The 284960-nt window shown below is 49.2% G+C and overlaps 4 protein-coding genes across 16 annotated transcripts in view; 2 read left to right on the forward strand and 2 right to left on the reverse strand.

Annotated features, from left to right (window-relative positions):
* The first annotated feature begins 1546 nt into the window (after positions 1–1546).
* On the forward strand, positions 1547–111085 carry MYH11 (myosin heavy chain 11). Its single transcript, XM_039233549.1, has 41 exons — positions 1547–1891; positions 10731–10887; positions 36501–36528; positions 53147–53249; positions 54830–54850; positions 56993–57085; positions 58468–58531; positions 61363–61461; positions 63734–63877; positions 70762–70857; positions 72995–73113; positions 74244–74396; positions 74801–74974; positions 76391–76564; positions 78174–78288; positions 79985–80178; positions 81101–81222; positions 81330–81399; positions 81560–81720; positions 83065–83173; positions 85520–85651; positions 85749–85955; positions 86909–87046; positions 87897–88020; positions 88475–88646; positions 90147–90359; positions 92023–92167; positions 94502–94708; positions 96030–96134; positions 96223–96375; positions 96561–96809; positions 98471–98683; positions 99022–99234; positions 99483–99644; positions 99917–100045; positions 100353–100441; positions 100873–100996; positions 101538–101746; positions 102623–102731; positions 103003–103175; positions 110383–111085. Exons 1-41 carry the CDS (start codon positions 1547–1549, stop codon positions 110513–110515), a joined length of 5940 nt encoding a protein of 1979 aa, XP_039089480.1. The 3' UTR covers positions 110516–111085.
* Positions 111086–112604: 1519 nt separating this feature from the next.
* NDE1 (nudE neurodevelopment protein 1) lies at positions 112605–140000 on the reverse strand. 5 transcript variants are annotated; one of them, XM_039233552.1, is made up of 9 exons: positions 139942–140000; positions 132369–132494; positions 131024–131177; positions 124763–124911; positions 118976–119112; positions 117610–117786; positions 116093–116184; positions 114635–114786; positions 112605–113853 (listed from the first exon to the last, which is right to left on the reverse strand). In XM_039233552.1, the coding sequence occupies exons 2-9, from the start codon at positions 132449–132451 to the stop codon at positions 113760–113762; spliced, it is 1038 nt and encodes a 345-aa protein (XP_039089483.1). In that variant the 5' UTR covers positions 132452–132494; positions 139942–140000; the 3' UTR covers positions 112605–113759. The 5 variants fall into 5 exon arrangements, with proteins under 5 accessions (XP_039089483.1, XP_039089481.1, XP_039089482.1 ...); XM_039233550.1 differs by having other exon boundaries at positions 117607–117786; XM_039233551.1 differs by lacking the exon at positions 139942–140000 and adding an exon at positions 134476–134494 and having other exon boundaries at positions 117607–117786.
* A 5154-nt stretch (positions 140001–145154) lies between these two features.
* Positions 145155–184520, forward strand: MARF1 (meiosis regulator and mRNA stability factor 1). Of its 9 annotated transcripts, XM_039233568.1 has the most exons (28): positions 145155–145209; positions 148794–148995; positions 151247–151396; positions 151754–151936; positions 152696–152870; positions 153769–153995; positions 155084–155201; positions 155766–155938; positions 156979–157407; positions 157612–157769; positions 157857–158015; positions 159274–159466; positions 160127–160305; positions 162183–162263; positions 164912–165148; positions 165276–165395; positions 166140–166315; positions 168113–168333; positions 169066–169208; positions 169390–169523; positions 171020–171222; positions 172109–172336; positions 175424–175654; positions 177593–177805; positions 178990–179050; positions 179135–179260; positions 180822–180992; positions 181856–184520. In XM_039233568.1, exons 2-28 carry the CDS (start codon positions 148852–148854, stop codon positions 182098–182100), a joined length of 4878 nt encoding a protein of 1625 aa, XP_039089499.1. In that variant the 5' UTR covers positions 145155–145209; positions 148794–148851; the 3' UTR covers positions 182101–184520. The 9 variants fall into 9 exon arrangements, with proteins under 9 accessions (XP_039089499.1, XP_039089493.1, XP_039089494.1 ...); XM_039233562.1 differs by having other exon boundaries at positions 151247–151936; XM_039233563.1 differs by having other exon boundaries at positions 151247–151936; positions 159277–159466.
* Positions 184521–193022: 8502 nt separating this feature from the next.
* Positions 193023–284960, reverse strand: part of BMERB1 (bMERB domain containing 1) — a 129155-nt gene continuing 37217 nt past the window's right edge. Inside the window, exons 2-6 of the mRNA XM_039233547.1 lie at positions 251947–252070; positions 205536–205609; positions 199154–199268; positions 197596–197678; positions 193023–194621 (exon numbers count right to left, since the gene is read on the reverse strand). Coding sequence (XP_039089478.1) covers positions 194509–194621; positions 197596–197678; positions 199154–199268; positions 205536–205609; positions 251947–252070 — 509 coding nt within the window. The 3' untranslated portion in view covers positions 193023–194508. The remainder of the gene's footprint in view (positions 194622–197595; positions 197679–199153; positions 199269–205535; positions 205610–251946; positions 252071–284960) is intronic.

Below are 284960 nucleotides of genomic sequence, written 5' to 3' on the forward strand. Positions count from 1 at the left end.
GTTCAGGGTCCGACTTCAGCTGAGGTCATGATCTCACAGTTCGTGGGTTTGAGCCCCGTGTCGGGCTCTATGTTGACAGCCAGCTCAGAGCCTGGAGCCTGTTTCAGATTCTGTGTCTCCCTCTCTCTCTCACCCTCCCCTGCTCATGCTGTCTCTCTCTCTCTGAGAAAAAAATAAAATATTAAAAAAAAATTTTTAAAAAGAAGCAGGCATTTTAGTGCAAGTCAATCTATTAAAATAAAAGTGAAAGTTCCCTCATAAGTATACTCATTAAGTGCATATTTCTCCAATTTTTTGCCTATATTATTCTAAATATTTATTTATTTATTTATTTATTTTGAGAGCATGAGAGTATGAAAGGGGAAGGGCAGTGAGAGACAGAGACAGAGGATCTGAAGCGGGCTCTGTGCTGGCAGCAGAGAGGGCCCCATGTGAGGCTTGAGCCCATGAACTGTAAGATCATAACCTGAGCTGAAGTTGAACACTTAACCAACTGAGCCACCCCGAGACCAAGACCTGAGCTGAGATCAAGTGGTGGAGGCTTAACTGACAGGTGCCCCGTATTCTAAATATTTTAAAATAAAAATGGGGTACCTACTGTTTACATTCTCCCCTTTATTTCACTTTTAAAAAGCTTTGCTGAGATCCAATTCACTGGTTTAAATGATACAATTCAAAGGCTTTTAGCATATTCACAAAATTGTACATCTACAGCTATGGTAAATTCTAGAACATTTCCATTACCCCCCCCCAAATAGGCCCTGGGCCCCTTTGCTACCCCTCTTCCAGCCCCTGACCACTACTAACCTACCTTAATCTCTGTGGATCTGCCTTTTCTGGACGCTTCTGATAAATGGGATCATACGGTTTGTGGCCCCTTGTGACTGGATTCTTCCACTTGGCATAGTTTTTTTGAGATTCTTCTGTGTTGTAGCGTGTATTAGGGATTTATTCCTTTTTTGGGCTGAATAATACTCCACTGCATGGACAGACCGCATTTTATTTATCCATTCCATCTGTTCACAGACTCTTGGTTCCTTCCATATTTTAGCCGTCGTGAGGAATGCTCTGATCATTGGGCACGAGTTCTTGTGTGGATGTGTCTTCGTTCCTCTTGGGTTTATAGTTGGGAATGGAATTGTTGGATCGTATGATAACTCTGTTCATTTGAAGAATGCTTCTCTCTTATTTTTACAGTAAACAATAAGACGTGGACATCTAAGTCCTAGGACTATGTCCACGCATGTAGATCTAATTCATGCTTTGTTGTGTGAAATACAAAATAGTTTGTTGTATGGAAATACCATGGCTTATGGATCCAGGGCCATGATGACGGACAATAGGCAATGATGCAGATCCTTTCCTGAGTTGTTTCCATTCCTTGACCACATAAACACACTGCAGGGAAGATCCTTACACTTTGTGGCATGTTTCTGCAGGCTGCCTTCCTAGACACTCGAGGCGAGGGACCCATCTGTCCTTAGGGCTCAGTTCTGGCCCAGTACTGATGCTGTCGCCTTATCCCACAGGGGACCAACCAGGCACCATGGCGCAGAAGGGCCAGCTCAGCGACGATGAGAAGTTCCTCTTTGTGGACAAAAACTTCGTCAATAGCCCAGTGGCCCAGGCTGACTGGGCCGCCAAGAAGTTGGTTTGGGTCCCTTCGGAGAAGCAAGGCTTCGAGGCAGCCAGCATCAAGGAGGAGAAAGGGGATGAGGTGATCGTGGAGCTGGTGGAGAATGGCAAGAAGGTCACGGTTGGCAAAGATGACATCCAGAAGATGAACCCGCCCAAGTTCTCCAAGGTGGAGGACATGGCGGAGCTGACGTGCCTCAATGAAGCCTCTGTGCTGCACAACCTGAGGGAGAGGTACTTCTCAGGACTCATTTACGTGAGTATCTTGGGACAGCCAGCCCCTTCTTCCCAGCCTCCTGTACCCCTGAGAAAGGAGGCGCTTCAGAGACGTGTTTGGGATACGGGTTTGAGAGAGGCCACATGGTGAGGTAGAATCATTCAGACTTGCGTCCAAGCCTCAGTCCTGCCCCACTTAGTTCTGTGACATCAAAAAATTCTTTCACTCACAGAAGCCTCAGTTTACCTGTATGTGAAATGGGGATAAACCCCCTGTGCATATAAAGGAAATGCATAGATGCTGTGTGACCCCATCAGCGACGTGGCAAATGGTCAACAGAACTTCCTCCATCTTGGAAATAAGGAGGTGCTGGAAAGCTCTTGGGAAGACTGGGCCACCGGAGCAGCCCGGCAGGAGGAGACCTGAGGTCTGGCTAGGTTTTGTGGAGGCCTTCCCTGTCATAAATGGGGAAACCTAGATTGGACCCGGGACTCCTCTGGGTCGGCTGTGCAGATAGAGCAGACAAGAGCTGCCCTGTCCCCTGTGGTCACCACCAGCCACATGGGGCTAACTAAATTTAGACGCAAATTACTTAAAAAAATCAAATTCATCTCTTGGGTTGCGCTGGCCAACATCAAGTGCTTGACTGCCACCTGAGGCTAGTGGCTGCCGTGTCGCACAGCACAGGTGCAGAACACTTCGGTCGCCGCAGGAAGGCCTGGTAGGCAGCCTGGGATAGATGCAGGGGATGATGTGACCCCATGGCGTTCAGGTTCCTTGTGGGTTTGGACCGCCTCCTGGAGCAGAAGGGACCTGGGTGGCCCCCTGGTCTTCATCTGCTGGGCAGAGGGTCCTCTGGTTCAGACGTGGTCTATCGGCCTCTCAGAAAGGGCACACGAATCCCTTGGGTGAGTCACCTCATTTCTCTGAAATGGTGTTACCTTCTCAATGAAACCAACGCAAGAAGAGCAGCGTCCTCACAGTGGGTGGCGCTGAAAAGAAAGCCCTTGGGGACCTTGCCTCTGGGGATTCAGCACGCAGAATGCTAGGTGTTACTCCTGGTTATGCTGCTGTTAGAGCTTCGCGAATTGGCGCTAACAGTCGCCTCATCGTTTCGCCCTCTGACCCTGCCCCTCACGGGATGCCACGGGAAAATTACCAAAAAACAAAACCAAAACCAAAACACAAAAAACCTTGTCATCTATAAAAATGCTCTGCAGGCTATTTTCCTTTAATTAGGAAATTAAGTCCCGTTTATTACAGGAGATCTGGAAAATTCTGAAGAGCACAGCAAATACAATACCAGTCCTGGCCCAGAGGTCGCTGACTGACAGGATGTTGGCGTGTTCTCGATCTTTCTTTGTGAGAACGGTACACGTTTACTTAGCGACAAGCCTGTGCGCATAGGTCATGGCTCGTTCTTTATTCTGCATAGGAGTCAAGGCCGAGCGTTCCCACATTTCCATTATAACCCCCCGAAACCCCCTCTTAGGGGCTCTGTAATCTCTCATGTGGATGTGCCGTAACTGATTATCCATTCTTCATAGGAGAGTTCAGAGGGGCCAACAGTGCCTTTTTTTTTTTTTTTTAAGAGCCAGGAGGGAACAGAGAAGCACCTTGTAATTATTAAATACCTCCTGTAACCCATGTTGTGTACCTTGACGCATCCTACCTCATTTAACCAACAGAACATCCACCGAAAAGCATGCTTGTCCCATTTTACAGATGAGCAAGCTGAGGCTCAGAGGGCTAAAGCCCCTCCTTAACTTTCCTAGCTGAGCAGGGAAAGTCCCTCTCGTCCGAGCCATTCCTTATATGGAAATACCATCAACCTGGAGCTGTCAGAACAGGATGGATGTTTCTAAGGAGGCCAGCCTGCCTGTGTTCTCCGCCTTGGGGAGGTCAAGGACGGGCCTGTGTATAAACCTCCCCTGTCCTCTGACACAGCGCTTGAGCCCAAAATAGAAATCAGGAAGAAAAAAAAAAAATCAAGGCCCTCTGAAGGTCCCAAAACCCAGAATATCTAATCTGACAAACAGATTTAAAAAAATGAATCAAAGCTTCAAATTCCTGCTCTGCTTCTCTGGCCCGATTTGAGGAAAAGCCTTCCAGCCTGGTGACCACGTGCCTACTCTATCTCGTTCCTTTCTGGTCAATTTAATCACTTAAATAGAACCCGTTGTCCGTGATGGAGATGAAGAAGGAAGCAGGGGAGGGGAGGCACAGCCAGTTGGTCTCCACGCACCTGCCAGTGGGAGGCAGGTGATGCTAAAGCAGCTGGGGTGCCCAACTTTGCCCTTGGTAATGAAGAGAACTTCCTCCTCCGTTCTGCAAAGTACACCCTTAGCCTCTTGGTCCTGGAAGAGTCCGTAGAGGCCACTGGGTCCTGTTTGCTTAGCCTTGAGATGCAGGCTCTTGCCACCCCTGATGCTGGCACATGAGGGCCACACGTGTGACCCCGAGTCCTCACCTGCCCTTCTGGATGCCGGGTTCCCTCTTCCCGGAGCTTAGTCACTCAGCGGTTGGCTCTGTCCTATTTGGAGGATGAGACGCGGGTTTCAGGCAGAGGAAGATCAGTAAAGCGTGTGCTTGGCCTGTGCTGGGTACCATCCCAAGTCCTGCCCAGCGTGTTCTGTCCTTGACGCCACTGGTGAGAGCAAAGCTGGCCTCCCCCCCTGCACCTGACCCTGTCTGGGGCAGAGAGCTGACGTGACTCGCCTGGGGAGGGACCCAGGTCAGACTCTGCTGGCCCGTCCACCTGTGGAATGTGTGGTCCTGCTTGCATCTCTGTGGGATGCTGAGGGGGACAGCCCAGCCCTTGCCCCGAGGCTGCTTTGCAATTCAGAGGGGGCAGATGAGACCCGCTGGGGCTAGATGCAAATAAAGGACCTAGATTCTAACACAAGGAATGGATAGAGTGTGGTGTATCCATCCAACAGAGTATCTACTTCAGCCTTAAGAGAGGGAATCCTATCCTATGTGACAATGGGGATGCACCTGAGGGACATTATACAGAGTGAAGTAAGCCAGTCATGGAAGGACAAATAGTCAGGATCTCACTGACATGAGGCATCGAAGATAGTCATGCTCAAAATCAGAGTGTGGAAGGGTGGCTGTGAGGCAGGGAGGGGGAGGGGATGGGGGTGGCGGAGGTGCGGGGTGCAGATAAAGAAACTGGTGAGGGTGGGCACCTGGGTAGCTCAGTCGGTTAAGCGTCTGACTCTTGATCTCAGCTCAGGTCTGGTCCCCGGGTCCTGGGATCAACCCCCCACATTGGGCTCTGGACTGACGGTGTGGAGCCTGCTTGGGATTCACTCTCCCTCTCTCTCTGCCCTTTGCCTGTGCTCTCTCCCTCTCTCTAAAAATAAATAAACTTTTGAAAAATTAAAAAGAAACTGGGTTTTAGAAAAGTTAAATAACTTGGTGAGAAACAGCTGGGTCTTGAACCCGGGGAGGCGGGCCCTGGGACCAGTGCTTTTAACTGCCACTCATTGAATCCTTCTAGCGATGCTATGAGACAGAGGCTGTTACCCCATTTCAGAGACCAGGACACTGAGGCTCAGATGCGCTCAGTCCTATTGCTGGAAGTGGGCAGAGCTGGGACCCAGGCAAGGTCTGTCTGCCTCGAGGGCCAGAGTGACCACCCCTGGGTGGTAAGCGCTGTAGAATAACAGGAGGCTGGAGCAGGAGGTGATGGGCTGGGGCTGGGGCTGGGGCGGGGGCGGGGGGGGGGGTGATGCCATGGGCACCATGAGCTTGGAGCTGGACAAGCTTTAAATGCACAGAAGGAATAAATCGAACTTTTCAGCTAGGATTTCTTGAGCACCTCCTAGATTGTAAGCCTTTGGCCCAAAGTGAGTAATTTTTTAATTGGACGCTTGGCTCCGTGACCCGAAGGAGTCACCCACCCAGGGATGCTGAGAGCAGGGGATGAACCCAGGCCTCCCAAGGGCCAGAGAGTCCTGGAGGGTGGGAAGAAAATACATGACTGCACCGGGTCTTACGAGGTAGAGAGAAAACACAATTGGAGGCCACCCTCTACTGAGCCCTGTGAACTCACTGTGTAGATCTTTCAAATTGTCATGGCTTCAGAGCCTTCCAGTAACATAAGGCTCATATTTAAAAATGAGAAGCACACGTCACATCTTGTGGCTTTTTCTTGTATTGGTTCGTAACTATCTAGTCGAGTTTAAAACGCTGGTTTGAATAGGCAATACGTACAAATATTAAATAGTACATCGGGGTCTTCAGAAGTTTCCCTTTCATCCCAATTTGTTCTGATTCCCTTCTGTAGAGGAACTGCTATGATGTTTCTTATCTAGGCTTCCAGAAATATTTGATACATATGCAGACAGATGTAAGTATATTTGTTTAGGTATACATATATGTATATGTATACATATACTCTTTTTTAATGCTTATTTATTTAGAGAGAGAGAGCATGAGGGGGGGAGAGGCAGAGAGAGGGCGAGAGAGAATCCCAAGCAGCTCTGCACTGTCAATGCAGAGCCCGACGTGGGGCTCGATCTCACCAACCCTGAGATCATGACCTGAGCTGAGATCAAGAGTCGGATGTTTAACCAACAGAGCCACCCAGGTGCCCCTAAATATACTCTTTTAATGGCAGCATGCCCTAATTAATAAGCTGGCCCCCTGCTGGTGGATATTTATTTAGGTTGTTTCTAGTCTCCCTGTTAAAATCAAGGCTGCAGGAAATTGCATTCTGGGTGAACTGTGTCTGTCTTTGGGATAGACGTTGCTCTGACACTGTGTGTGACACTGGCAGAGAAGGTTCTCCATCATCTTACAGATGGGGAAGCAGAGGCTCAGGGGTGCGGCCACTCACACAGTCACGCAGGGGATGACCGAGAGCTGCCACCCTGGCCCGTGTGACTTGAACCTGCGCTCTTTCCACCGTCCTCTGCTGGTTCTTGTTTCTGCCGCAGGCCGTGGGAGCCGTCTCCTGCCCAGGGCTCTGTGGCTGACCATATAAAGTGTCAGAGAAAAGCCGGAGTCACTTCCGAATAAGGTCACAAGAGGGAAACCCTGGGCCCGTGGCTGGGACCTGCTGGTGGCATGGGACCCTGAAGTGCTGGCTGGGACACAGGAGGCGGGGGTGTCCAGGTGCACTGGACCGGCAGGAGGGGGCGTGGGGCGGACGGGGAGCTGGAAACCCCACCGCCAGCAGGTGGGCTGGGTCTGGAGAAGGCAGCGGAGATGGAACGGGGTAGGTCAAACGTCCAGATTTGGGAGCCCAGCTGCCCTACGTGGGGCCTGCTGCTGCCTGCTCAGCCCTTCCTCCCGGGTCCCTGTGCCCTGGATTGGCTGCCTGACCAGAGACTCACATCTCCCCGGAAGCTTGGGTTAAGTGCTTGCTGGGTGCTTAGCTCTAAGAAGTGTCCTCGGCAAACAGGAGGAGGGGGACACTTCAGAAGCTGGTGATGGGTTTGGGAGACCCACGTAGTCTTTCTTTTGTTCACGGCATTCAGTGAGTATTTACTGGAGTCTGGCTTGTGCACGGCCCTACCCTGGGTGCCGGAGATACGGTGATGGGCAGCTTGCCGTCCGGAAGGGGACCTTTAGGAAGAGCCCTGAAAGGGGAGATGGAAACGGCTCTGGGAAGGTTGAGGGGGGAAAACATACTCCAGGTACAGACAGCAGTACGTGTGAAGCTTCCAGGTTTTGTCATTGTGAAATAAAGGGAGTGTGGTAAAGTCACTAACATGTATTGAGTGCCTGCTGTAAACCAGGCACTCTGTTACATGTTTCACGAGCACTCTTTCATAGCAAGCCTATGAGGGATCTACTGTTACCCACCTACATCTTGTGGTTGAGGTTAATAGGCTCAGAGAGGTTAAGAGACTTGCCCAGGGTCACACAGCCAGGAAGTAGCAAAATGAGGGTTCAAACCAAGTCCTCAGAAATCAATTCTGTGTCCTTAGCCATTGCTTTTCACTGCGGCCAAGTCAAGGGCTTGGGAGGGGGTGGTTTGGGCTGTAAATGAGCATGGTGGTTGGCCCTGGGCAAGCCCAGAACAATCTGGAGGTAGAGTTAGGACCTGAAGGAGAGGTAGGACTTGGCTGACCTTCATTCAAACACACTATTGATTGGGCACTTACTCTATGGGAGGCCTCACATTGGGGACCAGGACACAGATGAATAGGGCATGCAGAGCCCTGTTCTGGAACACTTTTGCCAACAGCTCGGCAAACATCTGTTGAGCACCTACTGCATACCGGCCCAGTGCAAACCCCCGCATCACAGAGATGAAGACATTAGGGCCCCTGCTCCAGGGGAGATTTGTAATTAGCTTACCCCTCAGGCATTGATTGAGCAGCATTTAGTGAGCACCTACTGTATGCAAGGCCCATGCCTGAAGTGGAGCGGAGGAGGAGGGTGGTCCCGCGCACAGGGCACTTGCCCTGCTGTTGGCAGTGTGGTGGGAGGACCTTGGATCGCCAGATCGGGGAGGGGGCGTTGAGCTCACGGTGGACTCCTCAGCCTCTGTGCGCCCTGGCCTCTGCCCACCTCGGTGGGAGCCTCACCCCTCACCCTTGCTTGTCTCCTCCTTGATGCTCCAGAAACACCACACGGCGTGCAGCCTGCCTGCACACGCTCACCCTGCTGCCTTCTTGCCCTTCGCTACCTGCCGAGCAGGGTAACCCCTCTTGTATGCTGAGACCTCCCTGGAGGGTTCCCTGACCGCCCCCAGGGTGGGCTAGGGCACCGCCTTCCTTGCTTCCCTACCCTCCTGGGCTCCACCCTTGTTCTTGTGGTGTTATTTTTAAATGTCCTTGTCCCTGCTCTGATATGTGGGTGCTTCTGGTCGATTTACCTCCAGCGTTGTGGAGACCTGTCTAGCACACACTGTACACAGCAGGTGCTCAATAAATGGCTGGCGGGTGTTTCGACAGGCCAATGTGGACCTCATGCCTGCCTTTTTAGGGGAATGGTGAGAACCTGAGAGCTTGTTCCCTCCTTCCCCCACCCATCCTGTGCCTTCTGGGGAATACTGTCCACCTCTCTGTGCGTGGCCATCGCACACCGTTGTCCCTTAGCAGGCTGGGCGCTGGGGAGGCCCTCCTCCAATCAGCTGCAGCCATGGCTGAAGTCCCTTTGAGGGCGGGACCTTGTGGTTTTGCTGTGGGTTTTTAACCCAGAGCCTTGCGCGGTGTCTAGGACGTACACACTGAATGAACGAGTGAGCGAATGAACAAGTGAACGGGCAGAAGTCGGGCAGCCTCACGGACCACGCTGGGGCCTGGGAGTTGGCTGAGCTGGGCTTAATGCTGTCAGGGTCTCACTTTGTGACTTTGGTCAAGTTGTTTAACCTCTCTGGTGTTTGCTTTGCCCTGGGGGTCCCCCAGAGATGGACCACCTTCTCCTCGAGTCCCTTCTCGGGGGAGTCGGGGGGGGGGGGCCGTGCTCCGGAGCCATGAAGGCCTCGGGCAGCGCTGATGCTGTCGTTCGGGGAATGCAGTTCCTGGGGGGCAGGTTGGAACCTGGGTCCTGAGCTGTGACCTCAGCCCAGGGGAAATCTGTCTGGTAAAGAACCGTCATCACGAGGGCCATGCCTCCCATGTGCACGATGGTGGGGTTCGCGGGGCACCTTTGTTCCCTTTCCCTGTTCTCATTCTTTTCAGATGCGCCTGTGCACTTGGCGGGGCAGATCAACCACCACGTTTTAATTGTAGCAAAATCCATACGACATAAAATTCACCGTCGTTTGCCAGTTTCAAGGGTACGATTCAGGGCCCTGTAGCCGATTCACTGTGCTGTACAGTTATCACCACTGTCGGGTTCTAGAGCATTTTTGTTACCCCACGCCCGTTAGCAGTCAGCCCCACCCCCACCCCCCCAGTCCTTGGAAACCAGGGACCTGTGTCTGTGCTATGGGTTTCCTGGTCCTGGACATTTCACAGAAATCGAATCCTACACTATGTGACCTTTTGTGTCTGGCTTCTTCCATATCCGGCATACCGTTTTCAGGGGGCGTCCGTGCCGTACCAATCTTTTATATTGATATATAAGTTTTAAGTTTATGTATTGGAGGCGGGGGGGAGGGAGGGAGAGAGAGAGGCTTCATGGAGACTGCCATGGGGCTCGAGCCCACAAACCTGTGAGATCATGACCTGAGCTGAAACGAAGAGTCAGAGGCCTACCCGACTGAGCCCCCCAGGCGCCCCGGTACCAACCCTTTTTAAGGACAGCTGTGTTTGTCCCCCCCCACCTTTTTTTTTTTTAAACAGATGAGGGAGTACTTTGTTAATGGTCAAGAGTATGAGCTCTGGGGTGGGACGGTCGTGCTCTCTAGTTCCAGATTTCTGGCCAGCTGTGTGTGTGTGACAGTCTCACCAAACCTGTTTCTACATCTCCCAAATGGGCTGCAGGGAAATCACCATGTGGCCGTCGCAGGGGAGATAGGAGGATTAAATAAAAAGATGCCCGTGCAGGGCTTAGAGCTCAGTGCCTGGTATACAGTAAGTGCTCAATAGATGGTGGCTGTGGTCCAAGCCCATAAGGCTCTGGGGGGGTCTGAACCTGGATATTGGAGAGCACTCAGCTGTCAAATAGAACGCAGGTGGTCCAAAAACCCAGTCTTGCCTCCTGATTCTCTTCCCCCAAACCTGTCCTCAAGTGTGAGGCCAAGGGGTTCCCGTTAGGAGTCTAAGCCTCAGTTTCCCCATCCCTGAAATGACAAGAGGAACGCATCTAACAGCTCCGCTGTGAGGACGCAGAGGGTCGATCACACAGAAGCGCTAGGCACACGTCTGCACAGGCGGTGATGGGGGGCTGACGGCCGGACCCCGCGGGCTGGGGGTCGGAGCTCTCCTCCCGGCCGTGTTCTGGAAGTAAACTTGGGCTCTCTGTCTGGCAGACGTACTCCGGCCTCTTCTGCGTGGTGGTCAACCCCTACAAGCAGCTGCCCATCTACTCGGAGAAGATCGTGGACATGTATAAAGGCAAGAAGAGGCACGAGATGCCGCCCCACATCTACGCCATCGCGGACACGGCCTACCGGAGCATGCTGCAAGGTGAGCCGGGCACGGGGGGCGCAGGGGCCCCCCTGCGAGCGGCCCAGGACCGACTCCCGCCGCACCCGCCTGCAAGCCTGGCCAGGAATGCAGGGCTTGGCAGGCGGTGCTGGGCCCCGGGAGCCTTGTGACTGAAAAAGGGAAAAAGGCAGCCGAGCCTCTGGGCGCTGGGCCGGGAGGGCGAGAGGGAGCGGGCAGCCTGGGCAAGTATGGGCATGGGCGCCCCGCGGCCACCCAGGTGCCTTTGCCTCAAAGGGAAGGGGACAGCTGCCGGCCCTGGGGCAGAGCCAGCCTGCTCTGCGTTTGCAGGTCTTCTCCTCTCTGGCCTCAGTTTCCCCATCTGTGAAAAGGGAATGATAGGGTCCATCTCGCCGCTTATGGAGTTTCTAATGCAGACTTTTCCAGACCAAGGACTATCACCTCTGTGTTTATCCATCGTTATTATTACTATTACTAATGAACTTTTAACTGGGGCCACATACACAGACAGTGGGCAAATGTAGTGTCCAGCCTAAAAGTGATTTTTGCATGTGTCTGCAGCCCTATAACCACCATTCGGATCAAGATGTGAAATCTACCTAGTCCCTGCTTCCTTATTCATACCCCCCTCCCAGAGGTAACTGTTGTTGTGACTTCTGTCCCTTCAGTTCTGGTTCTTCTTAAACTTCATAAACAGTATGTCCTTCTATTACTGCATATTTTTCTCATAAGCTCCCTTTCTCACAATCTAGTTCGGACTGGACCAAAACCAGCAGTATGTTATATTAGTTAAGAGCGTAGATTCTAGAATAGGGTTGCCTGTGTTTAAATCCCAGCTCTGCCACTCACTAGCTGTGTGACCTTGAGCAAGCCACTTAACCTCTCTGTGCCTCTGGTTCCTCACTGCAAAAGACGGTGACAGTAAGTGTGACCTATCTCACGGGGCTGATGTGAAGGTTAAGTGAACTGCTGCACATGTAGGACTTAGAACAGCGCCTGGCACTTGGCCAAAATTCACCAAGTGTAGGGGCGCCTGGGTGGCTCAGACGGTTAAACGTCTGACTCTTGCTTTCAGCTCCGGTCACGATCTCACGGTTTGTGAGTTTGAGCCTACATTGGGCTCCACGTGGACAGTGGGGAGCCTTCTCGGGAGTCTCCCTCTCTGCCTCTCTCTCTGCCCCTTGCCTGCTTGTGCATGCGCTCTTGCTCTCTCTCTCTCTCTCTCAAGATAAATACATAAATAAATAAATAACTCTATATAAACTATAATCATCATGCACAAACCGATGCTAGATGTGCCAGCTGTATGTTTTTTCTAATGCACACTGAAAAGAATATATAGCTATTAAAATTATTTATTATTATTATTTACAAATAGTTTGTTGTCAAGTTGGTTTCCGTATAACACCCAGTGCTCATCCCCACAAGTGCCCTCCTCCATGCCCATCACCCCCTCTCCCCCCAACACCCATCAGCCCTCAGTTTGTTCTCAGCATTCAAGAGTCTCTCATGGTTTGCCTCTCTCCCTCTCCCCCACCATTTCCCCCCTTCTTCTCCCCCACGGTCCTCCGTTAAGTTCCTCCTAATCCTCCTATACGTGCAAACATATGATATTTGTCCTTCTCTGCCTGACTTATTTCGCTCAGCATAACACCCTCAAGGTCCATCCATGTTGCTACACATGGCCAGATTTCATTGTTTATCATGGCCATGTAGTATCCCATGGTATAGATAAACCACATCTTCTTGATCCATTCGTCCACTGATGGACACTTAGGCTCTTTCCATGTTTTAGCTATTGTGGAGAGTACTATGAACATTGGGGTCCATGTGCTCCTATGCCTCAGCATTTCTGTATCCCTTGGGTAAATTCCTAGCAGTGCTATTGCTGGGTCCTAGGGGAGTTCTAGTGTTAGTTTCCTGAGGAACCTCCACACTGTTTTCCAGAGGGGCTGCACCAGTTTACATCCCCACCAACAGTGTAGGAGGGTGCCCGTTTCTCCACATCCTCGCCAGCATCTAGAGTTCTCTGATTTGCTCATTTTAGCCACTCTGACTGGCGTGAGGTGGTATCTCAGTGTGGTTTTGATTTGTATTTCCCTGATGAGGAGGGATGCTGAGCATCGTTTCATGTGTCTGTTGGCCATCTGGATGTCCTCTTTGGAGAAGTGTCTGTTCATATCTTCTGCCCATTTCTTCACTGGGTTGTTTGTTTTTTGGGTATGGAGTTTGGTGAGTTCCTTATAGATTTTGGATATTAACCCTTTATCTGAAATTTTTAATTATTTTTTTATTAGAGAGAGTATGAGTAGGGGAGAGGGTTAGAAGGAAAGAGAAAGAATCTCAAGCAGGCTCCATGCTTAGCACAGAGTCCGATGTGGGGCTCAATCCCACGAACCCGGGATCATGACCTGAGCTGAAATCAGGAGTCAGATGCTTAACTGACCCAGGCACCCCTATAACTGTTAAAATCATAACCTGAGTGGCATCTATAATCGCTTTGTGGAACATGGAGTTAGGTATCTGTTGTGCGCCCTGCACTGCCAGAGGCTGGGAAGATAGGCGTTTGCTATTGTAGGGCCCCTCTTTAGCCTCTATTTGAGTAGCACTTTGGATCAAAGCACACACCTCCCTTAACATGGACACACACATTCTCTCTTTTTAAATCTTCCACACCATCTGTGAGATAGGGTCAGCATCACTACCTACACTTTATAACAGAGGCAGCCGAGTTTCTGAAAGCGCTTGGTAACCCCGGCCGTGACCAGTAGGCCTTCCTCCAGGAATGCAAGGCTGGTTCACTATTCAAAACTCAGCGACTATAACAGTCTAAAGAAACAGCACACGGTCATATCCATTGGTACAGAACAAGGCCTTTGACAGAATTCAGTATCCATTCATGATGAAACAGCTCAGCAAACTAGGAAAAGGAGGGACTTTCATCAACCTGGTACGAGGCATCTACATCAGCCCTGTATCTAATCATGGTGGATTGTGACCGGTTGAATCCCTGCCCCTAAGATGAGTAAGGCGCTAAGAGTGTTCACTCCCACTAGCCGTTCAACGTCACCCTGGAGGTGCTGGCCAGTGTAATAAAGCAAGAAAACAAAACCAGGGCATCTGCAAGCTGTGAGCTCCCCCTGTCCGAGAGCCTTGGTCTTCGTTCAGCAGATCCCTTTGCCGCAGCTGGGTCGAGCCCTTGCTTCCCTCCTTGGGTGTTTTGGGCACATCGTAAAAAGGGCAGCACCCCTCCTAGGGCCATTGATCTTTGGGGAGGGGTGAGAGGATTTTCTGTCCTATAAATGGATCTGGTCTTGAGATACAAGAGTTCTCCCATCCTCACACTTGGGAGACGGCAACCGAAAAGGGCTTCGGTGGTCCTAAAGCTGGCTGTAATTGCTACATGACTGTGAGGTGCAGATGGTGCCTAGGGTGTGGACCTGCGGGCGGTACATCTATCCAGGCTTCAGAGAAGGTTGGTTTGGTCCACACAGAGTTGGAAGGATACCTGAAGTAGTTGTCACCTTCTTTTTAATGTTTACTTATTTTTGAGAGTGAGAGAGAGAGCACGCAATCAGGGAAGGGGCAGAGAGAGGGAGACACAGAATCTGAAGCAGGCTCCAGGCTCTGAGCTAGCTGTCAGCACAGAGCCCAGCACGGGGCTCGAACCTACGAACTGTGAGATCATGACCTGAGCTGAAGTCGGACACAACTGACTGAGCCACCCAAGCGCCCCAAAGTAGTTGCCAACTTTTAAAAATTGGGAAATTAATTATAAAAATCCAGATTTTTAGATTCTTGGGAAAATATCAGAATGTCTGCTAACACTGGGCCTGTGTTCCCACATGTCAACCATCCCTTTAGAGAGGACATGATTTTCCCAGGACGGGGGCACCTTCTCTGTTCACTGCCCAGCACTTGGGTCTGACTTTGCCACCTCTGGGATAGCTACCTCCAAGAGTGTTCAGAGTCAGGCATGGAGAACTCTGTTCTGGAAGCTCCCGAGGGCAGGGATCCAGGTGTGCCTTGGCGATAACCCCCACGCTAGAGGGTCTCAGGTAGAAGTGCCCCCAAGTTAGTGGCAGAGTTAGTCAACCCCCACAAGTGTGACCCAAGCTGGACCACTGTGGACCTGGGGCTGCCATTACCTTCAAAGACCAGCAGAGGGAGCCTTGCAAAGATGGCCGTGGAGTTGTAATCTCAGGTTGTGAAGCAATGGCTCCTGGAGTGAGGTAGTGTCTTTGTTTAGGGAAAAATCATCATCAACAACAACAACATAATTTCTTTGTGGTCTCCCTTGAAGGAAAAGTTAACAGTGGTGATTCACATACCTTTTTAAGGAAGGCAAACATCGCAAAGTAGAGGCACTCATGTCATTTGGGGTACTTTGGGTTGCAAAAAAACACCAAGTAGCAACCAGTTTAAGCAGCTTAAACAAAAGGAGTTTATTATCTCACATACCAAGAAGGGTGCAGGTTGATGATTTCAGGCGTAGTTAATTCAGCAGCCCCCAAAACAGACTTCCTTGGGATTTTCTTGGCTTCTTCCTCATGGTCACAAGATGGCAGCCCTAGCTCCAGATAACATGTCTTCAGGTGATGATAGCCCAAAGCAGGAAGGAAGTGGAAGGCTAGGTTCTTTTTCCATGTCTCTTTTTCTGTCCGGGAGAAAAATCTTTTCCAGGAATTCCTCAGCAGGCATCCCCTTACATCCATTAATTAAAACTTGGCCGCATGCCAGCCTCTAAACCAAGGGTTGGCAAGGAAGACTGGGACCTTCATAATCGGTTTGAACTATTCCTGGCTCTTTCCTGGAGCGAAGTGAGCTCCCGCAAGCACATTTTCTGAATACTGGAATGAAGTGAAATTCTGTTAGCAAAAGAGAGGGGAAATTAACAGGTAAGCACTGTCACAGTGCTTTTCAAATATATATGCTGTAACTTAAAAAAAAAAAACACCTTTAATATTTTCTGTTCATTCCAGAAAACTTAAAACATATATTTAAGCTAATGAGAAAACACCACTCACCCATAATTCTAAAACCCAGAGATCACCACCATTTACCTCTGGTATGCAGCCTTTCATGTGGTAGCTGAGCTAGAGGTCCTGAAATGAAGGGAGTGTTGAGTGTCCAAAAACAATGGATTCCAGGAAAAAAAAATTCACTTAAAAACAAGGACCAAAGTTTCACTGTAAGGGGGAAAAAGACATTTTGACTGGGCTGGGGCAACGGCATTGCAGATTTTAAGTTTATTTTATCTACATATAATAGGAATTTGGTTATCATTGGAACTCAATGCTTAAGCTTACATTGAGTATAAAATCAAGTGTTGATTTTTTTTAGATGTTTGTTTCTTTTTGAGAGAGAGAACGGGGAAGGGGTGGGGAGAGAGGGAGCCAGAGGATCTGAAGTGGGCTCTGTGCAGACAGCAGACAGCCTGACACGATCTGTGAGATCGTGGCCTGAGCTGAAGTTGGATGCTTCACAGACTGAACCACCCAGGGGCCTCGGGGTTGATTTTTTTTTTTTTGACGAAATCACAAGGGAGCGTATCCCAGCATTCCTCACATTGTGCTTGATTTCTGCAGCATGAGCTAAAGAGAGTAAGTTTTGCAGACTTATTAGAGGGGGTCACCCATTTTCCCAAGCGTTCTTTCATTTTGGGGGAGCTTCGTAACCCCCCTCCCCGCCCCACGTTGTTGTTCGTGATGACTCTGTGATGACGACGTAGTGGTGAGTTGACCTGACTTCCTTCGTGGCCTCTCTGAGCCCATTGACTGGGTGACACACTGCCCCTTCAGGGAAGTGGCCAGTTTTGCACAGCCATTGCGTTGTTGCACGTGTGTGTCGACGATGGTGGGTGCTGACACCCAGTCATCACCAGATAAAGCCGCTGAGTTGGATAAGAGGCAGTGATGCGGACAGTCTGGTTTCCTGAGTGGCACACTCATCAAAGAATATTTTTGTGTTGTCATCATCGGGCTTCTCACTGTTACTCTCCATGATGAGGGTCCCCCGTGTCAATACATTCCATTCCCTTTAGGCTCTACGCGTTGACACAAAATTACATAGTGAAAAAGAACAGGACTTAGAAGTGTTGGCACATTTTTCCCCCATGTGATGTGATACCCTTTTCCTTGGGGGAATCTTCTCCATGCCGAGTCTCTGTTTCCCTCAGGATGGTTATTTTCCTAATGATTCGTTTCCATTTCTGTCTGATGTATTAATAGCCTTCTTCAGAAGTCTGCTGATTCTTGGCTGTGGGTTCATCAGGGACGCTTCGGTGCATGGGCACCCCGGCATTGGAGGTGTCCTCCAGGCCTGCAGGGATGGCTTGCCGGTGATGAGCTTGCCTATTCACTGGGACACGTCTAGTAGATCTTCCCATACTTTCCTTGGGCTGATCAGAGTTTTCAGGGAAGATTTGTGTAATCTTCTGCCTGGAGGGTAAACATCTGTCCACTGTCATTTTGGTTGTTGGTGTGTGTGTGTGTGTGTGTGTGTGTCTGTGTGTGTTTGTGTGAGAGAGAGAGAGAGAGAGAGAGAAAGTGCACAAACACACAAATAAGAGGGGGAGGGGCAGCGAGAGGGGGAGAGAGAATCCCAGGCAGGCTCTATGCCAACAGCAGAGTTCAACATGGAGCTCAATCCCATGAGCCGTGAGATCATGACTTGAACCAAAATCAAGAGTCAGATGCTTCACCCACTGAGCCGCCCAGGTGCCCCTGTGTACTGTCATTTTGGAGGTCTAGTTAAGAGGCTAAGGGTTTCAGATTGTGGAGTGAAACTTGCACATGATCCTTTCCATATGGTCCCTGGTGCGCCCCACACCAGAGACTCTCTGTTGAATGCTCTCCAGAGAATAAAACCTGCCCCTTCCTGTGGGTGCAGGGAGTGTGGATACCTCTCTGGCTTGTCCAGCAGCTTCTCAAACAGACTTTGAGCCCATCGTCATGTTTTTAAGTCTTCCTGGTGCTGCTGGTTACTGAGGTTTGGCCAGTGGGGGGGGGGGGGGGGGGAGGTGTGCGCAGGGAATTCTGGGATGGAATCCCGTTGCTTTCGCTTTTCCCCATCATCAGCTCCCACGTCTTTCCTGGGGCTGCTGCTCAGCCTGTTTCCTGGGTTTCCAGATTTTGCTGTTTGTTCTCTGTCGCCCAGTCCATGTCGCCTGCGTCATGTGTGTTTGAAGAATCCCTGGACTGTCATTTCACTCAGGTTTGAGGAGGAAGAAGCACTAAACATGCGTGTTCAACCCACTGTCCTTCAATGGAAACTCTCTCAAACCTTCTTTTCCAAAAGGTGATAAGGAAAATAGTGGATTTTGGTTGTGTGCTTGCTCTATGCTCAGGGCTTTATAGGAATATTCTCCATTAATCCTCACCTAGAACCTACAAGGAGGACAGGGTCAGATGAAGACCTTCAAAATTAAGCCTTGGGGCGCCCGGGAGGCTCATCTGGCTGAGCGTCCGGCTTCAGCTCAGGTTGTGATCTCCCACTTTGGGAGTTCAAGCCCCCATCAGGCTCGCTGCTGTCAGCACAGAGTCTGCTTCAGATCTTCTGTCCCCATCTCTCTCTGCCTCTCCCTTACTTACACTCTCTCAAAATAAATAAACATTAAAAAAATAAGCCTTGGGGCGCCCGGGTGGCTCAGTCGGTTAAGCGTCCGACTCTCACTTAGGTCATGATCTCACTGTTCGTGGGTTCGAGCCCCGCGTCGGGCTCTGTGCTGACTGCCAGCTCAGAGCCTGGAGCCTGTTTCGGAGTCTGTCACTCCCTCTCTCTCTGACCCTCTCCTGCTCACACTGTCTCTATCTCTCTCAAAAAAATAAATAAAACATTAAAAAAAATTTTCACTTTTAGTGACCATATGCCACCATTCCATCTTCAACTCCCTGCTTCATTGATGTCCTTAACACCCATCTGGCAAAACTGTAAGGCTAGCAATCCATACATCGGTGGGGTTTTTTTGTTTTTAATGTTCACAGTTAGACAGATAACTGTTCTGGAAACANTTCGTGGGTTCGAGCCCCGCGTCGGGCTCCGTGCTGACTGCGAGCTCAGAGCCTGGAGCCTGTTTCAGTCTGTGACTCCCTCTCTCTCTGACCCTCCCCTGCTCACGCTGTCTCTCTCTCTCCTAGAAATAAATTAAAAAAAAAATAATAAGCCTTGAAACTATCATAGTGCCCACATATGTAATCTAGAATAGGAAGAGCACTAAGTTACGAAGCCAGGAAAGCCAACAAAGTTTTTACGTTTCCCCGTAACATTTTCCTCGCTGGTTTTCATGAATTTCGAAAATTTTCATTATTTTCCCTCCATTCCTTTCTGTGTGTGCATGTGCACATGGGCCTCTGTTTATGTGACTTGTCAGATAATCCAACAACGTAAGGAAACAGGTGCTATTATTAAAAAAGTTTTTGAACATTTATTTATTTGGGGGGAGAAGCGAATGGGGGAGGGGCAGAGAGAGGGAGACACAGAATCTGAAGGAGGCTCCAGGTTTCAAGCTGTCAGCACAGAGCCCGACGTGGGGCTCGAACCCATGAACTGTGACATCATGACCTGAGCCGAAACTGGACACCTAACTGACTGAGCCACCCAGGTGCCCCTTGCTGGTGCTATTATTAGCCTCATTTTATAGCTGGGGAAACTGAGGCTCGGAGAGAGCTTCCCAAAGGTCCCATACATGTCAGAGCTGGACTTGAACTTGAGTTTATCTGACTCCCAAGCCGAAGGCTCGCCTGGTCAGTGGGTGGGCCTAGCTGCTGCACTGAGCCACCTACTGTCCCACGGAAGGCTGTTTGCTCCCGGAAGGCGTGTCTTCCTACAGGTCAGGGTGTTGAAGACCTGGGGCAGTTTGTTGACTGGGGTAAATTAACATGATAAATGTGGGGAAAGCACCATCCCTGACAAAGCACTTTGGGTCTCCCCTTCCCCTGCGGTGGTTTGCAGGTGGGGGTCGGGGAGAAGGGTGTGGAAGGCACATACCTAGGATTCCGTCCTGACGTGCCGAGTGCGGCGCTCAGGATGTGCGACCCCGTGCCAGACAGCGTCTGGACGTGTTGTGTCCTCCTGGAATGAGCGCCAAGCGGCCACTCTCAAGCGATTAAAGAAAGAGCGGCCAGCTGGCCTCTGTCAGCTGGAACCCTCTCGAAGCCGGAGAGCCATCTGGGAGGTGGGATGACCTAACCTCCAGGCTCCCTTGCTTTGCAAGTTCCCACACTCAGTTGCACCCCTGTCTGTGGTTGGCGGGCCTGGGGTGGGGGCGGCGGCTCAGGCTCCCCACCTTCCAAAGGCAGCTCTACAAACCTGGCAGAGAGAGGAAGGGCACCCGCTTCCCCTCCACCCACACCCCTGCCCCGGCTCCCTGCTCTGTAAAGCCCGCACGGCTCGGCCCTCTCCAGCACCATGCGGGACAGCACCCTGCCGTAGAGCAGCCTCCCCATTACATAAAAAGGGGACTCGGCGCTCCGGGTGACTTGGCCCTAGAGTCCAGTGCCCAGCTGGAGATGTCACCCTCTGCCGCCCTCAAAATATTTATCTTCCGTCGGTGGCAGTGTGGTCTCATTGTGCTGTTACCCCCATTTAACAGACCAGGAAACCGAGGCCCCAGGAGGCTAAGGGACTGACTTAGGCCTCCTCATTAAAAAGGGCTGGACGTGGCCTAATACCCGGTCTTCCTGGGGTTGTCTAGACTGCCGTCTAGAACCTGTTGGCCAGCTCACTGCGTCAGATGACGTTGATGATGGCCCGGGTGATGATCACAGAGAGCGCTGAGCTCTCCAGCGGGCCGTGGGTCACTGGGAGCTCTGTGCACCAGCCTTACATCACTGTTCCCGTATCCGTGAAGGGTGTGGATTTTTATCCCGTGCTCCTCAGAAGAACAGCGACTTGAGAGGCGGAGCCAGGAGGTCATTGCAAGCCACTCTGCTGCAGGGACTGTGCTCCCGCAATGCGCCCCCGAGAGGGGCCCAGATGCATGGATTTCGGCCCTTTGGGGGGTTTGCAGTGGCTCTCGGCTCCGTGTGTGGCCTGGCAGGGGGAGGCGGGTGGGCCACCCGGCTGGTCCTCACTGACACGTGGTGACGAGTCAGTTGGTGCTGAGTCATCCTGAGTTCACGTTCTTTGCCAGGAAACGAGGGAGTGTAAAGGATCATCTGATTCTTTTACGAGCCTTTGATGGACCGCTGCGCAGTGTCTTACACGGAGGGGAGAGAGCTAGGGAGGGTGTATTTTTAACAAGCAGGAAGTACTGAGTTGAAGGAGCACACATGCTCAAGGGACTCGGGAAGCTGTGGCTGCAGTTTGCTGATGAGAAACGCACGCTCCAGCCTCCAGCCTCTGTGTCCTCCAGCCTCAGAGGGAATCGGGTTCCCTGTTCACCTTTTGATTCAACAGTGTTGAGACCCAGCTGTGTGTGGTGGTGGGGGCACAGTCTGCTCTGTGGGGACAGCGAGGAGAGGCGGAAGGCAGAGATTCATCATACCGCTGCACAAATATGTGTGCCACGGACGGGAGTTGCAGGGGGCGCCCAGCGGCTCAGTCAGTGAAGCCTCCAGCTCTTGATCTCAGCTCAGATCTTGATCTCGGCCCAGATTTGATCTCGCAATTTGTAGGATCGAGCCCTGCGTTGGGCTCTGTGCTGACAATATGGAGCCTGCTTGGGATTCTTTCTCTCCCTCGCGCTCTCTCTCTGCCCCTCCCCTTCCCTCTCTCAGAATAAATAAACTTTAAAAAATATATTTAAAAAAAAAAAAAAAAAGGAAGGGAGTCCCAGAGAGCTGCGAGGTGGACCCTGGGGCCTGTCAGAGGCTGGGAGGGTGGGGGAGGGGGCAGGGGCTTAACACCAGAGGTGGATATGGGACCCATAAGCTGGGGGGGCTGAAGGAAGGAGAATGGAGCAGAGAGAATGAGGGAGAATGGAGCAGGTAGGAGTTGAAACCCAAGAGAGAAACTATGGGTGTTCCCATGTCCCGCCCGTCAGCTGGCCATGTCTGCTATTAAATATGCCAGAGCTGGGCCGCCTGGGGGGCTCAGTCAGTTAAGCATCTGACTCTTGATTTCAGCTCAGGTCGTGATCTCGCAGTTCGTGGGTTCAAGCTCCACATCAGGCTCTGCGCTGGCAGTGAGGAGTCTGCTTGGGATTCTCTTCCTCTCTCCCCCTCTCTCTGCCCCTCCCCTGCTCACTCACTCTCAAAATAAATAAACTCAAAAAGAAAAAAATGTCAGAGCTCCGTGGAGGTCTGGAAAATTCCTGCTGGGGTCCAACACAGCCCTCAGAGTATCTCTCTTCCCACGCAGAACCTCTTGCTACCCACTCTGCTGGGGGAGAATGTGGAAGATCAAAGCCAGAGAAAGAGAAGGACCCTGACCTATAGGGTGGTAGGTTTGGGCATGGGCTCTTGAGCTGCGTTCGAATCCCTGTTCTGCCAGTGCACCCACTCCTTCGTGCCTCAGTTTCCTCTCTTGGCACACAAGGGTAACCACCATGACTGCCCCAGTTGCTGCAAGGGTTAATTTGAACAGTGGGTGGGGAACACGGTGCAACAGGTGTTTGCTGTCCTCTGTCAAGGACCCACGGTTAAGGCCCAGCCCTGATATTCACTGTGGGTCTGGAACATTCTGACAGCTGCCTTCACGTGTGCCATTAGGTAGGCTAGCACTCTTCACACAATGGAGGCTGTGTCCTCCATTCTTCACTGGCTGTTGGGGGGGGTGGGGGTGGCGGTGACCCTACAGGGACACGGGCTTGGCCGCTGCCCTCTCGCCTGGTCCCGCCGCAGCCAGGCATGGGAAGGACGAGAAGCAGCGAGCCTGGGTCTGCTCTCAGTCCCTGGCTTGGTTTTCTCCTTTTATGGTCAGCCTGCAGGCCTCTGGCTCCCTGGCCGTAAACCACGAGCTTGTGTCTGGGATCAGGGCCGAAATAGCTGGTCCGTGGGGGGCTGGGCATCCCCTGAGAGTCTTCAGGCCAGCTTCGGGGGAGGGACTTCATCTCCTCAGAAGCCTCCCTTGCAGACTTGCACACCCAAAGCCGGACCCCGAGGCCGGGGGGAAGGAGGGGAGGGAGGCATGCTTAGGGGTGGGTGTGAGGTGAGGCGCACTCCTGGTCCCTGAGCTGAGCGATCCTGGAATGCCAGCCCCAGACTGGCAGATCTCTGCCCCTGGACTGTGTCCCCTCCATCTTGGACGTACTGTGTCCCAGACCCCCTGCTTGAGATGCTCTGGTTTTGTGGTGTCTCCTTCTGGGGAAATATAGCACATCTTCCTCCGTGTAACTCAACATCACTTCAGCTGGGAAGATTTCCCATCTCCCAGGCAGCAGTGAAGCCAATTCTCTTATACAATACTCTATTTTAAAAAAATTTCTTTTAATGTTCATTTTTTGAGAGAGAGACAGTGGGAGTGAGTAGGAGAGGGGCAGAGAGAGGAGGAGATGCAGAATCCAAAGCAGGCTCCAGGCTCTGAGCTGTCAGTACAGAGCCCGACGTGGGGCTCAAACCCATGAACCATGAGATCATGGCCTGGCTGAAGTCAGACGCTTAACCAACTGAGCCACCCAGGTGCCCCTGCTCACTATTTTTAAAGCTTATTTTATTTATTATGAGAGACAGAGAGCAAGTGAGGGAGGGTCAGAGAGAGAGAGAGGGAGACTGAATCCCACACAGGCTCCACGCTGTCAGCACAGAGCCTCATGCAGGGCTCGAACTCACAAACTGTGAGATCATGCCCTGAGCGGATATCAAGAGTCAGACGCTTAACCGACTGGGCCACCCAGGCGCCCCCAGCATTTGCTGACTTCTTGAAGTCATTGTTTGCCCATCTGACTCCCACAGTGGATCATAAGCCTCTCAAAAGCAGACTAAGTAGGTCTTAGTGAACTTGGGGTTTCCAGTGGCTGGCATGTAGTGGGGGGTCAGGACTTGTTTGCCAAGTGATTGTGTGAACACAGACACAAGTGTTTACCATTGTTTCCATCTCAATTGCCTTGAGAGACCGAGAGAGAGAGATGAAAATCAATAAGTATTTCTTGAGTACCTCCTATGTGTCAAGCATCGTTCCTGGCACCTGCAATCAGGCCTGCCCTTGACCTCCAGCGGCTCACAGGCTGGTAACAGAAGTGCGAAAAGCAGTTTTGTAACCCCTGAAAAACGAATAGCTCTGTCTAAGGAGCCCGATCTCTTAATTCAGAGATGGTGTAAAATTAACATAGTGTTTTTAAAAAAGCTTTATTGTGGTATAATTTTTGTATTTTGAAAACGTTTATTTATATTGAGAGAGAGCACATGTGCACACACATGTGAACATGAACAGAGGAGGGGCAGAGAGAGAGAGAGAGAGAGAGAGAGAGAGAGAGAACCCCAAGCAGACTCCTTGCTCTCAGGGCGGAGCCTGACTCGGGGCTCCATCCCACAAACTGCAAGATCATGACCTGAGCTGAAATCAAGAGTTGGACACTTACCAACTGAGCCATCCTGGTACCCCTACTGTGGTATAACTTCTATACCACAATTAATCCATTTAAGGGATGCAGTTTCCTGGTCATTAGTGAATTTACAGGATTATATAGCCATCGGCACCATCTAATTTTTCTTATTTTTTTTTTACATTTATTTATTTTTGAGAGATGGAGACAAAGTATGACTAGAGGGGAGGGGCAAGAGAGAGGAGGAGACACAGAATCTGAAGCAGGATCCAGGCTCTGAGCTGTCAGGACAGAGCCCAACACAGGGCTTGAACCCATGAGCCGTGAGATCATGACCTGAACCTAAGTCAGACGCTTAACTGATGCACCACAGCACCATCTAATTTATATTTCTCTCCCCCCAAAAAGAAATTGTGTGCCTGTGAGTAGTCCCTTCCCACCACCACCCACCACCACCACCCTGCCTCCAGTTTCACGGGAAGGCTCATCTACTTTCTGTCCCTACATTTGCCTGTTCTGGAAATTTCCTATCAATGGAATGAATGAGATGATTTGTGGCCCTTGGTGACTGTGGCTTCTTGCCCTGAGCCCAGTGGCTTCAGCCTCCATCCACCTTGTGGCAGGTGTCAGGGCTTTATTTCTTCTCTATGGCTCAGCAATATTCCACTGTATGGATGCACCACATTTTGTTGACCCATTTGGCAGTTGACAGATGTCTTTATTGTTTCTACTTTTGGGCTATTGTAAATAATATAACGTAGCATAAGTTTTACTAAGATAGAAGAGAAAAACTCTGCCTGTTACATCACAAATGGCCCATTACTATTCCAAATAATCTGTACCCTTCCCCGCTGAAAAGTGTTCAGGTTGAAGCAATGATCACAGTGAAATTAAGTACAACAATGGAGGGAACCTTTAGAGTCTCAGAGCCAGGCTCACTAGACCATGTGATGCCTATAGAGAAATAGAAAAAGGCACCCCTTTCTCAAGGCACTTTCCCTCTATCTGCTGCAAGATTGTTTTAATAAATAGACAAATCTAAAATGACCAGTGTGAATGGGTCCCCTTAGGGTTATGCAGTGTACTACTTCTACCACTGCCCATGGCAGCCCCAGAGGGGGAATGCAGTAGAAAGGCCTCCAGCTTAAGTACAGGGAGGTGTAGAGGCAGAGAAAATCATACAGGAGGTGACTTTCAAGATGCCGTTTCAAGAATAGATTAGGGTATGGGGCGCCTGGGTGGCTTAGTCGGTTAAGCGTCTGACTTTTGCTTAGGTCATGATCTCGCGGTTCGTGGGTTTGAGCCCCGCGTCGGGCTCTGTGCTGACTGCCAGCTCAGAGCCTGGAGCCTGTTTCAGAGTCTGTGTCTCCCTCTCTCTCTGACACTCCCCTGTTCACACTGTCTATCTCTCTCTCTCTCCTAGAAATAAATAAAAATTAAAAAAAAAAAAGAATAGATTGGGGCACCTGGGTGGCTTAGTCGGTTAAGCGTCTGACTTTTGCTTAGGTCATGATCTCGCGGTTCGTGGGTTTGAGCCCCGCGTCGGGCTCTGTGCTGACTGCCAGCTCAGAGCCTGGAGCCTGTTTCAGAGTCTGTGTCTCCCTCTCTCTCTGACACTCCCCTGTTCACACTGTCTATCTCTCTCTCTCTCCTAGAAATAAATAAAAATTAAAAAAAAAAAAGAATAGATTGGGGTATGTATCCCCAAGAATTGAAAACGAGTACGCAACGAAAATTTGTACTTGGTTGTTGAGAGCAGCACTATTCTCAACAGCCAAAAGGTGGAAACAACCCAAATGCCCATCAGTGGGTGAACGGATACACAAAATATGGTCTGTTTGTACAATGGACTATTACTCGGCCATAAAAAGAAACAGAGTTCTGATACAGATCACAATAGCAGTGACCTCCACAAACATCATGCTAAGTGAAAGAGGCCAGACACAAAAGGCTACGTACTGTACAACTGTAATTATGTGACGGGTCTAGAATAGGTAAATCCGTAGAGACAGAAAGCAGATGGGTGGCTGCCAGCAAGTCGGGGAGGGGTGGAGTGAGGAGTGCCTGCTGAATGGGTAGGGGTTTTATTTGGGGCTGATAGGAATATTCTGGAACAAGACGTGCACAATGCTGCGAATGCGTTCGCGTCATGTGGTTAATTTTGTGTTGTGTGAATTTCACCTCAGTGGGAAAAGAAAGAAGAAAGAGAATGGATCAGGCAGGAAGAGGGTGGTGTGGGCGGAATAAGCAGGGAGGGCAGAGCTGCCCATCTTCGGAGGACTCTGCTCAGATACAGGCTCAGGCCCGGGAAGGAGGCAGGGCAAGCGAGGAAGTCGAGGGTCAGCTCGCGGTGCCCGCATAAGCCCTCTTTGTGCCCATAGCAGTCACTCTCTCTGCTTCCCACGCTTGGAGGCCGTGTGTTTCCGATGGGAATGTCTGGGGCCAGAGGTCCCCGGCAGCCTCCAAGCCTTCCCCTGGAGCCCGCTGCCTCTCTCCTGGGGACCTGGGGGGGAGAGGCCCCAAGATGGGCATCTGGCCCTATAAATCTCCCGGGGCTGCCGGGAAAGCCTGCCTTTTCCCCTGAAGCAGATGCCTCGAGATAGCCCATCTGTCTGTCAGTCCCAAAATCGTCCCTTAAAATAGTGGTGGTTGTGCGGGCCAGCCCCAAGGGGGAGGGGCGGGGCGGGGGGGGTCTCTCTCTGCCTGGTTCTGATCACAGGCTGCTTGGTTCCCCTATTCCAAGCCCATCGCCTCAGTCCATTTTTTTTTTTAATTTATTTCTGAGAGAGAGAGAGAGAGAGAGAGAGACAGCGTGAGCAGGGGAGGGTCAGAGACAGAGGGAGACACAGAATCTGAAACAGGCTCCAGGCTCTGAGCTGTCAGCACAGAGCCTGACATGGGGCTCGAGCCCACAAACCATGAGATCCTGACCTGAGCCGAAGTCGGACGCTTAACCGACTCAGCCACCCAGGCACCGCAGGAGTAGTAACTTTCAATCTTTTCATATGTAGAAGCTGAAACTGGAAATCTATAACCCAATTTTGAACTGAGAACTTAAAAAAAAAAAAAAACTGGAAAAAAAAAGGCCTACCCATGGAAGCCAAAAAGGTCTATAGAAGATTGATTTTTCAATTATTTAACAAGTGGCTAACTTGTATAATCATTTCAGAGTGGTAAAATCTGTTTATAAGTCTGACTTAGGCCTTTAATTTCATACAGTTAACCAAAGAGTGCTGACACGAATGCCAATTCTTAAAAGAATGAGACATATATTTCTAAGGCCTTAGTTGTATTATTCCAAAATGCCAAGGAATGTAACTCTTAAAGGTATATTATTTTCACTAAAAAATAGAATATGATTCTCCCTGCTTTTTAGAGATTTCCTCACTTCAAATGGGAAAGGGGGAATTTCTAATCTAGAATGTCATTGCTTTTATTTGTTGACTCCTATTGTCTCCCTCACTGTTTAATCCCCAGAAGTTTTGCCTTCCCATCAAGATCGAGAGCTTATGGACCAGGTACTTTATCAGGCTTCTACTTTAGCTTAGCACATTGTTCTGTACACAACACACGTTCGGAAAATACTTGTGTTACATTGGATGTAGACTTACGTGACTTTTTCTCACACTGGGTTGCCAGAGTTCTGCCATGAGCTTTGGGTCCCGTCTAGCTTGTTATTCTTATCTCTTGGCTTAAAATGTTGTGCCTTGCAAAAGGCTTCTGTGAGTAAACACTCGAGTAAAACGAATTACCCCCTTTCAAAAGGGCCTGAATATGGTTTTTCATAAGACCTATTACTGTGCCTTATACCTCATTATAATCTACTGGGGAGTTATTGTGCATTTTGTAATAGAGGCTAAATTCCTGTTTTTCATCACCTGATTAGTATTTCTGAACTGGCTGTGGTGCCAAAAGGAATATTTTCCCTCACTGTTTCTCCTTTTCAGTAGTAATATAAATATAATAAAAAGCAGTAGAATGCATCCCCTCTCCAGAAACAAACAAAAACCAATTATGGTCAATCCTGAGGGAAGTCTTTGGTGGAGAAAGCCAAGAAAAGCAGAGAGAAAGCTGAATACCTCTGCCTTTATCTGTTCTCTCTGCCTAGCTTTTTAGGATCATATTTTCACAGACCAATTTGGATTCTTTCATGCCCAGGTGGGGGAGAAGAATTTTTATCCTCAACACGTGATTGATGTGCTGAAATGTATGCAGACCCGGGGAGGGTCTGTTCCTTTTTGGGCTTATTTGTGATGTGTGTTTTCTGGCTATAGGACAAAACATTGGGTAGCCTTAGGAAACACACCAAAGAGGCATTAATGAAGGCTCACCTTGCTAGCTCACTGTCCACCTTCCTTGCCTGTGGTCCAACAGGAAGAATGCCTGGGAGGATGTGGAATGTGGCAGCCCTGTCCCTGCTCTGTGGTCACTGCCACCCCCCTGCGGGGCAGGTCCTGAGTCTGCTCATCCTTAAAGCAGTTCTTGCCCTTCCTACACTCAGCTGTGTATCACAAGGAAGCCAACATCTGCAGAGAATATTTCTCAGGCTCCTCTGACCACAGCTCTGCTTTCAGGACTGGTTTTCTTGCTTTGATCATCTTAGTAATACCACCATGCCACCTCTTTCTCTCTTCTGCGTAACCTAATCATTTATAAGTGAAATTCTTTTCCTTCCTTCTCTGGCCCCTGGCTGGAGAAAGATTGAAAGCAGGAGCGTTCTCGCCTCTCTCTCGGCACTGGGAGGGCAGGAAGCATCTCTAGCAGCAGCCCTTCTATTGCTAGGAACTGGGGCGCCCCCCAGGGTTCCAGCTTCTGCCAGGATGCCCAACACAGTCTGTCCCCCCACCAGAGGGTTTCCTGCTTTGCTAACATCTGGATTTGGTTCTCTGTCACCCGTTTGCCTTTGCAAGTCCTCCACCGTCCATAAAACCAGTTCCCGGCATTAAAGTCCCCCTGCAAGAAGTATTGAGTGGCTTCACTATCCTGCTTACCCTTTGACTGCTACCCATGTCCTTGGTATATTTGTCTTCGCCCTGGTGGGACAGCTCCTCAATGCCAAATGTTCTATCATCACAAACGTGCTTTTTAAAAAGTTAATTCAGGGGCGTCTGGGTGGCTCAATCGGTTAAGTGTCTGACTTCAGCTCAAGTCATGATCTCACAGTCCATGGGTTCAAGCCCTGCATCAGGCTGTGTGCTGACAGCTCAGAGCCTAGAGCCTGCTTCTGATTCTGTGTCTCCCTCTCTCCCTGCCCCTTCCCCGCTTGCTCTCTGTCTCTGAAAATAAAATAAAGACATTAAAAAAATTATTTTTACAAAGTAAATTCAGACCAAGCACGATGCATCAGTGCTAATGTGTCATCTCACTGGGTTGCAGTGAATACTTATTGCTAAAGATTCGTAAGGTCAAGTCAGATGCTTGAGAACTTAGAAGGGCTTAGATGCACTTTTCTCAGTGGACTTGAATTAAGCAGGACATTAACTCACCCATAGGGTGAACAAAAATGTCTCTCAAAGGGTGTTATGCTTAGCGAAATAAGTCAGGCAGAGAAGGACAAATATTATATGTTTGCACGTATAGGAGGATTAGGAGGAACTTAACTGAGGACCATGGGGGAGAAGAAGGGGGGAAATGGTGGGGGAAAGGGAGAGAGGCAAACCATGAGAGACTCTTGNAGAGGGAGACACAGAATCTGAAACAGGCTCCAGGCTCTGAGCTGTCAGCACAGAGCCCGACGCGGGGCTCGAACCCACGAACCGTGAGATCATGACCGGAGCCGAAGTCCGACGCTTAACAGACGGAGCCCCCAGGCGCCCCTCCTCAGTCCATTTTTAATGGGTTTCCTATTTTGCTCTGTTCCTGAGCACATTTCTCCTCCTGGGAGGAAGTTGAGGGCACAGACACCCATAGTCCCTAATTCCAGAATGAGGAGCCTGTGGTTGTGTCAGTGGGGTGCACATCCCTCACGTATAAGGGGGCGTGACTCTGACTTCGGCCTCTCCCCACAGTGCACTGCGGAGGTGATGTTTTTCTTCCCGTTCTCCTGGAAGGAAGTGCCGCCAAGTGTCAAGTGTGGGTATTTCAAAGAAAGAAAAAAGAAACAGTGCCGTGGTACGAAAGCAAAGTGTTCAGGGTCCCAGGGACCGTGGGTCTGAGTCCCAGCCTGCCACCTGCTAGCTGTGAAGCTGTGTTCATTCTCTTTTTCTTTCTTTTCTAAAAATTTATATTCAAGTTAGTTAACGTACAGTGTAGTCTTGGCTTCAGGAGTAGAGCCCGGTGATTCACCTCTTACACGTGACGCCCAGGGCTCCTCCCGACAAGGGCCCATCCCCCATTTAGCCCATCCCCCCTCACCCCTTCCAGCCACCCTCAGTGCGTTCTCTGTATTTAAGAGTCTCTTATGGTTTGCCTCCCTCTCTGTTTTTGTCTTATGTTTCCTTCCCTTCTCCTGTGTTCATCTGTTGTGTCTCTCAAATTCCTCATGAGTGAAAACATATGAATCTGTCTTTCTCTGCCTGACTTACGTCGCTTAGCATAATACCTTCCACTTCTATCCACGTTATTGAAAATGGTGAGATCTCATTCTTTCTCATTGCCAAGTCATATTCCATTGTATAGATAAACCACATCTTCTTGATCCATTCGTCGGTTAATGGACATTGGGCTCTTTTCATGATTTGGCTATTGTTGAAAGTGCTGCTATAAACATTGGGGTACATGTGTCCCTGTGCATCAGCACCCCTGTATCCCTTGGGTAAATTCCTAGCAGTGCTCTTGCTGGGTCATAGGGGCGTTCTAGTGTTAATATTTTGAGGAACCTCCACACTGTTTTCTAGAGGGGCTGCCCCAGTTTGCATTCCCACCAGCAGTGCAGGAGAGATCCACTTTCTCCACATCCTCATCAACATCTGTTGTTGCCTGAGTTGTTTATTTTAGCCACTTTGGCCAGTGCGAGGTGATGTCTCATTGTGGTTTTGATTTGTATTTCCCTGATGATGAGCGATGTTGAGCATCATTTCATGTGCCTATTGGCCGTCTGGATAAGACTGTGCTTGTTCTCTGGGGCGGCCGTACGAGCAGCGGCAGACGTCGTGGCCAGAAGCAATGGGATTGGTTCTCCCACGGCTCTACTGGCCTGAAGTCAAGCCACTGGCGGGGTGGGCTCCTTCTGGGGGCTCCAAGGGAGACCCTGGGCCATGCCCGTCTCCTGGCCCCGCGTGCTGGCCCGCACTCCTTGGCTTGTAGGCGCCAGTCTCTGCCTCCTTCTTTACGCAGCCTTCTCCCCGCGTCTCTGATCTCATTCTCCTTTCTCTTCGAAATAAGAACACCTGTTACTAGTTTAGGCTGCACCCCAGGTCCCGGGTCATCTCATCGGGAGGCCCTTTAATTCCACCTGTAAGACCCTGATTCTGCATAAGGTCGCCTTCTGAGTTCTGGAGCGGACATGTCCTTTGGGAGGCCGTAGTGACCTTGGGCAAGTCTCCTCACTTCTGCGTTCTGTTTTCCTCATCTGTACATTGGGGGTGGTACCAGTGCCCACCTCCGGGGCTGCTGTGGGAATTGGACGGGTCACTGTCCCGAAGAGCTCCACACAGGGCAGCAAGCACTCTGGGGGCGGGGGGGGGGGGGCGTCGAGGGCGGCGGCTGTTTCTCTTCTCTGTGTCCTAAGCTTTGAGGTTATCATGGTTTCCTCAAGAACAGTAAGGAGTATTTTTACATTGACTATATTTTGGTGGGAGGAGGGAATGGCTATGCCTGCTCACAGCACCAACGTGACCAGGTCAGAAGCAGGCAGAGTGAAAGTAAGTGTCCCTCCTGTTCTGATTCTCAGTCCCTCAGACCCTCTCCTCGGGGACAGCCACTGTTGGCCACGTCAAGAGTGTGGCTTCACCAGAATTTAAACACTAGAAGTTATTTAACTAGCTGGCCTTCAGTGGACAGGCCAGTTAAATGGCTTGCTTCTGGAGTTTGCTACTGCTGATATTGTTGCAGTGACCAACTTAGGTTGTCTGTCTTTAGACGCATGTGTGGGTGTTTCTGATGTGGATGTTTCTGGACGGGTGTAGAGCAGCCAGGAATCACAGCAGAAGCTGGGGGTGTAGGTAGGAGTCAACACAGCTGTACTGGAAGGGGGGCGGTGTGGCGATGGAGCTCCTGCGTGTTTCCGGGGCCCTTCTCCCTGCAAGGGCCTTCCCTGAGCCCTCAGCTCCGAGGTCAGACTTGCTTGGACGAAGCGCCTCCACACTCCTGAACGTGACCCTCGCAGGCAGCTGAGGCGCATGCTACCACCTCAAGGTGGAAAATGTGAGAGCAGGAAAGACAAATTAAATGGTGTTTTGGTACTTCTGCCTTTTGCTGTGAGGATTTGGCTCAACCAGATCACCCGGATGTCCATCTGTAATCGGAGAGAAGAAAAGGAAAATTGAGCGGAGGTGGCGTAGGATCCACAGAATTTGCTTGTTCATCTCATTCATTTTGCCCTGGGGGTGGGAGGATCTTTCTGTGATATAAATTGTTCCTCTAGATATGGTCATTGCTGTCCTCTCTGTTCCCCAGTGACACACAAGAATGGCATTCTTTAGTCCCATCCATCCATCCATCCATCCATCCATCCATCCATCCATCCATCCAACCATCTTTTCCATCTATCCATCCAACCATCCATCTTCCCATCCACCTATCCACCCATCAACCCATCCACCCATCCACCCACCTATCCATCCATCCATCCATCCATCCATCCATCCATCCATCCATCCATCCAGGGACTGGAGATACAATGTTAAACAAAACACATAAGCCCCACTTCCCCAATAAAACTTTCTTCCAGTATAGGGAGACAGACAGTGTGGGCCAGAAGAGATGGTTCTAGATGGGGTGTGCAGTGGTGGGAGGACAGGTGTATGGATTTGAGATCTGATTCGTGGGAAGTGTATCTTTCCATCATAGGGATCCTGCTCCTTCGTCCCACCTAGACCTTAGCACAGCTTTTTCCTGGCCTGGGAGTAGCTCTCACTCCTCCCCTGGGGGCCGTGCTGGTCTCCCCAAGCTATTTGTGCTCCAGCACCTTCCCTGATCCCCTGCCGCCTGAGCCCCTCAGGACCCCTCCATCTCCTGTACCTCAGGAAGCAAAAAGACCCACACTCAGGCCCATAGTCCTTCAAACCCCTGATGGGTCACCGAAGTGGCTGTGTGACTCTGGTCTACCTAACCTCTATTACCTCAACCCTGAAAGGGTCAGGATCAAAGGTCACATATAGGAAGTTACTGCCACTGTGTCTGGCCCAATAAATAGTAGGTGCTGGGTTCAGACCCTGCCTCATATGCTGCTGTGTGACTGTGGGCAAGTTTTAAAATTTCTGTGTGCCTCAGTTTCTTCATCTGTACAATAGGGATAAAAATAACCCATCTCTAGGATGTGTGAGGGCTGAATGTGTTAATACAGGTCAATGCTTCAAACAAGGCATGGCACAGAGGAAGTGCTACATATTACATGTTGCTGTGTGATATTTTTAGGGCTTGCTATCATGTCTGATACCCAGCAGATACCCTGAAAGCATTTGTTGAATGAATGAACAAACAAGTCCAATTTTTTGCACGTATATTGAGCTTCCCCATCAAAAAGCCCACTTGGTCTAGGTGTGGGGGTAGCTTTATTCAGAGCTCAACAAGCTACACGTTCTGTGTCAGGAGCTCAGGGCTTGAGAGCTGGGAGGTCTAGAAACTGAACAAAGAGAAGTCCAGAACTGGGTGTTACTCTCTGAGGATTTCATGGTCCTCTGTGGGGCATAGACACAGGCATTTGAAAACAGCCAACCTGGGATGGAGCGCCTGGGAAGCACAGGTACCACAGGACCAGGGCCGTGGAAGGTCGCATCCGTCTCGGGGATGGGCAGGACCAGTGACAGTTCCTGAATTTCTATCTGGGAGGAGCTTGGAGGCAGCGGCGAGATTATTGAGGAGGCTGGAGGCTTTTCTTGGGACCTACTGCCTTAGCCAGGTTAACTCTCTGTGCAAGCTCGACAGTGTTGAAGGAGATTTACAGCCAAGCCATCTCTGGCTCCCTTACCACGGGGAGGTCTTCTTGGAAGAGGTGTCATCTCAGACTGAGGGACAGGGAAGTGGTCAGGAAACAAAGAAAGGAAGGCCTCCTGTGCAGCAGGAGCAGCCCGAACAAGGGCAAGAATATGCTTACAGGGTCACTGGCACGTTGGAGTAAAGGACACTTGAGTGCCGAGGCTGGGAGGTGAGCAAGGCTGGTCACGGGAGGCCTTGGGCGTGTTGCTCTGGAGCACCACTCTTATCTAAGGGCACTGGCTTTTTTTTTTTTTTTTTTAATATTTGTTTTTGAGAGAGAGAGACAGAGCCTGAGCAGGGGAGGGGCAGAGAGAGAGGAAGACACAGAATCCCAAGCAGGCTCCAGGCTCTGAGCTGTCAGCACAGAGCCCAACGCGGGGCTCGAACCCACGAACTGCATGATCATGACCTGAGCCAAAGTCGGACACTTAACTGACTGAGCCGCCCAGGCGCCCCAGGGCACTGGCTTTTTAAACACGACTTTATTGAGATAATATTTGTGTGCCAAAAATTCACCCATTTTGAGGGTAAACTTTTGAAACATTTTTAGTAAATTGACAGTATTATGTAAACAACACGCTAATCTGGTTAAGAACCCAAATGACGATGTGCAGTCACCCCACCCCCACCCCCAGCTCCTGCCGATCTGCTTTGCGACTTTATGGATTTACCTACTCTGGACGTTTTGTGTAAACACAGTTCTACAATACGTGGACTTTTGTGTCTGACTCGGCACCATATTTTCAAGGGCCATCTGTGTCATAGCTTGTGTCACCTGTACATCAGTGTCTTTATGGCTCGATGATATTCCATTGTATGATTAGACCACCTGTTTATCCATCCACCACATGATGGGCATTGGGATCGCTTCCACTTTTTAGCCACTAGGTTCATGCTGCCATGAACGTTCACAGGTCTGTCTCTCAGGGACACAGACTTTGAGTTCTCTCGGGTGTATTCCAATGACTGGTGTGCCGATCACGTGGCAAATTCATGTTGGACTTTTTAAGAAACTTCCAGAGTGGGAGAGCGTTAAGTTGCAGAGTGATCAGCAGCTCAGTGCATCAGGAAGATCACTGTGAAAGTGGCTTGGGGGCGGGGGGGGGAGACGAGATCTAGGGAGATCTTTGGGAAGGTGCAGATGGAGAGGGCTGGATGCAGGGAACGGGTTTCAGAAATGCCTGCCACTTTGGGTTGCCCGTCAGCAGGTCTGATGGTCTGATTTCTCAGGGTTCATTTGCCAAGGATTGAAGGTGTTGTTAATTCTCCCTGTATCTGGGAGGAAATGGGTTCTGGAGCCTGGCTCTACCCTCTGAAGCCACTTTTAAGAGTAGAAGGTGATCAGTAATGTTTGCTTGATCATGTTTAATCTCACGATGCCCTGTGTCCCCTGCCTGGGTTGTCTTGTGACCAGCACTAGAGACTGACTCAGCACCTTTTCTAGGAAAGGAATGAATGCAAGATTATCAGGGGGCTCACAGGCGGGGTGGGAAGACTGGGGAGCCAGCCTCAGAAATGGCAGGAATGGGCTGCTTGGGATCTGGGGGCAGGAAGTAAGGTCCCTCGTGGCTCTGTCTACCTGCTGTGCTCCCCCATCCTCTTGGCTGGGGGACCGAGTAGGGCACCAAGATGGCACATACGATGACAGGGGTGGGGCCGGGGGAACGTCTCCTGGAGGAACACAGGATGCTCTTCCCAGAAAAGGAAATGCTAGGTTTTCCAACCCAAACTGTCCACACCCCTACATTCCAGATGCAGGAACTGAGGCATGGGGGGGTTGAGACCATTCGCCCAAGGCCACAGAGTTAGGAAGTGGCCAAGTGAGATCCCAGTCCATTGTGTCTGGCAGAATGAGCTCTCAGGATCCCCCAGAGCTGGAGGGGCTGGGATGCCCACTGCCTTCTGAACTAGTCAGGCTCCACCAGCTTTCTGGGGCCACCTCCAGGACTCGGGGGTAGGGAAGGGTGTCTAAAGGAGCCGTTCCGGTGCCCTGAGCAAAGAGTCCAGTTGGCCCCTTGCCACCTGCAGTGGGGCCAGCGAGCAGAAGTTTAGGATGGGGGGCCAGGAGGGGTCATATCAAGACCCTCAACTAGGAGCTGATTCTAATTCACGGCCTTTTTCCTTTCGTTCACAGATCGAGAGGACCAGTCCATTCTGTGCACGTAAGTGGAACTGCTTTTTCCTGTTTTTGTACGGTTGAGTCCAACCTACTGGAGAAAAAAGTCCACAAGGCCAGGGTTCTTTGATGTGCTCACAGTCCCAGGGCCTCGCCCGGCTCTGGCCCCGAGGAGAGGCGCGCTCAACACTGGTGAACGAATGTCCTCTGGGGCCGGCACGCCCACGCTGGCAGTGGTCCCTGGCGCCATCTTGTTCTCCACTCTGCCTTGCGGAAACTAGCATTTTCTGAGCACTTACTGCATGCCAGGTCCTGGACTAAAGATTTCACAGGCGGACTTGCATCTAATTGCATAACCGCCCTGTGAAGGTAGAGGGCATCTCTGTGTGTTGAGGAGATCGTGGCCTGCCCTCAGGTGTCATGCTCGGCAACCATGTTTGCGCCATATTTAGCAGTTGGTGTCACTGTATCTTTGAAGGCCAAGTATGTAGTCAGGAGACAGTAACTCAATTGAGAATCATTCGGAGAATTTTTGACAATCAGGAAAACGCCCTTGTCATGGGCAGAATAGTGGGTGCCCAGTGATCTCCGCGTCCTTGTTTCTGGAACCCATGGCTGTGACAGAGGCCACGTGGCCTGGGGGAGCGAAGGCTGCAGATGATATTAAGGTCTCGAATCAGCTGACCTAAAATAGGGAGATTTTCAAGATTATCCAGATGGTCCGATACAGTCACAAGGTTCTTGAAAGTGGAAAGAGGAGACAGGCCAGAGGGCCACAGATGCAATGTGAGAACTTGACCCAAGATTACTAGCTTTGAAGCAAGAGGATACCAGGGATGAGAACAGCTTCTAGAAGCTGGAAAAGATAAGGAACTGGACTCCCCCTTAGAGCTCCCAGGAGGAAATACAAGCTGAGGCACCTGCGTGGCTCAGTTGCTTAAGCATCCACCTTTGGCTCAGGTCACGATCTCATGGTTCACAGGTTCGAGCCCCACATCAGGCTGTGCTGTCAGCACAGAGCCCACTTCAGATCCTCGGTCCCCTTCTCTCTCTGCCCCTCCTCCCACTAGTGCTCATTCTCCCTCTTTCTCAAAAATACATACTGAAAAAAATACAACCTCAGTTGTCGCCCACCGAGATCCGTGTCAGACGTCTGGCTTCTGCAGTTGTGAGATCACAGATGCTGAGTTTGTAGTAATTTGTTACAGCAGCAATGAGGAGCTCATACCCTTCCCTTCCACCTTAGCCCCTATATACTCCCGCCATCATTCGTTACCTGGAAGACTGAGCGGGCCGGGCCTCCTGGTGACCCTGAGGCACATGGGAATGAGCCAAAATTAAACAGCATCCCTCTTCTCGAGAGGGAAACTGCAGTAGGACAGGACAGTGATCACACACTTGTCTTTTATACTCTGAATTTATTGCTTGACCCTGTGAAGAGGTGACCTTTCAGAAACTAGAAAAAAAAAACCACACACATCTTTTAAATCACCCAAGTAAATGTATAATAACAAACTGTGAAAGTTACAAAGAGAGAAATATATAAGGAAATAGGAGAATGTGTAAATGAGAGTAGTTCTAACTGGAAAAAACAGGAAAGGCCTCTCCACGTACTGCTATTTCAGCAGAAGTGGCAAAGAAGAAGCAGGGAGTGGGGGGTGGAGAGGTTGCAGCACATGCAAAGGCCCTGGGATCAGATGGAGCATGTTCTAATTAAGAAACTGAGAGAGAAGTTTGGCTGGAGTGTGTCTCCCAGAAGAAGCCCTCTGTGTAGGACGAACCATTCCCAGGGCTGGTGGCTTTTATATTTAGTGCATTGGTTTCCAGAAAAAGATTCGCAGCACGCCCATGCTGGCTCAACCACTTATAAAGGATGACCTCAGATCTTTGTGACAAGGAGTAAACCCTGGGCAAATTTGGGAGAAGATTTTCATGCGGGAAACAGCAAGGGCAAAGGTCCAGGGCTGTGGGTCCATTTGCCTTTTGGGGGACAGAGAAAGTCGAAAGGGCTGCTGGGAAGGGGATGGGTAGGAGGATGTGGTCAGAGAGCAGGGTCTTACAGGCTGGGGCGAGGCTGTGGACAAGAGGTAGATCAGACCTTCCCGACCATTCAAGGACGCCAGAGGTGCCGCGTGGGGACATACACGGGTGCTGTCAGGGTCTGGGTTACCTGGGACCCCCATCCCTGCACTGGGTCGCTCAGACTCAGAATGTCGGATCATTGTCTCCTCCAGGGGAGGTGACTCAGGCTGACAGCTGCCTTCTGCCACTCTCCCCCAGGGACAACAGTGACGTGTGTGAAACTACAGGGTTTCCAAGGGTTTTCCCCTGGGTTCCTCACCTATGGCCAGTGTTCCCTCCCATCCAGGCTTCCTGCTCTGACCCCATCTCCCTGTATCCCTCCTGCTCTGTTTTTAATTGGTTTTATTTATTAGAGAGAGAGAGAATGAAGGGGAAGAGGCAGAGAGAGAGGGAGACACAGAATCCGAGCAGGCTCCAGGCTCTGAGCTGTCAGCACAGAGCCCAATGCTGGACTTGAGCTCGTGAACCATGATATCATGACCTGAGCTGAAGTCAGGCACTGACTGAGCCACCCAGGCCTCCCTACTCTATTTTTTAAAAATGCTTGTTTATTTATTTTTGAGAGAGAGAGAGAGAGAGCAGGGGAGGGGCAGAGAGAGAGGGAGAAGAAGAGAATCCCAAGCAGGCTGTGCTGTCAATGCAGAGCCCAATGCGGGACTTGAACTTCCGAACCATGAGATCATGACTTGAGTCACAACCAAGAGTTGGATGCTTAAACCCCTGGGCCACCCAGGTGCCCCTCTTGTGCTCTGGTTTTGAAAAAGAAATACCTCTTGGTAAAAGCCTGCAGGGTTTTTAAAGTCCTGTTTGATAACAGTGCAAATATCAAAGGGACACCGACATCTCAGGAGGGCAGCACTTGCGGTTCGGAGGTGGGGCCCTGGCGGCACAGGGTGAGGGTTGATTTCCTGTCTTGCTGCACACCAGCAGTTTGTTCCTGGGCAAGCTGGGCAAGTCTGCAAGCCTCAGTCTCCTCATCTCTAGAATGGGGATATCAGTTGTGCCCGCCTCCTAGGGCTGTAGGGAGGATTGGAGGAGCAATGTAGTGGGAGGATTTAGCAGGGTCCCTGGCATGTAGCAGGTGCGACATCACTGTGGGCTGGTGTCGTGAGGCAGCGGGTGGTGTGTTGCTGGAGTTCTGCTGAGCCTTGCTTGCTAGAAGCCCCGTGGTGTTCAGGAGAGAAACCCAGGGTTAGGAATCAGAATCCTGGCTTCATTAGAAGCTCTGGTGCACAGACCCAGGGGTCCTTGAGTTAGACTTCTGTGGTTTTAGGCCAGGAGTCGACAAACTGGGACCCAAGGGCCAATCTGGCCCTCTGTTTGCTTTTATCAATAAAGTTTTATTGGAACACAGCCACACCCATTCGTTTCCATGTTGTTTGTGGCTGCTTTTATGCCACCATGGCTGAGTCTAGCAGTTGCAACAGTAATCACTGGTGCCCCTCAGGGGCTCAAATATTTCCGCGAGGCAAATCAGTAAATTCTCTACTTACATTTTCTCTTTTTTTTTTTTTCCCATTCTACCATAAAGACCAAATAAATAAAAGCTTTTAAATTTAAATTAAATTGGAATGTAAAATGCAAGCAAACACATATGGTAAAACCTTGGGCTGTGAGTAACTTGTTCTATGAGCAAACAAACATTTCTAATCAATTCCAACTTGATAAATAATCGACGTCTTGCAATATGAGCAGTACGCGACACCAGACGTCACATGATCACAACTGAGCCAATGGGTCTTGAAATTCGCTTTGATATACAAATGCTTTGGATTACAAGCATGTTCCCAACGCAATTATGCTCACAAACCAAGGTTTTACTGTATTTAATTTAATTTTTTTTTAACTCTAACAGTAATGCAGATAAATACCCAGAAGTGAACAGTAGGAAAACTTCACTCATAGTCCACTGCCAAGTTTGGCCCCAGTAAACCTTGGTGTATCTCCTTTTTGTTTTTTTTTCTAGACCATTTTAAACATCAACATGAACTCAATTGTATGCATAGTTTTTTTCTCTTGCTTTTTTCCGCTTGACATGCCACCAACATCAAATCACATTTCTGTGTTATTTACAAACATCCGTCTTGGATGACGCCTGACCATCCATGGAGTTGACCAGACCCTTGTGTGAAGCTCTTAGGTCATTTTAAGTTTTATCTTCAAACAAATAACAAGATGGCAACCAACTTTGTGGGCAGAACTCGCCCTGTGATTCCTCGGCATCTTTCTTTGAGGATTCAAGTAGGATCCTCAGAGCAGGATCACAAAGCAAAGGTTGTTTTGGTTTAAGGCTTCGCATTCCAGAGCTTGGTTTGAAAAAGAATTTTAGGGGCGCCTGGGTGGCTCAGTTGGTTAAATGTCCCACTTCAGCTCAGGTCACGATCTCATGGTTTATGAGTTCGAGCCCCACATAAGGCTCTGTGCCGACAGCTCAGAGCCTGGAGCCTACTTCCCATTCTTTGTCTCTCTCTCTCTCTCTCAAAAATAAATAAACATTAAAAAAATTTAAAAAACAACAAGAGTTCTAGGTCTCCCCGACCTCCTTTGCCTGGTACCACAGTTAGGATTTTGGATGTGTAGGTGCACATTATTGTGAAATTAATAGTATTCTTTATAATCACTTTCAAAAAACGGAATATTTTTGAAATGATTTTAGATTTACAAAAAGGTTGCAGACATAGTGTAGAGAGTTCCCATCGCCCACTCGGTAACTGCTTGCCAAGTTTCATTTTCCCGGATAGTAACATCTGATGCCACCACAGCACATTGGTCACACTAAGACACCAATGCTGGTCTGTTATTTTGTTTAATTTAAAAATGTTTAATGTTTATTTATTTTTGAGAGAGAGAGGAGGGAGAGAAAGTGGGGAAGGGACAGAGAGAGAGGGAGGTACAGAATCTGAAGCAGGGTCCAGGCTCTGAGCTGTCAGCCCTGAGCCCAATGTAGGGCTCGAACCCACAAACCGTGAGCTCATGACCTGAGCTGAAGTCGGACGCTTAACTGACCAAGCCACACATGCACCCCATTGGGTAGACCTTAGTTTTTACTGGTTTTTCCAGTATTGTCTTGTTCCATGATCCCACCCAGAATTACATCAGTCATCATGCCTGCCTGGGCTTCCCCGGGCTTTGACAGTTTCTCATACTTTCCTTGTTTTTTGTGACCCTGCTGATTTTGAGGATGGATCAGAGATTTCGTGGAGCATCCCTCCATCTGGATGTGTCTGATATAATTCTCGGTCAGTAGATGGAGGTTATGGTTTCTGGGCAGGGCAACACGGAGGTGAGCCGCCCCTTCATCCCGCCGTATCAGGGTATACATCACAGCCACGTGACATCCATGTGACACTAACCTGACCTCTCCCTGGTGATGTTAACCTTCATCACCCGGTGCAGGTTCATCTCCTGGGTGTCGTAGTGGTATCTCAGCCAATCGTTGCTTTCCTGGTCAGATTACTTTTGGACCATGTCCTGCCTAAAACCATCTCAGGCAGCGCCGGTGTGGGTCCTGACAGACTTCTGTCCCCAGTTGAGCTGTACATTAGCTCCTGAGTGACTGGTTCAGGACGTCAAGAAACTGATGTCCTGGCTTCACCCCGGAGCCTTTTTTTTTTTTTTTTGGCACAGTCAAGGTTTATTTATTTATTTTAAAGTTTATTTAATTTATTGGGGGAGGAGGGAGAGAGAGAGAGAGAAAGAGAGAGAGAAAGAGAGTGAGAGAGAGAGAGAGAGAATCCCAAGCAGGCTCTGCGCTGTCAGTTCGAACCCACGAACCATGAGATCGTGACTTGATTTGAAGTTGAATGCTTAACTGACTGAGCCACCAGGCGCCCCTTTGTTATTTTTTTAATTTAAATTTTAGCTATAACACCCAGTGCTCCTCCCCACAAATGCCCTCCTTAATACCCATCCCCCACCTAGCCCATCCCCCCACTCCGCTCCCCCTCCATCAACCTTGTGTGTGCTCTCTGCTTAAGGGTCTCTTTGTGGTTTGTTTCCCTTTCTTCTCCACCCCCCCTTTCCATATGTTCATCTGTTTGGTTTCTGAAATTCCACATAGGAGTAAAATCATACTATATTTGTCTTTCTCTGAGTGATTTATTTCATTCTTTTTTTTTTTCTTTTTAGTTTATTCATTTATTTTGAGAGAGAGAGAACAAGCCGAGGAGGGGTAGCGAAAGGAGAGACAGAATCCCAAACAGGCTCCACGCTGCCAGCGCAGAGCCCGATGTGCGGCTCGAACTCATGGACAGTGAGATCATGGCCTGAGCCAAGACCAAGAGTCAGACACTTAACTGACTGAGTCCCCAGGTGGCCTTCCGTCTTTTTGATGGCTGAGTAATATTCTGTCATGTGTATATCCCACATCCCCTGACTCGGTGCCTGGTGCAGGACTGGGGACTCTGGCATTTGTATCTAGTGTGGGGCGCTTGTGAAGCGGGTCGGCCAGCCAGGAAGCAGGGAGCGAAGGAGGCACTCGTCACACGCACCTTCGCAGGGGACGCCGAGGGTGTGGCTGAATCGGAACTGCGTGCGCCCATCTGCTTTGCGGGGAGAGAGGGTGCTGTGACCCTGGGAGCAGGGTCCCTGCCAGCAGAGGAAAGGAGCTAAAATGCCCCCCCAACTTGGGGCGCATTTGGGATCCCAGAAGAGGAGGGAGACATGAGCTGGGGTCCTGGAGATGCTGAGACACGCTTTGCAGTGAGAATGTCTGGCTCATCCCCCACGTCGCTGGCCCCTGGGCACAGGCTTTGTGACAGAAGGACTCCTGGGCTTACCTGCTGCCTGCAGCGCTCCAAGGGAGGCCCCGGATCTCACTCTTGGGGACCCTAGATGGGGAGCAAGCCCAGCCCAGGACGGAGGTCCTCGGACTGTTAGCCGACTCTCCTGGCAGACTCAGTAAAGCATTTGGGGGGGGTGGGTACTAGGGTCCTCTACGCTCCTAAGTGACACTGTCACAACACCTCGATGCCCTGCGCAAGTCAACATGAGGCCATTTTGGCCCCAGGTCAGGCTAGATTTTCATTTTAGGGGCAGCCAGTGAGCTAGATGGAGAAGAACGGAGTCCTGGGCTCAAGCTTTGCCGTATTCTCACGGTGTGACTACAGAAAGCCACCACCTACTCTGTCTGAGCCTCAGTTTCCTCCCCTGCAAAATGGACAGCTCTACCCACCTCACAGGGCAGTGGGGAGGAATCAGTGGGTTAACTCATGAAAGCACTTAGTGCAGTGCCTAAGGATGCCATTTTATGCTCAATGAGCAGAATTGTCAGTTGTAAGTTATTTTTGAAAGTGCCACTTTGGCTCAGCTCAAAAGCAAGGGGATAAAATGTCGGGAGTGACGATGAATAGTAGCGGTTCATATTCATGATAAGTGTGTCCATGATTATCTTATCGTAATGCATTTTTAGGCCTGGCCAGATCTATAGAGAGCTGCTTACAGGCATTCATTTTATCCCCAGATCAGGATTTAAATTTTTTTTTTTTAAATGTTTTTTATTTTATTTCTAGGAGAGAGAGAGACAGCGTGAGCAGGGGAGGGTCAGAGAGAGAGGGAGTCACAGACTGAAACAGGCTCCAGGCTCTGAGCTGGCAGTCAGCACAGAGCCCGACGCGGGGCTCGAACCCACGAACCGTGAGATCATGACCCGAGCGAAAGTCGGACGCTTAACCAACTACGCCACCCGGGCGCCCCAGGATTTAAATTTTTTTTAATGATTATTTGAGCAAGAGAGAGACAGAGTGCAAGTGGGGGATGGTTAGAGAGAAAGGGAGCCAGAATCCAAAGCAGGCTCCAGACTCCAGGCTCCGAGCTGTCAGCACAGAGCCCGACGTGGGGCTTGAATTGTGAGATCATGACCTGAGCTGAAGTTGGATGTCTAATGGACTGAGCCACCCAGTTGCCCCCCGCCCCGAAGACCAGGATTTACAGATGCAAATGCTTAGGAGAGCCTGGCAGGTAACAGGAAGGGAGTGGATTAGACCGGGAGCACCATAGGGAGTGGTGGCGACTGTGGCCAATTGGAAGGCTCGCAGCCACTCAAGGGGCGGCTGTGATTCTGCCCCAGACAACTTCTGCGGCGGGAGAAATGCTGACCTGGTGTTCCCGGAGCTAGTCGGGTCTTTGCCCCTCCCCCAAGGACCCACGTGCCTTCTGCACGCACAGGTCTGCCCTTGTTTTTCTTACTCAGCAGCGCGTCCTGAAGTGTGTTCTATCCGGCCGTCCATAACCCAGCCTCCCGCCTCCTGGTGACCACCCAGAAATGCCGTGTTTTATTTAACCACCTTCTGTGGATTGTCGCTTTGACTGTTTCCAGACTTGAAAACTAGATATAAGGGTCTATATAAAGATATAGGTGCAATCACTCCGCTTGCACTGTCGTGTAAGTACTGCGCGCTAACTGATTGCGCCACTGGAGCTCCGATATAGGTGCAATCAATCCTTATTACTGATTGATCCTATATTTACAAATTCACTGCTACTTTGTAGTCTCCACTCCATACTCATGGTGCTTGGCTGGGCATTCGAAGACACGTGCAGAGCTAGGAAAAGTTTGGGTGACCGGGGGCGCACGTGTTCCCAGCGGAGAGAGCTCTGCCTTGGCTCAGCTCTGGCTGTGAGCAGGTGTCCCTTACACGTGAGACTCATCATCATAGTTTTTGCATTTTTTGTGGCTTTTTTGTGGCATTTTTGTTAGTGATTTCACTATGTATATGACCCCCAAACCTCTAGTTAAAGTGCTGTCTTCCTTTTTTTTTATGTTTATTTATCTTTGAGAGAGAGAGAGAGAGGGAGGGAGGGAGACAGGATCCGAAGCAGGCTCTGCTCGGAAAGTGCATACCCAACTCGGTGCTCAAAATCACGGAGTTTGAGCTCATGACCTGAGCCTGAGTTGGTGGATTAACTGACTGAGCCCCCCAGGCGCCCTGAAGTGCAGTCTTCCCAAGCACAGGATGGTTGGATGTGGCTTATGGAGAAAATTCACGTGTTGGATAAGCTTCATTCAGACGTGAGCTACGGGGCTGTTGGCCATGAGTTCGATGTTAACGAATCAACAATATATACGGTAAAGGGTCTTGACACAGAAAGGCACATAAAATAAGGTTATAGAGGGAGCAGTTGGTGGGAGCCTTTTGGGCACCAGTGCACCAGGTGTGTGTGTGTGTGTGTGTGTGTGTGTGTGCGCGCGCGCGCGTGCACGCGCCACACGTCTCCGAGGGGTCTCGGGAAGAAGCAGCATTGCTTATCAGCATCTGTAGGAAAACGACATTTCTCATCAGCATCTGCCGAGGGAATGGATCCAGTGTTGTAGCCGAGAGGAGCAGGGAAGTGTATGGCTTACTTGCAGATGGCTTCCTGGCTGTGTGACCCTGCACGGGTCACTCAACCTCTCTGAGCTGAGTTTATGGAGGGGCCATGAGGATGAAGAGGTAGCCACCCTCCTCCTCCCCCCAACACCCACACCATCACCAGGTTCTGCTTCCCTTAAAGCAGCGCTGGCCATGGGCTACCTTGGGGGCTTAGTTGGTTAAGCGTCCAACTTTGGCTCAGGTCATGATCTCACAGTTTGTGAGTTTGAGCCCCGTGTCGGGCTCTGTGCTAACGGTTCAGAGCCTGGAGCCTGCTTCGGATTCTGTGTCTCCCTCTCTCTCTGTCCCTTTCTGGCTCGTGGTCTGTCTTTCTGTCTCTCAAAAACAAATAAACATTTTTAAAAAATTAAATAAACAGTGCTGCCCAATAGGACTTCCTGTGCTGATGGCCACTGAGCACTTGAAATGCGGCTAATGTGACCGGGGGCTGGATTTTTTTTAAAATTTACTTTAATTAATTTAAATAGCCTATAGCTAGTGTTCCCTGCATCAGACAGCATGGCTCTGAAGTATTTCGTATCTGTGTCCACTCCTCTGATTCTGCCTGTCCCTCGTTCAGGCCCCTGGCCTCTCTGGCCTGGACCATTGCAGTAGCCCCCTAGCTAAGCTCCCTGCGGCATGCCCCCCGGCTCCCCACCATCCATGTCTCATTCACTCCTCCCTCCCTCCCTTCCTTCCTCCCTTCCTTCCTCCCTTCCTTCCTTCCTTCCTTCCTCTCTCCCTTCCTTCCTCTCTCCCTTCCTTCCCTCCATAGCTACTCATGGTGAGAAGTCATGTGGCGTAGCAGAGTAGGATTTCAGAGTCAAACATCTTGGGTTTGAATTCAGCCCCATCACCAACCAGCTGTATGTGCTCAGAAACAAGTTCCTTAATGTCTCTGAGCCTCAGTCTCCCCATCTGTAAAATGGGGGCAATAGGTGCTCTACTGGGTAGTTGTTTGGGGGAATTCACTGAGTTAATTCATGTGAGAGGCTGAAAACAATCCCACTGCCTGCTGGTGAACCCCACTCCTCCCCCCACACAAAAATCAGCTGCCGTCACGATGGTTTCCTGCACCGGTCCTCAAGCCCCATTTTCCTCCTGAAATCGTTTCCTATATTCATTAGAATGAATGAATTCTTCACTGTGGTCGGGAAGACTGCCCATGATCCGGCCCCACCTCCCTTCCCCCATCACCTACTACCATCCGCCTCCCTCCTGACCCTCCGGCCACACCAGCTCTTTCCTGCTCCTGCTGCGTGTGCAGACCATTTCCCTGCGGTGGACGGACCTTTGCCCTTGCTGTTCCCTCTGCCGGCTGCCCCCGGCCCTGGGTCCTCCCAGCAGGGCTCCTCCGCAGCTTGTAGGGCTCCGCTCCCACTCCGGCTGCCCACCGATGGCCGCCCCCTTACCTCAGCCCCCCTCATGCCCCCCTGATACAGCAATAACAGGCCCTCAAACGACCCTCATTCCTTACTCATTTCCTTGGCTAGTGTCTGTCTCCCTCTCCTGGAATGGAGCTCACTGAGGGTGGGGACAGTTTCCTTGTCCCCTAGCCAGTGCCTAGCAAGTAGGCACGGGCTGCAACAGTAGCCAAATTATGGAGAAAGCCCAGATGTCCACCAACCGATGATGGATAAAGAAGGTGTGTGTGTGGTGTGTGCGCGCGTGCACACACCACACACACACACACACACTGGAATACTACTTGACAATGAAAAAGAAGGAAATCTTGCCATTTGCAACAACATGGATGGAACTAGAATGCACTAGAATTAGTGCCGAGCAAAATAAGTTTGAGAAAGACAGATACCATATAATTTCACTCATATGTGGAACCTGAGAAAGCTAAAAATGAACAGAGGGGAAGGAAAGGGAAAAAAACAGATTAAAAAAATAGGGAGGCAAACCATCAGAGACTCTTAAATACCACAAACTGAGGGTTGCTGGGGTAGGGAAATGGGGGATGGGCACTGAGGGGGGCCCTTGTCGGGAGGAGCCCTGGATGTCACGTGTAGGAGGTGAATCACCGAGTTCTACTCCTGAAGCCAAGATGATACTGTGTGTTAACTAACTTGAGAAAAAAAAAAAAAAGCAGGCATTGGCTGTTGTTACAAAGGAAGTCGCCAACCATTCAACTGTTATTTGCAAATGTAACCCATCACCCCAGAGCTGTCATCAGCCCAGCTCTCCTGATTAAATTCCATTTTGGCCATTGTTAAAATCAGCCAGAGCAGCTGGAGGGCCAACGTGTTGATAGCCGAGTATGAGCTTTTAAAAATTAGCAGGGGTCAAGGCAAGCCCAGTGGGGACGACCGATTTTGCTACAGATGAGTAGGCAGTCGAGGAACTGGAAAGTGAGCAAATACCTGAGTCCTGTCTGGTCCGGCAAGTCGTTCATACACTGTGAGTAAACGTGGGAACAGGTGAGGCATGGAGAGGCCCAAGTAGAGAGAGCTATGTGTTCAAAGGGTAACCCGTGTGAGACAAGGGGTTGGATTAAGAGAGAAGGGGAGTGGGGACGAGATCAGAGGGAGCTAAGGGGGTCTCCTAGGCCCTGGGGAGGATTTTGAACTTTAAAATGGACAGGAAAGGGGTGTCTGGGTGGCTCAGTCGGTTAAGCGTCCGACTTCGGCTCAGGTCATGATCTCATGGTTCATGGGTTCGAGCCCCGTGTCGGGCTCTGTGCTGAAAGCTAGCTTAGAGCCTGGAGCTTGCAAAAAAAAATTTTTTTTTAATTAAATAAAATGGACGGGAAAACACTGGGAGATGCAGCCAGGGGTCAGCCAACTGACCAGTGGGCCAAATGAGGCCCTTCTCTGTTTTCGTAAATAAAGTTTTATCGGCACATAGCCATGCTTGCTTGTTTTCCTGCTACAACGGCAGAGCTGGGTAGTTGGGACAGAGAATGCATGACCCACAAAGCCTGAAGTATTGACCGTCTGGCTCTTTACAGGAGTGGTTTGCTGACTGCTGGCTTATACAGTGGAAAAATGGGATATGATTTATATTTTAGTAATAGAATACATGTTGACGTTATTGATATAAACAGAATATAAATACTGTAGGAGCATTAACATGTAAGTATTAATATAAGCATTAGGGAAGAAATGATCGTAAGTCATAATAGCTCACATTTTTGTGTATCTGGCATTGTTCTGAACATTTTATATACACTCATTTAATCCTCATAATAATCAGGTAAGTGCTTTAATTATGCCTATTTTATAGATAAGGAAGCCAGGGCACAGGAGTAGTTAAATGACCTGCCCAAGGTCACACCGGTAAGTGGCAGAGCAGAGATTTGAACTCGGACAGTCTCACCTTGGAGCCCATTGTGCTATTCTGCTGATTGATGCTCTAGGGAAGGTAGGGTTGCTGCTGTCTAGAGGCAGTATTCAGCAGAGAGGCAATGCTTCTCTGGGCTTTGCAGGGTGTGTAGGAGTTGGACAGCTAGAGGACCTGACCAGCTACAGGTCACCTGAGGACTGGGGACTGGATAGCTCTGAAACCCAGAGCTCACTTGGCTTTGCTGCCAAGGGCAGACCACGGGCTGATGTGGGCTTGTAAATGGTGTTGAACCTTGGGATCTGGGGCCAGCCACATGGTATGTAAGATCATGCAGAAAGAAAATACAGAGCCCTTTATTCAAAGAGCAATAAGAATTTGAAGATGGCAACATACGCGGTCATGGCCCCTGGGGCAGGACTTTGCAGTGGGGCAGTGACATAGCCAGGAGGCTGTATATGGTCACGAGGAGGGACCCAGGCAGCAAGTGCCCTACGAAACCGGACAGAGGTTTAGGGCGCTCAGATCAGGAAGGCATCTTCACCCCCAGAGTTCAGAGGTCAAAAAAGCAAAGATATTAATGTTTTGACAGCAGCCCCGAGCACATCAATCTTCAGACACCCATGAGCCTGGAGCTCGGGCTGTTTTCTTTGGCACAACCTCCCAGGACAATTTATTTTTATCAATAAAACTTGGAAACTGTTGAGCCAAGCAGTCCACACGGAGAGAAGCCGATTCCCAGAGTATATGTCCCTCTTCCCCTCCCTTGCAAGGTGGGAGGCCAAGGCCACAGTCACGGTCATGCCAATATCTTTGTTGGAAAAGAGAAGAGGCAGGAGAGGCTAAAACAAAGGTGGAAAATGAGATTATAATAAAGGAGAAATTCTGGGATCTGGACACTGTGTGTACTGCATCCTGGCTCTTGCCTTAGATCTGAATTAGGCTCAGGACCCCCTGCAGAGGTGACTTCCCACACTCAGATTTTCTCTCCTCCTTGCTCTGGTCAGAAGCTGGCCCCTTCAGCCCCAGATGATGTCTGTCAAGCATTCTGATATGATCTTCATTGAAGTAATTCATACTAAGGTGTAAATGACTGAGTGGTTTTGTTCATTTGGTCCTGGTTACATTTTCAAGAGGCAGTTAAGGCAAGTGAAGACTCCCTTTGATGGAAAGGGACCTGGGCTTCGCTCTGTCTTTTCTGCATTCCATCCTCTTTTCTCACTTAGCAAAATAAAAAAGGCAGCAGGCAGAACAGCTGCTCTGGCATGAAGGAGACCCACACTGAGACCTGACTTCTTCGTCCTTACCTGCTCGTGTGATGGCAGGAGTGGTAATGATTGAGAACAATTCCTTCAACCTCTCTGAGCCTCAGTTTCCCCAGGACATCATCAGTGAGTCTTTCATTAGGTTGTTGGGAGGTTTATGAAAAGATTTGTGAGCCCAACGCCTAGCATAGTGTAGACCTTCAACAAACATCTGTTCCTTTTTCTGCTCCCTTCCTCTGGCCTAAAACTTGCTAGAACTTGCTAGAACTTGCTAAAGCAAGTTCCTGGAGGGCTGGGCCGGTGTTGTGGGATGACTCGGCAAAATGCAGTGGAAAGAGTCCTGACTGCATTGGAATCAGAGACCTGACTGTGTCCTTGCCTCGCTGTGTGACCTATGGCAGGTTGCTTACCCACTCTGGGCCAGAGTTCCTCTTCTGTAACAACGGGAAAGTGATATGTCCTAACTTCAGAATCAGGGGAGGGAAGGTAAAGGAGATAACGCATGTGATACAGTGAGTATGGGGCCTCTACTTCTCCTAAAAAGTCAACTCTCTCCTTAAAATTAAAAAAAGAGGGGCGCCTGGGTGGCTTAGTCGGTTAAGCGTCCGACTTTCGCTTAGGTCATGATCTCGCGGTTCGTGGGTTCGAGCCCCGCGTCGGGCTCTGTGCTGACTGCCAGCTCAGAGCCTGGGGCCTATTTCAGAGTCTGTGTCTCCCTCTCTCTCTGACCCTCCCCTGCTCACGCTGTCTCTCTCTCTCTCTCTCATAGAAATAAATAAAAATATTTTTTAAAAAATTAAAAAAAGAAAAAACTTTTTTTTTTTTTTTGCTTTGGACTCTGGTTCCCCCTCAAGAAGTGGGGATACTGAGTGGCATGAGGATGTGTCATCGTTCCTAGAGGTCACACACTTGATGTCCAGACATGGGGCCCCACAGCACTAGGTCCAGAAGTGCAGCACACGTGTTTCTTTCTTTTTTAGCTCTGAGCGAAGTTGTTCACGGGTCCTTGGCAGAGCAAATTAATTTCTTTCCTAATTAGGAGAAAAAGAGCAGGGACTGAGCTAGCGCTGTGGCACCGCTTCAGCCTGCAGAACCTTGAGCTGACCTCGCGGTACATGCTTTCTTTTCCAGACTTTAGAAAAAAAATTGTCTCTTGTGTTTCAGAATGTTCAGTGAGCTCAGAAAATGAGAGGCCAATAAAGGAAAGCGAAAAGCAGCAAACCAGAGGGGAGGACAAGAAGCGAAGAAAGTTGTGGTTGAGACCCTGTCCTTTCAATTAACTAGAAAGAAATGGGAGTCAGAATCAGTATCTGAAAAAAAAAAAAAAAACAGATGAAAACAGTGCCACCACGATGATCCTTGGTCACCAAGAGAGGCAGGTGGTTTGAAAAAAATCCTTTGTTTAAAAAAAAAATCTGCTCATATTCTAGGAGTCATCTTTTGAAAACACAGACAATGCTCTGCCCATCTAAATCTATCAGTCATTTACACTCTAGGGTGAATTACTCCCACCAGGTTTATTCTTTGATATTTGACTCAGATTATTAGCTAGCCACTTTACAATCAGAGTGGGCTTCGCCGGAGGATAACGGGGCTTATATCTGCCCAATGGTAAGATAACCTGTAAGGGAGGCTTCTAAAACTTGGACCTTAGGTTCTGGTACTGTGAGAAGTACCTATTTCCTTCCTGGAAGGCTGCCCTTTGCCTGATCTTTCAATTGGTAACAAACTAGTGATGTTTTAAAAGAACGGTTTGCAGAGAAACTATTATGTGTGGTCCTGTAATGGTGGATTCGTGTCATTATGCACATGTCCAAACTCAGAGAGAGCACAACTCTAAGAGTGAGCCCTGGTGTGAAATCTGGACTCTGGGTGATGCTGTGTCCGCGTATCTGTTGATTCTAGCAAATGCGCCGCACCAGTGGGGGTGTCGGTAGTGGGGGAGGCTGTACCCATCGGCGGGGGCGGGGGGGGGAGGCGGGGGATATGGGAACTCAGCATTCTTTTCTTGGTTTCAGCCCGGGTCGTGATCTCATGGTCTGTGGGCTCGAGTCCCTTGTTGGGCTCTGCACTGACCACGATGAGGCTGCTTGGAGTCTCTCTTTCCTTCTCTTTCTGCCCCTCCCTCCCCCTTCTTGCCATCTCTCTCTCTCTCTCAAAATAAATAAATAAACTCTTTTTTAAAAAGGAGAGGGGGCACCTGGGTGGCTCAGTTGGTTAAGCATCTGACTTCAGCTCAGGTCATGATCTCACGGTTGGTGGGTTCGAGCCCCGCGTCGGGCTCTGTGCTGACAGCTCAGAGCCTGGAGCCTGTCTTCAGATTCTCTGTCTCCCTCTCTCTCTGACCCTCCCCTGCTCGTGCTGTCTCTATCTCTCTTTCTCAAAAATAAATAAAACATTAAAAATTAAAAAAAAAATAGAGGAGTCCAAATAAACCTAAGTTTGGACCTTGGTAGGAAAACTGTTTTTCTCTTTCACTCTTTCCATCCGAATCCTCTCTCCTGCATCCTCTCGGGAGGAGATTGAGCGAGCGGCGGGTGATGGAGGGCGAGCCCGGCTCTGTACCGGTGGCACGCCCCGAGGCAAGCCTACCTGGCAGATGTCCTGGGGCGTGGAGAGGTACCCACAGCGTGCTCCGTGGGGGTGAGCTCCAGCGGCTCACTGTTCCCGTGTCTTTCAGAGGTGAGTCTGGAGCCGGGAAAACAGAAAACACCAAGAAGGTCATCCAGTACCTGGCCGTCGTGGCCTCCTCGCACAAGGGCAAGAAGGACACGAGCATCACGGTGAGTGCAGTGGCCGTGACCGTGGCCTAGCACATGGGCTCTGGGCTCTGGGCTCTGGGAGGCGGCCAGGCCCATATTTAACTGGCTGGTTGCCCAGCAACTCACAAGAGCTGTCTTTCTCCATGGGGGGGGGGGGCGGGGAAGAGAGGGGGAGCCCTCAGGGCCTGGTGCTTCCTCGCCTCCGCCCAGGTCATCGTCCTGAGGGTCCTGTTGCACGAGATGGGACGAGCCCTCTCCTGCCGCAGCGAGGACCCTGGCCTCACGTCAGGGCCCCCCCCCCCCGTGCTGCTGCTTTGTGGTTTTGGACCAGACCGTTGAAGGTTGTGGAGCTGCCTTTCGCCCTGTAGGACTGAGAGCAGCACCTGGCCTCTCCCCCTCCCCTCCCCCAACAAGAGGCTGTCCCAGCGGGTGACAACCCAGAATGTCCACAGGCATTTCCAGGTGTCCCCTGCGGCACCCAGGTGCCCTTGATTGAGGACCCTGCTGTAAACCCCATCGGGCTGAGACCCGCCTGTCACACCTCCACATGCCCCTTGGACCGGGACCCCAGGGGAGGGGAATCTCAGCGCCACGTAGCTCTGGGCCTCGGTCCACAGGGGAGCCGCGCATTGTGGGATGGGGTCCGGTGATGAGTCTGAGCGGTGCTTTCATTCTAATCCACCGGGCTTCTAGACGCACGGGGAGGAGAGGTCACAGTCCAGTCGTCGCGCAGATAAACCCGCACTGACGCAGTATGAGGGCTTGGAAGGAGGAGAGGAGCAGCTTTCTGGAATGCTCCATCCCTCTCTTCCTCCATCTGAGCCCTGCCTCATCTGTCTCAGAGGAGGGACACGCAGTGGGGCCTCTGTCTGAAGGTTTAGGCTGGGGCGAGGGCAGAGTAGAAGCTTCAGGACAGCTCTGGGGTGTCACTGGTTCCTGCCATCCCGGGGCTTGCTTTCCAGCTGTCACCGGTGACAGGAGCAGACACAGAGAGAGCTGATCTGGAGGCACTTGGAAAGCTGGGGGGGTGGCAGCTGTGGCTCGGGGAACCCTGTGGGAGACTCGGGGAACCCTGGAAGAGACTCGAGGAACCCTGCGGGGGGCTCAGGGAACTCTGCACGGGACTCAGGGTCCAGCATTTCCCAACTGTCTGTGGCACAGCGTGTAGGAACCCATCACCCCACGGCCAAGTTCACACGGCAATTAAGCATTACTTGCCGCCGTCTTTTCTCTCCCTATAATAGTAATCAAACACAGGAAGTAATAATAACAAGTGATCGTCATCAGGCACCTATGATGTGCCAGACACTTTGTTCTCTGCATGTGCGAACGCGTCTCAGACGCATCTCATTGAAAACATTTTAAAAAGCCCACCTCGCCCCCCCCCCGCCCCCCCAGTTACAGAGTCTTTTGAAATGTCTGAGCCTCTAAGAAATGTTAAAAAGGAAGAAGCAACATGAAGAAAAGCCGCTGCGTTTCCCTGGAGGAATCCAGGCTGTCTGGTGGGGGCGGGGGGACTGAAATCTTCATTCTCCAGACCCCGATGCGCGTGTCACTGAAATAACACTGACGTTTCTTTATACTGTATTGTTCAACCACAGCAAGGCCCATCTCTTGCCTACGTGAGTAACTACGAGTGTTTTCCTGGCGTGTGTGGGAGGCACAGAGTGTATTAGATCTGCATGGTCCTGTCGCACCCACGAGTCCCGTAGCTGATGGCGGGAGGGCGGGGCCCCGAGGTTCACAGCCCAGACGGACAAGTCCACCAGAGTGCTGTCCTGCGGTGGTCGGATGCCAGCGCGCGGTGTAGACGCACGTTTACCAGCCGCAGGGCCCCAGGGCGTCCCCCAGCCTGGAATAGACGTCCCCGGTTCAGGACGAAGTCTCCGTCCCCTTCCCGTCAACGCATCCGCCACCGGCACCCCCCGACCCCACTGCCCCAGAAACGTCTGTCCCATGTGGTTGAGCGTTTTTAGGACTGTCTGTCCCTGAGGCTTCCCTGGCTTGACTGACAGTCAGTTAATGGCCCTGCTGTGGCATGCCTTCCTCCCTCCTCCCTGCCCCGAGCCCTGCCCCCGCGCACTGGTGTGCCCTTGTGCATGTGTGTGCAGTGCGCGTCTGTCTTTGCATGCCGGTTGCTTGACCCCAGGCCCCTGAACCGGGCGACTTGGGGTTTGCAGTGCACCAGCTTTGGTGGCGCGGTAAGGCCCCAGCTATGCGACACACAGCAGGGTCCTGCTCAGACCCCTGCAGATATAAACTCCTCTCTAACACAGAGCTTGGGGGGCTGGCGTATGGGCCCCGTTCTGGAAGACACCCTCAGAAGTCTTAGGTCCTGGGAGGCAATGGCTTGGAAGAATGGAAAGGACAGTCAGGATTCTTATTTGGGATCTGCTCCTGTGTGACCTTGGCCAAGTCACTTAACTTCTCTGAGCCATGGTCACATCAGCCACCCAGTGAATGGTTCGGATCAGACCTCCGTGTTTAAAGCTCCGCTGACTAGGATCTTTTGGTCCCACCAGCTGGATTTCCCATTCTAGAGAGGGACTCTTTCTCGGTGGCTGTTGGGACCCCAAGTTCAGGGTGACGGAAGTAATCCCTTTAGTCTTCTTCCCACCAGCCAGGGAAAGCCCTGTGCTCTCCCGGGAAAGAGCTGGAGGTCCGCTGGTGTGGCTTCATCTCTGGGAGCTGCAGAGGAGGAGGGCATGTGAAGAAACAAACACAAATAAGGAGCAGTTTCCCGTTCTGTCCCCTTTAGGGACAGCCACCTGCGATGCCCTCCCCGTGTACAGAGGCGCAGGGAGAGAGCTGGGTGCTCCTTTCCGCTCTAGAACCATCCCAGGCTTCTCTTTAGCCCAGTCCTGCCAGCCTGAGAACAGGGGCTGGGAACACAGCAGAGGGAACAGGGAGGGGACTCTCCAAAACCAGCATTTCCGGGGGGGGGGGAGCTGGGGGGGAGGAGGAGCTTGGATGGGAGGCCGCTGGGCCAGTCTGCAACTGCCGTGTGTTGAGGCTAGGCAAAGGCGGCTCGTCGCTTTCCCGGCATGACTTACCTCGTTGGCCCTTCCCCGCCACGATTAATCACATGACCGCGTTTGTGCACAGGAGCCCCCTCAGAAAGGGCCGGTGGGCCGTGTACAGCCTCAGCTGCTTTAACCTGATGAATGGAGCTCAGGCAACCTGCTTTGAAGCTTTTTTTCCGCAAGTCAGTTAAAAGTATTCCCCGTAGGTTTCATATTCCTCATTTGTCTTTCATAAAAGACTTCAGAAAACTTGTCCTAAGGAAAGAAAAATTGCAAGTTAGAAAAAAAATCACACTAAAACCGTCAGGAGAGGGATTGTAGCGGTTTAGCTTGAAGATAGCTGCCAGTTAAACATGAGCAGCAGCAGGACTGCCGTGGACAGCAGGGGAGGTTGTGCACTGCACAACTCCAAGGAGCACAATTCATTACGATGTAAATGACATCTCCCACATCGTGCAGTGGTTCTGGGTGAAATGACATTGTACAGATGAGCAAGCCCTGCTCAAAAAGTGGCCTTCCTGGGGATCCAGTGATGTCCTAGCTATCAGCCCAGCCAGTCGCTTCTCTTCTGAAATCCTTGAGCAAATCTGGACGTGAGCATTGGAGTCTCAAACGGGGCAGGATGTAGGACAGGAGAGAACCTGGAGATGAAGGGTAGAGTTGGGGGACAGCATCCACGTGGGGCCGAGCCGTCAGTGCCTGGGTTACTTGCTGCATTAACTAGACGTGGGTAACTTGTAGGGTGAGCTGGAGAAGCAGCTTCTGCAAGCGAACCCGATTCTGGAGGCTTTTGGCAACGCGAAAACGGTCAAGAACGACAACTCTTCCCGGTTTGTAAGTAGCAGAGCTCCTCTGGTGTCCTCTGTGTGCGGGGGAGGGGGCCCGAGGCGGGAGGGAGGGGCACGTCACAACAGCATTTTCCTCCACATCTTCGGTCCTGTCTCGACCTTCCAGCGCATAGGGGCTCTTGCCACATGGCCCCTCATTCATTCGTTTATTCGTTCACTAGTCACTCAACAGAGTGTCACTGAGCAGCTCCTGCGTATACCAGGCACCTGTCAGGCATGCGACATTTAGTCAGTAAACATTTACTGAGCACCTAGGAGGTGCTAGACACTTGATCCAATCCTCGTTCATTTATTCGGCAAAACATGAACCGAGCACCTGCTGTGTGCTAGGCACATCCATCCTTCAGCAAATATTTATTAAGCGCCCACTGTATACAATCACTTGTACACTCTGACATGCACCGTTCTCTTCTGCTTTTTCCCCCTGTGGCTCAGTTAGTTTTTATTAAGCACCCACTGTATACTAAGATGCTGCGCTGGGCTCACAGCATTGTAGCCAACAGTGCGGAAGCTGTTCCAGCCTTCATGGAGTTTGTGGTCTAGTCGGGGAGCTGAGAGCCACCTTCCCACAGGCGCGTGCCCAGGCTCCAAGGGTCTCCCTTTCTCAGTTGAGTCTAAGGGGGCAGGAGAACCCCAGAAGTGGGTGGATGGTCAGTGACATGAAGACATGACCTACCTGTTCCAAAGAGGCGGATTAATTCCCAGCTGGGTGAACCTGACCTTGGTGGATTGTGGTGGAGCCTGGGGACGCTTCTGGGGAGGAGGCAGGGACGGAGCCCTCCAGCCACTGGGTGCGCCGGAACTTACCTTCTCCTTCCTTATGGCTCTACCTCTTGGGAGCACTATCCCATTGGACAGGTCATACTACCTCGCTCAGCCTCAATTTTCCCACCTTGAAAATGGGGATAACCAGGGGTGCCTGGGTGGCTCAACTGGTTAAGTGTCCGACTTCAGCCCAGGTCATAATCTCACAGTTTGCGAGTTTGAGCCCCGCATCAGGCTCTCTGCTGTCAGTGTGCAGCCTGCTTCAGATCCTCTGTCCCTCTCTCTCTCTGCCCCTCCCCCACTTGTGCACACACTCTCTCAAAAATCAAAATAAATTTTTTTAGTGAATACATAAGTGGGGATAACCATGGTTGGCTGAGGGCCATTGCAAGAGCCAGATGAAATTGATTTGCGAATGTGTTTTATAATGCGAGGCCTGGAATCATCCCCGCGTGCTGACCTGTGAGGTTCTGAGTGTTTGCAAGAAACCCCGTCCGTCCCCCCACCCGCTCATGCCCCCTGACACCCCTCCACGTGCCTGCAGTATGGGAGTGAGGGGCTGAGGCTGGGGAGCCCCCGTGAACTGTGTTTTCCTGTTGGCAGGGCAAATTCATCCGCATCAACTTCGACGTCACTGGTTACATCGTGGGAGCCAACATCGAGACGTGTATCCTTTGCTGAGCCCGGGCCACACGGGACCCGCCCCGCAGCCCGCCTCCTGCCCTAGAGCCTGAGAGACCCAAGAAAGGTGGAGGAGCGGCCCCTCTCTCCCCGGGCTCTTGGGTTCCTTCCAGAACAGATCTGCCCTGGGCTTGTTGTCTCTCGACAGCTGGCATTGTGGTGTGGTGGTCCCACAAGTGTGGACCCCGGTTGTGAAGCCCAAACAGCCTGCGTGCGCTTCTGGGCCGACCTCTCCTTAGCTGAGTTACCTTGGGCCAGTTACTCGACCTCTCTGTGCCTTGTCGGTGAGATGATAATAGTACCTGCCTCACAGGGGGATTGTGAGAGTGAATTAACTCACGTAAAGCTCTTAGAACCACACCAGGGACAGAATAAGGCTGGCTGAGTATTGGCTTTCGCGTGCTCCTCGCTTCATCCGTACTGAGCCATGGGCCAGCTTTGGGAGCTGCTCTCCGGCCCAGAGATAGGGAACTGGTGGAAGAAGACTCTGCCCTGAGGAACAGCAGGTGCTGCAAAGGACGCAGAGAGAATCTGGATGGTAGAGTGGAGCCTCTGGGAAATTTCTGGACTCGGGGACCAAATCTGTGGTTCAATGATGGATCATCTGAGAAGCATGGCGGGTGCCTGTCAGGCTCTAGGACGTTGTATTCTTACAGCTTCTTGTGGAGCATTTGCTTGGCGCTCCTGGGACCCTGGGGAATGTTCTAGTTGCATTTTGGTGCCCTGGATGAGGGGGGACTTTGGAGCGGGTCACGTCTCTGTCCGTTCTCAGCTCTGCCACATTTGCTGTGGGGCTTGGGGTAAGTCGCTTGACCTCTCTGAGCCTCGTTAAAAAATGTTTTTAATGTTTATTTACTTTTGAGAGAGAGAGACAGAGCATGAGTGGGGAAGGGGCAGAGAGAAGGAGACACAGAACTCAGCAGGCTCCAGGCTCCGAGCTGTCTGCACAGAGCCTGACACGGGGCTCGAACTCACCAACTGTGAGATCATGACCTGAGCTGAAGTCGGACGCTTAATAGGCTGAGCCACCCAGGCGGCCCTGTGAGCCTTTTTCCCCCAGTGAAATGGGGATGATAACAGCACCTCCCTATGGAGCTGCACTTAAATTGTCATTTAAGCAAAATGACCCACGTGGCCCTTCGCCAGGGGCTCAGCCAGAAGCCAGCGTCTGTGGCTGTCACGTCACTGCTGTCTTGTGTCATTTTCCATTTTAATCCTCTCAGACTTCTCCGGTAGAAAATCAGTACCCACCTGGCGTCGATGTCTGTTCGTGGAGGGACACAGCCACAGCCAGTGGGAGTCCCTTAGAGTCACACATAAGAACCAGGCTCGTGTGGCTGTACTGAAATTGGCCAAACCCCAACCGCCCCAGAACGGAGGGCCAAGCATCTCTGCTCTGTGCCCCAGGCCCCGGGTTAGACGGTGTCCTCTCCCTGCTCCGCTGCGTCAGGTCACAGAGAGCAGTTCTGCCTCGCAAGGCCTCTGCCAATACAGGCCCACAGATTCTAAAATCCAGAAACTTCTGGAAACCAAACCCCGGCTGGCGGTAAAACCCGCCAAGCACGCAGGAGGCCGTCTCTAGTCCCTTTATTCCCCTTAGGAGAACACTGACATCTCTTGCTGCAGGAGTAGCAGGGGCTGCCTCGTGGCCTTTGAGATTGTTCTAGGATGATCGTACGATGTCCACGGTGGTCTGTCCACAAATCTAGAAGATTCTGAGACTGTTCTGGCCTACAGGTTGGGAGAAGAGCTTGTAGAACTTATGGTGTTTTTAGAACCATTAGCCTTAAGCAAGGGTTGCTGTGCGGGGTGCACCGGCCCGGGCCCTCGGCTCGTTGGGTCTCCTTGAACTCTGGCCAGACTCTGGGAGGTGGGACTGCCGCCTCCTCCGAGGATCTGGGCTGCCCTGCGCTCCCACGGGGGTGCCGGCGACCAGGAGCTGGGCCCCAGGGGCCAGCGCAGTTCTGATTCTTCAGCCCTACAGGCCCGGCTTCCCGTCTGTTTGGTAGCAAGCAGGCCCCGGGGCCACCAACCAGCCCCGCCCCTCAGAGACCCGATGCCCTTCTGGGCTTAGATGTCCCCTCTCTTGGGGAAGAAGATTCTGTCTTCCGGCCCCTACAGATGCTGCTCAGCCATTCCTTTCCTAGGTTCGCGGCAGGTCCTGGCGGGGGGGCCCCATCCCTCTGGTCTCCGCTTCTGCCCTTTAGATCAGTGGCCGGGAAAGTGCGCGCCCCTGCATCACCTGGGAGCCTCTTGGACATGCAGACCCACCCCCACCTGGCGCTGCCCCAGACCTGCTGACCCAGAATTCCCGGGGTGGGCCTGCAACCAGGACTTTAATGAGCCCTCTAAGGATGTGCAGGTGGAAGGGGGCTTAGGAGGCCAGAGGGAGTTGCTGGCGGTTTTCTGTCATCCTGCACCATCACACTTCGGGATGAAGAAACCCACCCGGTGCAGCATCCCAGCCACCCGTGTGTCCCTCCCACCCCATGGTCTCTCTGCCCCACCACAGCGGAACGGGCTCTTCTGACATTAATTAGGGGTGTGTTCACACTCCCTTTCCCCCAGCCCCCTGGCCAGGGTGGTTTGGGCCACCACAGACATGTGCCACCTCCTAGCTGTGTGCGCTCGGAAAATGACTCCCTTCTCCCAGCCGCCATTTCCCTCTCTTGAAAATGCAAACAATATTTGCATGTACTTCCTAGGATCGTTTGTGAGGCTGAAAAGGTCTCCTTCCTGCAGGTGGGAAGGAAGGTTAGGTCCCCGAAAAAAGACCACCTGTGGTATCGCCGGAATTCTTAACTCCTCCCAAACCAGATCTGCTAGAGAAGTCACGGGCGATTCGCCAAGCCAGAGATGAGAGGACCTTCCACATCTTTTACTACCTGATTGCTGGAGCCAAGGACAAGATGAAAAGTAAGTGACCTGTGAAGATGTATCACTGGGGGGGGGGGGGGGGTTCCCGCCATTCCCACCATTCCCACAGGCAATATGTAAACTAATGGGCATAGCTGTGTTACAATAAAACTTTATTTACAAAGTAGGCAGTATGCTATAGGTTGCTCACCTCTGTTGTAGGAAGAGAAAGCATTTTTAGGGAGGTGTAACTAACATATAACATGTTACTTTCAGGCATACAATGTAATGATTCTGTATTTGTATATACCCCAAAACGGTCACTGTAGTTAACTGTCACTGGTAAGGGAGATATTTTCCACATAAACACAATATACTGTATATCAGATTCCAGTAGGAAATTGCATGTATGCCTGAACATACAGTAATTTGCTAACTCCCTTTCTTTAAGTAATTTACTGACTCTTAATATGCAAATCACATAGCTGGAAAAAAAGGAATATACCAGTGAATATAAGTACAGAGTACAGCTTAAATTCTAGTAATAATTTTAAGCCTAAAATCTTATGAGGACAATACAGATCTTGCTCCCCATCAGTTGTGTGGCCCAGGGGTAGTTATTTTGCTTAAGAAAATCACCGAGAAAGATGTGGATGCTGGTACCTTTGCTGCGATGAGGTGTATTTCAAGGTTCGGCCACTAGGTGGGGGAAGCCTCATTCATTGTTTAATCCTGATACGGGTAACAGGATCTGAGGTGCAACAGTTTTGGAAAAAAGTGGGGAGATGCCAAACAGATGTGCCTGGAAATTAGGTAAATTTTCAGTTATAGTGTGGGACGTTATGAGGTGGCTGCGGGGACAATGATCCGGTTTTGTGCTCTGTCTCTAGTCTTTAAGGGTAACTACTGAAATTCCTAGGGCCATTTTTATTCTTCGTGGTAGACCTGGAAAAAGGTTAGGCTTTTACAGAGGATCAGATATCTGTCTATTTACCCACAGTCTGCGTAATGAACTCTTGGCGAAGACCCAGATCCTTGTGACTTTAATCAGGCATCTTGGCTAATCCAAGGGCCAGAGTTAACTGGTGTCTTGGGTCAACTTAACATCAGGCACCTTCCAAGTGACCTGACCCATAAAAGACCTTTGTTTAAAAAGAAAAGTATCTCTTGACTTTTCTCCAAAAATATTTAACCAAATCCAGCCTCGTTAAAGATTGATCTGGAAGAGGACACCTGATATGTCAGAGGGTATCCTAAAAGCAAATAGTACAAGAAAAAGAGAAGCGATTGTACATTTGGGGAGAGAAAGGGGAAGAGAGGGCTGAATAGGAGTGGCAACAAAATGTAACCACAGAACACGCTTCACAGAGAACAGTGTTTTGTGGTAGAAAGAAGGAGTCAACAAATGTTTTTGCTAAAGGATCACATAGTAACTATTTTAGGTTTGGGGGGCCATGTGGTTTCTGTTGCAGCTACGGCCACTGTAGCATAAAAGCAGCCATAGAAAATTGACAAGGAAGTGAGAGTGCCTGGTGTTCCAATAAAACTTTATTTACCAAAAAAAACCCAGCAGACTAGATTGGACAAGCTCTGATAACGACTTATGTACGGACTTGACTAGAAATAGTTGGAGGTGAGGGGAGGTGGTATAAGAGCTACATCTTCATCCACCATCGTAGGGGGTCGGTAGATAATATCTCATCTTGGAAATATCCACAAGTAGCCTATTATACCTGATATGTAAACATACATTATAGCTTATATAAGCCTATATAACAGAGGACATGCTCTATAGTATATACAAGTGTATGTTATGTGTAATTAAATTAAGCCTATTATATAGAGCGATCGTGGTACGTGCCGGAAGAAATAGCTCAAAGAGATAAAAGCAGTACTATAGGGTAAGGTAGGGATTAGAAAAAGGGCAGACAGGGAATGGTGCTTTTATTATAAACCTTTTGGTAGTAATTGACTTTTAAAATTCATGGGCATTGCTGATTTGTTAAAGTTTCATAAGTAGATGAATAAGGATTGATCTAACTTTTCAGGCAGGGTACTTTTGGGCAGTTGAGATAAAGGTGTGCCTTCCTCCAGCTAGCTGCAAGCCTGGGTCAGGGGATATTGGCTTAGCAAGTGGAGCCAAGGGTGGGTTTTAGCTGCCAGGCACCCTGGGGCAGTGCACAACCTATACCACTGTATGAGGCCACGGATGGCTGGTGAGGCCGTCTGTGTGATGGAACCAGAAGGAAGGCTTTAAACTGTCCGAGTCGTGGGACAGGTCATGGTCAAAGTCCATCTTCCTGACCACCACCCCGTCTTCCTCTCCTTCCAGATGACTTGCTTTTGGAGGGCTTCAACAACTACACATTCCTCTCCAATGGCTTTGTGCCCATCCCAGCTGCCCAGGATGACGAGATGTTCCAGGAGACCGTGGAGGCCATGGCGATCATGGGTTTCAGTGATGATGAGCAGCTTTGTAAGTCTTCACACCTTGAGGCTGGGTGCCCATGAGGAGGCCCAGATTCACGTGCTCTGGACCACCAAAATTAGTTAGAGACCCTTCTCTGGTCAGAACAGATTTCTGCTTGCTGAATCCCCCCACACACGCCCTCAAAAAAAAAAAAAAGAAGAAGGAGGTAGAGGAGGAGAAGGAGGTGGAGGAGGAGGAGGAAAGTGAATATTACCTTAGGTGGCTTAGTGGTGTTTTAGAAAAGTGGCTTCATATGTTAGGGCTCTTTCAGTTACCAATGACCCAAATTGGCTTAAGCAAAAAGGAAAATGATCTGCCCGCAGAGCTGGAAAGTTCAGGGATATGAGTTTCAGGTACAAAGAGTTCTTTGGGTTCATAGAGTGTCTCTGGAACCTGGTATCTCAGCAATGTTGTCTTTAGGTAGGCTGCAGTTTCTTGGGAGCAGAATGGCTGCTGTAGCGCCAGCCCTCACATCCTTTGGGTTTATGTCCAGCAGGAGAGAACAGATTAGAATCCCTGAGTCCCTGAATGGAGTAGGTTGATATTTCTTCTGTGCATATTCCTGAGTTATTCACAATGATCAGGGTTATGGAAAGCTCTGAAAGGCTTATGTTCTGGTCTGTATTCAATTTTGGAGCTGGAAACAGAGAGATTGTTGGCCTCGTCAAGAACAAGTGGGCAGAGGATGGTGGGTGGGGCTGGGCATGTCCAAGGCAGCGGGTTTACCTGGGCTCTTTCTGGTAGTTCTGGTGATAGACCAGTATTGATCAATATCACCAACCAGTGACCAAGAAATACATTTGGTTCTGAGACCAAGAAAGCTCAAAGAGATAATCTTGGCTTCCACACTGGCCTTCAAGACATTCTTTTCCGTCTGGGTTAGACGCGCCCCAGTGGTCAAGGTTAATCTCTTTTGGGAACACCAGGACACGGTTGTGGAAAATTTTTCTTCCTTCCCACGCCCACACCCCTTTGGAGCCCCAGAATAGTGCTAAGGTTGCGGCAAAGCAGCACAGAGGGAGGGGTGGCTTCCCCGGAGATAACTGGGGGCCCAGAAAAAGAAGGTTCCGTGGGTCAGTTGACATATGGGTGGTGGTTATGGATTTTGGCCAGTGCCCCACATCAGAAGCCAATATTAACAGCATCCCTTCCTGAATGGCATGGGCTCTCCCAGAATGATTCATTTTATTTGTGACACGAGTCGTTTTTACTTCTAATCTTTGCTTTGAAAAAAAAAAAAAAAACACCAAAACTATACACATGAACAGCTAATGATTAAAAACTTGCTGTATGCCAGGCATTTGCCAAAGCCTCTTTTCCAAAAAGGGTCCAAAGGTGCCCAGTTTTAAATAATAATAAAAAAGAAAACAGAACAAACTAAAACATTGCTCAGTGAGGATTTACGCAGTTATTATTTGGCCTTAAGAAAGGAATCAATGGAGTCTTCTAAATTGTTTTAGAACAGTATCGACTCATATGGAAATGCGTCTAATTAAAGTGAAGACATCAGGTGACAGCGGTGTGCGAAGTGCTCTATAGGTATTATTTAATATCAAAAGAGCCCAACGATGTGGCCACTGTTACCCCCAGTTTGCACTTGGGGAAACTAAGGCACAGAAAAGTGAAGGAACTAGCCCCAGGCCACACAGCTGGAAGAGCTGAGACTCTCTCCAGGATCTCCAGGACTCCCAAGCCCCACTGTGTGGTTCTCTGTGCTCTGTTTCTGTCTGTGGGGATGTGGCTTTTGTCCTCTAAATCTTTCCAGAAATCCAGAAATCCCTGTCAGAACCAAGGTATGGGATCGGGGCTAGAAGGAGCCGGTGTATTCTGAAACGTGGACTCATGTCGTTACTAGTGACGTGGAATCGCTCTGGGATGTTTTCCTTTCTCTGCTCCCTCTCAGCTCTCCTGATCACTTTCAAGGAAGAGAGTAGCAGCTTGGCACCCAGTAGGTCCTCAGCCCCTCTCTGGTACTTGATAATCTCCCTTTGACTCCAGAAAGCAGACCCCAGGCCTGGCATCTTGCTAGAATTTGATAATATTATTCCTTTTCCCTGTATTTATTTTTATAGTTGCCATCTATTTATGGCAAGGGACGTTTATTTTTTTTTTTAATGTTTTTATTTATTTTCAAGAAAGAGTAGGAGTGGGGGAGGGGCAGAGATTGAGGGAGACGCAGAATCCGAAGCAGTCTCCAGGCTTCTAGCTGTCAGCACAGAGCCCGACGCGGGGCTGGAACCCATGAACCTCAAGATCATGACCTGAGCCGAAGTCGGACGCTTAACCGACTGAGCCACCTGGACACCCCAAGGGAAGCTGATTTTTCATTTGTGACATTGTTTCCTAGTAAACTGCAGGAAAGGGGAGTACGTGAATGGTTACAGAAATGTTAAGTGAATCACAGCGTGAATGGAATGCAGATAAAGGGAGCGTTAAGATAAGTGTGTGCAAGTGACCAGTGCCCATGGGACACAGACCTAGACCAGTATGTACAGCAGCCCCAGTTAAAACCCCAGAGGTACTCCCGACGTTCCGCAAAGAGGCTGGAGGAGAATGGGGCTGGGCTGGGGGCATGAGGTGCAAGCCCTGGAGCTTCGTGGGGCCCCAGTAACCACCCCCTCTGGCCCCTGGAGCTCTGAGGTGGGGAAGCACTTGCCCAGGCCACACGGAGAGCCTGCAGCAGCATAGCACTAGAATCATAATGACGTTCCAGCAACTGATGTTTCTTGGGCACTGACCACGTGTAGGTGCTATGCATTTACTCCACATGACAATCCTTGGAGGTGGGTGTTTTATGGGCCTTCAGATGGTGAAACGGGGGCCCAGAGAGGCTGCTGATACCTGACCTGAGGTCACACAGCTAGTAAGATTAGGGCCAGGATATGAAGGCAGTTAGCTCCAGCACCAAGACACTCAGACCTTCCCAGGGACTGTCTAGATCCATTTCCCAGGCGTCATTGTTTGTAAATCGCACCACTTTCAGGTTCCAGCCATATTATCGTTGGCTGACTGTTTTTATGCCCAGTGTAGATCTCTGTAGCCCTATACTGCTTGAACTTTGTCCTAAACAGCAATTTCTATAAAATCACTAATTGTGTGGCCTGGTTATAGTATCTCTAATAATTTAGGATAAACGCCTAATGATTCAAATTTTTAGAAAGTTTTGCTCGTCACCTAAAATGATCCGTTCTGCGTACCCCCGACAGTACTTAGGTCACATGTTAAAAAACCCTCTTTCTTATTCTTCAGTAATAAGGGTGGTGTATTAGTTTCCTGTGGCTCCTGGAGCCCATAACCACAGACTTGGTGGCTTCAAACAACAGAAACTGATTTTCTCACAGCTCTGGAGGCCAGAAGTCCAAAGTCAAGGTGTCTGCACAGCTCGCTCCTTCTGGAGGCTGTCAGAGGAAATCCACGCCCTGCCTGTCTCCCGCTTCCACCATCTGCCAGTCCCGGTCCTGGGCTTGTAGACACGGCACTCTAGTCTCTGCCTCCAGTGTCACATTGCCTTCCGCTGGGCGTGTCCTCTCCTCTTCTCTACCAGAGCACCTGTCATTGGGTTTGGAACCCACAACATTAATCCAAAATGATCTCATCTGAGATCCTTAACTTAGTTATCTCTGCAGAGATCTTTTCTCTGTATAAGTTCACATTCCCAGCTTCTGGCTGGACACCTCTTTTGGGGGCCACCATACAACCCAGTGTAGGTGGCTGTTTAGTTGAGTTGCTGGCTCAACTGTCAGACATAAACTTCATGAAGCAGGTGCTCCACTTTGCAGACAGGGAAACCGAGGCTCAGCACGGTGAGGCTGGGGTCTTCTAACTCCAGAGTCTGTGCTTTCACCCACTGCCCCAGACCGCCAGCCCTCACCCCCCTCACCGTTGGCGTATCCCCCTTCTGGTTTGCCACTTAGCTGCCCACTGGTACTCTGCCGGTTCGTTGGTCTCTTGTGGCCTGAGCATGATGGCCATTCTTCCATTTCTGTGCTCTCATGACCAGTACCAGAAAGAGCAGTGTGATGGGGCCTGAGCCCACAGGAGAGATCGACCTACACAGCCTTCAAAGTTGCTTTAAGTTGGCGCCCAACATTTAAACATGAGTAGATTTCACTTATATTAAGAATCTGGGTTTCCAGGGGCGCCTGGGTGGCTTAGTCGGTTAAGCGTCCGACTTTCGCTTAGGTCATGATCTCGCGGTTCGTGGGTTCGAGCCCTGCGTCGGGCTCTGTGCTGACTGCCAGCTCAGAGCCTGGAGCCTGTTTCAGAGTCTGTGTCTCCCTCNAGCCCTGCGTCGGGCTCTGTGCTGACTGCCAGCTCAGAGCCTGGAGCCTGTTTCAGAGTCTGTGTCTCCCTCTCTCTCTCTGACCCTCCCCTGCTCACGCTGTCTCTCTCTCTCCTAGAAGAAAAAAAAAAAAAAAAAGAATCTGGGTTTCCATCCGCTTTGGATACATCAGCCTGGGAGCAGCCCTGGGCTTGCCCCTCCCCCATGGTCATGATTGGAGTACAGCTGTACCCCTTCAGGGGGGGTTATGGCCCCCATGTGTCCCCACAGTCCCCATCAGTTTGCTTTATGCATTTAGACCAGTGGTTCCCAACCAGGGGAGGTTGGCCTCCTGGGGGACATATTTTGTTCTCAAAACTCAGGAGAGGGAACGCTGCTGACACCTAGTGGTTGGAGGCCAGGCGCGCTCCTGAGCATCCCACGGAGACGCACAGTGACTTGCCGGGCTCCAATTTCACTAGTGCCAAAGCTGAGAACCCTGAGTTAGATGGCTTCTCTGGGCTCTGGAGGCATTTCAGCAATCCTTAGTTTAAACTTGGAGTTTAAAACTATTAGTATAGCAGGACGCCTGGGTGGCTCAGTTGATTAAGCTTCCTACTCTTGATTTTGGCTCAGGTCATGGTCTTCTATTCTGGGATATCGAGCCCTGCGTGGGGCTCTCTGCTGACAGTGTGGAGTTTGCATGGGATTCTCTCTCCCCCGCTCTCGCTGCCCCTCCCCCCCTTCTCTCAAATACATAAACATTAAAAAAAACTATTAGTATAGCAGTTAACAGTTTACAGAGCCCCTTCAGTGTTGTTTTTTTTAATGTTTGCATTAATTAGTCATCTCTCTTTCAACCCTCCATCCATCCATCAGCCTGTCGATTAGCCCATTATTTGTCAATCCATTGATCAAATCCATGCATCTATTGATCCATTCACTGGTTTATTTATCCATGGCTTCATCCATCTCCCTCCCTTCCTCCCATCCATTCATGCATCCTTCCATACTGCATCCTCCATCCATCTTCCTTCTCTCACCATGTGTATCTGGACCCGTAAGGAGGCTTTGAGAACACAGAAGTGATAGGACAGCCCCCCGTTCTCCAGTAACTCGTGGTCTTGAGGGGATTTCAGACATAGGCACCATTTTAACAGTAACATGGGCTGAGTGTGGAGTCAGAAGGGCTCCAAGGGTCTGGGAACACGTTGTTTTGTCTGGCGACACCTGGGTAACAAGTAGGAAAATTTTCCCCCTTCTCAATCCTAGCATGAGCATTGTGTACACGTAGCCAGACTAGAGTAAGAAGCACGGGGACTGCTGTTTGTTTTGTTGCTTTTATTTTATTTATTTATTTATTATTGAGACAGAGAGAAACAGAGCATGAATGGGGGAGGGGCAGAGAGAGAGGGAGACACAGACTCTGAAACAGGCTCCAGGCTCTGAGCTGTCAGCACAGAGCCCGACGCGGGGCTCGAACCCACGAACTGCGAGATCATGACCTGAGCCGAAGTAGGACACCTAACCGACAAAGCCACCCAGACGCCCCTGTTTTGTTGCTTTTAAAGATCTTTTATTGACATGTAATTTACACTTAGAAAATCGTGTATATCGGGGCGCCTGAGTGGCTTAGTCGGTTAAGCGTCCGACTTTCGCTTAGGTCATGATCTCGCGGTTCGTGGGTTCGAGCCCTGCGTCGAGCTCTGTGCTGACTGCCAGCTCAGAGCCTGGAGCCTGTTTCAGAGTCTGTGTCTCCCTCTCTCTCTCTGACCCTCCCCTGGTCACTCTGTCTCTCTCTCCTAGAAATAAATAAAAATATTTTTTAAAAATCGTGTATATTATGAGTGCACAGTTTGATTAAATTTTATGGACTGAACACACCTATGCTCCTAGTAACCATTTTAACTAAGAGAACACCAACAGCACCCTGAAGCTTCCCCATAGCCTTTCTAGTAGCTTCCACTAGTTAAGGATAACCATTACCCTGACTTCTAACAACATGGCTTTTCCTGTTCTTGAACTTTGTGTGAGTGGACTCACATAGTTACATTCTTGTTTGCATTTGGTGTCTTTTGTTCAGCATTTGTGTTTGTGAGATACAACAGTTTTGTTGTTTGTGGTGGTAACTCATTCATTCTCCTTGCTGTATAGTGAGGGTTGACACATTTTCTGTAAAGGGTCACATAAGTAAATACTTGAGCATTTATGGGCTATTTGGTCTCTGTTGCAACTGCTCAACTCTGCCCTTGGCGCATCAGACAGCTATTGACAGTATGTAAATGAATGATTATGGCTGTGTTCCAATAAAACTTTATTGACAACAGCAGACAGTGGGCCAGAGTTGGTCCATCGGCTGTAGTGTGCCAGCCCCTGCTTCACAGTATTCCTTTCAGCACAAGGTTTTCAGCAAGCATCTGAACATATTCCGCTACCCCCAGCCACATTCTCTATCCTGTTAGCAGGGTATTAGATTAGTTTGCCTTTTTCCTAGACTTAGGAGCTTAGAACTGTGTCTTCTTGCGAGAAAGATGTAGGTTGGCTCCTCAATAACTTTTAGACTCTAAACCTCCAGAGCTCATTGGTATTGAGGTCTGTGCCTTATCTGCTCTTCTCTCCTCACCCCTAGCCATACTGAGGGTGGTGTCGTCCGTGCTGCAGCTTGGAAATATTGTCTTCAAGAAGGAAAGAAATACGGACCAAGCCTCCATGCCGGATAACACAGGTGCTTGCTGCCTTTTCTCAGTAACTGACAATGGCTGTGACGGGCAAGAGGGTCAGGTGAAGCCTTTGATTGTTTTTTTGGATGAGGGGATTATTGACAAGAGCTAAACTAAGTTGTTTTCCCTGACTTCTGTCTTTTTGGGACTTTTTACTGCTGAAGATCCTACAGCTGGAAGTTCCTGAATCAGAGTGTGGGGGAGGGAAGCTAGTAGTTTTAGATCACACAGGATCCTTAGGGACCATCGGATCTAAAATCCCGTTTTGTTAATTTGGTCAAACAAATATTTTTGAGCATGCACCACACTCCAGGTCCTGGGACTCATCGGCAAACTAGACAGGAACAGCCCCCTTCCCCACGGCATGTACGTTCTTGTGAGAAGACAGACCCCAAGTTTCTCTGCAATTAGAGTTAAATATAAGATGCCCAGTTAAACGCGAGTTTCAAATCCACAACCAACATTTTTTATTATAAAATCTATCATTCTATAATATATTGTATGTTCTATGCGATATTTGGGACCTAACTATAATTTTTAAATGCTGGTTGTTTCTCCGAAATAAAGGTTTAACTCAGCATCCTGTATTTTTTTTCTCAGTCCCCCACCTGCAAATACTTGCAGCGTTTTGTGCTAGGGAAAGTTGCTTGCTTATCCCCTGTTTGTTGGTGGCTGAGCCCAAAGGATAGCAAGTTCCTGGCTTGTCTACTTGTTGTGTGAACACGCCCCACACGGACTGTATACTGTGTTGCTTTTGCAAGCCCACCGGGGTTTCCTCTTCATCGACCTGCCAGTAGTTTGCAATGTGGGTGAATGGATGAATGAACAGATGATGGATGGATGGATGAATAGATGGATAAACGGATGGATGGATGGATGGATGGATGAAAATATGGATGCAATGTTGCAAGTTAAAGTTCTCCTCTCACCCAGGAGGCAACTTCAGGGAAAGACAAACCAAAACAAAAAAAAAACAAAAAAAACCACACCTCGCAAAGAGAGAGGGAAAAAAAGATCCTAAAACCACACTGTATATCATCCATCACACATAGGGAAGCCATCGGACAACGGTAGCCGTCACGTTAAGGGAACAGTAATGATTGTGGTTTTATTTTGAGGACAAGTTTTAAGATGCAGAAATACATTAATATTAAAAAAAAAGAAATACATTAATATAACAAGAATCCACTGTCCAGAATTGGCATTTGTGAATATGTTGTAATACTACCTTGTCATTAAAATGAAACAATGTAGCTGACCTTGACAGCCCATTCTCCTCCTTGTCTCCTGGCAACCACAACTGTTACTTTGTCCCCTTCCGATTGTATTTAATGCTTTCACACACACATATCTAAACCATATATAGTGTCGCTTCCTGAGTGTGACTTTAATGTACATAAGGGACTGCACCCAGGACACATCATTCTGCAACTTGTTTTTCTCTCTGCTCACCCTTGTCCCCATCAGGGTTTCTCAACAGTAGCGCCCCCTAGTGTGACAATCAAAAATATCTCCAGACATTGCCAAATGTCCCCTGGGGGCAAAATCATCCCCAGCTGAGAGTGTCCTTCCTTTTAACTGCTATTTGGTATTCATGGTACATTTGTTCACTCCCATATTAATGGGAATTTAAGTTGTTTCTGGTATTTTCCACCACACATAAGGATGCAACGTGTATCTTGCCATAGTGAGACACATTTCTTGATAGATGACCATATGCCAGTCACTTTACACGCCTTTCCCTCATTTAATATCGTCGACAACCCAACAGGGTACCAAATGGGTGTCTCTTTATGAGCTGAAAAAAGCAAGACTCTAGGAAGTTAAATAACTTTTCCAAAGTCACATGGCTAGGAAGTGGAGAGGAGGCAAGGACTTGAACCTAGAACTGTCTGACCCTAAGCCCCCACTTGGGGCATGCCCCCATCCCACCCCATCATTGCCTCTTAGCAAAACACTGGGGACGAGGTCACTGATGACAGCAGTTTTCAGGACTCTTTCAGGCTATGTTCACTACATCATGCTCCATTTCTCAAAAAATATCCGTTGCATACACAGATCACAAATATCCCAGGTGAGGTGCCTTCTTTCCTAAGCCTTCTCTTTGGTGATACACTTAATATGTTTTTTATCTCCATCCAGCTGCTCAGAAAGTTTGCCACCTCATGGGAATTAATGTGACAGATTTCACCAGATCTATCCTGACCCCACGTATCAAGGTTGGGCGGGATGTGGTACAGAAAGCGCAGACAAAGGAACAGGTAATGATGCACTTGCTGTTTGTTTTTTGCATGTGACATTTAGTCCTGACCTTGTCATTTATTTCTGGAGACTCTTCCATTCATCTGTTCATCTTCCATCTATCCATTCACCTATCCGTGCTTCCTTCCATCCATCCATCCATCTGTTCATTCATCCATTCACCCATCCATGCATCCAGCTGTTTATCTATACATCCATGCATGCATGCATCCATCCATCCATCTGTTTATCCATCCGTTTATCCATCCATCCATCCCTCCATCCATTCATTCATCCATTCACCCATCCATTTATCCATCCATGCATCCATATTTTCATCCATCCATCCATCCATCCATCCGTTTATCCATCTATTCATCCATCCTTCCATCATCTGTTCATTCATCCATTCACCCATCCATGCATCCATCTGTTCACCCATCCGTCCATCCATCCATCCATCCATCCATACATACATACATACATCCCTCCATCCATACATCCCTTATCCGTTCACTCATCCATTCACCCATCCATTTATCCATTCATTCACCCATCCATGCATCCATCTGTTCATCTATACATCCATCCATCCAACCATCCATCTGTTCATTCATCCATGCATCCGTCTATCCATCTAACCATCCATCTATCGATCTTTTTATCCATCTCTCCATCACTTTATATTTCATCCATCCGGTACTAGAATACTCAGAGTCCCATGTCAGCTTTTGAGGATCCAATACTGAACAAGAGCAGCAGAGCACCTCACTCATCATCTCATCCTGATCTCTTAGTCGGACATCCAAAGTCAGAGCTAAAAGATCTATTTTTGGAGATGACTGTGTATCCTTTCTCGAGGCAGAACTGACTACTCTAAATGGCCCCTGGGATGGAACAGGGTAGAGCCTGCTCTTCTGACAGGAAGTATTTAATTTTCCACACAGTCATTCCTTAGGTCTGACCGCTCTGTTCTTACTGCCACTTTTCTACTAGTTGTTGAGATGGCGTAATTTCTTTTTCTGTTGTTGCTTATTTTTAAAGAACTGATTATGGGTAGGAGAGGAATAAAAAATTGGAGCTGCCAGCCAGGCTCGTATGGCAGGACAGCCCACTGGACATAAACATGCTTCCTCGCTTCCCCCCACAGGCAGACTTTGCCGTAGAGGCTCTGGCCAAGGCCACCTACGAACGCCTCTTCCGCTGGATACTCAGCCGTGTGAACAAAGCCCTGGACAAGACCCACCGGCAGGGGGCTTCGTTCTTGGGGATCCTGGACATCGCTGGATTCGAGATCTTTGAGGTACAGCCTGTGGGGTCAGGACAGCCATGGTTCTGGCTCTTCCGGAGGAAGATTCCCCTTGGGGAAGTCATGATTTTGGAAAAGGGCTGGCAGATGCCCACCTAGGGTGGGAGGCTGACTAGGAGAGGTTAGATCCTTGAAGGGATGTACTGGTCTGTGGAGGTGAGAAGGCCAGAGCTACAGCGGGGTCCAGCAGGCAAGACTCGATCCCTTCCATCTCTCGCTCTCTCTTCCGTCCTTTGCCATGAACTCTAGGCAGCCCTGGCTGGGGCTAAGCCCTCGCCGGGCTCTGAAATGGCAGCCGGGCTCTTGTAGGAAGGGTGTAAGGTGCTGGGCAGAGCTCCCCTGGGCCCCATGTCCTCTGACCAAGATGCCCCCCCCACCGCCCTGTGTCACGTGTCCAGGTGAACTCCTTCGAGCAGCTGTGCATCAACTACACCAACGAGAAGCTGCAGCAGCTCTTCAACCACACGATGTTCATCCTGGAGCAGGAGGAATACCAGCGCGAGGGCATCGAGTGGAACTTCATTGACTTCGGGCTCGACCTGCAGCCCTGCATCGAGCTCATCGAGCGGCCGGTGAGGCCCCGCGTCACCCTCGCATGCATGTGTGGCCTCGTGCGGTGGCGTGTGGACCCCGCCCTTGCCCCGCGTGTGCGCGGCCCCCCCTCCCCCCACCAAGTCCCTGTGAGCTCCAGCACGCTTTCCCTTAGCCCACATTTTACCGTCCGAGGTATTTTCTGTTTTTATTTCCCTCTACTCCCCTCCCCTCCCTCCCTTCACCTCAACTCCCCCTTCCCTTCCTCCCCTCCCTCCTACCTCACTTTACCTCAACTCCCCTCCCTTCATTTAAATTCCCCTCCCCTCCACTCCCTTCCCTTCCCTCCCCCTTCACCTCTACTCCCCTTCCTTCTCAACTCCCATCCCTTTCCTTTCCTCTCCTCCCTCCCTTCACCTGCACTCCCCTCCCCTCCACTCCCTTCCCCTCCCTTCCCCTCCCTTCCCTCCCCTTCCTTCCCTTCCCCTTTCCTACCTTCCCCTTCCCTCCCCTCCCCTCTTTCCCCCCTCCTCCATTGCCCCTCCCCTCCCCTTTCCCCCTCCTTCCCCTTCTCCCCTGTCTCTCACTCATTCATTCCCAAAGGCAGGGGTCCTTTATTTTAACTTCTAGGAGTTATTATGCATCCCTAACTCCTAGAACCACACTCACAGTAGGTGCCCAGTGAGTCACTGTTGAATGACTGTTTACTGAGCACCTACTCTGTGCTGGACCCCCTCCTAGGGGCCGGGGATGTAACCATGAACGAGGTGGACACAGTCTGCCCTGCCCTTCCTGAAGGAGCAGACCGAGAAACCAAAGCCGCTAAAAGGTCTCCGATAAGGCCCATGCGGAGAATGATTTAAGGAGGCCTGCTTTGGACAGAGCAGTGAAGAAATAGTTCTCAGGGTCCCTGGCTAGCTCGGTTGGTGGAGCCTGTGACTCTTGATCTCTGGGGTCATGAGTTCAAGCCCCAAGTTGGGTGCAAAGCTAACATTAAAAAAAAAGAAAAGAAAAGAAATAGTTCTCTGATCCGAGTCTAAATGGTAAAGACCATTTCTAGCAAAGCAAATGGCGTGTGCACATTTAGCTGTGCTCCTGGCAGGTCTCGGCCACAGAGAAGAGCTTTCTTTATTCAAAGGAACCCTGAAGTGACTTTATATGCAAAGCATCGAAATCGAGCCTGAAACCTTTGTGCTGTTTTGTGTGCTGTCCACTAGGAGGCGGCATTGCACACGTTCTGTTGGGGCCTGCCCTTTGGTCCCCAGTGAGGTCCACTGACCACAGAGTAATTTGAGGATAGATTTATAGGCGTGGGAGGCATAGATTCATCTCTATATGTAGGCAGATACGGTCATAGAGCTGGGCGCTGCCTCTGGCGCGTTTCGGGGGTCGGCCCTTTCCTGCAAGCCCGAGGCTTGGACACCCTCGGCGTGACCCCACCTCCTTTCTGCTCACAGAACAACCCCCCGGGTGTTCTGGCCCTGCTGGATGAGGAGTGCTGGTTCCCCAAAGCCACAGACACGTCCTTCGTGGAGAAGCTGTGCACGGAGCAGGGCAACCACCCCAAGTTCCAGAAGCCCAAGCAGCTCAAGGACAAGACAGAGTTCTCCATCATCCACTATGCCGGGAAGGTACCAGCTCGCTCTGTCCCCGGGGGGCCAGGCAGGGCGTCCCAGTGGGAGCAGCCTGGGAATGGCAGAGCCCAAAGCTCAATCCAAGCGAGTCCTAGGTGTGACTTGTCTGAGCATCTGTAAGGGCTTTATGTTCAAAGGTACGCTTGTATCTATTCTAACCTCTATAACCTATTCCAACCAAGGTGGCCAGGTCATTCTTTCTTGTGTAGACTCTGAATCCTTCCTGCTCCAACTTAAACTCCACAGGAAGGGCCAGCTGGGTTGGGATGGCCAATCAACACACTTTTCACACACTTCCAACGGAAGGCTCCCGTATCACAGCCTTGAGTTTGCCATCGCCAGCCTGTGCCGTCCAGGGAAATATGTGATGATTGTCTCCCCCTCCCTTCTTCTTTTCTCCTTCTTTCTCTTCCCCTTCCATTTCCTCTTCCTCTTCCCCTCCCCTCTGCCTCTTTCTCCCCCTCTCCCCCCGCCCCTACTTCTCTCTTCCTCCTCCTCCCTCACAATGATGATCATCAGGTGATAGCTGTAAATATACAGGACTTTCCCCATGGCTCCTTGGGGTCCTAGATAGTGTGGAAAAGACCCAGCTTAGTGAGGCTTGCAGGATCTGAGTAGTTTATTCTCTCTCCAGTACCCCCTCCCTGTCCCCACATGCAAACAGCCAATGCCCTATACCAGGGATTGGCAAACCACGGCCCATGTGCCAGATCTGACCCACAGCCTGTGTTTGTAAATAAAGTTTTATTGGCACACAGCCACATTCGTGTATTTACAAAAAGTCTTTGGCTGCTTCTGACATTATGTGACAAAGACATTGTGGACAGCAAAGCTGAAAATATTTACCATTTGGGCCTTTGACCAACAAAGTTTGCCGACTCCTACCTTATACTCAAGAGTATACATTCCCTTAAGGACACAGAGTAACACTTTTCTTTTCACTACTTTCCAAGTGGTATTTTTTTAGTTCCCTCTCTTGATCAGGCTTGGCTGTCACCATAACAACCCACATCCCATGATAACCCGCCAGAGTCGTTTTACAAGCTCTTTCCATTTCATAGTCACAATAATAGAATTAAGGGTTTGGCCACTGTCCGTGTTCAAGTTAGGAATTTAAAATTTTTGATATTTCCTTTTTTTTCCTCTATCGCCATATGTCAGAATCTCCAAGTTACCAAAATTACATTTATCAAGATAGGAAATGAGGTCCTCAAACATAATTTAATTGTTGCCAAGGCTTCTCCACGTGAGAGAAGATCTTTGGGTGTGAGTAGGAGTGTCATCAGCACCTGTGGGAGCTCACAGACTTCCTACCAGGCTCTGCAGGAAGGAAGCTGCCAGAAGCTTACTAAGAGAAGGCAAGGATAGAGATGAGGCCTTCTCAGCAGTGGCTCTCATTGGCTGATGCTCCACAAGGCACAGAACCCTTTAAAATACTGATCCGTCAGTCTCTTCATTGGTGTTGGTGGAGTCCCATCATGGCGGCTGCTAATGCCACATCCTCTCTGACGTTGGAGGATCTGGGAGGGAAACAGGAAGCTGTGGGCCCTGCCCTTAGTTTGTAACTGAGGCAGAAGCACCTGACCCGTGGGGGTGATCCTTGCAGGTGGACTACAATGCCAGTGCCTGGCTGACCAAGAACATGGACCCGCTGAATGACAACGTGATCTCCCTCCTCAATGCCTCCTCGGACAAGTTTGTGGCTGACCTGTGGAAGGATGGTGAGGCCCTGCCTACCGGCGCTGGAGGCCTGGACACAAAGTCCTCCACCGCCTTGTGGCTGCCCCTGGTCCCCACACCTCCTCCCAGGGTGGGTGGGCCTCTGTGGGTGGGGAGAGGCCAATGTGAGCAGGTGTCTGCAATGACTTGTTGACGCAGTGAGCCACTTCCTGAGTGGTGACCCCTGACCCCTCGATCCCACACCTGGACCCCAGCGAGAAGGTCTTAAATCAAGGCACAGGCTGTAACGGAGGAAACAGTAGGGTAGTGCAGCGGGCGGGGGGGCTCCCATCTGGAGTCAGAAAGACACTAATCTTGTCTCTGCCCCGCACTCACTGTGTGATCTTGGCCAAGTCTCTCAACGTCATTAAGCTTTAGTGTCCTCTTGAGTGAAACCAGGAAGATAACAATAGTCCCCAACTCTCCTAGGATTATTGTGAGGGTAGAATTAGATCGGGGGCTTGAGCTTGAGCATGTATCAGGATCTCCAGGGCGACTTGTCACAACTCACACTGCTGGGCTGTACCCCGGGAGGTTCTGATTCACCAGGTCTAGGTGGGTCCTGAGGGTTTGCATTTCTAACAAGCATCTACATTCTACTGCTGATGCTCTGGGCACCACACTTTGGTTGACTCTGAGAACCAGCGAAGAGATAATCCATGCGAAGGGTTGAGCACCTGCCAGGCCCACAGGAAAGACTCAGTGCATGCCCTCTTGCAGCAGACAGGACTTTATTACATGGAGCCTACCTGAGTACAAGGAACAGAAATGGGGCACCTTAATGCCAGTGGAGTTGAACTGAACCACCATCAACCAATTGAATTTAACTGTCGTCTATAGATGGCTTCATCCAGCAATGGACGGATACACGTGCTTCTCAAGCTCACGTGGAATGTCCACCAAGATAGACCACATTCGGGGCCATAAAACACACCTTCATGAATCTAAAAGAATAGAAAGCATACAATGTCTGCCCTTGGACCATCATAGACCCAAAGTAGAAATCAGTAAGAGAAAGGTAGCTGGAAAATCCCCATACACGTGGCGATTAGACGAGATGCTTCTAAGTAACACATGACTCAAAGCAGAAATTTCTTGTGTGTTACTTAGTTTTCTTAAGAGAGATTTAAAAATATTTTGAACTAAATAGAAATGAAAACACAACTTACCAAAAGGCACAGGGTCTTTATTTTGTTCATGGCTATATCCATGAGGCCTGGCACATAGTAGGCTCTCAATAAATATTTGTTGGTAGATGATGGACTGAAGGCAGGCAGGGAGGGGTAAGTGCTCTCCATGCCTTATTCACTTATCCCCGCCCTGTAAAGTAGATGCTGTTACTACCCCCACTTTGTAGAAGGAGAAACTGAGGCACAAAATGGCACCAGGCCAAGGCAGTGGCCAGAGCAGGATTTATTCCCGGGTCTCTGTGACAAGACCAGAGAGAATTTGGGCTTTCAGGGGCTTTCAGGATTTCCCAAATAGACAATACATAGAAACCAATCCTCTGCACACCTCCCTTCACCTATTGCTTGAGGAGGGGTGTTGGTGGCAGAGGAAAGAATGAGTGGGGGGTTGCTCACAAAGAGGGAGCAGAGGACTTGGGGTCTCCACCCTCTGGTCTCTGGCTTGTTGTGGGGGGGGTTGAGGGCCCCTGGGTGGGCCAGAGGCTGACACCAACATTGATGTGCCCCACAGTGGACCGCATCGTGGGCCTGGACCAGATGGCCAAGATGACAGAGAGCTCCATGCCCAGCGCCTCTAAGACCAAGAAGGGCATGTTCCGCACGGTGGGGCAGCTGTACAAGGAGCAGCTGGGGAAGTTGATGACCACGTTGCGTAACACCACGCCCAACTTCGTGCGCTGCATCATCCCCAACCACGAGAAGAGGGTGAGGCCAGCTTCCCAGCTCCCTGGGGGGGCCAGAGTGTCTTCCCCGGGGCCATCGCCCGGCGGCTTTGGGAAAGAGAGAAGCAGACCAGGCGAGAGGGGCGGGCGGAAAGCCTCACTCCACACCCCAAGGGCTCCATCTGACAGGGTGGGAGGTTGTCTGAATTTGGTACCCGTTGCACATCGGGGAGGCAAAGGGGAGCAAGGGAACGGAAGGGCCTTTCAGCCCTGGAGCTGCTGACCAGGGCATCAAATCACTCACGCGTCCATTAGTCCAGTTGATATTGGCTGAGCTGCACCTGCGGGGGTACTGGGGCTACGGTGATGGATAAACGTAGTCCCTGCCTGTGGGTTCGCATTGTAATCTAGCGCAGGGGCACCCGTGTCCCCCAGGGGACCTTTGGCCACATTCGAAGACATCGCCGGTTGCCATAACTGGGAGGGAGCTGCTTTTCGCATGCAGCGCGTAGCAGCCGGGGAGGGGTGCTCTTAAACCCTCTGCTGCACCAGGCGGCCCTCACCGAGGGAAAGGCAGAGACCGATCCAGCCCAAGATGTCAGCAGTGCTGATGTTGTGGGAGACCCAGTGGGGGAGAGAGACCCATGAGCTGCTATCACAGTGTCACACGGTGAATTATGAGAGCACCACGTAGCTGAGGTTTCCACTCCAGCCTCACAGGCTCAGAGAAAGCTGCCTGGGGAAGGGGAAGGAGGAGGCATCGCCTTGCGGAGGGGAAGGCAGAGTGGGGAAGGCATCCGAGGCAGAGGGACCAGTAGAAACGAAGATGTGGGTTGAGAAACGAAGGGTCCAGGCCGGGAAACACTAGGTGGGTCATTGTTCCATGTTGACATGTGATGGTGTGAGGCAGGGATTGGGGAGAGACGGGGGTGAATCACTGGGCACGGGCCTCTCTGCCCTCACAGTCCGGCAAGCTGGACGCATTCCTGGTGTTGGAGCAGCTGCGCTGCAACGGGGTGTTGGAAGGCATCCGCATCTGCCGTCAGGGCTTCCCCAACAGGATCGTCTTCCAGGAGTTCCGCCAGCGGTGAGTCCGCCGGGCCGGGCACAGAGCGGGTAGGGGTGCAGGGGCAGGGTGAGCCAGGCCAGCCGGAGGGGAGGCTTGGGTCAGCGACTTCTGCCCTGTGTCCGCAGCTACGAGATCCTGGCTGCCAACGCCATTCCCAAAGGCTTCATGGACGGGAAGCAGGCCTGCATTCTCATGGTGAGCCCGCCCCAGCCCCGCCCGGAAATCCGAGGCCAGACCTCTGGCCCCTGGTGGCACCGCCAGGAGCTTGTGGGGGCGGGGCCCTCCTTAATGCGCCTAACGTTGGCCCCATGTCCCTGCTGCGAATGGGAACACCTGTTCCCCTCTCCTTCCCCAGATCAAAGCCCTGGAACTTGACCCCAACTTGTACAGAATCGGGCAGAGCAAAATCTTCTTCCGCACGGGGGTCCTGGCCCACCTGGAGGAGGAACGAGACTTGAAGATCACGGACGTCATCATGGCTTTCCAGGCCATGTGTCGCGGCTACCTGGCCAGAAAGTGAGGACCCCCGTGCTCTAGGGCCTCGCGGCAAACAGCCCAGAGACACACTCCCAGGGGAGTTCTCTGGGACAGAGTCGGAGAATACTCACTCCTGCCCCACAGGGTTGTCAGTGAGGAGTCCACCAAGTGTCGCATGAAGAGGGCTAGAACAGGGCTGGGTATCATGTGAGAAGTGTGAGAATGTGGTAAAGAATCCCAGGAAACACTTGGGCTGTATCCGTAGCCCCATGTCCAAAAGGGAATCCTGAGGCAGAGTCTTGGAAGATTGGAGGCCCCTTCTGATTTGTGAAGCCTGGGGTCTGCGTGAGGGTTGGGGTTCCTCGAGGAAGGTCACATCCCAGAGAAGACAGCAGGGCGGGCGGAGTGGCTCCCCATCCAGGGCGTGTGGACCATGAGGTATGGACCACGCTTGCATCTGCAGAGCCCCGTCGCGTTTGGCCGATTCATTGCCAAGTGGACCCAAGACAGTCAAGGCCAGATCTGGGGAGTTCATAGTCCAGGGACAGACCTACGTTGTTAAATTTGATAACTAAATTCTCCAATGCCGCCCCTCCCACCCTCACTCACCGGACCAGTTTTATTCTTCAAGTTCACCCATGTTCCAGGATGGCGGCCAAGCAGGGGAAAGAGGAGGGAGCTCCCGGTGCTGTGGTTTTGCAGAGCCAGCAGCCCTTAAATGGGAGCAGCACAGGCTCTGTGTCGGATGTGAGGTCCCTAAAATGCACCTGAAGGCAAGAGTAGGTTTGCCAGACACTCAGCTTTGGGGAAGAAGACACAGCACAGTCGGAGATGTGTAGGAATGGCGTTCCTCTGTGTAGTTGGGATCACTGTTCTGAGTGCAGTCCATCTGGTGAGCTGGGGGTTTCCTGGCCCACCGAGGAGAAGGGCTCTGGCCCCCAGAGTAGCTCAGTGGTCTGTGTCCAGACGACATGCATGTGCTGATGCTCAGAGCTTCCTGAAGAATTTGAGTTGGAGGGGGCGCCCGGGGGTCTCAGTCGGTTGAGCGTCCAACTTTGACTCAGGTCATGGTCTCACCGTTCAAGGGTCCGAGCGCCACGTTGGGCTCTCTGCTGTCCCTGCAGAGCCCACTTTGGATCCTCTGTCCCCCTCTCTCTCTGCCCCTTCCCGGCTCTCACTCTCTCTTGTCTCTCTTAAACATTAAAAAAAAAAAAAACCTGAGTTGGAGAGAATGGGGGTGTCCCCTCCTGAGTCACAAAGTCACATGCCCAACAGGTGCATCTTGCCTTCAGGGTGCTGTGGGACCGGGTCCCATGGACGCCATGGGGAGGTGGGTGCCGGCCCCCTTAGGACTCCTCACGGCGCTCCCTTCCCCGTCCCCAGGGCCTTCGCCAAGCGGCAGCAACAGCTGACGGCCATGAAGGTGATTCAGAGGAACTGCGCGGCCTACCTCAAACTGAGAAATTGGCAGTGGTGGAGGCTCTTCACCAAAGTGAGTGCCCTGGGACCCGCACCCCTGGGGACCCTCAGCCCGGGCTCTGCCCTCCAGCCACTCCCAAAGCTGGACTGTCACCAGTCAACAGCCCGCATGCGCCTGAGGGCTCAGAATCCAGTCTTGCCTGTTAGCGGTTCTCCGGGCCTGCCCAGGCCCCCCTCTTCAGCACATGGGTCGTACATGACCTTGAATGACCCTGACGGTGATCTCCAGAGCATTTCCATCACCATCGCCACAGGGACCCCTCCAGTTGCTCACTTACGACCACACCCACTTCCCCACTCATCTGTTCATTACCGTAATTATGCTGTTTCAAGAACGTTACATGACTGGAGTCCTACAGCCTCTCATCGTGGGGACTGGCTTTTTCACAAAGCACCCTTCCCCAGACACGCCCACGGGTTGCTGGGGTTTCCACTGCGGGCTTCTCCGGGGGCAAAACCTGCTCGTGAAGGGTCACTCTCCGTCACGAACCATTGCGCCAAGTCGTGTTCTGTTGTGACAGACAGAGTTCCTCTCACGTGCCCTCGAGTGTGAGAACTGGCCCACAGCTTTCTTGTCTTGCAAAGATCGATCGAGCTCCCTGTGTGTGCCAGGCACGTGCAAGGTGCCGGGGAGACAGCGGGGCACAGATGTGGGCCCTGGTCTCATGAATGTTCAAGTGGAGGGGGCGAGCAGACGGGGAGCAGCAGCACAGAAATAAGTACCTAATGGCCGACTGATCACAAGGGGGATGAGTCTGCCTAGGGAAGAGCAGGGAGGAGAAGCTGCTTCTTGGAAAGCTTCATATCCTCACTGCGTGGACTTCTGAAAAACGGCCCTAGGGAAGCCATCTGAAATAGAAGCAGGAATTCAGGGCATTCGCTGTGGCCTTACTAAATAGCAAAACATCAGGCCACCCAGGTGGCTCGGTCAGTTAAGCATCTGATTCTTGGATTCAGCACCAGCCGCACTCTCACAGTTTTGTGGGTTCAAGTCCCACGTCAGGCTCTGTGCTGAGAGTGCAGGGCCTGCTTGGGACTCGCTCTCTCTCTCTCCCCACCCCTCCCTGACTCATGGTGTCTCTGTCTCTCCCAAAATAAATAAATTTTAAAAAGAAACTTTAAAATAGCAAAATGCCAATGCCCAGCCCCAGCAGACTCATTAATTCGATGGGATATTTTTAAACTCTTAAAAATGGTGCCTATCTAAAAACCTTCAACAAAGTAGGGTTAGAGGGAACATACCTCAACATGAAAAGGCCTTATGTGAAAAACCCACCGTGACCATCAGGCTCCATGGGGAAAACCTGAGAGCTTTTCCCTTCAGGTCAGGAATAAGACAGGGGTGTCCTCAGTCACCACTCTTTTTTTTTTTTATGTTTATTTTTGAGAGAGAGAGACAGAGCTCAAGCAGGGGAGGGGCAGAGAGAGGGGGAGACGCAGAATCTCAGTCAGGCTTTGGGCTCTGAGCCGTCAGCACAGAGCCCAACGTGGGGCTCGAACTCATGAACTGTGAGATCATGACCTGAACCGAAGTCGGATGCTCAACCGACTGAGCCACCCAGGCACCCTGCCACTTTTTTAAAAAATGTTGATGTATTTTTGAGAGAGAAAGAGTGCACACCAGCAGGGGAGGTGTAGAAAGAGAGGGAGACCCAGAATCCCACGCAGGCTCCGCGCTGTCAGTGCAGACCCCTACATGGGGCTCGACCCCACAAACTGTGAGATCATGACCTGAGCCGAAATCAAGAGTCGGACATTAACCGACTAAGCCTCCCAGGCGCCTCTCACCACGTGTGTTGGACAAAAATGACAGCTATCAAAACACAAAGTTGTCAGGGTGATAGAGCAACATGGAATAACGACCATAATAGTACTAACCTTACAGTTTAAAGTAATGGAAGCAGCATACAAACTTGGGCAGCACGATCGCGGCTGCATTTTTTAAACACAGAGGAGAAAGGCTGCCGGGAAATGCCGACGACGCCCGTAACGACCTTGACGGGGAGGTAGAATGGGGGAGATTTTTTGTCCCCTTTTCTCCTTGGAAGGAAACATGCGGATTCGTCAGCAGTAATTCTCTCCCTGGGAAGGGGCTAAATGGGAGAAGGGGAACTTTGCCCTTGACACTTGGCGCCTTTTTCGGTTGCTCTCGTTTATGGTTTGTCAACCTCGGCACCGGCGGTATTTGGGGATGGACCGACCTCTCCCCCCTGGGTGCCGGTAGCTTCTCCCGGAATTGCCAGGTGTCCCCCCGGGCGGTGCCTGACGGGGTAGACCTGAGCTGGTGGAGAAGCCCTGATCTGAGTTCTCAGGGGAGCCTGTGCCCTGGACGCCACTAACGTCTGACGGGGCGTCGCAGGTGAAGCCCCTGCTGCAGGTGACGCGGCAGGAGGAAGAGATGCAGGCCAAGGAGGATGAGCTGCAGAAGACCAAGGAGCTGCAGAAGAAGGCAGAGAGCGAGCTCAGGGAGCTGGAGCAGAAGCACACCCAGGTAGTGGGCCGGGCGTGCGGCTGGGGCCGCGGCTGGCGGGTGTGCGGGACATGCCCCGGCGGGGCTCAGCGGCCGCCTGCCTCCCCCCTGCGTGCAGCTGGCCGAGGAGAAGAACGTGCTTCAGGAGCAGCTGCAGGCAGAGACGGAGCTGTACGCCGAGGCCGAGGAGATGCGGGTCCGCCTGGCCGCTAAGAAGCAGGAGCTGGAGGAGATACTGCACGAGATGGAGGCCCGCCTGGAGGAGGAGGAGGACCGGGGCCAGCAGCTGCAGGCCGAGAAGAAGAAGATGGCCCAGCAGATGCTGGTAAGGCCCTGTGGCGGCCGCGCGCGGCGGCTGCCGCACGGCTTGGCCTTCGCCGCCTGTGAGCCGCGCGCGGTCCTGTGTGTCCCCGTGGGACAGGTATGGGGACTGAGGGCTGGAGAGGAATGGCGGTTTGCCCCGGGCCACCCGGCCGGGGTGGGGACTTGAACACAGGTCTCCCGGAGAGCCAGCTCCGTTCTGCCCTGCGCTCCGCGCGTCAGAACCTTGTCATACGCCCGCCCGCGCGAGGGGCAGTTGCGTTTGTTAGCTGTTGCTGCGACAAAGCCCCCCACATCGTGGCAGCCATTGCGTTACGGGGTCAGGAGTCCGAGAGTGGCCCAGCCGGGGGTTCTGGCTTACAGAAGGAGGTGAGCCCCGCCCGGGCTGGAGGGCCCCCCGTCCCCGTGGCTCGCTCCCGCGGCTGTCGGCAAGAAGCTTTCCTTCCTCGCTGGGGGGCTTCTCCTTGAGGCCGCTGGAGGGTCCCCACTATGCAGTGGCCGGCTCCCCGCCTCCAAGGGGTGCATCCAGAGAGGGAAGAGGGGAGGCGGCGGCCGCGGTGCCTCTTAGAGCCTAATCTCCGTAGCTTACGTTCTGTGGCTTCTTCCGGATTTTATCCGTTAGAAGCACTTATCCAAGACCAGCCCCACTACCTAAGCGCAGCGCACACTGAGGGGAGAGCAGTCAGCCCGCACCTCCTGAAGGGAAGACTGCCAGAGACTTTGTGGACATAGTTCGAAACCTCCACAGTATCTACTCTTCCCATTCAATGGATGGGGAAAACCGAGGCCCCACGAAGCCAAGTGGTTTCCCAAAACTTTCATTTCCAGTAAAAGGAGACCACAGAGCACGGGGGCGAGGGGGCCCAGCCTCTCGTGTGGGTCAGTCCCCAGAGCGCCCAGAAAGGGATTCCGTGGCGAACGAGGCTGTGATTTTTTTTTTCCCCTTCCCCCACAAAGGACCTGGAAGAGCAGCTGGAGGAGGAGGAAGCAGCGAGGCAGAAGTTACAGCTCGAGAAGGTCACGGCCGAGGCCAAGATCAAGAAACTCGAGGACGATATTCTGGTCATGGATGATCAGAACAATAAGCTGTCCAAAGTGAGTAGCGGCCGGCGTCTGCAATGAACACGGCGGGCTCTGCGGTGGGGGCTCCAGACACGTGTCCCTCCTGGCCGAATACCAGGGGCTGGAGGCCGGGCCAGTGGGAGGTGGCCTCTGACTGCCGTCCAGATACAGGCGGGCCCTGGACAGGGTCCCCGGAGGTCCCACCAGCACCGGGACTGCCACGGGCAGCTCTCAGAAACTCAGTGCCAGCAGGGGCCCCCCTAGTTGTGCGAAGTCAGCCACGTGTGCCTGAGATGTGGGGGCCTCCCCCTCATTCTCGCGGACGGCTTCCAGGTAGTGACAGGCTCTCCCGGTTTGCCTGGGACTCAGGGCTTCCTGGGAGGTGGGACTTTTCAGCACCCAACTGGAGAAGTCCCCGTGTAAACTGGAATGCATAGGTCACCCCTACCCCCCAGCACTAGGGGATGGAAATAAGGTATTCAGGGAAGGCTTCCTGGGGGAAGTGGCATCGAAGTGGGAACCTGACAAATGAAGAGTGGGTGGAAGGGGGGGGGGAGTGGGGGGACAGCTCAACAGATGGTCCTATCTATGCAAAGGCCCTGTGGCAGAGAGCAGCTGACATGTGCTCATAAGGGAAGAGAGTGCGCCTGCCCAGAACATGAAGTAGGAGGGGAGAGGTCGCACGGGATGAGAAGTGACCGGGTTATAGGGAGTTACCGTTAAGGAACTTCTCCCTATCATTTTAAAACCTAAGCCGGCACTTGGTGTTCGTGTGGGGTTCCTGCCAACTGCTGATCTGGAAATTACTAAAAGCGAAAGGCAGATCCTGGAGAAGCGGAAGAAAAAAAAAGCTCCCGACATTTCTCTTTCTTTTCCCAAAAAGGAGCGAAAACTCCTCGAAGAGAGGATTAGTGACTTAACAACAAATCTCGCGGAAGAGGAGGAAAAGGCCAAGAACCTTACCAAGCTAAAAAACAAGCACGAATCTATGATTTCAGAACTGGAAGGTAAACCAGCGACCCCAGACAGGGGTTCAAATGGACGTGGGAAAGCTGGGAAAATCGGCGAGCAGAGCTGCGCGTGTCGCATTGTTAACGGGGAGGTACAACCCTCCCCAGGCTCCCAGGCCAATCCGCCAGTCATAAGAAGGGTGCTTTTCTTTTTTTATTTTATTTTATTTTTATTTATTTATTTTTTTAATTTTTTTTTAATTTTTTACAAATAGTTTATTGTCAACTTGGTTTCCAAGGAAGGGTGCTTTTCATCATCAGCACTGGCTTTCTTCCCGTGAGAGAGGGGCCTGGGCCTCGACAGTCGCCCGTAGGGCCGGGTGCGGGCGTGCACGGGTGTGTGTGTGTGCGCGTGCGTGCGTGTTCGCGAGCTGCCCGAGCAGAAAGGCTTGTCCTCCGGGCGCCTCTCCGGTAGCTTCCGCGTCCTGAGGGGCCCCTGGCTTTGTCACAGTGCGGCTAAGGAAGGAGGAGAAGAACCGGCAAGAGCTAGAGAAGCTGAAGAGGAAGCTGGAGGGTGAGGCCAGCGACTTCCACGAGCAGATCGTGGACCTTCAGGCACAGATCGCCGAGCTCAAAATGCAGCTGGCCAAGAAGGAGGAGGAGCTGCAGGCGGCCCTGAGCAGGTGGCCCACGGCGGGGGCGCATCCTGGTGTCTTGTGTGTTGCCTCCTCCTCCAGGCAGGCCTCCGTCCTCCTGGGCGCCTGCCGTGCTTGCGCTTTCAGAATGATGCTGCTGACTTTCTTCTCTTCCTGCCAAACCCACCCTCTCTCTGTGTGTCCCTCCTCCCGCCGTGTCTGCCTCTCGGACGTCCAGGACTTTCTCTCTGCAGGAGCCACGGGGTCCCATCCACTGGCGTGTCAGGCACCAGGTGCCTGAGGCCTGGATGAGCCCCCGCTTCTGAGGGTCCTTTCCGTGAATGCTCGTCTCCCCCCCCCCGCCCCTGCTTTTGCCCACCGCTCTCCTCCCGCCCCCAGGCTGCAGCACCCCAGAGCCTGCCAGTCCTTTGACACGTGTGACCACCCCGTTCCCTGTTGGTGCTTCTCCCGGCTCCTGGCCGGCTCCGTGCCCCCCCCCCCCCCCCCCCCGCCGGGCAGCTCATAGCAACAACTGAGGGTGACTTTCCTGACCGCCGTGTGCTGAGCTCTTCCCAGACGGGACTTCCTCACGCACCCGGCCCGCGGGCCGCTGTGACCTCCACTGAGCAGGAAGCTGGGCCTCGGGGAGGTGAAGGAGCGTGTGCTTGTCACACGGTCTGTCAGAGGCCGAGCTGGGATGGAAGCCCCAGAACTTTCCGACTGACGCCCCCGCCAGCTTGCTCTCTTCCAGCGTGGGCTGCGGGAGGCGCCAGGGCGATGAACTGCAAACTTGGCCTGGGGCATAAGCCCGTGCCGGCTTGTGCAGGAAAGGCCAGCTGCCTTAGCCTGGTGCTCGGAGCCCCCCTCGCCCCCGACCGCCCTGTACAGCCTGAGCCCAGCCGCCCACGTAGCTTTCTCTCTCAACTGCTCCCCATTCCCCGGCTCAGTACGATCTCGCCTCCCCCTGCCCTGCGGAATCTTGCCTCTGTGCCCTCTGTCATGCTGTTCCCTTTCCATCCGTCACGGCAGCACGAGAGCCGGCTCCACGATGTGTCAGGAGGTCGTCACGCGCTCCCGCCCAATTGGACAATGCTTCTCACGTCCCACCTTGACCCACGATTGCTGCCTCCCCCACACGGGGGGCCCTGGTTTTAACACCTCCCCAAGCAGCACCCGGCCACGTGCTTTCCGTGCAGCAGGCCCCCAGCCACTGTTAGAGCAGAGCAGAGGAGGAAAACAAGTAGTTGCCAGGGAGAAATAATTGTCCGGTGTTCACAAAGCATCTGTTAAGCGCCTGCTGTATACTAGGCACCTTGCTAGTCTGAGGCCGTGCTCTGCATGCATTCTCTCTCTCTCTCTCTCTCTCTCACACACACACACACACACACACGCAGCACGCACACGCACACACACACAGTGTGTGTTTTGACATCAGACAAGTCCTCATCTGCAAGCAGTCCGAGCTGGCAGGAGGGGGTCCTCTGTGGCTCAGGGACACGGCCCGTGTGGGATCTCAGGGGCTTGACCATGGCCATGTGTCGCCCGCAGGCTCGACGACGAGATTGCTCAGAAGAACAATGCTCTGAAGAAGATCCGCGAGCTGGAGAGTCACATCTCAGACCTGCAGGAGGACCTGGACTCGGAGCGGGCCGCCAGAAACAAGGCCGAGAAGCAGAAGCGGGACCTGGGGGAGGAGCTGGAGGCGCTCAAGACGGAGCTGGAGGACACGCTGGACAGCACGGCCACGCAGCAGGAGCTCAGGTGGGGCCCCCCCCAACTCCCAGCATGCATCAGGCGGCCGGTGGGAAAGGGCGAGCCCTGAATGACAGGGTTCCTCGGGCCCTTCGGTTACCACCTTGGACTTTTTATTTTTAATCAGTTTATGTATTTTGAGGGAGAGTGTGCAAGCAGGGGAGGGGCAGAGAGAAACAGGGAGAGGGAGAGAGAATCCCAAGCAGGCTCTGCACTCTGAGTTGTGGAGCCCGATGCGGGTCTCCTACTCACGAGCTGGGAGATCATGAGCTGAGCCAAAATCAAGAGTCGGAAGCTCCACCAACTGAGCCACCCAGCTGCCCCCGTGATACTTTTTATTTCTTAATATTTTTATTTATTTCTAGGAGAGAGAGAGAGAGAGAGAGAGAGACAGTATGAGCAGGGGAGGGTCAGAGAGAGAGGGAGACAGACTGCGAAACAGGCTCCAGGCTCTGAGCTGGCAGTCAGCACAGAGCCTGACGCGGGGCTCGAACCCACGAACCGCGAGATCGTGACCTAAGCAAAAGTCGGACGCTTAACTGACTAAGCCACCCAGGCGCCCCAGCTTTTTAAAATAACGTTTGTTGGATTGGTCTTTAAGATTTGCTGCAGGCTAACAGACACCAGCAATGAAAGAAACACCACAAAACAAACAAACCCACAACAAACACAGGTCACCTGCTAGATAATGAATGCTGAGTTCAGTGAACGTAGGTCACTTATTCATTCAACAAACATACAGATGCATTGAGTGCTTCCTGCATTAGGTGCCGTGGTAACTGTGAGGTGGATTTCCCGCACTTGCGGTTTTGTGCCACATCCCTCACCTGGGCCTAAAAGCCAGCAGTTCTCTGCCCCCTTCCCACCTGGCCAACGTTACAGAAAAGCCCTCGGTGCAGTTTTCAAACACACGGGCTCAAAGCCAGATCATTCAAGTTCAGATTCTGGTTCTGTCACACAGTGGACGTACCAACATGGGCTAAGGCTCTCTTACCTTAGATTTCTCATCTGTAAATTGGGAAAATTAATATATCTGCCTCTAAGGGTCACTCTGAAGATAACTGAGATGATGTCTGATGTCTATGAAGAACTTAGGTCAGGGGTGCCTGGGGGGCTCAGGTGGTTGAGCGTCCGACTTCAGCTCAGGTCACCATCTTGTGGTTCACGAGTTCGAGCCTTGTGTCGGGCTCTGTGCTGACAGCTCAGAGCCTGGAACCTGCTTCCAATTCTGTGTCTCCCTCTCTCTCTGCCCCTCCCCTGCTCACACTCTCCTTCTCTTTCTCAGAAATAAACAAACATTAAAAAAAAGAGAGAGAGCCTAGGTCAAGGCCTGGCATATAGTAAGTAAGCTCAATAAATAAGAGCCAATATTAATATTTGAGGAACATTTTGCAATTCACAGATGTTCTTTCAACATGATATTGAGTATTTTGTGTATTTATTTGCTGGCCTTGAGAGTTTCTGGGCGGGTAACATGCTCTTTACCTTGCAGCTGAGGAAATGCCAGGTCCAGAGAGGTTAGGTGACTCAGTCAAGGCCACACAGCCAGGAGGGCCGATGGTGGAGAATTCAGCTCTGGGTCCTGGGAGAGCTCTCGTTCCTTTGCTCAGCACTGTCGGAGGTGAGCCCCAGTCTCCACCTGACTGCCAGCCGCTGTGTTTTTCCCGCCCAGGGCCAAGAGGGAGCAAGAGGTGACGGTGCTGAAGAAGGCCCTGGACGAGGAGACGCGGTCGCACGAGGCGCAGGTGCAGGAGATGAGGCAGAAGCACACGCAGGCGGTGGAGGAGCTCACCGAGCAGCTGGAGCAGTTCAAGCGGGTGAGCTGTGGCGTGTGCGTGTGCGTGTGCCCGTGTGACAACTCACAGGAGCGCGTATGCCGCCCGCTTCACATAACCGCGCATCAGGGTCTGTGCTAAGACAAGTAGCAAGCCACACAAGAGCCTCATGACGGTGGTGGCAGCCGTGCCTGTAACCCTGAATCCTTGCATCACAGATGACGTAGGTACTGCTGCGCCCATTTTACACAAGGGGAAACTGAGGTCAAGACTGTCTGGAGGTGGGAACACCCAAGGCACTCCGTCAATTAAGCATCCGACTTCGGCTCAGGTCATGATCTCACAGCTGTGAGTTCAAGACCCGCGTTGGGCTCTGTGCTGACAGCTCAGAGCCTGGAACCTGCTTCTTCTCTTTCGCTCTCTGCCCCTCCCCCACGCATGCTCTGTCTCAAAAATAAACATTAAAAAAAAAGTGTCTAGAGGTGATGAGACTTGCCCACGGTCACACAGCTAGTGACAGAGCCATGATGTGAGCCCAGGCAGTGAGGCTGATACCACCTCTTACCCTCTCCAGGGCAGGGTCCACCATATCCCCCCCCTCCCCCACCTCCCCAAGCAACAGTTTAGAAAAACTTCTGGATCACTTAAGATGGAGAACATCCTTTTTATCTTTTAAAAAAATTTTTAATGTTTTTTTATTCATATCTGAGAGAGAGAGAGAGAGAGAGAGAGAGAGTGAGCAGGGGAGAGTCAGAGAGAGAGGGAGATACAGAATTGGAAGCAGACTCCAGGCTCTGAGCTGTCAGCACAGAGCCCGACACAGGGCTCAAACCCATGAACCGTGAGATCACGACCTGAGCCGAAGTCGGAAGCTTAACCGACTGAGCCACCCAGGTGCCCCTAGATCTTAATTCCTCTGCCGACTGGAGGAAAGCAGCCCGCTCTCCAGCAGTTTGAGAATGACTGGATTTAATCATTCTTTTTATCTCGTGCTTGGCTCTTTGGGGTGTGTGGGGTTCAAGGCAGTTAGATACCTCTAGTCTGAATGCATTACACCCAAAACTTCCTCTCTCTAGGGAGAATTTCCTTTTGTTTCCTTCCCCGGGGTGAGCTTTTTTAGCTTGTGACATCCGGATGGTGTCCCTGAAGATCTGAGTTACATCACCCTCAGCACTATGGCTTCCCCAATCCCTGCAAGTTCTAGATACCCCTACTCTCCCCCCCACCCCCCCCGGCAGCTAGACTAAATGGGCAAAGTATTACCTAAACATTGTTGGGAGCTTGTGTTTGTTTCTCTCACCAGCCAAGGGGACCAGTCTTCCCTGAGCTGGTTTACTGAGCACCTTTGCGCCTCTTCTATGAGAATCTCAGATTTTCTTGTACAAGAAAATAATGGCAACAGTCCCTTAGGTAGGACCGACTGTGTGCCTGATACTTGCGGGAAAGGACTGAGCCCCCTGCAGCTGCCAGAGGAATTAAAGGACTCTTGTTCACATCCTCAAGAGGGAGCTGGATACAGACCTTTAACATTGTGTCCACTCTCTGGACAGATAAGATTTTGCTAAGTGTCACCTCACACATACATTTCCTGTTCTGTTATTATGTAGCATAAACGTGGTGAGAGTGTGTACCCTTGTCTGGTTCCTGATTTTAGGGGAAAGCTCTCACTTCTTCCCACCGGGGATAATGTTTGTCTTTAGCTTGGGTTTTGTTTTGTTTTGTTTTGTTTTGTTTTTTAATGTTTGTTTGTTGAGGGGGGTGGGTAGAGAGAGAAGGAAGGGTTGGAGAGAGAGGCAGAGAGAGAACCCCAAGCAGGCTCTGGGCTGTCAGCGCGGAGCTAGGTGTGGGGCTCAGTCCCACGATCTGTGAGATGGTGACCTGAGCCGAAATCCGGAGTTGGACACTTAACGGACTGAGCCCCCCGGGTGCCCCTAGCTTGGTTTTTAAAAGTCAGAATGACTGAGGTATGTGCAGTAAGACTCGCCAATTGTAACCGGATAGTTCAAGTAATTATGACAAAAGTACAGATTTGTGTAACCACCACCTGTCATGACAGAGAACGCTAGAGTTTTTAAAAAAGAAGCTGGAATCCAGTTGTTTTTTTTCCTTTATTCCCTGTTGGCAACAAGAATAGGTCAAACGGGACGGGACGGCGGGTTGGATGTAGCTCGTGGAATGCTGGCTTGCAGCCTGTGGGCTTTGCAAAGTGTCCCACGGTGACTGTGCGGCCCCCCCACCCCCCACTGCCGCTGCATCTGTCCCCCGAGGGGACACGCACGTCCCGGGACCTACCTGACCATGGGGTGGGGGTGGGGAGGAGCACGATCAGCCAGTGAGGCCGTTAGGTCCTTAGCCGAAACCGCTTTCCCCGGCCAGGCCAAGGCCAACCTGGACAAGAGCAAGCAGACGCTGGAGAAGGAGAACGCGGACCTGGCCGGGGAGCTGCGGGTCCTGAGCCAGGCGAAGCAGGAGGTGGAGCACAAGAAGAAGAAGCTGGAGGTGCAGCTGCAGGAGCTGCAGTCCAAGTGCAGCGACGGGGAGCGGGCCCGGGCCGAGCTCAACGACAAGGTCCACAAGCTGCAGGTGAGCGGCCCTCCCCCGCTGGCCGGAGGCTCTCTGGCTGCAAAGCGAGCCGGCTCCCTTTTGTTCGGTCCCTCGAGGAGAAGAGAGGGTTTCCCTCTTCGAGTCACTCTTGAAAGGCCTTCATTTGCTCATTCAACAAGTAGAGGAGTATGTGCTGTAGACCAGGCACCCTGTTTAGCCCTGAGATACAACAGCAAGAGAGACACGGTCCCTGCCCCCGCAGAACTCCGGCCTAGTGGAGGGAAGGGCGTTTATTATTCCATGAATGAGTGTAGAACGACGCTGTAAGTAACGGGGGTGGGGGGTGGGGACTGGTCTGTGGGAGGAGGAGTCGGGAAAGGCTTCCCGAAGAAGAAGGTATCATCTGAGATACACAGAGGTCTGCCAGGCAGAGGGGACAGCATGTGCAAAGGCCCAGTGGTTAGTGGGAAATCAAAAGAGATCACGGAAGTGGAGCTAGAGCGCTGAGCTGGCAGGGGAAACGTGGTACAAGACGGGACTAGGGAGGGAGGTTGTGGCCAAAGGCCACAGGGCCTTTGAGGCCCTATCATATGTACGTGTGTCTTTATTCTGTGTGACAGGAAGCCATTGGTGGGTTTTAGGCTGAGCAGTGACAAGGTCTGTCTTTGGTCTTAGTTAGCTTTGAAGGTGATATTTGGCCTGACGCCCATTCATGGGATCCAGGCCGACTTTGGATAAACACTTAATGTGCACCCAGCCTGGGGCTGCGGGGCCGGGGAAGCATTAACTAGCACTTCTTCCCACATGCAGTTGAGAGCAGGGGTGCTGCTCTCACAGGCAGTGTCTTGGAGGAGTAGAGTCTAGATCATTCACATCCTCGTTGTAAGTGGGAGAGGACAGATGGTCAGCGGATGCCTCCGGAAAGACCTGCCCGGGGACACAGGGAGAATTCAGTAAAGGGCTTCTTACCTTGAGTGTCTGTGTCTCTGGTTTGGGGCATAAAGGTCAATGAAAGGGCAAAGAGTAGAGGTGAGGAAGAGGGTGGTGGGAACAGGGCTCTGGAAGTAGAGGTGCCACCTGGATCCTCTTCTCCAACATTAGCGAGCAGGCGACTTGCCTCGACTCTCCAACCTGCTGCTTCATTTTTGCCAACCTTGGCAGGGATCCAGGATCCATCTGGTGGGATCAGGGACCGGTCAACACAGTCTGGGGCTCTAAGCGGTTCCCAACTTGTAGGTGCTCCTCTTCCCTTGGGGGCCGTGGCGCTGCCACGACCAGGCCCCAAAGCTCATGCATCATGGGAGTCCTTCGTAAGGACGCTGTTCTCGAGGGCTCTAACGCAGTGTCTTGGCGCCCTCAGAATGAAGTGGAGAGTGTCACCGGGATGCTCAACGAGGCCGAGGGCAAGGCCATAAAACTGGCCAAGGATGTGGCATCCCTCGGGTCCCAGCTCCAGGACACCCAGGTGGGTATTCTGCCCCGTCACCCAGAGGGAGCTGGGCCGTGGCCTTCCTGGGGGTGGGGCCCCGGGACTTCCGTGTGGCCTTTCGCAGGAGCTGCTCCAAGAAGAAACCAGACAGAAGCTCAACGTGTCCACCAAGCTGCGTCAGCTGGAGGACGAGAGGGACAGCCTGCGAGACCAGCTGGACGAGGAGACGGAGGCCAAGCAGAGCCTGGAGCGCCACATCTCAACCCTGAACATCCAGGTGCTGGCTGCGAGTCCGGGCCTTCCCAGGCCCCAGCCCGGCCGGCCGGGGGAGCGCTGGCGCCATCTTGTTGGGCTCACGGGCTCCCCCTGCTCTTGAATCCCCTCCGGGAGGAGAGGGTGGGGTCCGGGAAGGGGCTCACGCAGTGGCCCCCCACTGACCGCACCCCGACGCTGCCCCTTCAGCTCTCCGACTCGAAGAAGAAGCTGCAGGACTTTGCCAGCACCGTGGAGGCCTTGGAAGAAGGCAAGAAGCGGTTCCAGAAGGAAATCGAAGGCCTCACCCAGCAGTACGAAGAGAAGGCGGCTGCTTATGACAAACTGGAAAAGACCAAGAACAGGCTTCAGCAGGAGCTGGATGACCTGGCAGTCGATTTGGACAACCAGCGGCAACTGGTGTCCAACCTGGAAAAGAAGCAGAAGAAGTTCGATCAGGTAGGGGCTGGGGGGCCGTCCGCTTGGTGCACGGACACAGTGGGGGCAGGAGGCTCTTTGAAGCAGCCAGTGAGGCCGCCACGTAGCTGCCTCCCACCCTCCCAAGGAAAGTTAGGAAACATCAGGGCTCCGAGCACGACTTCCAGACACCCCGCCCGCCAGGGCCACCTGCCACCCTGGGGGCCCTTATTTCCTTGGCCCGATAAGGAATGAGATTTATTCCACTTACTCCACAAGTATTAATCCAGTGCCTCCTAAACACTCCAACTAATTCAACGTGGCTACCCTTTAGATACCACTTTCCCCTAACATTTCCTGAAGGAGAATTTCACGCACAGCGAAGCTGAAAGTATTAAACGGTGACCGCCTGTACCCCGCCCACGTGGACCAGATCTCTCATGTTCATCCAAATTCGGATGAACCGTATGTGTCACTGGATGCATTTCCAAGCAAAGTACAGACTCCCCCCCGCCCCCCCAGCATCCTGTGTCTTATCTAGGGCTCTTCTTTAACGTATAATTTTGCTTCTTGTGAGATAAAAACGTATATACATGGAAAGGCACAAGTCTTAAGGATCCACTCATTGGAGTTCTGGTAAATGCATAGTACTCCCGTGTGGCCCAAACCCCCCCAAATGCCAGCTTTTAGTATGTTAGTCAGATTTAGCAAAGCTGGTTTGGTTTGCAAGTGACTTGGGATTCTCCTAAAAATCCATCCAGGGACTGTGCCAGAGATGTGGGGGCTCACTGCCCCTCCCAACTGGGCTCAGAGGACCGGGCTTCTGGGTGACACGCTGCCTCTTCCCTTTTCCATGTCAGGCAGTCAGCCTGTCTTCACTGCTTCCCTGCTGCTGTCCCATTACCGGCCTGAGGGCTTGAGGTGGCTTCTTTTATTTCCTGTCACATACCGTGTTGTTGACTGTGTTGTTTTTGGGAGCCTCTCTTACTTACCTGTCTTTGCTCACTTCTAGAAGCCTGGTTTTGGGGTGCCTGGGTGGCTCAGTCAGTTAAGTGTCCAACCTCGGCTCAGGTCATGAGCTCACAGTTCATGGGTTTGAGCCCCACGTCAGGCTTTGTGCTGACAGCTCAGAGCCTGGAGCCTGCTTCAGATTCTGTGTCTCCCTCTCTCTGACCCTCCCCTGCTCATGCTCTCTCTTTCAAAAATAAGTGAAAACATTAAAAGAAAAAATAGAAGCCTGGTTTTGGGATGTTTCCATGCACACACTGTGCTGCTCTCTGTGCGGATGAAATTAACATCAGCCCGGAGTGTTGGGTGAACCGCCTCTCCACGCAGAGGGCCGAGTGTGTGCCGCTCTGTCCACACTCACCCTTTCCCTACTCTGGCTCAGAGGGCCCTTTTGAGGGCTGGAGATGAGTGGCCATGATAAAAACAATGGTTGGCCTCTGGCAGGATTTCGATGTCACTGTGACCTCACTAGCGGTATGTGCGAACCAGCACGAGCAGCAATAGTGAGTTCAAAGCTCGCAGACTCCCCGGAGGCTGGCTCTGAGGAAGGTCCACCTCGAAGTCAGAAGGACACTCCTTATTCACGCCTTGCAGACACCTTAATGTCTGCACCTGCCCCTGAATAAATCTGCAATGACAGGAAGCGGATTCGGGGATGCCTCGGGCTCACCGCTGGGGCTTCTGTTGTGTCGTAGTTGTTGGCCGAGGAGAAGAGCATCTCTTCCAAATACGCGGACGAAAGGGACAGAGCCGAGGCAGAAGCCAGAGAAAAGGAAACCAAGGCCTTGTCCCTGGCACGAGCCCTAGAGGAGGCCCTGGAGGCCAAGGAGGAACTGGAGAGGACCAACAAAATGCTCAAAGCCGAGATGGAGGACCTGGTTAGCTCCAAGGATGACGTGGGCAAGAACGTAAGTGGCCCCTCGCCGGCTCCGCCTGTTCGTGCTTCACCGGCCCCCTTCCCCGCGACTTCTTAGTCCCTGGGGCGGGATGCGGGGACTCCGAGTCTCTTCCCCGGGACAGGAGCGTCAGGACTGAAGGCAGTCCCTCCGGCTGTCACACAGATGGGGACAGTTGGAAACGGAGCTGGGGGGCGGGGTCTGACTCCAGGGTTCCCAGAGGAAGGCTCTCATCTTGACTCTTGGCCACGCATCCCGCGGTGGCAAAAGCCATCTGTCCGACCTTGATGAGCTTCCTGTCACCGCGGGCTCGCCCGACCGTCTTCATGAAGCCAACCCTCCCATGAAAGGTCCATGAGCTGGAGAAGTCCAAGCGGGCCCTGGAGACGCAGATGGAGGAGATGAAGACGCAGCTGGAGGAGCTGGAAGACGAGCTACAGGCCACCGAGGACGCCAAGCTACGGCTCGAGGTCAACATGCAGGCCCTCAAGGGCCAGTTTGAGCGCGACCTCCAGGCCCGGGATGAGCAGAACGAAGAGAAGAGGCGGCAGCTCCAGAGGCAGGTATTCTGGGTGCGGGACAGCGGCAAAGGGAAGGAGGGGTGCGGCTTCGCTCCTTCCACGACCCCTTCCTGGCCCGGTGGAGACTTGGTTCTCTCACCCGCCCGCAGCCCGGGGAGGGGCAGACCACCTTGGGGTGGGGGCTGTGCGCACCCCCCGGCCCCGGGAGCTCGCCGAATGCCGGCTGCGGTGGGGGGAGGGCCTCCGAGGGACGGCCCGGCCCAGCACTGCCCCTTCTCCTCCTCGCTCAGCTGCACGAGTACGAGACAGAACTGGAAGACGAGAGAAAGCAGCGTGCGCTGGCTGCCGCGGCCAAGAAGAAGCTGGAAGGGGATCTAAAGGACCTGGAGCTGCAGGCCGACTCCGCCATCAAGGGCAGGGAAGAAGCCATCAAGCAGCTTCGAAAACTGCAGGTGGGTGAGGCCGGTCACGGGGGCTGTGTCCCGCCCTGGGTAAGGCACGACTGCCACGCATGTGGCCACGGCCCTCGGACCACATGGCCGTTGGTTAGGTCTGCTGAGCCCATCTAGACCGGTGCCCCCTAACCGCAGCCTGGCCCGGTGAGGCGGTGGTGGGCAAGGCCCAAGCCACAGGGACCTCTCTGTGCTTCATCATGGACTTCCGAGGGGCCGGCAGGGAAGGACGGTGAGTAAGCAAGCACCTCTTGGCTCGCTGCCTCATGCAGGCTCAGATGAAGGACTTCCAGAGAGAGCTGGAAGATGCCCGTGCCTCCAGAGACGAGATCTTTGCCACGGCCAAAGAGAATGAGAAGAAAGCCAAGAGTTTAGAAGCCGACCTCATGCAGCTCCAGGAGGTAGAACCTTCTCCCTGTGGGCCTCAGCACGGGGTATTGTGGGCAGAGGAGCCCTGGGCACCCACGATCTCTTTCACTCGCCCAGCACCCCACACAGGCGGGCCCCTAGAGTAACGACAGGGACAGAAGTGGGGTATTCTCCTGTCGTGGACATGCAGGGCCTCCCCCGAGCTCAGAGGGGGCCCGGCCGCTTTCCGGGGTGGCCGTACCAATGGCTGGGGGCCAGGAGCAGGTGGGTTCCCGCCTGGGGTTCAGCCCTTGCCTGGCAGGTAAGAGGTTTCCTCCCTCCCTCCCCCACGCTGTCCAGGATCTGGCCGCGGCTGAGAGGGCTCGCAAACAGGCCGACTTGGAGAAGGAGGAGCTGGCGGAAGAGCTGGCCAGCAGCGTCTCAGGAAGGTATGGGGCCGCGTAGGGAGGAGGGGGTCCCAGGCTCAGAGGAGGAGGGAGAGGCAGCTCCTGGGAGAGACTCCTGAAAATGACAGTGTCCAGCTGAGCTTGTCACAGGGGTCTTGACCCCACTTGAGCATGTAGCCAGTTTGATTCACTGTGAATGAACAGCAGGGCGGGGAGGGGACAGCGGGGGACACCCGAGAGGAGAGAACCTGTCTTTTACTCCAGGCCCGGCTTTGCCAATACCAACTGGATAGGAGTCCTGGCTCCCTGCTTCTCAGCTGTGTGACTTTAGACAAGTCTCTAAGCCTCTCTGGGCCTCAGTTTCCTTTTATAAATGAGGGCAAGTCGAAGGCATCACATGGCTCCTCCAACCAGAGGGACTTTGCTAAGCCAGAGGGAGGCGGGAGCCCCAGATGCGCCCGCGTTTCCCGTAGGAACACACTGCAGGATGAGAAGCGCCGCCTGGAGGCCCGGATTGCGCAGCTGGAGGAGGAGCTGGAGGAGGAGCAAGGCAACATGGAGGCCATGAGTGACCGCGTGCGGAAGGCCACACAGCAGGTGCGGGCTGGCGCCGAGCCGGGCCGCGCTGCACCCTGGTCCCCTGCAAGCCTGGGCTGGGGGGGAGGAGAGCGGGGAGACAGGAGCAAGGGTCGAGCGCATCTGCTCCCTGCGGCCCACCCTCCCTCCCCTCGTGGGCACGCAGCGCCTGCACCGTCTACTCGGGCGGCCAGGGTGTATCTGGCTCCCTCCCGCAGACAACGTGGGCAAGGAGGAAGGGCCCGGGGGTCTGCTTCTAGCCGTCTCCCCAGCCTCACGCCTCCATGATAAGCACCAGCTCCATGATAGCGCCGGGGACCCACCGTGTGACTTAGAGACAGGCAGCCTGGGTGGCCCCCACAGGCTGCCTCTTGAGCTGCACCTTAAGGAGGCCCAGGAAGGAGCTGGTGGCCAGAGGGGCGGGGGAGGGCTCCTGGGTGCTCCAGCCGAGGGACCCACGCAGAAGCCCACCAAGGCTGGAGGCCAGAGGGGAGGTCCGTCATCCCAGTGGAGCAGCCCTGGCCCGTGCCCTCTGCCTCATGCCCTTCACCGTCCTCCGCAGGCCGAGCAGCTCAGCAACGAACTGGCCACGGAGCGCAGCATGGCCCAGAAGAACGAGAGTGCGAGGCAGCAGTTGGAGCGGCAGAACAAGGAGCTCCGCAGCAAGCTGCAGGAGATGGAGGGGGCCGTCAGGTCCAAGTTCAAGTCCACCATTGCGGCGCTGGAGGCCAAGATCGCACAGCTGGAGGAGCAGGTGGAGCAGGAGGCCAGGTACGTGGGGCGCGGGCTCCAAAGAACGGCCTGCTGACCAGCGAGTCCCCGGCGGTCGGGGCTCAGGCTCTCGGGGGCCCCGTCTTGGCTGTGAACTAAGCTCAGCGGTCCCCGGGCCCAGCCATGCGGGGAGAACCGTGCGTGGGCACAGGAGCGAGGCCCGAGAAGGCCCTTCCCAGCAGCTCCGAGGGCAGGGATCCTCCGTGTCGTCCGCCGGCCTCCCGCGAGCACACTGGCTGCCCCCGGCCTGCGTCTGCGGGTGTCGTGTTCTCCGGTACCCAGGGAAGTCCAGTTCAGCATGCCCGTTCGGCATACGCCAACATGGTCAAGCCTTTCATCATGCAAGGGAAGTAAGGTCACGGCCCATTTGTGACCACAAGATTACGAGGATTCTGACCCAATCTTGTGGGTTTTTTTGGTAGTGGCTTTCTTGCTCACTCAGACCACAGAAAATTCAGCCTTTTAACGTGTACAAGGCAGTAGCCTCTAGTATAGTCGCGGAGAGCTGCGCCCTCTGCACCATCCACTGCGGGACATTTCAGCACCTCAGTGAGACACCTCATACCCCTTGGCCACACCCCGCTCTCCCCAGCCCGTGGCAGCCACGGATCTCCTTTCCAGCTCTCTCGTCTCCTCTGGACGTTTCACATAAGTGGGGTCCCACGTCTGCGCCCTTTGGTGACCAGCCTCCTTCCCCGAGTGTGTCTTTGAGGTTCGCCCCTGCGGTGGCGGGTGCTGGGGCTGATGGCCCAGCGCTGTGCGTCTGCTGTGGGGGGCGAGCCCTGATCTGGGGCTCTGCGGGGGAGACGCCGGTCAGGTCTACGTGCCGTCTGCAAGGGAGGCCATCCCCACTTCACCCCCGCCCCGTGTCCGCAGAGAGAAGCAGGCCGCCACCAAGTCGCTGAAGCAGAAGGACAAGAAGCTGAAGGAGGTCCTGCTGCAGGTGGAGGATGAGCGCAAGATGGCAGAGCAGTACAAGGAGCAGGTACCCGGGGCACGCCCTCCCACCCCACCCCTCCCGCTCACCCTGGGGCTCTCCCGGCCCGGCAGGGCCCCCACAGCACCCCTGCTCACCCCCCTAGGCCTCTCCCGGCCCAGCAGGGACCCCACAGAGCCCCCCTACCCCCTCTTGCACACCCCCTGGCCTCTCCCGGGCCAGTAGGGTCCTCAAGGCGCCCCCACTCGCCCCCTGGACTCTCCTGGCCCAGCAGGGACCTCAAAGCACCCCCGCTCACTCCCGGGCCTCTCCCTGACAGGCAGAGAAAGGAAATGCCAGGGTCAAGCAACTCAAGAGGCAGCTGGAGGAGGCGGAGGAGGAGTCCCAGCGCATCAACGCCAACCGCAGGAAGCTGCAGCGGGAGCTGGACGAAGCCACGGAGAGCAACGAGGCCATGGGCCGCGAGGTGAACGCGCTCAAGAGCAAGCTCAGGTACGGCTCGTGGGCCTTGGTACCCATGGCGAGTTTCCTTCCTGCTGCAGAGGTCTCCCCTTCCCTGGCACCCTGCTCCTGGCCAGGATGTTCCTGCTCACCGGCACTTACGCAGCACCACTGCGTGCCAGCAGGCCGCAGACCCACCAGGGGCCCTGCCTTGGGGCAGCGTGCCCTGTGTTTTGTTTTTTTTAAAAGAGAATCCCAAGCAGGCTCTGCGCTTTTAGCACCGGGCCCAATATAGGGTTCGATCTCATGGAACCATGAGATCACAGCCTGAGCCGAAATCAAGAGTCGGACGCTTAACCAACTGAGCCACGCAGGTGCCCCCTCATCCCCTCATGTGGCTTCCTTAATGATGCTTCCCTTCCCAGCCCATCCTCGGGCAAGGTACACCCCCGTCTCCTGCATCAATGGCACAAGTCCCTGGTCTCCAGGACCTCTTTTCTGGACTTTCTCTTCACCCCCTTGGTCGAATCAGGACTCTCTCACTACTGCTGTTTGGGGCTGGCTCATTCTCTCTCACAGGAGCAGGCCAGTGTATTGTAGGATGCTGAGTGGCACGCTCTGCATTGACAACCGGAAATGTCTCCAGACGTTGCCCAGTCGCCTGAGGTCGAGAACCTCCACCCTAACCCGGGCTGTTTTCTCTCCCTCAGCCCTGTGCCTCTGGGCCTGAAGTTGGTAGGCGACCCCCCGGTTCCGCAGGCCTCCTTCCCACATCCACTGACTCCCTGAAGGCCTGAGCCCCCGAGCCTCCTGTCAGGCTCGCCCACACCCCTCCGGGGGTAGGGGTGGTCCAGCCTCTCAGGTCCTTGACCTTGTCTCCTCTGTGATCCTGCCAGCCCACGGGCCTTCCTCCCAGCTCTAGCTTGCCCCTCAAGCATCGCTTCCTCAGTCCCCTGGGGGTCTTCACCCCACCACAGTGCTCAGCCCGTGTCACACACACACTGACTCCTGCCTGGCGCCAAGCCCACACTCGGCATCAGTCCACCCTGCACACGCCCTCAACACCCCAGTCCCCGTCCTGCTTTGACGTATTTGCTTGGTGACAACACAACCCCAATTAAACCAGACGTTCCACCTTCTGCTCCGAGAAAGGCAAGCAAGCACACTTCCTGCCCCACCTTCTCTCTCACCCCAGGGAGCAGACCTCACTCAGTGCTACCTGGACCTCAGACTCCCCTCACCCCTCCACGCTCCAGGACCTCTGCTTCTCACTCTCTCCCCAGACTCACCCTCCTCACCCATCCTTACAAGCTCTCATTTCCCCATCAACCCACCTCCCCGCAGCTGCGTTCATTTCTTCTTCTCTGTTCCCGTTTCTGGGCTGAACTATCGAGGGTCAACTCAGAGCAACACATCCGGTAGCTCTACCTCTCTTGTTCACTCAAGGATGTTGCTCCAGAAATTCTTACCCTTCTCCTTTTTACCATTTTAACCTCAATAAAGTCATTCCAGGAGCTGAGCCTGGCCTCTGAGCCCCACCCCCCGGCTCCCCTTTACGCAGAAGCCTAATGGCCAGTCCTCAGTCCTCACCCCACTGAGCTGCAGCTTCCTTGACCCACACCTGGTTTTCTTCCTCCCCCTTCTGGCTGCCTTGCCTCATCTCCTCTGCTGGGACCTTAACTCAAAGCCCACTGGCCGTTGGCCAGCCCCAGGGTGCCATCTTGGTTCTCTCTTCATTTCCATCTTTGCTCAATCCTAGGTGATCTCAACCAGCCCGGGGGCTTTTGACTTCCACCCACCGCATTGACTTCCCAGCCCAGACTTCTCCCTGGAACCCCAGACCTGCTAGCCCTTCCCACTCACTGCCTCACAGGCAGCTCACACCTTGACCTGAACCCCTTCACCCCCAAATCAGCTTCCCTCACCGTCTTCTCCAGCTCAGCAACTGGACTGACACAGCTGCCTTAACCCAGGCCACTAGCGTGCTCATGCCTGACTTCTCCCTCTCCCTTTTACCTTACGTGCAATCTCTGCCGGAGAATCTGTTCACCTTTCCCTTAAAAACCCTGTATATCCACAGCCCAGCGGTTTCTTGCCCTCCTGGTCCAAGCCACTCTCTCCTAGCATCCGGATAACTTGCACAGTCTCCTCCTGGGCCTCTGTTTATGCCGTGTCTTGATAGTCTGCTCTCAACGTGGTAGCCAGAGGGATCCTGTTTAAATGGATGGGAGTCACAACCCTCCTTTGCTCGGATCAATCCGGTGGCTTCCACCTAATTCAGACCGAAAGCAACACCGTCATGACGGTTGGTTCCACCAGGCCCTACGTGGTCTCCGTCCACTGCCTCCTAAATGAGCCCTCCAGGTCCACACATGCTGCCTTGGGGCCTTTGCCCTGGCGGTTCCCGCTGCCTGGAAGGCTCTTATCCCAGCTCTGCATAGCTGGGTCCCTGCCTCCCTTCCTTAAGGCATTTACTCATCCACGTCACCCTGTCTACAACTTGCACCCTCACTCCCCGCAGTTCTCCGTCTTCCCCACCTGCCCCCATGTAGCCTGCTGTTTATTCACCTATCTCACTGGCAGCCGTCACTGTGGTCCCATGAGCACAGAGGCTCTGCTTATTCGTCCCCAGTGTCTGGGATAGTGCTGGGCACAAACCTTCAGCCACAGTCAGAGATGATGCTCCCCTCACCTCATTCTCTTACCACCTCGCCCCTTTTGCCTTGGCCTCTTACTACCTGCACCGTTGTTGACTTCACATTGTCTTTGAAGTTAACTGGTAGAATCCTACACCCCTCTGTTTGCAAATAAAACTTACCACCCCTGCGTTGTTAAACCAGCATCGACAGGTCACAACGAAATTAAAGTACAGTGAGAACAAAACACTAATGAATGTATTCTACCTACTGTGGCTACTAACTGATGACCGGGACCACAAAGCCTGTTTCTCAGTTGACAAGGGACTGATAGAAGACGACGTCAGCACCAAATAGACCATTTCTGACATAATCAGATGTTTTTAAAGAGAGTGGGAAAGGGAATGCTTTTATAACTGTGCGATGGAGTTACCCAGTGGCATGGCCAGGAACCCTATGAAAGTACCTGCCATATCAACTCCAGACTCTGAGCACCCCTGCATGGCATGTGAGGAGGCTGGAAAACCCAAACCCCTTTCGGAAGGGGGAGAGTGGATGGCGTGGGGTACAGGAAGGAGACCCCAGATCACGCAAGGCTGGTGAGGGGCTGTGGGTCCTACCGATGGAACGGAAGCAAGATGTAACTTCTCAGGTCCAACAGTGGCTTGGGAGAAACCCCCAGGATGAGGGTCAGCAAGAGAGCTGTTCTCACAGGGAGACCCCCGCCCAGGAATTTGCTCTGCTGGTGCCTGAACCCTACCCTCCTCAGTGCTGGGGCGGGTGGTGGGGAAGCTCAAGCTCTAGCCGTCAGCACTCCCTTTGCTCAGGACCCAGGATTCCATTCTCACATGCCGAACGTCCCCTGTGGGTCCCGCCCAGCACAGCTGATCCTTCGCGGGGCATATGGGCTGGTATCAAACAGGCTACTTCTCACAGTCCCGGTGTGAGCATCCCCTAGGGCAGGACCCAGTTAGGCCATACCTTCCCGCTACCTCCAAGCCCTGCTCAGGTGCCAGACCTAAAGCCAAGCACTAGAGCTTTGAGTGAGGCTGGCAAACCTGGCCGGCTCTCGGTGACCGAGGAAATGCAGGGCAAGTCTCATGGTCGTACCGGCCAGGTAAATCTCAGCACGAGTGCCTTGGTTCAAGAGCTGTGCCCGGCCTCTGCCACAACACTGGATGTGAGCTTTTTAGCTGGAACAATGGCTCACGTGTGCCAGCCTCTCTCAGAGCTCTCGTGTCCAGCACTTCTCTGCAAGGTGGACTCACAAGTGCCTTAAATCATTTCACTGAAGGGAACGCCTTTCGTGATTAAAAGTGCACTAAGCGGATGCCCTCTCGTTTGCGGATAACCACCAGAGACTCTCTCTCTGTTTCAGAGCCCCCCTCCCCCAGGAAACTCCGCAATGACTCACCAGGTACCATGCCTCCAGCTTCGCAGCTCGTGTGTGTTGCACTCGGTTTCCACTTCCTTCCTGCCCTCCCTCCCACCCTCCTTGTGCCCTGCGACCCCCTTTTTGGGCCCTCACAAATTTCCATGGGATTCCTGCAAACTCGGAAGGCGTGGATATCTTAGTTCAAGACTCTCTTTATCAAAGCCAAGATCAGTACAAGAAGACTTCATCTCTTGACCCGTTTTCCTTCCCTCCTCCTGCTTGGGCATCTGACATGGCACGGGACGTGTCGCTGTGTGTTGACGAGCACTTAAGAGGCTGCGTGTGCCACCTGTATTGTTCTTACCTGCATCAGCGGGCCTCTCTCACACTGTCAGGACACCTGGCTGTGCTGTCGTCCTCCGTCTGGTTGACACCACACGGTGCGAGTATGACACTTACCGTCTGAGCCCATTCCTGGAGACTGGCTTCCGTCTGGCCGGTCTGGCCCACAAATCACAAGTCACGGAACACAGGTTCCTGGTGACCACAGCCCAGCCCCCAGCTGCCCCCACGGCCGGGCTTTCGCAAACCTGTCTGTGAAAGAAATGAGCTCTGGCTGCACACTCTGCAGTCGCTGGGGCCGTAAGGGCCCTAGGCAAGGCCTAGCATTCACCTGCGCCACTGGCACGCGAGGGCACACGCGCTGGCCACTGCGCAGACAAGCGTAGTCCGGACAGAGCCTTTTCCAGGGCTTTGGGCTTGTGTTCCCAGTGGGAAACGGACAAGACACCCCAGACTCCAGGGAGAACACAGGGCCCTTCACACGACAGAGTTAAGAGGCCTTGACGTGTCTGGGAGTCTAACAGCTTTTCCACACGTGACGTAGGCACCCAGGGCCTGGTTTCCCTCTCATCTGCCTCGAGAGGCCCAGCAAGGCCTGGCTTGTGTCCCTCTTCCGTTTTTGGAGAATCTCGGCTTCGCTGTTGCTGCTCAAATACTTAAAGCTGGGTGAGGGGTCAGCCGGCACTTTAGGAAAAGCTCTCAGCCTCTGAAACACAGCTCTCGAACAGCACCCCTGGCAGCTCAGGCTGGACTGGGGACGCACTCGCTGCGGGGAAAGAGAGTCCTCGCACATCAAGTGCTCACACTCAGGTGCTGATTCCCGGTGCTCCACCAGTGTCTCGGGGTGGGGGGTTGTGAGGGGGAGTTCTCAGAGGCTGTGAATAGAAGCCAAACTCTCCCAGCTCAGACCCTTGAAGAAAATCTTTAAAAGGGCTCCCTTATTTCCTGTGACAGGTGTAGCCGGTGCCAACCCTGGCCTTGGATGTGAAACCAGCTCCTTCAGGAAGGGCACCTGAGCCGGAAGGCAGGCTCACAGGGCCGGTGGCTGCGCAGGGGGCTTATGGTGACCCAGGGCATGACATCTCTCATAGATCAAGGGGACGCCTGGACACTTCCCCTCTGGTAGCTTGCAAATACAGACTGTCTCCAGGGGCCCAGAGTGCTGGGAGCTCGGGATGGTAGGGGAGACGGTTCCTCAGCCCCAGGCTGGCCCATCAAGCTTTGAACCAGGAGGGTCAGAAGCGGAAGGAGAGATGTGTGGGAGCAGCAGCTACTCTTTCTGTCTTGTGCTCAGAGACCCTCCTCTGGGACCCAGGTTCCTGGCAAGCACAGTGCTAAAGGCCTGGGCTTTTTAAAGGTCATTTCGAGAAAAGGTGATGCAAAGTCAGTCCTAAGGGTGCAGTGAGTTCCAAGCTTCCCTCCTACGTGAGCGAAGCTGGCCCAAGGCTTGAGCTGGGAGTGGCTGCAACTGTATTTATTCATCCTCAATCGCGGTCCCTCAGCAAATGCTCTTCCCCAAAAACCTGGGTGGGTTTTCCCAGCCTGGGGTCCTCCCACCCTCGGACCTCAGGAGGCACACGTTGGAAACCCTTTCTCAGCGCTCAGGATGCTCTGGGCCTTCCTTTAGCCCCGAGATTTACCTAGTCCAAAAGGCAACTCAAGAATCGCTAACAGGGACGGGCTCACCCTTGTGGCTTTTAGAGGTCCAGCTTCTGTGTGGTGAAGCAGGTCCTTTCTCATGACAAAAGTCTACATTCCTCTTCCTAAAATGAGTGGAGACAGGTGCTCCGATTTGGGTCCAACAGGCCCAGATGGCCAGAGCCAAACACGATGATTTCTTGTCACAGAAAACACAGCAAACATCTCTTCCGTGGGGAGGGGCCGAGTGCAGGGGGATCTGACCTCTCCTGCTACCTGCCTGTCCTCCCGAGCAAAGCCTCACTGCAGGTGACCCGGGCTGGCCCTGGCAGTAACTCAGGGCATCCGGCACTCCAGAGATGGGAGCCCTAAGGACACAGCAAAGGGGTGTCCTACCAGCTAGAGCTGAAATACACCCGAGATTAACACGTCTATCTTATTCTTGTAACAAATATTCATTAAGCACCTATTACGGGCCATGCGTGGTGCCTGCATGGGGACTAAAAATCAGACAAGATCTCTGCCCTGTGCGAACTCACACCAAGAATTCTGCTCTCACAGAAGCAGGGGGCCGTGCGTTGCGTTGCTTTAACCAGGGAGCACACTCTGGCATCCGCACAGTGGCCTCTACCTCAACGCTGCCTTTGATGCTCATTTCTACCTTCTTCCAGCTGAGAACCTAATACCCTCCCTTTTTTTTCCTTCTGAAGGCAAGGGGGGGACAGAATGAGAGCACCCTCCCCTTCACACCTGCCCCGTAGGCTTTGAATAAACCCACAGGAATGTGTCAGCCCCCACTTGATTCTTTTTTTCTCTCCCAAATAAAAGACCACAGAACAGAATCCTGAGGGTCATCAGATGACCAGCGCTTTTTTTTTTTTTTTTTTGAGAGAGAGAGAGAAAGAGAAAATCTTAACCAAGTTCCACGCTTAGTGTGGAGCCCGATGCAGGGCTCGATCCACAACCCTGGGATCATGACCTGAGCAGATAATCAAGAGTCAGATGATGCTCAACCCACTGAGCCACACAGGCGCCCCAACGTTTTTTCTTTAAGCAGACCGTCTTGCTATGAAAAATCTACTTGTCCCCCCATTCCAGCTGACTAAATGTTACCATACCTTGAGACGGGTCAGAGCTTGACTTTAACCTGAATATTTTCATCTCCTTTCAGTTTGTCTGTGTTTGTTTTCTGTCCCTTTAGAAACCTCTTCCGATCTCAAGGGAGATTTCTCTACTAAAGACACGTATGTTCTCCTCACACCCACAGGCGAGGAAACGAGACCTCCTTTGTTCCCTCTAGAAGGTCTGGAGGACGTCGAGTTATTGAAAACGCCGACGGTTCTGAGGAGGAAGCGGACGCTCGCGATGCAGACTTCAATGGAACGAAAGCCAGTGAATAAGCACCTTGCCAACAGCTGAACAGACCCAAACCCGGTGGACTCTGAGCACTGTCTAAATCCGTCCTCAAATTCCAAATGTCACAGACACCCCCTCACAACGAATATAAAAAAAACCACCACCCTGCGTCCAGGTACCGATGGGAGTTTTGAATGATGTACCAAATGAGAAAAACCCAAGAGGGGACACAGACACACCCGCTCCCCCTCTCAGTGACTTGTGCAGAAAAGTTGAGTTTTTAGGAAAATAGAACCACAGTGACTGATCACTGGCAACTTAGCGTACGTGAGACGGGCAGAAAGTCACCAAAACGGGTGCCGCTGCCTCCTGCTCCCAAGACCTTCCCCACCCGTCTGCCCTTCCAACGTCTCGAGGGGCCCCCGTTTGTGTCCCCGCCCCCCGTTAGCCCACGTCAGATGCACACAGTTCACGGAGGCCAAAAGCCTTCGGCAGCCACACGAGTTACAAGAGGAGACGCTGCTCCAGCGGGTTGGGAGCAAGAGGGTCACACTGTTTGAGACGCACCCCGATTGTACTTAAGGACACCCTCACTAATAAAAGGTTATAAATCACCCGAACGCGGTCAGCTCTTCTGTTGTTTGCTGCGGAGTGAAAGAGCGGGGTGCGTTCTCGCTTCCTCCTGACGACGACCCTACGAAGCCAGGTTAGAATCTGCAACGGGAGAATCTGAGGCCTGGGGAGGGGAAACAAGTTGTCTGACATCCCACAGCTACCCCTCCCCCGCCCTGCCAAAAAAGAAACCAGAGAGGTCACGTGAGTCTCTGTGAAGGGACTTCTCCAAGCAGAGGCAGGCAGCTCCCAGCCCTGGAAGTAGGAACTTGACCACGAAGAACATCCTTATCAACCAAAACTCATACATACATGCCGTGAAGGATATAGGATATCCTTGAATTTAAAAATTTTTAAGTTTATTTATTTTGAGAGAGCACGAGCGGGGGAGGGGCAGAGAGAGAGGGAGACACAGGATCAGAAGCAGGCTCCAGGCTTTGAGCTGTCAGCACAGAGCCCAATGCAGGGTTTGAGTTCACGAACTGCAAGATCACAACCTGAGCCACAGTTGAAAGCTCAACTGACTGAAACCCCCAGGCGCCCCAAGATATCCTAGAATTTTAAAGTTAAAACACAGGACTTCAGCAGAAATCAACAAAGTTCTCTTTCTTTGAGAGAGAGAGTGAGCGAGCAGGGGTGCTTGAGCAGAAGAGGGGCAGAGGTGGGGAGGGTGAGAGGGAAACCCAAGCAGGCTCCTCATTCAATGCAGAGCCTGATGTAGGGGTCAATCCCATAACTCTGGGATCACAACCTGAACTGAAATCAAGAGTCAGATAGATGCTCCACCCCCAGAGCTACTCAGGTGCCCCAGACTTTTTTTCAACAAACTTTTTCTGTAAAGGCCAAGATTTAATATTTTGGGTGACATGTGGTCTCTGTCACATGTTCATCTTTCCATTTTTTTATTTATTTATTTATTTATTTTTTTAATATTTTTATTTATTTCTAGGAGAGAGAGAGAGAGACAGCGTGAGCAGGGGAGGGTCAGAGAGAGAGGGAGACACAGACTCTGAAAAAGACTCCAGGCTCAGAGCTGGCAGTCAGCACAAAGCCCGAAGCGGGGCTCGAACCCACAAACCGCGAGATCATGACCTAAGCGAAAGTCGGACGCTTAACCGACTAAGCCACCCAGGCGCCCCCATTTTTTTTTTAACTTTAAAAACACAAAAACCTTTCTCACTACAGGGGCCATGCGAAACCAGGCCATGGGTCCTGTCCTGGTCCAAGTTCTATTCGACAGAAAGTGATTCTGCACACTGACTCCGTGAGGTCAGATACATTTGAGAAGAGACATGGAAACGGGAAAACTCAAGCCAATGGCCAAATGCGAACCTGCCCTCAACAATACACAAACATACCCCAAATATGCTTTTAAGAAGCTGACCTGAAGTGGAATTTTCTTTTAGTCGGGGCTTTTCATATTTGGTTACTTGGTTCAAAAACAAACATTTTGCCACCGTACGAGCAAACATCAAGGCACAAATCAGGCAGCATTTATCCACCACCACCACCACCACCGACTAGTGGAAAATGAGTTTCTCTTGACTTTATTGTTCTTTTAAAAAAATAGAAGTCCGTCTTTTCCCAATACAGGTTAGAATGTTCCCAGGGTAATGAACTGGGCACCAGAGACTAGTTCTCTGTTGAATTTCAAAAGCACTTGAAAAGTTCTATTTTCAACGCAATGATATTTCTGCTATTCTCTTGGAAAAATAACTTAGTAACAAAGGGTGGTTAAGCTGCGTGCGTGCTCCCGAATTCACGTGTCCTTTTTAACGTGTCTCTGAAAGTGTGACAGGCAGGGCTGAGCATGCACTCTGTCCGCGTGAAAATCCCGTGTTTGTTTCTTCTTTCACAAGGATGCTTCCACCAACGGTCCTATGGTTCGATCCTACTTCGAGGCCATCCTGGTTACTGTATCATGGCTCCGAACAAAGTTCGGTTCTTACAGGCTGTACTCACAAGGCCATGCCACCCCAACGGCCGTCAGGGGAGGTCACCCCCAGGGCTAGGGCACAGGTTCCGGGAAACCCGACTACCAGGGTTGATCGTAAGAGGACACAGGTGTTTCCAGTGACCCGGTCCACACAAGATCTCCCATGAAACACAGGCACAGCTCGCACGGCCTCAGTGAGAGGCAGAGCAAGTGCCAGACGTACACTACACCAGAGCGTGTTTTCTAAAAAAAAAAAAAAAAAAAAAAAGGCACATGCCTAGTCTACTCTTCTCTCTTAGACATGATGTCAGTACACAGACCCTCCCCGTGGCAAAGATCAAGGACACTTTGTTCAGGAGACAGCCTGAGCCTGAGGTGGGGCTCATATCCCTTCTTTAAGGCATCTCCAGCCATTAAAAACACATCCCCAACTCCATCAACACTTGGGTCAGCTCAAAATGATGGGGTGGCCACAGCACCCACACCTCAGAGCCCTGTCCAGAGGGTCCGGTTTGTCCCCGTCCATTTGAAACGCACTGGCCAGGAGGCTGGGGTGGATGAGACAACATTTCACGGGGACAGCTACCGGGGGCCACAGGCGACGGCCTCGGTGGCCAGTGTGACTGCTTGCTCATATTTCTCAAACTAACTTACAAAAAGCAAAAACCTAGTAGAAGAAGGGAAAGAAAAGTAACGACTCCCGCACAGACACACGAGGGGCTTCGGCTTCCGTGGGTTTCCTAAAGCAACATCTTGACTACACCCTGGGCTGACGGCAGCGACGGCGAGGAAGTATTTGAAGGCGGCTTCCCAAATTCCAGTCGTTTTCCCAACCTTCAGACAGAGCAAACCAGATTAGGTGGACATTACAGCTGTGACAGACTGGCGAGCACTGGGGCCCACAAAGCCCTAAGAGTGAATAGCAAGAGGCAGGAGCCGGGTCTCCCTGGGTGTCAATTTTCTCTCCTGCGAAATGAAGAAAAGGACACTGGCCATCTAGCTCGCACATTCCCAAGGCTACACGAAAAGCCCAGTCACAGAAGACCCACTAAAGAACATCCTCTTCGACAGGGTCAGAACTTACATGCATGCCCTGGAAAAATATTCTTTGTTCCCTGCCTGCCACACATCTACCAAAGTGACTCAGCTTGGGGTCCAGGAAGATGGCGGCCCAGCTTAGAAAATTAACGAATCTGGAAGCTGTCCTGATCTTCCTCAAGCAACAAAACTACCCAAAGCTGCCAGAGTTGTGTTTTCCCATCTAGTCTGGCTGGAATTTAATACGTTTCCTGAGGTTCTAAGGATTTTTTTTTAAAATGAAAAAAGTCCTCCTCCGGGGGGAACAGAGCAACGTTTGAAGCTCAAGTCCCAAACAAGCGTTTCATGCAGGACATTCTCACAGCATGACCAGGAGCTGGGGCTACAGATTTGAATACTAACAACGAGCCTCTTCCTGGACATTTCCACATTTCCCCTTAACCGCAAGTCACCACCTCACTTGGTCTCAAGGCGGTAGAGGATAAGGTTCACTGACATACCGCTGCAACTTTTATGAAATGGCTATTGGTCAGGGCTCAGAGGCTCCCGCCTTGCGCGCACAGCTGAAAGTACTGACCCTTTGTCACCTAGAGGCACGCCGGTGCTGCCTGGCTGTCTCTCGCCGCCGTCTCTGTATTTGCCCCCTCGCCCCGGGGCTGGGCCGCTTGTTCGGTTTGGGGACTGATCGTACACAAAGTTCCGGCAGGATGCAAGTTTGGACTCCAGTGCCTGCAGAGAAACACGCTTTCAGCTTAAAGATCAGAACTCGCCTCTCCCCAGAGCCCGGACACAGACAATGACTTCAAACGGTGGTTCTGGAAGGGGGCTGTAGGCTGCAATTCCAAAAGTGGGGCCCTGATGGAATCCAACACTCCTCCAACTTTTAGAGCCACGGGCCTAAGACATTTAGGAGCTTCCTGGAAAATCACTAACCCTGCCAATGATCCAGGTCCGCCTATGGGAAATAGGAAGTCAACTTTCGGGATGATCTACTCTTTTGCTTGCCCTTATTAAATGTGCACAGAGTGGCTCGTGTGGGAGGGCTGTGCTCTGCTGGAAAGAGCCCTCATATAAACCAAGAGGGCACAGAGACCACCCCAGGCTTATCTATGTGCTAATTGTGCAAAACATTAAGAGAGACACATGTTTACAGAACAGAAAACCAGACACCAGGCCTAAAAGCAAAAACCTGAGCAAAGGGCTGCAAGCTTCTAGGCAGGTGCAGCTCTGACCGCATACGTTCTAGTAGACAGGGCTGCTAGGAGCTCAGTCACGTGCTGCTCCAGGCATCGTGTGAAAACATACAAGCCACAACTACAGAGAATGCCTGTGTTAATGCTTTTTTTTAATGTTTTTTTAAATTTATATTTGAGAGAGAGAGAGAGAGACGGCATGAGCAGGGGAAGGTCAGAGAGAGAGAGGGAGACACAGAATCTGAAGCAGGCTCCAGGCTCTGAGCTGTCAGCACAGAGCCCNAGAATCTGAAGCAGGCTCCAGGCTCTGAGCTGTCAGCACAGAGCCCGACGCGGGGCTCGAACCCACGAACCATGAGATCATGACCTGAGCCGAAGTCAGACGCTTAACAGACTGAGCCACCCAGGCGCGTTAATTCTTGTGTTAATTCTTAAGCACAAAACAATCTTGCCCTGTAGCAAATATAAAACCTCAAGTTGAGGTCTCTGCTCTCGCCTTTTGAGATGTAGTCTTTAACTCCCTCATTTAAAAGGAAAGGGCAATTTTCAGATGTTTCTCAGCTTTCTCAAATTAAGAAAAAAACCACAGACAGCAAGCAGGTTTCCCGCACTCCAAGGAAAATTGGCAGGGAAAGACAGATCCGCGCAGGGATCAAAGGGCTGACGCGGTCTGGGCTCCGGGTATTTGTCAGCAAGGCCCAGAGGAGCTTGGAGGACGCTCAGGGACATGGCTGCAGGAAGTCTCTGTTACAGGGAAAAGGAGGCGGTAAGGCGACCACTCTCCGATACCCTGAAACACAGGCAGGGAGCCACACCAAATCCCGGGGAGGAGGCAGCCTTACCCCTACTTTGCGCAGCAGATCTCCCACGATGTTGAGGGCTGATATCCGGGCTGCGGGTGTGAGGGGGGTCCCGCTCGTGGAGTCATCCGGACCTGCGTGTGCAAAGCGAGCACGTGTAACAGCGATCCCCGGGATCCCCGGTCATACGCTGGTGCACTAACGTCCCTAAATGCGGAGCCCCGGTGGGGGAGGGAGGGGAGCTAACACTGCCCCCCTCATGCTGCCCCCGTTTCACTCAAGAATTAACTAACACACCAAGAGCCCGCGTGACCACCAACCTTTTGCAGCCTTACAATGACTGTATTCAGTGTTCATCTTTACCCGTTACTTTTAAAACAAAATCCAAATAAGTCTTCCTGAAATTCTATGAATTCCCTACAGGTAACGGACGTGAACAGCGTCCAAACAAACCATGCTGGTAGGGGTCCTACCTCCCCGGAGGCTCTGTCCTCCCAGCGGGAGCCGGGGACCAGCGGCACCAGCATCGCCAGGGTGCTGGTTAGGATACAGGATCTCAGGTCCTGTCCGGCCCCGCGGAGACTCGGGTGCATTTGAACGAGGTGCCCCGCTGAGTCACGTGCATACTGAAGCGTGGAAAACACTGCTCTAGACTGGGATTCTGGAAATGTCTCCAGTCTCTTCATTCTGGGACAAGCTTAGGGATACGGCAGGAATTGGCAGTTGAGCCCGGGAGCCAGCTGGCCTGAGTCTGAATCCCAACTCTGCTATTTGTCATCTGTATGACTTGAGGCAAGCTACTCTCCTGGGGGCCTCAGTCTCCTCATCCATCAAATGGGCACAGCACGTGCATCTTGGGCCTGTGGTAAGAATTCAGGGAGGTCGTATGCAAAGCCTTTTAAGCAGAGTGGCTACCAGCACACACGGAGCACTCAGTAACTGTCTACTGTTATTTGCCAATAAGAGGCCCAGTAACAGCCTCTGTGAATCAGAGCAGCTGGGGCAAAAACTCAAATTTCTCAATTTTTTTTTTTTTTTTTTTTTTTTTTTACCATGCAGCCCAGGTTACACTGGCTCCAGTTCTAGATGCACATATCGCTAGACCCACAGATGCTCCGTAAATCTTTTATCTGGTCATCGGAATGTTATTTTTAGGAGAGTTCATGCTCAAGCAGAGAATTTCTGGCTGATGAAGACCGGAAGACCGGAAACGTCTGCTCATGCAGGGCCCACATTGTGTGGGGTGGGAGCTGAGTGGCCACCGCCCCTGGGAAGAAGCTTCCATTTTCCTGCCTTCCGCAGACTCCATCGCTCCCTACTGCCTCACAATGGAGCTCCTCCCACTTGTGTCTGAGCTCCGCCCCCGCAAGCACCCCAGCTGGCTCCCCATAGCACAGCCGGTGCCAGCACCCCCTCCAGCACCCACCCCCGACCATAGCCCCTGGCACCTCCCCCACTGCCCCAGGTACCTCCCAACCCCCCCCACTAGCTCCCCCCCCACCTCCCCCTGGGAAAGCTTGGTGAAGAAAAGCACATCCTCCCCGGCCGTCCCTCACCACGTCTGAAGGTCCCCGGGGTGTTTAAGCCGGCGCTGGGTCCCCGATGAGCTACAGGGGTGGACGGCACGGAGCCAGTGGCCTGCACGGCCATGTCTGTCCTGTCGGCCTGCACGGCGCTGGGCATGGGCGTCCTGGGTTTCTCCTGCTTCTGCTGTACAGCCAATTCCTGCCGCAAATCTGAGCCGGGACAAGGATGCACCGTAAGCCCTTGCTTCGGGTGACGGGGGACAGGGAGGGAGGACAGTGACACTGGCCAGGGCAAAGAAGCACCAGCATGAAAATGCACAGGCAGAAACCCTCAGGGGAGTGACACCCACAGGACCTTGCTGAGCAGGCTTGTGAAACTACATGATTTTTAAAATAAAAACAAAGAGGCTTAGGGGCACCTGGCTGGCTCTGTCAGTAGAACGTGTGACTCTTGATCTCGGGGTTGAGAGTTCAAGCCCCACATTGGGCCAGGAGCCTACTTAAAAACAAAACTAAAAACAAAAAGGTTTAAAAATTTTGAAAAACTATGGCAGTGGCAGACACACTATGCTTTTCTCGTTTCAAAACATTTCTAGCACAACAGGGCGTAGAGAATACTGAGTGAAAATAACACTGTCCCAACCAATCCCTATGGGGGAGATCTTTTCAACCCTTCTTTCTCTGCATTTTCAGACATACAGTTTCTATATTATCGCTTAAGCATGTGATAGGAATAATTCTTATTAAGCATAAATAGCAACAAATTTACTGTCTATGACTTACCTTCCTTCAACGATGGCTCTTAATCTAACTATATTCACATCTATTCCTTTTGTGTTTTAACAACTGTTAAACATTCCACGAAATAAAATGAATCTCTGTCACTGATTTAACCGATTCTCAACTACCTTCCAAACGGAGAGTTTTTTCTTTGTCATCCCCCTTCTACCCGCTCTACGTTAGAAACTAAATTCGTGTTATTAACAATCAATTGGGATGTTCAGGAAGTTCTTCTGTACCCCGATCTACCCCCGGAACTGCAAGCTTCCACGGAGCAAATGCTGACGGGAATTCAGAGCTATGAGACACGTGCACGAGCTGCCATCGAGTCACAGAGACAACAGGCTCGCCAGCAAATCCGTCACCAAACCTTTTCTCCCCACAAAGCCGTATACTCCTACTGAACAAAAAGCCAGTGGTGGTGTAAATACATATTTACAGGGTTGGACAACTGGCGGTCCTCACGATGGGGTGGGGACCGAGGCTAAAGCCTGCCCGGTGCGATTCTACACCCTACGACCAGAGCAGGGATTTCCAGTAGAGGTGACACTGGGCAACACTCAGGTAGGGAGAGGGGACACCAGTGAGGGCACACAGAACAAAGCCAAGTCTTTCTGACCTCTGGCTTCATCTTTCAGTCGCTGAACAGATTCTAGAAGATTCTCCTTCTCATCAAGTTCACTCTCCAGGAAGGCATTTCTTTCGATGGCTTGATTCAAACGCTGCTCAAAGTCTTCCAGAGACATGATTGTGGCCCTGGTAGGAGAAAAGCAAAGTTGTCCCAGAGAGCAAACAGTGGCATCTGTTTGGTGCCTACAGAGGTCAGACACAGCGGGGATGAGTGCCCGCACGGCCTGGACACCACAGACCCGAGCAAGCATCTTAACCTTCTGGGACCCAGGCTCTTTCCCTGCAGAATGAGAATCATCCAAGCTCCTGAGGGACACAAAGGTGTCCTGAGGAGTAAATGAGAAATGACCAGGGGGCCTGGGGGGTCCTCAGCCAGTTAAGCGTCCCATTTCAGCTCACGTCACGATCTTGTGGTCTGTGAGTTTAAGCCCTGCACCGGGCTCTATGCTGACAGTTCGGAGCCTGGAGCCTGCTTTGGATTGTGTGTCTCCTTCTCTCTGCCCCTCTCCTGCTCACGCTCTCTCTCTTTCACTCAAAAATAAACATTTAAATAAAAAAGAGAGAGAGAGAACTGTCCATACAGCACTTAGCTGTACGAGCCAGAGCCTTATTGAGGACAACGTACAGGGTCCAATGCCAAGGGCAGCAAACTCCATCTTCTCTCGGAGACTCACAAACCAAATCAGTATTCAGAATATCCTACTAAAATAAAATTACACTGTTTTTGAGGGGTTTTTTTATTTGATTTTTTTTTTTTTTTTTTTTTTTTGAGAGAGTGAGTGCAAGCAGGGGAAAGGGGCAGAGGTAAAGAGAGAGAGAATCCCAAGCAGGGTCCATGCTCAGCACAGAACCTGACAGAGGGCTCAATCCCATGACTCCGGGATCATGGCCTGAGCCAAAATCAGGAGTCGTACGCTCAACTGACTGAGACACCCAGGTGCCCTCAAGGTTTTTTAAATATAAAACTTCAGAATTTGAGAACTTTATTCATTCTATGATAATGACTGGGGGCCTCATCTCTGCCTCATCTGATTTGAACACCCAAATACTCAGCATTTGTCCAAAATGTGAATTCAGTGCCTCTTTTAATCACACACACACACACACACACACACACACACACACACACACACACACAAAGAAATCTAAGAAAGAAACGGGAAAAACAAAATAAAACACAGGCTAATTGCTTTATAAACCCTGGACTGCAGAAAGCCTTTCCACGGTGACTGATAAATTGGAATACAGAGAGCTCAAATAACTTGACAGTCATGTATACAATAGACAGAGCTGGAAGACAAGTGACAAATTCTAAATATTTTCTTTTTTTAAATGTTTATTTTTGAGAGAGAGACAGAGAGAAACAGAGCATGAGTGGGGGCAGGGCAGATAGAGAGGGAGACAGAATCCAAAGCAGGCTTCAGGCTCTGAGCTGTCAGCAGAGAGCCCAACAAGGGGCTCAAACTCATGAACCATGAGATCATGACCTGAGCCGAAGTCAGATGCTTAACCGACTGAGGCACCCAGGCGCCCCTAAATATTTTCAATTCATATCACAAATATATTTAAAAAATCTCTTAGAAGTGGGAAACCACCAACATGCCAAGTTAAAAAAAAAAAAAAGGCCAAGTTCACAGAAAAAGAAATAAAAATAGTTCTTAAATATATGAAAAGGAACCTATGTCATGTATAATTCAGAAATGTAGCTACTGGTCATTGACTAGACTGGCAGAAATTGAAAGTTGGAAAACCACTCTGGGAAGCTGTCTGGAACAGAGGACTGACACACACAGTCACTGGGAATGTAAAGCGATACAACTACAGAGAGAACAAATGGGCAATAACTATCAGAATCACATTTGCATCTGTCCCTTGACCCTGCAGCGTCACTTCTGGGGATTTAATTCTCCAGATAAACATCTGTGCAAGCACTGTTTATCATTCATCACAGCAGTGCTGATCACCACACAAGAATGCAAATGTAGCAGCTAGCCATCCACAGGGAACTGGACAAACAAATTATTATGTATTATGCAATACCAACCATACAATAAGATATTATGCACTTGGGGGAGAAAAAGAACAAAGAATGCTCTGTGGCCTGATACAGAAAGATCTCCAGGATCTACTGTTACGTGAAAGATGGACAACAGGGTGTACAAGATACTATTGGGGAGGAGGGTAGGGATAATACCAATTTATAATTTGATTTGCCTGAATTTGCATAAAAAACTCTACCCTTGGTATATTAGTTTCAAGCCACATGAATGTACTATCTTCATGGAAGACTGCATTACGGGTCCCCATTCTCCCTCCCTTCCTGCAGCCACATCGTTGCCACAGCCTCACTGTGAGTGGAATGTACTTTTCCAGCTCTTGACTTGGGCCACGTGACTTGCTTTGATCAATGAAATATGAGTGAATTTTGCATCTTTGTGAGTTTTCGGCCTACAGCTCCAGTGATAGAAATCCACCACCACATGGGAGTCCCAAATTCTCTTCCCACGTCTCTGGCTAGCCCCGGGACCATGCATCTGCATAGCAGACTTGAAGCAGCCTGGCTCAGGCTGAAAGAATAAAACGAGGATGCCTGGGTGGCTCAGTCAGTTGAGCGTCTGACTTCGCCTCAAGTCATGATTTAATAGTTCATGGGTCCGAACCCCATATCAGGCTCTCTGCTGTCCGCACAGAGCCTGCTTCGGATCTTCTGTCCCCTTCGCTCTCTGCCCCTCCCCTGTTCTCATGGGCTGTCTCAAAACAAATAAATAAAAAGAATAATAAAAAGAATAAAACAGATTTCAGCTACTGGCCATAAAGGGAAAATAGTTTGGAACATTAGTTCAGCCTAGTTAACAGACCAAAAAAAAAAAAAAAAGACGAAAACTCTGGAAAAAATACAATCAGTGCAATCAGTGGAAATTAGCGCTGAGGTAACCTACATATTAGATTAGCAGAAAAAGACTTTAAAGTAGCTACTATGGGGCGCCTAGGTGGCTCAGTCAGTTAAGCAATCGACTTTGGCTCAGGTCATGATCTCACATTTCATGGGTTCGAGCCCCGTGTAGGGCTCTGTGCTGACAGACTGGAGCCTGGAGCCTGCTTCATATTCTGTGTCCCCCTCTCTCTGCCCCCCACCCAAAATAAATGAACATTAAAAAAAATAAAGTAGCTACTGTAGCTATGCTCAAGGATATAAAGAGAAGCCCCTGCGTTGGGCTCTGTGCTGACAACTAGCTCGGAGCAGCCTGAAGCCTGCTTCAGATTCTGTGTCTCCCTCTCTCTCTGACCCTCCCCTGCTCACGCTCTCTCTCAGAAATAAATTAAACATTAAAAAAGAAAGAAAGAAGGATATAAAGAGAAGCCACAGTAGAGAAATTTAAATTACTACTTTTTTTTTTTTTTAAAGGAAATTCTAGAACTGAAAATACAATATCTAAAAACTTTATTGGAATTGGCTTATCAAAGCAGACTGGAGAGAAAGATGCAGTGAACTTGAAACTAGATCAATAGAAACGATCCAATTTGAAACACCGAAAGAAAAAATATTAGAGGGAAGAAAAGATAAAAAGGACCAGAGCCTCAGAGACCTATGTGACCATTATCAAAAGGAGTAACGTGTGTAGCTGGGGTCCCAGAGGACAGAAGACAGAAAGAATGGGCCAGCGCAGGTCTTTGAGAAAATCATGACCAAAGTTGAATTTGTCAACGGAGAAATTTACAGACTAAAGGAGCCCAGGAAACCCTGTCGGGGTAAATACATACAGGGGTGCCTGGCTGGCTCAGTCAAAGAGCATCCAACTCCTGATCTCAGGGTCGTCAGTTGGGTATAGAGAATTACTTAAGGAAATTTAAAAAAAAATTCTGGTTAAATCCAACGCTTAAAAAAAAGATACATTGAGGTATCATAATCAAACTACTGCAAACAAAAATTTAAGAGAAAAATTTGAGAGCAGCCAGAAAAAAAACAGATTATATACTGACGAGTGACCACTCAAATGACCACTAACTTCTGACCTGAAGCAAGGGAAACAAAAGACAGTCAAAAAACCCACTGAAAACAAACAAACAAACAATAACTATCAACCCAGAATTCTACATCCAGTGGACATAACCTTCAAGAATGAAGGCAGGGGAGCCTGGGGGACTCAGTCCGTTAAGCATCCGACTTCGGCTCAGGTCATGATCTCATTGTTCATGAGTTCAAGCCCTGCTTGGGATTCTCTCTCTCTCCCTTTCTCTCTGCCCCTCCCCTGCTCTCTTTCTCTCTAAAATAAATAAACTTAAAAAAAGAAAAAGAGAATAAAGGCAAAAGAAAGACACTTTTGAGATAAACTAAAATAAGGAGACATTACCATCAGCAGACCTTCGCTGTACAAAATCCTAAGGGAGGTTCTTCAAGCCAAAGGGAGGGGATACCAGAGGGAAACCCAGATCCTCAGGAAGGAATGTACCCGAAACGGTAAGTATGTGGGTAAATATAAAAGGCTATCTTTTTACTCTCCTAATTTCTTTAAAACATACTTGGCTTTTTAGGGGCACCTGGGTGGCTCAGTCGGTAAGCATCTGACTTCAGCTCAGGTCATATCCTGTAATCCGTGAATTCGAGCCCTACATCGGGCTGTGTGCTGACAGCTCAGAGCCTGGAGCCTGCTTCAGATTCTGTCTCCCTCTCTCTGTGCCCCTCCCCTACTCACACTGTCTCTCTGTCTCTCTCTCAAAAGTAAACAAACAGTTAAAAAATTTTTTTAATAAAATAAAATATACTTGGCCTTTTAAAGCAAAAGTGACAGCAAAGTGTTGCAGAATCCACAGCATTCGTAGACATAGTAGTATTACAAGTAAAGCCTAAAGTTCAAGGATGATAAAAATCAAGTTGTAAGGTTGCAAGGCTGTTGCATTTTACGTGATCATGAAGTTAATGTTGCGATCCTACAGCAGCCACTACAAAGTGAGGCAGGGGTCTGGGAGGGCAGCACGAAGCCACCCCTGCTTAACAAGAGTGTGTGTCACGTGAATGCATACGCAATTTGCCCAAAGTGCTGTGAACTTCCGCTTAAAATCTGTGCACGCCACTGTATGCAATTTATATCTCATTTTTAAAGTGTTTCCATTTAAAAAAGGGGGGGGGGCTGGCACAGAGTAGTTACTCAATAAAAGTTATTATTGGTAGGTATTATTCTGCTCAACAGCAGAATGTCAGTTTACAAAATACTGTTCTTTGGGCGCGCCTGGGTGGCTTAGTCGGTTGCGTGTCTGACTTCAGCTCAGGTGATGATCTCACAGTTCCTGCGTTCAAGCCCCGAGTCGGGCACGGAGCCCACTTCAGATCTTCTGCTCCCCCTTTGTCTGCCCCTCCCCTACTCGCATTCCTCAAAAATACACAAACATTTACAAAGAAATACTGTTCTTTGAACACGCTTACCTTAGGGTGGTAATTGGCTCATGTTTGTCTTTCTGCCTGGAATGTTCTCACCTCATACTCTTCCCCCTGGACTTAGCCTAAGTGCCACCCCCATTGGGAAGCCTTGTCTGACATTTACCCAACGGCCAAACCTATGCATCGGGTCATGTGCCCCCCTTGCACCCTGGACTTGCAGCTCTTTCTGCTGTAATTAAGTTGCACTTATCTGTGTGCTGTCCATTTCCTAGAAGGTCACTGGCTTGGTTTGGCTCACGGCTGAATCCTCTATACTCAACACAGTACTTGGTACCCAGGTACTGGGAGCCAAGGGCGGAGAATAAGGCTCCAAAACCGGTCTTCTCCTTCCCGACGTACCGTTTTGCTCTTTCCAAGTCGTCGTTTGCTTGCTCCAGCTCCCTGATGTATTTCTGAAGCTGATCCTTAATCGCCTTGGTCTGGGCGAGGTCATCCTCTAAGGCTGAGATCTGCCGGTAGCCTTCCGAGTGCTGCGTTTCAAACTTGTCCTGAAGGTCAAAATCAACATGGAGTGTATGATTTAGGACGTCTGGGAAGCTGTGTTTATCTCCCTTCCCTGGCACTGCCTGAAAATACTGAGGGTCACTCCTGCCTCACGCACACTCCTGTTATAGTGGACACTGTCATTCTTGGCAGGGGAGCATCCGTTCCCCCCACCCCGACACCCCCCGTGGGCACAGCCTGTCAGTGCCCTGATTTCTGTAAGGGATTTAGCTCCCCCTTAGTATAGGATCTTTATCAGACCAGTCTTCTCATACTCTCTAAGGAGGCTCCAGACATCCTCGTGGCCACCCACCAGAGCCAAGGGTACAAGCCGAACCTCAGTAGAACCTTCTCTCCAGACATGGACTCTGAACCAAGGGAAGGCAAATGGAGAGAACGGGGGCCACCACTCAAAGCTCTTATGTACCAAGTGCTTCCTGCCTCCCAGCCCACTAGCACCTTGCACCTCACCCCCTCCCAAACCTGGTTCCTGCAGCCTCTGGGTAAGAAGCCCCAACAATCTTCAAAGCGATCATTTTGCTCAAGGCATCCACACAGCCACAGAAAACCACACGAACATCTCCAAGCATCATCCACAGGGCAATACAAATCCACTTCATGCGATGTCCCCATATTACATATCAGGACCCACAATGGCTTTGGTTGCTGGTGTCTTGTAATAAGAGCAGAAAACCATGTACTTCGTTTGACAACTGTTCTAACTTTGTGATCCAGGACACTCCCCCTGTAGCATAGGGGGTTAGAAGGGATTTGGGGGCCTTTGGGGGAAGAAGGGAAGAAAGAAGGAAGGTAGGGAGAGAGAGAGGGAGGGGAGGAGGGAAGGTAGGAAGGGAGGGAGGTGAGGAAAGCAAGGAAGGAAACAAAAAAAACCCACAACTTATTACTAACCACAAGTAGCTTAGTGTGATTTAACCAAGGCTTTCCAAGGAAGGGGATAGTTGAACAACTTAATGATCTATTGCTGTCCAGCAAATAACATTCTGCAGCAACTAACTACTGCAGCAACTAACATTCATCGTAGGCTCGCTCTGGGCCAGCTTCTGGGCTCAGGACTGTGCTTATGTTGCCGCAACAAATGCCATTTCAGAGATGTGAATGGAGGCTACTTCCTTAGCCCAAAGTCAACTGGTAGCAAATGCCTGAGCCTACAACCAATCTGGGCCACGGGGCCTTGTGCCTTTCCTTTTTTTTTTTTTCTTTTTAATGTTTATTTATTTTTGAGAGAGAGAAAGAGACAGAGACAGAGCATGAGCGGGGGAGGGACAGAGAGAGAGGGAGACACAGAATCTGAAGCAGGCTCCGGGCTCTGAGCTGTCAGCACAGAGCCTGACATGGGGTCGAACCTACAAACCGTAAGATCACGACCTGAACCAAAGTCGGACACTTAGCCAACTGAGCCATCCAGGCGGCCCAGGGCTTGTGTTTTAAAACAACTGTACTAGGGGCACTTGGGTAGGTCAGTCTGTTGAGCGTCCCACTTCAGCTCAGGCCATAATCTCGTGGTTCGTGGGCTCAAGCCCCGTGTCCAGCTCTGTGCTGACAGCTTGTAGCTTGGAGCCTGCTTTGGATTCTGTGTCTCCCTCTCTCTCTCTGCCTCTCCCCCACTCACACCCTCTCTCTCAAAATAGTAAATAAAAAAATTAAGAACAAAAAACAAACAAAAAAACCCTACGTTAAAGTGCCCTCAACCATTTCATTACAGGTCACATGGGTATTGCCCGCACATGCGCACACACACATTCTGCTCTGGCTCCTCTCTCAAATTATCTTCCTTCACCAAACACGTGTACTGCTTTCCCTTCATTTACACACAAAAGAAAACACTTCCCACAGGACAGGCCCAAAGTCACACCAGAAAGTTTGAAAAACAGTCAAGCTCTTCTTCACTCACTGGAGTCAACAAAGGCGTTGCTACCAACAGTCTGGGTGCCCTGGGAGAATGACATCATGGTGCCTTGGCCAGAGAGGCGTGGCGGGAGCCCTGTGGAAGACGAACTCCCACAGAACAAGCAGATTATTTACAGGGTGAGGGCAGGGAGGGCATTCCACATCCTCACACTGTTGGGTCCCCTCTGATACTCTGTTTCCTGGCTGGTCCCCTCTGGTACTGCCACAGCGGAGGAAGCACCCCCGGTCAGTTGAGGAGGGACAGACTAAGCCCCGATGCCTCACATCCTTTCTTTGGGTGCATCTCCAAATAAAACAGGAAGGCATGGGATCCTAGGTCATTAACCTCAATTCAAACACAGGTTCAAGAAGATGCGGTTAGCGGGCTTCTCCACCAGCATTCAGATTCAAATGGTGTCCTTTGAACTTGGCGGACACGAAAAGCTGTTGCCAAACACTGCGCTTTCGTTTGGCGCTAATTATTATAAGCTGTCGGCTGATGGAGGCTTCAACAGACACTGTTTGATCCCTTCTAGGCCTTTTCATTCAACTTGTGATGAATAAGCCAGCTGTCAAGGAGTCTGACAGCTGAATACATTCCCCTTAGGTGACTGACAAATATTTGCTAGTGGCAGTTATTTATTTTTAATTAATTTTTTTTTTAAGTGATCTCTACACCCAGTGTGGGGTTACAACTCCAAGATCAAGAGTCACACGCTCAGGGCGCCTGGGTGGCTCAGTCGGTTAAGTATCCGACTCTTGATTTTGGCTCTGGTGGTAACCACACGGTTTTTGAGTTTAAGCCCCACATCAGGCTTTGTGCTGACAGTGTGGAGCCTGCTTAGGACTCTCAAAAAAAAAACAAAAAAAAAAACTTAAAAAAAAAACAATTTAAGAGTTGCACGCTCTACCGACTGAGCCCGCCAGACGCCCCTAGGGAGGCATGCTTTATTCCAAGGTATCTCTATTTCTTCTCCTGCTCTATGCTCCGCGCCTCCTATGCCTGTCATGTCTCTGTCATAACAAGGTCTTCTCCACGTTCAAGGGCTCAGTCTTGAAGGTCTTGAAGCAATTACTTCATAATTGCTCGATGTTAGTCTGCCACCGTGGAGAGCCTTGTTCCCTCTCCCAACTATCATTTACGCCGTTGGCTGATCTTCCTTCCACAGACCTTCCCATCCCTGGGGTCCCTTCATATTAATGAGCTATAATGCTCCTCAGTGTCCATGGAAAGGGTCAAATACTAATGCCTGCAGGGGTCAGGCTGTTATGAGTTGCGTGGGCCAAGTGTAGGGATAAAGCAAGGGACACTGGTCCCTCGGTGTCAGAGAGAGAGGTGGGGGACGGTAGTGGGGACTGGGATGGACTGGTGAGCATTTAACCACTACATGGCTTTTCGCTGATGTGGCCTGGTATGCCAGGTCTGCTGACTCTCAGAGGAAGTCAGAAATCCAGACTTTTGGGGGTGCCTGGGTGGCTTAGTCGGTTAAGCGTCTGACTTTCGCTTAGGTCATGATCTCGCGGTTCATGGGTTCGAGCCCCGCGTCGGGCTCTGTGCTGACTGCCAGCCCAGAGCCTGGAGCCTGTTTCAGTCTGTGAATCCCTCTCTCTCTGACCCTCCCCTGCTCACGCTGTCTCTCTCTCTCCTAAAAATAAATAAAACATTAAAAAAAAAAAAAAAATAAAAAAAAAAATAAAAAAAAAAAAAAAAGAAATCCAGACTTTTGTAGGAAGTCTGACAACTTTGAATACTGATGTCAAATATTTAAAGAACACTAAAGACATAAGTTTTACTATCATATAAACAAAACCTCAACTCTACATAACAGTAGCATGCTGAACTATTCGTGGGGAAGTAAACAGACGTCTGCAAGTCACTTTGAAATGTGTCAGAAAAGTAGACGGATGGATGGATAGGTAATAAAAATCACGTAGAGCAAAGGTTATTGGTAGAGCCCAGGTGGCAGATATACAGGTGCTCACTGGAATATTCTTTCAACCAGGCTGTGTGCTTGGAAACTTTCATAGTATGTTGAATAAAAAACCATAGAAGGCTACGCAAAACACACGCGTGTGCCAGACTGACGTGTGTAGCTGGCCAGCTGGGGTCTGCGGTCTGCAACGTAAAAGCGTGCACTCCGCTGCTCGGCTTCTGAGAACTTTAGGGTCCTTCCTCTGCCCCTCCCCACCCTTCAACTCCCAATCCATCTGGTGGCCCCACTTTTCCCCAGGCACTTAAAGCCAGGATTCCCAGGTCTGCCTGACATCCATTCTTGTCTGTGTCTGTGGAAGGTCCCAATTCACTCTCCATTAACCCCTCCACCCCAATCCGCTGGCCACACACACACACACACACACACCCTCTCTCACCTTCAAACCCAGCTCAGATCCCTCCCAGCTCCTCTGTGAAGCCGTCTCCATCACATACCGACCTTTCCCTCTGAAGGCTCCCTCAGTCAGTACTACGTAACCAAGCATCTTTACCCTAAGTGCTTTATGGGGTTAGGTTTGTCTTCCCCACAAAGCTTCCAGAAGGCTGGGAGCACATCTCCTTCCACTATCCACCACACCTCCCCTAGCAGCTCATCAAAATTTACATGGGGACCTTTATTTAAAAAAAAAAAAAAAAAAAAAAGGAAAAAGAAAAAAAGACACAGACATGCCTGTGTCCCCAGCCACAGATGGATGGAGACTGGATATTTAGGAAACTTGCCGGTGACCCTGCCTGGCAGCGAGGGCTGAGGGCCGCAGTCTCCAGGGCACGGCGTTAGCAATGATCCGCTAAGCCCTACAGAATGTCCAAAAGGTAGTCTTTGCCCTTTAAAGCAGTGGTTTTCCAGATACAAGGCAACGTCTGAAGATATTTTTAGTTGTCATAACCTGGGGGAGAAGGAGCCACTGGCATCCACTGGGTGGAGACCAGGGATGCTGTTAAACATCCTACAATGTGGGGCGCCGGGGTGGCTCCGTTGGTGAAGCGTCCGACTCCCGATTTTGGTGCAGGCCCTGATCTCACGGTCATGGGATGGAGCCCCATGTCAGGCTCTGTGCTGGCAGTGCAAGGCCTGCTTAGAATTCTCTCTCTTCCTCTCTCTCTCTGCCCTCTCCCTGTCCTCTCAAAATAAATAAATAAACTTAAGAGGAAAACAAAACAAAACAAAACCATGGAGTGCCTGGGTGGCCCAGTCAGTTAAGCATCTGACTTCAGCTCAGGTTATGATCTTGCAGTTCACGTGTTCGAGACTCACATCCGGCTCTGTGCTGACGCTCAGAGCCTAGAGGCTGCTTTGGATTCTGTGTCTCCCTTTCTGCCCCTCTCCTGCCCCTGCTCACACTCTGTCTCTCTCTCTCTCAAAAATAACTAAAACATTAAAAAAAAAATTTTTTTTAAAAAACAAACACAAACATCCTACAATGTAAAACTCAGCCCCCAAAACTGCAAATTACCTGTGTCCAGGCTGGGGAACCTGCTCTAAGCCGGCACTGTCCAACAGAACTTTCCGTAATATTGGAAACATTCTACATCGCTCTGTCCAGTAATGGTACCCACTAGACATGCAGCGGCTGTTGAACAGCTGAAACGTAGCTGGCGTAACTGAGAAATTAAATTTTTATTTATTTAAAAAACATTTTTTTTAATGTTGTATCCATTTCTGAGAGAGAGAGAGAGACAGCATGAGCAGGGGAGGGTCAGACAGGGAGGGAGACACAGAATCCGAAGCAGGATCCAGGCTCCAAGCTAGTGGTCAGCACAGAGCCTGACAGGGGGCTGGAATCCGCGAACTGTGAGATCACGACCTGAGCCGAAGTCGGATGCTTAACCGACGGAGCCACCCAGGCGCCCCAAGGACTTAAGATTTTTATTTAATTTACTTTGACTTAAACGTCAACAGCCGGCTGGGGGCTACCAAACCTCTGAACCTTATGGAACGTCATGACCAGCAAATATAGTGACACTCCACACTCTAAAAACGCCATCTTTCGCACACCTTGTGGGACTGTGGCAGACACCCAAGAACGGGCCGCGGGGACACATGTGTCACTTGCTTCCACAGAGCTCCTCCCACCGGGGGCAAACGAGGGTTCAACCGCCACGTGCTCCCAGCAGGCCCAGGGGCGGGAGCGAGCCCCTCGCGCTGCGAGGCTGCCTGGTCCAGCACCCGCGCCACCCCGCAAGCCTGTCCACACCTGCTGCCTATCGTCTCTCACCTTGATGGTTTCCAGCTCCAGGCGAAGGCGATTGTTTTCTGACAGGAGGTCCCTGTTCCTGGTTTCAATCTGTTGCAGCTGCGTCTCCAACTCGGCTTCGTACTCCCGGCTTCCCTCCTGGAATTCGCGGAGCTCCTCCTGCGTGTTCTCGGCCCTGCAGAATTCCCGGACGCGTCAGGGGGCATTTGCTGAGCACGTACGGCTGATCAGTGCTGGGCATCGATTACCTCTTTATTCCACTACCTTCTGAGGTGGAAACGATCACTGACCTCATTTTACAGGTAAAATGAGGCTGAGATCAGACGAGTGACTTGCCTCAAGGTCGCATGAGTCAGAAGCCGACCTCGGGACTGGACCCAGGTGTGCCCAGCTCCAAAGCCGATTCCCTCTTCACTCACTCATTCAACATATATTTTCTTTTATCTCAACATGTAGTAAATATTCGTGGGACTGCATATCCTCTGCAGCTTTACTTTTAAGTGGAAACTGGACATAAGTGCTTACTTATCCCACCTCAAACCCCCAATTCCAGCTCTCTGATCCTTAAAGGTCAAGCAACACTTTTTTTAAAATGCTAAGCCTGAATTATCTTTAAGCCAAATTAACAGTAAGGAAATTTGGGGCGCCTGGTGGCTCACTCAGTTAAATGTCCAAACTGGGCTCAGGTCATGATCTCACAGACCATGGGTATGAGCCCTGTGCCGGGCTCTGTGCTGACGGCTCAGTCTGGAGCCTGCTTTGGATTCTGTGTTTCTCTCTCTTTCAAATATAAATAAACATTTTAAAAAATGTTAAAAAGAATTAGGAAATTAGAGGGACTGGAGTAAGACCTCCATGTGAAGAGTGTAAGAGCCCCTGAGAAATAAACCAGATGCAATGCTGAACACACACTCTCCTCCCAAATATGGACACGGAACCACTTCTTTCAAATTTAAAATCTGCAACAATGCAATTTGTTAGACTTCTCCTAGACAGGGAGAAGTTCTTTCCTCACACACGGGGCTGACCAGCTAAGGCGTCCGGAACCGATGGAGCCCCGCGGGAATATCAGCTGGGAAGGATCAGAAGCAGTTTGCTTCGGACCGTAGGGTTTGGTGCTCACATCCCAGGCCTGCTCCTTACTGGCTGTGTGGCCTTGGTGGACAAGTTACTTGCCTTCCCTGAGGCTCAGTTTCCTCATCTGTAAAATGGGGGGAGAAGTGATTCCTCACGGGGTCGTCTGGAGATTCAATGGAGAGCAATGTGTCAAGTCTTTCATCGCCTTTGTCGCCTAAGAGGCCCCCAAATCGATGGCTGCTGCCACAGTGATGGGGAGAAAAAGCAACGTGGACTTAGGAAGACTGACCTCTGCTTGTAGGTCATGGCCAGATCTTTCCAGTAGTTTGTTTCTTCCTCCTCAGAGCTGAACGTCTTTCCCGAGTCCTCCATTGTGGAAACAGGGGATGGGGTCACTCTTCTCGGGCCATGGTGTCTGCAAGAGAAAAGCTTGAAAATTACTCCCATATCTAGTTCAACTTGCAGATCTTTATAATTCTTTTTAACGTGTATTCATTTTTGAGAGAAGAAGAGAGCAAGCGTAGGGGAGGCAGGGGGCACACAGAATCCGAAGCAGGCTCCAGGTTCTGAGCCATCAGCACAGAGCCTGACCCGGGGCTCGAACTCGCTAGCCATGAGATCATGGCCTGAGCTGAAGCCAGAGGCTTACCCAATATCTGATCTTTAATGGGGAGAAAAAAAAAAAACTCCCGAATTTTATGTTGGGTTAAATGATAAAACATTGCCAAAACTTGACACCAAAGCCAGACAAAATCCAGCCCACCCACAGAAAACATTCCACAAATAGATAAAACAAGATTTTATTTATTTCATTCAAGGAGGGACAAAGGATTAAAAAAAAAAACAAAAAAAAGGAGGTGAGGCCATCTCCCGGGGATCTAGTTTAGACACCCGGTACCACCACCATCCCCACCAGCAGAGATAAGGAAGAAGACAAGGAAAGCCTTTGAAGAGGAGGGTAAGGAGCCCAGTTTGGGATGTTTCTGGTTTCAGAAGCCTGTGACACATCTAGAAGCAACAGTCCATGTGAGACTCCGGGGTGAACTCTGGTCTGATACAAATGTCAGAGTTCTGAGCCTGCGGCCGCTTCTTTATCTTGTGCCGGAACTGCCAGAGGATCCAGGGAGGCCTGTTTACGGAGCTCGGAGGCATGCCAATGCTGGACTGGTAGGCGAAGAAAGAAACAGTAATCGAAGGAGACAGAGGAGAAACAAAGAGGCAAGGACCAGCGAGCCGTCCGGGGAGCAGATCGTCTCAAGGGGAAAGGAAGGAATGTTCCCCAGTATCCACGATGCAACAGAGAAGCTCAGATAAGGGCTGGAAAATATCCGGGAGACGTCGCAAAAGAAATGTCGGTCAGCGGTGACGTGGGCAAGAGTGGTTTCCACACAGCGGGGGAGGGAGGGGCAATAAGTTACTAGGGAGTGAAGAGGAGGAAGAGGAGGGGATTTTGGAGAAGTGGGTGTGAGAAGACAACGGCAGGGCCCGGGGCGGGCATGGGGCCTCGGCTCAGAGGACGTGGAGGTACCCAGGAGACTAGGGAACGGATCTTCCTCAACAGCTGTCAGTTCAGACCCCACAGATAGAGCCTCTCCGTGTAACAGCCTATTCTCTGATCTAAGGCTCTGAACTTGTCAAAAGCTCATCAGGAATCCAAATGAGAGGTCTCCAAGGTCCCTTTCTGTCCTCAAGGGAGCTCACAGCCTGCTGTGTGTCCTTAAGGGACCAAAGAGTGAATGCAACCCCTCTCTCTGCAAGACACAGCAAACTGTATTTTTGAGGACAAATAAGAATCATTCAGCTAAACATGTTAGTGTTGATATAAACAAAATCACCCACTTCTAGATTACTGATAAAACAAAAATCAAACAATTATACTTATATTCGAGCACAGCACTTACTGATAAGTAGGCTTTTTAGTACCAATATTCACATCTGCTCGCTAATTTCTGTCCCTTCCCTAATCCAGGGACGACTTGCCATGTTCCCCACCCCCTTTTGGGGAACAGAGTTTCTCTGAAAGCTTGATGGAAGCATAGACACTGGATAGAACAGAAAGCTGTTCATCCGTTGGGTTTTTTGGGTTTTTTTTTCAGTCCAGTATTTTTTCTTCCACCTTTCCGGACAAACACCCTTATCTTGGGGAAACCAACCCTACACCCATTCTAGAGTGATTCAGATGTACTAGACCAACATCAGTATCAGCATCTGGGTGGAACCATGTGATGGGATGAAAGCCTCCAGCATTGGCAGCTGGCTCCGAGGTGGGCCTAACCTAATCTATGTTGAGCCAAAGACGGGGGGGGGCGCTAACCCAGGCAGGGACAATCAGTGTCCAGGTCTAGGGCTTTTTGCAGAGCCATCAACAAAAACACTCTTTGGAAGTGTTAACTAACCTTACTGTGATAGTCAGCTCTAACAGGAGCGCCCAGGTGACTCAGTTGGTTAAGCATCCGACTCTTGGTTGTGGTTCAGGTCATGATCTCACGGTTGGTGGCTTTGAGCCCTGCATCGAGCTTCACACTAATAGTACAGCACCTGCCTGGGATTCTCTCTCTCTCCCTCTTTCTCTCTCTCTCTCCAAATAAATAAACTTAAAACAAAACCATCATGCTATGTTGCTATATGCCTTGAACTTATACAATGTTAGATGTCAATTATTATCTCTGTAAAGCTGGGAGAAAAAAAAGAAACTCTTTCCACTAGGGTGAGGTGGAAGGAAGGAAGCCTGGGGTTGTCCCTGCTCATTCCTCCATCGCAACCAAGTAGGCCAGAGAACGAAGCCAAAACAGAGGAAAGCAAAGCCAAGAGGTGGAGACACTGTGTCCTGATGATATCATTTGAACACCTGGATCCAGTCATGCCTGATTTAAGGTTAGGACAGATAACCAACTCCCTTTCTTAAATATATCAGTTAGGGTCGGACTGCTGCCACAAGAATCCTAATCAAAGTAAATAGTGAAACGGGCGCCTGGGTGGCTCAGTCAAGCGTCTTGACTTTGGCTCAGGTCATGATCTAGCGGTTCATGGGTTCGAGCCCTGCGTTGAGTCATGCTCTGTGCTGACAGCCAGCTGAGAGCCTGGAGACCGTTTCAGATTCTGTATCTCCCTCTCTCTCTGACCCTCCCATGCTCACGCTGTCTCTCTAGCTCAGAAATTAAAAAAAAAAAAAAGTAAGTAGTGAAAGATCTCATTTGCTGAAAGTAAAAATAGAGCACCCAGAGGGTAAATAACAGAAATTAACATGGCCATGGGTAAGGGTAAACTTAGGTCTGGTAGGTACTCCCTGCTGGAGCCTTAGGCTCTAATAAGCCCAGATCTCATCTAATACCAAGTCACCAAAGGAGTGCCCACAGTGTCAAGATCCCATGCGACTGAGTAGTGTATGGCCACGGATTATCTTAGTGATGACAGTCTCAAATAATGGCAAGGGAGTCTGTGTAATAGGGCAAGAAAGTGAGGAACAAGAAACAATGGATGTTTTCTTTCGCTCTTTTATAGACTTTTCCTGCTCTTTGGAAAAATATCATGTCCAATATTCAATGTACCTAGTCCTTGCCTACTTCTCTAAACATTCTCTACCCCGGACCTCCATCATTAGCTTATGTTCAAGTCACACTGCCTTCTTTCTGTTCCTTGAACGCACCAAGCTTGCTCCCACCTCAGGGCCTTTGCACTTGCTGTTCTCTGCCTGGAATGCTTCTCCTTCAGATCTATGCCCAGGTGTCCTTGTCATTCAGATCTCAGCTGAAATGACTTCCCCAAAGAGACCTTATTTTAATATCCCACCTACTACCCCCTCCAGCCTTTATCTATTGTATTAATCTCTGCTTTATTTAACCATTTTGAGTTTTGTTTTTGTTCATCTTCCCCCACTAGAATGTCAGTGGTTGAGCACAGGGGCCTTCTCTGTCTTGCTTTTTTATCCCAATGCCTAGAACAGTGCTTGGCATACACCAGGCACTCCATAAATGCTTGTGGAATGATACTGGCAGGAAGGGGATATCAGGTGAAGGAAAGGCAGGAGGCCAGAAAGCTCTGGCGATCAGTTTATAGCTGACATCTGTAAATCCCTGAGATGCTTGTCAGGATGGGGAAAGCCCCTCTCTCCCTCAGCACCTGCGTGGCACCTCAATCGTGGGAAGGGGCTGGAGGAGAAGATACCATGTCAGAAACTACCCTGTCCCCAGGTTAAGTGAGGACTATCTCATACAGTTCCTGGAGTTTAATAACCTTCATCCTGCACTCTTATGACAGAGGAGTTTTAGACAAAAAAGCTTCCCAAAACACTTACCTTGGCCAGTGAAAACTAAACCTGAATCAGGAAAGAAAGGACTTCGAGATGCTTTAAGAGGCACTTCCACTGTGAGAGAGGCTCTAATTACAACCGTGCTGATGGGAAAGCTCTGGTTTTGTTGTGTTTAATTTGTTTAATGTTTTATTTCTTTTTGAGAGAGACAGACAGACAGAACAGGAGCAGGGGAGGGCTGAGAGAGAGGGAGACACAGAATCTGAAACAGGCTCCAAGCTCCGAGCTATCAGCACAGAGCCCGACGTAGGGCTCAAACCTGTGAAATGCAAGATCATGACCTGAGCTGAAATCGGCCGCTCAACCAACTGAGCCACCCAGGCGCCCTTGGTTTTGGACTTCAGGGTGGGGGCAGCTAAGCAGAGACCTGAGCTTCTGTCAGAGCCTGCACAATCTATAACTAATTCAACTCAAGGACCAAAACCACAGGCCGGGCATTTTAACCAGAAACCCCCGCACTGAAATAAGAATGGTTAGGGAAGAGGAAAAGTATGTTCTAGACGAAGAACAGCTGAACTTCACTTTGCTAGGCAATAGCAATCTTAAAATGTATGCTTTTTGAAACGTCTCACAGCTCTAATGTGCGTTATTCTTTGCCACAGGAAGCAGGTAAGAGGACTTGGAAAGGTTTCCTTCTCCCAGCATGATTTCCTGAACTGACACCAGCTTCTATGAGCCATGTGCTGGGCGTCTAGTAAGTTATCTTCAACGTCATCCTCTTTAAGCCGTTTGACTGCAAGAATAAGTAAGACAGTCACTTGGGTTCTTAGAAGCAAGAGCTGGAGCAGGGACACGGCACACCTTGGCCATCTCCGTAGGTGCGAACGAATGGCAGAGGCACCCCAAACCCAAGTGCAAGTTCACTCGGGTTTGAATCCAGGTTCCAGATCTCCTTGGAGTTGCAAAGAGACTAATCAGAGGTCAGAGTCACCTGTTTCATCTGGCCCACACAGTCTTTTAAAAGGTACAACTCTGCAGCCACTACCCTAAAAAACGAAGAGGTGCTGCATGCCTTTCTTTTGCGGGCATTCTGCCTCCCAGCCTGTACTTCCAATACACCATCAGGCCACCGTGTCCCAGCAGCTCTGGGGACAAACCTAATGGGCACCTCAAAAATACATGCCACAGCATCCAAGGAGGAAAAAGCTGAGGGACAAGAAGCTCAGAAAGCATATATTCCCTACTTGGCATCACTTAGATCTACTCCTCCTACAAAAAGGTGTTTCCGCAAGCTTTAAAAAAAAAAAAAGGTTTTCCATGATGAGACTGAAAAGACTGCAAACACACTTGAGACACAGACACCTTTGGTTTCAAAGCCCTGGAAAACACAAAGCACTCTTCCTTGGCTCCCCTCTCAGTGAAGAAAGCCAGCACAGCTGGTCAGGGGCAAAACACATGTCTAAACTATCAAGAATTAGCTCACCGCCCTTCTCCACCCCGACCTCAATCCTTCCCAGTCCAAACACACGGAAGAGCCGAAGGGGAAGGGAGGGAGGCAGAGACGCTGCCAAGCATCAGCTCGGGCTCCTGCTGATTCTAGGGGGTGACGCGGGCTCCGCGTTTTCCAGAAGTGGCATCACTCGGGCAACACCAGTCAAGAGTCGGCAAGTCTGGCTTCTGTCTCTGCGCCTTCAAAGTCTGTAATGATATTCCGACGAAAAGACTTAGGCGTGCAAGGACATATACGCGAGGGTGCGCGCCATCACCCACTGACATGGAAAACTGGAGACGCTTAACCATCAACAGGGGTCTGGCTGGAAAATTACGCGGTTTTAAGAACCCTACAAACGAATATGGAAGAAAGTTCTTGCTATGTGAAGAAAGGGGTGCCAGTTCTGTTTGTAAATGTATCCCGCCCTCTCTGCATACATGAAGAGCAAAAGGTCGCAAGCGAGTACCAGATGGGGGCAAAGGAGGCACGGAGATCAGAGCTCATGCCTGACATGCTAAGAGTAAGCATATATTGCCTTTGAACAAAAAATAGAAGGGCTATTGTTCCAGGATAATTTTATTCTACTGACTCAAGATGCCTGCTGGGGCTTCTCTCTCCATCCCTTCTCAAACATTTCCAAACACCTACTAAGTGCAAGGCGCTGCTGGGACAGGCAGAGACAAAGCACCCACGTCAGTACCAGGTGCTAACACAGCACTAGCTGCCGCCACAAACCTTCCGTAGGCAGGCCCACTCACGTTAGGAAATTATCTGCTAAGGAAAGGAAGCGTAATCTCTCCAGGCTCCCACATTCTAACGCAAAAGAACACACTTTGGAAACAAAAATAACAGCCTAAGAGACTAAGCCAAGTTAAGAAAGTAATATCTGAAATGAGAGGATAAAATACGCCAGTCAGAGGCCTCTGAGACTTCAGGGATCTAATCCTTGCCTAAGACGCAAGATTTACGTTTCAATCCTGATTGAATACCAGGGTGGTGGTGGGGTCAGATAAGTGGCTCTGGGAGTCGCTGCGATCCAATTGCTCTTCAAAGGACCCTACCTGTGTCCTAAAATGCCATCCTGTCCAAGAATACAGAAGCAAAACTAGCATAGAAAATGACAAACCCCTGCCCGGGGCACGCTGTAAAAGGCCATTTCTTTAGAAAGGAAGTTAAAAGGGGCCTCGAGGCTAAAAGTAGAAAGAGGCACGACCTGGTACAAACGCTGGACAAAGAGATCAGAGAAGCTCAGACCCTCAGGAAGCAGAGAACCCGAGAGGACTGGAGAAGATAAGGCGGCTTCCCCAGGTGATGGCGGGATTTCCCATGACCTCGGAGAGGCAGGTAAGCCCCACGACTGCATTCAAACTGCAGAATAAGCGTTTTCATCCTTCATCCAATCCTTCCCCAAAGTGCTGTCAGGGGAAATCTGAACCTTCCCGCAGTAGAGATCTGAGAAACGCAGAGGGAAAGAGGCTGTTCCAAACACGCTCCCGAAGGCAGGGAGATGCCAAGGGGGGGGGCGGGGGGGAGGTTTTTGGAAAGAGGCCTGCAGTGAGGGTGGAAGTAGCACGGGGCAGTGGACGAGAAAGGGGGGTGGGGGGCGGAAGGGATGAGAAAGAGGGAGAGTTTGGGGCAGCAGGAAGAAAGGAGCTAGAGGGGGGCGGATGAGAAAAGACCGACAAAAGAGAAGAGAAACTAGGAGAGTCAAAGAGGGCGGCCTACGGTGGGGGTGGGAGGAAGGCTGGAAGGCAGAGGAGCCGGGCAACGGGGACCGGGGACGAGGAGGGCAGCAGGTCGGAGCCAGGCCAGCGCTAGAAGAGAAAGAAAGTTGGCAAAGGCGAGGGGCTGGGCGCCGAGGACACAAAGGTGGGAAGGCAAAAAGTTAGCCAGGGAGGCTCCCGAGAGCGGGACTTTTGAGCCCAGCGCCCGGGACCCGCGGAGTGAGGGCGGCCGGGAAGCGAAGCGCCTGCGAGGGGCGCAGCAGGTTCCCTGCAAGGCGGCTCCTGGGAGTCCCGAGAGCGCGGCGGGGCGCCAGGGCAGCCTGAAGAGTTTCCCCGGCGGTGGCGGCGGTCCCGGGGCGGGCGCCCCCACCCCAGGCCACCGCAGCCCCGAACTTACCCGGGCTTGTCCGCGAGGACGGGCGGCGGCGGCAGCAGCAGACTGCGCTGCCCGGGCCTCCGGCCACCGCCCCCACCCCCGCGCCCGCGGCGGGCGCCGTTCATTGGCTGCCGCGCCACGGGACCGCGTCCGCCTCGGCCAATCAGCGCCTAGCAGCGCGGTTTGGAAACTTTTTTCCCAGGCTCGGGCGCGGCGTGGCCACGCGGCTGCACTGGGCCGGCCCGGGCCTGGGAGGCTCCGGCTGCTGGGCAGGACCTGGCCTGCCTTGGGGTGTGCAGGCGGGTCCCTGGACATCCGGCGACGGGCTTGGGCTTGAGGGCCGCGCTCTTCAAGCAAACACGACTCCGTCCTCTAAACACTGATCGCATTTTCCCCAACTGGAGGGAAGAACAAAGATGCAGGTCCGCTTGGGTTAGGCAACGCTCCATGTCCTTTACACCCAAAATAAAAATGTCAACATCATTATCTTCTTCGAAGACAGCTGACTTTGTGTAGGTTTGGTTTCCAGCCTGGCTTTGAATTCTGGCTCTATTCCTACTAGCTAGCTGTTTGTTCTTGGGCAAGTGACTTAGACTCGCTTTGACTTAAGTTTCCTCATCTCAAAAATGGGGGTTCTTAATACAATTCTACCTTCAGGTTAGGCGGAGACAAAATGAGGTAGCTTGGAGCCTGTAAAACGCTTAGGACAATACCTAGTACAGAGTTAAATATCGTCTATGGAATTGTTAAGCGATCATGATTTGCTTATTATGTGTGTCAGGCACAATGCTAACTTCTTGACATGGGTTTTCTTATTTAATTCTCACAGCAATCCTAATTGTTCACCAACAAATATTTATTGAGCAATCAGGCTTAGGACACAGTAAATGTAAGACAAGATGCCAGTCTTCAAAAGGCTATGGTAATAAATTAGAAAGCAAGAGAGCAAACCAGGAAACGGTAAACTAATTTCAGATGCTAGTAAGTGCTAAGAATTAAAGCAAGGTCACTTGATAGAAAAGGGCTGAGAGAGGTCACTTCACATAGTTAGGGAAGGCTGCTTTATGGAGGTGACAATGGAGCTGAGACCCAGATGATGAGGACCACAGAAAAGCACTTTTATTGTCCTCGTTTTAAAGGTGAGAAAATAAACATGCAGGAAATTACATGCATTGCCCAACCTGTCCCAATTAGCAATAACAAATCAGGCCTCAAACCTGGGTCTGTTTGACTCCTACACCTACATTCTTCAGCACTACCCTAGAGACAAAGAGATTTTTAGCTATTTTGCGGCCTCCAGCCACACTCCTCTGGAATCCTTCCCACCTCCTTGCCTTGGGTAAAACTGACCTTTCTCTAATTCGACTTTGTTCTGACTTCTTGCTAGTTCCCATAGCTCAGACATCCAAAAGGGAACCTCACTACCTATGTCAACAGCGCTAAGGAAAGTACCGAAATGTCTTTCAGGACACTTCCATCCTGGTCACAAACACTAATAAGTCATTTGCAGCCTCTTGATACTTTTCCTCTGATGCTTTCTTTCACTCTCAGAATTTTATATGACTCTCCCCATTCCCTGAGGTTTCTGGTCAGGGAGCAATCATCTCAGTTTACAGATAAACTGAAGCACAAATCGATGAGTTTGACCTGCCTAAATGTCATTGATCAAGTCACTTAGTTTCCAATTTCCTTCACTTTCCATAAAGACTAAAGGAGTACAGTGAAATGATCATGAAATTCATCCTCAGGAATACTTTAGGGAAATGGACTGGTTATTGGGTAAAGCCTTTAAAATGAAAGGAAAATTTTTGCGCACTTTAAAACCTTTTCCTCCCTTTATTCAATTTGTTTTCCTTGTAGCTTTTACATATTAAGAATTACCACTAGAATAATTAGAATTAGCAGAGAGTTGTGCCAGGAGCCGCACCGGCCTCTCTGGATAGCAGTCACAGCAAGGAAATGGCAATGTTTGCACAGCTTCTGCCATGAGAAATGAAGACTAGTATCTCCTTCTGCTACTACTGGCTCATGCTGGAAATGAGCCTGCTGGTATTGACCAGGCCTCACAATATTCCATATCAGACCCATATTCTGAATACAGATACCTCATAAGGAAAAGCATACTCCTGCCTTTACAAAAGAGACTTTAGATGAAAGCTCTATGGGTGATTGTCAAAAGGCTCTTCCTATGGGCCTTGCAGATCCAAGACTTAAGGGGTTAAGAACACAAGAGTTACAATTGAGCCTGGCCCTGAGACAAAGAGCCTATTTCAGGGCAGAACATAAGTTACTCCATATATCTTTGCTAATTGGTGAAGCAAAGCAGTCCCTTCCTCAAGGCCTACATTCCACAAACACCCTCCCTTACACTGGCAACTGGGATGAGGATAGATAAGAGTAGCTAAAACATAAACCCAGGTGCAAAGACTGACAATTTAGGGCCCCCATGTTAGTTTCCACAAATAAACCAATTCAGAAACATTTATATTCTTGAGGGCCAGACAGAATAACTCCTAGCTTATCTATATACAATTTAACTTGTATGTTATCCTGTTTTTCACTATGAACATTCTGTTAATTGATATCACAAAAGGCCTCCCATTGTAAGAAATTCCTTTCTCTGCCTTCATGTTGTTGCTGAACCTTTAAATAAAGACACCAAAACCGACCGGACAGAGATGCCTGCCTGGTGATCAGAAAGAATCTCGGGGCTCTCTCATTCTCTTTCGCCGACACCGTCCATCCTTCAGGGACCTCTGGACCTGTCGGAGCTGGCGCGGCCTCTGACAGAGTTGTTTCTCTTGCTTGAGTCCTTCTATCATAATTTATTATTGCAAAACACTAAAGTGAACATAGGCAGAAGATGCTGGGGGAGAAACTCCCATAGTGGCCGCTAGGTTAATTTAGGAGGTGAACTAAATGTAAAATAGCCACTTAAATAGCTCCAAAATAAAACTTCATCGTGGTTCCATAAATGTGAAGATTATAATTTGGACAGGGAAAAACTGAAAGTTACTCTTAATCTCTGTTAAAAGAAACAGGAGTCAGATGAACAGGGACTCTATTTAAGAAAATATATCTTAAAAATGTGAAAGCACTCTTTCACAAGTATCAATTGCATTTCACTTCATAATTGCTTCCAAGAGCTGGTGTACTCTGCTTAGGCTGTTTTTCTACAGAAAACACTAAAACTGCATCTCATTAAAAATTATTTGTAATTCACGCTTTTCATGAACTCTCCATAACCGATTGATTCCGTTTTCCTTACCGCATTTAACTGGTTGAGATCAGGCACAGTTCTGGGCTTGAAAGAAGGCCAAGTCAAACAAAATGTGTCTGCTCTGTATTGTTTTGTGACTAAAAATCTTCTTTTTAAGGCAATTAAAATCCATACTTACTTTGTTTCCTTTTTATATTTTTAGTTACTTTGGATTGTGTTTAGAGATACTCAACTAGAATAAAAAGAAAAACTCCTCTAGAGAAGCATGTTTGTTTGATACTTTGATGGGGGGGAGGGTGGAACACACTAGACACAGGGCTGTTTTTCATCTGTTCTAATTCCCACTTGGAAAATAATACCCACACACACACAGTGAAGATTTGCTCAGCAGTAATAAATACCTAAGCAGGCGGATGATGTGTGTGCTTGTCATCTGCCTTCTGGAAAATCAAAGGCAAGCACAAAGGGTGCTTCAGCTACGTGTCTGATCTTGCCCTCCACAATGGGAGTAGACAGGGACGTCTCCAGGGATGTATCGGCTTCCCTTGAAATTTCCCCCACTCAACGCGAATTGCCTAATGAAATTGCTTCACCCGCATCCTGGAGGGTGGGGGTGGGGAGGGGAATCTCGTAGGGCAGCTTCTACGTATTCTTGGGGAAAATGAATGTTTCTCCGCAAACTTCAGAAGTAAACTTTCACGTCGAACTCAGCTAGCACATCTTAAATATGTCTAGATTTAGACAGGCGCTTTGTTTTTCTCATTGGCAACAGGAAGTACCGAGCAGTTGGCAGTTTCAGAAATGACCGTGGCGCTGAGCTTTAAAAAACAACTACTTCGGGTAAAAATACTGTGAAGCAACCCCCCACCCCCCACCGTGGCGCATCCATCCACCTAAAACTCAAGCTGTCACTGGCTTCACAAGGCTTTCCCCTAATTGTCCCTGGGAAAGTTTACATGCCTTGATGCGGCGCCTGGGTGGCTCAGTTAGCCGGGCGCCTGACTTTGGCTCAGGCCATGATCTCATGGTTTGTGGGTTCGAGCCCCGCATCGGGCTCTGTGCTGAAGGCTAGCTCAGAGCCTGGAGCCTGCTTCAGATTCTGTGTCTCCCTCTCTCTCTGACCCTCCCCTGCTCAGGCTGGCTGTTTCTCTCTCTTCTCTCTCTCTCGGAAATAAATAAAACATTAAAAAAAGTTTACATGCGTTGCAACGAGCTCTGGACCAGGGCTTTCAACAGACGTTTTCTAACTCAAATCACGAGGACCCCTTAATAGTAGGTGGCACTGTCCCGCCAACTCTGGGTCCACAACTTCATTTTTGCCAGCGGGGCCGCCACCTCGCAAGAAGCCCCGCCGGCAGTTCTTTTTCTCTCCACTCGCCACTAGGTCGCACTAGATTAAAGATGCTGCGGAAAATATGCGTCATTTAATTTTTAAAAAAAAGTAGACTGACTCGTCACGTGACGACAGTAGGGATCCAGGGAGGAAGAGCGCGCGCCAAAACGACTGGATTTGTTTTGTTTTGTTTTCTCGAAATCCCATGTAAAGCGTCTTCCCTCAAAAGACGGAAGGAGCTGAATTGCATCAAATCCCGGTCGGGAGGGATTTTTTCCCCCCAGTTCCACCTCACAAGCCCCCTCATTCTTCGCCTTCAGGATCCTTTCCACTCCACCACGACAAGCAAGGGAGAAGGCCTCCTTAAACTGAGCGTTTTCGCCAAAAAAGTCGAGGTCTCCCCCGGGGAAGATCCCTATTTAGAGGTTTATCGGGAGGGGACTGAGCCTGACGAGGCTGCAGGGCCGCGAGGCCCCGCCCCCCCCGGGGTTCCCAGCACGCCCCGCGCGGGGAGGACACGGCGGCGAGGGCGGGGTGGAGGAAGGGGCGGAGCGACGGGGGGAGAGAAGGGCGTCGGTTTTGCGACAGGGGCGGTGCGGTGCGGAAGCGGAAGTGGAGGGTGCGCTTGGCGGCGGCGGCGGGAGCTGCGGAGTCGGGAATCAAAACAAAGGGCCTGGGGGGGCGGGGGGAAGGCGGCGGGGCCGGAATGTGAGCGGAGGTGGAGCCGGCGGCTGAGGTGAGTTGGCTGGCAGCGCTGGGTACTAGTTCCTGACGGGCTCACTGCTGTGGGGCCACCGGCTGGAGGCGGGACAAGTACCCCCCCCTTCCCCTGCCCTTTGCTGGCGGGGGTGGGGGAGGTTGGCTACTCCGAGGGGAAGGACTGGGACCCACCGGTCAGGCCCCTCACCAAAGGTTCCGGTTTTCTCCCTTTAAGGTCCGTTCACGACTGTCATTGCTGAGCCGTCGCTGCCTTTTGGGGGTGTTTGGCTCCCTGCCCGCACCTGTCTCCCTGCTCCCGGTGGGGCTTCCAGGTGTGGAGAGCAGCCTTTCTCGTGCAATGTGCACAGTTGGAAGGTTAAGAGAGCAATGAAGGGGCGGGTGTTTTAACCCCCGCGCCGAGCGAGCGTTTTTGCATCTCCTCGGTCTTTCAGCACTCCCTAGGGTGTAGTCTCCGGCTTGACAGATCCGTGTTGAGTTGCCTTAGGGCTTGAGCCACTCCCACTACTAATTGTAAAGCAACACCGTGGTACACATTTTAGTTTCCCAAGCACCTTTCTGGCATTACCAAGAACTTTCCAGTTACATTGGTATCTTTTGGACTTCCCAGCGTCTCTGAGCGGTATCTGTGCTGTTCTACACACAGGGGGATCAAAACCTAAGTGGTCTTCCTGGACATTAATTGAGCTCTTCACTCGTTCGACAGTCTTTGATAGGTAACCGGGCACTGCTAGGTGCAGGAAATAACAGCACTGAATGAGAAAACATGATGCCTGCTGTCATGGGGTTTATATTCAAATAGGGGAGACATAAAACATCAAATAAACAATTTTAGATAGAAGATCTATGAAAACTAACGGGTTGGGGTAGTTTGGGGATTGAGGACTAGGTTGGGCATTAAGAGAAGGCCGCTTCTAAATTTCATACTGTGACTGTCTCATTAAATCCCAACAACAGCCCTTTGAGGATGCTACTGTTCCTCTCAGGCCCATTTTACAGATAAGATCTGAGGTTCACAGAGGTGGTGAGCTCTCCAGGGCGGCACAGATAAGGAAGCAGCAAACCTGGGACTTAATACACAGACTGACATTAGAATCTGTGCTCTCAAGCACTGTCTGAATTATTCAAAGACTCTTCACTCAAATCAAATAGAACTTGCTTTGGCTACCTGAGTTACTTAGTGGCATTCCCAGGAATGCTTGGGAAATTTTCTGGGTGCAGGCCAGTAACAAGCTAATACATTTGTACCCTCTGTTGTGTTGAGCAATACTGAAGGCACCTTGGTGTGGTGGAAAGAGGTGGACAAGCCTGGTTCTGCCCCTCCACTAATTGTGTGATCTTGACAAGTTACAAAACTTAATTAAACTTTGGTTTACCACTCTGAAATGTGGCTTATTTCTCTCATGCCTATCTCACAGATTTACGGTGGGGGGAAGAAAAGATTATATAATGGATCTTATTGTCTGGTTGTGTTCATCATTGTATCTCTTGGGCCAAGCACAAGCCCAAGTTATATAGTAGATACTAAATAAATATTTACTGAATGAGGGAATAATGTTACATAAAAGTACTTTGTATTGTACTCTGCCTGTTAGCTCACTTTCAGGATGGGCCTTGAAGAAGTGAGAGAGCACATTGAAGTTGTGTATTGTGAACATCACAGATTCCTATGATCTAGAGAGGAGATTGATAGGGAATATAAGACCTGTCTTTAGCAAGAAAAACAGCTGTTATAGCTATTATAATTTGTCATTGTGGGCATTAATTCTAACTCTGCTTCTAAATTTTTTTTAATGTTTTATTTCTGAGAGAGAGCACGTGTGAGCAGGGGAGGGTCAGAGAGAGAGGGAGATACAGCCTGCAGGCTCTGAGCTGGTTGTCAGCACAGAGCCCAACGTGGGGCTCGAACCCACGAACGGTGAGATCATGACCTGAGCTGAAGTTGGACACTTAACCAACTGAGCCACCCAGGCACCCTTTTAGTTCCAACTCTGCTTCTAAATTAACTCCTGTGTATAGTAGGTAAATAGTTACCTTATTAATTCCTTCATTTAACAAATAATTTTTTAGTATATACCATGTAGCAAGCCCTGTGCATAATACAAACTACACATTGGTGAAAACAAATAGATGGGGGATGGGGGGGGTCCTTTATCTAATTTTCCCCCTCAGGGGTGCCATGGAGGGGGAGAAGTGAGGCACACTCTGCAGAGGAAGAAACTGAAACTTAAGGGCCACATAAAGGCTAAATAGTAAATATTTTTGGCTCTCCCTGCCGGTCTCTGTTGCAGATACTCAACTCTGTAGTTGTACTGCAAAAACAGCCATAGTCAGTACTTAAACAAATTTTTTATTTATAGATACCAAAAGTTGAGTTTCATATAATGTGTCACACAATTATTTTTTAATTTTATTCCTTAAGAATTAAAAAATATAAAATACATTCTTAGGTTGAAGGCCATTTAAATACAAGCAGCACGCTGGTCTTGGCTGGCAGGCTATACTTTGCCTACCCTGCTTTATGTGATCAGTTCTGTATTTTAGAGTACTTGTTAGTCATCATTCCCCTCGCCATACTGTGTTGATGTTAAACTCTCGAGAAGAGCATCTTATCAGAGTGATAGCTAAATAAAATTGTTTTCAGGGGCATCTGGGTGGCTCATTCGATTACATTGTCTGCCTCTTGATTTCAGGTCAAGTCATGATCTCACGGTATGTGGGACAGAGCCCCACGCCGGGCTCTGTGCTGACAGTGCAGAGCCTGCTTGGGATTCTCTCTCTCCCTCTCTCTCTGCCCCATCCCCGCTCATGCTCTCTCTCTCTCAAATAAATAAAAACATTAAAAAGAAAAAATTGCTTTCTTTATGTTCAGGTGAAGTTTCTGATAAATGGATAACTTTAAAATGGCCACTGTAGGTAAGAGTAGGTGGTTGGTATGATGGCGAAGACTTGGAAGTGAGGTTCGGTTGTCCTTACCGTTGGCAGGCTGCCTCCGTGCCCAATGGCTGTTATCGATCTGATGGGCTTTTATTGTGTTGTTAAAGACTCGTAAGACTGTGGTTGCACTGGAGTAGATACAGCAAGTCTGTGACTTCAGATTTCTCGTTTGGGTTTTTGGTGGTTTATCGGATTGCACTTTCATAATAAGTAAACAAAAGAATTGGTTTGATTTGTTCTGTAGCAGAATCAAATTCAGAGTCCACAGAGGTCACTTAACTTGGACCTTCCATGGTCACATCAATGACACAGTGGGATAGGTGGCTGTTAAGTCAATTTCAGTATCTTACGTAATTGGTAATGAAGACGTGTTTGTTCTTTTACTAAAATTACACGCTCTCGTCTGTTAACTTTTTGACCCTCACAAGTACAGTCTTTAGGGGAGAGATGGTCGAGAAGAATTAGGAAAAACTGTAGAAAAGGCCTTCTCAGGACCAGAGGAGGTTGCTACTTGGCTAGAATTTTACTTTTCTTCTACGTTCTGTCTTCCTGGGAGCTATTGTACCGCAAATGTAGTTGCAACATAAGTACGGTTGAGGTTATACTTTTTAATAGTAAAATTTGTCCTTATGCAAATAACTGATGTTGAGCTCTCGTTCTTAACAGGGTGGAAGAATGAGAGAAAAGAACGATGGGAGAATGTTGAACCACTTTGTCTGGCTGTATGATGGAAGGGAACGGAACTGAGGACCCCTGCAGCAGAACACTTGGATGGCTTCAACAAGATAATGACGCTAAGCCATGGCTTTGGAAATTCTCTAATTGCTTTTCTCGTCCTGAGCAGACATTGCCACTTAGCCCCCAAACGGTAACTATGTGCAAGACTGAGGACAGAGCTAATTCCTTATGCAAGTAGATGAGCGGTCCCTCTGGTCTGGGGCGGTCTCTCTCCCTGGAGTCTGTGCTGAGTCTTACCTTGCATCCTGCTTTTTCCCCCTCGTAGCACATGATTGTAATTCCTCACTCAAGGACAGCATACTTTTTTAACTGTAACTGCTTTGAATATTTAATGTTAACATTTGGGAAAGATTTATTTCTTATGAAAGTCACAGATTCCAAAGAGAAAACCCAAATTGTAGAGTCAAATCAGAGGGAAGTATGATATAGATTTTATTTTATGGTAGCCTTCTGAAGTTTGAGTCCTAAAATCGAGGGGAGACCGCCAATAGGACCTTATTGGCGGTCTTTTTCTGTTCAAGATTTCTCTTGAATATTTAAACGTATCTGTAACTTCTTTTGTCTTTTCATAGTGCTTTTGACTTTTTCTGATTCCATGCATCATGTTCCCACTTTCCTATTTCGTTTCTTTTCTCTTTTTTTGGCTATTGCATTTAGGATTTGAAAGGGACTTTACTATGAATTTATATTAAGGGTATTAATAACTTTTTAAAAACTCAGATAAATTCCTTGTCTTCTCCTGGGTTTCCTTATATAGTTCTCTTTTTTGCATGGCGTCAGTAATTGCGGTCATTTACTTTAAGGACATCTGACAGGGTTGGCAGCTCACGCAGGGCTTCCTGGGACAGTGGGTCTGGCCCCCGTGGAGTCCGACAATACAGGATTGCACTTTCCGCTTCACAGATCCAGAAACCTGATTCTGCTCAGTGACACCCAGAACTGAGTCAAGACCCTAAAAGCCAGATCTATATAAATCTGAGTACCAGTAAATGAAATTCTAGTCTGAACTGTAATTACCAAGAGAGCGGGACACACTGCTTGTTGGCAGTCAGTCCGTTGTTATCACCCGCCACTACACACACATACACACACATACACACACGTGTTTTTAGGAAAAGTCCAACTGAAAAGCCCTGCTTTCTCCCAAATGAATGTACTCTCCTGGGTAAATGTCGGACCACAGCCATAGGGGTGAAATCATAGCGGTCAGATGGCCCTTTCTATGCTCTGAGGGAAGAGCATGTCTCTGTCATTATCAGGGCATCCTCTTTCTCTTAATAGTTCCTGCAGTGAGCCAGTAAGGGCTTATTGATTAGTTAGGTCCCCTTTCAGCAGCCAGGTTCTCTGCTGAGTGCTTTACGTGCACCGTCTCATTTTTTTTTTTTAATGTTTTTTATTCATTTCTGAGAGAGAGACAGACAGACAGTGTGAGCAGGGGAGAGTCAGAGAGAGAGGGAGACACAGAATCTGAAACGGGCTCCAGGCTCTGAGCTGTCAGCACAGAGCCCGACGTGGGGCTCAAACCCACGAACTGTGAGATCCTGACCTGAGCCGAAGTCGGACGCTTAACCAACTGAGCCACCCAGGTGCCCCTGTGTACCATCTCGTTTTATCCTCCTCGCCACTGTAGGAGCCACATTGCAGTGTTCCCAACTGGAAGGCGAGGAAACTAAAGTGTGGAGAGGTTATGAAAATTACCCCAGGTCCTAAGACTACTGAGTATCACATTCCAACCCAGGTCTCTGACACCACCAACAGCACAGCCTCCTGGGTCTATGTTGGAGGTATATGACAAACTATTTCTCTTGAATCTTGTCCCCAGATAGTTTTCTAGTTAATTCTTTTCATTGGCCACAAAGTCATTGTGGCATTGTTGGCATCGTGTTGGCGTCCTCTGGAGCGCCTTAGTAAACCCTTTATGGTCTGACTGCAAGAACTATGAAGCATTTTCCTCAAAGCACTTGGCTTGTGACTTGTGACTCGTCTTTTTCGAATGCCATTCGTGATGGTGTTTTTTTTCATCCCACCTGTTTTGTCTTTAGAAGGCCCTGTGAGGCAAGGGGAAGTTTCAAAGGGAAGTCCCTGAAGCACAGATGGCTAACCTGCCTTACTGGACATGTGAGCACAACCCTCCCCCAGGCTCTTAGAATCCAGGAAGGACACAGTCTTGATTTTAGTTGTCTCTTTCCGTGCTTCCCTGCAGACTGCTCTGAAGAATGCCCCTGCTTTCAGCCGCCATTCCATCCTCATTTTGCTTGGTTGGATCGAGTTGTGTAAACAGGACTGAACGCTCTTTCCATTTTTAGATTGCAGTAGGATGTGACGAACCAAAACTCGGTGGCCCCATAAAGTTAACTTGCGATCTGTTCTTTTCTTCCCAGAAAGATTACATGGAGAACAAGAAGGCTGCTGTGGAGTTAAAGGACGTGCCATCTCCCCTTCATGCTGGCTCTAAGCTTTTTCCAGCAGTCCCGCTGCCAGATCTTCATTCTCTCCAGCAACCTAAAATACAGCTTTCACCTGTCCCCAAAGTAAGCTGCTGCGCTCATTGCCCTAATGAACCCTCCACTTCGCCAATGCGTTTTGGTGGTGGTGGCGGTGGCGGCGGGAGCGGAGGTACCGGTAGCTTGATTCACCCAGGCGCACTGTTAGACTCCCAGAGCACCAGGACAATCACGTGTCAGGTCGGGTCAGGGTTTGCCCTCCAGTCTGCCTCCTCACTCCAGAATGCCTCGGCTAGGAGCAACTTGGCTGGCCTTGCAAGTGACTTTCCCGGCATGTGTGTAGAGAGTAACGTGTCCTGCAAACACCTGCCCTGTTGTGGAAAGCTTCATTTCCAACCCTGCCATGGTAACGTGCACAAGCTGCACCCGTTTCCGGCTCTCCAGGGCTGCGCCTCCGCTGGCTATTTCCCCTGTTCTGATTTCACAAGTGGGGCTCCGGGGCGCCTGGAAGAGCACATTTCACAGTCGGAGCTAACGCCTCACTTGTGCACCAATTCCTTGCACCTAAATGTGGTACCTCCGGTTTGTTTAAAGGGCTCACTGTACTGCGAAGACTGTCTGAACAAGGTGTGTATCTTTTTATTTGTTACGTTGGGTGCAGCTGACTTCTGAGGAGTGACTTTTTTAAAGTGGATGTGTCTCCACAAATCTTTGTTGTGCATGGGGATGAAGATTCTTCTGGGAGGTGGCTTTCTCCCCAGCAGCATAGCCTCTGTTGGTCCCGAAAGAGGCAAAGGGTAAAATGGGAAGGGCCATGCAGGAAAGTGCAGGGTCCTTATTCACGAAGTTTATGCTTCTAGAGGCCCTTGTTGTGGTAAATCTGTTTTCTACATGTAAACCTAGTTTGGCAAAGCTTCGGGTTCTGTTTTGTCTTTAAAGGCTGGAGCACAGTCATGAGTTCTCATAACTAACACTCACCTCATACGTGGACCCATTCACGTAACGTAGGTCACCCCATGTTGTTCTTTTGTAATAATTCGAGGGACTAAGAACTCGGCCTCAATCACACGGGTGTTCAATAAAGATTTTAGTTACCTTTATGGAAAGCGTGTCTGGGGGTCTCCCTTGCAGGAGACCTACACCCCAGAATGTGAAAATCGTCCCAGATCATTTAAACTCCCTTTGTGAAGTGAGTTTACGAATTAACAGCTGATCGTTCTGGGAATGCACTGAAATATTAAAAATACGTTCTGTCAGAGGTGACAGATTCTAACAGGTGGAAAAAAGAAACACTTAGAATGTGTTTTCAGTTGTTGTATATAACTCTAGGTTCTGAAATGATGTATCTGAAACCTCCTCCTTTCTTTAAAAAAATTTTTAAAACAGCCGGCAAGAAATAGTATAATTGATGCTGCTAAAGTCTGGCCAAATATACCACCTCCAAATACTCAAACTGCACCTGTTACTATTCCTCTGTGTAATGGCTGTGGAACCAAAGGAACAGGGAAGGACACCACGTTGTTATTGGCGACCAGTCTAGGCAAAGCTTCTTCGAAATTTGGTAAATGACAGTATGGTATAAAATGTGCATATTTAAGTAGTTTTCAATATCTGATACACTGCATTTAATCACCTTGAAAAGATTCCTTGTGGTCTAAAGCTACTGTGTATATGCGTCTCCATTTCTACCTCTTGGTAAAAAATCTTTTTAATCTTAGATACCGACAAGTCATTTGCCTTTTATGTTGAGCTGAGGCTGTTTGAGATTGGAAGCTGCAGAAAAATAGGGAGTATATTAGGAGAGATGAGTGCTGGAGGGGTTTTAGTGTCAACTTAGGTTCATAATCACACTTGTTTATGGTGCACTCCGTGGAAGTACTTAATATTCCGGAAAGATTTAGTAAAGGTTGATAAAAAGCAAGAATCGAAAAACCTAAAATCATCTCCCCAAAAAGTAGTTAATGTGGTATTTTATCTTGTGAAGACTTTTTTTTGTATTAAATCAGATGTTAATGCAGTGTTAAATTTTTTTTTTTTTTAATCAAGGACAGTAACAACTTCGCCCTTGGTCACCTCTTCATTGCTCTTCCACACTGAGCAGGTAGACAGGCATGGGCAGAGCATGACAGGTCCCAGAGCTGGAGTGTCCACTCACCGACGCGTTAGTGTTCAGGTCAGCGTGAGAATGGCCTCATGCTCTGCAGTGGATTTATTGTGGGCCTGAAGCAACTTGACCTTTAGGTTTGTTCTCTCCTGAAAAATAGGAATAATCACTTAGAAATGCTATTGCAACTTGGGGTTGTCCTTTTAGGTCAGCCCATGAGGTTGGTATCCTTAAGCTTAACATCAATCAATAATTTCATTTTTCTGCCACTAAAAATGATAGGTAGCTACCTATTATTTTAATTTGCCATTTTTTTTTTCACTACGTGTGATTGAAAGTGTTAACATTTCCTAAGGGTCACCAGAAGTTGCACTAGCCGGACAGGTGCTGGAAAACTTACCCCCCATTGGAGTTTTTTGGGATATTGAAAACTGTTCAGTTCCCTCCGGCCGCTCAGCTACTGCTGTTGTCCAGAGAATCCGTGAGAAGTTTTTTAAAGGCCACAGAGAAGCAGAATTCATCTGTGTGTGCGACATCAGTAAAGAAAACAAAGAAGTTATTCAAGAGCTGAATAATTGCCAGGTAAAAAATAGAATTTTAATCTATTATGGTACAAGAATATGCACGTGTGGGTTTTTTAAAAATTTTAATTCAAAATTTGTTTAATACACATTTCTGCTAATTTGGCAAATGAAGGAAATTAGCAAAAGATTATTTCGAAAGTACTAGAAATCATTTAATCATATTTGATCTTTCAAAAATGCTACATACATGTGCTATGCTAGTATAACGGTTACATGTATATCCTTTCTTTTGGTTTTCATGTCTGCTCTGTGAAAAGGGCTCATAAGATTGATTATTTGAAATGTACAAATTCACCTGAGGCACCAAGATGTTAAAGCAGCTTTCTAAATATCACATGGCCGGTAAACAGATGAGCTAGGATTTAAATTCAGATTGGCTGCAAAGTCTTTTCTCATAAGCTGGAACTAGAATCTAGTTCTTTTTGACTCCTAGACAGGTAATTCTGTTTTTACACCATATTGCTGCCCAAAATTATATACGTGTGCTCCTTGAAAAGCTAGTAAGTCCTATTATGTATTGCATGTGGTTGAAATGCCTCACAAAATTTTTCTTCATTGCCCAAGAGACTTCTGTGTAAGCCTGATGGCTTTAACGGAAATAAACCCATTTTAGCTCTTTGTGGGACAGATGCCTCTCCTCTCCCATCACTTGACCCCAGATCCTGATAGCTATAGACTATGTGTAACAGAGACAAATGACACCACATATAGCTCTAAATCTAAGGTTCATCATCTCTGTCCATCTTTGCTACTTTCCAGTTGTCGGCAAAAGCTGTTAGAGATGCATTACTTCCAATTTCACTTCCTTGTGCCTGTTTTCTGAAAGGGGGTTGGATGAAGTACAAAAGCAGAAGATGAGAGAGGCAAGCAGGGCTGACAGTGGATCCACTTCATTTGTACGGAGAAACAAATTTGAAATTCCTGAGATCTGTTTAGGATGTTTCTCCAATGCTAAGTGGCAACAATAACAACAGCTAGAGTTTCTTTCCTCAAGGACCGTCTGGGAAGAATGCGTCGTGGGCAGAATGCATCGTGATTTCCTAACCTCCGCTCTTACTCATTTGTCCTTCCTCTGAATTAACGCAGGTCACCGTTGCCCACATCAACGCTACCGCCAAGAACGCGGCTGACGACAAACTCCGCCAGAGTCTCCGAAGGTTTGCGAACACTCACGCTGCTCCGGCCACGGTTGTTCTGGTGTCAAGTAAGTACAGAGACCTCTGCTCAGTTCCCCCAAACTCACTGAGTGGGAGTTCTCACAGCAGCCAGGACCCGGTCGAGGGAAATACGGCCCCGGAGAGGCTGAAATGCACAGGCCGTATTTGCGTTCACCTCTGAGAACTGTTCAGAGGGAAAAATGGAGTCTGTGTGGCTTTTGTGCATTTTCTCTTTAGAACTTGAATACGGATTCTTGGGGGCCAGTTAAAGAAAATGTAATGTTTTGTTCCACTTTATTTTTTTTGTATCCTGGGCCCAGTATTGCTAGTTTTAAAAATCTAAAGAGTTTCCAAAGCTGTTGCTCCCAGAATATTAATATTTGCTCCCTTTCCTATTGGAAGTAGCACGTGTCTTGGCACTCTGTATAAGTAGGTGGTAACATTGCCCTGGGGTGTTCATTCTTCGTGTATGAAGTGTGTTCGTGTTCCAATGAAGGGGTGGGAGCAACTCTCAGTACAGCGCAGCCGTTCTCAGTGGGTGGCAGTGCAGTTGTGTGTCTCCACCAAGTCTCATGTTTGGGGACGGGGGTGGGCTCTGCCTTTTCTTTCAGCTGATGTCAATTTTGCATTGGAGCTTAGTGACCTGAGACACAGGCATGGTTTCCACATAATTTTGGTCCATAAAAACCAGGCCTCGGAAGCACTGCTGCATCATGCTAATGAGCTGATCAGATTCGAAGAGTTCATTTCCGACTTGCCCCCCAGGTTACCACTAAAAATGCCAGTAAGTGGGTTTGCATTCTTCTTTTGCTGCACTCGGTGTTAGATTACAGAGGCTGAAGACCCCCACCCCCCACCCAAACGGGGGTCATCAAGTGAAGCTGCTCTTCATAGGAGGCTGGCCAGATTTCTGAAATAAGCCTTAGAAATAGTCAGTCCTCCTACAAATAGAGAATTGGCGTGTATGAAGTTTGCTTTTAGTTTGTCTCGCAGTGTCATGGGGAACTGACTTGCAGGCTTACCTTACCAACTGCCGCTTGTCAGGGTTTCCAAAGCCAGCAGTGTTTGTGTCAAGTGGGTGAAAGTAATAGAAAAAGCTTTATCACTCCTCTTGCCTCCAGGCCTGGGTAAAGAATACGACGATGGTTTGCGCACACTCATGTGGCTGCCGTCATAAACCGAGTGATTGTACACGTTTTAGGCATTTAATCCTTAGGCTCCGGCAGCCCTCTGAGCAGGCTTTGCATAGTTCCATTGCCCACCATGCACGTGCGCTCTTCGGGGTGGTTATTGCTGCACCTGTAGCTTTCTGAGCCACACGCTGGGAGCATGTGAGCATGTTGCCAGCTGGGTGAGCCTCCTTAGAATCTTGACTTGGGACGAGCGTGTTTACTACAGTGTTGAGCTGTGTTTAAGCCATTTGGAGAATATACATGATGCCTAAAGAAGGTGGCATTTACTTTTCTAACCTCACAGGCCTTTAAGTCAAGAGTAGTATTTTAGGTAAGAGACTGCCCACTTTTGAGGTCCCTGTGCTTTCTGGTTAAAAAGAAAAAAAAGACTTGATTATTCAGAACATTAAGTCTTGCTATTCTCATTGACCAGAGTGATAATTTAAGGTACATTTCCCTCTTTCTGTGTTGTTTTTTTTTTTTTTTTCCAGGCTAAATAGGCTTACCGTCTCCCCTCTAAGTCATTACTACCTCCCCTCGAGGTTGTTAGCTTAGATTTGGAGATCTCTCCTTGTTCTTCTAATTTGTAATTATTTGTAATTGAATGTGTGCCCTTGAGTTAACCTGTTGTAACACTTTTCCTCTGTATCAGCAGTGCCACACTCTGCTCTATGTTTATAACCTACCAGCAAATAAAGATGGCAAGAGCATCAGCAACAGGCTCAGGCGCCTGTCTGATAATTGTGGTGGGAAAGTGCTGAGTATCACAGGCTGCAGTGCGATTCTCCGCTTCATAAACCAAGATAGTGCAGAACGGGCTCAGAAGCGAATGGAAAATGAAGATGTCTTTGGTAATAGGATCATTGTGTCATTTACTCCAAAAAATAGAGAACTCTGTGAAACAAAGAGTTCCAGTGCAATTGCTGATAAAGTGAAGTCTCCCAAAAAGCTTAAGAATCCAAAATTGTGCCTCATCAAAGACACGAGTGAACAATCTTCCAGTGCCAAAGCCACGCCTGGAAAAGGGTCGCAGGCAAATTCTGGATCTGCTACAAAAAACACAAATGTTAAAAGTTTACAGGTAACTTTGATACCTCTTGCTTTCTGAAGTTTATGGTAGGTTCGGTTTCCTCGTCTCCTCCATGTTTCATATGCCCGCTTGCTTTCGGCGTGTCCTTTTTTGTTTTCCATTTTTGCCGATTCTCAGTTAATGTGTTTTCTGTGCAGGGTTTAACTCCTCTTGGTCGCTTCAATTTTAAACTCCACTGCCCTTGTCTTTTTTAAGGAGCTCTGCCGCATGGAGTCAAAGACTGGCGCTAGAAGCGGTGACCCCCAGCAAGGTCACCTGAGGCTGGTGGTGCCTCCCCACAGAAGCTCAAGTGCTGCGGCGCCCACACCCAGAAACTCCGGCATGGCCGAACCCGCTTACAAAACCAACCCGAAGTAGGTTAAGTCACTCTTCTTCACGTGTGCTTGTCTAATGTGAAGGCAAGCAGATGACCTTCTCCCTTCACGTGTTCCCTGCTTTAGGAAAGAGAACCCCTGTGCCCGGAGTGTCACCAGCTCTCCCGTAGAGAAAAAAGAGAAAGAGGAGACTCCGTTCCAAGTGAGTTACCCATCTGCTTTCAGCAAGCTGATCGCATCAAGGCAAGTCAGTCCTCTGCTCACGGCACAGTCCTGGTCTTCTCGGTGAGTCTAGCTGCTTGATGGTGCAGTACCTACGTGCAGTAGCAGGGATGACGAAATGAAGTTTGTTCAAAACAATTCCAGCAACATAGAAGTGCATGCACATAGAAGTGAAAGATGAGTCCCCCACCCCTCCTCCTCCAGCCCCTTTTCCTCAGCTCATCGTAGCATACGATGGGGCCCGTGCTCCTCAACATCTCTCCTCCACATGAGAATCTCGGTAAGCAGAGGCCAGAGAAACTTAACTCAGAGTCCCCGGTCACGATGGGAGACACGTGTAGACATCCTTACTGTTTCCTCATCCCTTTGTGGCATTGGGGACACAGCCCGAACTAGACGTGCCGTGGTTTTTCTCATTCACAGGGTAATTGCAGGGAGCCGTTTGAGAAGCAGGGGGGTCTGTAAACCACTGTAATTACCCAACTAGCACTTACCTATCTAAGCTCTCCAGCCTCACACTGAGTGCTTCTGGAGGCTTGGAGGAGAGGAGCCATGAGGCCACGTTGCATCTTGTGAACTCCTTCAAGCATTATATTTGTTGTATGGAGTTGGTGAAGGCTCACTTTAGAAAGTGACTTTGGATCTGTAAATTTATACTTAAAAATTCACCTAAAAGACTGTAACATGTGAGTGACCTTAGCCTTTTCAGAGCCAGGGAGAGATTAAATGACTTCTATTGGTATCACAGGCTAATTCACCAAGAATAAATGCCCAGCCTGGCAAATGAACTCACCAGGTGTGCATATAATTTGTGCCTCTAGTTTTAAATAATCCAGTGAAAGAATAGTTGGTATTAAATCACGTACTGGTTGGGGCGCCTGGGTGGCTTAGCCGGTTAAGCGTCCGACTTTCGCCTGGGTCATGATCTCGCGGTTCGTGGGTTCGGGCCCTGCGTCGGGCTCTGTGCTGACTGCCAGCTCAGAGCCTGGAGCCTGTTTCGGTCTGTGACTCCCTCTCTCTCAGACCCTCCCCTGCTCACGCTGTCTCTCTCTCTCCTAGAAATAAATAAAACATTAAAAAAAAATTTATTAAAAAAAAAATCACGTACTGGTTGTTAATAAGAGGTTAATAGGTAGTTCTTTTGAAAGTACGTCTAAATCCGTGTACATTTAAGTTAAAAACACATTTGAAAACCAAATATTTAGTTTGGTTGCATTAAGGAAAGCTATTTTTATATATAGCTTCAAACAAAGCCTAAATGATTTAAAACAACGAAATAGAATAACAGTTTTTAAAAATACTCCACTATGTATGTTTTAAGCAGGAGTGTGTCTCCAAACCTTCTAAACAGAGCATCCCCAGTTGCTTTCAACATTGCAAATTCGAGCATTGGTGCCGACAGCCCAGACCCATTTGCAAATGGTGCTGACATCCAGATCAGCAACATCGACTATAGATTATCCAGGAAGGAGCTGCAGCAGCTCATGCAGGAGGCGTTCTCCAGGCACGGCAAGGTAACCTTATCACCCCTCTGCCTTTCTCTTCCCTCTGCCAGCCCTTCACGTCGGGGAAACGTAGTTCAACGCACATAAGCAGCTGGTATAGCAGTACCGCTGAGGGAGTTTGAACTTCTTCCTTTTTCCTGTGGTCTGCTCACCGTGACGCTGGCCTCTAGTTTTTAGGGGAGAGGCACTTGTGGTCATGGGCACAGGTGTAAGTGGCATTTGGGGAATCAAACGGGTGGATTTTACTTTTCAATGTGGCTGCTGAGTTACAGCAGGAGGATTCTAAAGTAACGGTGGCTGTCGTTGTGAACATCTTACTGTGTCTGATGCGGTTTCGAGGTGCTGCTTGTTAGAAGTGCACCTATTCCGATGATTTCACATGGCTGTGCCCCGGGTGCCTGCAGGGTCTGGAGAAGACCCCAGACTCCCCACGTGTACTGGCCCCTGAGCCTGTCGGAGAGCTGGAGAGCAGGCCAGCCGGCTTCACGTCTCTGGAGGTCACCCAGCCCCAGCTCGTGTATGTTCGCTTGGCAGAAGGGTAGCATTCCGACCGGCTCCCTCACAGAAGCATGGAAGTCCACCGATGTGTTCTTCATAATCCACCTTCAGTTTGCAGCTGACAGGCCTCCGGGCGGATCTGGCACTCCCTTTTCCTTTTCTCTGCTGTAGGTGAAGAGTGTTGAGCTCAGTCCCCATACAGATTACCAGCTCAAGGCTGTTGTTCAGATGGAGAACTTACAAGAAGCAATCAGTGCGGTGAATAGCCTCCACAGATACAAAATTGGCAGCAAGAAGATCCTGGTCTCACTCGCCACAGGAGCTGCTAATAAATCACTCTCTTTACTGAGGTAAAAACAAATCCTTTATTTCGGGAAAAATCATTTTGGCCCAGAAACAACACTGGAAAAAATAAAGTAGATTTCATCACATTCCCCACCCTGTTTGATGATTACATATGCAGCAATGCTGATTCTCAATGGTGACGGAAGTTAGAAAATAAGCTAGAAGGTAGCAGTAAGCTAGTTAGAATAATTTGACTCTCACTCAAGTCCATTACTCAAAGGCGAAGTACAGCTTCAACTTGGCAGGCAGTTCCGAGTAAAATAATACACCGCATGCCCAGAACACGTTCTAAAAATAGCAGCCCTCTACAATAAGTGTTCATAAGCCAGGAAAGTCTGAAATGTTACCTTCAAATCTCAGGAGAAGGTGGGTTTGTCTGTAGAGGGTAGATCTAGAAAGCTCCAAGCTCTGAACCTGCAGATACATCCTTAACAGCAAATAGATGCTCAGCTCTGTAAGTCTGCCTTACAACTCTGTCACTTGTAGGAATCTGGTGGTGCTTTCATTCTTAATGTGCTTCGATTCTTCTTCGGCTTTCCCTGTTTCGGGGACAGTAGTAAAACAGAATTCACTCCTGAAAATCTGAACTCTCCAAGATCTTTTTCTGTAACCTGTACACCATTATTTTAAATTATGTTTTTTTTTCCCTCTGGAATAAAAATAATACTCATTGAAGACACTTTGGAAAGGTCAGAAATATGAAAGAAATATGAAAGAAGCAGGGTTAGGTGGGGGGCAGGGAGGGACTCATCCTGTGGCTCAAAGCCAGTCACCCCACACTTTGCCTTTTTCTTTTCTCTCGGATTATTTTTGGGTACTTTTTTTTTTTTTAAATGTTTTATTTATTTTTAGGAGAGAGAGAGAGAGAGACAGCGTGAGCAGAGGAGGGTCAGAGAGAGAGGGAGTCACAGACTGAAACAGGCTCCAGGCTCTGAACTGGCAGTCAGCACAGAGCCCGACGCGGGGCTCGAACTCACGATCCGTGAGATCATGACCCAAGCGAAAGTCGGACTCTTAACCGACTAAGCCACCCAGGCGCCCCTTTTGGGTACTTTTTTTAACACCATCATTGAGATGATATTGTATCCACTCGTGTATCCTTGACTATGGGAATTCCACTCCCACGTCTCTAACACATGGACCACACCGTGGCAGGAGACATTCAAGCTGTTCTGCCTTTTTTTTCCATGTTAACAAGGTGTTTGTCTCATTTGAGCAGTCCACGTCATTCTGATACACAGGTGTGAAAAGCCCTCTGCTTGAGTCTGATAAAAATCCAGTGTCTGGCTTTATATTCTTTCATCACCTTGTCCCTAAAGTCATTTTTTAAAAAAGGTTTTCAAGAAAATAAATTTTGACACATCCAGCTCTGGAAAACTAATGTTGTCTATCTAGTTGACTCTTGAGCAGTTCAGGGGTTAGGGGCACCAGCACCGCCCCCCTTGCCATGCAGTCAAAAATCCACATAGAACTTTTGATTCTCCCAGATCTTAACTACTAATTGCTGTACTGTTGACTGGAGGCCTTCACTGATAATGATAACGTAAACAGTTGATTAAGGCCTAGGTTTTACGTTGTATGTTGTTATGTATTATATACTACATTCTTACAATAAAGTAAGCTAGGGAAAAGAAAATGTTCCCAGAATCGTAACGAAGAGAACAGACGTTTATAGTGCTGTACCACATTTACTGAAAGAAATCCACATACAAGTGGACTCGTGAAGTTCAAACCCGTGTTACTCAAGGATCAACTGTACCTTGTATTAATTACTTTTATGAACTGTGTTTTTCCTCTCCCTCCGTATGAACTCTGGTTTTAAAATAACCTGTTGGTGTCCAACGACATCTGTTCTCTAATGGAGTAAAATTTTGTTTCACAGTGCAGAGACCATGTCTATTCTTCAGGACGCTCCTGCCTGCTGTCTGCCTCTTTTTAAATTTACAGATATCTATGAAAAAAAGTAAGTTAGTTTATGTTTTTTTCATTGATCTGGTCAATACTGAGGCAGCTCCCAGAATTCCCATATTGATTGGTGATTGGCATAAAACTCTTAAGGAAAAGCTGTTGAGGCTTATTTCCAGCCTGGTGGAGGAAATGACATAAAAACAATGGTGTCCCAATTTAAGGTTCTATTTTAAAATACATTTTTATTTTTTTAATTTTTTAAAAAATTTTTAATGTTTTATTTATTTTTGAGAGAGAGATAGAGATGGCATGAGCAGGGGAGGGTCAGAGAGAGAGGGAGACACAGAATCCAAAGACAGGCTCCAGACTCTGAGCTGGCAGTCAGCACAGAGCCCAACGCGGGGCTCGAACCCACGAACCGTGAGATCATGACCTGAGCTGAAGCCGAACGCCTAACTGACTGAGCCACCCAGGCACCCCTAAAATACATTTTTAAAACATCTTTTATTTTTAGTAAGTTTAGACCTCGGTCCCTAAAGCTGTACTTTCATTCTTTTTCCAATTGACTGATGCGTTTTGTTCTTTACTGAATGAACATTTCCGAGCACCTTCTAGGCTGTAAGCTCCAGGACAATAAAGACTAGATCTGACTTAGGACTGTCTCTTCAGGACCTGGGGCTCAATAGGTGCTCAGCAAGTATAATCGGAGTAGAAGTCTAGGGGCACCCAGCTGGTTCAGTCGGCAGAGCGTGCAACTCTTGATCTCAAAGTTGTGAGTTCGAGCCCCACGTTGGGTGTAGAGTTCGTTTAAAAATTAAAATCTATTTTTAAAAAAATTATTTACATTCAAGTTAGTTAACATACAGTGAAGTATTGGTTTTAGGAGCAGAACCCCGGGATCCAGCACTTAATAAAACACCCAGTGCTATTCCCAACATGTGCCCTCCTCAGTGCTCATCATCCACTTGCCCATCCCCCCAAAATAAAACCTTAAAAAAGTCTGAGGCTCTGTGGAGAGCGCAGAGCTGGGAAGACACAACCCTTGTCCTTGAGCTTATGTCTGGAAGGGAAGAGGAACTACTGATAAATCATCACATAGAGCAAAGGAAACTACCATAGAGGAGGAGTGGGGAGAAAAAATACTAGAAGGACGGGAAAACAAAGAGCTGGACTGTTTTTCTGTGAATCCTGGGAACCCTGAGTAGTGGAGGTACGAGGGGCCGTGTGGTGGCGGTGCAGGCTGTGATGGAGTGGACAGGGCTGTGCTGCCCCAGTCCTGGGTCCCAGCAGATGCTGTTGAAACACCAAAGTTTCAGTGAAATGGGATGTGGTGACTAGTTTTATGTAGCAGGCAAGGTGAAGAGGAGAGGTCAGTTTGATTCTGAGTTGTTGTGCCCTGGCTGACAGAGAGGATACATACATGGTTAAACCAGAAATAGAAAATAAAGAAAGCATGTCCAGAAGGTGCAGTGAGGTTTTGACCTTGGTTTTGGACATACGAGATATTAAGATTTGACCGTAATTTTCCTAGAGGGGGTCAGGAGAGACAGGGGCCGGATAGGGAGGGGAAGCCGAGAGAAGGGCAGAACCACATGGGGTCCCACCTGTTCAGCAGGAGAGAACCCACAGGTGAGGGTGTTATCAGGACATGTGGGGATGGCCAGCGACATTGAGGGGCCTGAGGAGATGGTCCGAGGTTTGGGGGGGGTGGGAGAGAAAGCCACTGGTGACTCGAGAGCCATCCCTCCTGAGTCCTATGGGTAAAATTCTGGAGGGAACAGGCTGACAGATCGGACGGTGAAGTGGCAGAGCAGCTCCCAAGAGAGCTGTTTCTTTTAGAGGGCCTACGAGCGTGCGGGACTGAGCACGGGGGCGTCCGTGTGCTGGGACAGCAGGAGTGAGCACGGGGGTGCCAAACTGGCTTTAGTCAGGGAGACGTCTGAGCGTATGTGTGGGGTCCTGGGAAGAAACCGCTGGAGCAACTAGTATTTGATGAGCTCTTAATGTGCGCCAAGCTCTTTCCAGACATGACGTTTAATTCCCACATCAACCCTATGAGGTAGGCATTATCTTCCCATTTTGCATTTTGGAAAACTGAGGCCCACATTGATTATAGAAGGTTATACAAGGTGACAAAGGCCACACAGGTGGAGTCTGGATATGAACTCAAACTGTCTGCCTTCCAAGCCTGTGTCTTTAAGCTCCGAGTATGATAGATGCATTGGGGGGGTGATTGAGGAGTCCAGTCTCAGGAAGTGTGGGTCATGAGGCTGAGGCATCAGTGAGTTGAGGGAGTAGCTGAGACGGAGTCTCCCTCTTCTGGGGTTGGAGAGCAGAGATGGTGGGGGGTAGTGCAGACGGATTTTCAGCCTGCAGAGTGGAGTTGAAAGAGGTCACATCAGGTAGCTTTCCATCTGAGACGGTGAGGTGAGATCATATACACAAACTGCTGGGGTTCGAGGGTTAGGAACCAAATGACATAATGACTAGTGGGCAGTGAGCCAGAGGTGACTCGAAGGAAGGAAGCCAAGCATTCCTGGCTTGGGAGTGAATGAATTTAGAGTAGAATTCCTCCCGTTTCACTTTTGAAGAGATGGAGGAACACTCTTGGTAATTGCCCTTTATTTAATCAGGACAGGCATTACTGTATAATCAGAGAAGAACATCCTAAGTCCACATCTCTCCCCTGTTCCTTGCTTTTAGGTTTGGACACAAGTTGAACGTGTCAGATTTATATAAGTTAACAGACACGGTGGCGATCCGCGAACAAGGGAACGGAAGACTCGTGTGTCTCTTGCCCAGCAGTCAGGCCCGGCAGAGCCCCTTGGGGTCTTCCCAGTCACACGACGGCTCCTCGACGAATTGCAGTCCAATTATATTTGAAGAGTTAGAATACCACGAGCCTGTCTGCAGACAGCATTGCCCCAATAAGGACTTCAGGTATGACCTCGTTTCCTTCTGGGAATAATCTTTGTGTATAAGGCCTTGAATGTCTGTTACAGTTGCCTTGCAGACCTTCTAGACCACTGAGAAATGTCAACTAACTGTTCTGTTCTCTTTTCTGTAGTGAACATGAATTTGATCCAGACTCCTATAAGATTCCTTTTGTGATTCTCTCTTTGAAGACCTTTGCGCCCCAGGTTCATAGTCTCCTGCAGACACATGAGGGCACCGTGCCTTTATTAAGGTGAACATGTCAAAGCCATTGAGATATGAGGCCTTAGTTCTCCTCTTTCTAGAAAGTCTGCCCTCTGCCCACACCTCTTCCCAAGCAAGTATTACAGAATGCTTCATTCTAACATTTTTAGCACTTTGCAGTCAAAGTAATCTGAAATAGGATCCATTCACTCAATACTCAAAACAAGAACATTTGTGTCTGTGCTGATTTTTGGAAACCTAAGCAATGAATAGGAAAGTTTGTTCTCCACAGAGACGAGATTATTCTAAGTGCTGCATGACGAGTGTGCACACAGGCTAGAGAAGGGTGCACAGCCTCAGGCACGATGAGTGTGCACACAGGCTAATGGAGGGTGCACAGCCTCGAGCAGCAGGTTGCAGGGTTTGAGGGAGAGAAATAGTCTTGGGCTGTCTGGTAGACCTACTACAGGCCCAACATAGGGCTAAGTTGCCTTAAAGCCGCTGGTACATTAAAGCAGATAAATCACTGACTTGGCACCCAGTTGCCTCATTTTTAACCGTGCCCTGCTGGAAAAACTGTCTAGGAATTTCTGGTATCATCACACTGGATCATAGAGGTCAATGCCACAGCGATTGCCTCCCCTTCCTGGGACCTTAATTCTAATGTTCCAACCCAGATCCTGGGGATTTAAACAAAAATTGCTTATTAGTGGGTGTATTAAAATAGAGGTTTCTGATTGGCAGGTGCTTTGCTTTTCCATTTTGTAATTGACCTTGTTTTCCCCCGCTTCAGCTTTCCAGATTGTTATGCCGCGGAGTTCGGTGAACTGGAAGAAGTGCAGGAGAACCAAGGGGGCGCCCCCTTAGAACACCTCATCACCTGCGTCCCGGGTGTGAACATCGCCACTGCACAGAATGGTGTCAAAGTGGTCAAATGGATTCACAACAAGCCCCCGCCTCCGAACACAGGTGGGAGGCAGGTGTTTGGTGTTTCTGACCCACCAGCTGCTATGAGAGGAGGCTGCTGGCTTTTAATCACCGCAGCCCGCTTTGCCAAGCACAAAGCACTGTGCAGGTCTCCTTAGATCTTTTTTTTAAATGTTTGTTTATTTTGAGGGAGAGAGAGCACGCATGCGCAAGCACACACATGTGCCCTCAAGTGAGGGAGGGGCAGAGAGAGAGGGAGAGAATCCCAAAAAGGCTTCATGCTGTCAGCACAGAGCCCAATGAGCCCAGTGAGCCCAAGAACCATGAGATCATGACCTGAGCCAAAATCGAGAGTCACATGCTGTACCAACAGCCACCCAGGTGACCCTCCTTCAGTCTTTTAGAAACTACTCTCTAAAGTGTTGAAGGTTTGGCAGAACAAGGCTTTTTGGAAGTAGCAGCATAAACTCTAAAAAGTGTAAAACCCACATTTCACATTGACGAATCTCTTTAGCCCTACCTAATTTTGTGAGGCTTTCTGGCTAGTCAGTTGACTGGCCTTTTATGTTTGTTTTTTTTTTAATTTATTTCTAGGAGAGAGAGAGAGAGAGACAGCGTGAGCAGGGGAGGGTCCGAGAGAGAGGGAGTCACAGACTGAAACAGGCTCCAGGCTCTGAGCTGGCAGTCAGCACAGAGCCCGACGCAGGGCTCGAACCCACGAACCGCGAGATCATGACCTAAGCGAAAGTCGGACGTTTAACCGACTAAGCCACCCAGGCGCCCCAGACTGGCCTTTTAAAAATAGTTTCGAGTAGTTGAAGGAAATCTCTCTAAATGCGGATTTACCTGTGAAATTCATTTTGCTCGACATTTCTGACTTTGATAAAAGTGAAAACGGATTCAGCTGTTAGTATGAAAGACCAGGAAGTGTGAACCTAGACTTGGGCAAGTTGGTGAGTTGCTGAGCTTTGGGCGTCCCTGAGTCGCAGGTGTCTAATCCCACGACCGGTAAACAGCACTGTCAATTGTTGTCTCCTCATGGACACTCCTTCTCTTTGACCCTAAACCCTTCCTCCCTTTCTCTCCCCCTGTAGGAAGGGAGGTGAGGATAACCAGGGAAGGAGAAAGATGTGTAGCAGTGCTGCTTACCACCTTCTCCTGCCTTTCCCCTCAGTCCTGGCCGTGCAGGCTCCCGGGCGTGAGCTGTTTCTCCTTCCTCCTGTGTCGTTAGCCTGCCAGTCTCTTAGAAAGGTCTTTGTCTGATTATACTTTCATAATGACAAGTTTTTCTAACTTACGTGGACGTTCAAGAAAAACTGAAAAACGTCTTTCTTTGGTACTCACTTTTATCAGCTAGTTTCACATTACTGCTTTCTGTGATTTTCTGCGTGATGTTTTCAGCCTCCTCATGGGTTAGCTAGGGTCTTCTGGGCTACCTGCTTGCTCACCGTCTGTCACTCTGTTCTGTGGGAAAGTATGTTCCACAGGACCAAGATGCAAGTGAGTCTTTGAAATACAGTGGGTTTATAAGCTGGAAACTTCCTGTGTAATTTCACCTCTGCTTTAAGTTAACACTATGCGGAACTATGATTTACTTTGACTACTGGACTTAGAGAAGTAGTGGCAAAACATCTCCCAGCCCATAAAGAAGTTGGGCTGGCCCATTGATTATTAGAGAGGACCTGAATGTAGACGCTGGGAAGTAAAGGGGCCCTTCGGTCTCATCTGTGTCGTCACGGGTGAGCTCAGGCGAGCAAGTGCAGGGTTAGTTACCTTTGTTTCAGTGGGGAAATCCCGCTTCATATCTTAGGAATGTTCTCTTTCTCTCCCCCTGTCTAGACCCTTGGCTTCTGCGATCTAAGAGTCCTGTGGGTAACCCCCAGCTGATCCAGTTCAGCAGGGAAGTGATCGACCTGCTGAAGAGCCAGCCGTCCTGCGTCATCCCCGTTAGTCATTTCATCCCGTCCTATCACCATCACTTCGCCAAGCAGTGCCGGGTTTCAGACTACGGCTACTCCAAGCTGATAGAATTATTGGAAGCCGTGCCTCATGTGTTGCAGGTAAGGCAAGTTCAGGGATTAGTCGTTTCAAGACGGGATGTTCCTCCGTGGCTTCAGCTACCTCAGCCGAAGAAACGGGTTAGCTGGTCACCTCATGCAAGGTGGCTTCTCAGTTTTTCCAGAAAGCTGTGAGTTTCATCCTAGAGAAGAAACTCCTTAGAGCACTGTCAAGTATTTTTCTTCTGATCTATGTATTCCGACCTCCCTTCTCCTGCCCCAGAACTCTCCAGGGTTGTTCACTCATACAGAGGAACTGCGGAGAACACGGGCTTACCTCTCGTAAAGACGAGCTCCTGGTCTGGAGCCTCAAGTTGCTTCCTCAGGAGTTTTGCTTTGCCTGTTAACCCAGAGTGTTACACAGCTTTCTACCTGTGAAACAGCTTCCCAGTTGTAAAATGGCTTAGAATACCTCAGCTGTCTTTTGTAGATAAAATTAGTTGCCCAGATTAATCATCTGCTTTTTCTGTCTGTATTCACACTATTTGAGAAGGGGTATGAAGGGCAGATGAAGAGGGGGTGGGGGGGCCCCAGGCACTTGAGCGGTTGCTCTTTTTGAACATCCACATTCGGTTGATCTACAATGTGTGTGAAAATGCAGATGTCACACATAAAGGGGCTTGTTGTCTGAGAGCAGTAACAGGGGAGAGAGAGAGAGAGAAAAGGCCATCACCCAGAAAGTCAGGACGCGCCGAGGTCTTACGAGCATAAATAATCAAAGTGTTTGATTTGCAGATTCTCGGAATGGGCTCCAAACGCTTGTTGACCCTAACCCACAGGGCCCAGGTGAAGCGCTTTACTCAGGACTTACTAAAACTTCTCAAATCCCAAGCCAGCAAACAGGTCATTGTGAGGGAGTTCTCACAGGCTTATCATTGGTGAGTTGATGAGAAGGGGGGGAAAAGAAATGAAAGCAAATATTTTAAGACACTTTTTCTTCCCACAAATTTAAAATAATTACCCAACGTTTTCTATTTAGCATTCTTTTGGAAAACTTATAAAGTTAATTTAGCAAGTGGTATTTTTCATTCTTTACCCATTTCCATGGTTAAATTCTAGGTGTTTCTCAAAAGACTGGGATGTCACCGAATATGGTGTTTGTGAGCTGATTGATATCGTATCAGAAATTCCCGACACAACCATCTGCTTGTCTCAACAAGATAGCGAAATGGTGATTTGTATCCCCAAAAGAGGTATGTTGACCTTTAATGTGCTGGAAGACGGTTGCATAGCTCAGTGGTTATCTTAATGTGGAATCACATATCCTTTTGCCCGCCCTTATGGTTCCTGAAGGTTCCATGGAAAGTGTAGCATGAAAGCTATTGTGTGCTGTGTGGTAGATCCTAGGTTCTTTGACGCAGGGAAGCCACTCTCCAGTAAGAAAAGCAAGCTGGTGTTTTTAGGATTCATTCTAGGGGGAAGGGGGCATAACCAGCACTTTGCTGAAATGCCTTCTTCAGCCTGTATGTGGCTGTTGACACCATAATGATCCATCTGAGAGTCGGTACCATGGCCCTTGCTTGACTCTCCTTTCTAACTGTGCACCCTAGAGAAGCAAAGAAGACACGAGCAAATGTTTTGCTCTATCTTTCACATTTTGGCCATTCCGGTTGTGGTCTGGAGCTAGGGTAGGCAAAATTACATCTGTCGACTGTCCTGTTCTCCCGGTATTATGAATCAGTGATTCTTAATTTAGGCTTCTGCGGAACGCTGATGTTTGTGAAATCCTAGCAGTCTAGAGCTTTTGCAGTGAGTAATGTCAGTTTTCTGATTCTCATTTAAAAACCAATAGAGGGGTGCCAGGCTAGCTCATTTGGAAGAGCGTGCAACTCTTGATCTGAGGTTATGAGTCCGCACCACATCAGGTGTAGAAGTTACTTAAAAAATTTTTTTAAATCTTTCTTATTTTTAGTTTTTTAGAGCTTGTGAGCAGGGTAGAGGGGCCGGCGGGGGGGGGAGGGGGGAGGAGAGAGAGAGAGAGAGAGGGACTCTTAAGCACACTCTGCACTGAGCATGGAGGCTCCTATCCCACAACCCTGGGATTATGACCTGAGCTGAAATCACGAGTCAGGTGTTCAAATGACTGAGCCACCCAGCCGCGCCTAAGAAAACAAAAACAAAAACCCTTTAAAAATTAAAAAAAAATTACATAAAAATTAATAGAAATGAAGAGTGAAATTTAAGCTTTTATTCTCCTGTATTTTTGTTAAACTCGTTGCCTGATAACTCTTCTCTGATAGGAATTTTAACCGAAAGTCAGAAGAATAAATAGAAAGCATGTGGCTATTCAGAAGGGCGATTTTACAGAAACAATTTCTAGGTTATTTTTACAGGTACAGACACCTGTCGCGTACATGCTCATTACGTGTCAGGCTCATATATATGGGATGGGGCAGGGGACGAGGAGCTGGAAGTATGTCCAGCTTGCAGGGTAAAATTACATGGGTGTGTACGTGTGTTTCACAGTATACCGCAGTAGTTTCCTGGTCTTGTGCCCTTGAATGAGCTTGAAAACCATTCTGCAGGGAGAGCACAAGAATCTGTTTGTTTTAGGGTGTGTGTGTTTGGAAGACAAAGATGATATCTCTTGTAATCTGTGCACGGGACTGACTATAGCACCGATGTTGACCACAGATGAATAGAAGGCTGTGATGTCTGATGGATTTTTTTTTTTTTTTTTTTTTAACAGAGCGTACCCAGGATGAAATAGAAAGGACAAAACAGTTCTCCAAGGACGTTGTTGACTTGCTGCGGCACCAACCCCATTTCCGGATGCCCTTTAACAAATTCATCCCCTCCTACCACCACCACTTCGGCCGGCAGTGCAAACTCGCGCACTATGGGTTTACCAAACTACTTGAACTTTTTGAAGCCATACCTGATATTTTACAAGTGAGTGAAGAGATTCCAATGATACTGGGAGAATTTTTTTTTCTTACGGACCTCTTTTCCTTGGAAGTAAGGAGTTAGGAAATAGGAGGAAAACTTGAAATATTTTGATCAGAGAAGCTATATTGTCGGCTCATTAGTATTTTTAGGTAAATGTGGGGATTTTTTTCCCTTCAATAAAGAAATCACCTTCAAATTTATTTTAGGGTAATTATTGACAAAAGATTAAATAGTTTTTTTTTAATAGTTTTTTAAATAGTTTTAAGTGGAATGTTTTTCCATTAGTGCCGTATTTTTCACATCTCTTAGGTTGGAGGTAAGGATGAGTACATGAGGTGATTCAAATGCTTAGCTATTAAGACATTACTAAGTTAAACCAGATTTTCGATGTTAATTTTATCAGTATTAGTGTTTAAGTTCATTTATTTTTGAGAGAGAGATACCAGAGTGCGAGCAGGGGAGGGGCAGAGAGACAGAGACCCAGACAGACACAGAATCCAAAGCAGGCTCTGGGCTCTGAGCCATCAACACAGACTGGCCTGATATGGGGCTTGAACTCACAAACCGAGGGACCATGACCTGAGCTGAAGTCAGACACTTAACCAACTGACCTACCCCAGGCACCCATAGTACTTTTAAACTTCTTGTTGTGTGTGTGGTAAAATACGAGTACATAATTAACCCATTTTAAGCGTGCAGTTCAGTGATAGTAAATGTATCACATGCCGTGCAGACAGTTTACAGAACTTTTTCATCTTGCAGAACCGAAGCTCTGTATCCATTAAAGAACACCAAGGTGCTTTTCAGTTACTAACTGTATACGTTTCCATGCTATTTAATTCCACGAACTTGTTCAATCTCGCCTTCTTCCTGTCCTGTGTTTTCCAAGGTACTGGAATGTGGAGAAGAAAAAATCCTCACCCTGACAGAGGTGGAACGATTCAAAGCTCTTGCTGCCCAGTTTGTCAAACTCCTTCGGTCTCAAAAAGATAACTGCCTTATGATGACAGATCTGCTTACGGAATATGCTAAAACTTTTGGTTACACATTTCGTCTCCAAGACTACGATGTCAGTTCAGTTTCTGCTTTAACACAGAAGCTGTGCCATGTTGTAAAGGTCAGCAGACTTTTATTTTCATGGTGGTGTGGGGTCAGCTTCGCTGGGGTGTGACCTGTGCTTTAGCCTTTCTCTGTTCACACCTCGCACTAGTTTCTGCTTCGCAGTAAGTGCTTCTCTTGCTTCAGTACCTTCTTAGGTAACAGGAGATGGCTCTGGTTTGGCAGGTAAGATTTTTGCTCTGGCTTCTCTGTGTTTATTCGGGGCCTTGTCAAAGCAACGACTCTTTGACCTGATGAGGTTTCTTTTATCCGAGGATGTATTTTTTCAGGTGTATTCTTCTAAATGGATCATCGTTTCTGCAGTTTTAGGGGAGATTGTAATCACAGACCTCTCTCCCCTCCCAGATTCTGACTCACTTGAGTAGACGTAGGAGCAGGCTAGGCTCACAAGTGCCCTTGTTGCTGGCAGCATGGGACCGGACGGGTAACTTCCTCTTGCTTCCCGCCCTGGACTGAGCTAACTGTCCCAGTCCTAGGCTGAGCAGCTGGGCAGTTTCAGGCTGCCTCTAGCCCGGGACCAAGAAAACTCAGTATGAGAAGGGAGAGTGGAAGGGAGGACTCACCAAGGGGGGGCAGCCTTGGTTACAGAGGTGAAGGGATCCATTCGCTGCTGTCCAGTTAAGGGGAGAAGAACCTTCACGGGAGACAGAGGAGGGAGGACGCTAGGAGGGTGGCCACACCCAAGCCAAGGAGGAGGAACGGCCAGCAGTGTCGCCTGCTGGGATGAGTTAGGCGGGGACTAAGGTGACCTTCGGGCCTGGCTACGTGGAGGGCTTGCTGTCGCTGGCCAGGGCAGGGTCACCGCCAGCGAGCGGGGTTGAGGTGTGATGTGGCGTAGGAGGCGAGAAAATGGTGACAGGTGATGCAGACAGCCTTTCACCTTGTCTCCTTATGAGGGAGCAGAGGGAGGCCGCAAGGCCACAGGACCGAGTGAGCCCGGGAGCATTCTGTGGCTGCTCTGCTCCCAGGTGGACAGACCTCAGCATGGCTGAGAGCCGCCAGGAAGGATGTGCTCGGGGGAGAGAAGAGAAACACACAGAGACGAGCCGGTGGTGGGATGGGGGTCCCGAGGAGGCAGGCGTGGGAATCGGCATTCAGCAGACAGAGGCACGGCCCTGATGTTTGGGCTTCGACCAGAGGGAGAGAGTGGCGGGTGGATGCAGACACAGGGAAGTTTGACGTTCCTCTGTGGGAAGAGGAGAGAGGTACCTTACACGAGATTTTTCTGTGAAGTGGAAGGTGAGACCATCTGCAGAGAGAGCAGATGAAAGACACAGGATTCGAGATTGAGGCCCCTCGAGGTGTGGTGTGGTGCGGTGCCTGGGACCCGCCAGGACATGAGGCAGGGGTGTGGGGAGTAGGGGAGCTCCGCAGGAGGGAGGCGGTGCCCGTAGCGCTGCCCTGGGTTTACTGCAGGCTCAGAAAGCAGACTGTCCGGCTCAAGGTGCGAGCTTGCCAGATGGTGCAGAGAAAAGGCACAGGGACAAAGTTGTTTACTGAGTTTGACAAGAGTGGTAGTGAATTCGTGGACTGTCGGCGCCAAGGTGGACACGAGGAATGTGAAGAAGGCAGAGGGCTTGAACTGGGAGGAAGTGCGGGTCCCTGCAGGGGAAGCTGGAGGAGGGGAAGAGCTGATCATTTGAATCTCTTCCGTCTCCCACCCCACCATCCACCGCAGGCCTCCTTTAGCGTGCAGGGCGCATGGGAGGTTTGTGTGATCTGCTTTGGCAGAGAGCAGTAGACGTCAGGGTCCCACGTCCCACTGGGAATGGGTGTCGCAGTAGGATTGAGTGGAAGGGGGTGTTACTGGACATGAGGAAGTTGAGGAACTGAAAGGTCCCTAGGTCGGACAGGCCCCCCAGATGCTCAGTTACCCAGCACGGAGGCACCGAAGGGCTTCAGTGGATAGTAAGCCTTGGCCATGACCGGAGACTTGAGCTAGGGCGAGTGCGTGGGGAGTCGGTCAGAATGGGGATGGATCGGAGAGGCTCCGGTGTGCTGCCTGGCGGCAGCTGAGTCTCCAAAAGCTTCTGGGAGATGCTGATGGGCGGACCCCCCCCCCCCCTCCGAGATTCTGAGGCAGTTGGTCCCAGTGTGCTCTGAGCACTGGCATCTGTTAAAAGCTCTCTTGAGGATTTTGCTATGTAGCCTGGGTTCAGAATCACTTGTATCTAAGTAGCATCAAAAGAACAGGTTTTGCTTTTTACTCCTTGAAAGGCTAGAACAATAGCAACAATCTGGGCATCGAAGATGACTCGGACTTTGCTAGACTTGACTCTGCTGATATGGGAAATCTGTCATCAGAACCTCCACAAACCTGTCACCATGGTAACTGGGGTGGGGGTCACCCTCCAGCCTCCTGCCTGGGCTCTGGGTGAGTGAACCAGGGACACGGTGCGATGGTGACAGTCCTCAGGTGCTGCTCACTGCTGTGCCTGCGAGAGCCTGACTCACACGAGGCTGTGTGGCCCAGCCCGTGCTGAGGCGCTGAGACCTGTGGTCTTGGCTGGAAAACCGGACAGAGGGGAAAACGCGGTTTGCCTGCCAGCACCTCAGAGGCACACGTGCCTGGGGGTCCCACTTACGGACTCCTGGTTCTTCTCGTGCTCTTTGGTCCCTGAATGATAACCTCTGTCTTTTCAGAAGCGTCCTCTTCGAGTGCGCTTCATCACTCAAACCTGTTATCTTCTTGAGAACCGGAAAGAATCAAGGGGTAGACATATAGTCAGACAGGAAAATACCCACTTGCTGGCTAGTGATGATGGACTAGAATGTGGGTGTCCTTAGATTGGGCCTTCCGTCCCTGTCCTAGTCTAGCCCCTGGGACGTGGTGCAAACCCCTCTCTTGCCCCCTCCCTCAGCACAGCAACCTTCAGTCCAAGGGCTTGGACAGTGAAAGGAGCACCCTAAGTGAGGGCTGGTGTGGATGGAGGTTCCTGGTTGTGGACCAGCAGGAAGGGAGGGAACAGCCGCTACTCTGGTGTCCCCCGAAATGTTGGTCTCATGACCCAAGGACACTAGCTGAGTGGGTGTGGAGCGGCGCCCCCCACCTCGAGCCGGAAAACATGGCCCTGTATTCTCCCAGGTTGCTGATATGGCGTCCGGCAAACAGCTTCAGCTGATCAACCGCAAGTCCCTGCGTGCTCTCACTGCCCAGCTGCTGGTGCTGCTGATGTCTTGGGAAGGAGCTGCCCACCTGTCTGTTGACGAGCTCAAGAGACGTTATGAAACTACCCACAGCGCTCCCCTCAACCCCTGTGAATATGGATTCATGACCTTGACCGAACTTCTGAAGAGTTTGCCCTACTTAGTGGAGGTACGAGGATTCACTGTTCTTTTCTTTATTAATTTTTATTATTTAATGTTTATTTATTTTGAGAAAAAGAGGGCGTGCATGCGCACGAGTGGGGAGGGGCAGAGGGAGACACAGAATCTGAAGCAGGCTCCAGGCTCTGAGCTGTCAGCACAGAGCCCTTCATGGGGCTCGAACCCACGAACCTCAAGATCATGACCTGAACAGAAGTTGGACATTCAATCGACTGAGCCACCCAGGTGCCCCAAGCACTGACAGTTCTGTAGAGCCATCTTATGAGAAACGCTGAATCGGATGTTTCTGGATCACCTGATAGTCTGGATTAGAGGTTATAGAGCTGGAAGGGACCAGTGAGTCATTCCGTGGTTGAACAGACCAAGACACAGCAGGGGTACAGGTGCCTTGCCCAAACGGGTGGCAAGCTAGGAGGGAAGCCCAGGCCTCCTGGGTCTTGAGCTGGGGTGCCTTGTGCTGTCCCGGGCTGCAGTTTGCTGCTGTTAGGTGTGTCTGAATTAGATGGATTGTGTGGGGGCTCCGGACGACTCCTTAGTCAGACACGGATCAGAAAGGAAGGCTGGTGACCCAGGTGGGCTTTTAAGAATAGCTCCTAAGGTTAGAAGAATCATAAGAGACTCCTACAGAGGTGGATAAAGCCTCCTGCCCAAAACTATCAAAATTGACCCTGGATGTTAAAACTTAGACCAATTACCACAAAAGAGGCTGTAAGATCATTGACATTTTACCACTGGAAAAAAAAAAAAAAAACAGGACCAGATAGGTTAACAGTTGGATTTTTAACTAACTTTTAAAGCCTAACTCCAGCCTCCAAAAATTCATTCTAGGCCATGTTCAAAACAAGTAACTCACCACTTCATTTTATGAAACCAAAACATCTTTAATACCAAAAACCTAACAGTCCCCAAAAGAGACAGTGGTTCTAAATAGGATGTTAACTAGTAAAATCCAGCCACATAGGAAGAGAATGATATACCATTGTTACCATATAACCATGTGATTGATAACTGAATAATTAAAAGATATTGACCAAAATTCTCTCACTGGCCAAATTCAGGCCAGGCTCCTGGGAGCCACCTTCTAGACTAGATGGTGACCTTCAATGTCCTAATAATTTTCCATCCACCAACGCCCCCGCCCTCCTGGCTCTAAATCCCCGCTTTTCTCTGTAGTGTTCAGAATTGAGCCCATTTCTACACTGCGGTTCTTTCTTTTCCTTTATTGCAGTAGTTCTTAAATAAAAGCAATTTTTCCTACTTTAACTACTGTCCAGTTCTGGTTTGTTCTCCGGTACCAAATCCAATGTTTCCTAGACTCTGCTAATTCTCTGTTGGGTGAACACTGGTTCTAGGAAGTGTAAACAGATGGTCCAGGACAAAACGCTTTCCGTGGCAGCGAGGGTTGGGAAATATCCCTTCCCTTAGAGATTCTCCATGTACATGAAGACTCTGGGAAGGTTTCTGGTAAAAGAATTTGTTTACTTGAGGACAGAAAAGCTTTGGGGTTTCCTCCCTTACTGCCCCCCCCCACCCCTCCGCACCCAAGAAAACTAATGTCCCACAGCCAGTGTCCCTTGGAACAATGCTTTGGGAGCAGGGGGTCGGTGGCCTCAGGCTCTGCTGTGTGATGCAGCTCTCGCCCCTCCTCACTGCCTCCGTCCTGGGAACCCCAGAACTGCCGCTTCCCTTCCTTTCTGGCACACTGCGCCCTCACCTCTACCAGCTTAGAGGCACAGGTAGAACTAAAGTTCGCTCAAGGTGCAGCTTTCTCTCCAAGGAGATCTTTGGATGGACCCCTCCTCCCTGGCTTGTTGTCCATTTTCAAGTTGACTGCGTGCCTTGTCCCTCTCGCTGGAGGCCCTGACCCCTGGGGCGCAAAGCCAGCCACTCTGGGAGTTTCTAACGCCGTGTTTTTCTCTTGGGTCAGGTGTTTACTAATGACAAGACAGAGGAGTGTGTCAGGCTCACAAGCCTGTATTTGTTTGCCAAGAATGTGCGCTCTCTGCTCCATACGTACCACTACCAGCAGCTTTTTCTCCACGAGTTTTCCATGGCCTACAGCAAGTATGTCGGAGAAACACTGCACCCCAAGACGTACGGCTACAGTAGTGTGGAGGAGCTCTTGGGGGCCATCCCTCAGGTGGGTGTCTGCTGAGCTGCTCAGAGAGCGTCTTCCGGGCCAGTCCCGGGCCCTCTCTCCTGCCCGGACGGAAGCAGTGCTGCCGGGAGGACAGCGTGGCAGGCATTTTCACAAACATACCTTCGGCACAAAATGAATGACTTCAGCGCACCTCCTTCATGCTGCAAGCCCGTATTAAACTCCTGTCCGCCAGGTGATAAGGTGATGGAGGGTCAGGACCCCTGAGCAGGTGATGAGGCCGTGCGGTTGGTGCAGCTGTTGCTGTGCGCAGTGAGGAGGTGCCGTGGGCAGGGCCCCGGGCTTGGGGTTCGTCCCAGGGCCGGGACGTCGGGCGTGTGTAGAGATGAGCCCTGTGACAGAGGGCACGGCATGAGTGGATGCAGAGTAGTGACCCGCAGTGTGGAAGGCTGAGCACATTAACAACTAGGCAGGGGCCCATCGGTGAACTAGGAGCTCACGTACGGGGCCTTCCTCCTCCGGGTGAGCGGACGGGCCGGTAGCGGAGGGCAGGGGGCCTCAGGTTTGTGTGTGGAAAGCACGTCCCGGAGTAGCGGGAGGGGAGGAGGCAGCGTGGCGAGGATCCTGGCCGTGGCCGGAGCCCAGGTGGGAGTGACACCCAGAGTGAACCTGTGAGAGCGGGGTGGAGAAGCCAGTGACAGACCCAGCGAGGCTGAGACTGGGGACTCAGTGACAGACGTGGGTGGGGCAGTAGAGGGAGCCGAGGGCCTCTGCTCCCTGCTTGCTCCGCTGAGGGCTGAGGAGGTGGAGGGAGGACTTTGTTCTAGGAGTAGGACCCGGGGCTTGGTTTGACGGGTCTGGGAGATCTCCATGATTCATCTTAGAGTATGTTTAGTTTCTAGAAAAAAAAAGCAAGGGTTGTCTTGTGAGAACTGTCCCCTTTAATAGACCAGGCTGGTGTTTGGGAGATGGTCTTTGAAAGAGCCACAGAGCGTGTATTTAAAGCTGAGTCTCACCGTTTTTAGACTACACATCTTGTAAGGAGTCTGTTTCTGCCTGGTTCTATTAGGTTAAAAACTAAAGGAGGTATAGAAAGATCAGCCTTGGCATTAGTTTCTAACCTGTAAGGTGTTTCGGGTCAACATGGTAGGTCACATTCTGCCTGGAGTTGGAGCTTATTTCTCCTCCTTTTCCACCGCTTAACCAGTGGCTTGTCTTGTGTGCAGGTGGTCTGGATAAAAGGACACGGCCATAAGAGAATTGTAGTGTTAAAAAACGACATGAAAAGTAAGTCTGCGCCCATCCCCTCCACGCTTCGAAGGCCCAGCTGCCTCCCTTACTCTCCCCTGACCCGCGCTCTCGGTCCTCCAGGCCGCTGGAGCCCCCTTGGGCTCTCCCCTGCCAGCCCCGGAGACCGGCCCTCGGCCACGGAGTGCAGCCCGCCGGCGCCCGAACCCCACACCGCCCCGGGACTCAGACCTGGGACAGGCAGCGACGGTAAGCGTGGGAAAACAGAGCGAGCTTGTGAGGTTCTAGAGGTGGCTGGGCGGGGTGTGGGGGGGTCGAAAAGGACCACATTGGGTCATTTGCCTTCGTTAAAGTCAAGTCTTCATACGTTTTCCAAAGCAGTCTGGTGTTTCGTTAGTACCCGAAAGACTGGCCTGTGGTTGATGGCCTTTTATGGTTAGAAGTTAAGGCTCTTAAAGGGTGTGGGTGTGTCTGTAGTGACAGCGTGTCAGCCCAGTTCAGATGTCCGAGGACAGAATTACTTGGGCACTTGTTAAAATGGTTTTTAAGACTATTGCAGTAGGGTTCACTCCACCACACTAGGGGAGGGGGATCGAACTTGGCTCCAAATATGGAGGTGAGAGGGAGGCGGGGCGCCCAGGTAGCTCAGTCACTTTAGTGTCCAACTCTTGATTTTGGCTCAGGTCGTGATCTCACGGTTTGTGAGTTCAAGCCCCGTGTTGGCTTCTGTGCTGACAGTGTGGAGCCTGCTTGGGATTCTCTCTTTCCCTCTCTGCTCCTCCCCTCGCTCACTTGCTCTCTGTCTCAAAAGTAAATGAACTTCAAAGTGGGGTGAGTGGGGATGTTTTAGTCAAGGAGCAGAGTGAGAAGGGACATCTCGGGTAGAAGAATGGGGGTTCTGAGAGCAGGGTGCAGGTTCTCACAGAACTCACTTCCTAAGATTCTTGCCAAGAGCAAACTTGGCAAGGACCAGATAGACATGGAAGGCCAAGGTCAAGGTCCGTGGAGAAGAGGGCTCACAGGGCCTGGGCTAAAGTTGGATTAAGGACGGTCTTTGTCACAGGACCGCCGCCCCCCCCCCCCCCCCCCCCCCCGGGAAAGAGTGGATGATAACACATTAATAGTACTAAAAACAGCATTGGCTCACTTAGATTTTCTGTGGAACCTTCTCTGTGGCTAGAAACTGGCTTGAGCTCTGTAGCACTTTTACCCTTACTGTAAGAGTTTGGGGTCCCTTGCTGTGTAGGAGTCATTCATCTTCATATGCTAGTGAGAAGCGTTCCCGTGGCCTGTGTGTGTCAGGCACCTCGGGCATGCAGCGTGTTGCACCATACGGAGTGCCCAAAGGGGCTCCTGCCCTTAGCTGCCACACGTTGCCTCCCGTCTGCAGATGAGGAACCCAAGTTCTGGGAGGCTAAGGAGCTTCTTTACCCAAGTGCACTCAGCCAGGGAGTGATAGAATTGGGGTTCAGCTCTTCCACCTCGGAGCTCTCGCTCATCTAACTACTTTCTACATGTCTAAGGATTTTTATCTCCCCTCTTTGGAAGCCGATTGTGGACTGCGCACCCCCCTTTTTTTTCTTCGGCTGCGGCCCCTAGGGGACTGCCATTCCTAAGAACACAAATCCGGAGATTCTGCCTTGTGACCTTTCCCTTACCAAAGAGTGACCGAGGCCTTTGTGTTAACGGCCTCTTTTTGTTTTAAACCGAGATGTCTTGAGTACTTCCTGGCCTTTTCCGCCTTGAAGGAGGGGAAAGACAGCGTCAGGCGCAGCGTGGCGGGCCACTCACGCCTGCCTTCTCTGTCCAGGGCCCCACCAGGCCGAGCAGGAGCTGCTCCGCCTGACCAGCGACTCCCCCGTGGACCTCCTGTGTGCGCCCGTGCCGTCGTGCCTGCCGTCCCCTCAGCTGCGGCCAGACCCCGTCGTCCTGCAGGCCGCCGATCTCATTCAGTTTGAGGAGCACCCTCGAGCGCCTCCTGGTAGGATGTGCTGCCGTTACGGGGGGTTTCCCTGTGGCCGGAAGGCTGAGAGAGCGAGGCCAGGATGGGAAGCGTCGGGTGGAGATGGGGAACAGCTGTGGTTTTTCGGGCACAGAACTACCCACACCGATGGCGAACATTCGGGACCGTGTTCCTGTCAGTCTTCCTGTAGAGCTAGGCTCGCGGCCCAGGGCGGCTCGGGGAGCGGAGGGGTGCTGCAGCGGGCTGTGGGGAAGGCCACGGCTGCGTGTGGGGGCTTGCTGGCCGTGCGCCCCCCGCCTGCGTGAAGGCTGGCGGCCCGGGGGCACACCTGGTGCCAGCCGCGCGCAGCGGCCCAGGCTGGCCTGGCGTTGAGGGACTGCCCCCGTCCTGGGGCCTTATGAGGCTCTGAGCAGGGGGAGGGACGTCTGTGAGCTCCGGGCTCTGCGCGGCCATCTGAGAAGGGACAGGGCGCTGGCCGCGTGGAGCACCGACCGCGTGCCGGCCCTGCGTGTCCCCTTGTGCCCGCCCCCGCGCTTGGGCTCACAGGCACGTTCAGACTGCGTCCTCTCCACAGCCTTGCAGGCCAGGTGACAAGGGGGACTGCTGGCTCGGTCGGTTAGCGCCTGACTCTTGGTTTCAACTCAGGTCACGACCTCATGGCTAGTGAGATTGAGCCCCACATCGGGCTCCACACCGACAGCACGGAGCCTGCCTGGCATTCTCTCTCTTTGCCCGTCCTCTGCTCTGTCTCTTAAAATAAATAAACTTAAAAAAAAATTTTTTTTTTAAGATCTTCTCGGAGATAATCTGAGAGAGAAACTAAAACCCAACCTGTCTGGCAGGTCCTAGAACTGAAGGGATTTGCTTTTTTGTGTTTACAGAAATCATGATTTTAAACCAAGAAGAGAGCACTGAAATTCCAGTACCAGTAAAGAGCAGACACCCAGCCTCTGAGGCCAGCTCAGCCCGCATCTCAGCAGCCACCCCAGAGCCTCCCTGCCCCTCCTCGGCACCCTCAGAGTCCCTGCTCGGCAAGGACCCCATGGAAAGCCCAGCCAAAAAGCAACCCAAAAATAGAGTAAAATTGGCAGCCAATTTTTCCTTTGCACCTATAACCAAGCTTTGACTCGCGTTTTGAGCATAGAATTAGGATGGGGATTGCTGTCTGATTCTGCACACAAGTGGGTTCAAGAAACACAGCCTTTTCAGTTTGGATGAAACCCCCTAGAAGCCCCTTACTTCGTCTTTATATGTATCCCATGGTGTTTTGTTTCTTTTACATTGAACACAGCCTTGAGCTGAAGTGTTTTTCTTTTTTCCTCCCCTAATTATTTGGGAAAAAACAAACCACCCCAAAACCTCCTGGCATTTGTTAAGGAATTCTTAATACATTTTACCAAATTTTTCTTGATTATCATGAATTGTGATGGTGTTCAGAAGAAGGAAGCAGTGAGAACTCAGCTCGAAGGGAGTGGTTTTACATCCATTCAGGCCACACCCGTGGTCGAATCTTACGTGTAGCATAAGAGAGCCTCGAAGCCTTTGCTTCCTGGCGTTTCCAGACAGAAGGAATCACGGGCGTGGGGTGTCTTTACAGCGCAGCCTCCCCTGTGGCCTGCGTGCTCACACACGGAAGCGGAAGGGCGGGCGAGGTGGTGAGAATGTGTTTTCACGTCGGATAGAAGGTTCCTGGCTTCCCTGTGACTTGTAAGCGTGCCTTGGTTTTTTGTTTTTGCCTTTGTTTTGATTTTAACTATGTCTGTAGTTGACAAATGTGGCTTCGTTACAAAAAAACTTTTAAGTGTTTCCACTTCAGGGTTCCATGGAGGAGCTTTCTAGAAAGTTGAGGATGTTTTAAGCTTCCCTTTTATGTTCCATTCCAGTTTGATACACATTAGGTTAAGGAAAAGGAGATGGTCTTGGTGTCATGAATTTAAAGTCAGCACTTGAATTCTAGCACACAGTGTTGTGTGCTGAGAGGCAATGTTGGGAAGAGAGTCTGATTTCCTAAAATATGCATGAAATGCATAAATTACAAATCAGAGCCGAAGGGGCAAGGTGCATTAACAGGAGTGATATCGATACTCTTTCCACTAGGAAGAGACAGAATTCTATCTATACGTGTGAAGGCCAAGGTTGATCATCTTAACCTTGTTATTTGTCATTTTAAACCTGGTTTTGGTAGCTGGGAAGCTTTCTGCCTGAGTGCGTGTGCGCGCATGTGCGTGTTGGCTCCGTGTCTTTTAATAGTGTCCGCTTTTACTGTTACTTCTCGCTGTTGTTGGAAGCACGTTTGGGTCTTTTGTGGTGTCTGATGTTGGCCTTTGGGAAAAGCCAGCCTTGGAGGGAGCACTGCCCTGTGGAATGACCTTCGCCTCGAGGTGGCGGAGGCATCCGGTGACGGTGACCTCTCACCCCTCCTGGAGAAACCTGACATTTACAATGGGTTGTATCTGTTGGGCAAAAAGGCGGATTCATTCATAGAGCAGAAAGAACCTACGGGCTTAAGGTCTTCCGCTACGGAGATGGTTTCTTTCGGGGAATTGTTCACATGTTGTAATTTCTAGAAGCCAGAAAGTGGGCTCTGATGTCATAGCCAGCATTGGGATAAAATGCCGCAGAACGAGGGCTAGTGAGTGATTTTTACAAGTCAGGGTTTTGTTCCCCAAAATCTTTAAAATGAAGCCAGTGGTTCCCAGTTCTCCACACATGGCCCCAGTCGAGATGGAACAGCACTGGAAAAGCCTTCCAAGCATTATGGCCCCTCTGCAAACCCTCTGGGAACCAAGGCATTTCCTCTACAGACATAGGACGGCAGGAAGTCAAAGACAGACGTGCAATTTTTTTTTAAGAAGCTTTTAAACCGTGTAATAAAGTTGGTGTTGAGAACCTCAGTTGCCTTATCCTGAGACTTCTTAAGGCTGAGTTTGCACTCTTGGACTTTAGTTTTGCTCGCAGATGCGAGATTGACTTTAAAAATGTACGAGGTACCATTACAAGTCACTTAGGGACAGTCTCCGAGCAGCTTCTTTGGGCAACAGACAGAGAAGAGCCTGCAGACGGGTGCTGTCGCGGGAGCCTGGTCGAACCGAACCGTTGGCCGGGGTCCCCAGTCAGCCTGGGACGCGTGTGTGACTCTAACAGTCGCTGTTGGAAGATGAGAGAACGCGGCGTGAGCTCGGTGTGTCCGTCCTGCACTCCACAACGGCCAGTCTGATTGTGATCTATTTTTTTACCCAGAGGCTTAATTAAATGATGTGACAAAATGATGTATGAGAATTAAGACAATGAAATTCTTTATTTCTGGGTGGAAAGATGTACCAGATTAGATTTATCTGTTACAAAACAAAACAAAATGAGACAAAAAGTCCTCACCAAACTCCCCTTTCCCATCTTGCAATGTTTGTTTTGGATTGGGCTTGGGGGAAGAGATGTTTTTCTTAACTGTCTACTTTGTTTGAACACTTTTTTTGTGGTTCAAGTGCTGTTTTGTGTGTTGGGACCAAACAGTTGTCAATAAACTTACAAAGCAAGCATCTAATTGGAGTTTTCCGAGTTGATGTGCTGTTTGTCTGAGGGGCGGGACGAGAGGCCAGCCCAGCCCTCTCTTTGTGTTGGGCCCCCCAGCTTCTCACCCCCTCTAGAAAATCTGTCGGGGAGAGTACAGCGGCCCTTGCCATTTGGCACACGGTCCTGGACGGTGGCCGCGCTGTTGGCACTTTGTGGTCTGGACCCTGGCCGGGATCAAGGTGTAGTCACTCGTGGGGCAAATAACAGTAGCCATGAACCCCCTCTGGTTATGAACCTGAGATGACCCTCGGACCTCCATCCCTGGGGGAGAAGCCCATGTTGCAGGCTGCCCCCCAATTTGTGGTCCCTCCCGGGGCCTGCTTTTCCAATAAGCCCATTTGGAAAAGACTTCTTGCACCGATTCCACTGTGAAGCCCTCCTCTGAGACCACCGTGCCCCTTGCAGGAATCCAGAAGGACCCAGAAGACACTTGAACGCTTGGATAAATTGCTTCTTCATGAAGTACGGTTTTTTAAAGTTCAACATTAAAAAGCTCTTAAAAGCCCTTGGCAATCCTTTCCGAGCGTCTTCCGTGGTAGCAGATCTTTGCAGAAAGCCCTGAGAGGCCACCATGCCCCTTGGGAGCAAGGCAAGGAGGTTTGGGAGACACAGACTGGGACTTGCAGTGGGGCGCTATGTCTGCCTTTGTGCATCCCCCACGTGGTCTGGACATGGTGGCTTTGGAGATGGCCGGCTGAGCGAAGAACCCCCTCTCCGTGCATAGGAGGTGGCCGGCAACGTCTAGAAGCTGGCTCTGGAAGCTTTGCACTGGCTGTTGGCTTCACTGCCGTGAGGAGCGTGACGTTCTGGGATTTCTCTTCCCTGCTTTCCAGCCGCTTCACCTGGACGGAGGCCGAGTCGCAGCTCAGCAGCATCCCCTACTTGCCGTATCAGTGACCTGCCAGAGACTCTGCAAGTGCCGCGATTGGACGGGCCGCGCGTCAGCTCTGGGCCTGGGCAGGAGCCCCCACAGACCAGCGGCCAGGGTGGCCTCCGCCGCCTCCTTCCCTGGCTTGCACTGCCTGACCTCCTGCTCCTTTGGGGACAGATGCAGAGAAGACTGAGCCAGTCTGCTGGTCTGCACTAATCCTTTCCCAGGAAAGTTCTAGACTCTCTCTGGGAGAATGGCAGTCCTGGGAACCGAGGGGGGCGGGGGGGAGAGAAAGCCAGTTGCCTCGGGGACAGGGTCAGCAAAGGATGGAAATGGCGAGAAAGAGAGGACCCCTCACTTTTCAGGTGCACAGGGCCAGGAGCTTAGATGATCTCAAGTCAGAAATAGAGGCCTCCTACTTGCCTCAGCAAGGCCTAGAGAACAATTACCATTCTCTGGGAAGGAAGGGTCTGGAAATGGGGAATTCAGAGCACAGGGGAGGGAGAGGGAAGAACACGTGGGTGGAAACCAACGAGTGGCCGCTTCAATGTGTGGAGCAGTGTGGGGTCATGGGCAGGGCGAGGGAAGGCCTCTCCTAACACCCTTGGTCCAAAAGCCTTCCCAGATGCAGGGCCTGGCATGGGAGACCCCCCAGCTCCTGCCTCCCCCCCCTTGTCCCTCAGAGTTTATTTTTTTTAAAAAGTTTTTGTTTTTTTTTTGAGAGAGAGAGTACGAGTAGGGGAGAGGTAGAGAGAGGGAGACAGAATCTGAAGCAGGCTGCAGGCTCTGAGCTGTCGGCACAGAGCCCGACGCGGGGCTCGAACTCAAGAACTGCAAGATCACAACCTGAGCCGAAATTGGACGCTCAGCCGAGTCACCCAGCACCCCCTCCTTTGGAGTTTCTGACGTCCGTCAGTGAGTGCAGACAGGTCACCCACTGGCTTGCAGGGGCCCTGCCCTCGGCGTTAGCAGCCTCTGAGTCTGGTGCGTGGCCCAGACGTGAAATCAGGAAAGAAATCTCTGTTTTCTAGTCGAATCCCTGTTTCGCTTCCCTGCGTGAAGAGGATAATAGGGTTTTGCACGTGTGCATAGACTCTGAGCCCGGACCCTCGGCCAACCTCCCCCCCCCCCCCCCCCCCCCCCCCCCCCCCCCCCCCCCCCCCACATCATGCATGAGGACAAAAGCCCCAGGTTTTGTTGGCTATCAGCTGGAAGCCACCTGCAAATCCTGGAGGGCGTCCACAGTCCCCCACCCCATGGGCTCCCTCAAAATGGCAGCTTAGTTCATCCAACCTGGAGAACCTCCTCCCATCTGCTGAGAGGGAGCCTCATAGAGTGTAACCTAATCAATGGGAGGGCTTCCCATCGTCCTTGCCAACTTCCATCAGGCAGAAGCAAGCCACAAGCTCCCGGGTGGCCCTGGAGGAGCTGATGAGTGAGCGAGTGCTGAGGAGGAAGGCCCAGACACCCAGTCTCCTGGTGTGGGAGGAGCGGGTCTGGGCCCTAAACCTTTCGAGGGCCAGCAGCCGAGTTTCAAAGCTGCAAGGGCCCTTAGAGACAGACTTCTAGTGCACCCACCTTCCACCTCCACACCGAGGTTTACCAATGGGATCAGGAGGCTGCGAGAACTAAAGCAGAGAACCACCCCCTGCCCAGCAAGGAACTCGGGGCATTTCTATGTGACCGGTACAAAAATAGGACCACGGGCCGGAAATGGAATCGCCGATGCTAAGCTCCACGTCCCCAAACTGGGACTTCACTGCAGTTTTGGCTCTCCCAGAAATGGAATCCCGAACCCGTCCGTCAGGAATCTCCTGATCAGCTCTGATCAAGTGGTCTGCCTGACAGAGCCCTGAGGCCCCTTAGTGCCCCCTCCCACAGTCCCGCTGCCTCTCTGCTTACCACTGCCCTCGGGGGACAGAGAGGCCACAGCAGTTCATCAGGACGCACAGCTGCCACAGCCGCTTCTCCCAGTGGGAGGAGGGGCAGCGAGCCACTGAGCCACGTACACCTTCTCCCACCTTCTCTTGGGAGAGGAAGAAACCTTGGTGGGCGGAGTGGGCCCTGGGGCCTGCTCACAGGATACCGAGGATTCTCTGGAAATGCCAGGGGTCCCGGAGTGAGGTCAGCGAGAAGGCGGCTGGGCCCTGAATTGTTTCAGTGAAGCGGGAGGGAAATTGCTGAGGAGGAGGCCCTGGGGGACACAGATGAGCCCTGCCTGAGGTGGCCGCTGGGTAGAGCTGGTGGGAAAAGCTCTGTCTTCACTGGTGTGTGAAGCCCCGCCCACCTCCGTCAGCGTTCTGGAAGGTCGGCCTCCATTCCCAAGGCCTGTGCAGCTTGCCTTCTGTGGTGAGTGGGGAAAGGTGGCGAGTTCCATGCAGGACTTGGCGGGGGGAGCTGGGGGCAGCCGTGGGAAGGGATGTGAGGGGTGTGGAGAGCTGGTGGGGGGCACGGCCCAGGGCATGAGTGACTCACAGACCGTACGCCCCGGGGAAGGTGTGGACATCCTGGAGAAGCACAGGGGAGTGGGGCTTCAGGTGACATGCAGGTTACAACACCACTTGTCACCTGTTCACACGTCTGCTCACTGTCAGCTTCACGAGGGCAGGGCCCAGCCGGTCTTACTTTCTGCCCCGGGCCGTCCAAGCACCCCAGCGAGGTGTGGGCAGCCTTCTGATTGTACAGCTTTTTTTACCTTCTGACGTGGCTCCTAAGAACCCACTTTTCCAAGTGCATCGCCAGTGCCCTATTTACCAGCGCGCTGTTCCATCCCCATGCCACGTGGTTAAGGTCCCATGAGTGCCCCGCTCTTCTCTCCACGTTACAGGGCTGGGCGCCGAGGTGCAGAGTGGGCAAGGGGCGGTCCAGGCTCACACCCGGAGGGCTTCCGCTGGGATTTTCACCCCTGCAGGCTGACTCCACCTGGTGAAGCCCCTCACCGCTTCCCAGATTACTTTCCCTTTTGCTAAGCCTGCGGGTCGGTGGGTTTTGTTCAGATTCAAGACCAGGGAGAAGGCCTAGCCCGGCCCTCCTGTTTGACGTCCGTCTCCGCCCCTGGAACGCAGGTTACAGGAAGGCGGGACCATGCCTGTGTGGTTCTTCTGTGTCCCCTGGCCGCTGCCCGGTGCCGCCTTCACCGGTGGCATTAAATGCAGGAACGAATGGAAAAATAACCTGACATTTGTTCCTCAAGCCAGCTTCCCTGAGTGTCTTGCCCCAGGCCGTGAGCTCACCCAGCTGTCCTGACTCATGGCTTGAGTCACCCCGTCCAATGACAGCATCTTAAGGTCACATGACCTCTGGGTCAAGTTGGATGCTGTAGAACTTACGGGCATTTTCTCCCCCCCCCCACCCCCCCCAGCTGCTCCTGCCTTTTGGTCCCTTCAAGGATGGCGTGAGCAGGGGTCTGAAGCCAGAGGAACAATGAGGTTGGAGGTGGCAAAGGCCTTGGAGGTGCTGGGTCTCCTACATGTGAAGCTTTGCCAGGCCTTTAGGCTGGGAGGGGGGGTACGGGGGCCTGGTTACACTGGGGCCGTTGGGGTGTGGACAGACTCTAGGGAAACCCCGGAGGCAGAAGCTAAAGACTTGGCAGGCTTGTGGATGTGTGGAGGAACAGACGAGTCAAGGTCAAGTCCTGGGACAGTCGTTCTTGAGATGGGGAAACGCCAGGGGAAGCTGAGGCCGTTGAGGGTGGGGGTTGGCCAACTTGTTCTTAAAGGGCCAGAGTTTTAGGATTTGCAGGACACGAGGTCTCATCATGACGACTCAGCTCTGCTGTCTTAGCACAAAAGTGTCTGGACAGACAACATGTACAAACGCTCTTGGCTGTCTGCCAATAAAGCTCGGTTTCCAAAAACAGGTGACAGGGCAGTTTGCGGACCCCTGGTTTAGGACCCGTCACATTTGACGTGCATACCCTGGTTCCAAATGGAGATCGTAGGAAGCAGCTGCGGAGATGAGTCTGAGTACAGGAGACTCCAGGAGCAGTGGCGGGCAGTGGCCATGTAAGGCCAGGAGAGGGGAGGAGCAGAGTGCCGAGAGCCAGGCCCTGAGGTCAAGGAAGAGAGAAAGGAGACCGGAGAGCAGGCCTCTTGCATAGTGGAAGTTTCTGGAAGTTTCGCCTAGATGATGAGGGAGCATGGGGCAAGCTGAGGGCAAAGCACAGGCTGACAGCACCCCCACCCCCACCCCAGGTGGGCTCTGTGTGACATTCCTGACATTCCTGGCTACCCAAGAACAAAGGAAGGGGTTAGTTTAAGTGCTTGCCATGGTGATTTGGGAAACAAAGGCAAACAAGAAATTAAATCCCCTTACTGCCCACAGCCCATTGACAAGTCCTTGAAACAGGCAGAGTGACCTCCCTCCAGGAGCCCAGCCTCTCAGTGGTAACACTTCTCTAGGGACAAAAGGGAATCTTCGCTTAACCTTACCCTGATTCATCCCAGGATCCTGTAAGTCTACTTTAACACATACAAATTCCTTTGGAAACTTCCTTTATCTCAACTCCCTCAAGATACAGGCAGACAATCCTACCCCAAGCTTGTGCCCCTGATAGACATCTGAAGGGTCTCCTGACTGAGATTTTACTAAAGGTAATTTAAGGAAACGGTGTTTCCTTAGCAACAGTTAGCCCGTCTGCTTCCAAAATACCTCTTACTCTACCCCTGACCCCCTCCCCACCTGAGGGTATGTGAGTTACCCATCACCACCCCCTGCAGCGCTTCCTGCCCACAGGTCCTGTCCCCATAAAATCACCTTTTTGTGCCAAAGACATCTTCAAGAATTCTTTCTTGGCCTTCAGCTCCGGCCCACCCCACCATCACCCCAAAACTTCGTCACAGAGAATGGGGCGTGCTGGCATTGTGGGTCATAACACGCCCCCAGAGAGCTAGCGTGAGGGCTGACTGCGTAGACTGGGTGTGAATTGAGGGTGCCAGAATATGGCACCCCAACAAATGCCACTTTGGCATAGGGACTATTTTGAGCTAAAGGCCTTTGCGAGCCAACAAGTGCTGGGAAATCTCTCCTTTTGTAAAGGAAATCTCCATTTTAAAGGAAATTTCCATGTGTAAACTCTGTCTCCCCCTCCAACACCAGGAAGAGGAAGAGTCTGATCTGTGGAGAAGGCAGGTCTTACTTCTGCCTGACAAACCTTACTAAACAACCCTTGTTTACCATACTTTTCCTGGCCTTCTACCCACCCAATGGAAGCCCCAAACCCCTCTTGCTTTTAGCCCAGATGGTATGTAAGTTCAAGGTCTCCGGACTTCTTTGGGTCCTTCATTGCCAGGTGCTCCCACGTGTACCAGTGCAATGCATGTGCTAGTGAACTGACTGTTCTTCTCTTGGTCTCCTGTCTTTGGCCAAACTTATTTAAAGGGTAAAGAGAGGATGGGCAAAGAAAAGGATTTTTCCTTGGAGCACCTGAGTGGCTCAGTTGGTTAAGCATCCGACTTCAGCTCAGGTCACGATCTCGCAGCCCATCGGTTCAAGCCCGGCGTCGGGCTCTGTGCTGCAAGCTCAGAGCCTGGAGCCTACTTTGGATTCTGTGTCTCCGTCTCTCTCTGCACCTTCTCTGCTCTCTTCTCTCTCAAAAATAAATAAACATTTTTAAAAAAAGGATTTTTCTTTCCCTTCATAACCACGTGATGACATCCCTGGTGAGAGGGTCAGTGACAAGAGAGTGACAGAAGCCAGGTTGCAATAGGTTGAGGACCCAACTGGAGATGAGGAAAGCAAAATGGCAGACAATTGTCAAAACATAAGACCGTGAAGATGAGGAGAGGATGATGGTGGCTGCCGGGGAAGACGGGATGGAGGGCCGGTTGGTTGGTTGATTGGTCGGTAGGTAATGGGAGAGATTTGTTTAAGTTCTGATGAGGAAAGAAAGGACTCTTGAGTCAACAGGTGGACGGCTGGGTTGAATGGAGATCCCACCACCACCAACCCAGAGGGCATTGCTCAAAGGACCCGGGACCACTTCCTCATCTATGTGTGGAAGCGACGAGAACATCTGCCTCTCGGGTTGACGTGAGGAGCCATAGAGAAAATGCCCATGTGGCTCTCCGTAAATGCTTCTCCTGTGTTCTCTTTCCTGCTCCGGCTTCCAGAATGAGTGAGTCTGGCTTTGCGAGATTTCCTGGCTTTGCAGGCAGCTGTGGTGCTCCGGGAGCATGGTGAATTATTACTTTCTTCTGCTCTTGTGTGAAAGCCTGAATAAATGACGGGGTTTTTTTCTTTTTTCTTTTTGGTCTGTTTTGTTTGTTTAAAACAAATCAATAGAAATAGCAGGAACATAAGTTAGGCGTACCCCAGGGCTCAGGGGATGCACTAGAGGCAGGATTTTTATGAGAGTTTCGATCTTCCTCAGCTCGTTGGATCAGTGAGTGACTGCTCTCTAATTGGTCTCAGGTCAGGCCTTCCAGACCCATGTTTTCTGGAAAGAAGGGAAAGTAGCGGACCCTTTGCAGCCCGGGTTTTTATTGCAAGAGTGGGAAGGAAGCATCTGTACAGTGGCTTGAATAGCGTTCCCCCCCCCACACACACACACAAAAGTCACATCTCAGATTGTGACCTATTTGAGAATAGGGTCTTTGCAGAAGTAATTCAGCTAAGGATCAACGTGAAGGCATCCTGGGGTGAAGGTGGGCCTTCTAAGAAGAGGATGGGACACAGAGACACAGAGGAGACACCCACGTGAAGACAGAGGCAGAGACTGTAGTGATGAAGCCAAGGGGCACGAGGGTTGCCCGGAGCCACCGGGAGCAGGCAGCCGTGAGGGGGATTCTTCCCTAGGGCCTCCAGAGGGGTCGTGACTTGTTTCTGACCTCTGGCCTCCAGAACCGTGACAGGGTACATCTGTGTTGTTTTAAGCCACCCTGGTCGAGGTCACGTTACGGGAGCCCTGGGAGGCTCCTACGGTCTGGCTTCCTGCTTGGTCTAAGGCAGTGAAGGAGGACACGGGGCCCCCTGAGGCCAGCGTGGTGGCAAAAGGTAGCGGCCTGAGGCAGCCTCTTTGGCGTCAGACTGGCGGGAAGTGGTGTGGAGGCCGAAGCTTGGGCTGAGGCAGAAACACATCTGAGGTGGTGGGAAGGGCTGAGGGCAGCTTGCCCCCTGGGCCAGGACTCCCAAGGCTCCGGGGGCCTCCGTCAGAGAGACTTTGTATCAGCTGCCAAGCTGCTGTGCCTTGAAGGACATTCAGATCAACTTTTGACTTAGAAATATTTTCGGAAAAGGTGATCTAGGAACATTTTATCTTAAGGAAAAATCAGAAAGTCAGATGAAGCTCTCTCTCTCTGTCCCCCAGGATGTTTATTGTGACATTTTTTTAAGAGAGAGAGAGAAGGAGGGAGATGGGCAGCAGGGGAGAGACAGAGTCTGAAGCAGACTCCATGCTCAGTCCATAGCCCTGTGCAGGGCTCGATCCCACAACCCTGGGATCATGACTAAAGCCGAAATCAAGAGTCAGACGCTCAACCAACTGAGCCATCCAGGTGCCCTGTGACATCTTGATAAGACTGAAAAAGTGGAAGCAGCCTAAATGTCCAACAGGAAGGAAATGGTTAGATAAAGGCGTAGCCACAAGATGGATTACTAAGCAGCCATTGTGAATATTTATGAATAGCGTTTAATGTTACAAACAGCTTTCAACGCCGTGGGGAAACGCTAATGATAATAAGGCTAAATGAGAAAGGAACACTGGTTATAAACGGTACAATATGATGCCAATCATGGAAACCAAAGCAAACAAAAAGGCATTAAAAAAAAAAAAAGCCTGGAAGGAAATCTGCCAAGTGTCAGCGTGGTTTCTAGTTGGAAAATTTGTGGGAGAGAAAAACAGGAAACAAACAGCGTCTTTATACTTTCTCTACTTTTAAAATGGTTTACTGTGTCCAGGGGTCACTTCCACCCTCAGGAAGAAAAATAAAAACGTTAAAAATGCTGTGTACGTGGTTTCCATTTTTATTTTCTCCGATGGATGATCGCACATCAGCACATCGTGAGTTATGCTAACTACTTTAGGCCGGGCACGACACATACACACACGTACAGAGAGGTCACATGGGCTGTGCCGAGCTGGCTGTAGCTAATGTACATCAAGTCACACAGGTGGAATTACCAGGCTGGTTAAAATACACCACCGAATGATGGGACACGGTTGGGTCAGGCCACCTCTCCCGCCCGCCGCTGCTGTTTCCGGAGGTCTGTGTGTGAGGCTGGTGAGTGGTGTCCTGCTGGCACCCCCTCCGGTGGCCCCCAGTGGATGCAGAGCATCTGGGTCAGCATCTGCTCAGGGTCCCCCCCTCATCTGCCCTTGCCTGGTGTTGGAGCCTCCAGCTCTCTGCTACCTCTTCTGAGCACTTGGCTGTGCTCCAGCCCGGGCCCTCATCTCCACTGTGCTCCACACATCTGGGGCAGACATTGCAAGGGGGGGGAAGAGCCACGAGCCGGTGAACATGCTCCCGATGTGAACCGTGCCCAGACGCAGGAAGGGAGGAGGCAGGAGACATAACCTCAGCACCACACACAAGTTCAATCTTTACAGATAGGCCCTCCTGTCTCCAGGACGCCTGGGCTGTGTGGAGCCCTCCAGAGCACAGCCCCTGGGAGAGGACAGACAGGGGACCGGAGCTGGGCCCACATGGGGCAGGCCTGACAGCAGAGCGAGGAGGGTGGATGGGGGATGTGTCCAACATGGTGCTAGGTTGTTGAAAAGTCACGACTATACACACCTAGGGATCATGCCCCTGTCCTGGTTCATTTGCACAGTGGGTTAGATATAGATAGATAGAAGTGGAAATATACTTTTCAAGGGAGGACCTTTCCTGGTGGTTGGATAAACAGTGAGACAGACTCCTGGGTTTGGCATGCTCTGGGGAGGGCCATGCGACGGTGAGGGACTCCCTATTGCTACACTCTGTACAGGGCGGCCGGGCCCGCCCGCCACGCCCACGGCCCCTGGCGGCAGTCACAGGCTTGCCTTCAACCCCTTCCGCCTTGGAGAGCTCTTGGGCCCCGGTGAAATGGGGGCTATGAAGACAAGAGGGTGGGAGGCAGGGTCCCCGTGGCCCCGGGGGCACCCCACATGGGGGGCTACATGATATTGCACTGGGTGGCCCCACAGCAATCCTTGATGAGTGCCAGCCCAGTCTTGGCCACTGTGGGCTTGCTAGGTGGGGGCTCTGCTTTCTTCTCTGCTCGGGAGCCTGCAGCAGGGTAGGGGTGTGGAGGGAGAGAGGGAAAGAGGGAGAGAGGAAGAGGTGAGATGAAGAGAGCCCTGACCATCTGCAGTCCCTGTCCCATCCCAACTCCTGGCCAGACAGTGCTCCAGCTCCAGAGATCAGGTGTCATGGAGATCTGGCATGCATTTTATATGGTTCTAGTGACTGTTCCCTCCTCCCTGTGGGCCCACTGGCATTCAGTCCTCAGCTTCCAACCACAGACTTTGGCTCTAATCCTATTCAGTTATCCTATTCAGTTCTCTGCCAAGCCTAGCACAGGGTCTGGCATTCAAAGTATTTGGTGAATGGATACGTGGGAACTTTTGTCCAAGTTGTTTCAGTCTGAGGGCTCCTGTCTTTCACTTCTGGAAAATGCTCATACATGATCTTTTCAGATACCTCCACCTCTTGTCTGTTATTGTCTGTTATTCAGATATACTCCACCTTCTGGAATGCCTATTAGAAGTAAGTTAGACCGGGGCACCTGGGTGGCTTAGTCGGTTAAGCGTCCGACTTTCACTTAGGTCATGATCTCGCGGTTCGTGGGTTCGAGCCCCGCGTCGGGCTCTGTGCTGACTGCCAGCTCAGAGCCTGGAGCCTGTTTCAGTCTGTGCATCCCTCTCTCTCTGGCCCTCCCCTGCTCACGCTGTCTCCTCTCTCCTCTAGAAATAAATAAAACATTAAAAAAAAAAAAAAAGAAGTAAGTTAGACCTTCTTAGTCTATCTTCCATATTTTGGAAGACATTTTCCATCTCTTTGTGTCTTTGTGTTACATGCTGGTTAATTTCCTCAGCTCTGTCTTCCAGTTTATGAAATCTCCCTTCAGCTCTGTTTAATCCATTGAGTTTTTACTTCTATGGCCATAGATAGTTTTGTTTAGAAAGTTAGTTGTTTGCAAATCTACCTATTGTTTTTTCATGCAATCCTGCATTTTGGGTTTTATCCCTTCTCTTATCTCTCATTATTTCTGGTTCTTGGGAGGACAGACATTCTCTTTGGTGGCATATACTGACTCCACTCACAGTGGTTCAGTTATTCGTGGGCTTTAAATTTTTATTGAGAGCTCATCTTCACAGACGTTGTTTTATCTGTGGGTTACATACTATGGGATGAAGAAGGGTCCCTGCTGAGCAGTATTGCATTTGCTTTGTTGGGATCAGAGGTTTCACTGTTGTTTTTCCTTTTTTTTTTTTTAAGTTTATTTATTTTCAGAGAAAGAACACAAGTCAGGGAGGGGCAGTCAGAGAGGGAGAGGGAGAATCCCAAGCAGGCTCCACACTACCAGCTCAGAGATCAATGTGGGGCTCAAACTCACAAACCACGGGATCATGATCTGAGCCAAAGTCAGACGCTTAACTGACTGAGCCACCCAAGTGCCCCTCACCGGTTTTATATTAGTTGTTATTTTTCAACTTTGGATCCTATCACTAGATGAATAGTGTAAATTTGGACACTTGGGCCCTTACATGGGGTAAAGGCTTGATGTTTTGATTTCGTGCCAGATTTTTTGCTGTCTGACACCGTGCATAGAAGGCAAGCTTCCTTGTTCCTCCTCCACATGGTTAGGTAGAACTTTTCTAATTTGCCTTTCATGGAAGAGACAGTCCGCCGAAGATGCTGGATTTTGGCAGGGACCATGTGCCTTGGGATATTAGGGGCCTACAGAACGGACCTTCCTCTTTCTTTATTCCCTCACACTCCACACGTTTCATGGGATGTTAATAGCTGGTCAGGGAAAACTGTGTTTGTGGCCACAGTAGATGGTGGCAACCTTTGAGTTTTGCCTTCTTCGCAAGATTTCCAGTCCCTTCACCTCTGATAACAGCGCATGTCCCTGTGGCTACTCAAGTGGGCATGCAATGCAGAGCAGGCCAATCACAAGACCCCAGCCTGATGACAGTGATGGCCTAGGAGGTGGGAACACGATCCAAGAAGGGCCAATCAGAATATTCCCCTAGATTGAGGTGTTTGGATACGAGGAGAGAGAACAGATGGGGTTGCTTTGCTGTTGCTAAGTTCTGGTTCTGGAATTCAGGCCCCATGAGGAAGCCTGTGTAACAGGAGAAAATGCAAAAAGGGGCAGAGATAAGAAAAGGAAGGAAGGTGAGGGCATTCTAACGGCGTCCAGCCGCCGAAGCCCCCTTTTTGCTAGGGCCAGTATGAATTGGCATCCATTTCTTCTAAGGGGTCCTTGACAGCAGGACCTGTTGTCGCTTTTATATGCTAATGGACGCAGGCATCAAACAGAGGGCCAGATATGCAGCATTTCCCAAACTGATTTCACACGGAACCCTTTTTGCTCTGAGCATCAACAGAGGCCAGAGCTCCCTGAGCCTCGGCCCCCAACTTTTGGCCTCAGTGGCCACACAACTCCTTCTAAGAAACCCACCAAGCCAGGGAGACTGGGTGGCTCAGTCAGGTAAGTGTCGGACTTCAGCTCTGGATATGATCTTGTGGCTTGTGGGTTCGAGCCCCGCATCGGGCTCTGTGCTGACAGCGCAGAGCCTGGAGACTGCTTCAGACTGTGTGTGTGTGTCTCTCTCTCTGCCCCTCCCCCGCTCACACACACCCACACCCCCTCTCTCCCTCTCTCTCTTAAAAATAAAATCCGCCAAGCTTGTGATTGGTAAGGGGACACTGCTCCCATGACCAGCGGCACCGTTTGCAGAACCCAGTGCAGAATGACAACGCGGGGTCCCTTGTTCCCAAACAATTAAGAATCTCAAGAGAGCAACAGCAGAACATGGAAGTGAGCACAGCGCCCCCTTCCGGGCATCGGGGCCTGCGCAACTTGACAGGTGGCTTGCCCACGAAGCTGGCCCTGCCTGCTCCTGTCGGGCGGGTACCCAAGGCTGCTCTCTAGAAAGCATTTTGTTGTTCCCCCTCTGGCTCCCGGAACTCTTTCAAACCTCCTTTTCTCTTGGATGGGGCAAGGAGGAGGGATAACGAGTGCACTCACTGGCTGGAGATTTGGTTACTTTATCTAGAGGTTTTAACTTGATTCGCAGGAAATCCGCCATTTCCTTGTCTTCTTCTTGCTCCCTGTGGACACAGGGGTGTAAAGACAAGAGAAAGGTAAATTAAGCAAGGAAGCATTGAGGAGCCGAGGGAATGAGGCAAAAGGTTAAGTGCGGAGACCATGTCTCAGGCTTCGTGGTTGGTGCATATGTGTTGCGTGTTGGGTGCGGGTGGTGTGATGTTGTGTATTATGTGTGGCTGGTGCATGTGTGTTGCATGTTGGGTGCAGGTGGTGTGATGTGTATTATGTGTGGCTGGTGAATATGTGTTGCATGTTGGGTACGGGTGGTGTGATGTTGTGTATTATGTGTGGCTGGCGCCTGTGTGTTGCATGTTGGGTGCGGTGGCACTGGTACGCTGTGTGTTGTGGGTGGCTGGGGCATACATGTTGCTCTGTGTTCTGTGTGGGTGGTGCATGTGTGTTGTTGCGTGTTGTGCGTACATGGTGTGCACACGTTGTGTTTGATGAACTTGCTCAGGACCCCAGACACGTATCAACAGTGGAGCGGCTGTCTCCCTGGACTGAGGTGAGACCGCAGCACAGGAGCAGAGGCAGGGACCTTGTGAGACTCAGCCTCTGCTGAGGGTTCAGCGAGCTGAGTAACACCCCTACTGACCCTGCACCTTTGAGTCACCCTAGACATCTGTGCTCCCACGAGGCACGTGCCCAGTGTCTGAAAGCAAGTCACCCGAACTCTTCCAAGGGTGACCAGGAACGAAGTCAGCGTTCCTCAGCTTGGCTGAGCCAGGCAAGGTACGTTCCAGGCCACGGAGGACCCAGGGGGACACAGACGATAAAGAGGAAGTTGCCTTCTGGGTTGAAGGAGGCCCTGGGAGCCTTCGCCTTGCAAAGGGCTCCAAAGGCCTTGCTCCAGGACAAAAAATATTCCAGAATCATCTTTTCTATGTGCAGCCTCCTCAGGGGACTGCAGTGCACCAGGGCTCCAGAGCCCACAGATTTCCAGATAAAGTGGCAGGTGCATTTGCAATAGGAGACCCCTGAGGTCTAGGAAGGGGGCGCTGCGGCCACCAAGGGGAGAGTAAAGAACAAAGCTGGGAAGTGGAGCGGACAGGAAAGAAAGCACGTCAGTACAGGGGACAGGGTTTCTGCAGAAACCCAGTGAAGTTTCCGGAAGTTGCCTTGATGAATGGTTGGCCTTGGGAGCAAGGTCAGTGAAGAGCCTGGGTAGAAAGCTCTGCCACGTGTTATGTGACGTAATCCCCTCCCGGTCACCTCCTCGAGTAACACTGACTTAACACCCCAGGTCACTGCAAGTCTTTTTTGGAGCTGGATTCCAATTTCCTTTGAACATGAAAACAGGTCCTCAGCCCACAAGGCTGGCGGTTCATTGGGATCCAGTGTTTGGGAGCATCTGACGCGACCACAGCCGTTAGGCCAGGCTGGGAGTCCTTGCAGCGGAAGGTGGGTTGGGGGGGACGCCGAGCCTCGAGGCCTGCCTTGCAGCAGCCGGGTGCGCGGGGACTGAGCCCGCACTCACCTTAACCGCTCCACCTCTGCATCGTCCACCAGAAAGTCTCTCTTCTGCACCAGCTTGTGGATCTTCTGGATTAGCTCATCCTCTCTCTGCTTCTGCAGCTTGGTCTTTTCTTTTTCTGGGAAGGAGAAAACACCAGCAAAGAAAACAGTCAAGTGGCTCTGCTCAAAGCACGTGAGTCCAGGGGCCAGGGTTAGAATCCTGACTGTACCGGGTCACTCGCTGGGGGAACCTGAAGAAGCAAGTGGACTTCCTCAAGCCTCAGTCTCCTCTCCTGTAAAAACACACGGCGTGCCTGAAGTGCAGTGGCGTCAAGTACATGGCTTAGCAGAGAGCCTGGCTCGTGGGTAGCACTCCGTAAAGGGTAACAATACAAGTCGGGTCCCGCACAGGGCAAAGGGCTTGGGGGGCTCGGGCTGGGGTGCAAAGGGAACTGCTCTGCCGCCAGGGCAAGCTGATCTGCAGATGGGAATCAGCCGCGCTGATGGCAGCCCCGTCCCAGAAACCCAGCGCTAGAAGGCCAAAGAGAAATCCAAAGACCCAGGGCTGGTGATGATAACTGAGAAAAGTAGGAGAGCACAAACTTCCACCCTGCTTTGGCTCCCTCTGTTCAGACCCCTTCAGAAGAAAAAACATAGGGGGCAGCTGGTCTACAGGCACCACCCACCTGCCTCTAAGTACCACCCACCTGCTTGCGGGCACCACCACTCAGCTTGGTGATATGGTCCTTTGGCTTGCCAACGTCACCCACCTACCTGCCAGTGGGAACCGCCAGCTCGCCAGCTTCACCCCCCGCTTGCTGGCACCACACACCTGACTCCTAAGCTCTCCCCGTGCTTACCAACAGGACTCTCTGACTCCCTTATCATCCCCTCCAGCAACCTCCTTAGCCCAGGCCATCTCTTCCTGGACCATGTGTGCTCTCCTACGTGGTCTCCCTGGCCTGTCCCCATCCCCCATCCCCAACACGACTGTGAGCACCCACTGCAGAATCAGACGACCCTGGCTTGATGCCCTAGCTTCCCCTCTTCCTAGCTGTGTGACTCTGGGTATGTTTCTTAACCTCTCTGGGCAGCCAGTCTCTCAACACAGATAATCCTGAAGTTGCTACAGGTTTTTAAGAGAGAGAAACCAAGTAAAATAGCAGGCTCGCTGCTGCGTATGTAGCGAGGGCTCATGGACAGCCAGCTGCTCTTATTTTTTTCTTTTTTTTTAAATGTTTTATTTATTTCTAGGAGAGAGAGAGACAGCGTGAACAGGGGAGGGTCAGAGAGAGAGGGAGTCACAGACTGAAACAGGCCCCAGGCTCTGAGCTGGCAGTCAGCACAGAGCCCGACACGGGGCTCGAACCCACGAACCGTGAGATCATGACCTAAGCGAAAGTCGGACGCTTAACCGACTAAGCCACCCAGGCGCCCCCAGCTGCTCTTATTATAACCTATTATTTTACATCATCGCTGTTGTTTTAATGACTAAATGCCCACTTCTTTAATAGGTATGGGATCAGGTACAAAAGAAATAAATACTTATTTATTTATTAGAAGGAAAAGAAATCTCACAGCATAAGTGAGCAAATGATAAGTGCTTCATAAACTGCAGCTATTATAGTCGTATTCCCATGAGTTTGTCACGTTCATTTAATCTGTTTCTCACTCTGATACTGGAGACGGGATCATCCTTTGTTGCCAGGGCCGTCCCGCGCACTGTAGGGTGTTTAGCAGCGTCCCTGGCCTCTACCCACTAGATGCCAGGAGTACCCCACCCCAGATGTGACACCCAAAAGTGCCTCTAGACATGGCCCAATGTCCCTTAGGGGGCAAAGTCACCCCTGGTTGAGAACCACCGCTTTAATCCTTTCTAACAACCCTATGAAGGTGTCCAAGGGGAAGGTGCCATGGCCTCTCCGGCCGGGTCTACGCATTCCCAGTGGCAGTGACGCCAGTGGAGGTGAGATGAGACTTCTTGGCTTGTCCCAGAGGGGCCCTCAAAGCAGGGAGGGCCCCCGGTGGTCTCCTCCACCAGCCACCTGCACCCACCAGGGGGCGCTGGTGGTGGTCTGACTCTGGCTGGAGAAACGTGGATTTCTTGGCCATTCAGTGATCTCTTTCCTCAATGCCTTTATTGATGTGTTGCTGGAGGCATTGATTCCCTCCCTCTACACTCAGCTTAATCCGTCTAGAAACCTGGCTCTGGTCCAGGAATACACAGAAAGACTCAACGAGGATTCAGAGGAGAGGTGAGGAGGAAGTCAGGGGAAGAAAACTTTAATGTGTGAATTTCTGCCCAAAGGTGATTGGGAAGACTCGATTTCCTGGGGAATCAACGGGACCAGCATTAAGGACCCGGGCTCTGTTGACAACTGGTCCTGTGACCTCATCCACCTGTGTTCCCCAGCCAGACACTCGATGGCATTTCGGGTGGAATGTGCTCTTCATGTGGGACTCCCCCTGCGCTATAGGTTTGAATGTCCCCGGACGCTGCCTACTGAGTACGAGTACTGACCTTGTCTTCATTTAAACTTTTGGTATTTTAGGTGGCATCTGGGTGGCTCTCGGCTAAGCATCCGACTCTTGGTTTCGCTCAGGTCACGATCTCCCGGATAGAGACCCGCATCTGACTCTGCACTCACTGCGAGCACAGAGTCTGCTTAGGATTCTCTCTCACCCTCCCCTGGCCCCTCCCCTGCTCCTTCTCTCTCTCTCAAAATAAATAAACATTAAACAAAAAAACCTTTGATATTTTGTTAATCGTGGAGTGGTGTGTGTGTGTGTGTGTGTGTGTGTGTGTATTTAGGTATTTTAAATATTGCATTAATATATAATTTGCCCTGATTATTGAATTTTTGTGCTCCAGCTGCCCTCCTGATCCCAGTTCCGTCCCTGGTTAGTCAGGAACTCCAGGATTATGTGAATCAAAGACCTTTGCTCCCACCCATTTCCACCTGTGTTCTAGAGGCTGCCACAGCCCTGACTGGAGCCCCTGTGGCCTAGGGTGACCCTGGCTGATCCAATGGTCACAAACTTCGCCTCAGTGGCTCCCACGTGTTCTGCTGAGCCAACGGTGGGCTCAGAAATCCTTCTTCCTAAGATAGAGAAGGCAACCTACGTTAGGCCCATCAGAGTTCTCCTGGGAAGATGAAAATTAGGACACAGAGGCTGTGATAGTTGGACTTTTGTGTTGGAAGATCATGGGAAGGAGACAGGAGTGGTCTTACTTAGTGTGTGTGCTAGAGGGAGAAAATGGGGCCTGAATCCAATATGGAGGGAGAGAGAGAATGAAACAGAGAGGGAGGGAACGTTCCCACAACTTTCCTGTTTCTGACTCCGGATCCTTGCGAGGATGGGGTGAGCTTCATGCTGGTATTGGGTTGAATGGTTTCCCACCCACCAAAATGTCATATCTACCCTGTTTGGAAATAGGATCTTTGGGGCGCCTGGGTGGCTAAGTCGGCTGAGTGTCTGATTTTAGCTCAGGTCATGATCTCATGGCTCATGAGTTCAAGCCCCACATTGGGCTCACTGCTATCAGCCTGTCAGCTCAGAGCCCGCTTGGGATCCTCTGTCTCCCTCTCCCACTGCCCCTCCCCCACTTGCGCTCTCCCAAAAATAAATAAATATTTTTTAAAAAAACTTTATAAAAGAAATAGAATCTTTGCTGGGATAATTAGCTGAGATGAGGTCATACGTATTAGAGTGAGCCCTAAATCCAATGACTGGTGTCCTTGTGAGGAGAGGAGAGGACACACAGATGTACAGGGAAGAAGCCATGGGATGACAGAAGCAGAGACAGGAGCAAGTCAGCCACAAGCCAAAGAAGGCAGCCACCAGGAGCCAGAAGAAGCAAGGAAGGAACCTTCTAGAACCTTCGGAAGGAGCATGGTCCAGCTGACGCTTTGCTTGCGGACTTGCATCCTCCAGAACCGAGAGAGAATAAGTCTATGTTGATCCGTGGCACTAAGTTGGTGGGAATTTGTTAGAGCAGCCGCAGGAAGCTGAGACAATGGCCTGGGGCTCCGGGAGCCTCCCTGGTCCTTCTAAGCCTGCTGAGTGCTTCCCTAAGCCTGGGTGCGTTTTCTCTGCCGGATACAAAGCGCGGCAGCGGACCCGGCCTGCTGGGTCCCACCCTGGCTGCTCCTCATAATCACATGAGGTTTTAAAACATGACCAGTGCCAGAACCCCACACCCACTGAATCGAGTTTCTAGTAGGTGATGCCTGACCATTGCTGTTTTTTTCTCCCTTCTTTTACTGCTTTATGTTTGAAATTTAATTTCCTGGGGTACAGTTTGATGGTGATATAATTCACATGCCATTACAATTCCCCCCATCGAGATGTGCAGCCTCACCACAGCCAATTTTAGGACAGTTTGATTGAGGCGCCTGGGTGGCTCAGTGGGTTAAGCGTCTGACTCTTGATTTCGGCTCAGGTCATGATCCCAGGGTTGTGGGATCGAGCCCCGTGTTGGGCTCTGTGCTGACAGCAGGGAGCCTGCTTGAGATTCTCTCTCTCCCTCTCTCTCTGCCCCTCCTCTGCTTGCATTCTCTCTCTCAAAATACATAAATAGATTTGAAAAAGAACAGTTTAATCACCTAGAAGAGAAAGCCGGACCCCACTTGCTGTCACCCCACACGCCTGGCACCTGTGAGTGCTGCCTAGAGGAACGGCACCTGAAAGATGCTGGGCCCCCGCCGCACACACCGCCAGCAGGATGGGGATGTACCCAGCGCAACTACACTGCATTCACCGTCTCACGGTGTGCAGCCACCACGTGAGGGTGGCATTACTGTCCTCACGTGGCAAACCAGGAATGTGAGCCTCGGAGAAATGAAGATGCTGCCTCAAGCTCACCCGTCCGGTCAGCCTGGATTCAAACCCAGATCACGGGACTCTGGCGGTTCTCAGACGGGTGGCTGTTTGGCACCTCCCTGCCGGGTTGTATTTGGCAACACCTGGAGACAGTTTTCGTTGTCACGACTGCGGGGAGATGCTAATGGCACCGAGTGGGTAGAGGCCAGGGGTGCTGCGAACACCCTACAGCGCACAGGACAGCCGCCTGCCACCCCCACCCCAGCAAAGGAGGGCCTCCCCGAGGCCAAGGTAAGGCTCCCGAGAACAGAGTTGTGTCTTTGCGGCCCATACACATTCCCTATGCATCTGCCAGGTCAGCCTTGCATCTAACCCAGCCTGGGTGGCCAGGGACGCGGGGCCAAATCAGCTATGACCTGAAGGAATGGTAGGGGGGTGTGTGTGTGTGTGTGTGTGTGTGTGTGTGTGTGTGTGAATCTGGACTTAGCTCCAAACTCTGAAGCAAAACAACACTTTCCAACGCAAAACATGCCAAAGCAGACAGGATAGTATATTAAACAAGATTTGGTAATTTTTTTTTTAAATACCACTTTTCTCATGAAATATTTGTGGATTTAGAAAAGACAATTCTGGTTCATAAAAAGGTACTTAGGTAAAAAGGTAATAGGTTTATTAGTGTCATTTTAAAATGAATTAATATATAAATACGTTACAGGGATGGGTAGGAATGCGTTCAGTTACTGACAGTAACGACAGGAATAATTTGTTGAGCGCCTGTTATAGGGTGCGAGCTGTGCTTAGCACCGTATGGTTTTTTTCTGTCAGTCCGTCCCACAATGACCCTCCAAAGTAGATACCACTACTGTCCCAGTTGACAGGTGATGAAATTGAGTTTTAGTGGAGTAACTTGCTGGAGGTCATGTCATTAATAATCAACAGATCGAGGTTGGAACCCCAAAGTCAGAGCTTGTAAAAACACCAAAGTTTACCTGCCCCCAAACAGAATAGTAATAGGAACAATTGTTAATACTTACCGAACTTTTGGAGCACCTGGGTGGCTCAGTCGGTTAAGCATCTGACTTTGGCTTAGGTCATGATCTCACGGTTCGTGACTTCAAACCCCACATTGGGATCTCTGCTGTCAGCACGGAGCCTGCTTTGGATCCTCCGTCTCCCTCTCTCTCTGCCCCTCCCCCGCCCCTCTCTCAAATAAATAAACGTTAAAAGAAATACTTACTGGACTCTTACTTTGCACCAGATATGAAGCTAGGCTCATGGCTCGCAATGTTCTGTGCATCACAATGAGATTTATACCCAACGAGTTAAGAGCTATGACTACTCCTACCCCATCTTCGGAAGAAGGGAAATTGAGTCTCAGATAAAGTGACTTTCCCAAGGTCAAAGAGAGACTCCGAGTTAATACTTGAACCTGGATCTCCCTGACATGGAGCCCTGCACTGCAAAAATGAGGCTGTGGTAGAAGAGGAGATAAACTGTCTTTCAGACCTAAGGGGAACAGACGGGGCTGGCCGGAGGACTCGGAGCGGCTCCGGAACCAGGCTGGAGTCTCACGCGGTTACCTGGGATGGCGACCAAGTTCTGCAGCTCCTGTTTGAGGTCCATAATGTCGTTGCAAAGCTGGATGTCGTCCATCCTGGGGAAACAGGACACCACACCACGGCAGTTTACATCGACAGAACATTCTACACCCTGAGCAGCACCTGGTTTAAACAAAGGGTTTGGGGGCACGGGTTGTCCTTTGTCAAGGCCATACATGCTTCCTCGAAAGAAGAAGAACAAAACGTGCCTATTATCACCCTACTTCGAAATGATCAATCACTGTTAATAACACCTTGATGGAATTCCTGTCTTCACATCCTTGCTCACGCTGCAGGTTCCGTGTTTTCTTTTATCGGCTATGTTTAACAATTTTAAGCATTATAGAAATTCACAATATAGGGAAAGTCACCCTGAGTCCTTTAGGAAAAAAAAAACATTATCAACAGTTTGGCATATATTCCTCTAGATTTTAAAACATGTTTATGCTTACACTATAAGTTACAACACCATTGTTATTATACAGACATGTTTCGCAATATTTTTTAAGTTAATGGTGTATCTTAGGCATTTTTCCATGTCCGTACATGCAAATCTCATTAAAAAATTTTTTTAAAGTTTATTTATTGTTGAGAGAGAGACAGAGCGTAAGCAGGGGAGAAGCAGAGAGAGAGGGACACACAGAATCCAAAGCAGGCTCCAGGCTCCGAGCCTTCACCAAAGAGCCTCGCAGGAACCTACGAACCATGAGATCATGACCTGAGCCAAAGTCAGATGCTTACGAGGCAGCCCTAGTTTTTAATGGCTGTATAGTATTCCATTATATTGCTATACAGTAGGTTATATAACCATTCCCCTATACACAGACATCTGGGTTGTTTCTAGGATAAATTCCTAGAAATCCATAAATTCCTAGAAAAATTAATTCCTAGAAATGCAATCGCTGGGTCAAGTTACATCAACACTTGCATATTTATTTATTTATTTATTTAGAGAGTGGTTGCGCATGAGTGGGGAAGGGACAAAGGGAGAGAAAGAGAGAGACTCTTAAGCAGGCTCTAATGTAGGGCTTCACACAGGGCTAGATCCCATGACTATGAGGTCATGACCTAAGTCGGAATCAAGAGTGGGACACTTAAACAACTGAGCCACCCACGCACCTCAGCCCTCGCATTTTAATTAGGAACTTCCAAATTGCCCTCCAGAGGGATTGTGCCTGATATTCCCACCAAGAGGGTGAAAGGACAGTCACTCATGTGACCTTAGCCCTCAGGCTGCATATACAATTTTGCATTATGTATTATAGTTTTGTAGGTGTGCTAGAATATTAGCTTATGTTATTGTAAATAATGCATGTACTAGATACCTGGAATTTCAGCAAGTCGATTTATAAGGGCTGCTATGATTTTTTTAAATGTTTATTTATTCACTTATTTTTAGAGGGAGGGAGAGGGTGGGAAAGAGACTGAAAGAGAGAGAGAGAGAGAGAGAGAGAATCCCAAGCAGGCTCCATGCTGTCAGCACAGAGCCCAACATGGGGCTCCATCCCCTGAACCGTGAGATCATGACCTGAGCTGAAATCAAGAGTCAGACGCTTAACCAATTGAGCCACCCAGGTGCCCCAGGTTGCCCTTATCTTGATTACTTAGGTGGGGCTTTCAGGCTGGGTTTTTTTTGGGGGGGTGCTATTTTAGCCACTGTTGGGTACACATGGATTCATGTAAGGCGTTTTCTTTGTGTTGGATTATGTGGAGTGGGGGCCACGGATTCTTAGACATGGCACCACGGAGTACAAAGGGCTAGACATGGCTATGGCTGTTGAGATATATTTTTAAATTGCTTCCCTGTATGGCATGGAGGGGCTGTGCCTTCGTTCTGCAGGTCTTTATTGAGCATTTCCCAGGCCCACCAGTGTTGCGGGCTCCAAGCATGCAGCAGCTCCCTCTGTCCCCATGAGCTGAACTTAGATGACAGGGGGTGACCACATATCTAATAGAATGTCACATGCTGTGAAAAAGAGTAAAGAGAGACGCTGGGGACTGGGAGGCCAGTTTGAACACATCATCCTACTACCCCAGGGCGAGAGAGAGGGGAGCGTTCATGTTCTCGAAAGACTCAACTGAGTCCCCATAGCAAGTGGGAGCAGGTCCACTGATCTTTCCGCCTCCCTGCGTGGGTCCCCTGCCACCATTCAGAAGTGCCATCCACACACCAGCCTGGGGCTCCCTGCTCTTTGCTGGTTGAGAATCGCCCGTCCTGCCCCCTCCAATTCCAGCTCCCGGCTTTCAGGACAAGCCACAGGCTCATAGCCCCATTGCCAGAGGCCCTCCAAACATTTGTCAGGCCCTGCCTGAAAATGTCCTAGCATGTGGCAGCTGCGTCAAGTGAGCGTGGGGGCTTGCCAGAAGGGCACAGCCTGTTCCCATGGGCTCCTAGTGGCCAGTGTTCAACTGGCGGTGCTCCAGAATCCTCCACTCAGCTGCAGAGATCAGGCTACATCGGCCACTCTAATGAGGATGCTTTTGGTCCCCGGGAATGTTAGGCAATGTCTGGAGACACTGGGCATGTGTGGCAATTGCTGCTGGCATCTACTGGGTAGAGTCTAGGGACGTTGCTAAACATCCCACAGGGCACAGGACAGCATCTCAGTGGAGAATCATCTGGTCCGAAATGTCAATCACACTCACGTTGAAAAATCTTGAGTTATAACCACAGAATTGAGATAGGCCCCGGACTGATCGTTTTCAATAGATGAAAGAAGGAAAGGCAGAGAGAGGAACTGAAGAGAGACAGGCAGTGATCAGAGCAAGAGCCCTGGCCCCAAACCTCTCTAGTTCAAAGAGGTCATGCACCAGCGACTTAACCTCTCTGAGTCTCGCTCTCCTCATTTTTAATTTTTTTTTAAGTTTATTTATTCTGACAGAAAGAGAGAGAGAGATCATGAGTGAGCAGGGGAGGAGCAGAGAGAGAGAGGGAGAGAGAGAATCCCAAGCAGGATCTACTCGCTGTGAGCACAGAGCCTGACATGGGGCTCAAACCCACAAACTGGAAGATCATGACCTGAGCCGAAATCAAGAGTCGGACGCTTAGCCAACTGAGCCACCCAGGCGCCTCTCCTCATTTTCAAAATGGGTATGATAACAGTCCTGCTTCCCAAGATGATTCTGTGTGTCAAGTGCTGAGCATGTGACTGGGCCACATAGAATAAAATGCTCAGTCACTGGGATCTATCACAATTATTAGCTATGACAAAGCAGGGAGAAAAAGAGGGAAATGATGCTGGGGAAATATGTGACACAGGGAGCTAACATCTTCTGCTTTGAAAAAGAATAATAATCTTTATTGGTTGTACTCTTCCATATAAAAGTTTTTTAAGTTTATTTATTTATTTTGAGAGCGAGAGAGAGAGCACGAGCAGGGGAGGGGCAAAGAGAGAGGGAGAGAGAGAATCTCAAGCAGGCTCCACGCCGTCAGTGCAGAGCCCGACGTGAGGCTCAAGCCCATGAACCCCGAGATCATGACCTGAGCTGAAATCAAGAGCCGGATGCTTAACCAGCTGAGCCATCCAGGCGCCCCTCTATAAAAGTTTTAAAATAAATTCTGATCTGATTGTAGAACAGAGCCCTGCTCGCTGCAGAGTTTTTGGAAAGTACAAATGAGTACCAAGAAGGAACCTAAATTATGCATGACCTTCACCTCCTGTGTACCCAGAGGACACTGTTCAGCTCTGAGTATCTCCTTGTAGCTCATGCCAGTCCTTTTTCTGCTGGGAGCCGCACCAGCCTCACTGGATGACAGTCACAGCGAGGAAATGGCAGTGTTTGCACAGCTCCTGCCATGAGAAATGAAAACTGGTATCTCCTTCTGCTACTACTGGCTCATGTTGGAAATGAGCCTGCTGGTATTGACCAGGCCTCACAATATTCTAGATCAGACCGATATTCCCCACACAGATTGCTCATAAGGAAAAGCATATTCCTGCCTTTTCAAAAGAGACTTCAGATGAAAGCACTGTGGAAGATTGTCAAAAGGCTCTTCTATGAGCCTTGCAGATCCAAGACTTACATAATAAAGGGGGCTAAGAACACAAGAGTTACAATTGAGTCTGGCCCTGAGACTGAAAGCCTAATTTAGAGTTAAGGACGGATATCCACCCCCATCCAATTGTTTCTCCTTGGAGCACCACACCCCCCCAAGGCATTTGTGATCAGTATTTGGAGTGACTTATTCTGGCAAAATGCTGATTGCACCTTGTGAAGGAACCTATTGAGGAACTTTTTCTTTTGTGATTATGGGAGCAAACACTGTGTTTCCTGAAAGACCTGTTTTTCTTGATACTTTGCCTTAAACAAGCTATTGACCCCTGCCCACAAAGAACTAACTTCACCCTTTTTATGCTAAAAACATTGTCTTATATGCTAAAGATACCTTCCTTCCCCATAGGATAACCATCCAAATCACCTACCTCCATCACTATTGATAAAGGTTATGCAGGAGTCTTCTACAAATCTATGTTCTGGAAATTCTTACATATGAAAGAAGTTTGTCATCAGAAATCTTTGTCTAAGGCAAATGCCACTTCTGTGCCATCCCCCAAACACTTAATTATAAAATAAAGCTGAGCCCCAGTCAGAGCAGAGATGCCTGCCTGGTGACCAGAAAGATTTTCGGGACTCTCTCATCCGTCCCTCGCTGAACCGTCCATCCTTCAGGGACCCCTGGACCCCACCGGAGCCGGCCTCCGACATTTTTCCTTTCTGTAACCCAAGTGTTAACAGAACACTTGCCCTGGGAGGTCTTAGTTCTCACTCTCTGTCCTTCTCAAAACTACGGTCAGCATGACTATGAGTTCTCTCAACCACCTTCAAATCACCACCATTAACAGGGAAGGTGGAATTCTTCTCACAGTCTCATGGGAGCCTTGCTGCAGATCTGCATTATTAGATAGCACTATGATCGTTCTCACGTTTCTTTCTTGGTACCAGCTTCCATCCCTTCTCTTTCTCTCCCTTCCTCTTCCACACATCTTGCAGCCAAAGGAGGAGCTCCCCTGTACCCCCAATCCCAAAAAATTCAGCTCTGGTCTTCAACTTACAAACCCCTGGTCGGCAAAACCCAAAGCCTGGTGGTTCCTGGAACATCCCGCCAGGAAAGGAGCTGTCTCAACCCCTCCCCGAGCTGTCTATCAGACTATTCACCTAAATAAAAATCAAGTCCTTCTCTGGAAGATGGAGCGATGAGTTCCGCCATTAAGGGAAACAAAAGGTCAACATTTCTTGAGCATTTACTATGTGCCAGGCATTGTCCTCAGCACTTTCTATGAATAAACTAATCTAAATCCTCACAGCCGTCCTGTGAGAGAGGGGTTGTTTTTATTTCCATTTCCCGGAAGAAGAAATGGAAGTCAAGCAACGTGCCCAAGAAGGCACCCTGGAAGGTGGCAGTTGGGGTTCAGCCTGAGCTCCTGCTCTTGATGGCTTCACCATGGTGTCCCCTCTCCGTGTGGCTCCATGAGCTGCAGCCAACTTGGTTCGTGGCCCACTGAAACTGACCTTCACCCTCCATCTTCCTCTCAGAGCCCTGATTTGTTCAGGAAGCAATGTCTTCAGCCCTCAAGAGAAGCCAGTTGTCTTCCTAAGCTCGGGCTGCTATCACAAAATGCCACAGATTGTGTGGCTTAAACAGCGAACACTGACTTCTCACAGCTCTGAAGGGCTGGGAAGTCCAAGATCAAGATGTCAGCCAATTCCATTCCCTGAGGGGGCCTCCTTCCTGGTTTGCAGATGGCCACCTTCTTGCTATATCCGCACATGGTGGAGAAAGAGATCATCTCTCTGGGGTCTATAGTGTAAGGCCCCTAACCCCATTCATGGGGGCTCCACCCCCATGACCGAAGTACCTCCCAAAGCTCCATCTACAAGTACCATCCCATTGAAGATAAGGGCTTCAACGTATGAATTTGGTGGCGGGGATTGAGAGGACGGAATTCAGTCCAGATCAACAGGGATGGCAATCCCATTTGCTTTTTCTGGACTTCCACTTGCCCAGGCTCTGCTGCAGCTGGAGGTAGCCATGACACCCACTTCCGGCCAATGAGACGGAAGAGGAAGTCTGCTTGGGAAGGCGGGGCTCCTAGGAAAGAGGAGTCTTGAGTTCTACCCCACTCCTTGTCCTAATGCAGCAGCCGTCTTGCTGCGGTGAGAGAGGTAAGGGGAAGTCGAGGAAACAGCCACCCTGCTGACTCTCAGACCACCTGCATCTGGAATCCTGTTAAGAAAATATTAAATGTCCTTACGATTTAAGTAGAGTGACCAATGGTCTCGGTTTGCCTGGCACTGTCCCAGTTTTAGTACTGAAATTCTGATGTCCCAGAAAACTCCTCAGTCCCAGGCAAACCAGGACCATTGGGCACCTTCGATTTAAGACACTATTAATCGAATGTTCTGTTACTTGTAGCTGAACACATCTTCAGTGACACATGTGTGCGGATACATGCACTTTTAATAAAACATACGTACGCTCATTGCAAGCATCATAGCATGACAAATTTCAATGCCATTAAATAACACTGTTAAGAAAGCATTTCAGTGATTTGTGCAAACCATTTTTTAAAGCTTGGCTGGACTTCTGAATAAGCCACACTAGTCCAGTTCTCTATGGGAATAGAGCTGAGCCCTAGAAATCAAACTCTGCTGCTGCCAGCTCATAGCCAGAGAGAGAGAGAGAGAGAGAGAGAGAGAGAGAGAGAGGTATGGCATCTCCAAGAAGCTGATTAATGCAAGAGGGAAAAGAAGCCTGCCCGTGTCCTTCTGTGTCCCAGCTTTTCATGCTGCTGGGATGGTGGAGAAAATTGGTCATTTTACCAGCTCTGGATGGGGACAGGTAATCATGCTCAGTCAGAATAATAGTACAGCTGCTTTACAAAACATCTTTGGCAATGACATGGTCTGGAGCCTCATGGGAACCTAGCAGAGACCACAATGGGAAGGTAGAAGCAGACTGACAGAGGAAAGACTTGACTTTTAAACATAACATTTAACCGGCTCCTTCTTTTATAAATCGTGGCTGCAATAGTGTTCTTGGGATGGGTGAGAAGTAACATCCATCCAGAGATGAAGCACTGGGTGGAGCGTGAGGACCCTGAGCCTGGACCCCAGCCGAAGGCCCACTACAAACCTCTCCTGTGACTAAACGAGAAAATCTGGTTTTCTCTACAGTCTACACTTCTGATACCAAATGTGTGCAATGTTTGTCCACACCGACCAGTTCTCCAAATCTTGGTGGACCCTGACTGGCTGTCCTATAGTTTAACGCAATTCTGACACTCACTGCCTGGGGTCACCACAGACTCCAAGGTTAAGGGCTTCAGTCCCTTAAGACCGCCCCTGCTTCAGATGCCAGTCACAAGCCCGGGTCACCTGAACTTCTGACCAACTGGCCATACATCGGGGGTTCCTGTGACCCCTTCCTCAGGTTCAACACTTTGCCAGAACTGCTCATAAAATTCAGGGAAACATTTTCATTTGCTGGTTTATTATAAACGATATCACCAAGGATACACACGAACAGCCTGAGGAAGAAGAAACACAGAGCAAGGTACGGGGAAGGGGCGTGGGAATTCATGCCCTCTCTAGGCTCTCCAAACATCATACTTTATTTATTTATTTTTTTAATATATATATATTTTTTATTTATTTCTAGGAGAGAGAGAGAGAGAGCATGAGCAGGGGAGGGTCAGAGAGAGAGGGATGCACAGACTGAAACAGGCTCCAGGCTCTGAGCTGGCAGTCAGCACAGAGCCCGACGCGGGGCTCGAACCCACGAACCGCGAGATCATGACCTAAGCGAAAGTCGGACGCTTAACCGACTAAGCCACCCAGGCGCCCCCATGCTTTATTTTTTTTTTAAGTTTATTTATTTAGAGAGAGAGAGAGAGAGAGTGCAGGCAAGTGGAGCAGAGTCAGAGACAGAGGGAAAAAGCATCCACGCTGTTAGTGCAGAGCTAGATGCAGAGCTCAAACTCACGAACCATAAGATCATGATGCAAGCCAAAATCAAGAGTCAGACGCTTAACCGACCGAGCCACCCAGGCATCCGAGTATGATCAATTCTTTAAAAAATTTTTTTTTTAATTTTTAAAGTTTATTTATTTATTTTCAAGGAGAGACAGAGAGAGTGAGTAGGGGAGGAGACAGAGAGAGTGAGTAGGGGAGGAGCAGAGAGAAGGGAAGAGAGAGAATCTCCTCACTGTAAGCACAGGGCCTGACATGGGGTCTGAACTCACGAACCGTGAGATCATGACCTTAGCAGAATCCAAGAGTCGGAAGCTTAACAGACTGAGCCACCCAGGCGCCCCCAATATGATCAATTCTTAAGTCAGCCTCCAGATCCTTTCCCTTAGTCTTTTTGGTGATCTGCCCCCCATCCTGCCATCTAGGGACCCCAGCCACCAGTCATCTTATTAGCATACAAGGAGCCACTCTAATCACCCAGAAAATTACCAGAGTCTCATGTCAGGAACTTTGGTCAAAGACCAAATAGTAGAACAAAGGATGCTCCTAGCACCTCCCATCACTCAGGAAAGCACAGAGTTTCAGGAGCTTTGTGTCAGACACTGGGATCAGAGCCCAGACATATTTCTTAGTATACCACAGTGACTTTGGCCAAGTCACTCCTCCCCCAGGACCTCTGTTTCCTTATGTCTGAAATAAGGGGTTCCCTGGGGCCATGTCCTGCGAGCACATGGAGGAAATAACATGCTTAGACTCAGCCAGACCTGAGTGAATCTCTCGGTTCCACGGTTCACTGACTGTACGACTTGGGCAGTGTGAGAAACAAGCCACCGCTCCAGTCAAAGGAGGGACTCCGGGCCTTGGAGCACAGTGAAGGGAGGCTTTAACTGATGATCCCGCAAGAGCGGGCGTCGCATGGACAGGCGCACTCGAGGCGATTACAGCAGACAGCTTATCTCCAAACATGAAGTCCCTCCCCTGGTTTCTCACTGGCTGAGCACGACAGAGGTTACAGCCTTACCCAGATGTCGCCTATGTCCATGTAAGGCAAAAAGGAGTCTGATTGAAACAAAGGTATGATCCTTGAGATGACACAGAGATTTCAGTTCTTTGGCACATGCTCATTGCAAAGTCCATGAAAAATACACCCGCGAAATGAGGAGAGGGAAGAAGAACCAGGAAGTGAAGTGTCTAAGGGTTTGGGATTCCATTGTGCTGGGGAATGGGGAAGAATGGTAGGGAAAATGGGGGGGGGGGATTTGTACATATTTCCAATAGGTTGTAAACCTATTGTTTAATATAATTTTTTAATGTTTATTCATTTTTGAGAGAGAGGGAGCAAGTGGTGGAGAAGAGAGAGAGACACACACACAGAATCCAAAGCAGGCTTCAGGCTCTGAGCTGTCAGCACAGAGCCTGCCGTGGGGCTCAAACTCAGAGCCGTGAGATCATGGACCTGACTGTTGACTAGACAGCACAGCTTTTATTGGTATTTCTGAAAATGAATCATCTCCCTTACTTCCCACATGCAGGTCCCTTCATTGCTCTGGGTCTCAGTGCCCTCACTAATACCTTCGTCTTGGGGTTGTGTGAGGATGAAATAAATAAGCTCACGGTATAGAGCAGGCAGCCTTGGGCTTGGCACGTGCGCGTAGCAGGTGCACGGGAAAAGGCAGCCTCTGATCACCCCTCCACCGCCCCTCCACCCTGGGCGGCTAGGTTGTCAGCTGGAAGACACTCCTAAAAAATCTTCATCAACATTCCCGCATCAAAGAATGAGTCTCACTCTCATGTGATATTTCCATTTCCTCAAACTGGCCAGGCGCTGAGATGACGAATGTGTGCATTTGCTTAGTGTTCTTGGATTAATGAGCTTAAATGCTAGCCCCGGGGGATAAAAAGTGCTGAGACATTTCCAGGGAGCCCCGGGTGGGCTCAGCCACCTCTCAGCATCCTGTTGGGGATCAAGAGACCAGAGAGGTGCCTGCTGAAGGCTTGGGGGCAACTTTGTGACGCATCACTGAAGGGCGAGCTGCCTGTTTGCTCCCCGTGAATTTGTTTATGGTCTGCGTGTTAACTGGCTTCTCCTTCACTTGTAACCAGATCTTCGCTCCTGAGATGCGACCTCCTGTTACCAAAAGAATGTCACCTCCCTGGAGCACCGATTACTCTGCTCTCCTCCAGAGCTTTCTACATTGTCTCTCTTTTGAGTCAAAGGCAATTACTAACTCTGAAAAGCTCATCAAGGTGACCTGTGTGGTGTCTATGCCCTTTTCTGTGTGTATGTCACATGTGACTTTAAAATTTACCTGAGGGGGCGCCTAGGTGTTGCAGTCAGTTAAGCGTCCGGCTTCAGCTCAGGTTTCTGGGTTCGAGCCCTGTATCGGGCTCTGTGCTGACAGCCCGGAGCCTGGAGCCTGCTTCAGATTCTGTGTCTGTGTCTCTCTCTCTGTCCCTTCCCTGCTTGTGCTCTGTCTCAGTCTCTCAAAAATAAATGTTAAAAAAAAATTTTTTTTAATTTACCTGAAAAAATTAACAACAATATTGTTTAGTTTTGTTGTAGGCCTGGAAGGGTATTTCTGATCCTTTATTATATAAATATGCTTTATTTATATTCATTTTTATTTTTTTAAGTTTATTTATTTTGAGAAAGAAAGTGTGTGAGCAAGTGAAGGAGGGGCAGAGAGAAAGGGGGAGAGACAATCCTGGGCAGGCTTCACACTGTCAACGCAGAGCCTGATGGGGGGCTTGAACTCACAAGCCAGGAGATCGTGAGCTGAGCCACAGTCAGATGTTTAACCGACTGAGCCACTCAGGGGATCTTTATTATATAAATATGCTTTAAATTACAGCCTCCCTGTACAAATGTCAGACGATATAGAAGCGTAATTGTAGTTGGGTTTTTTAAAGATTCAGTCCTATCGGCACCAGGCTCCGTGCTAAGCATTTTACACAAACCATCTCAATTAATCCTCACAGCAACCCACTCAGGTGGGGACTCTTATTATCACCTGCCTGAAGATGCTGGGAACTTGCTCAAGGCCCCAGAGTAAGTGATAGGCATTTGAACCCAAGCAGCCTGATCTCCCCACTGCGAATACAAAAGTTCCATCCCATATGGTGGTGTGAGTCAGGGAAGACAGAGATCAGAGTAGTCGGTGGGGTGCTTGGGGGGCAGTTTTCTCAGCTTGAAGTGTCATAGGAGCCATCCTTGATGGTCAGGGAGAAGGGCACCAGGTACTCAGCCAATCGGGGAAACCCACTCCAACACTTAACTGTAAAACACATACCCGAGTATGTGGCAGTGAAAAGTGTCCCTGCATAGGACGCATTGGTGGGTCCGGATTCGGAAGGACGACCATGGGAGCCATCTTAGATTGTAGAGTGATAGCATGCACGACAATGTATCTATGAAAGGCAGTTTGGTAGATATGGTGACTATATGTATACATCAGGAAGAAAGGGCACCCTCACTCTGAGCTTTCTGGTTAAGGTGCTCAGGAGATTTCGTGGAAGATGGGTTTGTTCATGTAGCAGTGTTGACAAGCTACAGCCCACAGGCCAAATCCGACCCACTGTCTGCTTTGGTACATCTCACGAGGTAAGAATGGTTTTTACATTTTTAAATAGTTAGAAAAAAAAAGAAGAATAAAATTTCCAGACACATGAAAATTATATGAAATTCAAAGATCCATGTCTATAAATAATGTTTTACTGGATCATAGCCATGCCCATCCATTCACGCGTCATCGGTGGCTGCTGTTGCTGTCAATGAAGAGGTGAGTAATTGGGACAGAGACTGGATTCTCTATGGCCTGCCGAAGTCTCAAAGTTTTCCTAGCTGGCTCTCTGCAGAGGAATGTTGTGGGGTCCTGATTTTCAAGAAGAGCCACACATTAATCGGAGACTAATCCGGTTGCTGAGGCTGGAAGCACTCTCACCTCATACAGATGAAGAGACCAGTGCTGAGAGAGGGGAATATTGATCACTGATGCATTGATTTGCTGATTTGTCTAATAAGTCAATCATCCAGAAAACATTTATTAAGAGCCTACTGTGCGCCGGTCTTCCTGACTCCATTTTCACTTGCACGAGGCACCACGAATCCAGGCCAGTCACGAAGGGTCCCGCTGCTTTCACGAAGGGTCCAGCTGGCTCTCTCCTCCACACTCTGGTGGGGAATTGGTCTGTGCCCAGTGCATAGACAGTTGGCCAACAGATTGCCTGCAGGCACCAGCCAATGCGGTCTGGCGGCTTCTGCAACCATATTCGTCCTGTGTGTCCTTTGTCTCTATTTAGTTTTTATGTTTTTAAATGTTTATTTATTTTTGAGACAGAGACAGAGTGCGAGCAGGGGAGGAGCAGAGAGAGAGGGAGACACAGAATCCGAAGCAGGCTCCAGGCTCTGAGCTGTCAGCATGGAGCCCGATGCGGGGCTCGAACTCACAAACCATGAGATCATGCCCTGAGCCGAAGTTGGACGCTCACCTGACTGAGCCACCCAGGTGCCCCTCCTTTGTCTCTTTAAAGGAGATACAAAGTTTTGCGATTTCATTTCTTATTTTGTGCTTATCCCTCAATCTCTTGCCAGGATAGAGCCTAGACTGAGACACATAAGTTGTTCCCTGGAGGGCTCAGCAAGTCAGGAAGAGGAGAGGGCTTCTGGCTCTGGGTTTCCCTAATCCCAGCCGTAAGGCCCTCGGCTGAGTGGCTCCCCAAGAATTAAAGACGTGGACGAAGATTAAGCTCCAAACAGGTGAGGACAGTAAGGAAGAAAAAGAAAGAGGAGGGGCACCTGTGTGGCTCTATTGGTTAAGTGTCCAACTTCGGCCCAGAGCATGATCTCGCAGTTCTCGGGTCCTGCGTCCAGCTCTGTGCTGACAGCTCAGAGCCTGGAGCTTCTTCAGATTCTGGGTCTCCCTCTCTCTCTGTTCCTCCACTCATGCTCTGTCTCTCTCTGTCTCTTGAAAAATGAATAAATGTTAAAAATTTTTTAAAGAAGAAGAAGAGGAGGAGGAGGGAGAGATGGAGGAAGGAGAAGGGAAGAGAGAAAAGGAATCACTATAAATGCCCAATAATAACACATTAGTTCCATATATAATTTTCTACCCCTACAAAGACCAATTCCACGACTGTTACAAGCTATTGCTGGCTTGCCTCCAAGATTTTCTCGAGGGGACCCCTTGAGAAAATACAGCCAATGAAGAATAGATGACGTAAGACAGACACAAAGGGGTTAGAGTTGCCAGATTTAGCGAGCAAAAGAACAGGGCACCCAATTATATTTGATTTTCAGATAAATATCGAACAGTTTTTATTTTTTTATTTTTTAGTATTTTTATTTATTTCTAGAAGAGAGAGAGAGAGAGAGAGACAGCGTGAGCAGGGGAGGGTCAGAGAGAGAGACACACACACACAGACTCTGAAACAGGCTCCAGGCTCTGAGCTGGCAGTCAGCACAGAGCCCGACGCGGGGCTCGAACCCACGAACCCCGAGATCATGACCTAAGCGAAAGTTGGACGCTTAACCGACTAAGCCACCCAGGCGCCCCTTGAATAGTTTTTAATATAAGGATGCCATCACGCAATATTTGGAATGTACCTGCTCTAAAAAAACATGATCTGTTGCTTATCTGAAATTCAGATTTACCTTGGTGTCCTGTGTTTTCTCTGGCTATCAAGATGGAGGCCAGAATTTCAGTATCAGCTTCATTTTCTAAGCCCGGGGGTGGGGGGGTGGCGTTCTGTGCTGGGGGAGGACGGAAGTCTTCTACAGGCTGCGGTGGTCCGAATAACACCAGCATCTCCTACACTTACCCCTCCCCGTTACCCCCGGAGAGCCCTCTCTGCTGACAGTTTTCCAGCGATGCGGGACTTTAAGAAGACAACGATGAAAAGCCACAAGGAGAAATACAAACATGGCCCATGGACTGATGGGAGAAGAAAACAGGACAATTTGAGGAGGCGGGAGAAGGAAACTGGGGCCTCGAAAACATTTAGACTCTTGAGTCTGCTGATTCCATTCCAAAGATTTCATCCTAAAGGGATCGTTAAGGGTACCATAAAAATTTCGCAATGATTACATGCAACGTACCCTTGTTCGCCATCGCAAAACACTGGCAGCAGCTTCAATGTTCACCAGGAACAGCAGACCGCTTGAGTCAGGGGACATTCGCCTAATGGAATTCATAACCCAGGCCTTAAAGATGCTTCTCAGGAGAGACATGATTGGTATCAGAGGATAAACCACATATAAATGGATAACATACGTTAGGATCCGATTTTGCCAAGTACATAGGCATAGACTCCGTTTGAAATGTGACAACGATCGTTTTGAAGGAAGTTTTATTTCTTTCATTTGCTTCTCTGTGTTTTGTTTTCTTTTTCTTCACAATATGCACGTATTATCTGATACCACTGTGGTTGGGCAAGAGGCTTTGCTGTATGATGTCTGGGTGGCTTTTAAAGCTTTTTGGTTTTCGTTTGAAATTGCCACGGGCCCCACGTTGCCTCAGAGGCAAACCCGGCCAGCCTTGGGTCACTGCAGCCACAGCAGAAGCCTGTCCGTCCCTTCTGTCTCTGACGTCATCGCTAGCTGCGGAGTGTCCAGTAAGGAATGGACAGCCTGGGCTCCCATCAAGTCTTCCCCAGGTCAGAACCCCTTTGTCTCAGACTCATTCCCAAGCAGCCTCCAAGAAAGCTTCCTGATGCTTCCGGGCTGGGTCAGGTGCTCTCCATTCCCACTGCGAAGGCTCCATGTCCTTCTACAGACCATCCCCCTGATCACCACCTGGGCACTTGTGTTTCTCCCTAAACAGACCGAGTACCCTACACGGGACTTTGCCTCCTCTGTCTGTGATTCGAGTACATCACCTGCGTCTGACGCATCGCGGGAAGACTTTGATGAAGAAAAGGCAGGCAGGCGGGCACAGAGGAGCACCCACCGTCCTGGAGTCTTAGGAAAACAAGGCCTCGAGACGGCAAGTGCAGGTGGAAAATTTTCAAATCAGAAGGGCAACAGCGTTTATCAAAGGCGGTGAGTCACCCCCAGAGAAATCCAATTAAACATCCGTATTTCAAGTGATTCTGCTCTGCATTCTGCTCTCAGTGCGGTTTCTGTTCTGAGCCCCCTCGGCGTTCGGGCCTTCCTGTGCTTTCCGTTCCCTGTCACCTGCCGCTGTCATGTCTCTTGTCCCAAACCTACCTTCCCCACTCCCAAGTCCATCACTCACGCCGATACGGTACTAGCAACAGCCAGCGTCCGCTTGAGCCTTTGCCTGGGTCAGGAACGGGAGCCGGTGCTCTCTTGTTTCATCTATAGGGCAGATGTTATCATTCTTAACTGTATAGAAGGCTCAGAGAGGTTAAGCAACTCATCCAAGTTCGCACAGCTGGCAAAAGGTGAAGGCAAGGTTTGCAAGAAAGCAGTCTGACCCCAGAGCCCTAACAACCGCCACTGTGAGACGCTGGCTGGAGAGGCGACCCAGATGCACCAGGCTGTCGGGTCTGCCCTGGGACCCCCGTCCTTGGCCGCATCCTGCCGTCAGGACCTGCCTCTTCAAATGCTCTCAACGATGGCGGTTCCAAGATGTGGACCCTCTTGGGGGAGGGCTTCAGCTCCATCCCATAATGTCCATTTGCCGGCAAAACCACCTTGACATTTAAATGTTTTTGTGACATGGGCAATGGAAATTTCCCCCCAATTTTGTGTAAAGGAGAAAACCATGTTTCTGTTGCTCTGTCCCACCCAATGCCCGTAAAGACAGTAGGCCTGCTATGGTAGATGCGACTTTCCAATAAATCCCCTGCTCCCTCCTTCTGACCAGATTGCTGGCCCGAAGCTCCGCTGTACAGGGATTCTAAAGCTGTCATTCCTTACTGAGCATCTAAGGACGAAAGGAAAAAAACCTCAGAAACAATTTGCAAGCCCCGACCCAGGAAAGGCTCCCTCGCCCCTCTGCCCGCCCATCGCTGGTACTCTGTACACTAGACTGCACGTCCACAATCTGGCTTAGCTCTAGTCCTACCAAAATGCCAAGCATCCTGGGGCATCTGGATGGTTAAGTGTGACTTGGGCTCAGGTCATGATCATGCGGTTTGTGAGTTCGAGCCCCGTGTCAGGCTCTGTGCTAACAGCTCGGAGCCTAGAGCCTGTTTCCGATTCTCTGTGTCTGTGTCTCTCTCTGCCTCTCCCTGCTCGCTCTCTCTCTCAAAAATAAATAAACATTAAAAAAAAATTTTTTTTAAGGTTTTTATTTATTTCTAGGAGAGAGAGAGACAGTGTGAGCAGGGGAGGGTCAGAGAGAGAGGGAGTCACAGACTGAAACAGGCTCCAGGCTCTGAGCTGGCAGTCAGCACAGAGCCCGACGCGGGGCTCGAACCCACGAACCACGAGATCATGACCTAAGCCAAAGTCGGACGCTTAACCGACTAAGCCACCCAGGCGCCCCTTAAAAAATGTTTAAGTGGCATCCTGGTCAGATGGGTCCTCTGGCCAGCCTCTGGAGCCCTCTTGACTCCTACCCATTTTCCCAGCCTGTCTTCAGGCTCTCTTCAGTTCTCTGAGGCCCCCACCGCACCCCGCCCCGCTGTCTGCCTTGCAGTCAATCCCGTTTTCATTTTGCTTAAGTCACGCGGAGTTGATTTCTGTTGCTTGCAGCCAAGAACCCCAACCGAAACAAGCTTCTCCTCCAAGGGGCTCCTACAACCCCCAGGAATCCTCCCTCTGGGGGAAGTCCTGATGGGGACAATCTCCATCTTCTGTCACTTTAATGAGCCTGTACCGCCTTGTATGGATTGACACCTGGCTAGCATGCCCCTCCACTCACGAGAAAAATGTCACCAAGAAGGTGTCAGAAAGGACTGATAAAACACAGGCTTCCTTTAGGGGTTTGGGGGCCGGTGTGAAGGCAGTGGGCATTTACTCTGGATTGGATATTGTCAGCAAGTGGGGGTGATCCTCTGAGAAGCTATCTTAGTCATTCCTCCCTGTAGAGTGAGCAGAACACCGCAAGCTGAAGCAGCAGCCCCTCCCGTGTGCCGTGACATGGGGACGTTTGGTCACTCATGTGGTTTACACCATGTCCCTGCCTTATTCGCTTTCAGACACCCTCGTGACATTGTTTGACTTTGGTCTTGATCCATCACAGTCACAGAACGGCCTTGTCTCACGCTGGTGATCCACATGAGTGTTTATATCCAGGGGTGCCTGAGGGGCTCAGTCTGTGAGTTCAAGTCCCGCATTGGGCTCTGCGCTGACAGTGCAGAGCCTGCTTACGATCCTCTCTCATCCTGTCTTTCTGCCCCTTCCCTGCTTGCTTGCTCTAAACAAACAAACAAACAAACAAACAAACAAACATTTTTAAAAATGTGTTTAAAAAGAAAAGAAGTGTTTACACGGAACAGGAGAACACTTTGGCCGAGCTCTGAGTACCGTGCGGCTCCTGGCTGCCAGGAGCTGGTTGTCTTCTCACAGCAGAAGCATTAATTTATATACTTCCTATCTCCCTGTAAGTAATTATGAAACCCTTGGCTCTGGGGACCGGTCCTACCTATTTTCATCTTCCTGGCAGTGCCCGGCCTGGTGCCTTGCACACAGAACGCGCTGTGGGAATACACACGGAACTAAATCGTGAGCTCTCAGCGACCTGGCACTATGATTATGATTCTCCTTTATGAATATGCAGAAAATATGCAGAAGCATATTTTCAAAATTTAAAAACGTGACTCATACGTACAGGGAAGGAACGCTTGTCAAAAATGTATTTCACTCATTAACTAGGGAACCAGTAAGATGACAGAGCTCATTCTCAGAGCTTTCAGAGACTGGATTCATAGGCACTTTTTAAAAAATGCTTATTTATGGGGCACCTGGGTGGCTTAGTCAGTTAAGCGTCCGACTTTCGCCTAGGGCATGATCTCGCAGTTCGTGGGTTCGAGCCCCGCATCGGGCTCTGTGCTGACTGCCAGCTCAGAGCCTGGAGCCTATTTCAGAGTCTGTATCTCCCTCTCTCTCTGACTCTCCCCTGCTCACGCTGTCTCTCTCTCTCCTAGAAATAAAAATTTTTTTTAAATGTTTATTTATTTTTGAGAGAGGAGACAGAGTATGAACAGGGGAGGGGCAGAGAGAGAGGGAGAAAGAGAGGGAATCCAAAGCACACTCTAGGCTCTGAGCTGTTAGCATGGAGCCCGATGCGGGGCTCGAACTCACAAGCTGTGAGATCATGACCTGAGCCGAAGTTGGAGGCTTAACCCACTGAGCCACCCAGGTGCCCCCAGCTAATTCTCCTTTTAATGTATTGTCAGGTTAGTGGTAGCCTAAGGCTAGGTCATAACACCTATGTCATTCACCTCAGTTCATCTAATTATATAGGCATTTTATAATCTCACACAGTCACAAGAAGAAAGGTGAGGACAGGACCGGAAGATATTTTGAAAGAGAGACCACATTTTTTTTTTTATTACAGTGTATTATTATAATTGTTCTATTTTATTATTAGCTACTGTTGTTAACCTCTTACTGTGCCTAATTAATTACGTTAAACTTTATCATAGGTATGCATGTCTAAGAAAACGCATAGTATAGGGGCGCCGGGGTGGCTCAGTTGGTTAAGCGTCTGACCTTTGACTGCAGCTCAGGCCATGATTGCATGGTTCATGAGTTCGAGCCCCGTGTCTCGCTCTGCACTGACTGTGTGGAGCCTGTTTGGGGTTCTCTCACTCTCTCGCTGCACCTCCTGTGTGCGCGCTCTCTTTCTCTCTCTCAAAATAAATAAATAAAGTTAAAAAAGAAAAAACACAGTATATGTAGAGTTTAGTACTACCCATGGTTTAGGGCATCTACCTGGGGGTGAGGTCTTGGAAGTATTTCCGTGGATAAGAGGGAATTACTATATATATACATTTGGTCTCTGTCCCTACTTCCTGGCACAGAGCTCCTAAAACCCTTGGTGGAATTTCAGGAGGGAAAGGAGTATCTTTTGTTATTTACAATGATCCCCTCAGGCACAAATACCTGAGTTTATGCCAATGAGGCGAGCAGAGCTTAACCCCTAGATAGCTTCATATGGGGGCTGGTCACCCAAAAGATCAAACATAGGATTAGAAGGTGTGAACTTGTAGTCCCACGCCCCATCTCGGAAGAGAGGAAGGGGAATGCAGACCGTGTTATAAAAAACGCTTGAACGATGAGATTCAAGGAGTTTCCGGGTTGGCAGACACGCCTGGGCTGAGCAGGCAGTGCTCCCAGAAAGGGCAAGGGAGCCCTGAGTCATCCTAATCTTGTGCCTCCTGCATCTCTTCCATTTGGCTGTTTCCAAGTTGTAGCCTTCCTAATAAACCAGTACACACAAGCAAATGCTCTCCTAAATTTTGCGAGTCAATCTAGCAATGTATCCAATCTGGGGGGTAGGGGGAGGGGAACCCCGGTTTGTATTTGCCTGGACAGAAGTGTAGGTGGCCCAGGACTCATGATACACATCTGAAGTGAGGGCAGTCTTGTGGGAATGAGCCCTTTAACTTATGGGATCAGACCCTAACTGCAAGGTAGATAGTGTCAAAATTGAGTTAGATCGTTGGATACCCAGTGGGGGTCACAGCACCAGAGAATTGGTATGGAAAAGCTGATATATATTTGGTCCAAAACACCAAATAGTAAACAAAACTGTTACAGAGAAGGTAAGCAATTTGCCCAAGATCACACAGCTGGTGAGCCTCTCAGCTGGGATATCAGCTCTTCCACAAATAAAGCTCTTGACCTTCAACCACTCCATATGCTTTCTCTAGCTGTGCTGACTACCTCACATCCCCCACCAGAGGCAATATTCATATGCCTCTTGCAGGAAAGAAGGCTTAGTATGGCTAAGTCAGTGTTTCCCAAATAGCAGTCTGTCACCATGGCAATGACTGCCAGGTCTCATGTGTGCTCTACTCTTATTCAATATTTTTCTTTCCATCACTTCATTTTTTATATGAAAAAATGTTTAACGCTTATTTATTTATTTTGAGAGAGGGCATGCGCACAGGCACACAAGTTGGGGAGGGGCAGAGGGAGAGAAAGAATCCCAAGCAGGTTCCATACTCAGTGCACAGCCGGACACGGGGCTTGATCTCACAATTGCAAGATCACGACCTGAGCCAAAATCAAGAGTCAGATGCTAGGGGTGCCTGGGTGGTTCAGTCAGTTGAGCGTCTGTTTTCAGCTCAGGTCATGATCTCGCTGTTCGTGAGGTCGACCACCGCACTGGGCTCTGTGCTGACATCTGGGAGCCTGGAGCCTGCTTCGGATTCTGTGTCTCCTTCTCTCTCTGCGTCTCCTCTGCTTGTGCTCTGTCTCTCTCTCAAAAATAAATAAACATTAAAAAAAAGAGATGCTCAACCACCTGAGCCACCCAGGTGCCCCATAAGAAAGAATTTTAATACAAAACTTTTTATAGCACCATATAGGGAACCAGTATTTTTCCTAAAAAGATATGAAAATAAATTCTTAAGAATATTTCCCCAACTACCACCTGAAATCATCCCAGAGTGTAGCCCACTTTGGGAAAAACTGGACCAATTGAATCACCCGAGGTCACACAGCCTCAATCTCAGCCCATCTGCCAGTCTAGGGCTGGTTCAGCCACAGCGCAGAACCCCTCCCCCCCCAGCCATGCCCTGTTTCTCATTAACTGTGCCAGCGCCGCAAGAGGAGAGGAACTCTTAAAGTTTCTCAAGACGGCTCGATGTGACCAAAGGGAGAAGGAACAGAGTGATGGCAGACGACAGATGGCCAGAGGGCTGACTCCTCCAGGCAGTTAATGATGCCCTGGGCAAGTCTCCCTGAATTTAATCAGAGCGCATCACAGACTGAGACACACCGACAGAGCGCATCTAGATGGTGCCAGTAGCATGTCCCCCCAGAACGCGAAAGGCCCGTGGTAAGGGCCCAAGGGCACCTGAGACAGGGGAGAGCAGTGGATGATCACAGTCTCCTGGGGGGGGGGGGGGAGAGGGTGTAGAGCTCCCTTCTCGTGACCTGGGACAGCTCACCAAACACCATTTGGGGAAACCTCAGGTGAAGCCAAAACGTCAGTTCATTGGGGGCATTTTCGGAAGTGTGGCTTTCAAACCGAAATTTAGGTCTCATTTTATAAATGGACAATTTTTGTCGTGGGCCAAACCCTAGCTGCACAGCTCCCTCATGGAATCACAGAAAGACTCTGGTAAGCACTCTCACGGCTAATACCTGAGCTGCTTACAGGGGCTGGGTTCTAGTTCTTTCTACGAGTTTATTCATCTATTCCTCATCCCAGTGCGGTGAGCTGTGAAGTTTTACGGCACCAGTTTCGCACAGAAAGGACCCGAGGCTTAAGAGTTTGTGCAGTTAGTCAGTGGTAAGGCTGGGGACAAATTTCTGCACCATCAGTTCTAGAATCCACCTTTATCATATCACTTTCCAATCCCCAAACCCCTCTGCAGTTCAGTGAAGAAGCCCAGAAACTCCCTCATCTTCAACTCTCGGCTGGCTCGCTTGATCTCTTATAAAAAATAAAAACAAAAAGGGACCCTGTGTGTTGGTGTTTAGAGGTCAAGAGCACGTGGGCAACGGAGCGAGCTGAAAGCAATTGTTGCTGAATGATTATAAATTCGGCTTTTAGTTATAAGGTTTTAGACAGCTAATTGCTGTGATTTCTCCACAGCTACAGCACCAGGTTCAATTAAAGCCTTAATCAGCGTATTTTGATAACAGACACAATGATGAAGACAACAGATGGCATCGGGATTTTCACACGCCATGGGAGACCACAAGCATACATTTCATTCTGATCCCGATCCCGATTCTAAGCAACTGGAGAGAGAGGTACCTCTCGCCATACCAGGAGCCACGCTGATGTGAGGCAGATTTTATTCGTTCAAGCTGAGACCAATTTTCATCAAGAAAAAATTGTGAAAAGAAAGTAAGATGAGTCAGCTGTAAGCAGCTGACGGCCACCAGGGTTCTATCTACTTCACCCAGGAGAGAGGTGAGGGGCTGTTTGTGCAGTGGGAGGTGGGGGTGAGGAGAATTCTCCTGACTGCTTTTTTTTAAGTTTCTTTATTCTGAGAGAGACAGAGAGAGTGAGCGGAGAAGGGGCAGGGAGAGCGGGAGAGAGAATCCCAAGCAGGCTCCACGCCATCAGCGCAGAGCCCGCCACGGGGCTCGATCTCATGAACCGTGAGATCATGACCCGAGCTGAAACCAAGAGTCAGACGCTCATCCGACTGAGCCACCCAGGCGCTCCATTCAAACTTTTAAAACTCGCAGTGGCTGCACTGCACCTTGGGTCAATTGAATCAGACGCCAGGATAAGACCCAGGCATCAGTATTTTCTCTAAAGCTTTCCAGGTGATTCTCATGTGATTCACTGCCTCCAGGCTCTGGCTGCTTCTTTGGTAAAGGCTCTGGATGTAGATCCGTCTGGGCTCCATCATGGAAGTCAGACCACCCTGAATTATGGGGCAAGGGATGCACTGTAGGAATGAGACCTTCCACAATCATGGGAGGAGCTGGGGACGGGAGGGGCTGGGAGGGGGTGTTGAAGACCAGAGGAGACACCAGCCAGCCCAGCTGGCAGGTTAAGGATGCAGAGGGACGGCAGGTGGAAGGAGGCTGTGCCTTTTCTGCCAAGCTTCTAGAAGACATAGGGCTACTGTTGGTCAGCAGCACCAGCATCTGGGATGACGAGCAGGATGGGAAGTGGGGAGAGTGAGGCTGAGCTGGAGCCCCTGTGGCCTTGTCTGATTACCTCCTCGTCCAAACAGGGCGGCCTCCCTGAGCATCTGCTGCCCTTCCCTTCTGCCTCTCAGATCTCCCACCTTTAACCCGGAACCAGACAAGGAAAGGGATTCTGGGAAATGGGGTTCTCAGCACAGCTAATAACTAGACCATCCCAGCACGGACTAGAGGGAAGAGAAACTCCCTCAAGCTCCCTTGATGAAAGATAGTTCAGTGAAGGTGTAAAAAGTGGGGAGAAAGGTTGGCGCCTTAACAGCTAGGATCCAGATTTATCTTGGGGAAGAAAGAGTTTTTGATCTTTTAGTGCCGTGGCCTCTTGGAACCAGGTGAAACGACTCTGCATATGACAGGGAGGGGCAGTTGTCTTCCTCGGAACTGGGAGATGTGCGATAGAGAACAGCAAGCAAGGTGGTGAGACTGGGTCCCGTGAGTGGAGAAAGGCCAAGAAAAAGGAACAGGATGGCTAAAACGGATCTCCTTAGCCGGGAATGTGGACTGTGGGATTTTTTTAATTTAAAAAAAAGTTATTTTAATGTTTGTTTATGTATTTATTTATTTCGAGAGAGAAGGCGCACGTGCAAGCAGGGGAGGGGCAGAGAGAGGGAGAGAGAGAGGATCCCAAGCAGGTTGCATGCCCGACCCAGGGCTTGATCCCACAAACCACAAGATCATGACCAGAGTCAAAACCAAGAGCTGGATGCCTAACCGACTGAGTCCCAGGCACCCTGTTTGGGGGGTGGGGGTGGGGGTTAATTGCCATGGAGAGCTCAGTGCAAGCCCTTTCTGGATGCTCAGTTTGTCCATTGCTCGGATGACCTGTGGGAGTAGCAAAGGGCTTTGTTATGTTCTGTTGTTGTGGAAACCAGCGAAGCATCTGAGCTTCCTACCCACATGGATGGGGTTCCAGGACCCAGGAAACCAAGCCTGGGGGCAGAGAGGGGCTGAGGACAGAAGCCCTGGAGATGCACAAGCATCCCAGCGGTGGGTCTTGGATTGGCCCAGGCTGCGACCACACAAGTGTGAGACAATTCTCCGAGGCTCTGGAGAGGGACCACCCAGGGGATGAGGCGATTCGGCATCTTATGGACAGGCTCAGGTCAGCTGAGCTGCTCGGGGACTGGACCAGGAATATGACAGCCAGGTTTGTTCTCTGCTTTTCGGTCTCTCTTGTTTGCTACTCTGAGGCAGCTGTGCCATCCGCCTTCCCTCCAGAGACAGGCTTTCCCTGCTTACTCAGTGTCAGTGGTTTGCAAATCCATCACCTAACCGGCCCAGCTTCTCTGTATCCCAGGAGAGAGACTCTGGCCCAGACGGACACAATCTGGACCAATCTGGCTCTGATCTGGAGGAGGGGAGTAAGGGGAGACAGGGACCCCCACACCTGGGCTGGTTCTCTAAGGAGAGGCAACGGGCCGGGAGGCAAGGATTGGCACTGGGTGAACAGCAGACACAGGCTCTAGGGTCAGGCTGCTGCATCTAGAATCCCAACCCTGCTCGCTCTTAGATGGGTGATCTTGGGCAAGTCTCTTGACTTCCATGAAACTCAATTTCCTCATCTGTCAAATGTGGCTCTTAGTAGTAGTTGCCTTGTCAGGTTGCTATGGAGACGAAACCAGGTGACCCATAGAAAAAGTTTTGCATTGTGGCTGGCATGTGTAAGTGCTCAAGAGATGTTAGAGAAATTAGTAAAAATGACAACCTTAAGAACTGAGCATACCGAATGTCCATCGACTGAGGACTGGATGAAGATGATGTGGTACATATATGCAGTGGACTATTACTTGGCAATCAAAAAGAATGAAATCTTGCCATTTGCAACAATGTGGATGGAACTAGAGTGTATTATGCTGGACAAAATAAGTCAGTCAAAGAAAGATGATTCACTTCTATGTGGAATTTAAGAAACAAAACAGACGAACATAGTGGAAGGGAAGCAAAAATAAGATACAAACGGAGAGGAAGACAAACCGTAAGAGACTCAAATATAAAGAACAAACTGAGGGGTGCCCGGGTGGCTCAGTCAGTTAAGCATCCGACTTTGGCTCAGGTCATTATCTCAAGGTCGGTGAGTTCGAGCCCCGCATCAGGCTCTGTGCTGACAGCTCGGAGCCTGGAGCCTGTTTCAGATTCTGTGTGTGTGTCTCTCTCTGCCCCTTCCCAACTCACACTCTGACTCTTTCTCTCTCTCTCTTTCTCAAAAGTAATTAAACATTAAAAAAATTAAAAAAACAAAATCAAAGAACAAACTGAGAGTTGCTGGTGGGGTGTTGGGTGGGAAGCTGGGCTAAATGGGGGATGGGCATTAAGGAGGGCACTTGCTGGGATGAGCACTGGGGGTCGTATATAAGTGATGAACCACTAAATTCTATTCCTGAAATCATTATTTACACTATGTGTTAACTAAGTGGGATTTAAATTTAAAAAGAAATAGGGGCGCCTGGGTGGCTCAGTCGGTTAAGTGCCTGACTTTGGCTCAGGTCATGATCCCACGGTTCGTGGGTTCGAGCCCCGTGTCGGGCTCTGTGCTGACGGACAGCTCAGAGCCTGGAGCCTGCTTCAGATTCTGTGTCTCCCTCTCTCTCTGATCCTCCCCTGCTCACGCTGTCTCTCCTCTCTATCTCAGAAATAAGTAAAATATTAATTAATTAATTAATTAATTAAAAAAGAAATAAAGAGAAAAAAAGAACTGAGCATAGCATCTTGGCACCCACTGGCCCGCACCATCCGAGGCTTCCATGTATCTTCAAGAATCACCCATGTTTTCATCTCCTCCCTTGGACTGCACTGGGGCGGGGCGCTCCTCTAGACTGTTCATCCTACATTCCCGGGACCTGACACATGGTAATTACACAGTAGATGCAGGCTGAGTGAAGGAAGGAATAAATAAATGCTTGAATATCCCCAGGTGTGGAAACTCATTACCTCCCAAGGCTCCAACTTTTTATAGCTCCAAGTTTTGGAGAGGCCTCTCTCATGCTGAGATAGTAACCCGATTCACTGGCACCTTCTGTGGGTCCCATTGCCCATAGAAGAACAGACACCCTCTTTCCCATGACAGTCTTCAGCTGTTTCAGGACACAGCTCAGGTGCCCCTGAGGCATCTCCTGTCCAGTCTGTCATGGAGGAGACCTTTAGTCTACCTTCCAATCTCCTCCCGTCTCCCGTGGCCTCTATTCAAGATCAATAAAGTATTACTAAAAAAACAAGAGCGTGGGCCCAAGGTCTGCTCTTATGAATGCAGATATCTCTTCATTTCCAAACTCAATTTCTTCCCGAAAGAAAGTAACATTAAATGAGCACTTATAGGGGCGCCTGGGTGGCTCAGTCAGTTAAGCATCCGACTTCAGCTCAGGTCATGATCTTACTGTTGGCAAGTTCAAGCCCCGCGTCAGGCTCTGTGCTGACAGCTCAGAGCCTGGAGCCTGTTTCAGATTCTGTGTCTCCCTCTCTGTCTCTGCCCCTCTCCTGCTCGTGTTCTGTCTCTCTCGCGAAAATGAATAAATATTAAAGAAAAGTTTTTTAAAGGAGCACTTACATTGTGGCAGGCACTGGGCTGGGCACTTAATATAAATAACTTCTATTTTAAAGTGTTTTTTAATGTTTTTTATTTATTTCTGAGAGAGAGACAGTGTGAGCAGGGGAGGGTCAGCACAGAGCCCGACGCGGGGCTTGAACCCATGAACCGCGAGATCATGACCTGAGCTGAAGTCGGACGCTTAACTGACTGAGCCACCCAGGCACCCCTATAAATAACTTCTTTTACTCTCCATATCCACCCTGTGAGATGTTGGAGCCATCCCCATTTGACAGATGAGCCAACTGAGGCTCAGAGAGGTTAAGGTATTTGTCCAAGACTGCACAGCCTGTAACGGTAGAGCTAGAGTTCAAATGTGGGTACAACTACCTTGGAGCAAGTGTAGGTCTCTCTTCATCAGAAAGCAGCCCTGTCAAAGGTGAAGACAGCTAGAAATGAAAATACAGCCTGTCCTTCCACAGGCAGAACCCAAGTGGGAACGTCTTGGACAGACTTCATCTAATTCCAACCCCCTGAGGGGTTTAGGTGACCGAGGACAGGAAGATCAACAGTGGGTCAAAACTCCAGAAGAAAAAAATTCACATAACTGATCCTTCGATGAATAGCAGCCCATTAAATAAAGTAAGAGACTAAATCAGGATATTTACATTTCCTGGGTGACTGGGGCCAGTAAGCTTGTTGACCGAAACATGAAGGCACAGCTGCTGAGCTGTCTGTATCTTCCATTCTTCCTCTTGTCTTTGAGCATCGTATTCGGGCAATATCAAGAGAAGACTGGCTCTCACGTGAGTAGGAATGTGGAAATGAGGCCGGCCCAGTCAAGCATTATCTGATTCTGTATTATCTGATTCTGTACTGAGCACAGAGGAAGGAGCTGAGCCCTCAGTTGAGACCATCAAGTGATACAGACAAGCACTTCTCAACCTCTGCTGCCACTCAAACCAGCAATTTTCCAGAAACAAGCAAAGAGAGTGAGCAGCCCTTAATTGTGAGGCCACTGTACCTGCATTTCTGAGGCTGTCTCTGTCTCTGTCTCTGTCTGTCTCATAAGATGCCATTTCTTTGGGAGATTTCAGAAAATAATGAGAGCTTGGCATAAGACAAAGTGATGTGGGTTCTCCACGGGGAGTGTGCCTTCCCCTCTGCTCAGCCTTGCCACGGCTCTATTTGTCATTGTCACTGCCACCACTAGGACTTCAGCTCAACGCTGGCTCCTTAAGCGAATTGCTACAGTCTCTCCTAATGTGGTCGGCGAATCCCTGGTACCTGGGAGTGTGTTACCTCATATGGCAAAAGGGCCCGGGGTGTGTGATTACAGTAAGGGTCTTGAGATGGGAGATTTTCCTGGATTATTCATGTGGGTTCTGAATGTCACCACAAGCATCCTTGTAAGAGGGAGATGGAATGAGATGGGACACAGGGGAGGGAAGGAGATGGATGACGTCAGCAGAGAGAAGCTTGAAGATTCCGTTCTGCTGGCTTCGACAGTCGAGGACGAGGCCACCAGGCAAGGAATACAAGAACTGGAAAACACAGGAAGAAGATTCTCCCCTGTGGCCTCCAGGAATATGGTCCTGCGGACACTTGATTTCAGCCCAGGGAAGCCAATTTCAGGCCTTTGGCCTCCAGAACCATCAGAGCATAAATGTGTGTTATTTTGACACCCACTTTGTGGTAGTTTGTTACAGCAGCCACAGGAAACCTATATAGTTAGTAAAGCATCTACATTGCAAGCTGTGTAGACAATGTCACACTGTCACTCTGCAGGAATGCTGTGAATTGGATCCACAGTCTAACCATCGGAGGGCTGGGCAGCTCTCATTGCCAGGACTTGCCGGCTCCAGGAAATCCCTTGAAATGGGTCAGACACATGACCAGATTCTGGTCGGAGAAAGATACTGAACACATACTCACACCAATGAATGTAGATATTAATAGAGGGAAAGGTTTCTCTTTTCTTTCTTTCTTTTTTTTCTTTTTTAATGTTTGTTTATTTTTGAGAGAAAGAGACAGAGTACAATTGGGAGAAGGGCAGAGAGAGAAAGAGAGAGGGAGACACAGAATCGGAAGCAGGCTCTCGACACAGGGCCCAAACCTACAAACCCTGAGATCATGAACTGAGCCAAAGTTGGATGCTTATCTAACTGAGCCACCCAGGCACCCCTCTTTTTTCTCTTTTTAAATGTCTATTTATTTATTTATTTAATATTTTTATTTATTTCTTGGAGAGAGAGAGAGACAGCGTGAGCAGGGGAGGATCAGAGAGAGAGGGAGTCACAGAGTGACACAGGCTCCAGGCTCTGAGCTGGCAGTCAGCACAGAGCCCGACGTGGGGCTCGAACCCACGAACCGCGAGATCATGACCTAAGCAAAAGTCGGACGCTCAACCGACTAAGCCACCCAGGCGCCCCTAAATGTCTATTTATTTTTGAGAGAGAGAGCCAGGTGAGCAGGGGAGGGGCAGACAAGAAAGAAGGGGATCCAAAGCGGGCTCTGCGCGGACAGCAGAGATTCCAATCTGGGGCTCAAACTCATGAGCTGCAAGATTATGACCTGAGCCGAAGTCAGACGTTTAACCAGCTGAGCCATGCAGGCACCCTGGAGGGGAAGATATCTAAGGAAAGGATATGGTTATGGGGATAAGACTGGACACAGACTGGAAAGTGCTGGGAAAGCTTCCTTTGGATGGAAGCCTGGATCTGAGCCCTGCAGGGAGAGGGAGGGCTAATCATGCAAAGACGGTGGGGGAGGAGGGGTCCAGGCAGAGGGAAGGGCACGGAGGACAGCCCCAGTGGAAGGACAGATCCCAGGCTGTAGGGGGATTGAAAGGCACCCTGTGGGGTGCAGAGCAGTGGTGGGGGGTGCAGGTGGAGAAAAAACAAAGAAAAATAGAGCGCAGAAGAGGCAGGAACAGAGCCAGGGGGACCTTGATCATAGTAACAAATTCAGGAAAGTGTTTAAAACTGGGAGCTGTGATCTGATTTGCATTCTGAGAGGCCCCCTCTGGCTGTGGTACCCTGGCCTGGAGGGCAGCCGGGTGGGAGGCTGGGAGGCTCTTAAGATCCAAGAGAGAGATGGAAGTGTGCACTTGGGTGGTGGCCATGGCAGTAGAGAAACGTGGACAGTTTTAAAACTATTCTACGGGGCGCCTGGGTGGCTCAGTCTTTTGAGCGTCCGACTTTGGCTCAGGTCATGATCTCATGGTTCGTGGGTTCGAGCCCCGCATCGGGGTCTCTGCTGACAGCTAGCTCAGAGCCTGGAGCCTGTTTCAGATTCGGTGTCTCCCTCTCTCTCTGACCATCCGCTGCTCATGCTGTCTCTCTCTCTCTCAGAAATAAATAAAACATTAAAAATTAAAAAAAATAAAACTATCCTAGGAGGTAAAATTTGACTCAGTTTGGGGATGGACTGAATATGTGAGGTGGCAAACTGGAAGGAGTCAAGAATGGTGTCTAACGTTGGAATCTGGCGTTTCCACACAGGTGGATGGTGGTGGGGGGCCATTTGCTGAGCTACGTTTGGTGGGGACACGGTTAGCGGATGGCACAGGAATCATGAGTTTGGACTTGGACATATTGGGTTTGATGTGTCTGAGATATGGGTGTGAAGGTATCAGAGATCATAAACTTCCTTCTCTTTCTTGGCTTTTTTCCTTTAAAAACGTGTGTGTGTGTCCCAAAAGGCAAAACCTGTATGATGCCACTCATGTGAGGAACTCAGAGTCATCAGAATTAGAGGGACAGAAAGCAGATGGTGGTTGCCAGGGGCTGGGGGAGCATGGCAGGTTATTGTTTGATGACTACAGGGTTTTGGTCTTGCAAGTGGAAAGTTCTGGAGATGGTGATGATGACATGGTGGTGATGGTTGTACAACAGTGTAAATATTCTTAATGCCCTTGAACTGTACACTTACAATGTCACGATGGTACATTTTGTTATGTGTATTTCACCACAATAAAAAGCATTGGAAAACAAGTGTGTGTATATGTGTGTTTGTGAACTATATACAAAAGGGTGCATAAAATTCACATATACCATTTATGGAATAATAAACAGTTATGTCTCCATCATCTTGCATGAGTAATAACCTGTACAGGACCCTTCGAATCCCTGTTGCATCTCATTCCCTCACATGTCCTTCATTCCCTCAGAGGTAAACACTATGCTGAATTTATCTTTCTCTTTTTAAGTCGGCTTCACACCCAGTGCAGAGGCCCACATGGGGCTTGAAGTCATAACCCTGAAATTGAGAGTCAGATGAGTAACCACTGAGCCACCCCGGCATCCCTAAACTGAGTTTATCTTAATACTTTTTCTTTTTATAATTTACTGTCTCTATATGAATGCCTGCACAGTTTTAGGTTTTACGTATTTTGCCCTTTACATAATCTTGCCAAAAGTCTTTTTTTTATTTATTTTTAAAATTTACATCCAATTTTTAAAATTGGATTTATTTTAAATTATTTTAAAATTACATCCAATGATTTCCAGAGTAAATTCCTTAAAGTCCCTTACCCATTAGGTCCATCCCCCTCCCACATCCCCTCCAGTAAGCCTCTGTTGATTCTCCATATGTAAGAGTCTATGTTTTGTCCCCCTCCCTGTTTTTATATTATTTTTGCTTCCCTTCCCTTATGTTCATCTGTTTTGTATCTTAAGGTCCTCATATGAGTGAAGTCATATTTGTCTTTCTCTGACCGACTTATTTTGTTTAGCATAATACACTCTAGTTCCATTCATGTAGTTGGAAATGACAAGATTTCATTCTTTTTGAGTGCCAAGTAATATTCCATTGTATATATATATACACACCACATCTTCTTTATCCAGTCATCCATTGATGGACCTCTGGGCTCTTTCCATACTTTAGCTATTGTTGATAGCGCTGCTATAAACCTTAGGGTGCACGTGCCCCTTCAAAACAACATATGTGTATCCCTTGGATCATATCTAGTAGTGCAATTGTAGGATCATAGGGTAGTTCCATTTTTAATTTTTGGAGGAATCTCCATACTGTTTTCCGGAGTGGCCACACCAGTTTGCATTTCCACCAGCAGTGCAAAAGAGATCCTCTCTCTCCACATCCTCACCAACATATGCTGTTGCCTGAGTTGTTAATGTTAGCCATTCTGACAGGTGTGAGGTGGTTTCTCGTTGTGGTTTTGATTTGTATTTCCCTGATGAAGAGTGATGTTGAGCATTTTTTCATGTGTCGGTTAGCCATCTGGATGTCGTCTTTGGAGAAGTGTCTGTTCATGTCTTTTCCCCACTTCTTCACTGGATAATTTGTTTTCTGGGTGCTGAGTTTGAGAAGTTCTTGATAGATTTTGGATACTAACCCTTTATCTGATATGTTGTTTGCAAATATCTTCTCCCATTCCATTGGTTGCCTTTTAGTTTTGCTGATTGTTTCCTTCACTGTGCAGAAGCTTTTTATTTTAATGAGGTCCCAATAGTTCATTTTTGCTTTTGATTCCCTTGCCTTCAGAAACCTGTTGAGTAAGACGTTGCTGCGGCCGAGGTCAAAGTTTTTGCCTGCTTCCTCATCGAGGATTTTCATGGCTTCCTGTCTTACCTTTAGGTTTTTCATCCATTTTGAGTTTATTTTGTGGATGGTGTAAGAAAGTGGTCCAGGTTCATTTTTCTGCATGCCGCTCTCCAGTTTTCCCAGCACCACTTGCTGAAGAGACTGTCTTTATTCCATTGTATATTCTTTCTTGCTTTGTCAAAAATTAGTTGGCCATATGTTTGTGGGTCCCTTTCTGGGTTCTCTATTTTGTTCCATTGATCTGAGTGTCTGTTTTGTGCCCATATCATATTGTGATGATGATTACAGCTTTGTAATACAGCTTGAAGTCTGGGATTATGAAGCCTTCTGCTTTGGTTTTCTTTTTTAAGATTGGTTTGGCTATTTGGTCTTTTCTGGTTCCATACAAATTTTAGGACTGTTTGATCTAGCTCTGTGAAGAATGCTGGTATTATTTCGATAGGTCTTGTATTGAATATGTAGATTGCTTTGGTTAGAATTGACATTTTAGCAGTATTTGTTCTTCCTATCCAGGAGCCTGGAATATTTCTCCATTTTTTGTGTGTCTTTTTCAATTTCTTTCATAAGCTTTCTATAGTTTTCAGTATATAGATTTTTCACCTCGTTGGTGAGATTTATTCCTAGGTATTTTATGGCTTTTGGTGCAATTGTAAATGGGATCGATTCTTTGATTTCTCTTTCTGTTGCTTCATTGTTGGTGTATACGAATGCAATTGTTTTCTGTGTGTTGATTTTATATCCTGCCACTTTGCTGAATTCATGGATCAGTTTTTTGGTGGAATCTTTTGGGTTTTCCATATAGAGTATCATGTCATCTGTGAAGAGGAAAAGTTTGACCTCTTCCTGGCTGACGTGGATGCCTTTTATTTCATTGTGTTGTCTGATTGCTGAGGCTATGTTGAATAACAGTGGCGAGAGTGGACATCCCTGTCTTGTTCCTGACATTAGGGGGAAGTTCTCAGTTTTTCCCCATTGAGGATGATATTAGCATTGGGTCTCTCATATATGGCTTTTATGATGTCTAGGTATGATTCTTCTATCTCTACTTTCTTGAGAGTTTTTATCAAGGATGCTGTATTTTATCAAATGCTTTCTTTGCATCTATTCAGAGAATCATGTGGTTCTTGTCCTTTCTTTCGCTTGATGTGATGAATCATACTGATTGTTTTGTGAATATTGAACCAGCTGTGCATCACAGATATAAGTCCCACTTGTCGTGGTGAATAATTTTTTTGAATGTATTGTTGGATCCAGTTGGCTAATATCTTGTTGAGGATTTTTGTATCCATGTTCATCAGGGAGATTGATCTATAGTTCTCCTTTTCAGTGGGGTCTTTATCTGGTTTTGGAACCATGGTAATGCTGGCTTCATAGAAAGAGTTTGGAAGTTTTACTTCCATTTCTATTTTTTGGAATAGCTTCAAGAGAATAAGCGTTAACTCTTCCTTAAATGTTTGGTAGAATCCCCCTGGAAAGCCAGCTGGCCCTGGACTTTGGGAGATTTTTGATTACTAATTCGATTTCTTTACTGGGTATGGGTCTGTTCAAAGTTTCTATTGCTTCCTGATTCAGTTTTGGTAGTTTATATGTTTCTAGGAATTTGTCCATTTCTTCCAGATTGCCGATTTTATTGGTGTATAATTGCCCATAATATTCTCTTATTATTGTTTTTATTTCTGCTGTGTTGGTTGTGATCTCTCCTCTTTCATTCTTGATTTTATTTATTTGGGTCCTTTCCTTTTTCCTTTTTATCAAACTGGCTAGTGGTTTATCAATTTTGTGAATTCTTTCAAAGAACCAGCTTCTGGTGTCATTGATCTGTTCTACTGGTTTTTTGTGGTTTTGTTGTTGTTGTTGTTGTTGTTGTTTTTCTTCTTTTTGGTTTCGATAGCATTGATTTCTGCTCTAATCTTTATTATTTCCTGTCTTCTGCTGGTTTGGCGTTTTATTTGCTGTTCTTTTTCCAGCTCCTTAAGGTGTAAGGTTAGGTTGTGTATCTGAGACCTTTCTTTCTTCTTTAGGAAGGCCTGGATTGCTATATACTTTCCTCTTATGACTGTCTTTGCTGTGTTCCAGAGGTTTTGGGCTGTGGTGTTATCATTTTCATTGGCTTCCACGTACTTTTTAATTTCCTCTTTAACTTCTTCGTTAGCCCATTCATTCTTTAGTAGAATGTTCTTTAGTGTCCAAGTATTTGTTACCTTTCCAAATTTTTTCTTGTGGTTGATTTCGAATTTCATAACATTGTGGTATAAAAATATGCACAGTGGGATCTCCATCTTTTTGTACTTGTTGAGAGCTGATTTGTGTCCCAGTGTGTGATCTATCCTGGAGAATGTTCCATGTACACTGGAGAAGACTGTAGACTCCACTGCTTTTGGGTGAAATGTTCTGAATATATCTTAAGTCCATCTGGTCCAGTGTGTCATTCAAAGCCATTGTTTCCTTGTTGATTTTCTGTTTAGATGATGTGTCCATTCCTGTAAGTGGGGTGTGGAAGTCCCCTACTATGATGGTATTATTATCAATGAGTTTCTCAATGTTTGTGATTAATTGATTTATATATTTGGGTGCTCTCACATTTGGAGCATAAATGTTTACAATTGTTAGGTCTTTTTGGTGGATAGACCCTTCATTATGATATAATTCCCTTCCTCATCTCTTGTTACAGTCTTTATTTTAAAGTCTAGATTGTGTGATATAAGTATGGCTATTCCAGCTTTCTTTTGTCAACCACTAGCATGATAGATGGTTCTCCATCCCCTTACTTTCCATCTGAAGGTGTCTTTAGGTCTAAAGTGGGTCTCTTGTAAACAGCATATAGATGGATCTCATTTTCTCTTCCTTTCTGTTCCCCTATATCTTTGGATTGGAGCATTTAGTCCATTGATGTTTAGAGTGAGCACTGAAAGATACAAATTTATTGCCATTATGTTGCTTGTAGAGTTGGAATTTCTGGTGGTGTCTCTGGTCCTTTCTAGTCTTTGTTGCTTTTGGTCTTTTTTTTTTTTTCCTTCCGTCTTTTCTCCCCTCAGAGAGTCCCCCTTAAAATTTCTTGCAGGGCTGGTTTAGTGGTCACAAACTCCTTTAATTTTTGTTTGTCTGGAAAACTCTTAATGTCTCCTTCTATTTTGAATGACAGCCTTGCTGGATAAAGAATTCTTGGCTGCATATTTTTCTGATATAGCACATTAAATATATCCTGCCCCTCCTTTCTGGCCTGCAAGTTTCTGTGGATAACTCTGCTGCAAACCTGATCTGTCTTCCCTTGTAGATTAAGGACGTTTTTTCCCCCTTGCTGCTTTCATGATACTTTGCCTGATTTTTTTCTGAATTTGACTATGATATGCCTTGTTGATGGTCAATTTTTGTTGAGTCTAATGGGAGTTGTCTATGCTTCTTGGATTTTGATGTCTGTGTCTTTCCCCAAGTGAGGAAAGTTTTCTGCTATGATTTGCTCGCATAACCCTTCTACCCTTTTCTCTCTTCATCTGAGGCTCCTATGATTCTGATGTTCCTTTTTAATGAGTCACTGATTTCTCTAATTCTTAAATGGTGCTCTTTTGTCTTAGTCTGCCTCTTTTTTTCTGCTTCATTATTCTCCATAAGTTTCTACTCTATATTGCTGATTTGCTGCTCTTTCTCATCCATCTTGCCTCCATGGCATCCATTTGAAATTGCAGCTCAGCTATAGCATTTTTTATTTCATCCTGACTAGCTTTTACTTCTTTTATCTCCGCAGAAAGGGATTCTAATCTATTTTCAACCCCAGGTAGTATGCTTATTATCGTGATTCTAAATTCTTTTTGAGACATCTTGCTTGTATCTGTGTTGACTAAGTCCCTGGCTGTCATTACTTTCTGCCATTCCTGTCATTATTCAAAGGGGTGAATTCCTTTGTTTCATCATTTTGAAGGAGGAAAAGGAATTAATAAAGTGAAAAACATTAAAATTAAAAAATTAAGAACAACACACACAGATACCAAATAGATGATGCTAGATCCTAGATGTATTTTGGTTTGTATCTTGAAAAGAACTTGATAGATTAGAGGAAAAAAGGAAAAAAGAAAAAGGAAAACATTTGAAAATTTGAGGAAATAAATACAATGAAATAGAAGAAAATGAAATGATGAAAGTAAAATAGAATTTTTAAAATTTACAAAAAAGTAAAAAAATCATAGAAAAATAAAGAAAAATATTTTTAGTAACAATTGAAAGTAAAAATAAATTTTTTCTCTTTCTGTATTCAAGAAAATGAAAAGAACCAAAAAAGAAAAAAATTGGACCAGTGAACAGATTGAAATAAGATTGTAATTACATCGTTTTCCCCTAGAAGTCAAACTATGAAGCCCTTTATCGTCTGTGAACTAAGCAGGTGAAGAGACTTGATTTCCTGAAGAGCAAGGTTGGCCCAGTTCGGCGGGGCTTAGTGTAATGTTTCCCTTCTCCACTAGATGGTGCTGCTTAGCCTACTGGGGTGGAGTCTTTTGGCGCCTATAAGTGTGTATGCGCATGCGCGGGCGGAGTGAAAATGGCGGCACTCTAGTATCAGAGCTCTGTTCTCCCGAACCTGCAGTCGCGCGCCGGTCTTTTGTCTGCAGCCTCCATCCACTTCCTGCTTTTACACTGCCCGCGACCAAGCCGTCAGGTGGCCCCTCGCTCCTGAGTTTTACCTCAGATGCCGCTGTGTTTCCCGACCCCTCGCTTCCGAGGAACCGCGGCTGTGACCCGTTCCGCCTGCTGTGGAAGGTCTCGCCGAGCCATGCCCGGTGCCGGCCGCACCCTGGAACGTTCTCGGGACCGCGTTGCTGCCGAGGCCCAGAGACTGCAGCTGGGGGCCCGCCCGGCTCCAGACAAAGTTCACGCGATCGTGTAGCAGCAGCGTCTCAGGGATTAAGGAAAATCACAACACCGGCTGGCACCAGGCTTCCCCCGTAACGACCTTGTTCCAGAACCAGCGGATGTGGTTGTTCTCCGGGGTCTGCTGGGGCCTTTGCTTGTGGGGGGTCCTCCCGGCAGGGGAGCCGCCTCTCCCCGTGCGGCCCGAGCACCCCTACCTCACTCTGTTGCTGGGATTCCCCTTCCCACCGGAGCACTGCCAGGTAAGGAGTTGCGGGGGTTTGCACGCTGCGATCCCCCTGTTTACAGAGTCTTAACGGAATTTAAACCCTCTCTTTTCTCCTCTCTCCCTTTTTAGTTCAGTCCCTGCGGCTGTTTCCACTCTTACACTTTCTCCCCAGCTGCTTTGGGGGGTGCTTTTCCCATACTCTCCACCCGGCTCCATCCTCCCTCCGCAAGCAGAAACAGCTCCCTGCCCTCCATGCCTCCTCTCTCCGCCAGTCCACCTCTCTCTCCCCCAGGTCACCTCTCGGCGCCGTGTACCCGCCCAGTTCTGTGGTTCAGGTCGTGCAGACTGTTGTGTTAATCCTCAAATCCGTTTTCTCCGTGTGCAGGATGGAAAGTCTTGTTTCTGAGATGCATCTGGGTTCGTGCCTGTGGCGTGTTCATTTTTTCACTGCTCTGTAGTGTTCCATGGTGTCATTAGGCTGTACCTGATTTGTCTTTTTCCACTGCCGATAAATACTTATTTCCACTTTGTTGCTTTTACAAACAAGGCTGATAAGCACATTCTGGAATATGCCTCCTGGCACTCACGTGTGAGAGTTTCTTTAGGGCAGTGCTGTGATGATGGAAACGTTCTACAGAAATGTGTGTGCTTTCCAGTAGGTCTGGTCATTAGCCGCCATTGACTAATGAGCACTTGAGATGACAGAGGGCTACCGAAGAAGGGTTCTCTTTATTTCACTTTGATTAATTTAAATAGAAAAAGCCACATGAGAGGCATTAGGGTGGCTCAGTCAGTTAGGCGTCTGACTCTTGATTTCAGCTTTGGTCATGATCTCAGGGTTTGTGAGTTCAAGCCCCACCTCGGGCTCTGTGCTGACAGCATGGAGCCTGCTCGAGATTCTCTCTCTGCCCCTCCCCAGCTTGCACTCACTCACTCGCTCTCTCAAATAAACATTTTAAAAAAGGAAAGAAAGAGCCACATGAAGCCCGTGCCTACCCAGTTACACAGAGCAACCTTAGGGTATACCGAGGCAAGAAACTGCTGGTTACTGTACAGTTAAGTACATGCTAATCTTTACTAGGTAATGCCAGTCTGTTTTCCAGAGTGCTAGAGCCAATATCCCTTTATCTAAGTCTCAGGGCACCTAGGGAGCTCAGTGAGTTAAGTGTCCAACTCTTGATCTCAGCTTAGGTCTTAATCTCAGGGTTATGAGTTCAAGCCCCGTGCTGGCCTCCACACTGGGCATGGAGTCTACTTTAAAAAGAAAAATCAGTCTCCAACTTCCTAGGTATTTTTTAGCTAGATAAAGCAACCAAATGGAAGTTTCTGAGAATAAACAAGGTTGTATTAGTCAGGATGCTCCCATGAAATAGAAGCAATAAGAGATTTGATTGATCGATTTTTTGATGGATCAATCTATTAATTATAAGGAAGTGGCTCGTGTGATTATGGAGGCTTTAAAGTCCCAGGATCTATCATCGGCAAGCTAGAGACACAACAGAGCCAATGATATAGTTCCAGTCCAAAAACCTGCAGGCTCATGCCTCAAGAGAAGTCAATTTTTTAGTTCACGTCCACAGGGAGAAAAAGATCAATATCCCAGCTCATCAGTAAGGCGGCAAAGTTCCCTCTTACTCAGCCTTTGTGTTCTATTCAGGCTTTCAACGGATTGGATGTGGCCCACCCATATCGGGAAAGGCAATTTGCCTTACTCTATCTACTGATCTGAATGTTAATCTCACCCAGAAACACCCTCATAGACTCCCCCAGAATAATGTAGGACCCAATGTCTGGCCACCCATGGCCGAGTCAAGCTGACACATAAAATTAACCACCACAAGAGCCTAATTTGGTGATCTCCCTCCCAGCTCACCAGAACCCAGGAGGCTCAGGGGAGATCCTTGGAGCTAAGAGAATGAAGTCCCTGCTGGTAAGGCAGTCTGAGCTCCCAGAGAGAAGAATGTCCTTCCCAAAAGCCAACTTGGAAGATCAGAAACTTGTCAAGTGGGGCCATATATCTTTCTCTGTTTGATCAGCCCGGATTCCCACCCTCACCCCCACCTCCCAGCACACTTAGGAACTCAGGAGGGTCCTTGCACTCAGAGATCTAACCTGGAACATTCTCCTCCATCCTCCATTCTTCTCCATTTCCTGCCCCCGCTTTGTCCTTCCCTCCCCCCCTCCTCAATTTCCTGTACATTTTGTCCAAGACAAATTGCTTTTTAGATCTTCTGCCTCTGAAGCCATCTCTTCCCACCTGATATGTACGGCGGCTCTGCCAACAGTGACCTGTTCTCAGGAAATGCTATTTAAAACCCAAAGTGCAGCCAGTGTGATGCAGGACTCCCGAATGTGGCTAAGATGTGTCAAGTTACATAAACGCACATGCCTCGTTTTGCCCTTGGCTTGAAGCTTCTCCTAACAGACCTCAGAATTATCAGCTCATTAGAGACCAAAAAAAATGCAGGTGCAGAAAACATTTTTAAAAATAACAATAGTAATAACAGAGTCAAGGCCCCAGGGTAGAGTTGGTCTTAATGGTGAGCTGCTCTCCAGCTTCTCGGGGAGGGGAGTGTCTTCTGAGCATCCTCTGGAGGTGACAAAGTAGCCCTGGTCCCTCACTCTCCCTTAGCGTGCAGTGCCAACCATGAAAAGGGGGAAGGGGATTCTGATTTGCTCATTTCCTAGGAAGAGCCACCCATTTTCACACACATCCTTGCTGTGGTGCTACCAGGGAAGCATCAATGCACCCACTGAGCAGAGGGGGAAACTGAGGCTGGAACAGGGCTAAAAAATTTGCTCCAGGCCACACAGTTGGTAAAAAGTAGAGCTGGGGTTCAGAGCAAGTTGACAGGCCCCATAGCATGATGGTGGAGATGGACACCCAGAGATACCATTATCTGCTATGAGTGGACACTCTGCAACCCTAGGCAAGTTCCTCAACCTCTCTGTGCATCAGTTTCTTTGCCTGTAATATGGAAATGGGGAGGGAGAAGGTTATCTATCTATATACTCATAGTGAGGATTAAATGAATCAAGGCACGTAAAATATTGTGAATACTATCCAGCAGAGCAGGTATTCAAAAAGCTGGCTGTTTACAACTTGTATGCACTTTCTACCCTCCTGACCTCAACATCTGCCAGATTCAAGGGCTTGACCTCTTCACCATGCTGCGTACTTCTTAATTTTTTAAATGTTTATTTATTTTATTATTTTTTGAGAGAGAGAGGGAGACACAGAATCTGAAGCAGGCTCCAGGCTCTGAGCTGTCAGCACAGAGCCCAATGCGGGGCTCGAACTCACAAACTGCGAGATCATGAGCCAAAGTCAGACGCTTAACCTACTGAGCTACCCAGGTGCCCTTGGGTACTTCTTAATAACATGAAGTGACTGGGGTCCAAGCCCAGGCTCTGGAAATTCTGAAACGCAAGGGCCCTGCGCCTGACCTCCATCCTCCACATCCCCACCTCCCCTGCCTCGGGCAGTTCTGAGTCTCCCTGTTGAAAAGCCGCCACTGCCCAGAGCAAGCTGAGAGACGGAGCGTGCTTTCCCTTTTATGAAAATCCAGCAAGCGGCTGTAACATGAAGATAACCACCCCCTGCCCCTGCTCAGAGGCGGACGATTCTTAATTATTTGAAACCCAGATAAACAGCAGGGCCAGGATTGTATAGAGGATGCAAAAATGCTGAGGCGGGCAAGAGCGGGCTGCAGAATTCTACGAAGCTAATGCTGTGATTCAGTGCTTGGAATTAAAGGTAAGAAAATGAGTCTGAGGTTGTCAGCAACCTCCGTAGGACAGGATAGCGGGTGGTGTGGACATGGGGCGGCAGCGGGAGGGATGGGAGGTGGGCAGCTCAGAGAATCAAGGAGAGAACAAAGCGGACTTCAAGCTTTACCTCTGGGACACTTGCCACCAATTACAGAGGCGTTTTCATGATCCTGAGGGGTTTATCGACTCATTCGAATGAAGCTCATCAAGTTACCCAACTTTAAGAGGGAGAGCTCCAACGACCATGTAGCAACCTGCAAACCAGAGGATAAGCTAAGGAAGACCGAGAGAAGACCACTGTGCCCGCCACGGTCACTCACAGCCCTTCCCTGAACCTGACCTTGTGATCCTTCATCAGGGTGAACAGGGGGCTGCTCTTGATTCATCCTTCCATTAGTAAGCACTTCTCATAGCTCAGGTGACAGTGTGTGCTCAGGGTTGGTCCACAGGAAGGGTTCAATAAATGTTGACTGCTGTGGTCCCTGATAACCCTTACAGGGCACTACAGCAAATTCCTGGCAGATGGACTTGTAAACATGACCACCTTAGTTAGAGCTCATCATTCTAGGTTCCAAACAAATCACTTATCTCCAGAGAAAGAGCATGGAAAAGTCCTAAGTCCTGTTTACTGAGCCTGCCTCAGCAGAATCCTTTCTGTTTCTACCACACCAAATTCAAGATGGCGGAACAAGACGAAACCCATTGTGGGACTGTGAGATTAGAGGATTGGGGGAGTCCAGTCAGGAGTTTGAATTTGCATTCTAGAAATTCTGAGCAAAGAAGAAAGGAAATAAAAAGTAAACAGCAGTTGTTTTGTGCTCTGTTGTGTGCCCAGGGTCACAGACTGAGGACATGGGAGAGCCAGGAAGGCCCCTGGGTCCACTTCTCATGAGTCCATGCTAGTTCCCCGGGGACTGGGTAAATCTCTCTCCTACTCCCTCACCATGCTGGTAAGAGGACTGTTGAGCCAGCAGGACAAGAACATGGAAAGAAAAATACTAAACGTTGGGGGTGTTGGGGGCAGCAGCCATTGGACCCTTTCTTAAAAGAGTCAATGTAGCAGGAGACAGTAAAAGTGAGAAGACACCTTCAGCCATGGAATATGGTCTGACTCACACGGTCTCCACTGGACCTGATGGGTATTAACTTGATTACTTTGGAGCAGGTGTGACAAAACCAATCTCACCCTGGTTATTATAGCTACAATCATTGGGACTTTTTCAGTCCATGACTGTCACATTCCTGTCACTCAGAGCGTCCCCACCTGAGCCTGCAAATGCTTAGTTATGTCTGAAATTCTATTTCCCTCTTTTCCTGTGCCAAGGGTTGTATGTGTGTGTGTGTGCGCGCACACACGCCCGTAGGGAAGTTGTTGGGGTAAGGATGGAGTATGAAAGAATAATTTATTGCACATTCAACAAATATTAATTGGTCACATAAGTGCCAGGTGCTGTTCAAGATGCTAGAAAGACAGAATGGTGAGGAAGGTAAGATCCCTGCTCTCGTGGTATCTACTCTATAAAGCATTTCCTTCCTTCGTTTGTTTCCTCATTCACTCACTAATCAATACTAGGGAGTCGCTGTATCCTAGCGTGGCTACTTAGCAGCTAATGCAAGCTTGGGCAAAATTTTTAACCTCCGATTTTCTCTTCTCTAAAAGGGACACAAGAGGGGCACCTGGGTGGCTCAGTCAGTTAAATGTCTGACTCTTGATTTCGTCTCAGGTCACGATCTCATAGTTCGTGGGATCGAACCCCTCGCCGGGCTCTGCACTGACAGTGCGTGGGATTCTCTCTCTGCCCCTCCCCCATTCACAGACTCTCTCTCAAAATAAATAACCTTAAAAAAATAAAAGAGACACAAGAATAGGGCCCCTATAGCCGTGTAAGGGCCTGGCTCTGAGAAACAGCCAGGACACAGAATTCGAAAATGGCCCATGCGTGGCCTGCTATCCTGGGAGGCTGCTAATGGATGAGACGATTGTTCAGGTCTGAGTGGACACTTATCTCTCTCCTGTCTGTCCTGGATTCATCATGTGCCTCTGAGATTGACAAGGTGGGTGCAAGCTTATGTACTATGTCAGGCTAGGTCTGGGGGGAGCCATCAGCATCATCCATTAGTGTCTGCAGGCTACTAGCAAAACTCCCAGGGGGCCTGGAAGCGGCCCCTCCCCTGGAGAATGTCACTGAGCCCCTCTTATGTCCTGATTACACTGACATCCTTCTGAATCCTTTGAATAATATGATTCATTCAAGTATCTACTGACGCATTGGGTGACCATAGCTGCTTTCAAGCGCCTACAGTTGACATTTGTACCTAAGTGGGAGTGATGGGGAAATTCGGTGAGGTCACAAGTCAGGAGTTTTGGGCAGTGCTTGGCCCAGAGCTAGAGCTTAAATGTGAGTTGTTCTTGTCATTGGGCATTCGCTGTGTGCCTGGCGTGTGCCAGATGCTGGGATACTGTGTGTGTGCCTGTCTGTTTGCGTACACGCGCATGCGCACGTGCACCCGATACAAAGGTCAGTCAATGCAAAGTGACAGCCATTGTTCCTATAGCAGCGAAAACAACCCTCTGGTCCCTCTTGAGCACCCACAGGCTGAGGGGGCTATTCAGTACTTTCTAGAACTCACATGTTTTCTGTCTTCTTTCTTTTAAAACAGGAGAAGAATACTGTAAGCGTCAGTCATGTGAGGGATTTTTTAAACAGGAGAAAATCAAATTTAATTCTGTAGTATGCAGGGTCCATAAGAATATGACACCCATTCACGTGCTTTTAAAGTTAAAAACTTATGTATGAGAGCAGACGCTTAATTATAGCTTTAGAACCAAATATAAGCATGATCCTCACTGTGAACATAAAGAAATAAAACTTGGAGGTATAAAAATAGAAAAAAGATGTGAAAGCAAGACCAGGGTGCTAATTTAATTCTGGTGCATAGAACATCCAGAGTAAAGGTTATATATGAAGTAACAGAAGAATAGTCATAAAACTATCCATCAGAATTAATAAGCACCATTACTGAGGTGCCTGGGTGGCTCAGTCAGTTAAGCATCTGACCGGCTCAGGGCAGGATCCCGAGGGTTCGAGCGCCGCATCAAGCTCTGTGCTGGCAGCTCGGAGTCTGGAGCCTGCTTCAGATTCTGTGTCTCCCTCTCTCTCTGTGTCCGTCTCCCATTCACACTCTGTCTCTCTCAAAAAAAAATTAAAAAATATTTCTAAGAAGAGCAATTACTCTGAACATACATCATTTTTATGAACTGGGATTAAAAATAAAACAGAGGAAGAAAGACTTTTAAGTTGCACATATACAGTAGTACAGGCACACCTCATTTTACTGTGCTTCACTTTATGAAGCTTTGCAGATACTGTATTTTTTACAAAATGAAGGTTCAAGACTTTGGTGGAGGAACTCACTGCGGGTGTAGTAGAAATAGCAAGAAAACTAGCATTGAAGGGGAGCCTGAAGCTGGGACCGAATTGCCACAGGCTCTTGATAAAACTTTAACTGGTTAGGAGCTGCTTCTCACGGATGAGCAAGGAAAGTGGTTTCTTGAGATGGAAACTACTCCTGGTGAGGATGCCGGGCAGATGGTCGAAATGACAACAAAGGATCGAGAATATTCCATACACTTCGTGGATAAAGCAGCAGTGGGGTTTGAGAGGATGGACTCCAGATCCGAAAGGAGTTCTACTGTGGGGGAAACGCTAGCAAGAGCATCGTGGTGACAGAGAAACTGTTCATGAAAGGAAGACTCCATCCATGCGGCAGACTTCATTGTTTTTTAATTTTATGTATTTATTTTTAATGTTTTTTTTTAATGTTTCTTTTTGAGAGAGAGGGAGAGAGCGCAAGCAGGGGAAGGACAGAGAGAGAGGGAGACAGAGGATCCCATGATCATGAGACAAATTCTTAACCGACTGAGCCATCCAGGCACCCCAATTGTTGTTTATTTTAAGAAACTGCCAGAGCCACCCCTACTTTCAGCAGCCACCACCCTGATCAGTCTGCAGCTGTCAACATCAAGGCAAGACCCTCTAGCAGCAAAAAGCTTACAACTCACTGAAAGCCCAGACGATGGCTAGCATTTTTGGCAAAACAAAAAGTCGTTTTTCAAACTAAGGCGTGCACACTGTGTTTTTTTGAGACACAACACCATTGCACTCTTAATAGACAACAGTATAGTGTAGCCATAACTTTTATATGCACTGGGAAGCCAAAAAATTCACCCTACTCGCTTTATAGCCATATTTGCTTTATTGCAGGGGTCTGGAACTGAACCCATGATATGTCTAAGGTACACCTGTAGAATTTGTAGACTGTGGCAATCTCAAACCCTCCTGTTGCCACTGAATTCTCAATCCTTCCATACTTTTTTGCCAGAAGTTTGAGAGCTGGCTTTTCCCTCTGCCCCGACTCCATCCACAAGAAAAAGCAGCATGCGATTTCAGCTTTCCCCAGAGCTGGACTTGGATTCCTGCTGTCTGTCTACTCACTTCTGTGGGGTGACTATACCCATTACTCGAATCCAGTAATTGCCGTTCTGTGGGTGAGCCACGAGAATCTACATCTAGTTCAATGATCTCCCACATACATCAAACACAACAGAACTTCCTGCCACTCGTCTTGGGTGCCCCACAGGCACCTCACACTCCTGTCCAGTCCTGGCTACCTCAGTGGTTGGAATCATCCGGTCTTTGCTGATACTTCTCCCACACAAACAATCCTTCAAGTTCTTCTGAAAAACGAAACCCAAAAAAACATGACGAGAGAAGGATTGTGTCTCAACACTCCTGTACTGGTTTGGCTTATTCCCAGATCAAAGGGAAGAGGTTTCTTATCTGTAGGGTTTGGGGGGGGGGGGCATGTTCTAGAACTTTCTTCTAAGGGCTCCTATGAGAAGGGAGATGGGCTTCTCATGCACGTGAAGCATTCAGCACAGGGGCTGGCTCACGCAGAGCTGAATAAATGGCAGCTGTTGCTCCAGCGGCCCGTCTCACAGGGCAAGAGAGAAGGCCACATTATGCAGTCCATGCAGAGGTCATTTAAGGAGAATATGGGTTTTGAAAGCAGGAAGAGCTGGATCTGAATCCTGATTGCTCTATTTACTAGCTGGAAGGCCCTGAGCAGGTTAGCTTCTCCAAGCCTCAGTCTTGCTCATCTGCAAGATGGAATAATCTTCTGACAGGCCTCAAGTCAGTGAAAGAACCAGTAGAATGCATACCTTCCTCCAGCGGAGGCTGGGTCAAATTATGTGACTCTGAGGTTGCCAGTGACCCCAGGAGAGAGGTCTTATCATCTCCCTCCACTTCACAAATCAGAGAAATGAGGCCCAGAGGAAAGCTGTCCAAGCTCTCCCAGTTTTTCTGGATCTCAGAACTGTCTGAACAAGTGTGTGCTCTTAACAACACAGGCACAGGACCACCTCTGGGTCCCCTTTCTGTCTGTGTGTCTGTCTGTCTGTCTCTCATCCCTTTCCTCTTCTCAAAAGGAAACATACAAAGAGCTTGGGCTTTGGAGTCAGACTAGCTTGAATTCATCCCATCTTCGGGGTCTTGTTTAAAATGGAAGTCTCTGACAGCTGCTTCTCTAGGCAGTAGTGAGAATCTATTAAGACTTTTTAAATGTCCATAATGCCTTTATCCCAGCGCCCGGCCTGCCGTAATAAACAGCAAATGTTAGTTTCTCCGTGTATCCCCCCCTCCATCCCCCTTCCTTTCCTCAGCCGCCTCCCCAAGGCACTCACATAAACCTGAGCTCGGACTCCCGTCGGACCAAGACTTCCCGGAGACGCTGAATCTTCGCCATCTCCAGCTCGATCTCCTCCGGCATCATGGTTGTCTCTGCCATGGAGATGATGTCCAGCTGATCTGTGCAGGAGACATGAAACGTGGGCGTCAAGACCCCAAGGCCATGATGGTTTTCAACAATTCCCTTAGGACAGCCCTTGTCCCCATTCCAGAGGGCTCCCTTGCCCCAGCGTCCTTGACGCTCCATGAAGGCGCACGTGCATGTTTGTGAGCCAGCCCTTTCGAAACTGGAAAACACGTTTTCCATGTGAATGCTGTTAAGAGCAAGAGGAGGCTCTGTTGGCTCACCGAACCTGTTCAAGGGTACATACATGGCCTTGACAGTCCCTGCCTGGCCCCGGCTCCTGAGTCTCTGCTCTTCTCGACTGCAGCCATTTGTCCCTGTCCCAGCCTCAAGACCACGGCCAACGTTTGGCAGAAAATCATTTTATAATAATTATCTTACATCAATACTCTTAATTATTACCTTACAAGAACACTAAGTAACCTAAGTCATTGTAATATGAAGTAAGACAAGTTTGTTGTAGAAAAAAGAACAAAAGTCATCCATGACTCCACTGCCCTGAGAGAACCACCATCCGCATTTTGATGGACATTCTTCCTGCTTCATATTTATAATTAGAATTACATTTATGGTAATATATTAAAAACATATTTTAAAACTGTGTATTACCATATATATGGAAAGACACTGCATACATATGCCTATATGTATCTATATACACATGTATTCATTCACTTGGGCTACCATAACAAAATACCAGAGGCTGACATTTGCTTTCTCACAGTGCTGAAGGCTAGAAATCCCAGTTCAAGGTCTGGCGGCGTCAGTTTCTAGCAAGAGCCCTCTTCCAGGCTTGTACACGGCCACCTTCTCACTTTGTGATCACACGGCCTTTTCTTTGCACACATACAGGCAGAGAGCTCTCTGGTGCCTCTTCTTGTAAGGACACTAATCCTATCAGATCAGGGCCCCAGCCTTATGATTTAATTTAATCTCAATCAGTTCCTCAATGGCTTTCTCTCCATATTAACCACCTGGGTCATTAGGGCCTCAACTTATGAATTCAGGGGGACATAAAGGTTTAGTCCATAACACATTAAAATTTTTTTTTTTAAAAAAGGGGGGGATGCCTGGGTGGCTCAGTTGGTTAACCAGCCGACTTTGGCTCAGGTCATGATCTCACAGTTCATGGGTTTGAGCCCCGCGTCGGGCTCTGTGCTGACAGCTAGCTCAGAGCCCGGAGCCTGCTTCAGATTCTTTGTCTCCCTCCCTCTCTGACCCTCCCCTGCTCATGCTGTTTCTCTCTCTCTCTCTCTCTCAGAAATAAATAAAACTTTAAAAAAATAAAAATTAAAAAAAGATTTAGTCCATAACAACATGTAAGCATGCATACATATATACATATATATATGTGTATATATATATATACACACACACATATATATATATATACACACACATATATATATATTAGCACATATATTGCTATTAACATTTTGGTGTAAATTCTTCCAACATATATATGGTAATTTACATGATTATATATATTATATATGTGGTGTGCATATATAGGGTAACATGTGGTTTTTTATGTGTTTTCTTTCCATGCATTATATTATATATACACATTCACACATACACACATGTATTTCACAACAGCAAAGATAAGAAATAATCTAAACCTCTATCAATGGGTGAATGGATAAAAAAAGAATATAGTATATATACAATGGAATATTATTCAGCCATGACAAAGGACGATATCCTTTGTGACAGCAGGGATGGGCCTTGAGCACATTATGCTAAGTGAGAAAAGTCAGAGAAAAAGACAAGTACCATGATGATCAGTTATATGTAGAATCTAAAAAGTCAAACTTGTAGAAGGATCCAAACTTGGAAGAATCCAAGAGGAAGGGCTATAGCTGATTCTCACCTTGAAATGAATGGCCTCCCTAACACTCTCTGAGATAATTCATAATTCATATGAGATAAATGAGGACAAAGGCAAGGGGAAGGACCAAGAAATTAGGGCAAAGAAATGTCGCATCACAGCCTCACAGCTATAGGTCTGCTGGAGATCTCCCTACCTGGCCCAGCCTCATGGAGCAGGATCTGTTTCTCCTTATATTTTCTGACAGCTCCTAGGTATCACAGCAAGGACAGTGCATGGTGTTGAATTGAGGAGGAGGGCAGCGCACAGTGGTCTAGATGGGTGGCGGGGAGGTGGGCAGGGAGATGGAGGCAATGTTAAATGGAGGATATTCACTATCCCCTCCCCCAACCCTCCAAGGCAGTGGGTCCTGAAGACCATCCCGCTGTCCACTGTCCGGCTGAGCTGGTGCTGAAATGGGGGTGGAAGGGGAGACAGAGAGGAGGGGGAGGGCGTGAGCATGAGAAAGAAGAGAGAGAGGGAGGGGGAGCGGAAGAGCTGTCTCAGGACTGGGACTTGAGAAGAGGGACAGATGTCTAAGGAGGAATTTTAGGACTTGTCCATGTGACGTGCTGAGTCATGATCTCAAGGCCCCTCGAATCAGATTTGGGGTCCTACTGCCCCTGATTCAAGACCCACATGGCTCCTGAGGTTGGAGCAATGAGGTCCCACTTTAGGAAGGAAAGAGGAAGGAAGGGACAGGATAAAAATATTCATATTAATTGATCATGACTGTGAACCAGGCTCCAATTAGACTAGAGGACCAGCTTGGGGGTACGTGGCCTCTGGGCACAGGGTAATAGAGGGTTGTAGGGAGCAGGCATAAGGGGCGTTCTGGAGTCAGGTGGCCCAAGCTTGCATCTCAGCTCTGCCCCTCACTAGCCGTGTGGCCCTAGAGAGTTGGTTAACGTCTCATGACTCAGTTTCCTCATCTGTAATGTGAGGACAATAAGGGACCCCCACCACCCCAGGCAGTTGTGAGGATGGAATTACCCAAGGAATGTCAGCCTCCAGGCATGGTTACGATCCCCTTTGTTATTACCACCAGCGGTTCTGGGCTTCCCTTCTAATCCTTGCCATAAGCCAGCAGGATCAAGATGTTCTCTGTTGAACAAACAAGGAAACAAAGCCCAGAGCTGACTAATGAAGGAGCTGAGCCCTTGTCTGCCTCCAAACTGTAGGCACCTTGCCCCATCACGGCTGCCATTTGTGCCTGCAGGTGCTCTGAGTCCAACTCCCACTGTCCATCCTCATCTGAGAGTCAGGAGTAGTGTCTTAGTTTCCCATGGCTGCTCTAACAGATCAGCACAAACTTGGTGGCTTTTAAAGCAACAGGACTTTAGGGGCACCTGGGTGGCTCAATCGGTTAAGCATCCGACTTCGGCTCAGGTCATGATCTCACAGTTTGTGGGTTCGAGCCCCGCGTCAGGCTCTGTGCTGACAGCTAGCTCAGAGCCTGGAGCCTGTCTTCAGATTCTGTGTCTCCCTCCCTCTCTGACCCTCCCCTGCTCACGCTCTCTCTATCTCTCTCAAAAATAAATGAAACATTAAAAAAAAACTTTTGAAAGCAACAGGACTTTATTCTTTCTCAGTTCTGGAGGCCAGAAGTCCCAAATCAAGGTGTCAGCAAGGCTGTGCTCTCTCCAAAGACTCTGGGGAGGGTCCCTCCTTGCCTCTTCCAGATCCTGGTGGCTCCTGGCAATCCTTGCCTTGTGGCAGCATCGTTCCAACCTCTGCCTCTGTTTTGATGCGGCAGTCTTCCCTGTGGCTCTGTGTGTCCTTTTCTGTAAAGACCCTATTTCCAAATAAGGTCCCATTCTGAGGTTCTGGGTGGATGTGAATTTGGGGAGTGTGCTATTTAACCCACCAAAGTTAAATAGCTTGCAAGGTTCCCCAGTAGCCACGTCAACCTCTCAGAGAGCTTTGGTCACTGCACAAGGAGCCAGCCCTAGCTAGAAGCAGCCAGGGCCCCAGGAGGGAGGGGCAGAGTTAGAGATCCTTGGTCTGAAGCCAGTCATGGGCTGTGTGACCTTGAACGTGCCCTCTACCTCTTAGCATCTCTTTCTTCCTTTGCAGAGTGGGGTTCAGTAGCTGCCATGTTCTGTGCTGTGGCTGAGACTTCACATGGCCTCATTTAATCCCTGTTCTATACCTGATGAATCTGAGGCTTAGAGAAGGAAGTGACTTGGCCACTTGGCCATCACACAGTCAGAACGTTGCAGAGACAGAATGCTAACCCCAGTTCTCAATCTCTCTCTCTCTCTTTCTCTTTCTCTAAACCACACTATACAGCCTCTGGGCAGGGGCTAAGTGCCTCTATGGATGGGACCCAGCAGATACAAGTATCCTCATTTGTCAGATCATGGTTCAGATGGGCAACCCGATTTCCATGGGACAGATGCTGAAAACAGCGGCACACCCTGGGCAAAACATGGGACAGAGACTTGATCACACCCCATGGATTGACATTTTACCAATTTCCAAGTGCTGAGATGAACATTTAGCATTGACCTGGGGCAGAGAATGGGGCTGATACCTGTGTTGAAAAGCCTTGTCCCTTTCCTTCCCCTGGAGAAACAAGCAAAGCCTAGACCTCACAGCAGATACAAGATAGTTAGGATGCCAACTGGTGGTGAGTGCTCTGTGCCAGGCACTGTGCTAGGCTCATGATAAGCCTCATTACTGTTAATCTTCACAGCACCCTGGGTGAGGGGTTAGCAACTATGGCCACAGGCCAAATCTGGCCCCTGCCTGACTATGCAAGTAAAGTTTTATTAGAACACTGGTCATGGTCATTAAGGCATTATTTATGGCTGCTTTCACACTACCACAGCAGAACTTTGTAGTTGCAACAAAGACTGCATGGTCCATGAAACCTCAAATATTTACTATCTGGCCCTTTACAGAAAAAGTTTGCCAACCCCTGCCCTAGATGGTAGATGCTATAATTTCCCCAATTTAAAGATTTATTTATTTTTGAGACAGACAGAAAGCATGAGTGGAGGAGGGGCAGAGAGAGAGAGAGAGAGAGAATCCCAAGCAGGTTCCACACTGTCAGCACAGAGCCAAACGTGGGGCTTAAACCCATGGATGGTAAGATCATGACCTGAGCCCAAGTCGGATTTAGCAGCCTCATCTCACAAAGGAGCACACTGAGGCTCAAGAAAAGAAATATGCAGAAAAGCTGAAATTTAAAGTCAGATCTGTCCTACTCCAAAGCCCTTGCTGTAATAACCACATTCATTTAAGAACTGCCTCTCCTAGGAAGTACTATCATCATTTGACAATAGAGAAAACTGAGCACACTCTGTTGCACTGGGTAGATGGGGAATAGCTGTTCTCAAGCGTTACCAGGCATGGTGATTATCTGGGCAGCTTGTTAAAAAGGCTGAGTGTCTGTTTCTACCCTGTGGTTAGGATAAGACTGGGTTACTTCAAGCTATACTACAAAACTGTAATCATCAAGACAGTATGGTACTGGCACAAAAACAGACACCTAGATCAATGGAACAGAAAACCCAGAAATGAACCCACAACTATATGGTCAACTAATCTTCAACAAAGTGGGAAAGAATATCCAGTGGAAAAAAGACAATCTCTTCAATAAATGGTGTTGGGAAAATTGGACAGCAACATGCAGAAGAATGAAACTGGACCACTTTCTTACACCAGACACAAAAATAAATTCAAATGGATGAAAGAACTCAATGTGAGACAGGAAACCATCAAAATCCTAGAGGAGAACACAGGCAGCAACCGCTTTGACCTTGGCTGGAGCAGTTTCTTACTAGACATGTCTCTGGCAGCAAGGGAAACAAAAGCAACTACAAATTGAACTGCTGGTACTTAAAGATAAAAAGCTACGAAATGGGAGAAGATATTTGCAAATGATCTACCTGATAAAGGGTTAATATCCAAAAGCTATAAAGAACTTATCAAACTCAACACCCAAGAAACAAATAATCCAGTTAAGAAATGGGCAGAAGAAATTAATTCATCAGAAATGAATATACGTTTTTCCAAAGACAACTGGATGGCTAGTAGACACATGAAAAGAAGCTCAACATCACTCATCATCAGGGAAATACAGATCAAAACTACAATGAGATATTACCTCATACCTGTCAGAATGACAAAAATTAACAACACAGGAAACAACAGGTATTGACGAGGGTACAGAGAAAGAGGAATCTCTTGTACTGTTGGTGGGAATGCAAACTGGTGCAGCCACTGTGGAAAATGGTATGCAGGTTCCTCAAAAAGTTAAAAATAGAACTCCCTTATGATCCAGCAGTTGTACTACTAGGTATTTACCCAAAGGATACAAAAATACAGATTCAAAGGGGCACATGCACCCCAATGTTTATAGCAGCATTATCAACAATAGCTAAATTTTGGAGAGATCCCAAATGTCCATCAACTGATGAATGGATAAAGAAGATGTGATGTGTGTGTGTATACATACAATTGAATATTACTCAGCCATCAAAAAAGAATGAAATCTTGCCATTTGCAATGGCGTGGATGGAGGTAGAGTATATTATGCTAAGTGAAATAAGTCAGAGAAGGACAAATACCATACGATTTCACTCATATGTGGAATTTAAGAAACAAAACAGATGAAAATACGGGAAGGGGAGAAAAAGAGAGAGGGAAACAGCCATAAGAATCTCTTAATGATAGAGAACAAACTGAGGGTTGATGGAGGGAGGTGGGTGGGGGATGGTCTAGATGGGGGATGAGCATTAAGGAGGGCACTCGTGATGAACACAGGGTGTTGTACATAAGTGATGAATCACTGAATTCTATTCCTGAAACCAATATCGCACTGTATGTTAACTAACTAGAATTTAAGTACAATTCGGAGAAGAAAAAAAAAAAAAGTAAGACTGGGATGAGGAATTGCTCCCAGGTACCTCATGCAGGAGGTCTTCACACCAGACTCTGAGAAGCGCTGGTACCAGTCATGAATAAATGAATGTCGTACATAATCACCTTCTTTTTAGACTGAGCTTGCATGACAGAACTAGCATGATGGAAAACTTTCTTGACAACATTTTCCTGCTAGAAGGCAGGCATCCAGCAGCTGTGGATGGGTGTGCCCATGAGGAGGACACATCCTGGAAAAAGACGGAAGAGTGTTTCCAGCTGGCTAGAGAAAATGGCGGTCACAAGGCTGCTGCGCAGAGAGAGCAACGCACTAAAGCATGGAAGTCCCCGGGGCTCTAACTGCCACTGACGTCACTGAGCTCCCAGGAGCTGAGTCACTTCTGGGGGATGAGGCAGCTAAATCCATCTTTTTATCCCCAAATGCCACCACACCAGGGAAACGCATGCCCTCATTTGAGCACCGCCCCACAAGCAAACAAGAGCTGAACACTGGGCGTAACTGGGATGTACCAGCAAGTTTCGTTACATACCTTGAAAATTTAAAGCGGTCCGGGGACAGGGTGGTGGCGGAGGTGATGGTAGATGAGGGCTGGAAATCTTCTAGAAGCTTATAATTTAAATATAGGCAGGAAGGGGTAAAACCATGCTGGGGAACAGAGAAGTCCGCCCTTTCCAACCATGGATCAAAGTAGGAATTTAAGCCCAGGGTCTCCTAAACAGTCCCTCCTCCTGTGTGTGTCTGCTTTGTAACTTCCACGCACATGGTACACAGAGGTCACTCAAATGGAACATTTCTTGTCAGTGTGGTGCTGTGTCACCACTTACCTCGATGCCTTGGCAGGGAGGTACTACCATTATTGCCCTTCCTTTACAGACAAATAAGTGAGGCTTGGAGAGATCAGAAGTGATTGGCCAAAATCACTGAACCAGTGAGTCCCAGAGTTGGAACTCAGACCCAGGTCTTTCTGATTTCAGAGCCTATAATGTAGATCAAAGGGCTGTCGAAGAGCATTTCCAAAACCTCAGTCACTGCTCAGAATTCCCCACAGCCATGTACTACCTGCTATGGCCTCAATATGTGTGTCCCACCCCCCCAAGTGCGTAGGTTGAAATCCTGTACCCTAGTGTGATGGTGTTCAGAGATGAGGCCCTTGAGAGGTCATTAGGGTTAGATGAGGTCATGTGAGTGAGGCCCCATGATGGGAGATGGGATTCGTGTCCTTAGTGCCAGTGCCTTGACCTTGGACTCCAAGCCTCCAGAACCAAGAGAAACAACCGTTTGCTGTTTAGCCGCCCCAGTCTATGGTATTTTGTTAGCGTGGCCCGAGTAAAGACACTATACTATCACTTACTCAGTATTTCTTTAGGTTGACTTTTTTTTTTATTCAAATAAACTCCTTAAAGGAAATTTCATATCATATCCATAAAGAATAAGCCACTACCACTTAGCATAACTGGGAAAGAGCCATAAAAATAATTCCAATGGAAACAAAGCAATGTTATTAAATTCTGGCTAAATGCTCAGACTGAAGCCAAATTTTTCTTTCTTAACAAGGTGGATTACCAAGTCCCGGAAAGCTCGCATTTAAAGGCAAACCACCCAATTGAGGCTTTATTTTTTGGTAATCATAAAAGTTGATAATGGGGGGTCGGGAGGAGAAGGAGTGATTTTCCCAGAATGTAACTTGATGTTGTTTGATGTTAGAAGCATCTGAGTACCACTAGGGGTGCCCTCGTCAGCCCACCCCACCACTGGAAAAGCTGTCATAGAATAGAATTCCAGCCCTTTGGGTTGGAAGGGCATTGGAGGTCACTCAGGCAAGTTTATATCTGTGTCCAACAGGTACTGCCTCCCCCTTGTTTGAATTTTTAAATAAACTTCCCATTTGGGAATAATTTTAGATTTATAGAGAAGTTACAAAGATACCACACAGACTTCCCATATCCCTTCACCTAGTTCCCGCCACCACTAACATCACCAAGACGCTGACACTGGTGCATTGCTATTAACTGCACTGTTTGAATTTTAGCATGAGCAGGTGTTACCTACTCAAGGTAGATTTAAAATAAAGAAACAAAGGGGCTGCCTGGGCGGCTCAGTCAGTTAAGCATCCGACTCTTGGTTTCAGCTCAGGTCGTGACCTCATGGTTCATGGAATCCAGCCCCACTTTGGGCTCTGCAGTGAGAGCATGGAGCCTGCTTGGGATTCTCTTTCTGTCTCTCTCTCTCTGTCTCTCCTGTCTCTCTCTGCCTCTCCCCTGCTCACTCTTGCATGCACGCTCTTTCAAAATAAATAAACTAAAAAAAAAATAATAAACAAGGAGCAAAGAAAAAGAGCTGGTGGGTGCAGGCACCAAGGGAGCCAGGTATCCCCTGAAGAGGGGACATGAAGGACAGTTATGGGCATGGATTTGGGGGTCTCAGGGTGGGCTCTTCCGTGGACCTTGGTCCCATCCATTGATGACTCTGGGCCTCAGTTTCTTCACCTGCAACGTAGGGATAATCATACCCATTTTATAGGTAATGTAGGTAAGTGGTAGGCTTATCGCAAGTTCTCTCTAAAGCACTCTGTAATATTTGCTCTTATTATTCCCTTAATAAATATGCATTAAAGACCCACTTTGTGCCAGATACCGCTCCAAACAACAGGCATGGAACAAAATAGATGAAATCCCGGCCCTCGTTGAGTTGAGCTTCTAGGAAAGGGCTTACATGTCAGGGAAGAAGGTCATTAGCTCACCATCAGCTCACCCGTGATGGCAGATTTGGACAGATTTCGGTTCAAGTCTCAGATCTACTATGAAGTGTGTGATCTGGACACATCACTTAGTCTTCCCAAACTCAGTTTCCTCTCCTGTAAAATGGGACCATATCTCCCACCTCACAGAGTTGCTGCTATGGAGGTGAAATAAAATGTCAAGTGCTTGATGCCATGCATGGCATGATAAAAGGTGCTCAATATCATTCTGTCATCCTATGTCCTTCCCCTGGAAGAAGCCAGACTACCGTGAAAAAGGAAACGGAACAAGGGTCATCACATCTGGAGAACAACAGTTTGCGTTTGGCCCACTCCTCTGTCCCTCTAGGGAAGCCTGAGGTCCTCTGTCTCTGCCTGCCTCGCAGCAGGGTCTAGAGGGTTCCCACCAGCCCTCTTTCAGGAGCCAGTGCCTGAGCTCAGCACCGGGTGTGCATAGGCACATCCCCTGACCCTATGGTCTTAGATACCAGGGAAATATATCTGAGCCCCATTACGGGCAGAGAATATCCTGATGCATTCCCAGGGCTCCTGGGGACACCCCAGCCTTTTACTGTCATCAATCATTCATGTAGGAAAGAAGCTCATTTCAACCCCCAAACGCTGCATTATGGGATGCACCAAGCATCTCCCCTTCTTGCTATAATGTGAATATAATAGGAAACAGCCGGTTGCTTTTAATGACTCATCATTTCCCAAGAAGATGAAGTAACTGCTTTTAGTTCAAACGCTCCTGGCTGCTCCACCCCCTAGCCTGCCTTGTGAAGGAGGGTGCCGTTGCTCCTGCATAATCATCCCTCCTGGGGCGCCGCACCTTCCCGAATGTACTCTTTTTACTCACGATCACCCTGCAGGGAAGGTTTTGCAGCTGAGGAAGCTGACTCGCCTCCAAATCTCGGCCTTGGTTATTATTCTCCGAAGTGACTTTGAGCACATTTTTTTAGCTCCTCTGAGTTTCTAGTTTCTCAGCCACCTCTGACTTGTCCAAGATTGCAAAAGTAACTAGGAGACAGCGTGCTCAGCAGAGGGTTAAGAAACAAGCACCTGAGTCAAGCCGACTTGGGTATAAATCCTGGCCCTTCCCCTTTCTCACTGCTGACCTTGGGCAAAAGACTTAACCTTAAGGCTAAAGGAAACCTTAAGGCTTAAAGTAAGCCTCAGTGTCCTTATCTGTAAACTAGGGATCAGGAAGTAGAATGTGAGAATATTGAAGGCTCATTCTGAAAGCTCAGGAAGAAAAGCTAAGGCAAGGGTTTCATCTCACTTCCACTCAGTAGCTTCTAAGCACTTTGCTTGAACCAGAGTTTCTCACCTTCAGCACTACTGACATCTAGGGCCAGATCATTCTTTAGGGGGCTGTCCTGTGCATTGTAGGGTGATTAGCAGTATCCCTCTCTTCTACCCACTAGATGCCTGTAGCACACTCCTACCAACCCCAAATGTCTTCAGAAATTCGCAAATATCCCCTGGGGGACAAAATTATCCCAGACTAAGAATCACTGGTTTAGATCCACTTCTCAGGAGTGCTCCTAGGAGCATCTTACTTATTGTTTGCTATACGAGATAACATATTCACAGGTTCTGTGGCTTAGTCTGTGGACACCTTGAAGGTGCCATTATTCAGCCTATCAAAGTCTACATAATAGAGAAGGTCTAAGAAACCTACCATGAAGGGTCATCCTCGAGGGTAGAGACTCTGGTCTGTAGGAAGGAACCTCAATTCAGTGAAGGACGTGGGACAACAAAGCAATGGGACTGCCTTCTTGCTCACTGGGCATTGTCCGTGGCACCCAGCTCGGTGCCAGCAGCCATGGTACAGCTTAACTGATAGTGTGGCTCAAGCTGGAATGTTGGCTCTGCCTCTTACTGGCTTGTGCCCCTGGGCAAGTTATTTAAGTTCTCTGAGACACCTCTTTCTCACTTGTAAAGTGGGACTAACCATACTTGCTTGCAATATTTGTTCATCCCATAATAACTGTCTGCACAGTTGGTAAGTGGGTTATGCAACCTTACCCACCCTCGGCATCCATCATTTGTTAAGTTGGGACAATAATAGAAATTACTCATTGGCTGTAGTGAGGGTTGAGTCAGAGATTATAAGGCTAGGCTAGTACATCAAAAAGACCAAGTTAGATCTTGATGAGTGTCACTTATCATTCACCATCACATCATCATCACTGTCACCACCACCATCACCAGCATCATTATCGTCACCATCACCAACACCACCACCACCATCACCACCACCATCTCCACCATCATCACCATCACCATCATTATCACTGTCACCATCATCAACACCACTGTCATCACAATCACCATCACTATCAAAAAAGAGAAAGCACCCAACCTTAGAATCCACCACAGCTGGAGCCAAGGATGGGAAAGGACACAGGACATCAGCCCCTTGGGAACCTGTGTCCCCTTTACCTCCCGTCCCAGAACTCTGTTCATTGGGAATACCCCACCTCATATACCATTCCATCCCATGCCTTCTTAAGGATGAGAAGCACCAAAAGCCACGTGTCCCCACCTATATCATCTACCAAACAAGCATTAGGCCTGGGGTGGGGGAGTGATATTAAGGTAATGGAAATAATTTCTTTTTTATTATTTATTTTTATTTTTATTTTTTTATTTTTTTTAATATTTTTTATTTATTTCTAGGAGAGAGAGAGAGAGAGACAGCGTGAACAGGGGAGGGTCAGAGAGAGAGGGAGACACAGACTCTGAAATAGGCTCCAGGCTCCGAGCTGGCAGTCAGCACAGAGCCCGACGCGGGGCTCGAACCCACGAACCGTGAGATCATGACCTAAGCGAAAGTCGGACGCTTAACCGACTAAGCCACCCAGGCGCCCCAATAATTTCTTTTTCAAAAACAAATATTCTATAACATTATCTTTCAAGGAATCATCTTGGAAGACTTAATGACTCTAATAATACCAACATTCCTCAAGCCTTTTAAGACTTTTCTTAGGCTCTTATCCACTTTTATTAAACCCTTTCTGGATTAAGGAGAGGTATTAATAAACAAACTTTTTGATAATTGCTTTCAAATCAGCTTATGAGCCATTGAAGAGAAGTAGTTTAACACATTTAGATTAATGTTTTTATATTCACATGATCTGATTACCCACTTTATTTGCACAGTCTGGCTCAGAATGACTTTTAGCAGTTCTCAGAAATCAAACTCCCTCTCCAAGGCAAAAGTTTATCACCCTTGTTGATGTTCAAAATATCTCAACACAGACTGGGACTACAGTTTCAAAGAAGGATTTTTAGAAAGGCTTTATCTGAATAATGTGTGTTACCATCAAGGTGGGGTTTTGAAGGTGATGACACATGAGTTCTCGCAGATTATTTAGCAATGCGTAATGTCATTTTTCATTCCTTGGCGTCCTCCCTCTAACACTTGAAAGTGACCTTCAATGAGTCACCAAACAGCTCTGTCATATATCTCCCAGCCCCAAGCAGAAGGGCTTGGGTTGGTTTCTGAGCTCCTCTGAGACCATATAAGAGAATCAAATATTCTCACTCATTCAGTGGGAATTGTTACAGTTGTCGAATCAAAACTGTGGAAATCAATAACCCTGTAATAAACAATAGAATGACTGTCCAATTAAAACTGCATAAACAACAAATCTTTCTCAGCACTTCTCCAGGTTCATCTATTATTCCAAGTTCATTAAAAAAAAATCCTCCAGCCCTGCAGTCTCAGAATGATTTCATGAATATAGACAATTATGAATCTTTCTGAACCATGATTCATGCATCTCTACTAAGAGTCCCTATCACTTGCAATTTACAAACCAATTCAGAAGCACGTGAAGGGCGAGGATCACACAGGATGGGTAGAGAACCAGATGGTGCTGCTGAAAACCATGGTTGGTGGGGCTAAAACGATTGGAATCTAGAGGAAAATTAATTGGGATTGTCGAAAGTAATATTTCAGTTTTTTAAAATTGCCTAGCCTGGAAATCATGTGGCTCATTTCATCCCTCACCAGCTAGAAACTTAGGGATAAACTGCTTGGAGAATATTATTTTCATTCAGAAAAATTTGAGACGGGAATGTAGCATGGGATAAACCGGCATCCAAAAGGGGGTGATTTGGGTGTGATTTGAGGAGCCTGAGAGCAGCAGCCAAGAAAAGCCAGTGCAAGGATTGCACGTGAGCATGGGTGGGCCAAGGTCAATGTTCACCAACACAGATGGCATGCTAGATGGGAAGTCTAGCATAACAAGGAAGACATGCTCCAACAGGGAGATCAATCACCAAGGCAAGAGTTTCAGGATTGGAAATACTCAAGGATTTTTAAAAAATTGTTTTAATGTTTATTTATTTTCGAGAGAGAGAGAGAGAGCGCAAGCATGAGTGGGGGAGGGGCAGTAAGAGAGACACACACACAGAACCCAAAGCAGGCTCCAGGCACTGAGCTGTCAGCACAGAGCCCCATGCGGGGCTTGGACCCACAAACCACGAGATCATGACCTGAGCCAGAGTCGGATGCTCAACCGACTGAGCCACCCAGGTGCCCCTCAAGGATTTTTTTTTTTTAGTTAACTAAAGTACATACTTTGTTCAGATTTCCTTGGTTTTTACCTAATGTCCTTTTTCTACTCCTGATCCATCCAGGATAACCACATGACATTTAGTGGCTCCTCTAAACTGTGACAGTTTTCCTTGTTTTGGAGGATGACCTTGACAGCGTGGAGGAGCACTCATCAGGTATTTTGTAGAATGCTGTTCAATTCTGATTTGTCCAGTACTTTTCTGATCATTAGACTGGGGTTGTGGGTTTGAAAGAGAAAGCCCACAGAAGAAATGGGACATTCTCATCATTTTCTATCAAGGGCACATGTTCTCAAGATGACTCCTCAGTGCTGATGCTGACCCTTATCACCCGGCTGAGTAGTATTTGTCAGCTTCCTCCAACTGTAAGGTTATTCGCCCCACTCCTTCCCATACTGTCTTCTTTGGAAGGAAGTCACCAAGCAAAGCCCACATTTACAGGGTGGGAAGTTATGTGCACTTTCTCGAGGGTGGAAGACAGATATTCCCACATCAGAAGATGAAGAGGATTGGGGCACCTGGGTGGCTCAGTGGTTTAAGCCTCCAGTTTTGGCTCAGGTCATGATCTTGCAGCCCGTGAGTTTGAGCCCCATATCAGGCTCTGAGCTGTCAGCTCAGAACCTGGAGCCTGCCTCGGATTCTGTGCCTCTTTCTCTCTGCCCTTCCCCTGCTCACACTCTATCTCGCTCCCTCTCTCTCTTTCAAAAATAAACATTAAAAAAATGTTTTTTTAAAAAGATGAAGAGGATTGCAGGCCCGTGGAGCAAAAGCCCAGAATTTCTTGTGTGCCCTGGCTAGAACTGGAGGTGTGGCAAGGACCAGTCCCCCAGCAATGCTGCAAGACTCACAAAATCTGAGCAGTAAGTCCAGGGGTCAACCTGCCTTCACAAAAGCTGAAGACAAGGTGGGGGAGGGGGACCACATGCAAAATTTTTTAAAAACTTGGCACAAAAGCAAGGCAAAGGTTCAGCCAGTTAGTATTCTTTCTCACCGGCCCTGATTTTTTTACATTCTCTCTGGCATCCCTTTTGAAGACTTAGGGCTCCGTCCCCTTGGGCGGTCCTTCCTCTGTGGGGCTTCGGGCAAATGACATGGCTTTGTATGTCATTTGATGGCTGTTTACTCAACATAACTACCACATACCAGACCATGTTCTAGGAGTTCATTTCAGAAATGAAACATCCACCCTAGCAGGGAAGATGGACAGCAAGCAAGAAGACAGACCACATCCTTTAAGGTGACGGAATTATGCAGCGAGTAAAATGCGGAAAATTATGAGCTACCAAGCAAAAAACGGGGGACTCCTTTGGACACTGGGGTCACGGAAACCACTCCGACAAAGTGACATCAGAGCGGCCGTTGAATGACCAAGAGGAGCAGGCTTGGAAGACGAAAGGAAGGATCCCTACAGGCAGATGGAGCTGTCGGTACAGAAGCCCTCAGACGGAAACAAGCTTCATGTTCAAGGACAGAGAGAAGACCCACGTGGCTGGAGCAAAATGAGAAAGGAAAGCAGAGCTCTGGGATGCAGAGATAGGAAGGGTACAGAGGAGGCAAGGCCTGGAGGTCATGGTGGAAAATCAGGGTTTGATTCCTAGTGGTTGACGCACAGAAGGCCGTTAAGTGGGGGCAGCGATGAGATCTGATGGTGGTTTATTTTTTATTTTTTTATTTATATATTTTGAGAGAGACAGAGACAGTGGGAATAGGGGAGAGGCAGAGAGAGAGGGAGAGAGAACTCCAAGGAGGCTCCACACAGAGCCCGACGTGAGGCTTGGACCCATGAAACCGTGAGATCATGACCGAGCCAAAACCAAGAGTCGGACGCTTAACCGACTGAGCCCCCCAGGTGCCCAGAGACTGAGTGGTGTTTTTAAGGGTTGCTGCCTCCCGTGAGGGAGCGCACCGTTGAGAGAGCAGGCACAGTAGCCGCTAGACCAGCCTCCTGCCATGGCATCAGAGGGCTGCTGATGATTAAATGCGTCGTAAAGTGAGCAAAGTGCTTAGCTCAGGGCCTGCTCATAGCAAGCAATCGATAAATGCAGTAAAATAAAACAAAGGCAATCCCTGCAAATGCGGCTATGCAGATGCCTGCTGCCCTTCCCCATTGCACCAGCTCACCCAGCCGCAGGTTGGGTTTGCGAGTGGGGACAGCCCGGGGGCTGCCAGCCTCCCACCCTGTCCCATGGACAGGGCTGACTGCCAAGGAGACAGGCGTTTTGGCGTGCGCACACAAAGCGGGGGTCTGAAACTTCCTGCAGCGAGCCCTACATTGCGCCCAGAGGGTTCCTTATGAAGGCTAGCAAAACATGCCGTCCCCACATTTGCCGCTTGGGCCTAACAATTATTTTGAGCTGGAGGCATTTGAGAAAAAAAGCAAACAGACCAGAAACAAAGACAGCTCTCTGCCCTTCCCCTACCTACCTAAAGGCAGGACATAAATCTATAAAGGTGTCTCCTTCCCCTCACTATCAGGAAGGGCAGAGGTTAATCACTAGAGAGAACTCTAGACCCTTATCGGGCACCAGACAAATCTACCAAACAAACGCTGCTAAAAATTAGCCCTTCTCTGCCATTCGTTTTCCCCACACATTTTGCTTCCCACAGTGTACTGCCTAGAAGCTCAAAGTCCCTTTCCTTTGCCTTGTTGTTTCTCCAAAACTTTATTGCTCTTTTGTTATGATGCTATATAAGTCCCAATTCTTTTTTTTTTTTTTTAGTTAATTTGTGTATTTATTTAGAGATGGAGAGGGGCAGGGAGAGAGGGAGAGAGAGAATCCCAAGCAGGCTCTGGGGGGTGGGTGGGTGTCAGTACACAAAGCCCAAAGCAGGGCTCGAACTTAGAAACCATGAGATCATGACCTAAGCTGAAACCACCAGTCAGATGCTTAATCAACTGCGCTACCCAGCTGCCCCTATAGCCCAAATTCTAACCACTATCATGAGTTAGTTACTCATCACTGGGCGCTCCCTTGTGCATGTGCAATGCCCATGTTAATAAACTTCTGCTTGTTTCTCTCTCAATAATCTATCTTTTGCCAGTCTAAATTACAGGGCCCCAGCTCAGAACCCTAATTTGGACAAAGGAAAAAGATTTTTTTTTTCTTTCCCTACACCGGCTTGGCATCTCTTAACATGGATGCCAGTAACTGAGGCCCACAGTCAGGATTTGGCAAAAGTTGGAGAAATGGGTGCCAGATCTGGAATGGGTCTTATACAGGGAGTAAAAGAAAAACGGGGTGGGAGTGAAGTGTACCATGGGCAAACTTGAGGCGGTAAGAAGTATTTGGGCAAAGGTAGGAAAACTAAACTCCGTGGCTTAGAGAAGAGCGGAATAAACTGTCAACAACACTCGTGAGCCTGGAAAAGTCCAGTATGAATCATGGAGAGCCCACGTCAGGGAACGGCTATTTTGAGCCCAGCTAGAGAGCTGGGCTCTGTCTGCCTTTACCGAGAGGGATGAGTGGCTGAGCCAGGCTGTTAGCTATTCAAGTCATTGCTTCTCCTAAAGAGAATTTCAGTCAACTGAGGGCTAGGAGTCTAGGTCACCGGATTGCTTGGAAAATGAAAAATAAACCTTCCTTTGGGTCCAGGTTTGCCATGCCCAGAAGGCCTACTCCAAGAGAAGCTGGAATCCATAAAGAGGATATTGCCGAAGGGTAGAGAAGCAGTTCCCTCAGTGGAGGGGGTGAGAAGGGCAACTTCCTGCTGCGGCCCTTCCTCCACTCATTTTGTTCAGGGTGTCCAGATTCTAACTGTCATAGTGCCCTGTCTCTGACATGGAGTGGACATCTGTTGAGTCAGCCTCCCTGCGTCCATTCGCCTCTCTTTGGTAATAGGACCCCCTACTTACATTGGGGAACCAACGGGCAAGGGATTGTGGGGCTGATCCCACCCAGGCATTGCATTCGTGTTCCCCAGCCACCGGGGCAGGTTCAGAGGGGCATGGGGCCCGAACACAAAACACAAGGAATCAGGCCCAGCACTTCTGTGTGAACTCCTGGACGAGAAAAATTTAGCCCAGTTTCCTGCTGGATATGAACCTGCCATCGCATGGATCCTGAGAGCAAAGCCTTCATGGAAGGGGGAAGAACCAAGAGACAGACAGAAACAAACGAGGTACTTTGAGACCCTGGACCAACCACCTCTAGAAAAATACAACCTAGTGCCTCCCCTTTTTGCATACACAGTTCCGGTCGTGGTGCTTACAACCAAGAGAGTCACACAAACCCTCCACATCCTTTTAAGGGCAGTGTGGGAGGAGGAGCGGCAGGAGGGTGCCTCTGGGGGAGCAGAGCTGTGGATCAAAGAGCACTCCTAGAGCCTCCCGCTGCCTCCAGTCCGAGCGCCCCCACAACCGTCTCCTCGTCTCCTCCAGCTGGGTCTGCAGACTACAGCCCGCGGGCCAAATGCAGCCCACTGCTGTTTTGGTGTAGTCTGTGAGCTAAAACTGGCTTTTACATTTTTCAAATTGTTGGGGGGAAAATTCAAAAGAAAAGAAATAGATCGTGACAAGCAAAACCTCTACAAAATTCAAATTTCGGTGTCCATAAATAAAGCTTTATTGGAACATAGCCATGCTCATTTGTTTACATACTGTCCGTGGTTGCTTCCACAGAGTTGGATGGTTAGGGTAGAGACCATATGGCTTCCAAGACACCAATACTGTTAGCCTCTTCAGAAAAGGTTTGCAAAGCCTTGTTCAAAGGGTCCTTTAGACACCTAGGAAAAGCGATTCTGTAACTTGTCTTTTATAAACTAGGATATTAAAAGTTTTAATTCCCAAATGTATTATGTTGATAAACTTGGTAAAAACTAATTGGTCTTGGGGTGCCTGGGTGGCTTAGTCGGTTGGGCATCCGACTTTGGCTTAGGTCATGATCTCGCGGTTCGTGGGTTCGGGCCCCGCGTCGGGCTCTGTGCTGACTGCCAGCTCGGAGCCTGGAGCCTGTTTCAGTCTGTGGCTCCCTCTCTCTCTGACCCTCTCCTGTTCACGCTGTCTCTCTCTCTCCTAGAAATAAATAAAACATTAAAAAAAACAAAAACAACTAATTGGTCTTTCTTGCCAGATAAAATGAGCAGAATAGCTAATAATTTCTATGTTTGTTTAGAAGGAATCCCTATTCAGATTTTAAGGTTGTAAACTGAATTTGTAACTAGAATTTAAATAATAAGCTCAAAGACAACAGTAATGATATATTCAATTGTAGTAATGGTTATTTAGCCCTACTTTTCCATAATCACAAAACTCTTTCCAGCAGTCTCTATTTTTTTTCATAATCTGATAAATAATCCAAGCCATAGTTGAAATAAACTTTACAGTAAGAATAATAGCTATTGTTTATTAAGCCTTTACTATTTGCCAGGCAGAATTCTGAGCATTTTCTTATTATTTTTTAATGTTTATTTATTTTATTTTTTTTAAATCTTTTAATGTTTTTATTTATTTCTGAGAGAGAGAGAGAGACCGTGTGAGCAGGGGAGGGTCAGAGAGAGGGAGACACAGAATCCGAAGACAGGCTCCAGGCTCTGAGCTGTCAGCACAGAGCCTGACACGGGGCTCAAACCCACGAACCGTGAGATCATGACCTGAGCTGAAGTCGGACACCTAACCGACTAAGCCACCCAGGCGCCCCAATGTTTGTTTATTTTTGAAAAAGAGAGAGAAAGACAGAGTGGGAGCGTGGGAGGGAGAAAGAAAGAGAGGGAGACACAGCATCTGAAGCAGGCTCCAGACTCCGAGCTGTCAACAAAGAGCCCAAATTCACGAATGGTGAATTCATGACCTGAGCCAAAGTCAGACACTTAACCGACTAATCCACCCGAGTGACCCAAGTTTTACTTATATTAACACATTTAACGGTCCCAATGAAAATATCAGGTAGGTACTAACATCACATCCATTTAATAAATGAGTAAACTAAGACATAGAGGCAGACTATGTAATTTGCCTAAGCAGCCAGCAAATACTGAGTCCAGGATTCAAAGCCCAGTAGCCTGGTCCCTTAAATTGGGCTCTGCTGTATGTATCAGCTTTATTTAAAAGAGATGAAGGTAACAAGATCTCTATAGTTTGAAATTTAATTAGTCACCCAACACAGTTGACCCCAGAAAAACACAGAGCTTAGGGGCGACGTCCCCCCTGCCTGGCCAAAAATGCACCTGCCACTTTTGACTCCCTCCCAAAACATAACTACTAATAACCTACTGTTGACTAGAAGCCTTACCAACAACAGAAACAGTCTATTAACACATATTCTGTTTGTTAGATGTATCATGTCCTGTATTCTGACCATCAAGAATGCTACAAAAAAAAATATTATTAAGAAAATTACAAGGAAGGGAAAATGCCTTAGCAGTACTGTACTGCATTTACTGAAACATTTCCTCACAAGTGGACCCACACAGTTCAGATTGGCCTCCAGGAGTGGGTGGGGAGCATCCAATTCATTGACAGGCTGAAGACAACGAAGGACAGAAGAAAGAGGAATTCACCTGTTTCTCCCCCCTCTTCACTGACTCAGCCAGGCAGCCGGTCTCATCTTCTGCCCTAGAACTAGTATCGATACCATCAGCTCCTCTGGTTCTCAAGCCTTCCTCTGGACTCACACCAGATTCCACCATGGGCTCTCCTGAGTCTCCAGCTAGCAGACGGCAGATCATGAGAATTCCCAGCCTCCATAATTATATGATCAATTCTTCATAATAAACCATATCTATCTACAGGTAGATGAGATGGATAGATAGATATCTAGATAGATCTCCTGTTGGGTTTCAGGTTTCTCTGGGGAATCCTTAATACTACCTCCCCAGACTCCTCAAACAATATCTCCTTTTGCCTAAATTAAATGGGTTTCAATTCCCTGCCACCAAAAGGATCCTCAGAGGTAGCCCAATGAAGGGCAAAACGGTCTTCCAATTTTTATATTCTCCGAATCATCAGCATAGGCTGCTCAAATAATGGATTTTCTGGGTTTCTAATTATTCCCTCGGTTGTGCACTAACTAGGCCAGCTCCCAAGAATTGCTGGTTTGCAGGTGGGGAGACTAGTTGCATACGCCTAAAATGGATAATCTGGGAGTCAGCAAATCGGTTTAGGTTTTCTGGTGCATGTTTGTTTCCCTCCCTTCTCTTTTCCTGAGAAGGAAACAAATAGCCTGCCCCATTTTCCTTCAGCGGAATAGTTGGAAATGGCAGTTTATACTTGGGATGGAGCTGCAGGGACAGAAACAGCGTCTCAGAACCAATTACCGAAATGACCGGAATGGATGTCAATGCATGAATAATTTCCTCATAAGTTACATTTCTCAAGGTAGGAATGGTTCAGACAAAATCCAAACACTTTTCTGCAGAAATTAAGCAAGTGGGATGGAAAAAAATAGCGATGGCTTCCCAGAGCTGGTAGTAATTGGCCTTCGAATGCGTGCAATGGTCCCTTGGATAGATGAACACTGTGAGGGCCTGAGTGGCCAGGAGATTTGCTAACCGAGAGCAAGGTCAGAATCAGTCCCCATTTCCTGATTTTCCTTTGGGAGACTGGGCATGTGATGGGCAATCAAAATATTCCACTACCCTCTTGTTCCTTCTCTCCTGCCACAGTAACTGGTTCAGGCTGGCAAATTACCCCCGTCAGAACAGTGAGAGCCAGTCCCAGGGCTCTAACTGAAACTACTGGAGAAGACGACTTTCTCCCTGCTGGGATCACTAGCTGACAGGTCATGTAAGCTTGGAGCTCTTGGTGTCATCTCATGGAAAGTACCTGTCTGAGAGTGAAGCCGGCACTGGTAGATGCAGAATAAAGAGAAGATGAAAAGACTGAGTCCTAGTGATCCCGGACTCAACTGATCCATTTTTGAACCCCTGGATCTAGCCATGCCTGAAGTCTATGCAGTCTATTCATAAGCCAATAATCTCTGTATTTAGCTTGAGCCAGTTGAGTTAGTTTTATTGCTTGGACCCAAGAGGGCTGAGTAACTGCAGCTGTCATCGTACAGCCTGCAGGGCTGGTCATTTCCTGCCCTGCACAACTCAGATACCTGGCAATGACCAGCAGGCTGAAGGTGACAATGGCCATTCTTGCACACACGGTTTAGTGAGTGCCTACTGCATGCCAGACACTGGGCCCAATGATCCAGACACAGAGGTGAACAAGATAGACCCACTCTCCATCCCCACAGAGTTCAAAGAGAGGTAACAGAGTCAACTATTATAACAAAGTAAGTATGTGTTTTGGCAGGGGGAAGCATCAAGATCTTTCCTAGCTTGGGGGTCAAAATGTGTCCCTGAGGAATTGACCTTTCATCCCACACTCAAAGAATGAGTTAGCTGTGCGAGTGGAAAGGAAAACACAGGGAGAGTGGGAAAGGGGAGGGAAAAAAAAAAAACTATAAATATCAAGCAGCAAGAAAAAGGGAAGACAGCGAAGGAATTGACCTAGGAACTGGCAAGAAACAAGGCTGGAGATTCCTCTCTTTTCATTATCTGCAGGTCTGTTAACTATACTTCCATAGCATATCCCGAATCCGTCCACTTCATGCCGTCTCGTTGCCCCATCATTGAGCAATTGCTAGAGCCACATGTTCCAGTTTTGAACCCGCATGATCCATTCATCACACAGCAGCCAGGGTAAGGGTAGTAGGGAGCCACTGAAAGTACATGAACTGGGAAGGGACATGCTCTTCTTCCTAGGACAGGGTCTCTGCCCACAGAAGAGATCATCTTTGGGGTGCCTGGGTGGCTTAGTCGGTTAAGCGTCTGACTTTCGCTTAGGTCATGATCTCGCGGTTCGTGGGTTTGAGCCCTGTGTAGGGCTCTATGCTGACTGCCAGCTCAGACCCTGGAGCCTATTTCAGAGTCTGTATCTCCCTTTCTCTCTGACCCTCCCCTGCTCACGCTGTCTCTCTCTCTCTCTCCTAGAAATAAGTAAAAATATTTAAAAACAAAAAAAAAGAAGAGATCATCTTTAGTTATCTCTAAACTGGGGGCCCTGAAGTTATTTCCTGGATATGCAGTCAGACCAGGAGACTGTACTGCAAGAGCATGCCAGAGGGGTCCCGTCTGTGTTGGCAAAGCCATCTGGGCGCCTCTGAGTAATGACTTGCCATAGTTCTGTGTCTTCCCTGAATTCTTCAGCCACCAAGGCAGGGAGCCTGCTCAGGGCTGCACTTCCAATCAGTTCAGCAAAGCGGGTTCATGGCTTCCTTTGCGGAGGACCACTTGCCGGATGTCAAGGGCTAGGGGTAAGGGGTGGACACATGCGAGAACATCCTGGCGCCAAGAAACTCCAAAGCCCATGGAGAGGGAGAAATTCACGAGGTAAAAGAGGAAAAGCAAGGAGAAAAAATGTTTCTGATGTCAGAAAAGCAAATATGGAGAAGGAAGCCGGACACCAAAGGCCACATAGTGTATGACTCCATTCCTAGGAAATATCTGGAATAGGCAAATCCACAGAGACAGAAAGAGTAGTCCAGGGCAGGGGTGTATTGGAAATGATGAGTTTCCTTCTGAGGTGACACAAATGGTTTGCAAATAGGAAGAGGTGACACCTGCATGACATCGTGAATGTATTAAATACCTTGAACGATACACGGTATAATGGTTAACTTTATGCTATGTGACTTTTGCTACAATTTAAAAGCAACACTAAGAAAAGAAAAAAGGGGAAAGGACATAATTCTAGCCAGGAAGATACCAGATTTCATGGAGGTGGTGGTACTGGAGCTGTATCCTTACAGATGGTTTGGGTCTTGTCCTATGGAGATTGGCAGGCAGGAAGAGGGTGAAAGACATTTCCTAGACATCAGTTATGCTCAGGGCAAGCCTTCCAAGAAGGAAATAATGCATTGCCCTATTTTATAGATGGGGAAGGGAGGGCCACAAGGAAATGAGCTGTCTAAGGTTGCACAGCTGGTGAGTAGCAGAAAGCTGAGATCAAAGTCAGGCTTGTCTTGCCCTGAGCTGGGCTGAGCTGTCTTCTACATAGGGAAGAGTGTTTACACTCAGAATTCTCTTTTATGGGGCATCTGGGTGGCTCAGTCAGTTAAGCGTCCAACTTCAGCTCAGGTCATGATCTCACAGTTCATGGGTTCAAGCCCCACATTGGGTTCTGTGCTAGCAGCTCAGAGCCTGGAGCCTGTTTCAGATTCTGTGTCTCCCTCTCTCTCTCTGCCCCTCCCCCACTCATGCTCTCTCTCTGTCTCAAAAATAAATAAACCATAAAATAATTTTAATTAATTAATTAATTAATTTATTTATTTATTTATCCATCCAAGGGGCGCCTGGGTGGTTCATTCAGTCAGGCATCTGACTCTTGGTTTCAGCTTGGGTCATGATCTCACCGTTTCATGGACTCGAGCCCCACATCAGGCTCTTCAGGGATGGTGCAGAGCCTGCTTGGGATTCTCTCTCTCCCTCTCTCTCTGCCCCTCCCCTACTTGTGCTGTCTCTGTCCCTCTCAAAATGAATAAATAAACTTTAAAAAATTAATTAATGGGGCACCTATGTGGCTCAGTCAGTTAAGCGTCCAACTTTGGCTCAGGTCATGATCTTGTCCACGAGTTTCAGCCCCACATTGGGTTCTGTGCTGATAGCTCAGAGCCTGGAGCTCTCTCTCTGCACCTCCTCCTCTCACACTCTGTCTCTCTCTCTCTCTCAAAAATACATAAACAATTTTTTAAATTTTTAATTAATTAGTTAATCTAAAATAGGTAAAAGGGCTCCTCAAGCACAAACATTGAGTTATGAAAGACATAAGCCCTGGGGACATGATGTACATACAGCCTGGTGAGTAGAGTTAATAATACCATACAGTACATTTGAAAGTTGCTAATAGAATAGATCTTAGAAATTTCTCACCACAGCATAGTGTAACTATGCGTGGTGATGAAAGTTCAACTTAGTGTATAGATCGTTTCACAATATATACGAATCCTGGATCATTATGTTGTGTACCTGAAACCAATATTATGTAATATGTTAATTATACCTCAGTGAAAAAAAGAATTTATCCTTCTAAAGTTTTCATGGAAGAATGATCCATGGAGTTCAGCCCACTAAGATATATACTCACGACAGCTTTCCTTCTAACAGTGAAAATTGGAAATGTCAAATGCTCAGCTTTAGGGGCTGGTTAAAATCAAGTTGTTGAAGAATACTTCATGAGTTGGAAATGTGATTGCAATATATAGTCCCAAGTGAAGAAAAAATAGATGGGATATGGAAAAGTGAACAGTCACTGAGTAGCTGTGTTAGGGAAAAAAATATGTGGAAAAATTGCTGGAAAGAAAGCAGGCATCAAGGATGTTGGTTACCTTAGGAAGGTGGAATTGTGGGTGATATTCTTCTGTGTGTTTCATATTTTTTCCTCAGGTTTCATGTCTGTAAAATGGACACAATAATGGGACTTCTCTCGTCAAAGTGTTACAAAGATTAATGAGATGATGTATGTAAAATTTAAAGCACAGGATAAATGCCCAATAAAATAACTAACTACAGATACTATTCTGTACATATATTAATTTTTTAACTTGGAGCACAGGCAACAAGCACTATTTTAAAATTCTGTAGTTCCTTTTTTGTTTCTTGAGTCTTGTTTTAAACATAGGGCACTCCTACATCACAGCCCCCGGAAGTCACCTCTCTGTGCTCCCTGGCAGTGACAGTCTCCTCCGGGTGTAAACCCGGAGGGAGCAGTGAGTCATGGGCTGCTTCCACAGTTGCCCTTGAAATGTGACCTTGAGCTGGTCCACGCTGTTCTATGTAGAAAGCAACTAGCTTCTTCCAGGATCAGCCCTCTCTACCCTGGCGCCCCATAGAGGGTGACAGGGTTCAAAGTCACCCAGTGGGTGGTTCTGATGGCCACCAAGATGTCTTCTCACTCCCTCCTTACAACCCTAGACATCAGGAGCAGCATCTTTGCTCGCCTCATGGGTTCCTGTTTTGGGTTATTGACATCAAGGCATCCAATTCAGTCCGTATGCTGGGCAGACTTTTCCCCTCAGAAATAGAGATGTGGCGTCAGCATCACCCCATACCCTCTGGGCAGTCCCTGCGATTAAGGCCTAGCTTTTTCTCCCTTTCTCTCCAGTCTGGTTCTTACTCAAGGTCACGCTGCCACTTGGTGCAGGCTGGGGGGGCTGCAGGCATCCTGCCAATATCAATGGCAATGGATTCTATCCCACCAGGAAACCTCTCTATCTTTCACAGAAGGTCTGTCTGGTTCAGGGTCCCAAAGATGTTTTAGAATTACACAAGCCATACAGAAATTAATTCTCTTTGTGGAAAATTCAAACAATCTCAAAGCATATTTTAAAACAGGAAAGGAAGACCTTCTCTTGACATCTCTTCTCCAGTCCGATGCCTCTCCCTGCGGTAAGCAACCCTTGCTGATGGGTAGGCAGGCATATATGCATGCGTGCAGAATTCTTGGTTGTGTTTTTTACAGAAATGGGAGCGTACTCGACATATTCTGCAACTTGTCTTTTCACTCAGTGACATGTGTCTTGAAGACCTTTTCCTTGATGTTCGAAATAGACCTACTACAGTCTTTTCCATACAGCTACGTAGTATTTTGTTTTAAAGCTATACCAAAGTATACACGACAGTTGGGCCATTCCCACATTTTCATTACTAGACACGATATTGTAATGAAATTCCACTATAGAGAGTTTCATGCATCCATGCAAATGTATGCATAACACAGATCGCTTAAAGAGAAGTTCCTGGGTCAAAGGAGAGGTTCACTTAAAATATTGTTAAATATTGCCAAAGGGCCTTTCCAAAAGGCCAAGTGAATTTCCAAATTCAGTCTTTCAAGTTGATGCTTCTCAAGATTTAACAGACAACTGTGGTATGTGTCTGGGAAAAAGTATTTTAAGTTTGCTTTATCCCAGTATTTTCATTCCTTTCAAGGAGCCTGTAAAAAAGATGTTTATAGAATAGGCACACGTACTACCTTGGACTTCAACATAAGATAGGAGAGATCATTGTTTGGTTGACCTGAGGGAAACAGCAGTAAAATGCACTTCGTTGTCTTGACAAAATCCACCACTGTCCAAGTGGGAATTCAGTAATAGTCGAATGGCCCTCTCCAAGGCAGAGGGTCCAGACAAAAGCTACTGTTAATTTTATACTATTTGCACAAAAACATCATAAGCTTCTGACTATTTTTATCCTGTTTTTACAGATGAAGTAACCAAAGTGTTAAGAAATCAAATGATTACCGAGTTCTCAGAATTAGAAAAAGACAGAACTACGATGTGATCTCAGATCATCTGACTCCCAAAGCAACACTCTTCATCACATACTAGACTACCTTATCCACCACACTACACAACCTTCACAGCACACCTTAGCAACCTTGACAACCCTATAACAGACACCCTTCTTCATCATCGGGAATTAAAATTCAGCAAGTCATGCCATTTTATGAAATCCAACATCACCGCTATTAACATTACACTTGAAGGCTGAGCCGATGCAATAAAATGAGAAAAAAAGTATAAGAAATAGAAACAAACAGAATAGTGTTAATTCGCAGATTGTTTGATTGTCCACATAGAAAATGATAAAAGTTTATTGAAGAACATAAAGAGAAGACCCAAATAAAGGAAATATATACCATGGTCATGGGTGGGAAGACTTGTATCATAAACGGCTAATTCTCCCCCACCCCAATAGCAAGATAGTATTATGCAGTAGTAGTTAGGATAGCATGGAGCTGACATATGGATGGACAAATAGGAAAACATAACAAAAAAGAGCGTAAGCATGCATGCATACGGAAATGTGCTAAAGGCGGGAGGTTACATTATAAATCAGCAGACACACAGTAGACTATTCCCCAGTACTGGGTAAGCTGCTTCTTCACATGAGAAAAAAATAAAATAAAATTATATCCCTATCTCAAGCCATACATCAAGCGTTCTCAACCTTTTAAAATAATCATTGAGAGGGGCGCCTGGGTGGCTTAGTCGGTTAAGCGTCCGACTTTCGCTTAGGTCATAATCTCGAGGTTCGTGGGTTCGATCCCCGCGTCGGGCTCTGTGCTGACTGCCAGCTCAGAGCCTGGAGCCTGTTTCAGTCTGTGACTCCCTCTCTCTCTGACCCTCCCCTCCTCACGCTGTCTCTCTCTCTCTTAGAAATAAATAAAAATATTTTAAAAAAATAAAATAAAATAAAATAAAATAATCATTGAGAACCCAAAGAACATTTGTTTATATATCAATATTTCTTGTATAATAAATTAAAACAAATTTTAGAAATATTTACTAAATTCATTTAAAACTAATTGCTGTAGACCCATTATACGTTAACATAAATAACATATTTTTGATTAAAAAACCCTCTATTTTCCAAAACAGAAGACCTCAATGTGTGGCATTGTTTTGCATTTTTGCAAATCTCTTTGATGTCTAGCTGGATTTTTCACATCTCCTTCTCCATTAGTCTGTTGTGTTACATTGTTTTGGTTGGAATGCATAAAGAAAATCCAGCGCACACAGATGTGTGGTTAGCAAAGAGGAGAGTATTTTAATAGCCTTTTTAAAAAGTCTTTTTAATTTAAATTCCCGGTAGTTAACATACAGTGTAGTATTTGTTTCAGGTGTACAATATAGTGGTTCACCACTTCATCCAACACCCAGTGCTCATCACAAGTGCACTCCGTAATCCTCATCACCTGTTTCACCCATTTCCCCCACCCACCTCCCCTCTGGTAGGCATCAGTGTGTTCTCTGTAGATAAGGGTCTGTTTTTGACTTGCCCTTCTCTCTCATTCTTTTTCCCCTTTGCTCTTTTGTTTTTTCATCTTAAATTCCACACACAAGTGAAATAATGTGGTGTTTGTCTTGGTCTGACTTATTTCACTTAGCATAATACTCTCTTAGCATAATACTTCTTCTTTATCCATTCATCTATCAATGGACACTTGGGCTGCTTCCATAATTTGGCTATTGTAGCTTTAATAGCCTTCTCAGATTATTGAGGATATTCGTATTTTCCACTACACCAAAACTCAAGTAGTATCTTCAAGAGGAGTTGCAGTGTGGAATCTGAAATTATTAGCAATGAACTTTTATACTCTGTTACAGGAAAATCCATTGATCTGTCTTACTCACTGAAGAGATCTTTTAGCCAGGTATAATTTAGTAATATCATACACTGGTCATTTAAAAAACATTGGTTCGTTGGGGCACCTGGGTGGCTCAGTCAGTTAAGCATTCAGTTTTGGCTCAGGTCATGATCTTGCAGTTCAACAGTTCGAGCCCCACATCAGGCTCAGAGCCCGGAGCCTGCTTTGTATTCCGTGTCTCCCTCTCTCTCTGCCTCTCCCTCACTCGTGCTCTGTCTCTCTCTCTTTCAAAAATAAACAAACATTAAAAAAAAGAAAATATTGGTTCATTGAGTTACGCTAATCCCTAAATGTTGATGCATTTCATCACAAAAATCACATTAATTCACATTACTACCAACCTCATCAGAAAAGTCTTGTACTGGGAAGCTGTGAAACTCATGGGAACAGATTCAAGTTTTCCAAAATCTTAATCATCTATTGAAGCTCAAGTTTTATCACTAACAACAAATACTGTGACTTGTTTCCCTTAAAGTGACAGGCTCGCTTCATTCACTTTTGCGAAACTGTCTGGCAAACACCCAAGCCTTAAAATGTTCTTTTATGTAAAAATGGCATTCTATACAAAAATTAAAAAGCAAAAAATAAAAAGCAGCTAGCTCAGTACAATCGCAGTGCTTTTTCTTAGGAGTACACAAAAATGGTTTACGTGTGGTTCCCATTCCATCACCCAGCATATTTAAAAGACACGTGACTCAAAGATCAAGAGTCCAAAAAGTTAATAATTCTTATTGTTTCCTCAAGAACATTCTTTTTTTTGTCATTCTTTTTAAATATTTATTTATTTTTGAGAGATCGCAAGCAAGGTAGGGGCAGAGAGAAGGGGAGACACAGAATCGAAAGCAGGCTCCAGGCTCTGAGCTGTCAGCACAGAGCTCAAGATGGGGCTCAAACGCATGAACCATAAGATCCTAACCTGAGCCAAAGGTGGACACTTAACTGACTGAGCCACCCAGGCGCCCCTCATCAAGAACATTCTTAAGTGAAATTGATGTTTGTTTTTAACTGTGAATGCATGACCGTGAAGAACATAATAATTACCATCAGACTTAAGCCCCAATATATCAGTAATGATCTTGGGGGCACCCAGGTGGCTCAGTTGGTTGAGCATCCGACTCTTGATTGTAGCTCAAGTCATGATCTCATGGTTCATGAGATCGAGCCCTGTGTCAGCTTCTGCGCTAACTGTATAGAACCTCCCTGGCATTCCATCTCTCTCCCTTCCACTCTCCCCTTTCCCCACTCATGTGTGCATGCGTGCTTTATCTCTCTCTCTCTCAAAATAAATAAGTAAACTTAAATAATTATACTAAGTGTAAGTGGTCCAAATATATCCACTTAAAAAACTCACAAAAATTGTTGTAGTGACTAGAAAACCATGATCCAGCGATGTCTTATCTACCAGAAGCTGACTTAAACATGATGGTTTAGGCAGACTGAAAATAAGATGACAGGAAAAGGCATACAAATACCAATCAAAAGAAAGAAGGAGTGGCTATACCAATATTAGACACAGTAGACTTCAGGACACAGAAAATTACAAGAGGGACATTATACAATTATAGAAGGGTCAGTCCATCAGGAAGAGACAGCAATCCTGTGTATGCACCAAACAACAGAGCCTCAAGATACATGATGCAGACCGACAGAACAGAAAGAATGAACAGATCCACAACTATAGCTGGGGACTTCAACACTCCACGATCAGCAGCTGATGGGACTACTGCACAGAAAAGCAGCAAAGATATAGAACAAGTAAATAGTTCACTCAACTAACTCAGTGTACCTGATATTTATGGAACACTCCACCCAACAACGGTAGAATACGCTTTTCCCCCAAGCACCTGTGGAACAGTAATCTAGATAGACTGTATCCTGGCCCCAAAACCAAATTTAACAAATTTACAACAATTGAAATAATACAAGTTATATTCTCTGACTATAATGGAATTGAATGAGGAAAATCTCCCAACACTTCGAAATTAAACAACATACTTCTAAATAATCCTTGCTTCAAAAAAGAAGTCTCAAAGAAAATTTTAAAAGAAGAATGAAATTTATTTGTTTTTCATGTTGATTTATTTTTGAGAGAGAGAGAGAAAGAGAGAGAGTATGAGCAGGGAGAGGGCAGAAAGAGAGGGAGACACATAATCTGAACCAGGCTCCAGGCTCTGAGCTGTCAGCATAGAGCCCGATGCAGGGCTCAAACTCGTGAACTGTGAGATCATGACCTGAGCTGAAGTCGGCCACTTGACTGACTGAGTCACTCAAGCGCCCCAAAAAGAACCAAATTTAGATGAAAACATGTCAACACATACGAATGCAGCTAAGACAGTACAGACAGGGAAATTCATAGCATGAAAATGCTCACATTAGAAAAGAGAAAGTTCTCAAATCAATAATCTAGGTTCCTATCTCAAGAAACTAAAAAAAAGAATAGCAAAATAAACCCAAAGAATGCAGAAGTAAGGAAATAATAAAGAGTAGAATCAGTGAAACCAAAACCATCAAAACAATAGAGAAAAACCAATGACACAAAAATCTAATTCTTAAAAAAAAAAAAAAAAAATTGGTAAGACCTTAGCAAGACTGACAAGGATAAAAAGACAGAAGACACAAATCACCAGTATGAGAAATGAAACAGGGCACATCTCTACAGATCCTACAGCCATTAAAAGAATGATGGGGGTGGGCACCTGAGTGGCTCAGTCGGTTGAGCAACTGACTTTGGCTCAGGTCATAATCTCACAGTTCATGGGTTCGATCCCCAAGTCAGTCTTTGTGCTGACAGCTCAGAGCCTAGAGCCTGTTTCAGATTCTGTGTCTCCCTCTCTCACTGCCCCTTCCCCCCTCATGCTCTGTATCTCTCTCTCACAAAAATAAACATTAAAAAAAAAAAGAATGATAAGGGAATACTACAAACAACTGGACACTCAGAAACTTGATAACTTAGAAGCAGCATAGAAGAATTTGGCAGTTTCTTACAAAGCTAAATATGTGTTTCCATGTGACTCAGTAACTGCACTCCTGGGTATCTATCTCAGAGAAATGAAAACTTACGTTCACACAAAAAATTGGATGAGTGTTCACAGCAGTTTTATTCATAAGCCCCAAACTGGAAATGATCCAGATATCCTTCAATAGGTGAAACACACTGTGGTACACCCATTCAGTAGAACACTGCCCACTGACAAGAAGGAGTGAATGATGATACACACAACAATTGGGATAGATTTCTTTTTTTTTAATTTTTAATGTTTATTTATTTTGAGAAAGAGTGTGAGCAGGGGAGGGGCAGAAAGAGAGGGAGATAGAATCCCAAGCAGGCTCCACGCTGTGAGCACAGAGCCCAGTGCAGGGTTCGAACTCATGAACTGCGATGTCGTGACCTGAACTGAAATCAAGTCAGATGCATAGTGACTGAGTCACCCAGGCACCCCAGATTTCTTTTTTAAGTTTATTTATTTTTTAGAGAGGGAGAGAGAGAAAACCAGCAGTGGGGGACAGAGGATCTAAAGCAGGCTCTATGCTGACAGCAGAGAGCCTGACACAGGGCTCAAACTCATGAACCATGAGAGCATGACCTGAGCCGAAGTCAGAGGCTTAACTGACTGAGCCACTCAGGCGCCCCAAACAGTATAGTTTTAACACACACACACACACACACA

Source organism: Hyaena hyaena, unplaced genomic scaffold (assembly GCF_003009895.1).
Source record: "Hyaena hyaena isolate Hyena2069 unplaced genomic scaffold, ASM300989v1 scaffold_76, whole genome shotgun sequence".
NCBI classification, from domain to species: Eukaryota; Metazoa; Chordata; class Mammalia; order Carnivora; family Hyaenidae; genus Hyaena; species Hyaena hyaena.

Bases quoted from the DNA above. Each gene is read 5' to 3' on its own strand.
- MYH11 (XM_039233549.1), top strand. From the start codon at position 1,547: ATGGCGCAGAAGGGCCAGCTCAGCGACGATGAGAAGTTCCTCTTTGTG. The intron at 70,858-72,994 runs GTGCTTGCTGCC...ATCTCCATCCAG, and splicing joins CTCCATGCCGGATAACACAG to CTGCTCAGAAAGTTTGCCAC. The intron at 94,709-96,029 runs GTGAGCGGCCCT...TGGCGCCCTCAG, and splicing joins ACAAGGTCCACAAGCTGCAG to AATGAAGTGGAGAGTGTCAC.
- NDE1 (XM_039233550.1), bottom strand. From the start codon at position 132,451: ATGGAGGACTCGGGAAAGACGTTCAGCTCTGAGGAGGAAGAAACAAAC. The intron at 114,787-116,092 runs GTAAGGCTGCCT...GTTTCTCTGCAG, and splicing joins ATCTGCTGCGCAAAGTAGGG to GCACTGGAGTCCAAACTTGC. The intron at 113,854-114,634 runs GTCAGTACTTTC...CTCTGTCTGAAG, and splicing joins GTGCCTCTAGGTGACAAAGG to GTTGGGAAAACGACTGGAAT.
- MARF1 (XM_039233562.1), top strand. From the start codon at position 148,852: ATGATGGAAGGGAACGGAACTGAGGACCCCTGCAGCAGAACACTTGGA. The intron at 151,937-152,695 runs GTGTGTATCTTT...TTTTTAAAACAG, and splicing joins GCGAAGACTGTCTGAACAAG to CCGGCAAGAAATAGTATAAT. The intron at 171,223-172,108 runs GTGAGTGAAGAG...GTGTTTTCCAAG, and splicing joins CCATACCTGATATTTTACAA to GTACTGGAATGTGGAGAAGA.